At 44.8% G+C, this 249,062-nt stretch overlaps 2 protein-coding genes and 1 pseudogene across 2 annotated transcripts; all 3 read left to right on the top strand.

The window, feature by feature from the left end:
- The first annotated feature begins 16,087 nt into the window (after nucleotides 1-16,087).
- Nucleotides 16,088-217,226, top strand: LOC119464051 (obscurin-like). The gene is given in 97 exon segments (XM_037724875.2): nucleotides 16,088-16,329; nucleotides 41,461-41,522; nucleotides 46,651-47,276; nucleotides 97,100-97,218; nucleotides 98,302-98,442; nucleotides 100,899-101,069; nucleotides 102,398-102,467; nucleotides 102,567-102,659; nucleotides 102,763-102,855; nucleotides 104,327-104,491; nucleotides 105,855-105,992; nucleotides 107,131-107,296; nucleotides 107,426-107,641; nucleotides 109,440-109,505; nucleotides 110,738-110,974; nucleotides 111,343-111,508; nucleotides 111,662-111,837; nucleotides 118,435-118,531; nucleotides 118,869-119,047; nucleotides 121,312-121,441; nucleotides 121,538-121,713; nucleotides 122,718-122,823; nucleotides 122,931-123,106; nucleotides 123,329-123,434; nucleotides 126,207-126,385; nucleotides 126,468-126,576; nucleotides 129,293-129,471; nucleotides 129,593-129,698; nucleotides 130,753-130,931; nucleotides 131,463-131,568; nucleotides 132,267-132,439; nucleotides 139,887-139,992; nucleotides 140,336-140,508; nucleotides 141,574-141,679; nucleotides 141,807-141,979; nucleotides 142,328-142,448; nucleotides 142,624-142,796; nucleotides 142,912-143,020; nucleotides 144,199-144,374; nucleotides 144,801-144,909; nucleotides 145,604-145,776; nucleotides 145,954-146,065; nucleotides 147,158-147,327; nucleotides 147,452-147,587; nucleotides 147,794-147,963; nucleotides 148,057-148,183; nucleotides 148,489-148,658; nucleotides 151,176-151,308; nucleotides 151,468-151,637; nucleotides 155,484-155,619; nucleotides 155,969-156,138; nucleotides 156,295-156,433; nucleotides 157,398-157,567; nucleotides 158,078-158,216; nucleotides 160,411-160,580; nucleotides 160,657-160,792; nucleotides 162,079-162,248; nucleotides 163,297-163,429; nucleotides 164,509-164,684; nucleotides 164,904-165,021; nucleotides 165,599-165,774; nucleotides 165,898-166,003; nucleotides 167,316-167,494; nucleotides 168,136-168,329; nucleotides 168,403-168,555; nucleotides 169,090-169,328; nucleotides 169,932-170,048; nucleotides 172,552-172,727; nucleotides 176,852-176,923; nucleotides 178,822-179,259; nucleotides 181,154-181,360; nucleotides 182,640-182,770; nucleotides 183,229-183,385; nucleotides 184,713-184,994; nucleotides 186,015-186,120; nucleotides 187,104-187,290; nucleotides 187,292-187,305; nucleotides 190,785-190,923; nucleotides 191,474-191,646; nucleotides 191,749-191,775; nucleotides 196,028-196,180; nucleotides 196,421-196,466; nucleotides 196,616-196,696; nucleotides 196,945-197,156; nucleotides 197,429-197,573; nucleotides 199,585-199,816; nucleotides 200,597-200,748; nucleotides 201,805-201,937; nucleotides 202,561-202,692; nucleotides 207,675-207,836; nucleotides 209,211-209,385; nucleotides 209,973-210,255; nucleotides 212,597-212,783; nucleotides 213,880-213,955; nucleotides 214,047-214,196; nucleotides 216,081-216,272; nucleotides 216,887-217,226. Coding segments are annotated over 96 exon segments (14,781 nt in total). The 5' UTR covers nucleotides 16,088-16,329; nucleotides 41,461-41,473; the 3' UTR covers nucleotides 216,927-217,226.
- LOC119437919 (U2 spliceosomal RNA) lies at nucleotides 206,616-206,795 on the top strand (annotated as a pseudogene).
- A 21,534-nt stretch (nucleotides 217,227-238,760) lies between the features above and the next one.
- On the top strand, nucleotides 238,761-244,723 carry LOC125943329 (uncharacterized). Its single transcript, XM_049662489.1, has 3 exons — nucleotides 238,761-239,240; nucleotides 239,369-239,675; nucleotides 244,641-244,723. Exons 1-3 carry the CDS (start codon nucleotides 238,761-238,763, stop codon nucleotides 244,721-244,723), a joined length of 870 nt encoding a protein of 289 aa, XP_049518446.1.
- Nucleotides 244,724-249,062: the final 4,339 nt, after the last annotated feature.

Here is a 249,062-nt window from a genome sequence, read left to right as displayed (position 1 = left end):
CACAAACACACGCGCGTTTTTGCATTTCGCCTCCATCGAAATGCAAGAACGCCCGTGTGCTTGCGTTGTAGTGCACGTTAAAGAACTCCAGGTGGTCAAAATTAATCCGTAGCCCTCCACTACGGCGTGCCTCATAATCAGAACTGGTTTTGGCACGTTAAACCCCAGAAAGAAGAAAGAAGAAGAGTGAGTGACAACTTTATTTTAAATCCGGCGATTGGGAGGCCCGGGCCTGGGGCCGCCTAGATGGCCACTGGGAGCTGTTGCTCCCGCACGGCATCCATGGCTCGCTGGACGGTCCAAAGTTGGTCTAGGAGTTCTGAGCTGAGCAGCGTGGCCGACCACCGCGCCCGTAGATTTTCCGGGGAGACTGCCATTTTTTCTTGATATATTTTGCGTCCCCACAACATGTGTTGAAGGGTGGCTCTAGCAGACTTGCATAGCTTGCATATATCGCTGGCGTATATCTAGGGGTAGAAAGTCTTTAACTGCACGGGATTCACATAGGTTTCTGTTTGTAATCGCCTCCAAGCAACGGACTCAGTTCTGTTCAGTTTAGTGTGAGGCGGTGGTAATATTCGCCTCTGATTTTGATAGAATTTTGTAATATCGCTAAATCTTGTTAATCTGTCCTTTTCTCTCCAGATCTCCTCCTCCGCGTTCCCCTGACCAATTGAAGTCACTCCTTGCTCAGCTCGGTGAGTAAGACCTCGAGCTTCGCGGTGTGGTACCTCGTTGTGGTTGATTGCGTGAATGCCTGGAGTCGTATGCGCTGGGAACCAGAACAATTGCCTGCCGTTCTTCTCTGCGTTAGAGAATTTTGCTTTGTTGACTATGATGATGTGCCACGCCTCAGGAGAGATCCTACCCTTAGCATAGTTTCTAATGGCCGCCTGAGAATCGCTAATTATGTATTGAGCATTTGTGGAGACCAATGCTAGTGCAATGGCTACCTCCTCTGCTGTCTGGGAATGTAGAAGAACGCCAAGAATTAAAGAAAATAAATTGTGGGGTTTTATGGTCTAGCGTACCAAGAGAGAGAGACAAAAGGGAACGAAAGACAGGGAGGTTAGCCAGTCTAAGTACTTTGGTTACTCAATGGGCTATATGAGGCACGGCTATGTGAACGACCGACTCCGTATTAACTTTTTACCACCTGTGGTTCTATAACGCGCACCCAAAGTAAGGTATCGCGAGCGTTTTCGTATTGCGTCCAGATAAAAATCTAGCCTCCGCGGACGGTAATCGTACCCACGACCTCGTGCTCAGCAGCACGACGACTGACCCACCAGCGCAGGTCCACGTGAAAGGCATACATCAACCATTTCTGTTAGCTCAGCAGAGGCTGAACGCCCCATTTCAATTAACTTTTCTTGAGAAAACTTTGCCATCTCGTATGGGCGATGTGTGCGTTACCGTACTTGTTATGTATAACTGTGTTATGAAACGTGCGTTTTTGAATTATTACCTGGTGAAACTGCACGTGTTGAGTAGGTGCACCTTCTGTGCATGCTCTATCTGTATTTCTATTCATTTTTTGTGTTTTACCCTGACAGCGTGATACCAAAAGAAAGAAATAGCGAGAGTTGACCGATACGCCAACATCTAAACATGAAATAATAAATAATTGAAAAAAAGAAAGATACAAGTTGGCCAGTATCAGTTATTAAGCCTTCCATGCATAGAAGGGACGCGTTCAAGGGAATTCATACGAAAATGTAACTAGCTGCGCGCTGATATATGTATTTGTTAATTTTCTCGCAGAGAGTAGTAGAGATCGGTCGCTCAGGAGAGAGCCGGATCTTGTGAGCCGCTCTTTTTAAAGAGCGAGTGAGCCGTGGTTCAGTAAAAGTGAGCGGCGGTTCTTTTGGAGTAAGGGAGCCGGTTCTCTCTCGTTCAGTGAGCCGTGCCGAACCGTTCTGTCATAGCCGGGTCTTCTGCTGGGTGCGACGTCCGCACCATCTATTAGCGGTGCGAGAAAGCAAGTGCCCTCCCGCCCTTCCTCGCAAGATCCGCCTCCACCACCTCGCCTTCGCCTGTCTTTTGAGTAGAGTGTACTAGAATACTCTACTTTTGAGCCGCTCTTTTTGAAGAACGAGTGAGCCGAGTGAGCCGTGGTTCAGTAAGTGAGCGGCGGTTCTTTCAGAGAGAGGAAGCCGGTTCTCTCTCGTTCAGTGAGCCGTGCCGAACCGTTCCGTCAGAGCCGGGTCTTCTGCTGAGTTTCGAGGTTTCGTTTTCTGACCGACGAGTGGTGGCCGGCGTGGGCAGACTCGCGCTACTTCTACTCGCTCGCTGTGTGCGGTGTGCGGCAGTCCCTTTTGTTTTGTGTGCGTCCTATAGTGTGGCATCCGATGCCACCGAAGGGAGAAATAAAGAATTCTTAATTGGCAATTAAAGGATGGCACCGTTCGTTGCCTGCTGCTGTTCGAACGATGTCTCACGACTCTCGCCGATCGCGCATCGTGCGCTGGTGCAAAACACTTCGACGACGGGCTTCCATATCATTAAAGACAACAGGTGAACGTACAGTTTACGTCCTGGTCTTCATTTGTGCTAATTAGTGTAGTCATTAAAATGTCGCCCATGGCATCCACTTCGGTGCATTTTCTGAGCGTGTATCATTAGCACATCAATAACACGAGGCCAGTGATCTGTTGTGTTGTAATAGAACTTGAGCTGAATAGAATGTTTGCTCACGTGAAAAAAAAAAAAACAGGAAAAAACGGGGAAAAATGAACGAAAGGTACGCGCGGCAGTTGTGTGGATCTTTCGTATGATTTTTGTATTATACTTCAAGAAATGATTTCGACATTCTTTTGTATGGTGTCACAGCTCGACCATCTTATAGTGAGCGTGCGTATGTGAATAAGTGAATAAAGTTGAAAGATAATTTACGATAATTTTTGTTCTTATTTTGACCAAAGTTGATTTTAAAGTACCACACAAAAAGAAAAGCTCCTGTACTGAAGTTATATATATATATATATATATATATATATATATATATATATATATATATATATATATATATTTTTTTTTTCAGAAAAAAGTACGTCGCATTCTGCGTGTTACAGTATCCATAAGCATTTTATTCCCAATATCAGAAAACAAACTTTCATTACAACTAAAAATTCATGCTTTTAAATTATGTAAAAATATTTTCCTAACATAGTGAAAATACCAATAAGATGGTTATTCAATTATGCATATATCATTTTTTCAAAGCCAAATAACTATAAAATATGCATAATACAGGTTACAGATTTAAGTGAACCGGTGAGCCGTTCAAATGAACCGGTTCATTTCAGTGAACTCAGCCGTTCCGAGCTGCTCACTGAAGTGAGGCAAAATTTGCCCATCTCTAGAGAGTAGAGTTTTACATTATCTGCCTGTGGAACGCCTATGCACAGCAATTGTTTAAGAACAGCGTATAATTTTTATGCGGGGTGGTTTCAATTCTGATGTAAATTATCAATAACTACAAGAAAGCAGAGTTATTATTTGCTCGTAAACTTGTCATGCGTCAGATTCTCGAGGTCGGACAAACGGGACCGCCTGCGGAATTTCGTGAGCGACGCCGCGGCAGAAACAAAGCAGGCATATATATTCAGTTCCTACAATGAAAGCACTTTCTATTACAAGGAGACATATATCAGATGATGAACAGACAGATAACGTGGTCGTTGTCAGGCGAGGAGTCAAATGAGACAAGAGCGTTTTGTTTTCTCTGCAGTGAAAAGTTCGTGCACTGCATTTTTTCGCTCAAGACATTCTTTTGCTTTGATTCTTTCACCTCGCCCGTTCTTGGCGACCTGCACGTCGACCGTGTCTCGTTGCTTTCCTGCCGTCAGCGACGCACAAGGGCGGGCACGGCGAATGTTGCACTGTATAGCCGGCGCCTCTGTGTGCGATGTGCAAGCGCTGTGCCAGACGCAGCCTGCTCTTCTTGGCATGTGCACCGGAGGTTCGCATTCAAACGCTGTCCCAAAATAAAGCGACAGCGGTCGGCGGCGCTACAGAAAGCTCCTTACGCGTCACGCGAACTTGACGTGAACATTGTGCCACAGGCTGCAAGGACTGCAATTAAAGGAAGCGGAAGACCGCTGAAGGGAGGGGAAGAAGGGGGCGCGATAACGGGTCTGGCTGTCTAGCGAGTAGCTTTGTGTTTTCCGCCCAAGCGGCCGGCGCCTATTGCTATCAGCGACGCGCTCAACATCCAACGGGCTGAGCACTGCAGCTGAGTTGTCGCTTTGGCGCTTGTTCACGACATGGAAGACGACGCGGCGCTTACACGGTAAACCGCGAAAAGAAAGAAAGAAAGACAAATTTTGCTCTGTTTAATAAGCCACCAATCGTATATACATCACCTGTGCATGCAGGTACTAGGAGCTTGAAACCTCTATAGGGTGCGCCAATAATTCTTCAATCAGAGACTTCCAACAGACTTAAAAAGGTAATTGTAAGTTACATATTGAGTAGAAGCAATGAAAGTTACTTCAAAGTGTCCGTTACTTTAGTACGAATGCTTCTTGTAAATGCATCATCAAACCAGTTTGCATTCACCATTTATTTGCTTTTTTCCATTGAACGCTGGCATAACGCTTGCGTGCTGATGTCTCGGGGCTCCAGAAAAAAACTAGATGTGATTTAAGTATATGTGGAATCATCCACTACCAAGTCCTTCAATGTTCACTGTATATCTTTGAGGATAAATAAGTTAATAACAACACTGTGAAGACCGAACTCTTGGCCCTAGAATCCACCGAAGCACTGCTTTGGCAGAAAAGAAAAAAGAGCATGTCGCACAGCGCGACATGCAGTTTCTTATGGTCGATGGTTCTCGTTGATCATGCGTTTCATGCTACCTGAACGCCCTCATTGCATGGTTACCCATTTCTTTCAAGTATAATTTGCGGACAAACGGAATTTAGAAAACAGTAAGACAAAGCGAAATTCACAAAACCTACCGACTAACAATGTTTGGCGCAAGTACATTACAAAAAAAATCGCACTTAGACAAATCGTGCTTCGGTGGATCACCAAAGATTCAGATGTTCGCCGCTGTGAAAATGACTGCTATGATTGTCAAGTGCTACACAAATAATAATTCTGCATATGTGAACTTCCGTCCTTGCGCCAACGTAACCTTAAGTCGATTCACAAAACCGAAACGGCTATCGCAGCTGCCTAAGCAAGACGAAAATTGATTTATATCCGCTTTTCACAGTGTAGGGAAGCAAACGAGACGCTCTGGTTAAACTCCCTGCCTTTATGATCTTCTGTTTCTATCTCTCTTTCTTCATCGGGGGTGGCTATATTACGAACAAGATAACACTGGTAAAGCCTCCGCCGGTATGCGATGGTCGGACATTCCTATTCACTGGAATTCATTTATAATAATTAGGATGGCCGGCCTTTCGATGGGCCTATTCTCACATCGCTGATGATTTGCCAGGAGACCACGAATGATATGCGAAGATGACGGGTATGTTCTTTTTGCCGATGCACTCTGATAGCCCTTTTTATAGAGTGGTGCGCAGTTGTACGCACAATCGACCCCGGCGCGCTCTGTTGTGGAAGACAACTTCACAGTTCTGCTGTGGTGGCAATTTTCTTACAATTCCCAGAAATTCAGCGCACACTTATTTTGAGAACACTGAAGGAAGAGAAGGTACTGCTGATGCGTCTTCCTTCCGTGTGGTCAAAATAAGTGTCCGCTGAAATTCCCAACTAGCTCAGGTGAGAACCATCGCTTTCTTCAATTTCAGCTGAGGCTTAATGTCCAGCAAGTTGTGTTAATCTAAACTTTTAATAGCCGCAGTGTTCTTTTACTTACCTCGAGGACGCTGTGTGGGGTTGTAGATGCTAGAAGGCAGCACCTATCGGGCCGGTTTTTGTCACTTCATTCTAATGAAGTACAAAGGTCCAAGTGATCACAGTACATGTTCTGGAAGGTTACACCTCGAAGGGGTCTAGGCTACAATACAGAGAGCGTGACATGCAGAAGACCAATCGTTCGTGGGTCCACCCTGTTACCGAATGGGCTGTTCGGCGTAAGTATAAGGACAAACAAACCGAGGACACCTAAGAACTGCTTATGAGTTGTGAATGCGAAAGCATTAATGTCCAATTGAACGCTGCATAGCGATCCTTCGGGTTTTGCGCTGTGAGTAATGTAGCATAGCGGCACATGCTGCCCGAGCCAGCAAGCATAAGCAGACGGCGGAATCAGCAGACTGCGGCACCAACGCCGCATGCCACCGTTGTCCTGCTCGACAAGAAACCGAGGAAACAGCAGCGGCCACCAAGGGCGGCAGGCGCACGCAGCAGATAAGCCCAGTGGGGGTGAGAGAGAGAGAGAGAGATACGGACAGCGCGCTGGCTTTCGAGGGCGAAGGTGACGTGGCGTCTCGGCGATGCCCTCTCCCCTCACGCAACCCTGGCGCGCTATCGTTGCAGCAGGTGTTTTTGGCGCTGAGCCGTGCTCCCTCAAGGGTTGCAGAAGATAGCGCCAACCTTTCCTTTCCCAAATGAACCACTTAGTAGCAGGTGTTTCCTTTCGCCCGCACTGCTCCGTCGAGGCACGCTCATGACGTGGCGGCGCAGCCAATGGGACTTTAGGTGCCGTTTCGCGGCTACAGACAACAGACGCCGACCTTTTCACTCAATGCACCATTTGACGCTTTCGCATCAAAAGATTATCGGTCTACATTCGAGTAAATACGGTAAGAAAACATTCTCTGGCCTACATCCATTTCATTCAAATGTGCCTGAGGACAGTATTTCCGTCGTTATTTGGATACACCTTTGTGAATATGGACTCGGTTCTGTAAAGTAACAATTTCCACCTTTGCACCCAGTATCAAGTTGCTGCCAATGGAAATGCGGTGACCGTCCGCTCACCGGGAATCGAACCCAGGTCCCGGGGTGCGAGACGAGCACGCTTCTCCGACGCCATGGCGACTCCACGGTTCTGGTTGACTAAAGGTGTGCCTAGTGCGTGCGTCATTGCACACGTCACGTCGCAGCCATGAGTGTATAAAATAAAAAGCATTAATACCTAATTGAACGTCGCTGAGCGGTCCTTCGAGTTATGAACTCCTCGCGGGCAAGCGAGCGCGTTGAGACGCTTGGCGCGTTTTCATTTGGCCTTACCGAGGTGCACTTGGAACACAGGCGAGAGCTTGTGCGGACAAAGAACGCGCGGAAAGAAATTTCACCAAAGCGAATAATGTAATGCTTTCGCATTCCCGCACGTAAGCAGCCATAAATGTCTCCGCGTAACTTTTTTCTTTCCTGCCTTTGTTTCTTCGTTCCTTTCTTTTTCCTTTTTTTTTGGGGGGGGGGGGCATTCCTTAGTCATTGGAATTTATTTTTAATGATTAGGATGGCCGGCCTTTCGGTGGGCCTATTCTCACAGGGTCTCATCATTTCATAAACAACAACAAACAAAATAACAGCGGCGAGGCAGTGGGCGAGCCAATGGGTAAGAGCAATAAGAATGAAAAATGAAAACTCGTCATTAAGCACAGCCCCCAATTCTTTGTACACAACCGAAAAAGATACATGAATTACAATGTCTTTTTATCTAACACACGAGGCGCTGCAGTCGCCCGAAACATTCTTCAGAAATCCGCACTTCTTTCCTCTCTCTCGTTATAAATGAATGGGCTTTCTCGCGCGACGCATTTAGCTGCATCTGTAGGTGCTAATTTTAGACAGCAGTGAGTGATTTGTCCTAAGGACAATTAGACAAAGAAAGAAAGCTTGGCAACTGCAGCCTTGACAATGTTGCCGCAACACCACTGCGCGCTCTTTCTTTCATTCCTCGTTGGTTAGTGGCCTTTCGGAAAGCCTGAATCGCGTCAAGGGCGACTCCTAGTTATAAACTACAACGCAGACTACATAAATTAACTGTGGTGCCCACTCACTTGTCACTGGTGGAAACGTGCATCCGCTCGCTTTGCCCGTTTTGCTCATGGGAACGTTTTACGAGGCTCCCAGGGATATATACGGTTCACAGGCATATATACGGTGCGCAGGCCTCCGTCATACTTATCCCGAACACGCCTTAAAAGCGCCTTTTTGCTTCTCTTACATATGATGCTGGAGAATTCTGGCTAAGTGCTACCGAACAGTTCAACCGCAACTGTTGTCTGTCTCACCGCACGACATCGACAGCGACAGAACTTGCCGCCCTTCGTGTTGCAGTGCGCCTCATTGATGGCGAACAACCACGTAAATGGTCCGTTTTCTTTGACTCGAAGGCGGCACTGCAGAGTTGATTGCACTGCATGGGAGGCCACGTGAACAACCGATATATGATATTGCAGAAGCGATACACCATTTAGCCGAGCAGGGGCAACGTGCCATTTTTCACTGGTTACGGGGTCATTGTGGCATAAGCCCAGTATTTATCAATCCCACTTTCAAGAACGGATGTTGCAAGAAAACTTCGCATATTTACACGCCAATGCATACTATCTGATTGAAACGGGCTCAACTTCAAAAGTACACGACTACATTCGCTGGACCCTTAATTAAGTCTTCAGATACAATCAGAACTGCCCCGAAGAGACGCGAACTTCTTACGCAGACAATGGTTGGGCGTGGAGTTTCACCAATGCTTGCTCCTTCAGCATAGAAATGGCCGACACTACAGCCATTCCTTTAACATTGCAGTCAAAAAGAAACGATCAGCCATATTCTGTGCCAGTGTCCACAGTATTGCGCACAGAGACGCTCACTTACTGCCGTGTTTAGCAATTTCGACAAATGACCTCTGCCGGAAAAGACAATCCTCCAACGTAGACATGACTACATATCTCATAAGAACGCTGTTGAAGAATTGCTGTACTTTTTGCGATCTACAGAACTCTGTGAACGCCTTTAGTACGTTTTTTTTCTGTCGTTCTCTCTCATCCTTGTCCCTTCCTTCTAACTCCCTCTTTCTCCAACCCACGTGCAGGGTAGCAAACCGGAGATTTGCTTCTGGTTAGCCTCCCTGCCTATCCTCTCTCTTTCTCTCTGGATCCTTGGTTGGGGGGCCTTGAACGTGCTAGCCTTGAATGAGCGGACACTCCAGGCGCATTTTTGCCGTCGGCGTCGACGTGAGGTTCCATATAAAGTCCAAGCGGGATAAGGTCGTTCCGTGCGCCGTTTGCTGTGGGTGTGAAGTAAAACGTGCGAGGTTGAGCCGAGAAAGATGGTGGCTTGATACGCGTCGTTGCCGCGCGACTGGTCGCTCGAGGCACTTTGGTGTATTCGCGGGCTTATTTCACGTTCGGAAAAACACTTTTATGTAGCACGTATGGAGCAACAGAAAGCTGTAACGGGAGTTTTTCATGTTGCCCTACAATTTTGTAATTGACACTTGTATCTAATTATAATATTTGAGAAGTTGATTATTTAATTAGGACTAATTATGTAATTACGCGGAATGCAAAAAATAATCTGAGTATCTCCAAGCGACGGCAAACACCATTACCTTGGTTCTGTCCAGCTACGTGACTTTTGCGTATTTTTAAATCTTGGTGCGTGATAGTTGGGACATCCTTTATACAGCAGGTTTTCATACAGAGATGTTAAGCGCAATGCGACAGAAAATAAGAACACTTGTTGTAAGCGTCAGTCAAAATTTACTTGAACAGTTGAACTATTAACTTATTGAGGTCAACAAGACCTGTTGCGAAAACTCACGATGCTTACCGACTCGGAATGACCGGGTTGACTATTCATTGTTGTGCCATGAGGTAGAACGATATTGACAAATACTGAATTATATACAGCTGACTATAGTCTCTTTCTCATTTGCACTTTACTTGAACTCCGTGTTCAAGTAAATGAAACATCAAGGAATAAAACATCAAATAAATAAAAAAGCTTTTATTTATTAGCGAAGCTTTGTGTCAGTGTTAAAACAACCCTGAAATTTATTTCCTAACCCTTATCTTTTTATAGCAAGAAATTTTTAACTTCATGCATTATATACGAATCGCACCAACCTGACCAATTTTTTCCCACTTTTTTGTTTGTCCGTGCGTGTGTGTGTGTAATGCGTGCGTACCCGTGTCTGCATCGTATTGCGGGCCACTGTTTCCCATGGCCCCACATGCATACACTCCTCCTATATACTTAATTGCTTTTTCCGTCTATATCTGTCAAGAATGTGATGGTTTTTACCGTCAAGATCCGGATGTCAAGAAAATGATGTTACGCTAAGGTGAGTTTCTTGAATGAACGGCTTTTCCATGCTTCAGCCTTTGCCTTCAGTGCGAGGCAGAAAAAAGCGCTGTCCGGTTATATTGATCGGCATTCACAGAGTAAGAGCTTACTTCTAGCTTAACTTAGGCCTGCAGACATCGCCCTGAAGACGGCATCATCAAATCCTCTGCATGCGATTCCCGAGCGTAATAATGCGGCGCATTTAACTACGCGCTCAAATATATTATCGGGACGTGCACCAAGCCATGCTTCTTAGTTTACTCGGCGCAACCCCAGTGCCGCAGAACCGACAAAGTGGGGCGTTTTCTTCCCCAAATTGTCGGTATTGCGCAGCAGACGCTTTCTTGAGGTCTTCGTGATGAACTGTTACGCGACTAAAAAAACAGACGCAAGGGGAACGACAAGGGCGGGAGCGCAGGCATTCCACTGGACGCATTCCAAGCCGCCGGAGGGCTGTCTGCTGCCAGAAAAAGCGCACAAAAAGAACACCCGTCGTCGACCGTAGTAAAATGTCGCCTTCGCGGTTGTGTAACGGCGCGTCACACCGCGTCTGGTGATTTCTGAGCGCCGTAATGCAGGCGAGAAAACAAACTTCTCTCTTCGAACCCAATTTATTGATCTAACAGTTGTCAGCTATGGATGAAGCAGCCGACAGACGCACGGCGCAAAACAACGAGCAAAGTCGTAGAAAGAAATATTTCCGAAACCTCAAATGCCCTTTAGGGTTTGGAATGAGGGATAAAGGCACATACACGCGAAATACATGTGCGATACATATGTACTATGGAAAAAAAAAATCACACTCAGGATCGGCCGAAGAACTTAGGATTAACAGAAACAAGAGGTCAGCGAAATTGAATAATGATTATCAAAGTGAGACGACAACATCGAAGTATACGCGTTGCAATATTAGACAGAGCAAAAAAAAATATGAATGAAAGAAAGAAAAAAGAATACGTAAAAGTGTACACAAGCGGCGAGCAAAAGTGCAGGTGCAGTGAAGGAAGAAGACATTTTCTTGCAACATATCTTGCAGCTGTTAAATAAACATTGAAAAGAAAAGTGATAAGGCTGCAGTTTTGAAATGTTCCGTGTTAGATTTTATGCAAGGACACCTCGGAAAAATCGTTCGTCTGTAGCTGTTCGAAAAAGGAGGACGGACGACGTCGCACACATGCAGGGTACACAGTCTTGTGGTGACTGATACGCTCAGTTGTCTGGTGTTTTGAATGGATGACGCTCTCGTTTAGGATATGATCGATAATATATATATATATATATATATATATATATATATGATGTATGTAGGATATTCAGGTATAGCTTTGTTCTAAGATTGGAAATAGCCGTAGTGAATTCACTTTCTGTAAGAACCAAAATATCTTAGCGTACTGAAGCCCGTCAACTGCTAGCAACATGTAAACTAAACAAGGCTACACGGTTAGATGCACAGCGAAGTTCAATGTACATTTAAAACCTTAGCAAAAACTACGACATGCCACCCATCTACTATAATACAGTTGAGGAGAGGATGCGAGAGCGAAGGTATAGTTCGAATCAAAACGAGTGATATTGCATTTTTTGTGCCTGCTTCTCTGTGTACTTAGCTCAATTCAAGTGCGATTTGTATTTCATGTAAAACTTTAGCTTTCCCTTAAATACTGCGCGCGAATTATGACATGTGTACAGTGATTATGCACGATTAGACTAAACAAATAAAAAATAATAATTTCTGATTGCACGCCTCTTTCGCCATTAGCCCTCCGCTATTGGTTAAAAGTTTTCGGGCGACGCCTGCGTCACCTTTCTGTCATGAGACGGCACAAAACCATGAAAACTCACCACGTCAAAGTGACGTGTACTCATTAAGGGTGCATTAAGGGTGCATTAACTCTGCACGCAGTATTACCCCTACATTTCATGCGCATTAAAAATGCACTGTTCGTGCATCGTAATAAGCCCTTAGCAAGCTCAGGAGGAGGAGGAGTGTTTCTAGCTGCAGGTGGACCGAGCCTTGTCAATTCTGCCAACAATTTCTACGGTGGAGTGACACTAATCAAGTGCGGTAGAGCTTGAAGCCCTTCAGAACAAATACAGGGAAGACTATGAACGACGAGAACGTATTACAACTGGGACGCTGTACGCTGCGCTCCATCCATCTCACTTCGTCCTGCTAGCCCGCCGATACATCTCACCATTCACACTCTAGTTCCGTATCGCGGAGGAGTTTGAGGAAGAGACGGAACACCTTCTTCATAAATATCCATTGTCCTCGCTGGTACAAAATGTCACTGGCGCTTGTGTGCGCGGAGCCATACTACGCTCGAGTCCATCTATTAACACTTTGCGTTCTGTATAAAATTCGGGACTGTCTTACAAGTCATGGCCCATGGCACTCAAAGACACACGACGATGACGCGCTATGTCCTGTCTTGCACCGCAACGCTGAAACTTGCAATAACTTGTGGGGATGCAACCATGACATTTTATTTCATTCAGTGTTTGTCAGTGTTTTTTGCGCTTCTAGTTTTGTTGGCCCTGCGAAGAGGAGCAGCCGGTGCCACTAAAGGAGTAAACCTCTTCTTTAAGTTCATATCAAATAAAAGAATTGGAGTACAAGACATTCTATTCTGTGTAGTTGTAAGTCACACAAGGTTGGGGCGGGGAAGACCACAACGAAAGAAAGTGGCCCAAGGCAACCTGTTTCAAATCGCTCTCCTTGTGTCCTAAGAAGCCTTCTTCGTTGACCTGAATACCAGCAGTTTGCGCGCATAACTGCCAGCCACCTCATTGTCTGCTACGTCGACGTGTAAGGGTAACCACAAGAAAACGATGGTAAAACCCATGACGCGTAATTTTTTAACAGCACATAACGTACACTGCATGCACTTGTCTAAAGGTAAACCGCACTGTAATAACTGCAAGGCCACCTTGCTGTCTGAAAATAGAAAGGTTGCGACTTGTATTTTCAGCAAGGCTGCTTGAATGAATTGACCGCGTAGTGTCCTCCATGGCCCTTTCACATGCCATGGAGGACACGACGCGGTAAATTCTGGCACAATAACTTTTCTTGGACGAGTTAGTGCTTGCTAAACAACATGATATTGTAGCGCAAAAATACCGGAAAGGAAAGATTAACAGCGACAGATAGAGCTTTTCTTTCTTTCCCCTCTGTCTGTCGTCATTAATGTTTCATTTCCGGTATTTTTGCGCTACAGTATCAAGTTGTCCAGCAATTCTGGCAGACCATGACACCATTAGAACCCGAATGACATAAGCCGCTGCATGATAAAATAAAGTTCCATTCCCTCTGTCAATAGAACCGTCGATGCAGTCATGTACATTCATTCAATGTGTTCCAGAACCAAAGAACTTGCCTCTGCCGCAGGCATAAGGCGCGTGGGGAGAAAGTTAGGAATATTTAACCTACATTTCACACTCTTGTGCGACCATGGTTACTCGAGGTGTACTACTTTTCTACGAAATTGCACGCCAAGTACGCGAAGTGTTTTGATGGCCACAAGAGTAGTGTGCCTGCGAAGTCTATGGAGAAATGCTCTGCCTAAATCAGTCTCACTGAGGCGGCACAGCATAGTCTTCCAGTGGATTCCTGCTCACTGTGGCATCGTCGGCAACGACATTGCTGACAGGGCTGCCCGGTCTGCCCACCAAGACACCCAGACGCGTCCCATACCTTTGGCGAGGACGGACACTGCCAGGGAACTTCGTCTGCTTGCACGCAAAAAGTCACAAGCTTTCTGGAGTTCAAGTGCCTTCAATTGCCGATTGTATAAGTTGGACCCCTTGCTACGGCTACAACTGCCATCTAGCCTTTCCCGCGGCGAAACAACCTTGCTGTGCCGCTTGTGGCTGGGAGTGGCGTTCACGAACGCTTACTTATATCATATGGGAATGGTCGAGAGCCCGATGTCCGACTCCTGTAGGTGCGCGGAAACCATCGAGCACCTATTGTGTACCTGTCCTGGCTACGACGTACAACGCCTCTCTCTCAGGACAACTTTAAACCAACTGGACTCAAGACCGTTCTCTGAGTCAAAGATACCCGGACCGTGGCTACACCCGCCACTGGCACAAAAAGCGATTCGTGCATTAGTACAGTATTTGAAATGCACCGGTTTAAGAGACCGCTTATAGTGTCCCTGTACATCGTCCCACGTGTACTCAGTACTCACTCTCTCCCTCTTCTCCTATTTCTATTCCCCCTTTCCCTTACCCTTAGTGTAGGCTAGCAAACCGGACGCTCGTCTGGTTGACCTCCCTGCCTTTCCTCTCCTTGCTCTCTCTCTCTCTCTTGTCGGTCCTGGGGCTTCCTTTCAAATCAGACCTGACATAAATAATGACTTCTTTTGATTCTTTCATTTTTTGCGCTCCCTGTGTCTGTCAATATAACAAAGCCACTGGTGCTGGTCGTGCCACACTACTGAAGATAATGAACTCTCGCACTACTGGCACCAATCACTTTCAGATTCAACTGCCAGGAGAGACGGGCCCAGCGTTACGTCAGGACTGAGGCGGTAGGTCACGGTTGTACCTTCATGCCACGGGGCCCCGGTCAAAGCGGAGCAGTACGAGTTCATTCGTCTTGCACCTGCGCGATCGAAGACCAACGTCGCGATGCGTACAAGGGTACAGGCAGCCGTCCCGTTGGGATTTGCAAAACCTCGGCAACCACACAATCTTCAAGATCAATGTAAGATTTTATTCTTAGGCGATGAAGAATTTTCATGCTTGGTAGATGGTAGCAGCTCGGACAAGAAAGCTAAAGTACGAGAAAATCTTGACTTAACACATTTGTGCACGTATCTTAACTTTCTGTGCGACCTCTGCTGTGAATTACGCATGTCGTGTATAATATAATTTGTGTATCTCTTCCCAAAACGACGCTCGATCGGAATAAAAAAAAAGAGGAAAGAACGAAATAAATCAGCTGTGCAATTGCCCCAGTAGAGCTATGCACAAGCATGAGTGACGGCTCCGATAAGTAGGAACTACCGAAAGTTGATCATCCCCCCCCCCCCCCCCAACCTCTTGCCATGGCAAAGTATGTATGAGCGCAGAGATGCTGAGGACTAGAACTTTCGTAAGGTTCACCGGACAAACATTCATACACACACACACACACACACACACGCGCGCACACACACACACACACACACACACACACACACACACACACACACACACACACACACACACACACACACACACACACACACACACACACACACACGCACACGCACACGCACACGCACGCACGCACGCACGCACACGCGAGCGCACGCATCCACGCGCTCACGAACAGCGACGTCAGCGTCATACTCCTTAGGCCTAATGAACGAGGCTATCGTGCTACAGCGGCTGGGAAATCCTCTGGAAGCTTCGTATTCGACGGTTGGCGCTTGGAGACATCCCTCCCAAGGCAGACGATGGATGTGTATCGAAGAAGCCCGGAAGCTCGGCGGGAGAAACCTGCGCGGCGAGCGGCGTCGTTGGAGCAGCAGGTGCGGAGGGGTGGTGAGAAAGAGGCCCCACCGGGGTGTACACAGTGCGTGGGCGAGGGAGGTTACCACCGCAGGTGCCTGACCAGCCGCCGCCGGTGGCGGCAAATGGCCGCCGCGCCATAGTGGCCGGCCGTGAGCGGGCCCGAGCTGCCGACCAACCAGTCGAAATCTGTTGGCTTCCCAAAATACGCGCAGAATGAAACGCAAGACCCGGCCTGTGAGGCACCACCTAAAATAGACCGCTCCAGGCCTAGACGTAAGGCTGATGTCAGGCCGTCGGAAAATAGCCGCTAGTCGGCAGAGCCGAGGGTCGTCTCTGTTTTGCCCTCCTCCGCTCTGACCCTTCTCGAGGATCCCGGGACCGCCCCGGCTGCTCCAAATCTGGCTCGAAGCGGCGAGGAAGCAGGCACAGCCGCAGTCGCAGTGCCCCGTCTCTGCTAAGCCTAAGTCGTGTGGCCGTCCCCGTGGCCAAAGCGCAGGACAACACCGGCGCTGCTGCGTGCGAACAGGCCGGCTTCGTCGGCGTGCTGTGGGCTTTGTCGAATGTGCTGGATTGCCTCGGATCACTCGCACGGAGCGCAAGGTGAGGGCCGTGCTCTGCGCGCGCAAGCAGGTGCCCGCTCGCCGCTGACCCGAGGTACGCTGTCAGCCGCACTGACAGGAGTGTCTGGGGCTGCTCGAGCTGCGCTCAAAATTTTTGCCTGCCATGCCTATGTCGCGTGCACAGGAGTAACCGCGATGCAAGACTCTCTTTTCGTGTGCTTTCTGCAGATGCAATACAGGTTTCTCTTTTTGCGCGTCCAAGAGATTCAGTGTTTACACTGTTGTGTTGTGGATGATGCTGCCCATGTGTGAGCAAACTATTCGGAAATACTTAACAGTTTCTTCGGTGCTAAGCATTCGCTCGAGTAGCAAAGGAGATAAATTGAGCAGTAGGTTTCGTTAAAGCAAGATACGGCTCTCCTTTGAGTTAGCATCGGTTGTCTTCATTATACGATCAAAATGTCATTTGCATGTAAACACGCCGCAGCTAATAAGTACAGGCAATATGCCTCAATATAAATAAGTGGTATACCTATATATGATACTGGTATCTTCGCCATCTAAACCAACGTTAGAAAAATGTGACATCTGTATTCATGGCATTACCTAGGTGTGTGGAAGCATTTTCAACAGTGTAATTGCTTAATGGTCGTAAATAGATATAGTCTGCAAGCATCTCTAGTCGGTTTTGTTGTTGTTATTGTTGCCTGTGTTTATTTACTCAGACATCTGTGAAATAGCCGAGCTTGATCGATTTCGCTACAAATAAGTAGTTCAAATCACAGTCAGGGTTAATCCTTGCTAAAGGTCATCGCTCGGCTTTTTATTCTTGCTAGGTTCTGCATTTTTTCTTGGCAGTGCCCATGTGGCAACACTCGCTTGTCAAGGAAGGAACAATGCTGTTCCTTTGACGCATTTGATCATTTCAGTAAAGCAGTATCTTGAAGAACTGCCGCCATATCTGCTATAATTTTGTGGAAGCCAGTTCGTGTCCGTTACTAATTTCGCGGTGAATTCTCAAATTTTAGGCGTTGTATTTCTTTAGCAGTTATCCTGACCTGCTTTATGTCCTCAAAGGGGAGCTTATCTTGAAGCGCTATAAAGGCAGGCGCAGTGTTTTTTGTATACAGTTTGCATAAGTGCATGTGCAAGCTATGGACTTAGACCATAGTGAATGCCTTGCAACTGCCATAAGACGTTCATTCTGAGCCTGTGCTGGTGTCCACACACGCTGTTTGACCTTGGAATACGTAAGTGATTTTTTTGTGATAAAAATATTTGATTTGATTTTTAATTTAACACGTTGCGGAATAAGACACTATACACAATGAGTAAAACCATGACCAGATAAGAAGTCAATGAATTCCAAAGGTGATTTTTGTTATCCATTTCAAGCCTGAAGTACATCGCCAGTGGAATGAATATTTGCCACCCAAATGCTATATACTAGCAGTTATTTGCTGCATGGAGTTCAGGTTAAAGGCAAAATTACATAGTGTTCGCGTCTTCACTGCGTGATTTTGTTCTTTTTACATCTAAGCAATCCTTATACCTGATATGCGACTTTTCTGTACACTTAAGGCTCTGATCTCAAATACTTTCAAAATTTTCAGAGAAATTATTCACAAATTTCATTTCTTTATTATTACCTTTTGGCTTACAGAATATTGCAGCCGTACTGTCACATGCTTCGCACGAAATGGAGATATATATCTGGCGGTTCAATATGTTTGATCTTCTTGCAAAGGCGGTTTCCTAGCGCAACCAAAATAAAGCACCCTAAATATTTACTTGGCAATATGCCCAGTAAAACACACCATAGCTTTAGTGGTAATCATCTTTATTTGCATGTGAAGTTACTTTGCCGTCTGAAAGTTGTCAACAAAGCTGTATTTACTGATCGTAATGACCCATCAATTCAGTGCTCCAATCGATCTAAGTGATAGCAAAACGCAAGCTGCCCCGCTTCCTGTTAGACTGACGGTTAAAGTTTACACTACGAAAGCGAGACGGGAAGCGCCAATATTCACTACCAGCAGCGAAAGCCGTGTAAACAGTAACTTAAAGAATTGCAGAAATCATTGAGGTTAAAGAAGAAACACGGTGTTTCACTTCCATGCGTTCTACATTAATTCTCTCTACATGCCAGCTGCGTCATAGTGCAACAGATCGTAAGCTGTATCTTGTGTCCTGACATGCCAGACAGATTTCTTAGCTTCGGGCATATGTTTTCCTAAACATCTGGAGCAGCAAAGTTCGGTCGTTCACTGCATTAACTATGCGTTTTCATAGATGTAAAGCTCGCGCACAATGACAAAAAAAAATTCATTTTCCCTTCCTCGATATTCACATATCTCCGATTCCACAGCGACCGCGTCGTATTCTTATTTTTGACAGCGAGAGCAAAACGCTTCGCAGCGGTGACATGGCTCATTCTCTGGTGACCTCACAGGGAACGAGACTCCATTGTCCTCTAGCATTCGTTATTTTCCGTCTCTGCACAGGTTGTCTTGTGGAGCGGTAGGTGTGTCACAGCGGGAAGGAAAAGTAAACGCAACGCAGTTCTGAGATTCTGAACCTGCTGACGTACGATTTCGCGAAATTCAAGAAGCGTTTGTGCCAGTTCGCGAGCGCATCGGCGCTTCTACGGTTGCGCATTCCTTGCAGAGCGCATGCCAGCGCGGCTAGGTCACAACGCCACGCTTCACGTCCAGCGCCACGTGTCTTGTTGACGCCACTCCTCTTTTCTGTAGAGAAAATTATGAATGCGATAAATATTCCTTTCGATGGCTTCTACAGCTCAGGTGGTGAATTCACAAAGATTTTTCTTCGTACGTGTTGCTTGACGTTGGCCAGCCGCCTTTGCGAATGGTACGTCTAACATTAGGACTGGCTGGCATCTGATACTGCTTATGTGCATCTGCACGAGCAGTTGTAGCGTAAGAACGTGATTCTAAATACAGGCCCAGAAGCCGGCAGTTTGTACTTTTTTAGGATGTAGAATCGTAATGATTACTTTTTGTTAATTATTTTAGTCTGAATGTACTCAAAGAACACAGGCATGAAAACAAACAACGAACGTTTTCTAATGTGCGTGCTATACCAACGGTACGCAAATGGTTCACGTATCTTTTTTGTTTAACAACCAGAAACCTCGCATATCTACTAAATCGAGGCGTACATGCTGAATGACCTCATGGGCTCGCGTTGCATCTCCGTTGCTGCCGCGCGCGCAACCATGCATGGTAGCGAGTGCTTCTCTTGCGCTGCCAAAGCGTTCTGCGTTCCAGGCAGTTTATAAAGTGCGGCCGGTATATTTCTGCTCCATGGTGCTCGGCTTCGCCGACGCACTTACCAATGCGTGTTTTATGTTAGTGAAACCGAAGATGGCTTGCTCTCTTTATCCTTGGCTTGCTGCGTTGCTAGAAAAGTGGCGTGAAGCGTCAACGAGGCTGCGGCCGCGAGCGTAGCAACACGGCACGGCACACTCTCGAGGGTTAAAAAGAGATCTGGAGCGCTCGCCCGTATTTTTGGCACCGCCTGGTGGCAGCTCGGGCTGAATGCGCGGCTCGTGTCACGATATGAAAGACCCAGTAATAGCCCGTTCAGGCCAAGCGTTTTCGGGGGGAGGGGACGTGCATGAAGATGTGGCCTTCGCCATCTGGAGCGTGACCAGCTCGTGCGAAAAAAACAAACAAAAAAACTGGAGGTAGATAGGGACGCCAAGGTTGGGCACTGTGCGAGTACCACGCCGCAGCCAATGAGCGAGACCGTTGTAAGCCTGCTTGCTGTGCGAGTTGGAATAACAGTGCTTGAGTTGCAACGCCGCTTTTCGGTAAGCGGTGCACCAGTTTTTGGCCCGTATTCACAAAACATCTCTTACGTAATCTCCGTCCGCGATAAGCTTCCAAGATGCGGATCATCTTGTTATCAAACCGATCGCTATCATGAGCATAGCGAGCGCCCAAATGCTGGCCAATCGGGAAACGCTGTTACGTAAGAGAAGTTTTGTAAACACGGCGCTCATTAGTATTCACCGTGATGCAGCCTCAGTCTGCCTTCTACTGCGTGGGTAAGAAAAAGGCCGAGATGGTGCCAATGTCTAATAACGAAGCTTTCATTCGGAATTCAATGTGCTCTGAGCGTTTTAAATATTAAGTTTTTTGCCATGAGAGTGGGGGAACCTTTACGTAATACAAATACATTACCAATACATTAACGGATTCAGTGAAATTCGCTTAAAGGTTTTTCTGGTTGGCTTTACTTCCGCGACATTCGGCACAACTTAGTTTGAACGCAACAGGGAACGCAAAAGGCAACATATTTCATGTTCACTGAGAACAAGACGCAACGTAAAGCACTAATGAATGCAGGAGCGTTCGCGACCAGGCATTGCCCCTACGACACAAGCAGGTACTCTTGCATCTTAACGCTGATAAAAAATAAAAAACAATGTCTTTATTTTTTCATTGGTGTGAAACCGTGACAGCTGTGCTGAAGGAGTAATGCTGTTGATTTTTCCCCCTTTCACTACACAGTCATAATTAAGCGGCGATACCGCAAGACCTACATAAGGAAATCTCTGTACCAGAAACATCTGTCAACAAGTTGCGGACACACATGATTTTTTTTCTTCATAGTTTTAAGCTTTGATAATTCCTCGAGTGGCTCAGAGGTGTGAACTTAAGAACTGAACAACCTGAACACTACGGAAGATGGATCATGCAAAACACGCTCTATAAGTCGCTTTTGTTTTATCTGCACGAAAGTGGCCTTCATACTTACATTTAATTTCATCTTGAAGTTATGCCACGTAGCAGCTTAAGGGTTTAAAAAAATATCCGCCTATTTCATGCAGGTTTGCCGTGTGGTGACAAACTGGCATTCGGCCAAATTCGTTCAGTTGCAGCCCCGTATGCAAAATATAGTCGCATTTTGTCACTTTATTACGCTGCCTCAAGTGAATGTCGTCTCTGTGGTCGCCTTTACGTACTTCACCACCGAAGAATGAAATTGATATGCTATGACAGGCATGTAATGGTAACCCAAATTTCATTTTTTAACCCTGAATTGCACTCCCACTCGACTATACGCACCTTCGATAAGATAACCTCCAAACTTTTACATGTTCCTTTCTTTCTCATGTACTCAGGGTTTCTAGTACAACAGTTTTTATCAGCTGTGAGTTGGTATAAACGACTGATCCGGCCGTATCGTAAAGGTTCCCAGTTTATAACGGTATCCTCTTCCTTTGCACTAAAAGAAATCAGCCGATATTGTTCCGACACCAATGGAACACGGAAGCACTTTTAAGACGCCTTCTTATTATATTTTTATACACTATTTAGCGGTGACCCATTGGTCAATCCGTATGTGCCTCATTTTGTCATGTGAGCTCTCTGAACTTATCGTAAAAAAAAAAAAACTACCTTTACATTAATGAGAAAAGTCGAGAGAAAACATCGGCGATGAGTGCTAAACACCGATACATATGTATAAACAGACATATAACGTCACGAACGTCTCGACGCGTGCTATATAAATTATTCAAACGCGCTCAGAATATGTGGTCACGTAATTTCGGAACGTTGTTGTACACGTGAGATGGCGCTACCATGGTGCTTCCGTATAGAAAAGGTGGTTTATTTATTTATTTATTTATTTATTTATTTATTTATTTATTTATTTATTTATTTATTTATTTATTTATTTATTTATTTATTTATTTATTTATTTATTTATTTATTTATTTATTTATTTATTTCGATACGATTCTTCAAAGCGGTAAGACAGGAGTGCAGCCCTTCCTACCACGATATGATTTGCTGCATAAGCAAGTTCAGCACTAGTTCCCAGTTCTTCGGCGCTTGCTACTTTTGGAGTACAGGCTTCGTGCAAGCTCTTGCTAGCAGATGAACTGGTACCGCGCTATTGATTACTGGTGCGCAGACGTCATTGCCTGTAGCTTCGGTTAAACACGCTAGTTGGCACACGGAGGCGAGTTACAATTTAAATTCCTATAAACGTTCCCTTTGGTAACGGCTTGTTACCAAAGGAATCCCTTTTGTTCGAGCGATATCCCCTTGCGTTGCGTTTTCTGGCGAAAAAAGTTGTCTGGACCACGACCGCACCGCTGCCACCCCTTAGCATACTATACCGTAATATATAAAGCGTTGACGAAACGAAAGCACCCCGTGGCATTTCTTCGCGGGCTTTTGTCGAAAAGGCTTAATTACTCGTCTGCAGCAAAAAATAGAGCCTGTATTTAGCCGCACCTCTCGTTATCTGCAAAGACCAAGAGGCGCGCAGTTACCGCGCGGCACCACGCACGGCAACTGTTCCCGTTTTCGAGAAAAAGCTCTTACGCCAAAATTGTTCGTAAGAGCAAACCCGAGTCAGTCCTGACGTCTGACATATTATTAGCGAAACCGGTGGGCCTGACGAACTCGGGACGTTCAGGCAAATAAAGAGAAACCACTACGGTGACATTTCTGTTAACCACACTGGAAGACAATTTTGCCCCTACTTTGTTCTCACACAAATTTTGCAACAAGATTGCATTTAAGGGTCCGCGTCGTTCAGTAAGAGCACTTGGTGAATTTCGTTTGCCTGCTTCTTTGAGGAACTACGAAAATACACAATCGAATGCGCACCGAGTCATTGGAGAAGCGAGCATCTGGAGATACGTGCAAGGATGTCGCTGCCTGTCGGCTACTTTTAATACGCTGCTAACCAGGCAAACAACGATGCCCACAGTGCCTTATGGAACAATGCAAACCAAGAACGTTCCAACTTGTTGCGAATTTTCACTCAAAACGAAGCACCTGTTAAGCGCCAAATTTCCCTTTATAGTTGTTGGGATAAAGACCCACGTCAATATATAGCAATTGAAAAAAAGAAGAAGAAAATAAGTGTAAGGGGCAGCTCTCCGTTGCGTTGCCTGTTACGTGATCCGTTCAGTTTTTTTTTTCTTTTTTTGAAGTCAGTAACCAGTTACGTAGGGCGACACACATTGACATTTTATTAAGCGCTTTAGAACGATAACACCGTGGCCAATCACTGCTAGTTCGATAGTTTTGCATGGCATTCGATACACGTGCACGTCGTTCACGTCCTGACGTAAACGACATGTCATGACGTTTACGTCAGGTGACGACACGTCCTTGCTGCTCCACTGCGGGGCCGGACCTTGATTCGGAGGCCACACTCTTGGCATGCGGCCATCGTCATTATATGACATCAGACAAGTGGAACACCTCTCGTATGAGCTCGAATGCATCGTAGAATATGCTTTTTCCGAGGTTTAATACTTTAGGCATCTAAAGTGTGAGCGGTCAAGATAGAAAACCCAAATATTTGTTGAAACTGGCTTACCAACGACACATTGTGCGCTGGCATGCAGGTGCCGAAAACACACCACGAGGCATTTATGACAAAACGTTCGATGTGATTGTTGGTGACAATACATAACTTTTTTGTTTCGAAATGCTTCGAAATATATTAAATAATTTAACTGATATCGATGAATAAGCGTTTAACTTATGTGAACTTTTCAGAAATTGAAGTTGCGAGTAATAGCCCTGTCCCTGCTTTCGTAAATCTGGGCCCGTATTCACAGAAAACTCTTACGCTAAAGTTGTTCGTAAGCGAAAATTCCAGCCAATCCTGATGCTAGACATACTATAGCGAAGGTTGCCGGCCAATGGCAACAGAGCACTTATGAATAAGAGGTTCTGTGAATTCGGCCGTTCTTCTTATGAGCTGTTCTAGCGTGAGAACCTTTCTGTGAATACTGACCTCGTTCGTCCTTTATGTCTACTCGAATGAAATGTCACAATAAAACAAAACAAAAAATCAATAAACACCAAGCGTTGCTCCATATAACTGTGACCACGCACGGGCGTCACATGATTTTATCTATAGGCTCCCAGATATTTCCACGCGTTCTCGTGTTCTTTCGCAAACTGCCGCAAAGGGTACACGATTATTGAATAAAAAAGTAACTCGTACACCCATGAAATAGGTTGCAGTGTTAGATTGTTCGGAGAAATATTTGTAGGGCACTTGTTTAACGAGCCATTCGACCGGGCCAGTCATTAGGAATCCATTGCCGTTCGCGCGAACGCGAAGCAACGACGAGAATGTGCCCAGTTTGGTTATACAAAACAAAACTGGGCTTTTCGCGCGCATACAGGTCTGTTTAACTCGAAATTTCAATTTGAAATCGCTGCCTCTATACCCCTTCCACTGACAACGACCGCCATTTGGGCTTAGACTGTGCGACGACGGGAAATGAGGGGCCACCTCTGTGCACATGTCGTGTGCTTTGAAACAGTTTGGGACCGCATCTGACGTTTTGCTTCGTACGCTTATGCGTCATTTATGCATTATTATTACGCACTCCACTATCCTACTCCTCTGTCTTGGTCTTGCATGATCGTTAGTGTATTAGAAAAAATGAATAATGGCGACATACATGGACATAATTGTCTTCGGTCGGATCGCACACTGACTATCAAGTTGGTTATTTTCATTCCACATGCTTTCAGAGCATCCATAGTAGGGGGCGTAGGAAAGGGAAGCGCAGTCGAAGACGACATAGGATTAGGTGGTTTGATGGAATTGGGAAATTTGGAGGCACAAGATGGAATCAGCTGGCGTAAGACAGGTGTACTTGGAGATCGCGGGGAGAGGCCTTTGTCCTGCAGTGGACATAAACAGGCTGACGACGACGATGATTTTGGCCTAAATATCTCCATATAAAGCATTTGATGTATAGTTTGCCATTAGCTCTTCATTGTAAAGGCCACGCAAACTGGCATGTCTTCTTGCATTACTGCGCTATTGCTAACTATTTGAGCAATAGATCTAGCTTTGCAAGCATTATAGACTCCCCACCGCAGCTTGTCGAAAACTTTAGTTGTACACTGGAAGTCATTCATCACCGTCCAGCAAGCATTATCCCGCAAGTATTGTTAAGAAAGGCTTAGTAATAGCGGGTATAGGAGCAAATGAGTGTGAGGGGATGGTGCGAGGAGGCCAGTTACCTTACCCGCAGCAGGGCTTCTCCCATTACCTACGACAAGCGCTAGCAATGCTTTCTTCTCCTATATATGTCATAGGCGAGGGCCCTCATAACATTTACGTCACCACTCCACCTTCTTTCTTCTCTCCCTTCTTTTCATTCTGCGTGACGCATTTCCGGCGGCATTTTGCGTGCTCTGCAAACGGGAATCCGCGAGTTGTTTGGGTTGCAGCTGGCTATATTTGCGCTCAAGGCGGAACGTGCACGTTCCGCCGGCAGCGCAAATATGCTACGCAGAGGCCACAGCAGTGACGTCGTCACTGCTTGCGGTAAGAGCGGCTCCTCCAAGAAGGGCGCGCGGTTATTCGTTTGTACTTACAGCAGTTTTCGCGGATTGCATCGCCGCATAAAACATTGCAGACACAATGATCATCGCGTGATATATGCACCGCAGTTGTTCGTTTGCAATGTCAACTTTAATGAATTGAGTTATGATAGCTACCATGTCACAAGCAAACTTCCTAAGAAATCAGTTCTAGGCCCTTTTCTTATTGTTTGGAAATTACGTTTCGTCGGCAATTGAACATTATTCATTCCGACAATACACTGCTGACTTAAATGTTCAAGAATGTCTGCAGTGTTTGCGACTGCATTGAGCTTCAAAAGGCATTTGCGTCACTGTTAGGTTGGTGCACTGATAACATTGTTTCCAAAACTGTGGTAGTGCGCAACATGCGCACAGCACAATATGTGTCGCATTTATTCGCTCTTCGAGGGAGGAGGAAATACGAGAAAGGCAGAAGGCAGGGAGGTTAACCAGGATAACGTCCGGTTGGCTACCCTACACCGGGGGAATGGGAAGAGGGAACACAAAGATGACAGGGAGAGAGAGGAGGGAAGGAAAGAAGAGAAATGAGCGGTTAGTTCGCTGACGCGTGTGTTAGTGCACTAATAGTTAGTGACTAATAGTCATTCGCTCTTCGAGATGCTCCATTGCTCATAGGGCCCACAAACTTTCCACTGGGCCACGACACCAAATTTTCGAACTTCAATTTTTCATTACATATTAAGCCATACACATTCCACAGCAAGCAGGCAAAATTTGGGCGTATTCGGTGCTAATACAAAATTCGTATTTGAATTTTTTATATCGCACTGAAGCCATACAGCAGTCTGGCAACACTGAGTGCTGACAAACTGAAACGGACCCCAGAAACGGCTCCCTCGAAGTAAAAGAAGCCGATCTCAAAGGCCACGTTTTTATTCACTGCAAGCACCGGAAGCTTGGAAAGAAGTCATGATCGCCACGCGTCGTTTCGTTTTTCAAGTGTGCGTCTCGACGGTCTGCTGCTGCTGCTTTTTACTGTGTGAGTGAAGAAAGTGCGGGTACAATTCAACGGCAAAGCTCCTGTATCGCCGTTGGGTGCAAGAGCGTGCATAGCATGCGGAGCAAAACGCCCGGTGTTCCCTAGAACTGCTTCGGGGCCGACGACACCCCGATGACCCGGATTTTCTGACGTCACTTAGTCCTTGCCAAATTGGCGGTCAGTGTCAATGGGAGGGCTTAGAACCAGCGCTTTCAAATTAAACTAATGAGTGAAAATGTGCGCTGAAAGCCCAGTTATTATTTATTTTTTTATTTTGTGTGTATGCGTGTATAATCATATAGGCCCTTCTACTCTCAGTTACAATGATAAACTGAGAGTAATCAGATGACCATGTCATGGGCCGTTTAAGAAAACAAGATCTTTGCACTTTTGGCGTTGTGTTGAATATCATAAGATGCTCACTGCCCTGCAACATTTTCGACGCTTTCTTTCTAAGACGCAGATTTTTTTCTGAATCAGTGTTTCTATTGCGCTATTAAAGCACACCTTTATAGTTCGGAATAAAACATCAATATTGAAACCTCACCTCAGTGATCGTGTCAAAAATCAAATCATTTCAATTTTTACATCGCTTTTGCCAATATGGTGACCATATTCATATTTCAGTCCTTTTAAATGTAAATGTGTCTTAAGCAAATACGCATTAAAACAAATATTTGGTTCCTCTTAAAGCTACTATACACTTCCCAAAGCTCCTTAATCCCATACAATTTACACACCGCAATGATCTGTCAGGCACCCTCCTGCACATGCGCGCGACCTTGTCCGAGATGTCACTGTCTCAGGGCTCAACTTCTAAAAAACATACGCCAGGTTGAGACAATCTTATCTGAATATGTATTCACACAGGCGCAACGCGCGAATTACGCGGCACTGCGAGATGGCGCTGCGTGTTCAGTGGGAAGCGCGAGAGATCAACGCGGCTTAAAATTATGGGGTATTGCGCGCCAAAACCAATATCTGATTATCAGGCGCGCCGCACTGGGGGCTCGGGATTCAATTACGACAACCTCGGGTTCCTTAACGTGCACGAATGCAGGTACACGTGTATTTTAATGACGATAGTCTTTCTTGGGCTACCTAAACGCGGAAAAGCTTCGTCTGTCTCTCTGTCACTCGATTCAACCGCCCGGCCAAAACCAAACATGAAGAGAGGAGGTGCAGAGAGAGAAAGAAAGACAGAGAGCAAGAGTAATAAATAAATAAATAAATAAATAAAAACTCTCTTGGCAAGGCGGAATTCGAGCCCGGGTACCCACGGCCCGAAGGCGAGCGTCACAAGTTATAGCCACTAAGGCTATACACCCGCGCTTGCAGAACATGCATTTATGGGAACCATATGATTGCGTTGTACCAACGATTCTAACAGAACTAACAGAGAGAAAGAGAAAATGAGAGCGAGAGAGAGATACATTTCAAGAAAGAGAGAGAGAAAGAAAGAGAAACACAGATAGAGAGAAAGAGAGAGACAGAAAGAAATGAAAAATGAAACGCTGCAAATGAAAAACATCAACGCGTTAGAAATGGTGTCGAAGAGACGCTACACATTAAAAACAAGTCGACGGAAGCCGCGGCTTTGTAGCCGACTTTAATCCAACAGTAATAAACGGTCCCAACGGAAGGCGCTAAAGCAGGGCGAACGCGGGAAATTTGAATTGAATTCAGCAAAATGTCCATTGCATCCATCATGGGAGGAGTGAGAGGAGAGGGGAAGAGCGTAAGGGGTGGGAGGGGAGAAGAGCGGGTGTCACGTATTAGGGGCGGCAGAAGACTGTCGTCTATTGACGTCAATGGCAGCGAAGCAAGCAGATATGCGGCCATTTTTGCTTTTATTTCACCCTCACTGAAACGTAATCGCCGCCACCGAGATTTCATCCCGTGACCTCGTGCGTAGCAGCGCAACGCCAACGCCACTAAGCAACCTCGGTGGCTGATGGACACGGCTGCAAACGCGCCTCATACAGGACACATTTCGGTGGCAGCAATATGGCGTCTTGCCTCAATGCTGCAATGCTATAATCACAATAACGCCGACATTCATCACGAGATTGGTTCTCTCGGAAATTTGTTTAAGTACGGAGATTGCTGAGAAGACTAGGTACAATTTTATGCAGTGACTCGCCTTCTTTGTTAACGTTCCGTCCGTTTTTTTGTTTTTTTTTGTTTTTTTTTTGCTTTCACTGATGTGTGGGATTGATTGTGCATGCTAAAGCGTCCTTATTAATATTGTTATTTTTAATGCGATTAGCATTCTCGGGAACTCCACTTAGTTTTCGGTATGTTTGTCCGTATCTAACCTTTTACACATGTCCAATGGCCCAAGTTGCCTGCTAGCTCGGTCCACTACGTATGTGCTGGCTGCTGTCTTGCCCAGCAGACAGACAACATGGGTCGCTGGGTACATGCCCCAATAGTCAACTTGCTGCTGGCTACTGTCTGGCCTAGTAGACAAGTTGGGCCACTGAATATGGACCACTGGGTACGTGCCCGAACAGACAACTTTGTCACTGCGTATGCGATATTGGTATTATTAGCCAATCCCCAAGAATGAATGTTCCCAAGTGACACAAGAGGCATGTAGCCTTAAATGTATTTAATCGTGGCGCCCCATCCCCAACAGACACCTCCGCATCGAGTGCGGCCGCTTGATGGATAGTCATTGCAATGAAGTTGCAGCCAGGATACTAGGGATAGTGGGGGTTGCTACGAAGGCTCAACTGGGATGCAGTGATCACAACAAGGTATACTGTGTCGTGGCATCATTCGGCATGGGGCACAATAATAATAATAATAATAATAATAATAATAATAATAATAATAATAATAATAATAATAATAATAATAATAATAATAATAATAATAATAATAATAATAATTTATTTCTGCCTCAAGAAATACAGACAGAGGAGCTGCAGAAAAAGCTGTCCTGGACAGCTTGACTTGGCCGCAGCCCCGAAATACAAAGCAGCCGCGACAGGCAATCTAATCGCAGACATGACGGCTTCATGTTAAAAAAAATATTTCAAAAGTAACAATATAGCAAAAACATAAGACGAAACAAAATGTTATCTGCACTTATATGTGCACAAACCAAATTACTTCGTCCGAAGCGTGATTACACATATTTAAGACAATCGTCAAATAACATGCATGAAATAACAGCACGAATGACAAATAATAATAGACACAATATAAATAGAACAAAGAATACATCCTATGTTAAGCTTAACTGTATTTAAAGATTACTCAATGGTGCATTCTTTTACATATGAATTGCATATGGAACGTATATCTCGTTGGGTACAGGTAAACAAGTTGATGTTAGCCGATTCGTACGCGTTGAGAAGGGAAGGAAGGATGTGTTGCAGGCGCTCTTTCCCCGTATTGATGCGCGATGTTGGCACCAACCAGTTTTCGGGGTGTCTGAAAGGGTAACATCAGAACAATCATCATAAAAACATACAATCACCAATTACACACCCATCATAAGAAATATGGCTAATCCCACTAACGTCGCCAATCATCTGCAATGTATGGATGCACCGCCAATTTTGCCTTTTTACCTTATTTATTTTTAAAGCAAACTTATTTTTTTCTGCATAGAAGTGAAATTGAGCAGCCGGGGGCGTACTTCATCCTACTCCTCTAGTTAGACCCCATTTTAACCCTGGCTGCCTGTCTCTCCAAGTACTGGTTCTTAAGCAAGGCCAAAATAGCTACACAATCACGCGATGGATATAGTGCTGTCAGCGGTGGTTTGCGAAGTGTAACGCGCCGGCAGAAGATAGACAGAGCAGTCGATGACGTCAGCTGTTCGAGTGATCGGTCGTGACGCGCACTGCGCGCTCTTTGTTTTTATTTATTCATATATAAGCTGCCGGCCGCATCTGCAGGCCAAGGCAGCTGGTATCCGTCGGGGGAGAACAAAGCAGGATGTCAGTACAATAGAAAACACAATAATTTACTCGCCATCACGGCCGTACGAAAGTGGATGTCCAGTGAAGCTGTTGAGAACCACCACTACAAGTGCTGAGGGGGCTATGCAATGCTTTATGGCTTTAGAGTAATGGTAGTAATGGGAGTAATGGTAATTTTGACAGCACGACAGCGCCCATAGCGGCGCTGCAACATTGAAATCAGTTGTAGGCTGGTTATTTTATATACGAAAGGCTAGGAATAGCACTGCCCACGTCGCAAGCTGCCGTCGCCGCGGCAGGTTGCGCAACAATAATCTTCACCGGGAAACGTATGCGGGGAGCGCTATGTGCTTCGCATTGTTATCAGGAGTGCCTTATCATCAATTATGTGGTTCGGATGCTTGTTTTGAGCTTGTTCTTTATTGAAACGTATGCTGTTCTGTATGCTGTACGCGTGATTCCAAAGAATGTAGGCACTGTTCGCTTCACTTTGATGAGTGCTTGTAGCCTATACCTTACGGGAGTATGAGCCATTGTATTTTTGCTTGTTTACGGGAGTATTTCAAAAAATTAAATTATGGGGTTTTACGTGCCAAAACCACGATGTGATTATGAGGCACGCCGTAGTGGGGGACTCCGGAAATTTGGACCACCTGGGGTTCTTGCCATTGACGAGTTACTGCTTGTAGCCTCTGCCTTACCCGCCGTGGTTGCTTAATGGCTATAGTGTTGGGCTGCTAAGCACGAGGTCACGGGATTGAATCCCGGAACGAATCGAAACCATCGAAACTCCATAATGTTTGAACCTCTGCCTTACTGGGGTATGAGCCATTGCTCTGCCCTGCAGCGCCACCGGAATCGGCCCACCATTGTTTTCTCTCAACGTTACGCCCCGAAGAAATCGCGGGATCCTATCAATAGACCGCTCTGCTGTAAAATGGCCTCTATAAAAAACACTACTCGCCCCCCCCCCCCCATCATTTGTGAAACCATTAAATTATTCTTAAACCAATATTCACAAGGAAGTAAATGTAGGGACAAAATGACAATAGAATAAATCTGGGCATGACTTCATTAGACAGAGAACAGGATAATTAAAAGTAACAATGCTACACGTAAATGCCGATAACAAACTTCACGTGTACATAGCAAAGCAGGCACACGGACAAGATATTAAACGGAAAATATGACGTCCACCTAATGGTAGCAATTGCTACAAAGGAAACCAGTACGGTTTCCTCGAAAGAAAGGCCTCGCAGTGGAAGAAAAATTCGTCTTTGTCCGGGACTCAAACATGGGACCACCGCCTTTCCAGGACAGCCGCTCTACCATCTAAGCTAACCAGGCGGCTAGCAGATGGCAGGGCGGCAATGTGGTCAAGGACAAGATATGATCAGCACTCAAGATGCACTCGCGAACGTCGAAAATGTACACAAGTCCAAAATGTAAGGCAAACAATTTTTCTTACCCAACTTCAGATAAAAAGTGTTTCAATTCTATAGCTGAGAACGTGTCTGAAGTGGTTTCTGATACGACTTCAGCTGGTAGCTTCTTCCTATTTGACAGTACGAGGACAAAAACACTGCCTTGTTGCAACAGTATTTACTAAGCCACGACCGCTGGATAAAAACTGTCATCTTTTGAGAGCGCAGTTCTTAGGCGCCCGTTCCTGCGGCGAGCGTCGGCGTTGTCCCTCGTAACCTAGCAAACGAGCACAACGAAGGACGAAAGCGAACGCGGAGCGCAGCGGGAGATCAAAGACGTTGATAGCGAAGAGAGCACGACGAGGAATGCGGAGGAGGAGGGTGTAGCGGAACCATGAGGCAGAAAGCGGAGCAGGAGGGTATGGCTAAAGCGTGAGAAGAAAAGCGTAGTGCCGCGCAGGACAGGCTTTGCGGCGGCGATGGCTACGAGATGGCGCCAGAGTAGTGCGCGTCGTCTGTATGGAAACAAAGCGCTGCATGAGAGGAGGTCTGTCTGTGGCGGCTGCTGTGAATCGCACCCACGCGACATCCACGCGTTGCCTCTCGCGATCTCCCAATTAGCGAGGCAGTCGCGCCACACTTCGCTCCGTTTGCAAGGTGCCGCACGAGGCAGCTTGTCAGCGCCAGCCAATATATCGCGAAATGAAAACACGTGCACAGAGCTGCGCGTAAATTTGTCATTAGGAAGTATCGTAATCGTCGGTCAATGTTTTTTTCTAGTTCGTTTATTGGCATCGGTACTGACGTAATCAGTCGCATTGCGACCAACACCACCATTTACAGGGCTAAAGATCAGCTCCGGTCTGTTAATATTATTATTATAATTAATAATTATGTTATTATTATTATTATTATTATTATTATATTATATATTATTAGTATGTTAATATTTCTTCAAGTGGCTAGCCGTGGAAGCGATGATAATCTAGAAAGTTCAGAAATGACGACCGTGGGTTATACCGATTGAATATAAAACAGAGCGCCTTCTTCTGAACGTTTTCCAATGCGTTAAAACTATTTCCAGTCGTAGGATCTCACCACGTCGGCATACTCAAGCGCAGGCCGAATCAAATTTTTGTAAGCTGTAAGTTTAGTCGCTGGACTGGGGCGCTGTGCCGCAAGTTTTTCCGCAGGAACGTATAGTATATAGCGTTTGACACTATATAACCTTAATGTGCGGCTTCCACCTCAGGCTTGTTGAAATTATTACACCGAGGTACTTGTACTTTTACAGCGAAGCTGTATATGGCTAGGTTCTAACCAAAAGTGCGTCCGTTGACAGGGTGTGTAGAAAAAAGTCGCGTCGACAAAATTGACTCCACAGTAGCCTGTTTCGCCGTACACTTTGAAGATTAACATACCGAAACTAGTTCAGTCCTGACAATTCGTTCCAAATGGATACGCCTTGCGAACTCAGCGGCTATAATTCGTAGATTGAAAGATGTGCCGTAAAAGAATTTATTCAAAAGTTAATTAGTCTAATTATATTAATTATTAAATTCGGCGTTTTGATTTACCGTGGAAGTAATGGCCGCCTCATCAAGTAGTTTAGATCAAGGATTATATTTGTGCTATCTGCCACAGGCAATTTTTTTTAAAGTTGGTGCAGCTAAAATGAAACACCCTGTATATGCAATTAAAGCATCAAGACAGACACCCTAATCAAGCATCAAAATTAAGACACCTTAATCCTCCTTCATCCGCCTTAATCGACCTTAATCCACCGTAATCAACCCTAATCCTCCTTAATACACCTTAACAGAGTGGAAGGGCACTACACTTTTTTTCACAGGCACGTCATATGCATACATTACCATATGTACATTGCCACGTCACTGCCATACATATCTACGAGGTCTGTTAGAAAAGTATCCGACCTTATTTTTTTGTGAGCACCTGATGGATATGGAACAAGCGCGCTTGCATCAGCCGACCTTGAACCTTCGTGGGCATGCGTGAATTTTATCCCGCCTGCCGATAACGTCAGTCGCTGGGACGCAGCGTTTGAGTGAGGTAGGGCGCAGTGCTCTCGTCGTTTTTTTTTTTTTTTTTATTGCAACGAAAATGACGGAGCGACTGGCGCAGCACTAGTGCATCAACTTTTGCCAGAAACTGGGCGACAGCCAAGTGGAAACCATTCGGAAGATTCAGACGGCTTTCGGTGACGATGCTATGAGCAGCACACAGATTAAAGAGTGGTACAACCGGTTTAAAGATGGCCGCACATCGGTGGAGAGCGAGCCACGCTCCGGTCGGCCATCAACATGCCGAAATGACCAGGTCATTGCCGAAGTGAAGGCTGTGGTGATGCAGGACCGTCGTATGACTATCCGAAAAATTGCGGAAGCGGTGGGCATCAGCACTTTTTCTGCACATTCTATTATGACCGAAAATTTGGCAATGAAGAGAGTTGCGGCGAAATTCGTGACGAAGCTGCTCACGGTGGAGCAAAAGCAACTTCGTGTTGAAGTCTCACAGGACATGCTGGATTCCACAAACAGTGACCCCGACTTCACGAACACCATAATAACTGGTGACGAGTCTTGGGTGTACGGGTACGACCCGGAAACCAAGTCCCAGTCGTCACAGTGGAAGCATTCCACTTCACCAAGTTCAATGAAGGCCCGCCAAGTGCGCAGCAACGTCAAAGTGATGCTGACTGCTTTCTTTGACTCCCGTGGTGTGGTACACCACGAGTACGTACCACAGGGTCAAAGAATCACCAAAGAGTACTACAGGGATGTCCTCCGTCGCCGACGTGATGCTGTGCGGCGCAAGAGATCGGAGTTATGGTCAACAGGACATTGGCGCATCCATCACGACAATCCTCCTGCACATTCCTCGCACTTGATTCAGACTTTTTTGGTGAAAAACCAGACTCCTGTAGTTCAACAGGCTCCTTACTCTCCTGACATGGCCCCCTGCGACTTCTGGCTGTTTCCCGAAATCAAGAGGCCATTGAAAGGAGCGCGATTTCAGACAAGTCAGGACATTATGGCTGCAACGACAGCTGAGTTAAACTTTATTCCGAAAGAAGCCTTCTCGTAATGCTTCCAACAATAGCAGCACCGCTGGGAGAAGTTTGTGGAGTCCTAAGGAGGCTACTTTGAGGGTGATTAGGTTTCCAACGCTTCAGTTATGCCAGTTTTTTTTTTTTTTTTCTTCAGCCAAAGGTCGGATACTTTTCTAACAGACCTCGTACACATTTGGCAGGATTTAAGACCATTTGGCATTTGGCGCTCCATTATAAAACAACAGAGAGGCAATCAATAAGTGGATTTTGGTAGTCAGAAGCAGAAAAGAAAAAAAAAATAGAAATGGGATGGGGAAATTTCAAGGTCGTTGATCAACAATAAGAATAACAAAGGCCCAAATACGGGCACTTGCGGGACGCCGGAGGAGTAGAAAAGGCAGAAGGCAGGGATGTTATTCAGAAGAGCGTCTGGTCGGCTCTTCTTGGTTGGAGGGGAGGGGAACAGGGGAATAGAAAGATCAGAGAGCGAGGAAGGAACGCAGCGGTGAATTCCGTGCGAATGGCTGGTCCGTGCGAGCGCCACTAAGTCAAAGGCATTCGCACGGACCAGTCGCTTCAAAGAAACACAAAAGTGCCTTGACATTTGCCTTTTCAAATGCTCAGTCATCGGCGCCTACGTAATGGATACGATCATTCAATTAAGGTATGCGACGAACCATGCTTCGATTTTATCATTGTTGCAGACGTATTTTAATTTGTGCAAGACCTTTTGGTGCGACACACGGGCCAAACACTTTCACGAAGTTGAAGAAATTCAGTTCGGCTTGGCCGTATTCTTGTGTGTAGGAGCTGGCTAACTGTTGAAAGCTCACGTAGAAAACCACGTTGTTTTTTTTTACGAAAAAAAATATTATTTCCTAGAAAGTTCGTAATATGTTTACACAAGAAATGCTCCAGAATCTTACTACTGGAGTCTAACAGTGACACTAAATGCGAAAACACTTGTGTACTTAGATTTAGGTGCACGTTAAAGAACCCCAGGTGGTCCAAATTTCCGGAGTCCCCCACTACGGCGTGCCTCATAATCAGATCGTGGTTTTGGCACGTAAAACCCCCTAATTAAAATTAATTTATTATTTACTCACTATTTATTAAACTCACTGACCTGTAAGTTTGTACGTCTAAGGGACTACCGATTTTGCGGACTCACTCTAAAAAAAACTTACTTACACCCTTTTAGATGGAATCTTGTCCCGAAACAATGATCGTCATCTGGGCCGGTATATTGTAGCGATGCCTTTAAAGTAATAATGCCTTTTCGCGCTTATCGCGCTTTGTCAGTGATCAGAGCGACGGTCCGCTCACGATATCAACGTTGATAACGCGAGCGGACCGTCGCTCTGACCACTGACAAAGCGCGATAAGCGCGAAAAGGCATTATTACCGGAAAGGCATCGCTACAACATACCGGCCCTGTATTGCTTGCACTTCCTTTCTTAAAAACGTTGCGTTCGCTACTTTCCTGTCAGAAATGCTATGTGATGCCGATTTGCGCGAATGTCGTTCGTGACCTGGAAGTACCAGGCGTGCTGCGTTAAAGGCAGGAAAGACACACAAGATAGGTTGGGGACAAGATAAACTCCGAAAGGTACATTTTTTTTTTATAATCTGGGCGTCAATCTCTCGCAGTTTTCCAGTCATCTGAGACGCTGCCAGTGGCAAGTGAAAATAATGTGTAAAAGCTCTTAGTCCCATTCCGCATATCGGCGCAAAAAGGTACTGTGTATTTCGGCAGACTCACATGACGTCTTATCATTAAGTCACTACAAGAAACTCAAAGATGCGTTCTGTAGTCACAATTATATCAGGCTAAGCGTCAAGAATAGCAAGCCTCTTGTTGTCGCTCGTATATACAGATAAAAAAAATATACTCTTGCGATATGCCAAGCTTATCTTCAATGATGATGCGTCGTTGAACTTGACCTTATATACGGCCTCTCTTTTACTCCCTCCCTCCCTAGACAGGTGATACCGAGAAGTTACAGTTTTCTTTTTCTTTCTTTTTTTTTTTGTGTCCTGGAGAAAACACGAAGTTTTGTAAACCAGATGCCTAAGCGCGTAGGGTAAATGCACTTAGAAGTCTCGCGAATTATAAGCGACGTTTTTCTTTCTTTTTTTTTTCCTAGTGGTCGACATAGCTCCGTGTGTCTTAGAATATGTCGGACTACTCCAGAAAGAAAAACTACAAATGTATTAATAAGAAGACTGCATACTTTATTCGGACATGCAATCGGAGAAAGATGTAACATTGTCAGCCCAACAATCGGTTTAGCACCGATTGCAGTTTTTGCTCTCGAGTGGTGGTACGTACCGGATGAATAAGCATAGTCAATCTGCACGCAAACCACCGGAGCGAAGGCTACTACGTTCGAACATGGCCGCGGGAGAAACACCCTCGCTGCAATCGCAATGCTTCGATTGGTTGCAGTTTGTCGCAGCGACATCGACCAGTTCGCCGAGCGGGATGTCCCACAGTAATAGGCGTCTCTTGTAGCACAGAACCGTTTGTCGCGTTCACTTTGTCATTAAGCATTGTTTCATGGAGGTTACCTTCCAGCGTCGCAGAACGCATCAAGCAAATAGTTATTCTGTCGTTCGCGCAGATCTGGGTTGTGTGAAATTTTATTCCAACATTGATGTGCTGCTCGCGGAGGGGGGGGGGGGGGGGGGGGGTTGCATGGGTGATGCATTATAACGACGTAATCGTGTAGAACTTGACGAAGCGTTTTGTGCGCATGTCTCTTTCACTTGTCGGGTCGGTAAACCAGCCAGGTACGTGCACTCAAACGAATATTATCAGATCCTGGAAACACCCGACGTATTTTAAGCCCATGGTTCTTCGGAGTCACTTTCAGAGACAGAGATCCTTGGGCCATGACCCCACGTAAGGAAGGTTTACAAACTGACGCGGGCAGTGCTACGGTCTATGAAATCAACTCGCCTAGGGGACCGATTGTAGGCGTGATGGACAACAGCACGTGTTCGCATTGCTGTTAACTTCCTCCCTCCATCTTCTTTCATTCTTTTAACCCCCTAACCCCCTTCCCCCTTGCGTAGCGTAGCAAACGCGACGCGCGTCTGGTTGACCGCTCTGAATTGATTCTTTTCCTGCCCCTCCTGATTAAGCACATGGTGAAAAGAAACGTGCCGTAGCTGGTATTTTTAGTTGCGAACATATGGGCCCCTATTGACAAAATTTACAATAGGACTGTTCGCCAGTGGCAAACAGCTCTTACGAATTAAATGAGTTGTGAGTGATTGAGCGATTTATTTGGATGCTGGCAACTATTGTGTCGCCGGCTTCTCCACAAAGAATAAATGGTTGAACAATCAAAGAATTATGACATAATGGGATATGAAACAAAAACGTTCCGTCATAAAGTACACTTCGTAAACAAGCGTATAAACATTGGATATAAAAAAGACATCGCAATAAAAGACCACCTTCTACTCTTTCTGCACTTTCTGCACAATATCCCTTTCAGTAAGGAAGGTTATTAAAGTTTTCAGAGCTGATTGCTGTATTGATACGTTATCCCATGGCCCAAGCAACATTTCTATGCTGAAAGGACGATCATCAAAGGCCATTATTGCTGTCTTCAAAGCTTATATTTGCTGTTATAACTTAGGACAGCTTATCAGAACGTGTTCTACGTTCTCCAATGAATGGCCGCACGTGCAGCAAGGCATAACTGAACGACGTATACGATACGAAAAGCTACCTGTATACTATATTTCGAACCTGATACGACGAGTAAGAGAGTCTATGTCACGGCCAGTACCAGCGGAAATCAGAAACTGCAGATGCGGCTCAACTAAATACAAAAGACTTTTCACGTAATTGGCTTCAAATCGATGAATTTATGTTATAGATTTGCAAAATTGTTTTGTTCTAATGTTAGCATCAGCCCTCGTGAATTGAGTTAGTGTGACAGGAGTGCAATGATCTGCACATCTAGCCCTCTTGTCGGCTTCAGTGTGTCCTGCGATACCGACATGCTCAGGTAGTGAATTCTGCCTTACTTCTATAATAAATTGTCTTATGTAATTAACATTAATGATCAGTGCTAATGGCGTCAGTAGGACACTGCACGATGTTAAGCAGATTTTTTAATATTTTCCATACCATGCGTCCAAATTCAAAATGATTTTTGTTCAAGGGAATTGCTTCTCATTGGGCGAATGCATTCGTTAAATTGATGTTTCCTATCACACATATAAATTGCAACATAAAGTACAAGCTTTCACTACTGTAATTCTACGAGTGAACAGCCATTACGGCCTTCCATTACAGCCCTTACGATCGTCTAATACAGGCATTGTGGCCTTCCGACCGCCTAGTCCTCATCGTCCTGTTATCTTTGTCCTCATCAGCTTTTCAGCCGGGATCACTATAACACTTCGTCGCAGACCGCTTTCGTTGTGACGATTTTGGCTGTATGTTATAAACATTATTTTTCGTTCGATTCCAGTCAGTTCTCATTATCCTTCCCCCAATCCCAGAGACTGTTGGGGCACGGTTACTTCAGAGCCAATGGTGAAGTGCAAACCGAATGCAAAATGAAAATTTGTTAGAAAACATGCCCCTAGGAGCTTGGTTCAATAATGGGCCGACTGTTGCGCGAGTTCCGTGCAAGCATTGCACCCACTTATGGTTTCCGCTGCAGAAGTATGTTTTGTCAGTTCGAGGGACAAAATGACAGAGTGTTACGGAAATTCACGCAAATTGATGCATATTACTGTGATTCGACCGACGTTGTTGAAACACAACATTATGAAATATAACTTATACCTCTACGCACATCCACGAGCTGAATAATGTTTTCATTATAGAAGGACCAATTCTTCGCAAGGACTTTTTTTTTTTTCATCACACGTCGGAGCAGAGGAGCTGCCGGCGCCGTCATGAGGCGGCGACAACTTGCATACACTGTTCGTAAGGGTAAATGACAGGAAACCGTGATGCTGGACATATTACTAGCGAAGGTTGCCGGCCGATGACAAACAGCACTTACGAACAAAAGCTTTGTGAATTCACCCCCTGGTGTTCATGGTGGTCGCATAGTGAAGCTCAAAAAAGGGCACGTCGAGCATGATCACTTGTTGCGAGTCATTGCTATGCGGCACCAACAATAGAGAGCTATGTCACACGATATATAACCAATCGGTAGCTTTTCGGGCTAGAGAGTTTTCGGATCCGTGGAGACGATCGCAGCAGTCGTGGATGCCTCATTTTGACAAAACATGACATTCAAAACATCTATTTTGGTCGGAAAAGCAAATTTTCTACAAAGTTATGTCTAGGATTGCGCTAAGATTTAAATGTCAAGAGGAGCACTCGCGCGGTGACTGTATTGGACACCACAAGCACCAACACATGCGGCGCCACCTCGGTATCTTACACATCACGTGTTAGCATCATTTCCATCACCGTGTCTGCTCTTGTCCGACAGGAAATTTAGATAGTGAAAATACTGTGACCAACTTTTAGACGGATGGATGGAAACGACCAGTCATGTTGCCGGAACACTAAAATAACGAGAAGAGATGCGAATTCAGGAAGTGCCGATGGTTGGATACTTTGTCAAAAAATGTTGACCTAGTATCCAAAAGTGACCAAGCACAAAAATTTTCTCGTGTGGAAAATTGTCCGCCTCAGTTATATTTCTTAGGAGCTCTAATGTGGAGTACACGGCAATACTAATGTGTTCTACACGGTCAAGGTTGATCTGACAGAGAAACTTATCAAAGCGCATTAGCTCCGTCAACTTAATGAATTCCTTTGCGCAGTTTATGTTCCACAACGCATTTTCGCTACGCATATTATGTTGGCAAGCCTATGACGCTTACTTCTGCTCGGATGATTAGCATTGCAATCATTTGAGCGTAAAATTTCCAGTCACCAGTCGGTCGGATCAGGAGGAGATCCCTAACTGGCTCGCGCGATCGCCTTCTACCTCCCTGCGGTTGTGTATATATGACTTAACTGAAGCCTACTGAATTTACAAGATTATTTATTGTCTTAATAATACTGACACTATCGATTAATATAGTTTTTCACCATCATATCATTCAACGACGTTTTTGATGATTTACTGCTTTCTAACAAAGGACATGAGTATATTGTAGCTTTAAAACTGTCCTACACATATTTTTGTATTTCCCTGCTCATTCGCTTACCAATATTGTATGATACGTCATGTCCATATTTGTGCCGGCTCATAGTTCTCGTGTCTTCATGTGTGCATTTCATGACATTCAACTTCCAGACAACGTAAGAATTTTGCCGAATAACTAATTGTGCTTTATTTCCATACTTCCAGATAAGCACTGAAAATGTCGTACTCAAGGTCATCGTACTCAAGATCATCTAAATACAGCGAAGGTAAGTGGCTAAGTTCGGAGCAATATTTTGTAGATATTGGAAATTATTTACTGCATAATATAACACATAAAAGGTTTGTTATATACAATCGTCATTTGTCAGGTGTGGTCTAAAGGGACCCTACTACTTCGTGCCATGTGCACTTACTAACTGTGAAAGCAGGCAAGCCATTAACACCAGCCTTATTGCCACATTCGTACTATGCGCGTAATTCTTCGCGCAGCATGCAATTCGCGCAGTATGCAATTATTGTAGGAAAAGCGCATTTATTCGCTGGCGAAGGCTCATTAAATGGCGCTCTACAGTTTCAAAAACGCGTCTCATGATACGAATGGTGTGTAACTTTGCTTTGAGTAAGTTGTCGGGGGAAGAATTTCTGCGATTAATGAAACATTGTTCAGTTGAAAACAAAGTGTTGCCTGGCGGTGTCTGTAAAGAAAAAAAAAAGAAAAAAGGAATCAAATGTATTGCCTTGGCACAAACAAGATGCAAACAACGAAAAGGCAACTCGCAGCAGATCCTTATTTTACCAATGGATTGATTCTAATATTATTCTGAGCCCTCTGGCAGTGCCGGCTACTGCTTTTCCCCACCACTTCCACGAATATGATCTATTGTCCACCATCACAAGTTATCCTTCTCTATATACTTGTTATAGCAGGAGGTTTCAATTTGGGGTCGTTGGTGCGGCATTTGAAATTACAAGTTCTGCAGTGCGAAGACCCCACACACCGCAAAGGGATACATAATAGAGAACGCTGACTTGCAACCACAGCGCCTATGTATATTATACTCTGCAATATAATCTCAAGGTATGTAAGTCAACGCCGCGTTTGTGACCTCTTGCTGTGCCCTGTGTTCTTGGCGCTGTAGAATTTCTTTGCTTTCTTCAGCTTTAAAGCTTGCTAAAAGTACCAGTTGCGGACTTGCTTTACTTGCTAATAACCTGTCTTGTTTAAGTTGATTGTACTTGTTTAGGTTCGTTTTTTTTAGTTTAGTTTTGTTTTGTTCACGCTAAAGGGCCGGCAAACAACAAAGTAAGCGCTGTCGATTATCTCAGACATGGGCCTTGGAAGATGTTTACACTAGATAGATTTAGCTAGGGGATCAAGTGGAGATGCCAGAAGCACGCGCCTGCTGCTACTCCGTTCCACTTTTATATGGGCTAAGGCTATATGTGTGATGAAAATTACTTGCCAAGCATAGGAAAAATAACTAGCTTTGTCAGCGCAAGCAAAAGGTTGTTCCCCGTTTAAGTTCTGATCAGTGCGTGGAAATACTTAAGCCGGTTTCAGTTTTTCTGTAGAGTAATTGGTTGGTTTTTATACAAGTTAAGGAAAGGATAAATGGGGAAAATTTCCTCCGGTATTCGATGGCATTAAACGAATTCGAGTTTCTACATAATATCTCGATTAAAAAAGGCCGCGCGGTCTTATGATCCTATGGGTTTTCGTGAGAACATACATGTTTCTATACAGGCTCGCGTATTATCATAAGCGACTATGTATATGAGCCATGTGTTGTTTTTTATATTTGAATAGCGGCAGTGATCTCCACGGACAAATATAACTGACAGACTGCTGCGACTGATAGATTGTCGCATACAGCGCTCCCGAAGGGAGAACTTTCCGATTATGACCCAAGATTATCTTTATATGACAAGCGCGTGTTGCGGCTTCTATCAGGAACATCTTGCGAATTGGCGCTCATTTGGGCGCCAGGGAGAATGTAAAAAAATTATTTGTTCCCGAAGAAAGGAGTTGTCGATAGATTCGTTTTTGTATACAGAAAGTAGCAACTACTCTGCCTCCAGGAAGCTTCAACGTCATAGTATTTTTTCTAGGGACACTGACCTGGGGCGCTATAACCTAAAATGATTCCAAACTGTTTTGATTCCAGACTCCTGACGTCAAATTTACGTAACCACCGACGCAGGCATCGGGCGGTGACTCGCAGCGTTGTCTGAACAACCCAATCAAACAGTCTCCTCGTTTATAGGAGGTCACCGTTGTTCGCTTTCAAAACCAACAACATTGTCACCACTCAGCGGTTTTTCTTATCCAATTGACTGACAAGAGGCGAGGAGCACGCTCTACTGAAGAGGCTTTCGATGGGGCCGAGCCAGCACAGTGAAAATAGATAACCGCATGAAGAGGGTGGTGCCGGCTTCTCCAATTGGTCCGCTTCGTCTTACTTAGCTTACGGTGGCTGGTCGAAAATCGCGGCGGCGTGCTATGGAAGGATAAGAATGTCGCTAAAATGGATCCTCAGCAAGGAAGAGTTGGCAGAGCGATGTCGTATGCATGCCGAAAGGGCTCGATAACGTTTTACTGCCGCGCAAGAAAGGTTTATCATACGCAAATAAATACATGCTCACCGGCAGGTGCGAGTAGCGAGCGCCTGAGCGATCGGCGGGCAGCCATCTTCTGTTCCTTTCGGAACGGGCAGTCTGTGGCTATTCGGAAAGAATTTCAGTTTTGCTCGGCATATTAATGCTTTTTTTTTTCCGCGTACACGTCACTTTGACGTAGGGAGTTTTCGCGGTTTTTGTGACGTCGCGTGAGAGACAGGCGAAGTTGGGAGTGGCCCGAAAATGTTTTGACCAATCGTGGAGGCTGATTGCAGAAATTGGAATCAAGACAGTTTGGAATCATTTTACCTTATAGCGCCGCTGAACCAAACACTCGAGTTGCCTGTTACCATGTGTGTTTGTGCTTGTTACTTTTGTATGTTGCGCGCGTGTCTACCATGTACGTGTGTGTCATTTCATGTATCATCTTTGTCAATTGGAGCAGCATGCTGGGCGTCTGTCTCGGCAAACATGTACAGCTCCAATTAATGAACATCTGTCATATAGTGTGACCCAAAAAAGGGTTCACTGTTTAAGAGATGCGCTCATAATTCCTGTTTCCTGATTCTTCATTTCTCTTAGTTTGCCTTCTAATCACTGTTACGTTTCCTGCGCCATTAATAACGAGTGAAGGCAGCAGAACAGTAAAATGATGAGTTTCTGTCACATACACTTCAGTATAATCTTGACAGGCCTTTCTAAGTTTTCTAATGAAAGTACTTGCTCAAACTCTGCTATCAGATAGCATAGGGTTATTTGCAGAATGTCGAACCGAAACATTTTTCTTTTCGGTGTTCGTTTCGGTTCCCTGAAAGCTGTTCTGTTCCGGATCTACTCCGGAGCGAAAAAATAACGGTTCAATCCGGTTCGAACCGTTACTTGAGTTCATTTGCATGACCGAAGATTAATTACAGAAAAAAACAGCAGAAATTTATTTTTTACAAAAACTCGATGCTGCTGCTAACTTACACTGAAAGATTACGCCTGTTGTGTGTTCTCCAGGAAACACGTAGTTGCAAAAAAATATTCAGATCAAACACCAGTGCTGGAATATATGTAAAGCGACGCTTTATTGAGGGGAGAGAGAGAGGGGGGGAGAGTATATTGAGGAAAAGCAGAGACTCATCTAGCATGTTACTCCGCTCAAGTGCAAAGAGAAGAGGAGAAAAATAGGGGACTGAGGGGTAATAATGAGGACATGCAGTAGGATGAGATTTATTACACGTTCGTGTTTGAAGGGCCCGTTCACAGCCTAGGTCTTCTTTAAGTAAATATTCTAAGAGAGCCATGATGGCTCGCTTCATTTATATGTCTGGTCAATGGCCCAGTAACACATTTTCACTGAACGGCCTGTTGTTAATTGGCGCTAACGTAAATATCAATGCGTGCCGTTCAAAGTCATACTGGGAACAAGCAACAACTATATGTGTGTCACGGTGTACAGATGGAGAGTAGATAGAAGGCAAGGAAGACGAAGATTAAAGGCAGTAGGCGGGCGACCATGTTGTTCTACGTCCGCAACCTCCTGCTCGCGTCACATGTGCTCTACCGTCTCAGGAACCTTGCAAGCATCACAGTCTGGCGAGTCCGCGTGTCGGATGCGATGTAAATGTTATCGCGTTAAGACAAAAGCTATTCTGCCCCCTAACGCATTACGCTGAAAACCGCACAAAGTGTGCTGCTACTTTTAAAAGCACGGGAAGATGGTGTGTATCTGCAAGGTAGCGTAGTCGAGCCATAAGCGCAAGCAATGCATGGTTGAAAAGCTACAGAAAAGGTGGCTAACCTGAACCGAAATCCGTTATTATTACTTTTTTTTTTTTTGGGGGGGGGGGGGGGGGTCGCTTCGGAGTGAAAGAAATAGTAACGCTCCGGTTCAGTTCCGATACGAACAAAAATAACGTTTTTCTTTTTTTTTAGTTTTTGTCTTTTGGCTCAGTTCCGGTTTGATACTCTGGTTATTTGCACGTATCTGCCAGTGCTCTCGACCCTCTTTCTTGTCATTACTGAGGTAAGGTCTTCACACCAACGCTGCATACCAGGCTGTCATTGAGAGGGCGACCAAACAAAATAATCATGCCTCATGCACATAAAAGTAGTCACTGATGTTCGCATTCGTTGATACCCTTTGTTACCCTAGCTAAACAGACATTTTACTAGCGTTTAAACTTCTAGCTACTCCACATACAACAAACCTCATTTTTGGGATCTACGTCAGTACACGTTAATTTGTATACTGGTGCGGTCACTGTGAAGTGGTTATCCTACGAATACACTGAGACTAAAGTGCTGATCTTGCCCCTTGTTGCCGCTGCTATTTGTTTTTGTGCCTGTATTTTATTCTCTTCCCATCAGTTTAAAGTTGTGTTTGTAGCTGCTGATGGGATTGCCGCGATTTTCAGTGTTGTTTTAATATGCCTTTAATACGACTTTAATAGGTACACGCGTCATAACGCTAAGTTACTGTGCACCGTTTACATTACAGCTTACATGTTAAATTTGCATGTTGCTCTAATGGAGAACTTATCCATTAGCATAAATCACAATTAATTTATTCTTTTGTAGGTCTTTACTATGAATTACTACACATGGTTGATTATACGAATATTTTAAACCGAACACAATATTGACAATCTTGTTAGAGCCGCCATGCGTGGTTAGCAGTGCATATAAAATAAAGGTTCGAGTTCGCACCTGTTGTGCATGAGAAAAGCCCCATTCTTCTGTCCGCCGTGCGATTTGAAACCACTCAATCAGTGCCGGTTGCGGCGTGCGCAGGGCTGTCGGACGAGAGATCCAGCCGGACCTCCGCCCGCAGCTCGTCGCTGATGGACTCGGACATCAGCAGCAGCTTGTCGTCGACGCGGCGCATGATGCGCACCACGTCGTACGGTGACGATGCCGGCAGCAGCTACTCGTCCTCCACGGTGCGTCGGAGCTCGCGCCTCTCGGCGCTGGACGACGACGACATCGGGGCGAGCACGAGGCTGCAGAGCAGCAGCGTGCGCACTTCGAGGCTGAGCTCCCGAAACGACGACGACTTTGGATCCTCCGCGATCACTCGAAGGGCCCTGGCCATATCGAGCGGCGACTCTTTCGAGAGCAGCCGCAAATCTTCGCTCACGTCGAGCCTCCTCGGCGAGTCCGTCGACAGCTCGGCGTCTCGGGCGCTGCGGCGCCTCAGCAAGGACGATGACAAGGAGAGCTTCACCAGCAAGCGCTCCAAGCTCGCGTCCAAGTCGTCCTTCGACGTCGACGAATCGAGCGCGTCCGTGCGCTATAGCAGCACCAAAATCACCAGCACCATGGAGTCGAGCGACCTCGGGGCCGCCAGCTACACGGCCAGCAAGGCTAGCTACAGCTACAGGGATTCGGCAGGCTCGGCCACAGAACCGGAAGCTGGGGTAAGTAGTGTTTGCTCTCGCGACTAGCTTCCACCAGCTACATTCGGTTGTATCATAACTTGCCTGGTGAGGCAGACAAGAGGGCCAGGGCTAGAACAATAGAACTGAACTGCGCAGCTGAAATTAGCGATTCGCTTTGCTCATTTCCTGTGCCTTCCGTGCTTGCGCCTTCTTACAACGCGAGCTCTGTGCAAGCTACAACTCAAATCATTCGAAAAGGAAACGAGGAAGGATATAAAGAAAACAAGAAGAAGAGAAAGGCCAACAACAACCGATCACACCACATTATGAGTACGACCATTACAGACGAGAGTCTAGTCCCGTTGTTGAAAGGAAATCACATCACAACTCCAGCACAACTTTGTGAGCTTCATATCTAGTTGAAACACGACCTTTCAGAAGCAAGAAAACAATAAACAGAGCTCGATCAATATTAAGTTGCTGCAACTGGCTCAGCAGCGCACAGCGTCAACTGCGGGCCGTTGCTATAAAATTGTATATAGCTACAATTCACTTAAAATAACAATACCTATAATCGTGCAAGTGAGATTTCTCGTATATGAATGCCACTCAACCGCTTAACAGCAAGCTAGCCACAAGAAAGCCTATTTTAGAGTCCTACGACATCAGAAGAAGGAAATAGAAAATACGAAGAAGACGCATTCGCCTAAACTGCCACACTCATATGCCTAGCTCATCATTGTAACGCCCGCTCACAGAGCACTGAGAGCCCTGTATAAACCCTGTTAGCACAAGTTCAGTAGCCAGCTATTTATCACAAACAAATGAAAACAGAAACAGCATGCAAAATGAAAAGCACAGGTAAACGTAGCTGATCACTTCTTTAGGGAGACCCTATACGCAGTCCTCTTTTTCCGAGTCACACACACCCGTACTAAAGAAAAAAAGAAAGAAAGAAATCTGTTCCTTAATTGCTATCCTACTATACACTCTTCCGTCAAAGCCACTTATACAGATTCTGTTGCTTCCCAGAGGTCACTGAACAGGAAGTCTCGAAGTCACACAGACTAGGCCACCATGTGGTTTGCCTTTAAAATGAGTTGTGCTTACCCGAAGTCGTTATCCCGGGCTGCGGTTAAGATGTAAACTGCATGATCTTTCTTGCAATTATGACACACTGGCGACTCCTAGCACCCCACCCTACTGCCACAGCCATCCCCCCCCCCCCCCCCCCGAAAAAAAAAAAACGAGATAATACTTGGAGTGTCTGAACGATTAACACTGGGGTGGCTAAAATTGCTCCAGGTCAAGCAAGACATTGGTTCAGAGCCACACAAACATAAAGAGGCCGCTGTGATACCTCGCGAGGCCACATTGTGCCTGGAATACACAATCGCATGAAGCAAGTGTTCTTGATTACTTTTTATGAGGTAAGTTCAAACATAAGGTAATTGAAATCTAGGCCCCATGCATCAAGTTTGGACGCTGGAGCAGTCCGCAAAATCTTGTTGCGGCCAATCGTGTTTGCGAACATCTTATTAGTGAAGGCAATCGGCCAATGACCGACGGTACTACAGACGATGACCTTCGTGAATTGTACCTCTGATCTCTATGTGGCCACATATGTGGCCTCATAAAAAGGGCCGAATTCCTTGCATTTAAAGCTGCGGTTATTGATTCTTTGACGTCACCAATGCCGAATATGCCTATCCTGCTCCGGCACTTGGAACAGCTGCTGTCTTTCAGATTGGACGTCATTATCGCACTTCCTAGATGCGGCAGAGTTCTTGAGGGGGGGGGCTTTACCTCAGCCGCCGATTCTGGTATCGCACTTCGTATACACTGAAACTCCTCATTTCACTCATTTTGTTGATGCCCCATTCCTCCCGCTTGCCCTTTCTACCTGCAGTTTTGTATTTCTTTCACTCTTTAATTTTTTTCTTTTACCTACCGTATTTAGCCCAACGCTATCGGTGAACTCCTCTCCTTCATCTAACCCCCTCCACCCTTTTCTCCATCAAAGAACAAAAAGAAAAGAAAGAAAAAAAAAGAAAAAAATGGTTACCGCTTCTTGCTGTAAACCAGCGTTTTTCGTCACTAAAGGGGCTGTGAAGTAACTGCCGTCGATGTTGAGGCCTTACGTCGGCCCATTGGGGAAGCATACGAAAAACAGAAAGCGCACCAGCCGGGACAAGAAGAAGAGTGAACGGGATTATGGTCGTTCGTCCTTTCCTGACCTCTTTCCCCAAGCTAATAAAGAAGGGGAAGCGCCCCAGTAAGTATAAGTATTGTACTTGTAGTACTGTTTACCCTATTTCTATGACGTGTGGCCATGTGTACACGGAGCAAACTGGGCGATATCTGAACGGCTCAGGGAACATCAAAATGCGTTAGGAGGCGCAGTGTGTTGTTCTCACCTGAGGATGCACAGTCGACAACCCGGGTGAAAAGAAGAGTTTTCGCGCACTTTAGCTTTGATCTCTCACGTAGATCAGCTGGAGAGATATCAGTAATCGCATAGACAAAGCAGAGTCAAAGACTGACGGCTGGTGTGATCCAGCCGTCAGTAGCACTACAGGAGAATGAGATATCGTTTGAACTGGTAGACTACGAAATTAGAGGGTAGGATTGTATGCTTCACTGGCTTTTGTAATTTGTTAGATGATTGTGACTGTCGCATAATAAGGCATTGCAGGACGCAAGTGCACTGTAATGAATATTTAAATGTCTTCATTCATATCGAAATACATTTTCAAAATCAACGTTCAATTAGCAAACGGCGCCTGGATTGTGTTCATCGCTTTCAATTTTTTCCTTTTTTTTTCTCTCTCGCTGTTCTTATTTGCACAATGTATGATGACCAACTTACCCAGTATTTTCTTGCCTGTTCCCCTTGTCCCAGCTGCTGCGTTTTCTGTTTGAATATATTGCTGCAGCTTTGTCAACGAGACTTTACTACTCCTCAATGCAAGTGCATCGAATCGTGCAGTGGGTCTACGGGGCATTTCAAGCGCTTCCCATGCCGGTGGCGCTCGGCCTGCCAGGCGCGAACATGCAGCGCTGTTTTCATCTTCTTTTTACCCATTGGTGCTTCTGTGTGATCAGGAAAGCCACAGAAGGCGTGTTCAAACAGCATAAGTGACGTAAAGGTTTCACGAATTCAAAACACAGCAAATGGTGTAGAGGCGTATTGTTCCCTGCGCGTGGTCCACTGTTAAAGAGAACACATTGATGTAGAGTACGTGTGAATATTTTCCCCTGTAAGTGTACAATCTTCCGGCTTTGCAGCAGCTGGCTTATGGATGGTGGCGCTGGCACCTTGCTACATCCATGTGCATTGCGTTGAAAAAGCTTCATCTGGCACCACCGAAGTGAGAGCCGCTCATTGAGGTGTTCTCCTTAACGGTTTACCGCACTGTACTTCAGTTCCTCTTGAAGAGAGGCGAGGAATGTTTTGTCGTCCCGTTGTCTTCAAGCTTCAGTCGACTATAGATATTTTGCGAATGATGACTACCGGTAAAGGACTTATGGCAGCCGAACGAATTATAATAAAAAAAGAAATGTTTACGTGTGAATAACATACTGAACTATTACGTGCCAGTGATAATAAGGCGCATTGTGAAACTTTTAACTAAACAGCAAAACACGTACACAGAAAGACCACCAACCACCTTGCGCACACACACGCACACACGTACGCACGTACGCACGCATGCACGCACACGCACGCACGCACACGCACGCACACCACCACACGCACACGCACACACACACACACACACACGCACACGCACACACACACACACGCACACGCACACGCACACACATGCACACGCACGCACACACACACACACACACACACACACACACACACACACACACACACACACACACACACACACACACACACACACACACACGCGCGCGCGCGGGCGCGCGCGCGCGCGCGCGCACGCACGCACACAAAGAAACACCAGCACGTATACACATACGCTTATTTCTGCGGTGTTGTCCCAACTGTTGAAGGGATGATAGCGGTGTATATTTCTACAGTTAGCGCACCTTGGGGTACCTTTGCCTTAGGTACCTTTTTTTGTTTTCGGCGACCAGAGCGGTACGGTATTGTTCTTACAAAATCGACCACTAACCTTCAAAGGAAGTAGCTCGACTCTGGCCTGTAGGTAAGTATGTCAGCTAATGAAAAAAACGGGCCGCACGTTGAGTAGTGTTATACAGCAATTGTCCCCTAGCGGCGTACCTAGCACTTATGCGCTCACAGATCGACCACTCATGTGACCCTTTTGCTCGTAAAGACGCCGTTAGCTTAACAGTAATATTCAATGCGCTCCCATTCTTTCTTGGCAAAACCAAACGCCCGGTAAAGACTAGGCGCTGCAGGTAACGCACGGCACTTTTTTTTTTTTTTTTTTGCCGGCGATCGCCCTCCTGAAGTCTTAAATTCAGCAATGTTAGAGCAATGCTTGACACATATAGGCTTTATTTTCTATTTCACTTAGCACTGCAAGAGATTGAAAACGTTTCATTGTAGGTCTCCTCTAATTCGGAAACTGAAAAGGATATGTCCGTTGAGACATATGTACGCTTATAATTTGTTGAGCTGTCACTATGAGAAAAGGACTATGAGAAAAGGTGCAAACGATTATGAGAAAAGGGGGCAGTTGGATCGCAAAGCTTGAAATACTACTCAAAGTGTTTTATACGGTGAGGGATGAACACTAGACAGTAGATGAAAAGAAAAAAAGGAAAAGACACACACACACACACATATAAACACACGCGTTAACAGTCAAACCATACATAATTTAGAGAGTCGCATCGAGGCCTGTATCCCTCAAAAATACCAAAAGTGCCCTTACAGAGCTCAACGCAGAGTCAGCAGACCGCCATAGTCTAAGGACGTCCATCAGCAGAAGGCACCTGTCATAAGTTGTGTTTAAAGTGTCCTTTAAGACAGTCCTTGAGTTGCAAAACATCTGCAGATGCAATTCACTGGTCCAAGTCCTCGTCAACACTGCAAGTGGAATGAGCACAAGTGAGCTTTAAGTGGTGGTTTATGTAAGCAACATTCAGACGAACGCGATGCATGCGTATACATATACTATCGTGCTTGCCGTGTTAACGCCATGGCACACGGACGCTTCAACCGCGGTCAAACGATTATGCATTGTCGCTTCGCATTACATGATACGCTACGCTGAGAGTGCAACGCAACCGGTGACACAAAAGCCGCGGCATCTTAAGTATGGTATTAGGATAAATTTAAATGTACTACCATAAGCAGTTCTGGCAACACGATCATCGACATTGTCTGTTATGCCACAGTGAGCGGGCAAACATTGTGGCACAGCACTGTGGCTCAAGTTAAAGGCCATTGTATGTAAGCATTTAATATCTGTGATTAGTTGTCGGTTAATGTCTGGAATTAGTCGCGGTGACCTCGAGTATTGCAGTCACCAGCGGATTACTAAAATCCTCCTATGGCAAATCGGTTGTCGCAAAATAAAAGGCTGACCGCCGTGTAGCCAGCTCTGTAGCTGTGGTTGATGTACCGCGACTAAATACTTTTACACTGCAATGACTACAATAAAGGGCACGTGTCGGTATAACGTAAGGATTCCTTTCATAAGAACCGATTTTTTTTTTTTTTTATCAACGAGCGCTCACGACCAACCTATCCCGGCGATGACAAAGGTGAAGCGCAGCTTCGAGCACTGACAAAGGCGTTAGGTATTAAAAAATTAAATTATGGGGTTTTACGTGCCAGAACCACGATATGATTATGAGGCACGCCGTAGTGGGGGACTCCGGAATAATTTGGACCACCTGGGTTTCTTTAACGTGCACCTAAATATAAGTACACGGGTGTTTTCGCATTTCGCCCCCGTCGAAATTCGGTCGCCGTGGCCGGGATTCGGTCCCGCGACCTCATGCTTAGCAGCCCAACACCATAGCCACTAAGCAACCACGGCGGATGCGATAAGTATTGGAACAAAATCATTAAATTGTCCCGGCTTTGCAATGCGACTCGATCATGACGAGCACTAGGTCATGACGAACATTAGCATCGTCCAATAAAATGTCTTAAATCTCGTTTCGTTTTATTCCTAGCCATCTTATGATTGTGAGTAGCATAAGTGGCACTGTCTTGAGCATGACTGTCTGCACTCTTCCTTTTTCCGAATATCACACTGCCCTTGAATAGTCACTTTTCTCCCTGAAAGTCGAAGCTAGGAAAATAAACTCAATACGCTATTTCCGTTTTTTAACTATATCGCAGAATCATATTTGTGGAGAAGCATGTCTGTGATGTAGCAACTGTATATGGCACCAAAGCACTGCCGTCAGCAGAAACTTCATCCCTACAGATGGAAGGGATTGTCATTTGCTTTGTCGGAAGCGCACCTGATCACCTGAAAGCATTACTAGCGTAATTTCGGCTGGTTAAGTCGTCGCGTGCATATAGTTCTAAGGGCGCAAGAGAAGGACTGTCGCGAGCAAGCTGCCGTGGAGCATCGAAAAGATTAGGAAAGAGATCACGAAGGCGCTTGAGCAATACAGCCTAATACAGGATGCCTTCGTCCCTACGTGTTCGATTCGTGAAGAGAAACCTTTAATACACAACATACTGAATGTGCCTCGTATTGAATAGACGTCTCAATTTTCTATAAAATATTTTTCGGGAGTAAGGTTCGACCTAACAACCTAGCAAACGTGCGCTCAAGCTGCGAACAGTGAACCAGTACTGGTGGCTATTTCGTCCTGCAGTACTGCACTTCGCGACAACGCGAACAATGACCGCCGCCTAGAACAAGTCACATATCTTCTCTCATGCATTTGTTAAAAAAAATTTAAAACAAAATAAAGTTCATCAAAACGTTTATTACGGAAAATGTTGAGATCTTGCCGTTATAGATGAAGAAAATTACCGTCGTTCTTCGTCAAACGTAAACAATAAATATGCACAAAGGGTGACATCCGCCGCGACTACAGATCAGGCATTTTCGGCAAATTAAGCTGCGGTCTTAATGACAACCGTTAGAGAACGGTCCACTGTAGAGAAAGAAATGGTAACGTCAGACTTGAAGTGAAAATAAGGATGAAAATGCGAAGAAAGCCGGTCGCTCATGGCGTTCTTCGCTTCGCTTGATAACTAAGCTGAGTTTTTGTGCGTCATCGAATTGGACCACGAGACAGTCACGATCTGAAGATGCAAACCTTCAGCTGGTCCTCTCGGCGCCTTCAAGTTGACCGAGGACGGAATACGTGAAAAAGTCTAGATTTACTTCAACCGGGAGCTTACTTTAATTATTTATGCGCTTTCTTTCTCAGTGCTGGTATTTTTTGCGAACTATCAATATCATGGTCAGTATCGTACTTTCAATTTAATTCATTACTTTATTCAGCAAAATCACTTAGTTTTCGCGTTTTTTTTTAATGCGTCGTGGGATAGAACGCGTGTTTTTACTTAGTTTTTAGTGTGCACCGACATACACATAAAAAAGGTAGCGATAAGCGGGTAGCTTAAGTGAAACGAAAGCGTTAACTGCGGAACGAATGTTCCGTGCACACGCAACGCCGTCTCGAAAGCTAGCAAAATCGTAAGAATACGCATCCTATACGTGCCAATTTTGAAGCGCGGAGACAGTTTACTAGAACTATATCACTCATGACAGCTCAGATTATATACGCGTAGAACATGCTGACTAGTCTTTCTTGAAAGATATCTCTATGGCAAGCGATATTGACTGCTTTTCTTCAAGAAAATATGTAGAGTGTTGAATGAAGAAGTTTGTTGATTAATTTTTTCCCTAATACTGATACTGTATCCGGTCATTTCTTACTATCAAGCAAGCGTCGGCCATTAGATCCGTCAGCGCCGTGCGACGAAGCGTGACAGCGAAATGGGCAGAGGCACCGCGTAGGCGAAGCACGCACTAAGGAGGGACGTATTCTGCTTGAGGCTATGTTATAAAAACCGTAGTTTATTTCCTAATATTACAGAAAAAAGTTAGATATGTAACAAACTATGATATGTGATACTTTTGTGGCATTAAAAGATAAAAGAAGGCTGGTTTTCTAAAGAAAAAAATCAGTTGGTCAAATGAACCATTCTGAAAGAACTAACAAGGACAGTGGTCGGTTATATTTTCTTTCTTTTACTTCACTGAATCCACTAGGAAATGGCACATCGCACATGCACACAAAGTGACTCTTCCCGCATGTGGTCATGGAGGAAAGAAACAAAATAGGAGAGGCCCTGACGTCACGTTTTTGACGCCGGAAGTGCAGCCGTCCTGGGGTGACATCTCCCTTTGTGTCTCTATTCAGCTCGTCGGAGCAGATAGGCGCCAGCTTTTAGCTTGCGTTGTGACGAGCCGCCGGAAGTGTGTGCTGTTGATGCTCCTCTAAACAAAACCTATGACACTTCTGTAACATTTTTAGTGAAGCAGACGCGCCCCTGTGTTTTTCCGTGGCACGTTGAAGAAGACGACGAAGATCCGCACCGTGATTACGCGTTGCTGACCGACACACTCACAGACCCAAAACACAACTTTAAAGCTCGCACACCACACTCCAAATGCAGCTTGTCTAGCAAACTCAACGTGCTTCGACAAAGACCCGTTCTCAAAAATCTTACCGTATAAGACTCGGGTAAGGGCCGCACTTTTTTTTCCCCCACAATTTTTACGAGGTGCGGCCCTTACACGGGACCAAACCTTTTGGTCAAAATGGTGCCAGCGCAGCCTTGAATTGTGCACATCTTGGATCCCCGTAGGTGCCATTCCATCAGAGGTCAACGCGCAGCTCTCACCAACTATAGTAGCGGCACGTGGAAGTACGCAGCGTGAGAAAATTCACCGATACGCACGCGCAGCTTCGGGGAACCGAACGCGATTGATTCTCCGTTGGAAATTATTTTTCCTAAATATCAGGCTGCCAAGTTGGGGATGTGGCCCTTCCACAAGTGTGGCCCTTACATGAGTCTATATGGCCTTTCACTTTTCGGAAGCCGATAGCAGCAGCATGAGATTCACGAGCGCGGTTGCTATGGCAACGAGGATGTTTGGCACACCAGTCCCAGTGCTCCTTTGCAAAAAAAAAAAAAAAAAAAAAAAAAAACACCACGTAACTTCCGCCACACTCTCTTCAACTCATCCGGGAAGACCGGGGCCTCTTCTACGCTTTCCTTCCTCCATGGTGCAGGTCATTCCCACTCCTGCATTCCTTTGCTCAGAAACCGGCCGAAATAAGGTGAGAAGTCCATTGTACATACGAGCGGATGTTTGCCGGTATTGTACGACGCTTGTTCGATTTTATTGAAATTCTTTCTGGGCTTCGAGCATGCACAGAAGCGTAAAAATTTTATAGATTTGTTCAGTATACAGAGAAGGTAGATATACTAAGCTTTGCATGAATGCTTTGCATAAAGGTGTGCATGGAAATTACTTAGCTATCGCTAGGCGTTTGCTGGCATTACTTAGCAGTTTTGCCAACAATAAATGCGACGTGGGTGTCGTCTGCAATGTGGATGTCGATTTCACTGCAACAAAACAGTGGCGCCACCTGTCATAGCTACGATAAAGACTATGTTTTCGCCGTATACCCATGACAGACGGCGCCAGCATGTTGCAGTGAATAAAGAATTGTTAGTGGCATATCGGCCTAGATGACGCCCACTTCGTATTTATTGTGGTCAAAACTGGTAAGTTATGCACGCAAACGAGGTATTGACCTAAACTCAATGCAAAATGGTACCTCTGAGTGAAATTTCAGCGGAGATCAGCAAGCTGTTTAGCTGGAACGGTCATGCATACCTGGCGCTTCTGTTTATGCATTAGTCGGTACGTAAGATTGATACTTGTATCTTACATCCTTCGATTTAGGCTGTGTTTTGATACTATCCGCGAACGGCTAAATGGACAGCTAAGCGCGGACAGCGGCCCACTTAAGTCTTGTACCAGTTCTCACGAAGCGGGCAAAATAGACAACTTCGCGAAGACAGCATAAAGGCCAGAAACGATACAGTTCACTTGGCTGTCCAAACAAGATGACGGCTGACCAGAAGACTTGAAAACTCGAAGGAAATATCGTCTGTGTACAAGAAAACGTAGTCATGCTTTCTTGTGCTCTTAATCTAAGCTACATTGTGTTTTTCATTGATTCACGCACAAAAAAAAACCCTAAATTATAGCGATAAAAAATATGTGCTTTTCCTAGCTTCTTTCTTTGTCGACGCGAGGTGGCATCAAGTCGTAGAGAGGTCTTCCACATGCGTTCCATTAATTGGGCTCGAAGCTGTCTTCTTAGCCGTCAATGTAGACTGTATCCAATGCTGGCCAAAGTTGGAACACGTCCTTAGAGAGGGAGATGGGAGCAAAGGAAAGACGCTGAGGTGAACCAAATGAGAGACAGACGCGCACTCGGGAATCGCCTGGTAGACGACAGGGACGCATTCGAGGTACACTGGGCCCAGGCGCACAGTCCCGGTTGTTTCATCAACCAGCTCTGTCATACGACGCACACCGACGAACCCGTCGGCACTTGCAGGCTACACATATACAGAACGGCAGTTAAGCATCAATGTTTTTGTACCTCAATATCTGTTCATACTGGCCCTGTTAAAAAAAAAACGCCTTAAGGCTAATGGGCGCCCTCCCCGCCTGTGCCCAATCTGTGGAGATGATGAGACATTGATCACTTTTTTTTTTTACTCTGTCACCGTTTATCTTCAAAGACAAGTATCTTAGAAGCACGGTTTAGACTTTCTTTCTCCCGGAGATTCCTCTCTTGTACACGGTCAAAGAGAAGCTTGCTCAGCCATGGAGGTTTTCCTTAATGTTTTTTTTTTTAATTTCAAAGCGATTTTCTTGATAAACTCTTCGTTCGATCTTTCAATCATTTCCTCCCAAACATTTCTGTTGTTTTTAGTAATTACTAAACTTATTTTCTAATGCCATGCGACTCTTCGCCAATACCCCATATAGGGTATGCGCCATCCATCAGTAAAGGAAAACCAATTCAAACCTTGCTAAGCTCATTGTCGCTGTCGAAGAAGAAAGAAAACACTAATCGAAAACCGCAGAATTACCCCTTGCATAGACTTTCTGCGTGGCTATTGTATGCCCCGTTATGTCGCGAAATAGGAGTCAGAGTATCCAAGACTTAGGTGAAATTGTGTATTTTATTTCTATATTATTATGTAAGATTTTTTTAAATCACAGCGTGAGCACTCGTGTTTAGTTAAGCAGTTGTATGGGACGCGAACAGTACCGGATCTATAGCTTAAGTAGGAGAAAAGACGATAAAGTCAGCGCTCACTGTGCATCCGTTTCAATCTCTGTTCCCGTTTTCTTCATTTATTTGTTATGTTATGAGCGAGCAAACACCAATGCAAAGTCTATTACGGAAGAAGCATAACCTTTTTACGAATACTTCATTTCACAAAAGCGTTATTTTGACAGCCAACACCATGTCTTAAAGCAAGACACGTTCAAAACAAGCCAAAGTGTTTCCGCGAATTCAGCAAGCGCTTATTTTGACAACACGAAAGGAAGGCGACTCATTGATGAATGAAGATGACACATTCGGAAAATTGTCGTCTTCCTTCAATCTTGTCAAAAGATGTTTCTGCTGAATTTCCGGAAAGTAGGAGTCAACCCGTTCAGCTGAGAACCATCGCAACGCCAAATCGTCCATATACAGCGGCATTCCTATATGGTGCAGGTGTGAGCTTTACGAAGCCCGCATAGCCAGATTTTCTTGCATAGTTATACTATGTAAGCAACTATAACGCAACCAAGGAGGTCTAAAAAAGGTTTTGCTGAAGTGAAAATGATGTTCCCAAGGTGAAGCCAGACCAGCGCGATTTTATAAACATTATCCCATAGTAGAGGAAAAGAGTTAAACTCATGTGAACTCCCCATGAGTTTAACATGGCTTATATTGCTGTACATGTACTAGTCGACGTGTACCTTTGTGCTACTGGTTTTAGGATGAGGTCTGAACGTCATGGCGTTTATTTTGTTGGAGACAACGGCATCAATAATCAGGCGAATATAATATTTTCGTCGCGAACAAGCAGCTTCTATTTTCTCATTAGCATAGCGTTTACATTAACAGACCGAAAACACTTCATCTGTAAGCGGACGTCACCTGGAAAGGCTCTAATTCTGAGGTGCCGTAGGGGCAAGCGTTGGCTTCACCTCTGCAGCTGCACGAGCTTCCACTCGAGCAAATGTTTGTAGAACTCCTTCATCGCCACCTACGCCAGTTTCTAGGCCGGTGCTTCCCCCTGCTAGTCACTCAACGAAGCCGCCGCTCTGACGCAACGATGACGTGGTTGCTTGGGTAGAGGCAAGAAATTTGAACGGCACTTTCACTTTTGGCACCACCCCCCGCCAGCTAAGTTTAGAATCAGATGCACAAGAAAGAAATAAGAAAATGAAGCCCACGCCAGTTTTCGAGAACAGCATAACAAATAACATCACCTGCCTCGGCTTGCTTCTCAGTTTTCTCCAAAGGTGTCGCTTCAATTCAACGTTAAAGAGATGGGAATGGCGGGAACGGCAACCATATCTGAAAATAATTTAATTTGATTCTATTGACACGTTATATTACATTGCATTCTTTTGTGTCAAGCACAGCCGGTTTCTCCCTACAGCGGTTGTTTGTGACAAGTTTATTATTATTATTATTATTATTATTATTATTATTATTATTATTATTATTATTATTATTATTATTATTATTATTATTATTATTATTATACACATCTATATGATTTGTCTTTATTTCACCATGTAAACGAACATTCATACTTCGGCGCTCATCCCTTCAATTAAAATGAATTCAGACACACCACTGGCAGCTATGGCACACACAGTCGTCCTCTCTTTCAGTTTTTTTTTTAATCCTCTTTCGCCTTCTCATGAATTTCTTAATATAAAATTGCAGCCAGCCTGAAAGAAACAGTCAGACCAGTTACAAATAACTGTGACGATAACATTTGTCTTAGAAACCCCACGTAAATAAACCCACCAGCAATTCGTAAATAAAGTGCCCAACGAAAAAAATTGATGTTCACAAACATGGACAACCTAACGCTAAGGAGGTATGTTGCAAGATTCCCTCAAGGCAGTCACAGGTTTCTTTGATTGCTTAAAAAAATAGGAGGGGGGGGGGGGGGAGGGAAGAAAACGCGAAAGCCGGTTAGGAACAGAAATTTCGCGCTTGTAGTGTGATCCTTGTTAGCTCTCTGCAAAATAAGACGCGTTCTTCCTGTTTTGGCGCGAAAGGAAGGCAGCCATGCAAATGAGTCTCTGGGAAACAAAGGACTTGGCCTCCCGATAGACCGGGAGATATGACATTTTGCGGTGCACAAACCCTGTCAAGGGCCCTCGCAGCGAATGTGTTATGGACTGAAGCATTATTCTGTATTCTGCCCGCGTCACTGCTGTACGGTAATGGCAACGAAACCTTGAAGAAAGGCTGTTGAAGAACGACCATTGTCCTCGCGTTTACTAACGACCGACACCGTAAGCTCGTTTTCAGAAGTTCTCAGGTCACTGAGCTGACCATGGCCAATGCTGTAAGGCTTACATGGCAAGCCCCGGCGCTCTAAACATAGGAAGCCTGAGGAAACTTTGAAGAAAAGAAATGTTCAGGGTAACAGGGCTTAACAAAGTCTGTCACCGTATCACTGCATACCTTCCTTTCTGGTGCAACAGGAGGCTGTTATGAATTTAGTGTTCGGTGTTGTCAGATTTTTACTTTTGGTAAATTTGTTTTTATGGCAGCAAATCCGTTCTATAAGAGTTACTAGTTTGAAAACATTTCTACTTGTACTGGGCAGTAAGAGTGGGATGGGAAAGCTGAATACCTCGACGCCTCAATTACTGGGTCAAAGAAAACAAAAAAGGATGCTTTTTTTCTTCGTTTTACGCTTAGCGCAATGCCTGCCTTTTATAACAATTTGCTTCTGCTCTTATGAAATAGGTTACCTCTCGTAGACACAAATTTACGAAAAGCAGAAATCGAGAACACGAACAGCATTCGCAACAGTCGTCTGTGTCACCAGGGACGAGGATATGCAGTTATGCAGTGACAGACTTTGTTAAGCCGCATATGGTACGCCAGTGACTTGTGACTAAGACAATACTACCAGTAGACTTATCACAAAACGCTATGTCGTTTCCTGGCTAGAGGTCAGTAGCCAGGAAACAATTTAAGGTAACTACAGGATTTTTCTCTCCAAGATTTAACATTTGACAAAGCTGAAAATAAAGATATGCTATTCAAATTTTAGTCAGCTAATTCACATGCCGGTATAGGTACAATATATTTGTATAGAAAAATAAATTCTCAGTGCTCAGGTTATCTTAGTATTGACAAAGTGTGTGACGTGCTCGTTCGTTTAACCTAGGTACTCAACGTCATGACGTGACAGTGCAATGCGTATTTGCTCTTTGTTCTGACTGTGGCATTATTTATTATATAAAAAAATTATTAGCAAGTTCAGAACTTTTCAGTTGAGGCTGGAGAAGAAAGTGATCAGTCTGCCTGCTGTAAGATCCCCTAAAATAGGTCTAAAATATAAAATGATTTCATACTGAAGCCTGACTGGAAACAGCGAGAACATTACCCTTGTGGTCGTAATCATTAACGATCGATACGTAACCTCGTTTTCAGAAGTTCTCACGTCACTGCACTGACCATGGGGATTCGGTTTTGTATAACGCTTTCATGCACACATTATCACCCCCCCCCCCCCCCCCTCGGTGTTGCGCACAATAAATTCCAAGTTAGCGTTGTCTGCGGCAACACCCCTCAAAAAGTCGATTTTGCAGCAACAAAACAGTGGCGTCACCTGGCACCGTTATGGTACGAGGCGCTTCCACCATGGTGGTGACAGATGGCGCTACCATTACGTTGTACCGAAACTTTATTTACTGGCGTCGCCGCAGAGGACGCACACTTCGGGCTTATTATGAACGAAACGGGGAGCAAGCAATGCAACGTGGTATCAAAGTGAACCCGCCGCCAAATGCTGTGAAATGCTGTGAAATGCTGTGAAATTACAGCTAGAACGAGCCAGTTCTACGGGTAGGCATTTCATATACTGCGCCTGGAAGGTCAGCGGGGCTCCACACACTTAGCTTATCTGTACCTCTATTCACAAAGATGTTCACAATTTGGAGCGGTCTGCAAAAAAAAAACAAAAAACAAAAAAAAAAACAAACAAACAAAAAAAACAGGTGCTGACTGTTTTCTGACAGCGAACATGTTAACAAAGATGACCGGCCGATAACACAGTTCCTATAGGAACAAAACCTTTCTCAATTAGACACCTTGTTCTTAAACGCCATTTGCTTTTCACTAATATAGAAACGCCTGTTCGCGCATTCAGATAGTGCCTACGCTTCGTTCGGTATTTCTTTAATCAGTCAGAGAACGCTCACAGTTTAACCAATGTATCCAGGATGAGCTTGTCCCTTCTGCATTATGGGGTGGGCGCGAAGTTTAGGGGGATGTTTATGCGCACTGATGAAACAATAAAATTTCCCTTCATATAGGTATGTCATGGGAAGAAACGAAAGCTACAGCGACAAGAAGACAGTGACGTATAACACGGGTGGCGCGAGGAAACTGGGTGGGCCTATGTGGGGGCAGAACACGATTGACGGAGGTATAAACGCCTACCAGCGGATAAAGAAGTGGGTGACTGAAAACAGGAAGTGGAAGAAACAAGGAGGCAACAGGGACCCACTGCAGAGATGTCACGTTGCTGCGATAGGAAGTAAGAAGTTCATAACTTCGAAGCTCAGAATGATTGTTATGAACGCGGAGAGCCATTTCAGATTTTAATAGCATTCCATCTCGGGTGACAACTCTCTAATCGCATTTGCATAAATGACTTTGCAACTTCTTAGAGGCGAGAGTGTTCTATCTGTACTATGAACTGATTCCGTTCTTGCGGTGACTCTTTAAGTGCGAATATTAGACTCTCGTTAATTTATGACCGGCATATGGCCTGCTTGTTGCAAGCAGTGATCTCTATGCAGAGTCATTTCTTCAATCTTAAGTTCAGCGTACAGTATGATTGGAAAAAACAATTTTAAAGCATATGTATTGCTGCATGGTATTGCATGTCTATTGCCGCAAACAGCCTTAAGCCCGCCTGACTGTACGCTTTAGCAGTTTCGTTTTACACTCCAGCAAGGAACTTTTTTTGCCTTTTCTTAATTTTTTTCAGTTTTTTTTTTCTGCGCATCTGCCACCTCATGTCTTTTTCGGCTGTCGAGTTTATTTCATTGCTTTCTGACAACCATCGTTCTCTAGTTCATTTAAATGCCCGTCGCCTGCGAAGGAATATTGATAGCATTAGTGATTTCATGCACTCAACGAAGCATTCTTTTTCATTCATATGTGTATCTGAAACCTGGCTTTCTGATGGCGATGCTAATCTGTACGGTTTTCTGTTATACAAATCTGAGTACTGTCAACGTGCATCTTATAGATGCTCATGGAGGCTCAGCCATTTTCATTTCTCCGGAAATCAATTACACTCGTAGACTAGATCTCTCCATTGACATTCCATATTGCGAATCGGTTTGGGCAGAAATCGAACAGCCTTACTTCACATATAATCGAAAGAAACAAATTCTTGCTAGCATCTATCACTGTCATTCGTCATCACTTGCCGAATTCTTATCAGCTCTTGAGACCGTCCTGAACAGTTCATCTCTAGAAAACAAAAGCATTTTGTTAGTAGGTGATATTAACATAAACTTTCTAGATTCTAATATGAGTAGTATCGCTGCATATACTTATTGCCTTTCAGGGTACGGATTTACCTGCCTCATTCACTCCCACACTAGATGTGGCATACGTGGTGCTCACACACTTCTGGATCATGCTTCTTCTAACTTCAACCCTCAGGCGTCTGGCGTAGTTAATGTAGATATTACCAATCCCAAATATCCCATATTTGTCACGTTTTATAGTCCTGTAGCTAGCATTAACACATTTAATATAACACACTTTGATCAAGAAAATTTTATTATTGCTATTTCTCATTGTGACTGGTCCAAAATGAAATCTCTAACTGATCTACAACAGACGGTGGATGTCTTCAGCACTTTATTTTTGGAAGCAGTTTCTTCTAGCACTTCTACCGTTGCATGCAACAAGAAATACAAAAAGCCTATGTACTATTGGATGTCATCTGCTCTTTTAACCAGTCTCAGAAAAACGGATGATCTCTACAAAGAAGTGAAGAGGCAACCATTTATTAAAGCCTTAGCACTTCGCTACAAATGTCGTCACAACCTTCTTAAATCTTTACTAAAACACGCCAAGAAAGGCTATTATTACAATGAATTCATAAAAAGTAAGAATAACCCTAAAAGACAGTTGAAACTGTTCCAATGCATTTTTAAATATGCCTGCTCTGAGTTCGTCTATACTGAAAATAAGTTACAATAACGTCACTTATCATCACTCTGTTGATATTGCAAATACGTTTTCTGAGTATTTCTGTTCGCCATCCTGTATTCCCAAAGACGTTTTTTTATTTGGTTTGCCACGTTTACCTCACACCTTTTTTTTTTTCTCTTTCCTTCTTCTGACGAAAAAGTGTTGTTTATTTGTAATCTTAAAAATACTTCTCCCGGTCCGGATAACATTTGTGCAGGTCATTTAAAGATGATTGATCATTTCTGATCCCTTAAGCCACATAATCAAGCTTATTTTGGCTGACGGTTGTTTTCCTGACTCATTAAAGCGTGCTAAAGTCATACCAATCTTTAAGAAAGGTGATAAAGAAGCAAATATAAATTAGAGGCATATATCTCTTATCTCTTCATTAAGTAAAGTCATTGAACATTTGTTTGTTAAGCGCCTTAATACTTACATAACGAAATTTAATATTATAAATCATTGCCAGTTCGGTTTCCGTCAAGGAAGCTCCAGTGACCATGCCCCCTTTACTTTCTTTGACTGACTTCATCAAACATTTAGTTGATAGTGGTAACTTCTCAGGTTCCGTATTTTGGGATTTAAGTAAAGCCTTTGACACGCTCACTCTATTCTATTCAGCAAGCTTGATTCTTGTGGTATCACCGGTCCCGCCTTAAACTTCTTGAAGAATTACCCGCTTAACCGACAATATGTGGTCTTCACGCGTGTCTCTTACTCAGACACTAAGATTACTATAAAAGATGTTCCTCAGGGGTCCACTCTTGGTACCCTGGTCTTCACCATATATATATATATATATATATATATATATATATATATATATATATATGACCTCCATGACGTTTTAAGTTCAGGACATTGCGTGTTACATGCTGACGACACTACGGTATCTTGTGAAGACAAAATGGTTCCCTCTTTAACATCAAATCTAAACTCTGTACTAAACTAGGTTGTTAAGTGGAGCAAAAATAATGATCTAACTATAAACCTTTCTAAAACTAAATTCATACTTTTCAGATCGTTTCAGAAGCCGATATTTGCTCCGGTAGTTCTGGCGCTAGGTCCTAATCTTATCTCTGCTTGTGTTTCATTTCTAGGAGTGCGTGTTGGCGTAACCCTTGGTTTTATTTTGCATATGATCGACGTCATTAAAAAAACTGCTTTTGGTATTCGTGCATTAATTAAAGCTAGGCCATATTTTCGACTAATGCATTGTTATCTCTCTATTTTTCCTTCATCCACAATCATTTAAACCACGGTATTTAAACCTCGGGCTACACAAATCAATCCTATATTTCACCGGCACAACACATCCAGAACCAGGCAGTCCGTATCATTACCTTTAGTCGCCGCCTTTTTAATGCTCTTGCATTACTTAATAAATACAACATTTTATCTCTTAGGAAGGTATTTCAATTTATTTGTACCTGCTTGTTCTTTAAGATAACAAATCGTCAACTACCTTTCGAACTTATTAACAGCGACTTATCAGAAAACACTAACTGTACACGTTTCGCGTCGGAAGGAAGTTTATTATTACCACTAGTTCGGCACTAATTACGGAATAAAAACTTTGTAATTTACAGCCATCTCATTCTGGAACTTTTTGCCACCCAACCTAAAGTCGTTCTCTAACTTTTTTCCTTCAAGAAAGCTCTGAAATTTTTCCTTCTGTCATTTTAATCTTTGTATTATGTCCAGCCCTTATTAACTTGTATAACTATATAATTTTTTTTGTTTGATGTTTTCATCACTGCGTTTTTACCAGCTATGATTATGTTGTATTTTGTTGGAGCTACTGCTTCATAAGTGGTCTTTAATTGTTTTCTTGTTACTTACGCATGCATTTTTAATCATTGTATTTTTCATCATGGTTTCCCTTACAGTCTTCGGACTATGGGATCCTATTCTGTAAAATCATTTTTGCATGGTCTTTACCGTTGCTAATACGCTAAATACAAAATTTTGAAAAAAAATCTGAAATTCTGGAACTTTGAACGCCGTAGCTGGTGAAGGCATTTTGGACGAGCTTATTTTATGTTTCAGTCCGTCATGCCACAATTGCATGGAATGGTGCTCTTGAATTTTACTCCTGTTTTTGTTTAGATAATTATGCAGGTTTAGTTCTTGATCTCTCCCTTGAACTGAACATTGTTTTTCTCCCTTTTCGCCGCTCACCCTTTCCAACGTTTGGTTTGGTGAAATGGTATAGAAGACAAGGTGTCCGATGTCTTCCTAAAACGGCGTCAAAATCTGTATTGCTATTTTTTTTTTCAAACACTCTCAATCCCAATTTCTCTTGCGGACGCTGCTCACACCAAAGAGTGCTTTCTCGGGCATCTGTGCGCGTCTGCCAACTTCTTTATATCTATCCTTCTATCATGATTGTTCCCCTGTCCTCTGTGCTGGCTAATAGCCAGTCAGATAGCGTCTTGCTTACTGTCTGGAGCTTTTCTCTGTTTAACCTTCACTCAATTTGAGGACACGTCTTGGGCATATTTGTTACCTTTGTTCTTTGTACGAGTCATGACAATAACATCTTTCGGAAGTTCTACCCCATTAACCTTTGTTCTCCTCAAAATACTCGCAACCAGTGCAAAGGTGGAGACACGATCTTCCAAATCTTTTCTATGTGCATCGTTTGCACCTTTGGCACCGGTTGCCGCCTAAAATAGCGAAGTGCATCACAAATGACCCTGGGAGTCCTCTCCTTTGTACAGGGGTATGACTTTTACGGAGCAGCGCAGGATACTTAAAGCCGTTATAATGTGTTAAATAAAATATGACATTACGTCAAGGTCTTCTTTCAGTTGTGTCATTATTAAAGCAATATCACCAGCAGGTGGCCTTCGCAGCTTACGCATCGGTCCTAGGCAGGCAGCTGTGCCGCAAACAAATGGTTCATGCCTTCAAAAACCGCATACATGCAGCACTGTCAGAAACGGGCCCAAGAACGCTTCCCACACGATCTCACAATTCTCATTCCCCCACACAGAGGTAGCTAAAACCAACCAAAAACTTTGTTTATCCGTACACGTTACTGTAGTACAATATAATTTGTCATTAAAACTAAGAAAAGAAGAAGGAAGGAATAAAGAAAAAGGAGAGGCAAAACACGAAAAGAAAGGAGAGTTACCAACACGAGTAAAATAGTCGCAACATAAGGACATATTTCAGGCTACTTAAACCACGGCGAAACTGGAACTTTATTTCAAAAAGCACTTCAGCCTGCTCCTAACGTGTTTTTTTATTGCTAGTGGTTGCTCTCACACATATTATTAAAACCACTAACCCTCCACCTCCGTAATGTCACTGCCTCACGTGTACGCTGCATTTAAGCTGGTGACAGTATATGCAGGGTCGAGCGACTTCAAGAAGACAAGTCACGATCAGTAGTTGTAAAATATTTGGTGCCTAGAAGCAATCCTTCCACTTTTGCTCACTTCTGGCTTAGCCCTTATTCTGGCAGCTGCGATGGATCGTTAGATACAGCAGCGGCTAGATTCACGAAGAAAAATGTGTTGGAAGTCACGCTTTCCTTTCAGTTTTTGCTACTGTTTGCAACACACGGTTCCAGCGCTAATGGCGGAAGCAGTCAAAAAGGGGCACGGCTACTCTGCTATCGCTCGAAATGTGTTTTGATCGAATAACAGTGGCGTCACACAACGGACCAATTCGATGATTCAAATGTCCGCGCTCCGGGCGTCACGTGGTTCAGCGGCACGGAAACGCGCAGCGAGCAGCTAGTGGCGCCCTTCTTCACGTCGTGATTCCGTGCCAGTGGACTACGCCTCGCTCCTCCTGCGAAGCGAATCAGATATTTTGCCCATTGCGTGAGTCTACCTTAGCTATAAGAAAGCCAAGTTCACACGACGGCACACACATCTACTCACCGCACCGCTCGACACGCTTCTCCGAGGTCGTGAAATCGTTCTCATGCGCTTGTGGACTGGCTCCTTAGGCACGGCTCGGCTGTTACGAATCAATCTCACTCGGCCGTAGGTGCTGACTGGCTAGAAATCTGAGCGGTTACTTGCCGTTGCGCTCGGTGGCCTAAGCAGGCCTTCTGGAGGGGCGCAGCCGCTCTGGCATCGCGCGTGCGTGGCTTGCATCTCCGCGTATCTGAGATTTGCGGGCCCCGGTGGTGGGTCTGGCACCACTGCGGAATGTCCGGTGCAAGCTTGCCAACTGCACCACGCCGTCCTGAGCGGCCGTGCCAGAAGGGAGTTCGTCCAAAAACGTGTCACTTGCCCTCAGTTATGAATTCTGCGTGGATAACAGCTGCGCCGCTTCAACGCGTGCGTTCAAGTGGGGCCTCAAGGTTGAGGACTTGAGTGCTAAGCAAACTCACGTACTTACAACGACGAAAGCTTGTATCATTTCCAGCTAAGCTTAACAACGCAAACACGAAGACACACATGGTAAGACATGCAGGAGACGAGCGCTGACATTGAAACTGAGATTTAGTACGTGGGAAAAGCAAATTTATACCGCGGTCAAAAAGCGGAGAGATTGCTTAGTTATGCAATGCATGCGCGCGCCTCAGCATAAGCAGTGGTATCAGAGCAATTAAAAAAAATTTAAAAACAAACTTAAAAAACTAAAAAATGGATTTGTTTAGTGCTTCAATTCACGATTGAGTATACGTACCAGGTGTTTTCTTTTTCTTTTCTTTTCATTTTTATTTTCTTTTTTCTTTCTTTTTTTTTAGCTGCACCGAATTTTTAAGAGTCGCCTGTGGCAGATAGCACAATCCTAGCCCTTGAGCTAAATTACTCGATGAGGCGGGCATTACTTATACGAGAAATCAACATGCTTAATTGAATACTTAACATAATTGCACTAAATAACTTTCTAATTAATCACTTTATAGCACATATGTAATTTACACAATAGTAGCTGGTGAGTTCGCTAGGCGTATCCGCTGGGAACGAATTCTCACAACTACACCAGTTTCGAGATATTAATTTTCAAAGTGCCCAACGAAATACATTGGCGTTCCAGTTACGTTCGTGCTTCAATGCATAAAACAGCGCTTACTTAAAAAAGTAAGTGGAACAACAGTGCATTTATACCGCAAGCTTGACGGCGCATACCTCTAAACCGGTGCCATCTTCAGAATTAGCTTCAAGTCGATATGCCTCGCAAGCTCAGTAGCTACAGTTCGTAGATTGCAATATGTACTGTAAATTAATTACTTAGAAACTTAATTAGTAAAATTTCGTTAAGTAGTCTCTTCCGCATTTGATTACTCGTGTAACTAATGTCCCCCTCATCGAGTAATTTAGTTTAGGCGTTAGAATTGAGCTTTCTGCTACAGGCGATTTTTAAAATTTTGGCGCAGCTAGAAAAGAAAAGAAAAAACACCCTAAATAGTTAGACGGGTGGTAAACGCTCATCATTTTTTTTCTTTTTTTTTCAAAAACTCTCACTATCTGCAATAATAACCTAGCTGTCCGGTAAATTTTCTTTCGCGTTTCTTTTTCTTTTCGAGAGTGGCATAAATTTACTTTTCGTCTGTATTAAATCTCAGCTTGAAATCAACGCTCTCTCAGCGCTCAGTCCACATCCCATTTTGTATTTCGTTGTTTTCACGTTGCTAAGTGGGAAGACGACGCAACCGCACTGCATGTGTATTTAAAATCGAGATGCTTCTTCCTTTGTATGATGACGCTTACCAGTCACAATCCTGATCTGTGTTCTCGCTTTGTGTCCAGCCAAAATAGTGCACGCATGTGATGACAAGAGCACTGAAGCGGTTTCGGAAGTCCGCCAACCTTACTGAAAAACTCTGATTGAGGGGTGAACCTTCGAGTGTGTGTGCGCAGTGTCCAAGCTTACCGTTTCCTCACTTTGTTGTTTGATGTTTCTGTTCGCTTGTGCGGGAGACAACCGGGCTCAGTCGTGACTCAGCTCCAGCAACTCCCCCTCCCCCTTTTAGGCTAACCACTGGAATCAAAAAGAAGGATGAAAATTTGAAGCAGCAACTGGGTTATTTATTTATTTATTTATTTATTTATTTATTTATTTATTTATTTATTTATTTATTTATTTATTTATTTATTTATTTATTTATTTATTTACGATTTGAAATTGGCAATGTTGGCAATGATGCCAACAAGATGCCGCCGGTCTTACTAGTGAATTAGCTCAACGAGTCCCCTTGAAGGATACTTCGAGGTCGGAAATGACGACACTTACAACCTTGTCCACGCTATGGTTCCGTCGTCGTGACAGGAAGCATGAACAGGAGGGCAGTGTTTGTTGTCCACCATTTCTTAGCCAGTAACAGCCATTAGTTTGAGAGACTTGGAATCTTGGCGCCGATCGTAAAGCCGCGTGCATGCAAAGTGCGCATGTCTGTTGACTGTTGTTAGCTGGGCGCGAAGAAGTAGTCATTAATCTGATTTCGTGAATCACAAAGCTAGTTGGAACCACAATTCGCCCTCTTTGTATCATCTTCTGTTCTCATTTTCTTTTTTGTAACAGAGCGAAATTACCGCCACAAAGAACAAACATCACAGTTTCATTGACGTCAATGGCTCCGTCATGTTTTCTTGCCAGCATCGCACTAATTCAAGATGCTATGTTTAGCCCAAGCCCTGTATTCACAAAAGTAGTCCGTAAGCTAGAACAGAGAGTAGCACAGGCGCCGGCCAGTCGTGGTGGCAAAACTATTATTAGGGAAGGTGACTCGCCATTGACGAACAGTTCTTTATAACGAAAAACCTCGTGAATTTGGCCCCAGGTCTACGTGCAGTGTGCGGCGCAAAAGTTGGTTTTATTACGTGCGTTGTGGTGGTGGATACTTGCATGGCACGATATATATATATATATATTGTATTTATTTAAAGTGCATAAGACAAATTGAGAATTAAAGCGATCACAGTGAAACGGCGTGAGTAGCTGACGCGGATGTGCACGAACACAGCGTAGGCTAAAATCGATTAAGTTCATCGGGAATTACGACAGCGATAACTCGTATTGCCGTGACGTACGTGCAGGTCACGCACGAGCTGATCATTTCACAGCGACGCGTTGCATATCGCACTGCATCTAAAAGTCATTGGTAGCACATTAATTCGGCTTTTACAAATATGTAAAGCAGTCAAGAAGTAAGAGAAAGAATGCAGTATCGTCGTTTGCAGTACATGGTCAAAAGCAGTCGATAAAGTGACCTCACTAGTTCGCACGAAACTGCGAATCAGCTACAATTACCAGAGTATTTAGGCGCACTAAGAATGACTCCGTTTCGCACAGTGTCGATTGCAGAAATCATCCGCAGCCACGCGAACTCCGAACAAGCGCGGTTTTTGCGCCTTCCCAAGTTTCTCTTCATGCCCATCCTATTTTGCTTCCCGCAAACTCAGCTCAATCTCTTGCACTTGTGTGCTGGTTTGTCATTGTCTCGAGCGCCGTGTACTACATAGTGCACACCGCAACTATGGCTTCTTGAGGCAATACTGCTCATAGCACTCACGCTCCGTCAATCTTCTGGTGGCGCAGTCTTCTTGTGTTATTGCTAGACAGCGACATCGGTACAGATAAACTGTTTCCCTCATCGGGGCAGGGCATCTTAATTTCTTCGACACTCATCTCGAATCTTGTGGTAGTGGTTATACAAAACTTCGATTTTTACGAGCGCATTATTCAGTCCTTTGGCGAGAGAGAGAGACAAAACTTTATTGACTGTCTTTGCTGGGGTCAACGGAGGCGGGGGCCGGGAGACTAGCCCCACCGGAGTCCCCCTTCCTCAGGCAGCGGCCAGATCTTGAGTCTTGGCGGCAGCGTCGGTCAGCCGGAGTGCCCAGAGTTGGTCCTCCGGGCATGCCCTGAGCAGCACAGCCTCTCACTGCATGGGCGTGGTGATTTTAGATGTAGGGTTGGTGCTGTGTTTAATGGTGGGTGTCGCTGCGGGATATGCCCGATAATGTGGTCGAGGTCGGCGCGAAGTAACTGTGATTTGTCCTTTGTTTGCTGTAGTTTCACGCCTGAACTGCAGCACAGGCAATACGAGAGACGCCGCAGCCGAGGAGTCCGGAATAATTCTGACCAGCCGAGTATCTTTAACGCGACCAAAAATCGGTACATGGGCGTTTTCGGGAGCGCCTCTTTCCAGAAGTGGAGATCCCAGCTTCGATACCGGCTGAGGTGTATTCTTTCTTCAATACTTTCGAAACATTTCGTTTTATCGTTAGCAAGACAGCATTGATGAGCATTATTATCAGTCAGCTACTACAACAATGGTTTACGAGTTCATTAACGTACTCTATGAGTGCGGCTGAACAATGGCTACATAGCAGTGTTCAGAGAGAGAGAGAAAGGGACAGAGAGGGATGAGCCAACTATAAGACACGAGGGTTAACCAGAGAACAAGCAAATCTGGTTTGCTACACTACATGGGCCAGGGTGCCGCGAAAAGACACACGATAGAAATGTACGCGGGGCTTGCTTTCTTGAGACAAAATGCGCACAGGGGAGCAGGCGCTACAACCGCAATTGCCGGAATGGATAAGCGTGCGCCAGCGGCTGCCTTCACATAGTGTAAACGTTGACGCCTAGCATAACGCAATGTCCGAACTTAACAAACTCTTTCTTAGCGATCGCATAACCCAGTGCAGATAAAATTTGCGGGTGAGAATAAGTCGCGCTTTATAGGATGAGCTCTTACTGCACCTTCTTGATAGCACCAGGCCTGTGCACTTCTATCCATGACCTCATGCTACCTTGCCCGACAGCCATAGAATTTAGTGGGGATGCTCCTGAGTAAGCCGCGGTGATTTTGACGTCACCACTTTCGTCACGCCAGGCTTCACAGTTCAAATTTCGGTCCGAGTAGCATGACGTCATAAAGCAGAGTGCACATGCCTGCTATAGGAGGCGTTGGCTGTTCACCGGCACTTCCTCTTCGCCCTCATTCAACCAACGATGTCCGAATGCCAGTGGAGAGACGGCCCGGCGGGTGCTGTATCGCTGCCTGCTATCTCTGCGCTCCCGTCAAGCTAATGGTGCTGGGTGACAAGGCCAAGGTCCTCGTTTACCCCGAACAGCATCATGCAACAGGGCGCACGGAGGGCGGGTGCTCCGTACGAAACGAATCCCTTGTTCTCGAGTGCCTGTTTGTTAAGGCGTCTCACTCGGTGGCTTCTCTCGTCTGTTCTTTTTTGTTTTCTCTCTTTCTTTTAATGCGTGATGGAACTGTCCCAACTTTTGCAATTGATGTGCTCTTGCGTTTGCATCAGCAGTCTGATTTCGCCATCACTTGCTCAAGCATATATGCTCGACAATATACGTTGTGAGCTTGAAACTCCGCTTAATATAAGCGAAGTACAGAGTGTCGCAGTTTTACAATTACTCGCGAACGTAGCCTTTCAAATTTGTCGAGTACAGAAGCAATCATCACTGGTGCATAATCCACCTGATGCACCCACTTTGGCACACAACTGCTCGTTGTATGTTAGTGCAATGGTGTGGGTAGCTATCAAATTATATTTTCATAGTGAAACGTTACACTGCAAATCTCTTACGTTTGTAGAGAATCAGGCAAGGTATACGAAGTTCTTTACAAATGCACGTACGCTGCCTTCCTGCGAAAAAGGACCAACACGAGAAAACCTCAGGAATGATATTACCTTTGAAAAAAGCCATGAAGCGATGACACAGTCCTGCCAATTATATTGTGGTTGATGGTGTGAGAAGGCACGCCATTGGTCCGACGTTACAAGGCGTAATCACGAGGTAGCGTATGCGTCGTTAAATTATTGTGATGTCTTAATTCTGCGTTAACGCTTATCAAAAAGAGAGAAAGATCAAGCAATTCGACGAATTCGAGACGAAGCAGCACCACGTCACCGTGTAGTGCAGCAGGGACAGACTGACTATCCAGTGGCGGCGTCTAGTTGACGGGTATATGATATGGTGAATGGATGCTTCAGTTCAAGGAGAATATTCTAAAAACTACAAAACAACCTAAATTGTTTATACTTCAATCAGTGCAAGTAATCTCTTATTTTATATAGATTAATGCATAAGGAATCCCATACAAGAAACCCTATAAGCTCATTCGCAACTTTTTTCTTTCACTAAAAGGTTAAACAGAGTGCGCTTGCAATTTAGAACGCTTGCTTACTTTTTTGTTTGTATTACCTTTCAAGCGTTTGTGACAGAGGTATCTGTCACTGTTGGGAAACAGAACCACTTGTGTGCTTTCTCCTTTACTTTTCTTGTCCTTCTTTCTCTTTCTATGAAAAAAAGTACGTTTTTTGTTAGCGATACACGTCAGTCTGGCTGGGTCAACTGATAAGTAAAGTAACGCACTTCAGTATAATCAGAAGATTTGTGAGCATTTGCCGTTCGAGCCGCGGGAATCATCGTGCCTTCCTGATTCTCTCCCAGGAGTCTTTAGTTGTTCGGGCAGGACCACCCATGACTCTAGCCACTAAATGCAAAATTTCGAGCTCGTGATCGCTTCTACTAGGTGCTCCTTCGTCAAACTGCCCCTATAAGGTCAACCACGCGCCTTCTCCAGTAAATCTTTTTGGGAACTGCTGTGCGCGTGTAAAACAAGCGAAAATCATGAGCAACAAATTTACGACACTTTTGTGACGTAAGCGCCAGCTGGCATCTGCCGGCATGTGTGCAAAACGAATTTTATTGACGCCTATTAACCAAAGATACGTTCGGTTTCAGCGTGATTCGAGCGTCGCGCTCATCATAGACACACCCTAAAATCTTACCTGGTGCGGGGATCACGGGATCAATCACAAATTTATCTTAAGGCTTTTACGTAGATTTTGCGTAACATGTGCACTCGTTTTCACTCGATATCGTTTCTTATTCGCCTGATCTCCGAGATCACGCGTGCTGGCGCGCAGAGGCCGACGCCCACGAGAAAAATGCGTTGGAAATATGGTACTAGTTGTTAGGGCTTCACACAATGTTGTACTTCCGCTAGCTTGCGTAACTTCTGAAGCGTAATACACCGACATTGTAATATCGTCGTAACTGCACATAATGGCTGTTATTCTCTTTTGGAACATGGAATGTCGGGGCGAATATGGAGGTACGAGAGCACTGCAACAAAACCTAGGCACAATATGAAAACATATCAGTGGTACAATTAATAATTAGGCGCACGAGCCCCCAATCGTACTTGCAATCCTCGCTATAGGACCCTCGAAAAGCTACCGCAACAACATCTAGGGCTCATGAAAGATTGAGAAGTACTGATTTTAGTTTTAGAGCGAAGCTCTTAGGCGCCCGTTCCTGCGTTGAGCGTCGGCGTCCCTCGTCCTACCTCGACGTAACAGAGCGAACGAGCACAGCGAAAGATTAAAGAGCGAACGCGGAGATTAAAGACGGCAAGAGCGCAGGAGAAAAGCGGAGGAGGAGGGCGCTGGGGAAGCATGAGGAAGGAAGCGGAGGAGGAGAGTATGGCGAAAGGGCGAGAAGGAAAGCGGAGTGCTGCGAAACATGCCGCGCAAGACGTGTTCTGCGGCGACGGTCGCTACTAGAATGCGCCAGAGTAGCGCGCGTCGTCTGTTCACCGATGACACCATCGATAAGGCATGCGGCGAGCCCGTCAAAACAAAGCGCTGCATGAGCGGATGTCTGTCTGCGGCCGCTGCTGTGAATCGCGCCCACGCGTCACCCGCGCGCTGCCTCTCGCGCTCTCCCGATTCGCGAGGCAGTCGCGCCACACTTCGCTCCGTTTGGAATGTGCTGCATGAGGCGGATTGTCCGCGCCATCCAATATATTGCGAAATGAAAACACGTCTAGAGCTGCGCTCAATTTTCGCATTAGGGAGTATCGAAATCGTCGATTTTTTTTTTTTCATTACCTGCTCCAACCAGGTAATTTCTTGTTATTTGGTAACGTCCTCGTGTCGTTTCCATACACGCCCTGTCCAACTGTCGGTTTTTCTTCCTCCAAGTCCATACACGGCGCCGAATTCATAAAGCCTTTCGTAAGTGGTGTTTGCCACTGCCCGACCGCATACGATAATGTGTCCGACAGCACGACTGGCTGGCGTCAGCTCTAACGAACTTTTTTGGCGTAAGAGCTTTCTTTTGAATACGGGCAATGTTCTTCTTTAGCTTAAGTTTGTTTATCCTGATGTTACTTATACGAATTGATCTATTGTCAGACGAATGCTAAAAAAAATTATTCCGCATTGCTCGACACTCACACTGTGCACCAAATGAGGCTAAACCAGAGCAGCCACCGTATTCTAAAGGCAAGCAGGGTCGTTCTATCTTTCTACATTTGGCATTGCACATACACGTACGCCACCGTACACTTCAATTTTGTGTCATTAACGTACCATAACGCTGAAGCTGCATGCTCACTTTGGCTAATAAAGGCACCAGAGCTTCGTAGCCGTCAGTGAATTTATTTTTCTGTGCCCGTAACCGACCCAAATATAAATTTATTTCCGCTTAATGTAACATGGTGACACTATAAGTATTCTGGGACACGGACAATACTGGCAATTAGGGGCCACATTCGCAAAGCCTTTTGTTCGTATTTGCTTTTTGCAATTGGCCAGCCTATTTCGCTGATAATATGTCCAGTATCGAGATTGGTTGCAATTTTCTCTTCCGAACAATTCCAGCGTATCAGTTTTTTTCTGTGAATACACGGCCCTGTTCTCACCATTTCTTTAAAATCGTGAATATTGTGGTCCTCATACCTGCTAACGAACGCAACGCTGTTGTTGTGCATGTAACGTTGTTAAACTGCTGAATCACTAGCGGTAAATGTTAGCGATGCTTAGTAAAGTATTACGTACATACACTTGGTGCCAGTATGAAAGCGAAAGCTTAATGTATCTTCTAACAGCGATTCTTGCAAACGTGGAAGTTAGGGGCTGAATTCCCAAAGCTTTTCATTCGTAAATGCACTTTGCATTGGTCGGCCTTCTCGGCTAACCTTAAGTCCAGCATTAGATTTCGGTGGAATTTGCTCTTGCGAACAATTATATGATGTGAGCTATCAATAAATACCACACTCATTTCTATTTTCTGTAGGGTTAGTGTTGAGAAATGTCACTGAGGTTTTTTTTTTTTTTTTCCAGCGTGGGTCCAATGATTATCGGCTTTAAATACCAATCTAGTATTCCCTTTCATACTGGCGCACCACGTAACCTTAGTGCGTATAGCTGGATTCACACGTCGGGACGGATCGCTGATTCATTCTGCAGACGACCGCGACGTGGCTGAGCTGACTGAGCTGCAACGAATACCGCCGCTAGCGCGTCGTCTGAGGCGTTTATTATTGCGGCGTGATTCGGCAGCAGTCAGCTAAGTCATGCTCATCCGTTGACTGAATCGACGATCCGTCCTGTCGTGTAAATCCCGCTTATATCTACGCATCTGGGCCAATATCCACGAAAAAAAAAAAAGTTCTTACACTAGTATTGTTCGTAAGTGTGAATGCCAGCCAATCGTTATGCCCACAGATTATCTGTATAGATACAAGCGACGTTTATTTCTGAAAGCGTGGTATAGCGCGCTCTGCTTTGCGCTCTTACGCAATAAATACAGCGGGCAGTGCTTGTGCCTTGAGTATGGAAGAGTAGGTGTGTCGAAGAGTCACATTGCGTGCGTGACCTGCGGTCCTCGTCTTGACAGCGGCAGACGCGCGCGAACAGGTGCGCGCCCAAAGCCGCCCCGCTGGCGCAACACTCTGGACGACATCCGTCAGGGAAATGACGCCATGGCGAGTGCGGCTAAGCAGAGGGCACATTTTGTTGGCCGCTCTCTCTCTCTCTCTATCTCTCAATTCCCGGCACGAATGCAGCACGTGACGGTAGAGCGCGACAGAGGCTGCCAGGTGTTCGCAGCCCTTCCATCAGATCTCCAGCAGGGGCAAACAGATCATCAGTCTTCGTGGCCCAACCACCGGCCAGTGGTAGTTGCTGGTCTTTGCCAGAGCGAAAGTGGTTACCACGTTTCGTTATGGCGTCTGGCGCCCGGTTCCGCTCCTCTGTCTCGGCACGACGATGTCTTCTGCTCACCTCGCGGAGACAAAAACGCGAGGGAAGATGAAAGCCGAACGCAGAAAGGCGTATACTCTCCCCTCAGCATTGTTAGCCCCCCCTCCCCTTCGCCGCTTGATCTCTGGTGTCACCGCAAGCTTTCCGCGGGAAACTAAAAGAAGGGAGCCTGACGGACTTGTTTTCGACAAAAATAAGATTCTTTGAGGCCGCAATTAGCAGTCTTCACAAAAGGCGACGGGGCCACAATTAGCGTCTCTGTTTGCGGTTTAAATATAGACGCTGGTAAAAGACTGTGAAGAGTGGAGGAGTAGGAGCGCTCTTGTCATAAAATTATTTTTATAGCGGTCATGGATGCCATTGTACAGTGGCCCCTGCTGCGCCTCTTTTGCATCCTAGGAAACCATTTATCCTTCACTCAAACTAAGGAGACGCGAATGGCGTCATTGCGAAAAAAAAATTTTATAGCAATTTTTTTTTTTCCGGCTCCTGGCATGCAAGTGCGCACATGCACATTTTTAAGCCGCTCACTTGTAAACAAGCATTTCGAGGCCACTAGGACATAAATGGGGGCTGGATGAAGTATCACTTCAGTGATCTATATTAGCTCATTATTTATTTATTATTTTAGTTTTCGTTTGGTTTCGTAGAGGTGTAGACAGTGGTGAAATTATTGGCGCCGGTATTGAGAGGGCACCCCGCGCCCGTCGTGCGCCGTCACCACAGCTTCAGCGAAGAGTGCCACCTGTGGCGGCGACTTCGTCCATGGCATGTGAATCAGACGATAGTTCGAAAGAGAAATACCTATCACGTGATCAGTACATTCTGACATGGTTTAAAAATTTTGCAGTTAAGTGAACTCCTTAACTTTAAACACTGAAAGGCTGCCGCTCGCACGATGAGGAGCGCAAATGAGATACTGAATGTAGTGTCATTGAAACATTCAGATTGCAGACAAACGTAACTTGTTGAGGTTACCGTAAGTGCACCGTTCCCTCGTTCCAGACACCTGTGCTGGGGACTACATTTCACGGAAATCGTGCTTTCGTAGCTAACCGTGCATCCCACAACACAATAAATGTGTTTATTGTTGGTAATCGGTACGTCAAGACATACCGATCATACGAGATTGCAGCGAGAAAGCGGCGAGGCGGCCTAATGTTGCTGCCCGCAGAAGCACTGGGAAAGGGGGCGGCAAGATCCAGTTACACACATACTTCCTGTAGTTCATAGTGAACTGAGCTCTCAATTTTCCACCGACGCTACATACAATGCCTCTTCCTTAAGCGCGCAATCTATTGCGTGAATAAAATTTAATTCTTGGGTTTTACACGCCAAAACCCCGATCTGATTACGAGGCATGCCGTAGTAGGAGACTACTGTATAATGTTGACTACCTCAGGTTTTTCAACGTGCGTACACTGAACCCAGCAGAAGACACTGATCGTTCGCCCAGCTCTACTCTTCCAGGGCGTCACCTGCTTCATATGCCACAGACGAAATTCGCACTATTCGTTGGCGCTGTTGGCTGTGCTCTCCGACGCCCTGCTGAAGTAGCCCAGTACCTCAACTGCAACGGCGAAACCATTTTTAGTCGATGCAACTGTAAGTAAGCGATGTATGCCAGTGCAAGAGTCCCCTGAACCTCTTCATTCAATCCATATTTCTAAATCTGCCATAAGTTCCTGGACATATCTCAGTTTTCTTCTCATTTTATATAGCGCTTGCAATGAATCATATCATTGCTAATCCCGTATGCATCTGTTATAGTCGCAACGACCCACAAATGAAAGTACCTTTGCCACGTCAAGATACAGCTGTGCGAAATTTCAAGGGCTTAAGAAGGGCGCTCTACAAATATCCCCCCCCCCCACTCGTCCCCCCCCCCCCTTCCGCCAAAAGAAGAATACAAAACCAAACTCTAGGGGCCTGTGTCCTTACAATAGAGAGGTTTGAACACAGCAAGTGCAAACGGCTTAGCGTACTTGAAAAGTAATGTCAGAGAGGTCACGCATGCGCGGAACGCCAACTCGGCTTAGAATAATCTTTGGGTCTGTGATTTACGCAACCTTCCTGTATGATATTTTTGTTCAGCTCGTTATCAATAAATACGTGGACCCTGTTCTCATAATTATCATCACAAGGGCCGGAACCTGCGGGAAATAGCTGAAGCACATGTTTCCTTTGAGTTTAATGTACACAGGTTTCGATAACCGCGACGCTACGTCGATGCTAGTCTCTACGGCAGAGACGAACAAAACAACAAAAAATATTACAAAAAATATTACGTACAATCAAAAGACGATGGTGGAGTTCTCGGATCCGACGCTCAAGTGAAAAAATGGATATGATCAACAGCCGTGCGAGTCGATAAAAGCCGAGCACGAAGTCTCACAAAATCTACGCATAGACAGTGTTACGGAATCATTACGTTACGGTGACCTTGCCCAATCAGGGATCGGATGCCCAAATATATGTTTGCAAGCAAGAACGCTTCTCAATTGGCCCAAGCATAACCGTCGGCCAAGTCTACGATAGATAAGTGTCCCACAGCGGAGACGCCGAGGTGCCATTCACACACAAATCGTTTATTGCGAGCAGCTTCGACGCCTTTAGGGAGACAAAGCACAGTAAAACTGTCAACGACGGCTTCCAACTTTGCTATACGGTGTTTTCGATAGCCAAGACTAAGACCGTGCTCATCAGAGGTCGGATTTACTTTTGTTAGTAAAAAAACGTTTCCCATTGGCCGGCCTCGTTGGCCAGTAACATGTTCGCTGTCACAATTAGCCGGTACCCACTTTACGAGCCACTCTATAGTTTAAAAACTGCTCTGCAAATAGGGGGCGAATTGGTTAAGCTTTCTATCAAAGGGTGCAGGAGCATTGCCTAGCATCAAAAACATCCATTAAAGCAATCCATAGCCACAAACATCCATAAACACCGAAATAAATTTCTTTTTTGACCTGCTCTTATGAATATGTCAAGTTATCTTAGAAATCGAATATTTTGTTGTTGTTTTTTTCAGTATGTTTTAGTTTCAGCCAAAAATCTATACAAATCTTATGTTACATCCAATAATGTCTACTGTCCACATGAAAAGAAATGCCCAGCTTTCTCTGTAAATTATTTTTTTTTCTTGCCATCATTGCACTTTCTCTAATTTTTAGCTGCTTGATCACGAAAGAACTGTGCCTGCACGTGCGTTTAAGATGTTCGGCCCCTTTTCAGCATCTGGCAGGGCCTATACTTTCAGCAACGTAAAGGCTTGGGCTAGTCGATACATATTCGACAGGGAAACAGCGCGAACAGACGAAGGACAAGAAGAGGAACACACACCAGTTGACTGACGACTGAATTCTTTATTAAGAAAGGAACATAAATGTATACCTAAAGAAACCAAAGGTACATCACTGCGCATGGCCAAGAAGAGTGAGACACCGATTAGATTTCACCAGAATTATTGCGGTTAAGATATGTTAGTTCTGCCTCAGTCAAGGCCAAATACGGAGTGCTGACGCAAGACGCACCATTCTTTGCGATAGCAGCAGCTTCAAATATTTCCCAATAAAGAGTTCAGTCGTCAGTCAGTGCTGGTGTGTGTTCTCCTTCTTGTCCTTCGTCTGTTCGCGCTGTTTCCCTGTCGACTATACTTTCAGGTTTGACGAGCACAGTTAGATGCGTTTATTTTGGTCAATCACTCACCGGTGGAAGCTCCTCCTTATATAAAGGTAGACTAGATGAGTAAGGTGGGCGGAACTGGTGGCAAAAAAACTCGAAGGTTCCGCTATAAGGTGCTGCTTCTGAAACTTGACTATAGCTTAGACGTAGAAAGACACCGCCGGTACTTGAACCATGCTCAGAGCACAAGCTGTGCAATTTCCTACGACGACTTGGAGAGGTAACCATAAAATGCGTGCATACCGAACATTTATTCACTGCTAACATGACTACAGTGCTTAGCTGATGCCGTCTGTCCATGCATATTTGTCTGACAGGAAAAACATTCTTATAACTTCGCCCGGATTTTCAAGAAAGAAGCTTCAGGATTGCTACTCTAAACAGCCTAGTTCATGAAAGGAAACTTCGCATCGACCACACTTTAATGTGAAGCTACAAAGTATATTCTTCGGCCTTGCAGTGATTATTGATGCGAAAGCATCAAATGGCCCATTGGGCGAAAAAGCCGGCGTCCATAGCAGAGAAAAAACACCTAAATTCTCATTGGCTGCGACACCACATCACGTGCGCGCCTCCAGGTGTGGCGTGAGGGGAGAGAGCATCGCCGCGACGCCACGTCACCAGCGCGTCTTGGCGGAGCAGATACGGCGACGCGACGCCGCGGGGCGAGACGGCTTGTCGGCGAGGCAGACGCGTGAGGAGCGCGCGTGCGGGTTCCGCCGTCTAGCTCTCAGAAGCCTGGGCGCGGTCCGTATCTCTCTATCTCACCCCCCCCCCCCCCTGGGCTTATCTGCTGCGCGCCTGTCGGCCGCTACTGCTCCCTCGATATCTCTTCGCGCAGGACGTCGGTGGCATGCGGCGTCCTTAATTTTTCAGCAATATCATCCAAATGATTCCTGTCGACAGCCAGCATGCTAACGTAAAAACTGTACAAAAAGTAACACGAACCAATTTATTCGCAATACTTGATAACATACCCCGCAGCAATACTCGATAACATTACTCGCAGCGCAAAACTCGAAGGACCCTCTCAGCCGCGTTCAATTGGACATTGATGCTTTCGCATTCACAACTCATAAGGGGCGCTTAGGTGTCCTCGGATTTTTTCATAACTGTATCACCTAAATAAAACGCATTTCCCTTCACTGCATATTTAGTCTGACCCCTGAGTGGTTGCAAACAGTGTGGCCAGGTAAAATCATTGTTATACCTCTTTTATCAATGATTTTACTCCGCCAGATGGTGTTTTGTTAAACTGGAATCCGCCTATATCCTTGGTGACTTTCTGGAATTTTGAGAGTAAGTGTCGATTTATTTGGTCGGATCATGGGGTAGTAAAGAAATATTGTTACGCGGAGGCCAGACACAACAGGAAAACGTATTTACAATATATATCTACAACACGATCAAGCGCTGACCCATATGGTCGAGAACGCGCGCCAGATCAAAAGCGTCTTTTCCATCGACGTTCCTCTTGAGGAATAGTACCGTGACATGACCCCCGCTGCTGAAGCACCGTCACGGTGCTTGCTATGGTGTGGGCGAGCGGTAAAGTTTAAGGCGGGATACGTGAACAACGTCTGTAGGCGGCAAAAGGGGGGGAGATGAAGACTCTAGCGGGCCAATCTAGTAAGTGACGTCTCTTACACGTCTTAAGACGTGTCTGTAGTATCGGGAAAGCAGTTTTTCAGAGTCCAACACGCCGAGTCGGAGTTCATATAAGCACAAGGGCACCCGGGATATAGATAACGTCGCGATGATGGGAGTCGTAGCGGTGCCTCTGGGGCTATTGCGATATAATAAGGTGATGGCGAGCAATCTGGCGTGCCTCATCAGCTCTGGAAATGGCATCATGGCCGTACTCAGTGGGCAAATGGACGGCAGCGGCGGTGATAGTGTCAAAAGGCAACGTCGGGTTGCGGCCAAACAGAAGATAAAAGGTGGGAAACCCAGCGTATCATGACGGGAGGAATTGTAGACAAATGTAACGAAGGGCAACCCAACGTCCCATTCTTGATGGTCAGAAGAGACATACATAGAAAGCATGTCAGCGTTCGGTTCAATCCTCAGTGAAGCCGTTTGTTTGCGGGTGGTAAGCCGTGGTAAATTTGTGTTTTGACGCGCAGGAGCGAAGCAGCTCATCGATAACTCTGGAGAGAAAGTAGCGGCCATGGTCGGTGAGGAGTTGACAAGGGGCTCCACGATGTAACATGACATCGTGTAGCAGGGAATCAGCGACGTCCGTAGCACAACTGGTAGGGACAGCGCGTGTAATTGCGTATCGGGTGGTGTGGCCCGTATCAACGGCAATCCATTTGTTTACAGAAGTAGAGGCAGGGAAAGGACCAAAGAGGTCAAGACCAACTCAGAAGAAGGGGTCAGATGGGACGTCAAGGGTCGGAAGGAGGCCAGCAGGAGGCATAGGGTGGTTTCTTTCGGCGTTGGCACAGTTCACATGCAGCAACGTAGCGACGAATGGAGTGGTAAAGACAGGGCCAAAAGAAGCGACGGTGAACGCGGTCGTAGGTCCGCCAAACTCCAAGGTGACCAGCGGTCGGGGCGTCATGGAGCTGGCCGAGAACGCACAAGCGTAGATGCGTAGCAACGACAAGCAGCAGTATCGCGTCCGTCTGGATGGACGTTGTGGCGATATAATGTGCCATCTTTAAGCACGAAGAGGCGATGGGACGGATTGGGTGATGCAGACTCCAGCTTCTGAATCAGCTCACGTAAGATGGGATCACGGCGCTGTTCATCACGAATGTGGCTTAATGCGCAGAGCGAGAGTACACACGCAAGCGCGTCATCGGAGGCTTCAGGCGGATCCACGGGATTGCGGGACAATATTTATATTGATGCAGCGATGGGTTCTCGTGACAGAAACACTAAATTGATGCGCAGTTACGTGGCGTATGTATTTCGGCAGTCGAGACACACGCGGCCCAAGATAGTTACAACAGGGAGGCGGAGATTGTTTTTAAAGCAGCTCCTCACCTGCCTTCCCGCTGGTAGTGGTGCGCTGTTCTATCCGAGGGTGCTACCGAACGCGAAGAAACAGTGCGCAGGCCCCCAACAGCTCACCTCGCACCATGGGCTGCGCCAAGCACTACTCGGTGGCTGGACGAGGAGACTTTTGTTGTTCAGTAGCCCGACGCCAAGAGCTATTTTGTCCGGGCTTTCCTACTAGCGTTCCAGAAAAGCACACTGCCCCAGCTCCTCGCCAGAGCTCGGTGCTGCCGACATGTGACTTCGCCAATGTCCCGGCAACAAAAAGCGAGTCGATGACACCACCGACGGCCTCGTTGCACATCAACAGGTCAGTTCGGTGACCGCATTTCCTTTTTTTTTTCTCGAAGCATTGAATGAAGGGGTTTTATGAATAGGAAAACAGGAACGAAGAAAACACCATGAGTTTGGGGTGCGGCAACCATTGCTTCGTTAAAGAAAGCTCGGAAATCAGATTAACGTTTACATGTTTGGTTGGTAGACCGAAATCGAAACAACTTGTCATATAGCGTTCATTAAGAATTGTACGCTGCAATTCTGGATTCGATAGGTCCTCATAAACATAGTGGCCTTAAATAAATTGCAGTGTCGCCCATAATATGCGAAGCTGTGACGCAGTAGCTGGCCGTCTTGAACTGTTTCGTGCGTCATCGGTTGCAGTTAACATTCGCAGATGCGCGAGAAGAATACCTTTTCCATGGAAGAAGGAAACTTTATTCATTCCCGATTTTATAGTCAGAGTCGCCCTCGTTTGTGGAGGTGGCACCCCTCGGTGGCGAAGTGTAGACACGACTTTTTCTTCCTCTTCGTTCCTATATTTCGTTCCTATATTTCCTATATTTCCTGTATTTCGCTTCTTGCCTCTGGATTTGTTTATATTATTTCACGTAGGCACTGGTTTATGGATAAGCTGCACAGCGTGGCGCCAGCCGATCATTTTAGCGAGCATTCCCGAGGCCAGACATCGTATTCTCCAGGAGCAGCATTCTCTGCTTCTGCATCGGCGGAGTGGCTGAGACGGTACAATCTTCAACTGCAAATCTGTGTATTACTTCGATTCCCCGAGGGGAATCTGAGTGCTCTGCGTGAGCCTTTAAGCTGACGTTCTTCCAGAGCACATTTTAAAGTGCGCGACATATATACGGTTGATTATGCCATTGCAGCGTTCGAAAAGTCCGCATTGTCACGTTCCTTAAAACAGGCGAACGATCTGTTGTAAGTGGAAGAGGCGCACTAAGTACAGCATTTGTGCAAAGTGTGAAGCTCACTCGGCGCGTGACGAAATCTGACGCCGAGTCTTTGGAGTTGGTCTCTTACCGTATGATCCGTGTCTAGAGCCTCTGAAGCGTGAGAACTTGAATCCTTCAAGCTCCCCAGGGGTCTAGAGAGCTTAGAACGGCACTATATATGAGGGACGATGCATGGCTCGAAGTCAGATACAAGCTGACACGTCTGACAAATGCTGTACAATTCCGTGAGCGTTCGCGCTGCCGGTCTGGCTTCCCCTATAGGAAGGATCCTTGGTCCAGGCTGTCCCTGGGAAACCATTTTTCGCTTTTCAAATGGAACAAAGGCGCTCTGATCGCAGATATCAATTCTCACCATATATGCTGCAATTGAACAGTAGGTCAACTGATATTTTATACAATAATTAACGAATTATATATGCGTAGTTGAAGACGTAGCTGCCATATGCTATTTTCTTGAGCAGCGCACACTTAAAGGAGCAAAATTTAAAGTAAATAGACTGAAGGATATTTTCACCTTTCTATCTTTTCTTGCAGCCCCAATTTGTTTTCTTGCATCCTAAATTTCGTTTTCTTAGGCGTCGACTTAAACTAAGTGTATTCAACCATATTACGCCAAATTTTCTGCCTGTTGCCAAAAGCTATTAAAAAAAGAAAGAGAAGAAAAAAGTAAGTCCTGTATAGAAGACCGCTATCAATGAAGAAACTCTTGTATGCGTGGCCAACAGCCAGATCGTAAAGACAGGCTGTACGCGCACAAATACAATTTCTTGAAGAAAAAAATGTAATCTCGTTTATTTGTAAATTCAGACTGCAGATGCAGATAGTGCTGGACTTTTTTTTTCTTTTCAGCATTTGGTTCAACGTGCACATCGTCGTTTGCTTCAATTAGAATAACTACACATATCATACTTATTGTGCTCACTTACTGTGCACATACTTATTGTGCTCACAGCGATTCTTTGTGCTCAGTAATGTGCTAGATCTGCACATTTTGTTTATAATTATAGAGCGGCACGTGATAGCACTCCTGCTTTTCAAACAAGACTACTACTATTCTTTTTCTCATTATTTTACCCACACTGGCTAGGTTGTGTTGTAGTGCGACAACTACGTGGTAACGCACTTTGTGAACACGAAGGTTCATGAACTCATCACGTGAACTCCTCCTGAACTGCTTTTTTATGCCGCTCTCTCTTTATTGCCCCTCGAAGGTTGTCACCTTTTCTTTTTAATCACACGTCTATCAAGAGAGTAGCCGGAGCCTTAAACAGGCGTCAGCAACTCGTCACCTGCATTTAATTAAATAGAGAGAAAGAGAGAGTGATAGAAACCGTTCAGAGAAGGCATCGTCGTAAAAACAGTGTACAGTATCCGCTTGTGCAGTACCAATTAGGCGCTGCTCCCGTTACATGGGAGCGCCCTGTGCACTGTCAAGGGCAGGTCGGCGCGGTGATAATTGTACTGCGTGAAGTTCTGGGGTGAAAAACGCTCCCCTTGCAGTATGCTAAATAAAGTGGCGCCTGCCCTGTGCCAAGCTCACGCATCGAGGTGTGAAGCGGCGCCTCAGACCGAGTGCCGCTGGGACAAGAGCCAGGAATAATGCGCTGCGTGTATACGGGGTGGTTACCGTGCTTGCTTGGCAATTCGGCATGCCGTATGTCATGGCACCTTTCGTTGGACCGTGGCCGAATGGCAGCGACGGCCTTTCATCATATGGAACCTGGATTTCTTTCCAATTTGTCGCACCTCTTTGAAAGGCGATGTCAACGAATGTCTAGTTAAAATGACCCCTTTTCACATTCGGTGAGTAATATCTTTGCAAAAAGCAACGCGACGCCCCACAGAAAGATGTTATCAAGTGCTACGGATGTAGGATGTACTTAAGTTCAACAAGTGAGGGTACAATAAAGGACTCGCTCACTCGCGTTCTGGCAAATTTTCGGAGGTGTTCACGTTGTGAATTCTAGAAGTGCAATAGCCAGGTAAAGTGTTTCATTTCTCGTTGCCAAACTGTCGCAACGGGGAATTCCATGCCAGACGTGTTCAGTGAAGTAAATCACACAGCAGTAACCAACTACAAATCCTCAACGTCACCCTGCAAGAATTTTGTAAAGGATAAAATGCCTCCATTAAAAATGCGAGACTTGTGAACAAATTCGGGGCCTTCGTCAGATGCCCGTTTAAAAGTGACGTTTAAACGTCGATTCCATACTAAACAGAGTCCCTGTGTTTCAATATTTAGGTTGAAGCCACGTGAACACATTCGGGGCCTTCGTCAGATGCCCGTTTAAAAGTGACGTTTAAACGTCGATACCATACTAAACAGAGTCCCTGTGTTTCAGTATTAAGGTTGAAGCCACGGCTTTTATCTTTACCTTTTATCTTCCCTCATACAGGTCATCAGAAACAGGTGCCTAACAGGAAGATATATTTCATTAACTCTACCAAGCCTTTCTTTTAATGAGGCATAGGTACTGCTCTTTTTTTTTTTTTCCGCCTGCGCTACCCGACGCATTCATTCCGTTTGACGTGTTCGTCGAATTATCACCAACCGAGTTTCTGTTGGCGACACTGTCAGGACAGCTGCGTTTTTTTGACCGAGTAAGCAACCGCTCTGAGGGGCCAACATGTTTTACTGCGCTCGCACCTATAACACATGCTTATCGCACGTGACCATAGTGCTATACATTATACTGGTCTTGCGAAGCGAGCCCCCAGTGCGGTAAATAAATACCAAAGTGGCGCTGCGCGTGTCTAATTAGCTTGAGAGTGAATTAGAGCGCGTGAAAAACGGAGCTGATCGTCGACAACGTGCCATGTAAGCAGCGCTAGACGGCCCGTTCTATTTGAAGAATGGCGGATGAGTTGAACTAACGGCATCTGAGGAATGCTTCTTCCGAGTTTTCAAGGCTGATGCAGCGGCGATAGATGGTTGCGGAGGGGAGGCGCCCCGTCGGAGCCCAGCCTCGTTTGGAGGCCGGTTAAATTTGGCCGAATAAGAATTGCTATCTCGCGCTGTTTGTCCCGCGGGGTGAGTAAGCTGGCAAGATCCAATTTGTCGTTGTTCTTTTTTGCACCAGAACCAGAGATGCGGTGGAGCTAAATTTAATCCCCGTAGCGCGGGCCAATAGGCTGCGCCTAAATAAGATCGTAAAAATCTAGGGAGGAGCACCCTAGGGACTTGAGGCCAGGATTCCCTGTTTGTCGCGACGCGCGTCTGAATTCTTGAGCTTTGGAGTGCGTCCATCTGCGCCAGAGCTCCTTCCCGGCTCCGATTGGTCGAGACGGAGCGCACGCCTAGCGAGGGCCCGGCACCTCCCATGATTTGCTTGTGCTTTCACGCCGCGTTATACACTATATGAGGCAGCCTCGTGCTTTGTCTCGTCGAACGCAGCATTCACGAGCCAGGTCTAGCCCGAGGTAGCCGTGTTCGCTCCCGTGTCGCCGCCGGCCCTCTTCACCTCACCCCGGTCTCCTCGAACGCCCACCGCCATGAATGTGGAACTGGACGAAGAGGCCAAGAAGAAGCTGCAGCAGCGGCGCAGCAGCAACGTGCGCAAAGTGTCCGGCGTGGACCTGTCGGTGCATCATTACGTACCCTTCATCCCCAAGCGCAAGTCTTCGATGAGCAGCGGCTGCAGGATCACGGCTAATAGTGAAGTGTTCGCCGACTACAAGCACATCTTCCCCTACATCATGGAAGACGGCAAGATGACACTGCTGACCGAGTATGACTTCCACAACAAGATGTCCCGTAAGTACAAGGCCCTGTTTGGCGACACGTACATCTACCCCATTTTGGGCGCGAACTTGACGGTGCAAGAGGATATGCTTTGCGAGCTCACCAGGGAGGACAAGACGATTTTGGAGCTTCTCGTCCTCCCTGAGGTTGAAATCATGATACCTGGCGGCATCTCCACTGTCCGCACCAACAATAAAAGGGTCGGTCTTTTCATCATTGGAAAGAGTGGAGACATCTTTCCAGCGAGTCTCAAAGTAATCAAGAACCGAGAGATAGAGCAGCTTGAAGAAAGGTTCGCACATTGTGGGATGATGAAAAATTTTGCTGTCCCTGAAATCGGTGAGTCGACAACCAGTGACCACGTTGTGGAGCAATTAGTTCAAGGCATGGACAAACCGCACGTGAGACGCATACGCGACGTGGTCGGCATTGTCGAAAGCCAGGAAGAGTTTCTTGCAAAAATGGAAGCTTACGGCATCTTCCACACTTACGTCGAGCAGCTCGACTTGGCCACGTACTACGAAAATGTCCGAAACCGCAAGACCCGCTTCGTCGACGCCGGCGACTGGAGAGAGTACAAGGACGACGAGCCGTTCGACTGGAGCGACTGGGACGCCTTGAGCAAGCGTCGAGGCACTGAGACCAGTGAAGACTGCGGCATTGCTCACGATGATGGGCCCGGTTCTCCGAACGCAGTGGTCATCTGCGACATGCCAAAGTGCAATAGCGTCTCCGGCCGCAAGGGTCCCCAGAAGGACGACGAGATGCCTCCGCTTGTGAGCGCCAAAGATGACGACGACGTGTTCATGAGCCACAATGGAGCAGGCGGCGATTAGACGAGAGCATGAAGCGAACGCTTTTGTGTACAGCTTGCCGCGGATGTCAGTGACGTGCCCGTGAAATTCACACACTTCGCTTCGTAGAACTAAGCAGTTACGTTCGTGCCAGAGAACCGCCAATGAGGCATTCAGCTCGGGACGTTTTAATATGTCGCTCGATGATTCTCTCTTCGCTTTTAATGCCGACTCGCTGTTTTGTATCTCTGCTATCATTGTACAAACTTTCCGCATTCTTTGTGTGTCATACGTGATGTCCTTGTCAATTTTCGAATAAATCGTTTCAACTATTTAGACGTGTTAACATTTTTGCCCGGCAATTAGGGATGCTCTGTTTGAGTCAATACAATAACTAAATTATTTAAAGCGCCAAACAGACGACACAAGAAGAGACACGGACGACGTCTTGTGTCGCCAAAGCGCCAAACAGACGACTTGTGTCGTCTGTTTGGCGCTTTAAATAATTTAGTAACATGCACCAACTAGCCCAACAAAAAGTTCTGCTTGAATACAATAACTCATGTTCGCTGAAGTTGTGCAGACACCGCCTCGGAGATTATCCTGAGATGCTTATATTTACAAACGCAAAATAGAAGAATGAAATTGAACTTTTTTCTCCAGCCTCTCGTTTTAACAAGAGACAACTAGCTCAAGAAATATAGTTTACCGTCGTATTTATGTAAATATATATTATATAAAGTGTTTAAAGTTAGATTTAAAACGAGCTACATTGTAACCAGCCATTGACGTCAGATTTGGTAGAGATATATTAAAAAGGAACGAGTACTTTTGTGCCAGCCCCAAAACAATGGAGCATCTTCAGTAGCAGTCCTGCGGAACAGACAAAAATACGCTCTGTGAAGCCTTCATTAAGCTGTTTACTCTCCGCGCGCAGCGCAATGCGCCCAAAAGGGTTGCATCATTTAAAACAACGACGACAGACCGGGCAGGCTCCGAGATGGGCGTTCTCCTACAGAGCGTCGGCGCCCAAACAATTATTTGAAGCTGACACCTGGACGGTACCAGGCCACCTTGCTAACTCGCTACAGCCAATGTTTTCCTCTCGCAATAAAGCGAGGAACACAAACCGTCGTGCGAAGAACCTGGATTTATGCCAGAAAACCGGCTTGCCTCCGTTCTCCTGACTCGCACTGGCGCCAGTCCCCAGGAGCGGCGAGTGTCGCGAGGAAGCGCGCGCCTTTTCTAGGCGCGTGCCTTTGTCCGCGACGGTCTGCATTCCGCCCTTGCGCGCGGGCTGAGTCCGCATCGCACTCCGTGTGCGGTTGCACGGATGCCACCCGCAGAGGCCCGTACGAACGGCACGCTCCGGGCAAATGGGACTTACTTCCTGAGTGAGCCTTCCTTTAAGCCGTAACGCAGTAGACACCGTGCAATCTCCAGCCTGAAGCACTCGCCCACGGTTCCTGGCTCGTTGATGAGCCCTCAAGATGCTCTGGCGTATAAAACCTTCGAGGCGATGACGACCCGAGTCGTGAATCACACTCCTCAAAATGGTAGCCTGCCAAATTGAGCGCATTTTGCCGAAGGCGAAGCCTCCGACATTCGGCTCTGGCTCCTGCTTACGCACTCTAGTTGTGGACGCTCACTATATGCGTTCATCCTGATATATGCGTTTAGCTGCATGTTAAACGTTCCCTACGTTTCCTTACTTCGTTTATATCTTTTGCTTAATTTCTTTTATGATGCTGTAGTGAGAAAAACACCCAAGTCTCCACAGCTGTGATTCATATCTGTAAAATGGCAACCTGTCAAATTGAGGCCATTTCATCCTGCTAATTAAGGCACCGCAGCCGCGGCCTTGTAGTTAAGTGTCCGCCTCGCCAGCGGAAGGTCGTGGGTCTGAAACCCGCTGGTCCTGCTACTCACCAGTAAAACTTGGTACAGATGTCCCGCAGTCGATAACTAAGCTTTCTTGAGGATGAAGCCGTGGGGAGAAGGGGACCCCGCCAAGCAGACTACGATAAACTACTGTGGGCAGACTAGTATGGGCACAATCAATCTCGTATGGGTGCATAAGTATCCAAGAAATGGACGCAGCTCGTCGTCGTAGTTACTTCACAGGACACCTATTTGCTCAGGAATTACGGAAATAAAAATAGATGGCCAGATTGTTAAAGATCTAGAGCTTGCCGAAAAATTTAACCACTTTCTCATAAACGTTGTAAAGCCAACGCAAAAATTACAGCCAACGCTAACTCGTGCAGAGACGACAGAAACAAACAGCATCTTTTTAGAACCAACCGACGATCAAGAAATAGCCTTAACGTTCTCTGCGCTAAAGAACACCAGCGCGCGTGACATAGACGGCTTTCAGATATCTCCGATCAAGCATGTAATCCATATTATAGCTCCTGTGCTCACTCACATTTATAACCTGTGTTTATCGACAGGCTGTTTTCCAAAACAAATGCAAACGTCTGTTGTCACTGTGCTATATAAAAAAGGAGACAGAAATGACCTTACGAACTACCGACCCATTTCTATATTACCGATATTTTCAAAAGGCTTTGAAAAAATTATTTTTAAGAGAGTCATAAACTTTTGCACCAAATTTCACATAATAACAAAATCACAGTATGGTTTCATGAAAGGCAGGTCGACTGAGACTGCTTTACTAGCCCAAAAAGAAATAATTCTAAAATCTTTTGAAGATAAGAAACTCTGCATTGGAATCTTTGTAGATTTTTCCAAGGCCTTTGATCGTCTCTGTCATTACACTTTAATTAAAAAACTAGAAATGTATGGTATTCGCGGCATCCCACTTTCACTCTTGAAATCATACCTCAAGTGCCGATCGCAATGTGTAAAAATTAACAATTACTTCTCTTCTCTTCAGCCAATAACCACTGGGGTACCACAGGGTAGCATTTTAGGGCCGCTGCTTTTTAACCTGTACATCAACGATATTGTAAAAATTAGTGATAAACCTAAATATATAATCTATGCCGATGACACTAGCATTTTCTTCACTGGTAATAATATGGGTGCATTGACTACAATTATCAACACTACATTAGAGAGCCTAAATGCATGGAGTGAGCAAAATTCATTAGTCATTAACGCATCCAAAACAAAAGCTGTAATTTTTCACTCGCGGATGCAGATTACTTCTCCAGGTGATGCCTTACGCTTAGGTAGTGCGACGATTGAAATTGTAGAGACGGTTAAAACTTTAGGAGTGTTTTTTAATTGTAGAATGTCATGGGAACCACAAATTAGTAAGTTAATAACTAATATCTCCAAATGTGTAGGTATACTTGCACGACTGCGTTCCTTGCTTCCAGTTTCCGTTAAGATAACACTTTATAACAGCTTGTTTTTATCGCATGTCAGTTATTGTTTTCTGGTATGGGGAAGCACAACAGCAACGAACATTAATAGACTATACAAACTACAGAAAAAAGCGATTAGGCACATTGCTAATGTTGACTATTATGCGCACACGGGTGAATTATTTAAACGGTTTAACATTATTCCAATTCATCAGCTTTACGAGTATTACCTAGCAATAAGATATAAAAAAATCCCTACTCAATAGCAATCGCGCTTTTTTGGATATTTTTCAACTAGAACCATACATTATCCCATACCCTACTCGTCACCAACAACACTGGATCATTCCATTCTGCAGAACACACCTCGGCCGACAAATGCTTCGCTTCACTGTTCCTGTTTTATTAAACAAATTAATTCAAAAAATAATAAAAATTGAAGAACGTGGCGCACGTGCTATTAGGGAAGCACTTTTATCATGAAATCAACGCAATATTATTTATCACTAATAAAACTTTCAGCGTATATTGTAATTTGCCTTCATGTATTGTACTGTGTAATTTAAGCGTAAAGGAATCTATGTATCTATATTTTCAGTTTGTGGTGAATCTATGTGTATTACAAGTTGTAAAATATTAACCCTTTCTTGCTATGAATGAATTTTTGTTCGTCTGTCCTCAAGGCTTTCCATGTATCAGGGAGGCTCGGGTTCCCCTCAAGTGACTAATGTCACTTTTATCCCGAGCCTGCAGCCCTCATCCTTGAGATGAAAATAAACTGATTTGATTTGATTTGAAGAAAATGGACCGCCGCGTCGTCGTATGTGAAATGTTTGCGCACCATACGGCACCATTGGGAGGTTGGGGTTACAGCTCGCACCGGCGGCGAGGTTGTATTTTCGTCCCTTTTCCTTTATTAAGAATACTTTGTTCATGTGATATATGAATTCTTATCGAGAACTATACAGTTCAATAAATATACGGTTACTTTTTCTGTGATTTCCTTGGTTTCAATGTCTGTTGGCTTATATATGGTAATTACGTGTAGATTGTTATTGAAAGCATCAAAACATTAAATTTCTTGTCTCGATAAGCTTGCACAAGAGCATGTTTCACATGATCTGTACACAGAGCAGTAACAACATTTATTCGTTAGTTCACACGAGCTGACAAATTAAAAGCACATGCGCCCGTGATAACCAATTATATTATTAGAAAATCCGCAAAGTGAAGGTGGGTAGATAAAATGTTCTATTTAAGTTAAAGAAACTCCAGTCGACTTTGCAAACCGCAAGAACACGAAGAGGCTTGTTGCGCGGCTGCATCGACCGACGTCCTTTTCAAGACAAGCGTCAACACGCCAAATTAGGCATGGCGATGTCATTCCTCCCGTTCTGTCGTCGTAGTTGCGAAGCGGCAAGCTGAAGGACAGATCAGGCTTGTAAATGCCGAACATCAATAACCGATCTCAACAACAACGAAGAATCGTTGATGTGGCTCTGCGGTAAAAATAAAACAAAGCGGAAGCCCATTCCTCGAATCGGGTGCCGTTCGTGTGTAGTGCAGCATGAGAGCGGTGGCTTTACCTTTCAACGGTCGTCCGCCATGGTCTTAGCTGGTGCAGGAGTGGGCACTTGACTGAATCCCAAAGCCAGAATGTGGGTTCAGCACCCGGGTTTACTTTAGACGCTCTACTTGTAAGCTGGATTCACACGATGGACCGAATTCTCCGGACGAGCTTGGTGTGGCGCAGTGCCACTTCATGGCGCAGCACAGAAGAGAGAGGGAATACATTTTATCATAATACATCCTCTAGTCCGGAGCTCTTGCTTTGAGATTGGCATTACCTACCAGGTCTCTCCCAGCACGTTACGGAAATGCTGAGCAAGGGCCTGGTTGAGATGAGAGATGCGAGTTCGGGGAGTGACAAATTGCTTCCATAGAGGTGGGATATAGTGCAGGGTGAATTGTAAGCGTGCCACGGACGAGCTGCTAGTGGCGCGATTCGTTGCAGCTCAGCCATGTCACGCTCGTAAGCGGACTGAATCGCCAGTCCGGCCCGTAGTGTGAATCCAGCTTAAAATTCGGGGGCCGCTTATACTAAATGTGTGCGCTAGACAGCTTCGGTACATGGCATACGACTATAGGCCTGCGCATGCACGCGCAATAGTAGAACAGGTCTAATGTGGACATTCACGGAGCGTTCATTGCTTGTGCACATGCGCCTGTATTTTATTGCGTACGCGATCGTAGGGCTTTCTTGACACAACGGCTGCGCTGCATTGCCGCGCGTAGGACATGTCTGCCATAGACGCTTCCTGGCAAGCCTTGTCATTCGTGATGGTAAGCACCACGGCTCATCATGTTTGTGAAAGCATGAAAATTGTGTAGAATTCGCGCTTGCATTCGTTCAGGGACATAATATATCTTCTACGCAGGAATGTCGTATCCTGACTATTCAATAGAGCTGGCCAAACAGTTCTGTACATGTGTTTTTCATTAATCTAAGACGCACGAAAAATCAATCGCGTGATGTTTTTTTTTTTTTTTCGCTGCAGGTAATCGGTGGAATCTACGAGGCCATCCTCGACTACAAGCCCCTGTCAAGTGACGATGAAGGGCTTCCGCTAAAAGAAGGACAAGAAGTGGAAGTAATAGACACTTCAAAACCTCGAAAGTAAGTCGAAAGTTCTCGCAGAAAAGCTTACAACGTGATGTCTTCTTTTTTTATTCGCACACTTGTTTCTTCGCAACACAAAGCAAGCCAGGATCATGCCACCTAATACGGTCCTGTAGGTAGCGTGCGCGCGTTTTCGACTAAAACAGAAAAAGAAAACCGAAATAACTGCGCATATTAATCCGAAAATCAGCGACTTTCAGAATCTTAGCTACAAGAAATAAACAAAGTAAGCAAGACTGCCACAGACCATTTCTTTTTAAGAACTGGTAGCACTATTAAGCAAACTTTAGAAGAGAGAGTTAATTTTTTTATCAAGATTAATGCGGTAAGCGCGGGGCAAGAGATAATCTAAAATCAATGCGATAATAAGGACTCCGTGAATCAATGCAACCAGCGATACGTAGTTTATTTCGACAAAATATTAATGACTTTTCTTATTTCCACAAATATTACTAAGAGCTGCCGCAAGATGCCTGCCGAGCGATGTGCGGCATGCTGCATATCTGGTATACGAAATATCAGTGTCGCGTGGAAAACTCTGCATCGACCAACTAAAGTGATGCGTCTTTAAGCACGCACGTGATAATGAACTTTAACTATTAAATAACGTGAGTGTGCGCTTGCAACTACATCGGCGTGCCTTCTGGCGTGGGCTTTTGCAGCAAGAGACAAAAGACACGTTGGAGTAACGTGAAGAACATGGCTAGAATTCTTGCAACTAGGGTGTGGCGCAGTACTGCTAGAATTCTCAACGATATGAAGCTCCGAACTTAGCATAATGGGCAAGTGAAAATTACGTAAGCTATAATAAAAAAAATTTAGACAAAGTATGCAAAAAAATCAATAATACCTGCGCACTTGCCATTAAGCAGGCTTCAGCAAACGAACGCGCAAGTTGCTACCGGAACTTAATGCAGCATCCTGCAGACAAACTACATGATTCCATGCAGTTGTGGCTTTATTCTGTGCGATGTTTGCTGTTGAGGTGATTGCGATGTGATGATTTTGGAACCGCTGTTCACTCGTCTTCTTTTTTTAATGGTGCCCGAGTATAAACTCACAGGTGACTTCGTTATGCAGGTGGCGCGTCCGGACCAGATCAAGTCGAACAGGGATCTCTCAGGAAGGCTGGGTCCCCTGCTGTTACCTGGAGAAGAAAGAAGGCGCTGTGGTTGAAGAACATGTCGCTCCTAAGGATCGGGAGTCGTATGCGAAAAGAGAGTAAGAACTCTCGCTGCCCAACCATGTTTATACTTTCTTTTCGGAACTATGTTTCACAGACTGGACAAAAGTGATCCGGCATGAAGCCACATTCACATTATCCGAGCGTTTACATGTCACTTCTTGTTTTGCATTTCCTTCTTTTTCAACCTACGTTTATGTAACACGGCGCTCTGGTGCTTCTACTTTTGTAACACCAGAAGTTCACCAAAGTGCACACCACACGCCATTTATATAAGCACGCAATTCCCAGTGATCACTGAGCTTCTGCGAAAGATTTACGTTCAACTACACGGGCAGCGTGAAAGACGACGACAGCGAAAGAATTGACACAGGACGAGCGCTGGCCGTAACCACGAACCAGCACCAACTCGCCATTTCTTTTTTCTTTCTTATAAGCCCATCATCGCGTTTAACGGGCACCTCGGGTCTTACGAGCAGCTCTGCGTGAGTACTTTTTTTGTAAATACGAGCACAGGATTCTCTGAAATAATAGCACAAAAATTTGTGAGGACTTTTGTTGCTAATCCGCCAATTTTAAGCTTGCTTTCCATCCCTTGTTCTTTTTTTCTTTCTCGGGTGGGGGAGGGGGGGGGGGAAGAGGGCGATATTGACATCAGTTAGTGTGGAGAGAAATATGATAGATGATTACGTATTGCACAGAGGGGAAGAATACATATAAATCTTAAAAAGAATAGTCAAGTTGACTTCCAGACGAAGATCGGCACGGCCATCTTTTTTTTAACTCTAAATGTAGAAAAACAGGAAGGTAGGTCTCTTTAATGCGGCTCCGCCAAAATCTCAAATACGCTACTCCAACAAGATTAATTAGGAACAAAAGCGAACAATAAAATAATATCCACACGCACCAGACACACAAAAATAAGTCACATATGCATATAAGATAACTACAACAACGAGGCATATCACGTATATAAGAAATAAGCAAAGGATGTGACTGCAAGTAGCATTCCCACAACACACAACATACATTATCTAAACAATTTACGCTGTGTATTATTATTGTTATTAATCATGTAATAAAGAGACGCGGGCTAGCGGTTGTCTTCTAAAGGGACACACGTCATCCCGCTTTAAGCGGCGAGGAGGAGGAGGAGGAACAAACGTTTATTTAAACCAGCAGTTTAGTTGGCTGGGCCTAGGCCTCCCACGTGGGGACATCGAGGTCTTGCCTCTTCGCCGCCTCGCAGGCTTGCTGGGTAGCCCAGAGTTGGTCGTCGAGATGGGAGCTGCGCAGGGCGGCGTGCCATCTCGACGAGAGGGTCACGGTATTATTTGTCGGATATTGGTTTTTACATTCCCATAGCATGTGGAGAAGCGATGCTGCCTCAGTCTTACAGATCTTGCAAATGTTACTTGGGTAGGTGTCCGGGTAGATCCTGTGGTAACGTGTTAGTGAGGGGTACGTGTTTGTCTGTAACAGGCGAAGGGTGGTTGCCTGTTCTCTGTTTAGCCTGTGATGAGGGATCCATCTCTGATTATGAGGCACGCCGTAGTGGAGGACTCCGGAAATTTGGACCACGTGGGGTTCTTTAACGTGCACCTAAATCTAAGTACACGGGTGTTTTCGCATTTCGCCCCCATCGAAATGCGGCGGCCGTGGCCGGGATTCGATCCCGCGACCTCGTGCTCAGCAGCGCGGAGACCAAAAAAGAGTAATGAGAAGGAAGGAGATAAAAAAGGGAAAAATAAAAGTAAGGCACACAAAAGCATATCACATCACACACAGAGTATGAGCACTGTAGACAAGATTTGAGAAGAATTCTAGTTGAGCTTTGCGAGGGCCTCGTATCGATCGAATTAAAGCACGACCTCTCCAAAAATAAGAAATCATTGAGAATAGTTCGAAAAACGTCAAGTTGCTGGAACTTGCTCAGCAACACAGAGCGACACCTGTTTAAAGATGGGCGTTCTAAGTGCTCAAGTGCTTCACCGTAGTGTTTACAAGCCGGCCACGATGGGCTCACCGCACGTGCTTGCCGCTGAAGGCGATGTGCTACATTAACACACCCGATGCGTAGCTTGAGCAATAGGGACCTTCTGCTGCGGGTATGGTCAGAGGATGCGATTCCTTGGCGGGTAGGATACGATTCCTTGGCGACACGTACATCAGGGTGTGAGCGCTGTGGGTGGCGGCATAGAAGTAGTCGGGTGTCATCGACGTGCGCTAGACTATAATGCAAACGGCACACATGCTGACTATGCATATACCGTGCATATGCAGGGGACAGGCTTAGCGTAGTTGCCAATATAAAAGAGTGTGGAATCGAAATGGCGTACACGACACATTTACTTTAACGTACGTTGCTGACTGTCGCGCATGCATGTTTTTGCAAGGCATCAAATTCGGAATAATCGATATTTATCTGGAACCATTTCTAATTGATGTTCGTTTCGGTTTAGACGGTGATTTCAATGTTCTCTCACATCTTCAGGGCGGTTGTGAAGGAACTCGTTGAAACCGAAGAGGACTTCTCAAGGGACATGCAGCGTGTTGTAAATAATTATTTGAAAGAAATGGAAAACCCAGCCATGCCAAAAGAGCTGAGAGACCAGAAGGACGTCCTGTTCAGCAACTTTAAAGACATATGTGACTTTCATAACACGTGAGTAACCTGCTCTGTTAACAGTGTTGTATGTGCCATTGGACTTTTGGCCCAGTTGAGCCATCTAGAGCTGAAAAACGCACACCTATGCAATCACAAATAAGAGACACTAACTTTTATTTCTAAAATGGGCACTAAATAAATCAACAATTCAGGTTATGCTTTTAGACATTGATAGGTATCGCCGCATCTGTTCAGCGGAGAAAAAATGGGTTAATAATAAAAATAAGTTTACGTCAAACTTCCGGTTTTGAATTTCGCGCCAATATCGCCACTCCGGTGATCCCATTGTGACAGTGACGGATATCATAGTGCTTTTATACATTTGAGCACTTCACTGTGGGAGAAAAAGTTATAAAAATACTGCAGATCAAAGAATGCTAACTAGTGCTTATTATTATTAGTCTGCAATCAACTATCTGCTGCCAGATATTGCGGCAATTCATGACGTCATGGGAACTGATGCGGCAAATTCAAAAAGTCTTCATCGTGCGTATGTATAGCTGTCCACATCGTATGTAAAGCACCGGGCCGTTCGCGCTCATTCAAAGAGTGAGAGCGGCCATCCAATTTCCACGGCCCCTTTCCTGGGGAAAGCAGGTGAAATTCCGGCGCAACTGCCTTTACATCACTTCAAGAAACGGCGGGCTTCCAGCGTAAGAGTATTCTGTGGTATACCAGTTGCCTAATCCACGAATATTCTTTGCTATTGCAGAGGTGCACGCTGCGAATTAAACTGAACTTTATATTTTCATTAAAGGTCCCTTCGAGGCGCTGGCGAAATAAACATCTAGTTATTGCTATTATTCGTTTTTGTTCCTATTGAATTGTTCCTATTAAAAGTGTTTGTTTAATTTTATGGATGCAACTTTATTGAGTTTGAGAGCATATGATTCAGTAGATATACGGCGTTAGACAATGTGTGTCGTTTAACTTCTTTGACTACTCCTTACTGGATCTGAATTGAAAACCGTACAAATCTCCTAAAGGCAGCACCTGACGTGCTACCAGTGACGACGGCTGGTACAATGACCCGCTTGTACAATAAAGCTCATCTTTCTCTCACCCTCCTAAAATTGAAGTAAAGGTATCACTATGCGCTTTTATGCGACACTAAATTAAGGGAAGGCAATAATCTAGTACCTAATGGGCAGCAGTACATTTTGACATCCCTTTCAGAACGAAACATAAAAAAAATAAGCTTAGCCTGCTTTAAATGATACCAGAAGATACGTTATTTTCCTCTTGCTTTGATTGATCTGCAACGAGGTAGTCGGTTGTTATAGCTTAAAATCTGATTTGTTGTCCTTTTTTTTCTATCTTTTCAGGGAACTGATTAAAGGCGTACAGTTCAACGCCAGCGAACCTGCCAAACTCGGCGTTACATTTTTGAGGCTGGTAAAAATCATATAATTCTTATTAATGAGCGACGAATTCCAGCTTAAGTTTCGAGCAATCCCTCGGTATATACGCGCTGTCTATGTTTTTTTCCTTCAGGAGCGCGACTTCGATAAGCACGTCAAATATTGCGAAGATTTCCCGCGTGCGCAAGAAGTGCTGGCATCTGGACCTCTTAAAGAGTACTTTGACGTAAGTGTGCTGTAGCCGAAGCGGCAAGCCGTATCGATCTGGAAGTATTTGCATACGTTTAGAATAACGCCTGTCTATTTTCTGTATTCGATTTCTGTTCCAGGATTTCAGTGCCAGGATAAACGATGATAAGACTCTATCCGATCATTTAAAGCTCCCTATCCAGCGCATCAACGACTACCAACTGCTGCTCAAAGTAAGTTCTGCAAAAAAAGTTGGCAATGCTAGCCTTACTTTCTTGATTTCAAATAGGTTTTCCTCTCGCCCAGGGTGGTTGCCTTTTGCGTTCGCTTTATACGTGTCCGAATGCGACTCATTCAGTAAAGCTATAACCATAAATTGTGTACGGAAGACACTTTGTAAACTTCTATGGGCACTGTACTGTGAGATCAGGCGCGCGCATTGTGATAGCTGACGAAGCTTTAGCGTTTCGCGCGTCTCCTTAAATATAATGTGGTGCCCGTGCTGACCCCTGCTCCGTGGTTCACACTACAACAAAGGCCGCAGGCACTTCTCCGACATTTTGTTTTTTGTACTTAAGCTTTATTTTATGCGCATGTTCAATCATCAGAAGTAAGCAAGCCAACTAGTCTGTTAACAAGTTCCATGTATTTACGTGCACAAGTTGACTCGTGGCTTGGATGGACCTCCTTTGATTGAGGGGAGTAGGTCAGGGCACAAACTCTGCAGAAAGCGTCTGCGATGTGGTACCGGCGATGTGGTACCGGCGATGTGGTACCGGCGAATTTCCAGCGCACCCTCAAGGAAGAAATATGTACAGCCTTCCGCATTTCTAACTATATCGCGCGAGCGTCGACCAGACGCAATATCAGCGCCTTACGACGACGATATTCTGCGAGACTGGCTTCGTTCACGCAGGCGCACAAAGCACTCTCCAGTGCGAGTGTCATCACAGATAATAACGTCACGAAACTTTGGTTTGGCAAGGAATCTGTCATCCTGAAAGATACAGCGTAGCATGCGATGCTTGCACTGAAAAGTGCTGTGTGTGCCTGCCCGTACCACTGCTGGTCTCGCAGATTACCACCGTTGCAAAGCGGTGACTGAGAGTGCGATCGAAGCTCGCGCGATGTAGTTAAAAATGCGGGAGGTTGTACCTGAAGATACAGTAAAATAACAAACAAAGCACCTATATTATTGTTCCTTCTGAAAAATGAGGTCTGCACAGCCCAGATTCAGATGTTATGCTTAGAGTTTCCTCAGCAGACGACGAAAGTAAAAAAAAAAACATAGAACGTGTAATAATGAAATGATACGGTCACCTACATTAACACGTGCCTTAACGTCGATAATAACTTATTTTGCATTTTTCTGGTACATGCCCGGCAAACAAATACCAGGACGTGTAGGACGAGTGAAACTTAACGCGCCCCAATGGAAAGCATTGCGTAAAGGAGACTGGAAAAAAGAGGCAGCGATAAACACTCTAATACTTATTACCTTGCAATTCTTGCCGTTCCTGTGGAAGTCCTTAGGCTTCAGACCTCAAAGCCTATGGACTGATGATACCTGGCAATAACGTATTTTTTCTTCTTTTTTACTTCTAAGCCTGGTGGCATAGCGAAGCAACAACAGCGTGCACGTTTGTAAAATATCCTCCCACATGTTTGCAACCACACCATTTAATTACTTCTGCATTCCACCAGGAACTCATCAAGTACACAGCGCGCCTGCACGAAGACTACTCAGATCTTCAGAGGGCACTAGATTTTATGCAGGCGATTCCTCAGCGGGCTTCGGACCTTCAATACATAAACGCTATAGAAGGTTATCATGGAAACATCCACAACTGGGGCAGAGTCATCAAGCACGTAAGTAGCTTTACTTAAAGAAGCGATTACCACTTTACCTTATGTCAGCAGTTCTGAAGAGCAGGTGTGAGAGATTGTTACTTAAATGAGTTACGTCATATTGTGGAAAGGTCACTATGCTGTCACTCTAGCCCCCATAAATGCCGTTAGTGCATAATATGACGGACACGTAACAGGAACTGCCATTGACGCTTGCTTTTCCATCTTATAAACGAATCATCTGCGTCTAAAGCTTCATTATAGTCAGCATAGCAGGCAGCACTTCAAAATTATCTTTGTGATGGTATTTCCAAACGCCAATAGGCTCTAGTGGATCTTGTGTGAGAAGCACTCGTTCACTATCAGCAGCCACCTGCGGCATACGTATGCAGCTGTCGCCGTTCTTGCGGAAAAAGTGATTACCTCTCAGTCTTTTAATTCAAATGTGAAGCATATTGAGTGATTTAACGCAAAATAATTGTGAGTTGTTTTGCAGTAGCATCACGCTCCGCACGCTACTTGATGCATCTGTCACATCTACGCTTTCTTATGCCATACTTTTGCTCCAACTTTATTCATGTTCTGCATGCTAAACTCTGCTGCAGCTCAACGAAATTATTCATGCATCTAACAGTATAATTTCAATATTTGCTATAAGAATGCGCGCTCCTGCTAATGCTTTCCTTACATAGTGTCTTTTGCGAAGTTCTTGTGGCAAAACCGGCTTCTAACTCAACCTAAACAGTCGTATATATATTACCGAAAATTATTCCTTCTCAGGTGTTTTCAGCATCGTAAAACTGCTTTTTTTTCTTTTTTTCTTTTTGGCATTTGCACGGTGTGTTAATTCTAATCACTCTTGTCTTTAATCTACAAATAAACAGTATCACTACATGCCTATTCTTGAACCTGATTAGGTACTAGCCAGAACCTTCAGAAAGCAATTTCAGAGGTAAGTATTGCTTGTGAGCTTTCAATGTGAGCCTAAATACTTCTCAGCTTCAATGCATTGTCTGTGCACTAAGCCGGTACTCCCAGCGTTTGTATGTTTACGTCCGACTTACACATATTCTGGCCATTGAAGAGTATGTTCCACAAAAAACACACACCAAAAGATAAACAAGATGAATAAATATTTATAACACGCCATAAATTTCCATTTTATGCTCTCTAGCCAGTGAACATTTCTGCAAAACAGTCATTGTGCGAAGGTCTGTATTATAGAAAGCAAAGTCCCGTCAGAACAAAAGAAATGTAGAAAACAGCGACATGTCTATCTGTTCACACCTGTAGAGGTAGTACCGATGGAAACGCAGAGTATGCAGACTACTAGGGCATTTCGCAAATTTCTAGCGCCAACCATGTTTATTGTGTTTCGGTACAGGACTGGTTTGATGTTACCGACGCAAAAAACCGTGAACAGCTACGTTATCTCTTCCTCTTCAAAGGAAGGTTGTGCATAACTGAGGTGAAGAAAATTAGAGCCAACCGAAATATCTACCTCGTCAAGAATGTGATCAAGGTGAGGACGCGCTGTGAGAGACACTGGCGTTCCGTCCGTCCACTGTAAGAACCCTCCCTAGATCATATGTGCGAAAATGAACTACCACCTGCATTCTCCCAACGTCTCCTAAATTACAGAAGGCTTGCGGGCTTTGGAGCGTCGATGTCACGTGGGAAGGCTGGGTATGCATAAATTTCAGCGGGGGATCGTGGGTAGAGCTTAGCGTCTTTTCTCCAAAGCACGTTTTCAACGGGACCCCGGTCTTCCTTGATGACGTCACAGTAGCAGCACGCAGGCCATCTGTTAGCTGCAGGAGATGCTGATTTACCCTCCTCAGTGTCGTATTACCTCCAGTTCAACGAGCTAAGCACCGTCGTTTGACCTCTGCATGTGAAAAGAGATTTGGCATGCTAACTAAAGTTTGGCCTGTAGCGCTCGCCATTTCGCTCCACCTGACACTTTCACTCCGTGAAAACTTCTACTCCGGGATTATTTTGAACGGGAAGCAGCCATGAAAGTTTGTCCGTCGATACGTTCTACATTGTCTGGCTTTATCTTGACCACGCTAGTGCACACTGCTCAATTTCGGCAGTGCAGGCCTTTTCGCATGCTCAGCAATGCAGTGATGTTTTGTTTTGGTTCATATTAACTGCACGCTTTGTATTCAGCCCATGCTGCATGCCACAAAAACTGTGTATTTTGGCCAGATTGTAGAAGTTTCTCGTTTATTGTGCAAGAGTCAGTGATTCTATCAAATAGTAAGGCTAATTTTAATGGTGCGCCTATTGATAGGCACATATGCACTCAAACGTCGAGTAATCAGCTCCATAAAAGAAAACATTTAGTCAATATAGCCATATCATTGCTACGTAATCATCTACTACAAGATAATAATGTTTTGTTTTGAAAAACCTCACTGGTTGATTTTTGCTGATGATTACGACTCAAAGAGAGGAATAACGCATGCATAGTTGCCGCAGTGTTTTGGGGATTCAGTGAGTATGTTAGATGTCGCTTTTCCATTGAACCAGTGGTCATTTGTTTGATAAAAAGCTTCTTTCTATAGCACAATGCACATTTCTATGTCCCTTCAGGGTAGCGTGCTAATCACTGACGTGTCCGGCAAAATGCTGATATGAATTTCCCTTCCTTATAGACTTCGGAGTCAGAAATAGTCGATGATGGCGAAGATGACACAACGCTCAAGGTCTTGCAAAAGGACTCCTCTGGTCAGGATGTACCAATCACTCTCCGAGCGAAAGACATCGAACAGAAAAAGGAATGGGCTCGGGAGTTGCAGGCTTCCAGGGTTGCAAGCGAAGGTAGGGTTTTTGTCTCCTACGTCAGTGGTCTCGTCTCACGTGGTTGTAAAATTCCCGTAGCGAAAAATTGTGTTTGTGACCGAAGGGCGGAGAGTAGCTTGGCTACAACCTAGGGTGTTTCGAACGCAGTTATTGAAGAAATGCAAGTGGACGACACGTCCGAACGCCTGCAGGAAAAGAGCAGCTACAGCCGCACTACTTCGCTGTCCGAGTCCACGGCGGTACCCGTGAGCCCCGAACCTGCGTCGTCTTCTATGCCACGGGCTGAGCTCTTCGAAGCCAGCAAAGAAGCCACGAGTGCTGCCACTCAAAGCATCCGATCCGGCTCGGTCACCTCGATTGACGGTGCGTACATGAATGCTTCTCCTACTCAGGAGCTTGCTAGCGTAATGCATTTAAATAAAGCGTGCCCGACCAATATTACTACGCTTTCAGCGCGAAATTCACGTGCACATTCTATATTTATTTGCTATGCCCTCGTTCTACCCTTTCGCTAAGCAACATCGAAGTAATAAAGTAACCGATTCGTAAGTTTTGGGGGGTAAGCATCGGCCTTATTTTAAAGCGTATGCAGAGTTGCGTTATTCTAGCTCACATGCCGTACATTGTACATCGTTCGTATTATGTACTTAACGTACCCCCACGAACAATAGGAAATGAAACACCCAAACTGCTTTCAAGAGGCCGTAATTGCTAAGCAAACATATGCTGCAGAAAAGTGTTGGATGAGACTAAATGTTCGACAAGAAAGCTACTTGTCACATATTATTAACACGTTGTTTTCGAATCCACACATCGCGATTGACCGTTGCTTGAAATGAAAATCATTGTTGCCTGTCGTATTGCTCACGACTAAAGTACGTTGCGGATGTGCCAGAAAAAGGATGTGAGCATGTGTTCAAACGTGATATTTTGCACCTTCAGCATGCCATTGCTACTTTTCAAGCAATTAGTGCATGACGTATACAGTGTCATGTTCTATGTGCAATAGTCTTCTCCCAGCAAAGTATTGTGGCGTTTTCACCACATTGATGAAGGCAATAAGTAGGAATAAATTGTTTAGCAAAAATGTGTGTGTCCATATAGAAACCTCCTGTCACATATATAGTAAGCATTATTGTTCATTACAGCGAAAGTGCCTGCAATTTAGCTCTTCTCTTTTTCTTTGAAGAATGGTTTCATCAACCATTATAAATTTTCGGGTTATTCTTCTTGCACTGCTAGCCCGACAGCACATGCTAGTTTTATTTCGTACATTGACATATCGCATCCTTGTAAGATATTTACTGTACCTGCTTTTGACGGGCACTTTGCCACTGTGGTTCGGCTGGTTCCGATAGGTACCTTTTAATCACACACTATTTCACATTGGCAGGGTCACAAAAGTAAGTATATGCAGCCGCGGCGCTATTTAAGGCTAGGCGTGGAATGAGAGATTCAACGCAGCAAAAAGTTGTCATGTGTATCGTCACGTCAATGATGTCTTTATAAGTTATTATATTTATTCTGTTTTCTCACTGGCGTAATAGTGTAATAATGGCCTAAGTTCGACTACATATTAGTTATCTTTATTTGGCATCTGCACTCGCTACTTGTTACTCAGTATTCTTTGTTTTCGTAGCGTAACGTTCATACAGGTCATGTCGATATGCCGACCCCTTGATAGATGTTTGAGAGAAGTACATGCAATGGCAAGTTGAATAAATGCTGCTGACTCTCGTTTCCGACCTTTGGAATATGCCGTGCATTTAAACGTCCAAAAATGCTTGGAATTGCACATTTTACTTCATTTTTCCTCAGCAGCTAAGCTCCAGTCAATCTACATGGTGGCAGAAACTTTTATCCTTTACTATCTTACTACTAAGATATATCACATTGCAGAACAAACATTCTCCTTTCTCCTAAATATTCTCCTAAATATGACCATTCACCGTCATATTTAGCTGTTTGCAACACGTATTGAACTGTTGAACTGCTGTTCTTGAAATAAGAGTCAACAGCCATTGCCGAAGGTATCTATTTGAGTAGCTGCCTTCGCCAAGTGTTAGCTTAATGCATTGAAATGTACTTCTGGTGTTCTGGTGCTTTTCAGAAATTCAATCTCTGAATTCTTTTGCTGAAGACGAATCTGTTTATTTAACAGCATCCAAGAAGGATGCCACAGGGAAGCCGCAGTTCCGCAAGGCTCTTCGCGGCCTCACCTGCTCACGTTAGTTTCATTTTTTCTTGTTCTTTTCTGTGGCCATTTGTGGGACGTACGTTCGCGAATTTCTCTCTGTGTTTCACTTCTATTGGGTGCCAATAATAATACTGGGAGGTGGACGTTTGTAAGTCTGCGTGTATTAACGAATATTAACCTGCTTCCGTAGCCTGAGTCATCTCCGCTGGCACTGCTAAGCATCTGTACCAGCAAAGTTTTCATTCATTTATGCATGCTTTGAAGCCGCTCTACCCCTAAATTTGTCCACTATTTCTTAACTGCCTCAATTGTTACTACTACCTCATCCTCGACAGGTTTGCTTCCAAACAAAAGCGTATCTCGCTTTTTAAATGCTGTAACTTTTCATTAGAGCACCAGAATGATGACGGAGCTAACAAATTACTGCAAAAAACAAGCGTATAATTTTTTTTCACCTTATATAAGTACAGTTTATAAAATTATGCTTTGTCCTGTAATGCGTTTTCAGCGGTACATGATAAGACAACATCGGAAAACTTTAGTAGTGACTTAAAGGGGTGCTGCAAACTTCACTCCAACGCAACTCTTTCCTTGCTCTCCACTTCCCTATCCCCATCAACTCGCTATTTCTCTGCTTTCGTAATTCGAAACATGCTCAGTGAGGCCCGCTGAAGCACAGGCGGCGCAAGACATGCTCGGCGAACCAAGCGCAAGAATGCTGAACATTTTTTTTTTTACTTCCATTCCCAACTTTTGATCAATCGGCCTGTGAAAATGCTCTGCCAAATATTTCAGCAGTGCCTCTCATGATTAGTGTTGCGATAGCGCCATCTTGACGCAATGAACGCGACGAAAGGTCACAAAGGACTCGAACGTTGGAAATAGCAAACTTGAGTGCAAGAGCCCCTTTCTTAAGCATAAAATGACTTGAAAGCAGCACCATTCCTTGCTTTCCATCTGTCTCCCAAACGCACTGCAAAACATCTGCAGAATGCTGCGTTCGCTCTTATTATGTACTTTGCAAATGTTCCACTCCGTGAGGCTTTAATTACAAGCCTAGTAGACATCTTATTTTGACACTACCAAATATTTACGTAGCATGGTTGACAAAGCGAACAACTTCAAACATGATCTCACATTTAACACTCCTCTTCCTCATTTGCTTTATGCAGTTGACCATTACGAACTTCATATGTTCATTAATGTATTCTACAATCAATATTGGCGACTAACTGGACTTCCATTGCGCTTCTTTTTCACAGAAAATGACAACACCTTTTTGGAGTGTGAGGTGTCTTCTCCAGAAAAAGCTAAGGTACATTGGCTGAAAGACAACGTTCCTCTGAAAAAATCAGCCCGTGTTCAAACGAGCGAAGAAGATGGGAAGTACAAGCTTCATATCAACGATGCCTCCAGTGAAGACTCTGGAATGTACACCATTATTGCGTCCAACTCCGAAGGAACGACTTCGTGCAGCGCACCGCTCTATGTGAAACCAGGTGACGTGCCTGTTTTCTCAAGCATTTGGCGGTTCTTTTCTTTTTCTCATTTTTTAATACTAGGATAAGCCTTTATACAGATCTGTGATATACCCAAAAGAGAGAATTGCGCTTGAATACGCTTACAGTGATCAACTGATGAGCTTACAAGCTTTCTGAGCTTTAAGCTGGTAAGCTTATGAACTAACTTAATGCATCGTGCGTTGGTATGTCACCTAAAACTGGTTATGAAAGATATGTAAAAAGGACGCCAAGGCTACATTTGGCTCCCACATGTTGATTGCGCTGGCATTTGATGCGTTTGGTTCATAACTTTGGTGAGCTAGAAAGTGCGATTAGTCACATTACTGCTCCCTTTGCACTTTCAGCGCTTAGCGTTTCCAAACCTGACTCGAGGCCTACGAGCCCGGGAGGGACCGTACTCCCCCATGCGCCAGTGTTTAAGGTGAAGATGAAGGACACAGAGCTATTGGAAGGCACATCAGTTCGCTTTGAGCTCGTCGTACGAGGCTGCCCAGAACCGGAAGTAACATTGTAAGCTACCAACCCAATTTCACTGTAAAAACAACTTTGTTTAGTCGTGTTTAGTGCTAAAACATAGGGACCTCGATAAGAATTATTAAGTACGATAAGATTTTCTGTTACGCAAAAGTGTCATTTAAGTACCTGTGTGCTGTTACTTGTCAGCTACAAGGATGGAAAGAAACTGCAAGAAGACGACCGCGTGAAGGTGCTATTTGAAAGCAAGGAAGTTTTAGAGCTCGTCATCGACCATATTTCTTTTGAAGATATGGGAAAATACACGTGCGTGGCTGTGAACTCTGAAGGCAAAGATGAGTCATCAGGAAGGATCACGGTTACAAGTGAGTAGAATCCTGTACTTGCACGCCCCCAGCCAACGCGCTGCAAAAACGTTAATGAATTCGCAATAGGATTGTAGTATTTTTGGGTCGTTCAGCCTTGGCATGCCCCCACTTTATAAACGTCGCACCATTGCCTTTCTCGACGGAGCAAAGTTACATTGGTTGGATTTGGGTAATTCCATGCCAAAATTACCAGAGGTGGCACTCGACGGTCGGTGATTTCCATGAAAAAATTATGGCTATTAAGAGTATTTAAAATTTTAAAAGTGGCATTATGCCTAAGGGCAAGCTTTCGAAATAAAAAGTGGCATATCCACAGTATTTCACCCGAAAAAAAAGTTAATTCACGTCGTGAGCACCATTTTAATTTCGCACTGGAAGGCAGAACATGGTGCCAGAGAAAATTTTCCAAAAAATTGGTTTTACTTCGGGTGAACATAAAACCGTTACAGTGTATTCTAGAGGGAAGGGGCTTTGAAATTACTTTATTTTAAAGGGTGTTTGAATTGTGTTTTGTGCGTTTGTAGTGGGAGGAAAAAGTCCAAAATGAGGAATATTGGACATTTTTTTATAAAATTGGCTATTTATTTCTTATACCTTATAATACACTGGTACAACACATGGGTAATGCCTTGATGTAAAAATAGTTTTATCATAACACAGTCTGATAAATGTAATTACATGCTACTGTAGGACACTTAGCTATAAAAACATGACACGACTAAGTGTGTGGGTCTGTTCTCGTTATATTACTGCCGAAGAAAAGGAAACTTCAAGGCAAATCGAAATGTCAGGTTTTTAACCTTCAATTAACATAAGCACGGTACTGACATTACATTGAAATTGTCTTACAGGGTGCAGCTGTTCGGTGCACGAGCTGTTCGAATATGTAGCGAACAAATTCATGAATATTATCTGCAATAGAATATATTAACTCAACTTTGCATAGTTACTACATCAAAAAGAAGAGGGTTGAGTTGTATGCTAGCCAGGCTGTACCAAAGAAACAATATATGCATTTATATTCACAGTAGCATAAGTGAAGAAGGCGACCTATATTCGGGTGGACTTACGGTTGTGTAAATACGGTGCTTTCCTGTGTCGCATTTCAGATTCATTTTGACCAGTCAGAAAATGCGAAATATTAAGTGTATCAGTTCAGCAGCAGAATGTCGCTGGTTAAAGTGCGTTCTCTGACTTTCTTCTCGTGTTTGGTTCGAAAAGTGTTTTAGTAAACATTACAGGGCCTCACTGCTTAGAAAACTAGTATCACCGGAGGATTCTGATTATGTACCTCGTGTATTCTTTGTTGTCTATTTTATACAGCAGGTCATGTTTGGTATAAGCAGGAGTTCATCAGAAAGTTTAATATGCAAATAACTGTGTAAAATACCATAATGTTAGATGCATATGCACATTATTGAATGCTGTATTGCAAGACACGCAAGGCAGCAAGCTATAAACCAGAATGAAAGAATGATATTTAAAGCTCGTTAAGTCCGTTGCACAGTAATAACGAACGTAAAAATGTTACGTACAACAACATGCAATAAACTGTTAGCCAAAAGAAAATTATTGTTAAGTACTGTGAAACTGCTGAATAGAATGATGTATGTTATCTGCAATAACGCCATAATGCAAGGAGTTCCAAACGCATATTGGAGTTAACATATGATAGTGGTGTCTTGTAGGTCTTGTTGGTGACGGCTGCAGATAGGTGGTAGGATTGTATTTTAAGTTTACAGTTGAAAAAGTTATACTGAGATTTTGTTCTGGGGCTAGCTTTCGGCGGGATTCTAAATAGATGTTATTTAATCCTATTATATCCCTAGGAGAATCTTGACGAGAATAACGATTATGTATAAATGTAACGGCAAGTCTTTGAATTGTTTCAGGTTCTTCAATGTCGGTTTTGCCGGCTTGTCGTGCTGCCTCGTGGAACTTATTAGTTCGATAATAAAAGCAATACTCAGCAAATTATTTCTGTGCTTTCACGACAAGCCAGGTTTCGAGATAATTTAATACAAATACTAGCTGAGCGTTTCTCAGGCATTAGGCTAGAACGCAGCTAAGCATGTACAGAGTGCTCACACGGGACCATATCAGTGCAACCAAGCACCCACTCCGATCCCGAATGGGCCAAAATAAAAAGCACAGCGGCGCCTCCTGACACTTCCGGCATTTACCAGCAAGCTGAATGCCCTCCACTGATAACGTTTCGGCGCACGTGGTGCAAAAACGAGTAATCAACGCGGCACCACTGTGAATGGAGTAAACTGTGAGTGGAGCAGACCCTAACAGTGTCCGTTTAAACGCTGTGATCGGCAATCATATTTACGAAAGCCTACTGTCGATCAGCGCCGAACGCAGTTTTTGGTTGTGATAAATAAAGGCCTAAAGTGGCGTTTAGAGCGCTTGTCTTTTGCAGTGCATGAAACAAACAAAACACATTCGCATCAACAAACAGACATGACAGTTGTGCGTCGTTGGTATTAACGTGTTGATGCGCGTCTACTTAAGCATACGTAATGTTCTCGCCAAAACGAAAGAAACTAGGGCGAAAACACACTAAAAGAATGTTTAACTTGATGAGAAGCCGTTAGATGACATCACAGTCACAACACCGTTGCGATCAGCTCAGTATCTGATAGGAACATAAATAAGCTCGATACCAATGTAAAATCGGGATACAAAAATGCTCTCAATTTAGCTGTTTCTGTCTTCGTGAAACTTCTTGGTCGCATTCGATACTGTGACGTTAAAATTCATTAAATTTCTCTCCAATACGTTGGACATTTAAGCCAATTTGATGAAAATTTACGGAGACCAACTTTTTGCGGCACCTTATGATGTCTGTGTCGTAAAAAAATGGTTTAACTGTGCGCGAACGGTGCACAGGAGTAAACTTACGAACAAGGTTAGCTCTACCAAGCTGCGTTTTGCGCTGTAATACGCAAAGCTTGGCCGCCACCGACACCGCCAATTACATGATTCACATTCTTGGCCGACTCATGTGTATGTGTATGCCATTCGTGTGTATGACCCATGCTCCGATAAATGTAACCGCGATGGTCACCTCGTAATAACCATATAGTAATGGTGGTCTTGGTGGTCGCATCTCAGCTGTACCGTCAGCTGTGTTCCAATTGGCTACTTCGTACAGAGATTTCTAACATCTATTTCAATGTCACGTGTTTATTTGCTACGTCCCCGCCGGGATGGTTTAGTGGCGTTCTGTTGCTCAGCGCGAGGTTGCTGGCTAGATTCCTGATCTTGGCGGTCGCATTCTGACGGCGGCAAACGCAATAACGTTAGTGTACCGTGCTTATGATGCACGCGAAAAGACCTCAGAGATGTCGCCATTATTCCCTCCCTCCCACTTCTTCCCCTCCCTCCATTCCGGCGTCTTCCATAGCTTACGGGTTGCTTTGTAAAGTTAGAACTGATAACTTCATTTACCTGTAAAAATTGCGAGGTAGGCGCTGCCTTCCCACGAAAGCAAAGCGACTCTCTCCGACTATTTATATGGGAATGCATAATAGTTCTTTTGCCACGCTCACAAAGAAAAAGAAATTGGCATACCTAGTCAAGCTTTCTTAATAGTGACGTTTATACTTGGACATCAAGCGAACACTCATGGAAATGATTGCTATAGTCAGTTCTTACTTCATTTACATTTTAAGAAAAATGAGCATATCGCTAGGGATGCATGGTATCGCGTTCGTTCAACCGCACAGATGACAGCGATATCGTGACATTCGATGCCTCACTAAAGTATCCGTGTCTCACCAAAGTGAGACACGGATACTTTGCCACTAAGCACGTCTAGCTTAAAACAGATGTTCTTTCTGTGGATGTATGAAGTATCGAAACGTTTTTCGTTTGTTTTTTAGTGAGGGGGGGGGGGGGGTGAGGGACAGAGGAGCGAAGTCCTACTCTTCCTAGAGAAAACGTTTCCATAAGTTACACCCCCAAGCTGTTGTACTTTAACTTTTGAGCTGTTACACTTCCGAAGTGAAAATTCCCAGCTAATCTCGGCAGTTACAAGGTAATTAACATTATAGAGTGCTCAATTAATTAGCAGATAGGTATGCACCCGCTTGATAAGACAAACATAGGGAGCGCTGCACAAGTTTGACATACGCAGAATAATGTCAAACTTGTGAAATGAAATAAATGAAATGAAAAGAATAAATGAAATGAAATGAAATGAAACTAATACTCATTTCTTGCAGCCTGGCTCCCAGTTCCCTATGGTGTTCCCTATATGGAACATCATATTTTTCCCTATACCATCATATTTTTAATACCAAGTGACCTGTAAGCGCATTCTAAGGCTCAAAGGGGCCCTGAACCACTTTTAATCGAAGTGGAGAAAGAGATTTGAAGTGAAAATAGGCTATTTCAGAATCACTTTGCCGCAAAAAGTACTTCAATGCGTTCAGCAGAAGCGGAGTTATTGGCAATCAAACACGCCCTCCATTGTGCTCCCCGTCCTTCTCCAAAGCCTTGCACTGCGAAGGCTACTGCGAAGACGTCACCGTGACGTCCGAGACGTCACCGTGGCGCGTAGTTCAAATTTCCGATTCAGTGCCTACGCCGGGCTAAACGTAAGCCAAACGCGGCTGTCCTCAGAGAGCCGCAGTGCGCTTAGCCATTGGACTCGTGGCGGCACCTCGCGGCGGCCGCGGTGTAGCCGACCGCAGCAACCAATAGCAGACGCGTATTGGAGTGCGCTTTATGACGAAATAAAGCGCACAGAAAATAGCGAGGATCATGGTGTTGTTGAAACGAGAGCGTTTGAGAAAAAGGTGACTTCGCGCTCCGCTTGCGAGCTCCACGGACCGCGTACGACAGCATAACTTGGCTGAGATGTTCACAACAGCGTATTTCCCCAAGCCCGAGGGGTGGTTCAGGGCCCCTTTAAAGTGAACATGTTAATCATGGATATTCGGAAAAAATGAATTGACTGAAAGAGAAAGTAGAAGAAAAGACAATATAGTAACTGGAGGAGAACAAACCAACCTCTTCAGACGACGCTCGTGGCTTCATCAACCGAACTAAGGCGGTTTTTCCTGTTTATGGGGCATGAATATCAATTTGCGTATTTCCTTATTTTCACGGTACGTACTATATCACAATTTTTATGATGCGGATGTGGGCAGCGGTGCTTGTACCTTATTCATTTTAGTATGAATTAATAATGGAAGTAATGGAAGCGACAGTAACAGCCATAGTTCATTTGATGAAGCGCCACTGTTGTCACATGGTGACGTGATGTCCAGTCAACACCCTTATGTTGACGGATTTTATTTTGCTTCACTTCTATTCAATCTATCTTCTCTGCTCTAATTAAGCCATAAATGTTTTTAATATAGCATAAATGCAAAGCTTTTATGTTTTTTTCTGTAATAACCATTGTCAACGCTTTCGCGCACGTGTACCTATTGCTCCTGTTTTGGCAAGCGAACCTAATCAAATGCTGGCATGGCGTTGCTTATTATTATACACACTCATATTTCTTTCTCTTTCTCTAAACAGCAACGCTAATCGGCCGGAACGGTCGCAAGTGAGGCCAAAGCTTGCATGCATTAATTGATGAAAACAGAGGAAGCCACGAAAACCAGGTTCAATGTTATTATGTGTCCTTTTATCAAATATTATCTGAATATATCATTTGACTGAATGTTACATCGAATCCACTTACGGTGCATTTATTTCACCCGAATTAATAAAGAATAAAAGTTACAAAAACGGAAGCAGCCTGTTCAGTGGCCTTTTCTGTTGCTTCATTGCTATCGAACGCCATATATGGGACACTAATCGTTCATAAAGTATTGTATGCAACTGGCTTACAGGAAAGCAATGGGTTTATTAACCACATTTTTTTTTATTCTATGAACCGCTTGAAAGCAACATTCTCGCTTACTAAATCATTTATTTGCGTATTTTACCCGCATGTTTGTACTAGAAAAATGGAGCGCAAGCGAAATCAATAACGACGAAGAAGAAGACAACATGGGCAGGTGCTGTCCATGTCTGTGCACCTGTCCTTGTCGTCTTAACCGGCATCGTCTTTTTTTCCTAGTGCAACATCTTTCTACTATAAACATGCACCAACTAGCCCAACATCGTGTTCTATCAAGTTATAGACATGCTTAACTACATGAATTCACGCTTCATTTTCGCCCCATTAAGTGCTCCGAAAACGCCTAAGAGTAGATGAAGTAGGCAAAAGGGCCTTGCGGCAGCATTTCTTGCAAAGTTCATTGACCTAGACATTGCGGCATTAGTGTGAACGCCGGGCTTTTTGAAAACGTGCGCTAATCTGAAACCTTCTCACAAATGCGAAAAAAAGTAGATTTTAGATAAAGCTTAGCAGTAGTAATGTCTGCAATTTACTTACTAATGCGGTGTGAACTGCTTAAAATGCTAGAAAAATACAGCTTCTGCGACGTTATTAATTAAGTTAGAGTGTCTGTTGCCACACCGTGCAACACCATAGGACTAGTGTGACTGTTCTTGATTTCCTATGAATGCGAATTTCCCAGCAAACTGCATTGTTCAAAACGTTGTGCATAATTTTGACCTCCACAGAGGACAAGATATTATTCCAAGGGCTAACTGCAGATGATAGCACTGCAGAAGGATCAGGTCCCTTAACACCTCCACCGAAGTCACCCCTGTTTAGATGGTAAGGTGGATTCTTTGAACATAAAATTTTCAAAATCAACAGTGTGTTTAGTTGTATAATATGTGTGATAACGTCCACAAAGCTCATTAAACAATGCTAAGGTAAACAAGGAAGTTCTAGTAAAATTTGATTCATATTACCGTGATGCAGTTATTAGAGTCGGCAAAAATGTTCCAAAGAAATGTACATGCACCCTTAACAAAACAGTACAGTCATTCCATTACAGCTTGTATTTCGTAATGCGAATATGCGATATAATATCGTCCAGGAGATTGTTCACAGTACATTGCTAATGACTCGGCTGCATTATCAGATTCGGTTTTAATTATCATTCTAGGTTCAAGGATGGTCAAGAATTTGAAGCCAGTGAACGATTTCAAGTCACATTTGATGATATCGAGGACACGCTATCCTTGGTCTTTCAACATGTCACGCCAGATGATGCTGGTCTCTACACGTGCGTTGCCAGCACATGCAGTGGGAAAATTTCCTGTAGTGCCGAACTAACTGTTCAAGGTTTGGCAGTTTTCATTCCCGAACTTGTAACCTTTAGGGCTTCCCAGTAGTCGTGTTGCTTTTCTTTGTGATTAAAAATTATGTTCTCTTTCCTTCCTGAGGCACTCGTAACGTTTACAATGCGTACCTTATTCGGCGTAGTTATTACATTTGAGCAAGCGATTGCAACACAGAGTAGATCACTTCAGTAAGCGAAGTGCAACAAAATACACCACATTCCCAGCCTGATCATGTTCGTTCTGTAGCCTTGCCGTATCTGTACGTCTGAACACTTGCGGTGAACAGCCAACTGGCCCGTCCTTGTAAATACTGTAGGCGTAAATAATCTGATCATTAAATGTGTACTACGTTTGTATTGTCATCTCACCGTAATTTGTTTGTTCTTGCATTTTTGCACGTTTATCGTGCCTGTGCATGATTGTTGAATGCGTATGAATTAACAAGACAACCTACAAAGGGTGCTTATTTTAAGCGTAGTGATTCGCCTCTAAACAATATTTTGCAGTGCTTCTAGGTAGTTAATGTGGACATAACAGTAATAGAGCCATGGGTTTCTTATGCAATGCACTATTGTAAAACATGAAAGATGAATTCCTCGTTTCTTATTGCAACAAGTTACTCATTTATGAATAACGTTTTTCTTCGGAATCGCTCGTTTCTGTAAAGAATCTTTAAAATAAACACCCTATTTACGACAATCAAGTCCGGCAGTTGGCATGAAAATATAACTGCAGCAAATATATCTCTCACAACACAAAAGATTGCACCACTGCTTTGTATGTTCACATGCTGTGCATCTTCTATCCATGTGTACTTCGTTAGTTTTGCAGCTGCATGATAATCGTGTAAATTATGCTTGAAATGAAATCTCGTTCGTTGTGTCGTATCTAGGAAGAAGCAGGTGTTCTATCGGGGCCATTTAGTTTTCTCAACAAGCAGGATTTAGCCATATACCACATGTATTCAGTTTACGTCTTTTTCTACATATTCAAAGAAACCCAGAATTCTCTTTTATCGTTTTGTATTTTCATTCCAAGAAATATTGTAGGATATTTCCTCGTTGAATAAACTTTAGCCAACAAATCCCACTAGCACTCTTTTCTGCGCCAAAATTGAAATTCCTTCTGGGATTTTCACTGAGAAACCAACTAAAGCTACTCACCCCGCAGTTCGTATTTTCGAAAGCTCAATTGATGGTCTCTCCCATACCTTCCAAAGGCAGTTCTTTCCATGTCTTTTTTTTTTCTGCGTTAGGTTCGAACAGCGCTTCTACAAAATGCTGTACTTGCTTCTCAACAAAATATAAATGCTATGGGAGTAAAAGTTAGCAAACGCAGCATGAGAGAGAGATAGGGGGGGGGGGGGGGAAGGGCTGCTCTTGCTAATTTTAATAAGAGAATAATAAATACTACAGTGTACACACGATATACCTAACTCTACTGTGGTGTTAGTTACGTGCCCCGATAGAGCGCCTGCTGTACCTGGAAGGCCAGATGATAGCCAACTTTCGAACGTAATCTCTGCTCCCACATCGTTTATTTTGTGGGAATGCGATCGAGTTCGAAGGCGTGGCTTGCGACTGGCTTTCCACTAGGGTTGTGATGCCTATATGTCGAGCAATGTTGGTTGGTACCTGTAGTAACCACGGTAGTATAGATACACAATACACTTCCCCGCCATTGACGTAGTCCTTGGCAAACTGAATTAACTGAAACACGAAACTCTCACCCTAACACAGTCTGACAAATAGCTGTTCCTTCAGAAATTAAAAGCAAAACAATGCAATCTACAGGCTTTTCCTATAAGAGTTAAGCCCTAAAAGTAATTTCTGCTTTAGTTAAAAAGCTGTGATCACTCAGTTCAATACGCAAGCTCATTTTTTACGTGACATTATGTGTAAATCATAGCTTCTGGGAAAGATGTCACAATTAAAAAGAATAACAACGCCGACAGCACTTTCATGCCCAGTATTTGTCAGCTAGCGCTAAACCGTAATATCTTAACTTAATTTCAAAGAAAGCTTGATGTTAACAGTTCGTGCTGATTTCAATTCTAATTCGATTATTCCTTGTCCACACCCTAAACGCTCAATTTGAGACATAAAGACATAATCTTCACTGGCTGCATCATTTACTCGTAAAGGAGGCCTCTGTCACCCCCTAGGAACAAGCGCTTTCATTTGAATTCTGAAGCACACTCAGGCCTGCCCTTGATTCTGCTATTTGCCCTGCGCGCCTAATTCTGCTCTTACTTTCTACATACAGGTGCTGTAATTAAAAAGGCTCCAGAAGCTCCAACAATAGCTGCTAGTCTATCAGATGTCGAAGTTAATGAGGGTGCCTCTGCAATGCTCGAACTCAAAGTGAAAGGATATCCGAGGCCGAAAGTAACGTGGTAAGATGTCTTGCATTCGGGGGCACGGAATCCAAAAAGAAACATTCTTGTGTTTATTAATCACAGTTATTCATACCAAGCGCATATTACTCGCAGGAAGCACGAAGGAAAAGTGATTGAAGCAGGCGGGCGGTACCGATTTTTGTTCGAAGATGAAGAGTCGATGACTTTGGTCATAAAGAACACTAAGAAATCTGACGCTGGTATATACAGCGTTGTGGCTGAGAACGAATCCGGGACTGCCAACACTGAATGCAGACTGACTGTCAATTGTGAGTAGGCAGCAGCTGTCTGCGGATTCGGATTCAATAAATATTTTTTTACTTCGTCAGCATACGTAATCGGTTAAAACGTAGCGATCGGAAATGAATGAAAGACATTAACGGGTAGACACAACAAATAAAACATTACCCGCCCATTAAACACATACAGCAACACTGACCTTGAAGGAGCATATGTGTTGATTTTTTTTTTGTAACTATAAAACTTCAAAGTCTGATTTTCTACTTCTTAGTGGTTATGTGACACGTTATTATGCACTATCTGGCGCTCTGGTACAGCTACTGAGAGCGTACGCTGTCACGTCTGGTCGAAGCCCTTCCGGCGTGCAGTCTGCACTTCACGAAATCGCGTATTTTGCTCCGTGTAATTGAAGTTTCCGTTCATACATTAATGAGTGAATCGTCCTTCGCGGACTTATTATCTCTGCTCATATGATAAAGGCTATATATATGCAGAAGTTGGTAGAGCACAGCATATTGCTCTACTGACCACACGTACGTCTAAATGCATGCCTGATAGCTGAGTTCCAAGAATTCCAAGAACAAAAAGGCAACTTGCTCTTTGTAGTGCTGGCAGCTTCTTATCGTTTGAACCGAAAGGCAATTTGTTGATTGCACCTCTACAATGGCGAGCGTTACTTCCTTTTATTCCTTCTTGTTATGTTTTATTTTATTTATTATCATTTGCTCTCCCGTTCATGATTGAAAAGGTAGGCTGACGTTAACACAAGGACACGCTTGTGCAAGCTTCTTGGTTCTGTCTACTCACCAGCCGGTGGGTATATGACAGTAAGTTAGAGAAAGCCAAGATAAACAGCTGTTGATAGTCAACGTAGCTCCAAGGATTATTTCCCTTCTTGCATGGTGAATCTCAGCAACTTAACTGGTGCTCTGTTAAAATGTCTTCGAGGCCCGAATTGCACTGAGTTCTTAAGTTTGGTGAAGATAAAGTTATTTCATTTTCGGTGTTCTCTGTTCTACGGGATTTTTTTCAGCGACTCCGACGTTTAAAAAGGAACTGAAAGACGTTTCTGTAATGACGGACGAGGTACTGAAACTTGACGTTGAAGTTCAAGGAGCTCCGGCGCCTGACGTGAAATGGTAAGAAAACACGGATAACAGTGAGTTCACTAGTGTCGCTTATGAATGGAGAGGAACCATGTCTCGATGTTGAATTGCTTCCTTAATACGTTCCCGCTTCACCGCAGGTACAAAGATGGGCAAGCAGTAGTAGAGGATGACCGTGTCAAGATTACGCAGCCAGCGGAGGACAAGCATGTGCTTATCATTGAGCACACCAAGGTGGAGGATTCTGGCAATTACTCTTGCGTCATTAGCAACACAATGGGAACGCAAACAGGATTCTCAGCGGTTTCTGTGAACGGTATGTCTTGTTCACTCTACAAGTAGAAAGCCATTTTCCGTAAGCTCGACGCAAAAATAACGTGCCAACTAAAGCGCTACCTTTCATAATAATACGACGTGTGGCCGTGACCATTTCTTCGACTTTTCTATACATCTGTAATTCTTCAGGTCACAATATTTTACCACAATTTCTGTTGCATGAATTTGGTAACACAGCCTCTTTTGTTCTCGTCTTTTTCAGCACCACCAAAATTTCTGCAGAAACTGAAAGACTACGAGGCATCTGAAACTGAGAATGTGACGTTCCGTGTGAAGATCTCCGGAAATCCTAAGCCAAACGTGTGCTGGTGAATATTCACTTATATAGCATCATCCTATTATGCTGCTTTTATTGCAATGAGTTTAGTCACGGGAATGTAAACCATGCGTTGGAGCCTGTAAAGGCACCGGCCACTATTTCTCATGTAAAAAAATACTGAGAGGCAGCTCCACAAGAAAGATATAGTTCACATTCGGAGCAATGCGCACGATATTCCCGTGACATGAACATGTGAGTAACATTTAACCCCCTACAGTAATTCAGTAGTACAGGAGCAAAAAAAATGTCAATTCACACCACAAAATAAAGAAAAAAAGTTTGTTTTAGGTTTCTATAAATATAGAAGCCTGAAGACATTGTCGACAGCATAATACTGGCTCTTATATCAGAGGCCTTCTTCCAGGTTGACTGAGCTCATTTTGTATGCTAAGGGCCATCTCACTGTCCTGTCATTTTATGGGAACAAAAAGACGTTGAACGTTCTGACAATCACAGCACATATTTGTGGCGTTCGAATGAAACACACGTATCCGCAATGATAAGATCTCTATGCATGAGAACATCGTTGACCTAACGTAATACCCCAATCGCTGATTGGACATTTACCTCAGCACTAATTAACATCATTTTAAACACAACCATAAGGTGTATTGTGTGTCAATGTAAAGAGCGCTTTCCGTACTCAGGTAGCTCGCATGCTAGAATGGCTACTAAAAACAGGCGCCAGCCAACACCGACGGCTATGTATTAGCAGAGGCTGATATTACATTCATGATATTACAGTCAATAGAAAACTGTTTTATGGAAAAGAAGTAGGGGTGTCTGAACCGTAATATTTAAAACCGAATCGAATAGTGCCAGAAGCGAATCGAATCGAACATTGCATACTTTCGTATAGCATTCGAATAATCAGCAGCCATTTTCGTAATTGATGTACTGTTTCTGTCGTGAAATTGAACGCTATGAAGCATTGTTTACAAAAAAATTATGGCAGAAACCATCCTCGATGATTATCATGATTATCTAAGTCATTGCGACGCATTTCTCCTTTGGATATGGTGCAAAGCCCGAAACAAGGTCACGTCCTCCCGCCCGAAACGCTCACTCGAGGACCACCACATGCGCGGGGCGCGACACTCTGACGACGTACGATTGGAACCAGAGGCGGTCGCAGACGCTACACGCCACACCAAATTCGTGTTCGACAAAGTGCTTTTGAAAGTACGCTTCTGCGTCCCGCAAGTGGCCGTCCTCTTTTCGGCACCGCTTGGTTTTGGCGGCCTGCGTGTTCAGCGGCCGTCCCCTTGGCGTACCACTGTTCTTCGGCCGCACGTCGCTTTGCTTCGCGCTCCACGGACGCGCCTATCTCGTAGGCCCGTCGCTTCGCCTCCTGCCTCGCCGCTTCGTTACGCATCACATACCTTTGTAGTCGCTGCAGAGCCTTTGCAATATTAGATGCGAAGCAGCTTATGGCGGGGGCTTTGTCCGTCCCTCCTGCGGCGTCCCACACCCCCACAGCTCATGCGCGTCCCCTCCCCCTCTCTCTCCTCTCCTACGCTCCCCCCCTTTCTCCTCTAGGAATGCTCTACTGTACGGAGCGGCGCCCGCGTGCCACACCCCCACAGCGCATGCGCGTCCCCTCCTCCTCTCTCTCCTCTCCTACGCTACCCCCCTTTCTCTCCTCTAGGAATCCGGAGCGGCGCGCACGACAGGTGGTGCGACAGCTGCATACTCCGCTGGGGGTGCCACGGTAGTTCCGCGGTATGAAAATAACGGAGCAGCGCGCCTCATTCTCCTGTGCAGCGTCGCGATGAGCGCTCGGGTCGCTGCCGCGAAACCATCTCCCGCTCAAGCTAACCATCTCCCTGCTGCTTCGCATCCACACATGGTTCCCTTTTGCGGGAGATGGAGTAATTTTTTCTCTCCTCTTCCGCTTGATAATTTCGAGGGCCCATTGTTGTATCTTCAAGTAGAGGCCCACGCACAACATAGCGCAGCTAGTGCAACCAAGCCACGTCCATTTGTGGCGCGCACACCCATACCTGTCAGTGAATTAATGAGGCTCCAAGCCAGTAGTGGCATGGGAACGGGCGCGTGAGGCAAGAGGACCCGAGTCAAATAGCGGCCAGCGAGCGGGCGCAGGGGGGTGCGCGCGCAACGGCGACAAACTCTGTGACCTTTGACGGTCTCGCACTTGACCTTGGCTCCGACTAGGCAAAGAAATGCTTCGCATTTAAAATTACAAATGGAGCATTAGTAACAATTAACCTGTTTGATCGAATACATAGGACTATGCGGAGTGTGTGAATGATATATCTGTAAAGCCGGTCAAGTCGGGCTTCCTGAGCGGGGTAGCCGGTTCCACTGCGTAACTTCTCAAGTTTTATGCCTATTCTATGCCACCAGAGATAGAAATTTAGGTACTTTTGTTCCAATTTTATGTTTGATAGCGCACAGTTGACGTTTTATAATATTCAAAAAAATATTCGTATTTACCAATAGTGACTATTCGATTCGAAATCCGATTCGAAAAGGACATCGTTGGATTCGTTATTCGAAAGTTTAGAATATTCGCATACCTCTAGCAAAAAGCTTTGAGAATTCAGCCTAATTGGGACAAAATTCACCTGCTTTGTCAATAAGTAACCATGTTTGCACAAATAGAGCTAATGGCGCTTTGCTCAAGCAACTGCATTCATGTTCAGTGATCATTTCTTTGTGCATTTTCTACACCACAACCTTTCCACTCATTGTCTCTGGGCGCTCTTAATGCTTTAAATATATGCTTTTCTCTCCCCAGGAAAAAAGACGGTAAGCCCTTAAAACCAGATGGACACAGGTACCAGGTGCTGGAGGAAACGGAAAACGTCCACTGCCTGATCATCGATGACGTGCACAAAGAGGATGCAGCGCAGTACACTGTCGAAATCGCGAATGAGTACGGAGTTGTAAGTGACAGTGCAGCTCTGACAATCACATGTGAGGAACCCAACAATGCACTTCTCTAGCTCTTAAGACCATTTCCTATGTTTAAATACCTACCACGCCCGTCTACTTTCAGGCAAGCCGAAATTCAAGAAACCACTTTCTGACGTCGAATGCTGCGAAGGAGAGACAAACATAAAAATTACTGTGGAAGTAGAAGGTGCGCCCACGCCAAAGGTGAAATGGTAAGAGATTTGGCAACTTCCGTGTGTAACAGCTTATTCACTGGTTTATTATTATGCCGTATCTATGCGAGCGGAAAGCTGCGCTTGTCATATCCCCGGTTGTCTAGAAAATTGATCTCTAACAAACGGGTTAGATTCTCTTTCAATGATGCGCAACCGTGAGCAAAAGCGTGAGAGCTCAGTCCGGTTCATACTGCACTAGTGCTTTTTACTGATTGATTGATTGATTGATTGATTGATCTATGGGTTTTCGCGTCCTAAAGCATGAGCTATGAGAGACTTTGCAGTGAATCCCTTCTGGTCGATTTTAAACAGCTAGCGTTTTCAAACGTACACCGAAATCTCAATCAAATCCAGGAATTGGGGACATCAACAACCAGCACCCTTGCCTTCGGCGAGATGGAAGCACGTGCAGTTTTTAAGTGAAAGTTTCATTTTTAGCGAACTAATCAGAAAGGTCATCGTTCAAAAAATGTCCGAAGCAAATAGAATTTAGATGCCGAACCCCAAATCCCGCATGATCGGTACTGTTTCCCGCGGTCGAAAACCTGTCCCAAAAGCAGGGAGTATGAAGTTTGAAGTATGGAAGTCTATAAAGCCCCCAGATGTCGACGCATTCTTGCGCGGACAAAAGCGACTTGCGATGAAACTACAGTGTTGACTGAATTATTCCAGGGGTTTCACAAAGTTCGAAGACTCTTCTTTTCAGCTCATTGCGATAGCGTGTCTAGAAAAAGGCCACAACGTTGTTCCAAAAGTATCTTCGTAACGTAGTCATAACTTGAAGCGCTAAGTTATTCAAACGCAAGGTTGTCGCCATTGTGTATTTTTCGGCCGCGGCCTAGCCGTTCAGACGCAAAGCCCATACGCAGACTAAATGTTCCGACAGGGTAACGGTAACTCTATTGGTTTGATTCCGGCGCGCGTTGTTTTGATTTTTCACCGAGACCAAGCTAAGTGCAGTGTTTGACCCCACATTGTGCTCTAAATCACTGACCGTGTCACCGTGGCAATTTCGAATATTACAGCCAAGGTGTATATGGCTAGGTTCTGGCGGATCGCGTCCGCGGACAAAACGGCGCGTAGAACAACAAAGTGGGCCAATCCTGACGATAGTGCGGAAATGGTCCAATCTCAATGGCACATACCCCTGACATGTTGGCCGATCCTGGTGATAGTGCAGAAAGGGTCCAAGCTCAGTGTCACATACCCCTGTGGGTTCGGGGACCTGTAAAGCGCCCTTGAACTGCCCCTGTCACACGTGGGGCCCAAAGAGACAAAAACAGTGCGCCGGAGCGATGAACACTGTTGCCCAAACGCTATTCTATGATGATGCGTGCCGAAACTTCAGTGATAAAACGTAATAGTCAACCAATCAATAGCTGTGTCTCATTCTCTCTTGACATAGCCATTTCCATAGCGACGTCAACAGTTGCCCCTTGGACTCGGTATGGGTAAGACCCGTGTCTCTCGCTCTAAAGAGGAAGAGCGCGCCTTCAAGGAGCGCCGGCGCGCTCAACAGCGCGAATGGATGCGAAAGCGACGACAAGTCGAACGCGCAGCGGCCCAACGTGCTGCGACCGATGGTTCAAGGTGGTGTGAATCTAGTCGCCTGAATTCGCTTTCACTCGCACAACAGCGTACGGCGCGCGGCGATGCAACGAATTTATGTGTTTTGTCTTTTCAATCATTGAATCTAATCACCAAATTAAAAAATTAAATATAATTAAACAAAACCAACAGCTTCGCTGGTCTTCCATCTTCACATAGTGAAATGGCTCTGAATTTTTGATGCTAAAGCTCACGGTTTGCCACATTTTGTTAAAGCGGACAAGCTCCACTCTATTTCCTCGATTCCTCAGTATGCAATGGGCCTATGTCTACACTAACCTGACTGACGCCGCAGCAGCCGGGATCAAAACACAGTTTTTGTGCTCAGTGGCAGAACACCGCCACATTGTGCAGGGTTTAAAGTCGTTGCTATTACCCCAAGAATACACCATTTCATAACCGCTCTAGTATAGGCGATACTGTAATTCGGGATTTGAAGGGGGCAAGAAGGGTATGGTAAATTTATAAATGGTGTACCTCGTCGAGCTGTACTTCCAGAAGAAGCAGCAACTACGTCCTGCGATCCGTCTGAAATAGCTTTGTACTACGACAGAAACTCTGATTACGGGCCGTACCGACATAACAACGTCGCAGATTATCTTGCATTAAAAACGCAACTTTCTTCTCCAGCAACAACAAAGATGAAGCAATAAATTTTGGGTCTAGAACGAATATGTTACGCTCCACAAGCATCGGTGGCTTCTTGGAAGGATGCAATGAGCCACGTGTTTCCGGCGGCTGAATACGAATTTTGTCAGTGCAGGCCGTTTGTAGCGCCCACAATTGACAAGATCACAGCAAAAGGTTCATATTTTACTGCGTCGCGTAGTCGCTCTGGGCAATTCTTGCTAGCGGCTGACACCGGATGTGCACAAACACCTAACGAACTTCATCGTGACTTGTATTATTGCCATGGACTGTTTCTTACATTACTGCCATGGACTGTTTCTCCAGCGCCAGTACTAGCCGTAGTCACTAAGTATATACGACCATTGCTTCACAATATTCGCTATTAGACGTTGATTGTCACCATGGTCACACGCAAATCTGTGCTCCTTCTGTAACAATGTCGGTAATTACTAAAATATGTCATTTATTCTTCTAGGTCTCTCAATGACTCTATTATAGTCGAAGACGACTCCTTCAAGTTTCAATCTGTCGAGGAAAGTGGCAAGTACACCCTGGTGATCAAGGAAGCCAAAGCTGACATGACTGGCGAAATGGTTTGCGAGGCCGAAAATGTAAAGGGCAAGGTCAAGTGCTCTGGAAATTTCACTGTTAAATGTGAGCCAACATTAACATGCTGACCCAAATTCCTGTCTCTAATTGTTTCTCACACATGATCCGTCTGACTTGCGCAAGCCACGCGAATATTAGACATAACGATTGACTTCTTTCTTTGCAGCGAAACCAAAGATTGTGAAAGGATTAGATGATATCGACGTCGAGGTTGGACAATCGGCTACATTTAGCGTCAAGGTAGTAAACGCGAAGGACTCCAAGGTAAAATGGTAAGCATAGCCCATTCGAGACGCAATCGCCGATTGTGCATTACGTTTCTTCACGAGTACTGTATTGTGGGACATTGTGTAAAAACTGTCATCCTGGATCGAGTAGTGAGTAGCACAAAGTGACGTTCTAGCTGGAATGTGTTTATTTAAAGTCAAAAGCAATATAATCTATTCTATTTTGAGTCGTCATCACAGCTCATATTACTGAAACCGGCTCTGCAGTGACCAGATATGAGCTTTTGGGCGTGTTTGTGCAGTGGTTAATAACAAACACCATTTTTATACATTGAAAATGTGTATACGCAACGTCCATTCTACATATTTGTTTTGTTAACACGTTGTTATAAATGACGCTCCGCCTATAGTATTCGGTCTGGGATGTTTTTCTCTAAATAAAAGTAACGCGTATGCTAGCGCAAATTCATTGGGAATTTGCGTATTGTGAATAGATAGAGCACTGCAAGGGTTGTCTGACAAGCAAATAGGTAAAAAAAGTTAAGGTAAGGACGTAAAAACTTTCATGATGAGACCTGTAGCAGCCAGAAATGTTTGCTTAACAATGACTTGGTGCATACGGTCCGAAGGAAAGCCTAAGAAAACCGACTATTCACAATTTCGTTGCCTTAAGCAGTTCTAATTCATGGCTTTATTGTTTGATTAACAATGCCATCTATACAAACACTAGTTCATACGTAAGAAAGCGGAACAATTGGTGTTTGTTGCGTGTTGCGTGCACCCAACCAGCACCGCGAAGTGCACACGCTCAGAAGTGCACAAGCACACGCTCAGACAGCCTTCGAGAAAGGCGCTTTTTCCCAAATTTCAGTGGTGCTCTGCGCGTTATCTTTTCTGTAACGAGCAACGACAGGTAACGACTGAGGCAAAATTCACGTGCGCCAAACGCTGTTCTCAACAGCGGGCGATCGCATACATAGGTAGCGCAGAGATACATTTCGGCCGGCCCTTGCGTACCCTGCCGACCTTTGAAGCAGAGTACGTATTTCTAGCTTGCTTCTTCTCGCCGTACTGATGTGCATAATAATTTATTAACTAGGTTGAAGGACGACTGCGAAGTCACCATCGATAACAAGAACGTGTATGCAAAAGAAGAAGCGGACGCCACGTTCACATTGGTCATTAAATCTGTCACGACCGAAGATGCCGGAAAATACACATTCAAGATCAAAAATGAACTCGGTGAAGATTCGAGCACAGGACGCCTCAGTACACAAAGTATGTATAGCGCTTCTACCAACGGCGTTCGGTGTGCAATTTCAACCAAAGTTGCTAGCGTCGCTCATTAAACACGTCTCAATCTCCCGTTTACTCTAACATCTCAATCAACACGACTGTTCTACACGCTTGTGAGTCACTTCATGTCATTGGTAGCGTAAAAGGAATGGGAACCAACAAAACGCGTTGACGCCATTCCCCTTCACTTTACATTTTTATACCGCGTTTCTCGTTCCCCCTTTAAAGCAAGGTCCAAAGTGTTGTATCAGTGCACGTAAAAAGGAAACCGAATCGCTATTTTTTGCCAACATGGAGATTTCGTACTGTAAGTGCCGTCATCCAATATAACGCTTCCCCTTCCTTTATAGTTAAGGCTTCCCGTTTTCTAGCCTTTAATGTACCTTCTTTCTTAGCCCACATTTCATTAGGCACTTAGGTTATAAGTGCCCAAATAATAATAATGGTGTTTGTATAATGGGTTATGTATATTTTAAAATCCCAGCTGACGCTTCTGCGTATCTGTCATTGCAGAGAAGCCAGAATTCAAGAAGAAACTACAAGATCAAGAAATTTCAGAAGAAGAGGTGGCAGAGTTCACAGTGAAAGTCGTTGGCCAACCCAAGCCGAACGTAAAATGGTCAGTCTTTCTTTAGAAAGCCTTCTACATTGATTGGAAAACATGCGGAAGCAAAGTACTCCTTCTGATGCGCAATAATAGACGGCGTGCTATGTGATAATGTCTATAACGGTAATGAAGCTACCGGTAAAAGAAGAAAATCTTTGCTAAAATTGTGACACATGCTATTTTTTAACGTTGACTGCACGTGGTTCGAACCTTCCTTCCGTCATATTGTGAATACATAAACTTGCAAATTGTTCTCTACTACTTGTAGTAATGGTGCTTATTCTGGTAATTCTTAATGCACTATTTTAGTCTCATTGGGGTTTTTATTGTTTTTGTACTGATCATTTATTTCCTACTTCTGTCTGTACCCAATTGTTTGTTAAATCAGCAAGTTTTGCTAATCCTAGCGAAGCTTTTTCAGCTGACGAAGTCTTTTCCGTACCACCACCGAGTATTTCATTCTTTCCGCTTTGGATAAGTTTGCTAATAGTTTCTGCATTGGTGACAACTACGCGAAGACTAAATAATGACTACTGGCCGCGTCGCGTTAATTTTGTGCAAACTAAACGAACAAGGTGTGCATAAAACATAACGCAGAAAGAGTTAGCTAGCGAACCAAGCATTGACTCCTTTGGTCTTCTTACTTAAAGTCCGTGAACAGCGGCGAAAGTTGCACCGAGTGTTAATTCAAGGTTTTCACACTTCTGTAGGCTGCATGGAAAACGTGAGATCAAGGAAAATGACGTCTACGAGATCACATCTGACGGAGACACGTACACGCTCAAGGTGAAGAAGCCGAACAAGGAGCTCGCCGGAGAGTACACATGTGAAGCCGAGAACACATGCGGCAAAGAATCCTGCTCTGCGAGCCTCACTATTCACAGTAAGCGAACAACAGGTTCATGTTAGGCTTTGAATGCACTTAACTGCATAAACCAATAGTGTGGCCAAGTTCAAGCTACGCATTTGCATGCTCTCAGGAAGTAGAAAGTAAAGCTTCCACACTTGCATCGCGACGTATGTCAACTTCTGTAATTTTACGACCCCAAGTTTCTGTGGCTTACCTTCGTAAGTTGGGATCAATAGTGGCTACTGCAGCACGCAAAACGCCACCAATACTTGATCAGTCATACGCAGTTATTTTCCTTGCTTATGTAACACAATAGATGCACGAGGAGAGCTTCGCCAGGTTTTCGTGAAGAAAAACAAATAGAAAATTGTGCTATTGCGCATCAGTTTCGCGGAAATCTGCGAAGCAGACGAAGTTTCATAGACCGGAACAGTAATCATCACTGGCGCACCGACGGGGGGGTGAGTGAGTGTTGTAACCCCCCTGATGCCAAATAAACCTCCCCCCCGCGCATCCAGCCCCACCAGTCCAACGTGTACCTTCAGTACTCTGTTCAGATTCTCATTACAATTCAGGAGGTGGCTTGAGGTCGAATTTTCCTGATTAACAAAAACACTCTATCACTGTCTTGTATTTATTCATTCACTCCTAAATTTGAGTAGAACGCTGAAGAAATGAACGTCATCATTCTTTGTGTCATTATATTATTATAATAATATACACTGAAAGATAAGCATGGTAATATCATCAGCAATTTCGATGACATAGTAAAAGCAGCAGAAGAATTCTATACTGACCTGTACAGTAGCCAAAACAGCCAAGCTTCTTCCATTCGAAATAGTGATGAACCGGATACAGAAGCTCCTTCTATAACTAGCGATGAAGTTAGAAGGGCCTTGAAAGATATGACCAGGGAAAAAGCGCCTGGAGAAGATGGAATAACAGTAGATTTAATCAAAGATGGAGGGGATATCATGCTTGAAAAGCTTGCGGCCCTTTATACGCAATGCCTCACAACTTCAAGTGTACCAGAGAGCTGGAAGAACGCCAACATTATACTTATCCATAAGAAGGGAGACGTTAAAGAATTGAAGAATTACAGACCCATTAGCTTGCTTTCAGTATTGTATAAAATATTCACCAAGATAATTTCCAATAGAATCAGGACAACACTTGACTTCAGTCAACCAAGAGAACAAGCTGGCTTCAGGAAGGGGTGGTGGTGGTGGTGGTGGTGGTGGTGGTGGTGGTGGATTGTAGCAACAGGCGGGTTTAGCCTGGCGATCAAGGCCGGCAATTGCTCCGCCTGAGCGTCTCTTACAATATCGCTGAATGGTTTCACCATATGTCCATCAAACCAGTCTCTTTCAAGAATTCCATAAGGAGACGTGAAGTTTCTGTGCGGGCTATAACTGATCCCTCGGGAAATACAAGGTGTTGCAGGCACGCATGCGGAAGGTCCTCTTTTTGTAGATTCTCCAGGAGAGCGTCCCTTTCAACTTGGAATTGCTGGCATGACCACAGAAAGTGTTCAATATATCCTGTCTCATCACATGCCGTACAGTTCGGAGAACTGATTCGTCCCGTCTTAAATAACCAGGCCGGTGTACAAGCAGATCCTGTCCTGATTCGATATAAAAGTGATGCTTCCTCTCGATGAAATCTCTTGGTTACGCAGGGCATATGTGGTGGAACCCAAAGCGACCCAAAGTGATTTCGAATGTCCGATTTTTTCACTTGATTACTCTTTGGAGCCTTGATTTTGGGAGGATGGTAGAGCGCTGCGTAGGCAAGCGCATCAGCTTTTTCGTTGCCAGTAATACCAATGTGGGAGGGAATCCACTGAAACTTTACCGTGAAGCCTTTGTTCTTGAGTTCTTTCACAAGGGCTAGTGATTTGCGTGGGAACTTGGTGGATGGCAGACCGCGGTATAGTTGTTGTAACGCGGCCTTTGAGTCCGTAAGGACAACCACCTTCTGCGAAGGCAGAGACTTTAGTTTGCGCAGCGCAGAAGCTATTGCTACGCCTTCTACAACTGTCGACGAGGCCATACAGTCTAGACGGCCAGACCATGTATATCTCAGAGAGGGAATACAGAATGCAGCTGCACAGCGGTCTTCGTCTACTTTGACAGAGCCATCTGTGTATACTTGTAGGTGGTTCGGGTAAGTTGTGTGCAAATGTTGTAGGACTAATGACTTGGCTTCTGCAGATGGAATGCAGCTCTTTGACTGCAATCGTGGTATACTTAAGTCGCATGTGATGTCCTCGAATGTCCAGGGCGGTTCTATCTTTTCCCTCTGTCTCGAGCAGCGCAATCCTAAGACACGAAGTGTGTTCAGTGCTGCATAAAAATGTGACCGTGGCCTGTTACTTATACGTCTTAACAGGGCTTTCCCGGGCGTAGACTCACTCAATCGTAGTAACTGGATCATGAGACTCTGGGAAGCCTGAAGTCGCAGAGGGCGTGACTCAGCTTCGTAGAGCACTTTCTTGTTCGACGCTGGCTGAGGGACTCCAAGGCAAAGTCGAATACCTTTTCTGTGGATGGCTTCTAAGCGCTCGTATTGGCTATCTGAGGGTGACATCAGGGGTAGCTGGTACAGGATCCGACTGGTAACCAACGCAGTATGTAGCCGTAGCATCGATGTCGGGTGGTTGCCCCAGCGTATGCCAGCGACTCGCTTGAGCAAATGTAGCCTCTGTGACGATGACGCCACAACGTGGTCAACAGCGCGGCGCCAGATTAGCCTGTGGTCCAAGGTAACGCCAAGAAATCGGACGTTGGTGACTTGTCGAATGTGGTATCCGTCCATATTCAGCTTCAAGCGTGTAGATTTTCTTTTAACTCCAGAAAATAGTATGAATGATGATTTCTCTGCTGATAGTGCTAGTCCAAGCGTTGCCAAGTGGCCTTGAATGGCATTTACTGCTCCCTGGGCTATTCGTGCGAGGCGCCGATGCTGGTAGCCGGAGACCCATATGCAGATATCATCGACATATATAGATATCTTCACTGGTGTTCGATGGTTTAGTACTCTTGGGAGGCTAGCCATGGCGATGTTAAACAATAAGGGAGATAAAACACTTCCCTGTGGCACGCCGCGAAATATACCTATTTCATCGCTCAAAGTGCTACCAAGACGGACTCTGATACGGCGATCATTGAGAAACGTATGTATGAAGTGCAAGAGATGACCCGTGAAGCCTATAACTTGTAACTGGCTGATGATGGCTGTTGGAGACACGTAGTCGTAAGCCTTGGAAATATCCATAAAAACAGCAAGTGTCGACAGGCCATCCGCACTGTAATGTTCTATGTGGCTTAGCAGGTCTAGCACATTGTCTTGAGCACTTAGACGCTGGCGAAACCCAGTCATGCACGGCGGTAGTTTCCGACCCTGCTCGACAGACCAAGTGAGTCTTGTGCACACCATCTTCTCCATTAGCTTCGCTGCACAGGAGGTCAGCGATACCGGTCGGTATGAGTCCAGAGCTGCAGGATTCTTTCCAGGCTTCAGAACCGGTACCACCCATGCTACCTTCCATAAATGTGGAATATCCCCTCTAGCCCACACTTTGTTAAAAAATGCCAGCAAGTCACGTCGTTGCTCAATAGGTAGGTTCGTCAGCATCTGATTACTTATGCGGTCAGGTCCCACTGCACAGCGACGTCGGAGGCTGCTCATAGCTAGCTCCATCTCTCTCAGTGTAAAAGGAGCATCCATCGGAGACGACGATAGCGGCGGAGGCGGGTTGGTTGTGCCGGCTGACCTTCCAGAAGAGTATACTTGGGCAAAGGCATTCGCAAGACAATCGAGCGTCTTGCCTAACTTCAATGCTAGGGCTTCAAATGGCTTGTTTGGTCGAAAGTTTCCAGCAAGGTTATTAACGACCCACCATATCCTTGGAACTGGCGTGAAGACCGATAGGCTTGCACAAAATGCTGCCCATTGATCTCTTCTTAGTTTCTTCGTGTAACGTCGAATCACCGCGTTAATTCTGTTGTATACTGTCTTCATTGGTGGGTCGCCCTTCGTCCTCATCAGCCTCCGTTCCGCTCTTCTACGAGCAGCGCATAGATTTTTTAGCTTTAGATCCGGAGCAGGAAAGTGGTCGGGTAGCTTCAGCTCAGCGGTAGCTAATCTCTTGCTACGTAGCATGTCCGCGAACAGGTCTCCAGATGATTCACTTAGGCCGTCCCTGTATGTATCCCAATGCGTGACAGGACAGGATTTTCGGCCGTTGGTTCTATATCCAGCAATGTTGACGAAGACAGGAAAATGGTCACTACCCATTCTATCTTTACTCGTCGTTGACGATGCGAGGATGTCTGCTGAGTATAATGTCAAGTCAATGACACTGTAAGAGACCGGTGGTCGAAAAAACGTTGGTTGTTTGTCATTCGCCACGCAGAGTCCCTCAGTGTCTAAGGCACTCACAATTTGCTTCCCACGTGCATCAGTCACCTTGTCGCCCCAAAGAGTATGGTGTGCGTTAAAGTCCCCACATATAATCCTCGGAGCCGGGCAGCGGCTGCAGAGGTCTCTTATGATCTCTCCCATCGAGACCTTCTGGCGAGAGCTCACATACACGGATGCCACGCTGAGGCTTCGGTTTCCCAGCTGCACTTGTACAGCAGTGACCTCCAAAGCACTGCTGCAAAGGTCTTGAACTGGGAGAACGTAATGCGGTATTTCACGTCTCACATATTGCGTGGCGCTTCCATTCGGAAATGTCGGAATACTTTGGTTTCCATGTGCGACGTAACCAGCAATTGTTCTGGAACTTGGAAGACCAGCCTCGGACAGGGCCAATATTGGCACAGGCATGTTGCGTAAGAAAAGCGACAGTTCAGGTAAATGGCACGCAAGACCAGCACAGTTCCATTGCATAATAAGTGGCACCTTTGGGCGAGACGGTGAACATTGTGTCCTGACCACATCCATATTGTTTGGTGCTTTAAGAAGAGGCAGAGCTTAGAATCACTGACTCGAGAGCCAGGACTACTTCGAGCATGTCCTTCATCGAGCTCGCTGGCATCTTCTCTATGTGTGATCGCAGGGCCTTGAAGAGAGCACGTAGCACCTGTTGGCAGTCCTCCTGTGGCGTTTTTTCAACGCAACGCGATTGGGGTCGCTGCAGTGTAGACACATAGCTTCGCTGTTCCGGTTGTTCAGCAGTCTTCTCTTCTATGGGGTCTCTGTTCACTGATTTGACTGCTTTAGCCGGTCCGCTGCGCAATGGCACCACTGCGTTCTGGGTTCCTGAAGGAGGCTTCAGGCTTGGGAAATCAGTTTCACTCCATTTGATGTCATCTGACTCTCTGCGACTCTCCGTCTTTTTCTTCGTCTTATTCTTCTCATCCTTTGCTGTTGGCCCCAAGATAAACGTTTTCTTTCGCTTTATTGCCGCTGCCCGCGTAGGACACTTGCTATAACTAGCTGGATGACCACCACTACAGTTTGCACAAAGAACGTATTCTACGATGGACCATATCCATGCCATCAATCAGGTAATCGAGAAATCTGCGGAGTACAATCAACCTCTCTATATGGCTTTCATAGATTATGAAAAGGCATTCGATTCAGTAGAGATATCAGCAGTCATAGAGGCATTGCGTAATCAAGGAGTGGAGGAGGCATACGTGAATATCTTGGCAAATATCTACAAGGATTCCACAGCTACCTTGGTTCTCCACAAGAAAAGTAGAAAGATACCTATCAAGAAAGGGGTCAGGCAAGGAAACACAATCTCTCCAATGCTATTCACTGCATGCTTAGAAGAAGTATTCAAGCTCTTAGACTGGGAAGGATTAGGAGTGAGGATCGATGGCGAATATCTCAGCAACCTTCGGTTTGCAGATGACATTGTCCTATTGAGCAACAATGGAGAGGAATTACAACAAATGATTGAGGACCTTCATCGAGAAAGTGCAAGAATTGGGTTGAAGATGAATATGCAGAAGACAAAGATAATGTTCAATAGCCTGGCAAGGGAACAAGAATTCAGGATCGCCCGTCAGCCTCTAGAATCTGTAAAGGAATATGTTTATCTAGGTATTACTCACAGGGGACCCTGATCATGAAAAAGAAATTTACAGAAGAATAAAATTGGGTTGGAGTGCATACGGCAGGCATTGCCAAATCTTGACTGGGAGCTTACCACTGTCGTTGAAAAGAAAAGTGTACAATCATTGCATTCTACCGGTGCTAACATACGGGGCAGAAACTTGGAGGTTAACAAAGAAGCTCGAGAACAAGTTAAGGACCGCACAAAGAGCAATGGAACGAAAAATCTTAGGAGTAACGTTAAGAGACAGGAAGAGAGCGGTGTGGATCAGAGAACAAACGGGGGTAGACGATATTCTAGTTGACATTAAGCGGAAGAAATGGAGCTGGGCAGGCCATGTAATGCGTAGGATGGATAACCGGTGGACCATTAGGGTTACAGAATGGATACCAAGAGAAGGGAAGCGCAGTCGAGGACGGCAGAAAGTCAGGTGGGATGATGAGGTTAGGAAATTCGCAGGCGCAAGTTGGAATACGCTAGCGCAAGACAGGGGTAATTGGAGATCGCAGGGAGAGGCCTTCGTCCTGCAGTGGACATAAAATATAGGCTGATGATGATGATGATGATGATGATGATGATTATTATTATTATTATTATTATAATAATATAATGTTGGATTCCTCTGGCTGTTGGATTCATCTGGCTAAGGCAAGGAAATTGCATAATATGCGAAGTGCTTGCTTCCCCCCCTACCACCACAAAAAGTCACCCCCCCCCCCCCCCTGGCAGAAATCCTGGGTGCGCTACTGGTAATCATCCACCTGAAAAAAGCACTAAGCTACAAAGCAATCTCATACGGGTTTCTCAGAAATATTCGCAGTTGAAAAAAAACGCGTCCTGGTCCGGGTGTCGAACCCGAAACCAATGCCTTTCCGGGGCGGTCGCTCTACCACCTGGGCTAACCAGGAGGCTAGCCGATCGCGAAGCCAGGCCACATTAATCGACAACTCAAAGTGCGGGTATACTTAATATGGGCAAATGCTCTATGCGGAAATCCGCGAATACATAAAGCGTCCTCAACTTCCAACAAAAGAGTAGCGCAGTCAAAAGGCATAGTCAGAACTTCTTTTGGAGCATGTTTTATTAAAAATCAATTTTTTTTTATTTTTTCTTCTTTTTTTTGTATAGATCACGAACTTCTCTCACGCGAACCGTCCTTTTGTCACATAAACAGAGCTCTTAATATGTGCATTTTCCTTTGTACATCTTTTGTCTTACGTGTATTTTTGCTTAGAAAAGCCATCTTATTTGTGACAGGCAAAACTTATTGCTGTACCTGTGTGTTAGAAACTTAGGCCTACACAGCAAACTGTACCTTGCGCATTAGGTACACGAATAACCGACAATACTGTGGTCTATCTTCAGTCTACCACTATTAAATATTTATTAACTAATGCTTTTTTTCAGGCAAGCCAGAAATAATCGAAGGCTTAAAGGACATAGAAGGAGAGGTCGGTGACGCCGCCTTCTTCACAGTGAAGATTGCAGGATCTCCTACTCCAACAGTTGTCTGGTAGGCTTCTCATTTTCTATGAATGCTGTGTAAAACATCGCAAGCATACGCAACACCCAACGTTTTGTTCCTCTTCCGCTCACGGTTCGTTATGTCAAGAAACAGTGACATTCATGTCTTTGAAAAGGCGCCACAAAGAAAAAAAAAACACGGAATGACACTACAATCACAATCGCCGGCACAGTGCCGTATCTTTATAATAGAACAAACAAGCATGTCTAATGATGAAAACGAATAAATGGTCCACCTGAACATCCTCCTTGAAAGTTGGTTGTAGCTCTGTCCGTAACATCCGCGTTAGTTACCAGATTGTGGCCACATGCCTCATCATTTCTGTTTCTAGGAAAAAAGACGACGAAGAAATCACCGTGGAGGCCACAATTAAGGAGATTCCTCAAGGAAAATCTTACAAGGTGGAGTTCGACGAACTAACACTGCGGCTGGCCGGGAACTACGAATGTGTTGCTACGAACAAGTACGGCTCTGCGTCCTCACGTGGAAAGTTGACGGTTCAAAGTAAGACTGACATTAATTTTATGGCTCACGTAACTGGCAACCATTTAAGCTCAATAGCTCGTTAATCTCAATAGCTTATACCAATAATCGTAATAACACTAACATATAACAGTAGAGAGTACGTCCAAAGTAACGACGTACATCCTGTCACTTTGTGTTCCTGTCCTTGTCATTTAGCGCCATTTGTTCCCTTTGGTCAAGAGGGTAAAGCACAACACTGCTGTCAACTGTAGGAAACTGCAGCGCAAACCACCCACAAACATCAGAGCGCTTGTTCAGCTTTGCTCGCAATCTTGCTGCCAAGGGCGAACATATTGCACATGCTAGCATAAAGCTAGGATTTTCAATTGACACAGTCTGTGTTTCTGCCTTTTTTATAGTACAGGGATATTAATTTCATCCCATTTAGTAATATCGCTCATGATTGTTTATGAATGTATCGCACTAACGAAGATTACCGCGCGGTTGATTTCCCTTACAGGTAAATGTAACTACAATGCGCAGTCAAAACAAACAATGCAAATGTTTTTGTAGGTTGCAATCACAAAAACAAGTTGATGCCTTGAATGAGATCATAAAAGACCCCGTGACTCAGTTTTGACCGTGGAGGAACACAGTGACAAGCATTTATTTCCAGTATTGCTACATTTACCTAGCGAAAACGCAGCAACAAAAAAAATGAACTATTCCTCTCGAAGCTGTGCTGTCAGCAAGAGTCTCATAAAAAGTTTATTGATTACCTGTCAGTATTATTTGTTTGTTCGTCTCAAAGTCGTGAAAATGACTAGATACAACAGTTATTGCTTGCTACCTAAGTTGATGCTTTGTTGCTGCGAAGTTTTGAACGCTCAGTTCGCGTTTATGGTTAACATCTGCATTCACAGTGACAATTATGTCACTGCTCCTTGTGCTAATAAATCGGTTTTCTGCTGTAGAGAGAAACGAAGTTTCTTTATAACAATTTTCATCCCATATTTGCAGGATTCAAATGTCATTAACAGCTGGGTGGAAAACAAACGTTCATTATGTCAATTCACCTTGCCTGTTTTTCTTTCGATTCTTCAGGCAAGCCGAAGTTTGAGAAGAAGCCCGAAAATCAGTGCGTTTATTCAGGAGAAGAATGCGTGTTTGAAGCAAAAGTGTCCGGTTATCCTACACCAACCGTCACCTGGTAATCACGTTTTTAATCACTACAGTATTAAAACACTCAAAGTAGTTACTTTCCGTTTGTAATCGTCTTAAGCCTCTCTTTTCGTATGTACTAAAGCACTTTTCTGCGTATGTATAAATCATTACAGGTCTAGAGATGGTGAAACAATTGAAGAAAGTGAGAAATTCACAATCACATCTCACGACGGCACTCATCGCCTCATTGTTAAAAACGCTAAGAAAGATGACGAGTGTTTCTACACGTGTACTGCCAAGAACAACCTTGGACGTGTATCGCAACAAGCGGAACTCACCATCAAACGTATGTAATCTTTGCACGGTCAACTATACGTAAATATGCTTAGTAAAAACACCTAAGGCGTCGTACGAGTAAAATGTGGAACGTTGCAAAAGTGCAACTGAAGGGCATTGGCGTTGTTGCGCGTAAAAAAAAAACGGAAAACGATGGTTTGCTTTCTCTCGGTGCATTCTTTTTGGTCCCCAGAGATATGGTGAGAGAAACTCGTGTAGGTTCTTTTTCCCACCTCCGAGGAAATGTTGCAAGTTGTTGTAGTAGTTTCGAGTGAGACACGTACGATGCCGTTATCAGTCGGGACACTCACCCTTAATGTGGTCATTTCTCAAAGCACATTTTGTCTTTCGCACGTAGTTCCTGACGATGCAGAGGCTCCGACTTTCATTCGGCGAATGGCGGATACCGTAGCAGTCATCGGGGACAAGGTTCGCTTCGAGGTCAGAGTAGCTGGAAAGCCAACGCCTACGGTCACATGGCAAGTTACTCCCATTCTTTTTTTTTCTTCTTTTCTTTCATTCAACTGTGGAGAATTGTGGAGCATATGCACAACTTGTACGGAAAATAGAGGCAGCGAAAAGTTATCGAGTGCTCGAAAACAAGAGAACAATGTGAACATTCCACACCAGTTACACATAATTTTTTTGTTATAGGTACAAAGACGGAGAAGAATTGTTCGAAAGCAGACGAGTTGAAATCAAAGAGGATGGTGATACCCACACCATTACGTTGAAAGACCTAACAATGCGAGACGAAGCCAAGTATTCTTGTAAAGCGGTTAATGAAAAGGGCGAGGCAACTGACAAGGCCCAGCTCACTGTGAAAGGTAAGCCATAGTATCTTTATTCATTTGTTATTTTCACATTCTCTTTTATTTAGGCCGCTGCTTATTGACCTGTACCGCATTCAGGTCTAATATTTGTGCACATTGTAACTTCCAGAGCCTGTTGCTCCAACAATAAAGGGACTAAAAGACCAAGAAGCTAGCACGGGGTCCACCGTAAAGTTTCAGGCAACTATTACTGGAATTCCGGCACCAGACATTGTTTGGTAAGCTTTCCCACACTTCCTTCATAATACGCATAAACATAACCTAAACGCTGATGTAGCGCTTGATAGATGTGCCCATATTGATTGGTTACAATGCTTTAGAAAAGATGGATTTTGTATATTTACCACACCACAATGAAAATTATTAATAATGACTGCACTAGAGAGTATGCTGTCCCGAGTAAAATCACAAGGGCTTTCTAGAACGCATCTAGAACAAACAAGTTTATTTCAGCACCATTAATTCCCGGTTGAAATATTGTTTATTAGACTGTGGCCTATCACCTGCAGCTGCATTAAAATGCCTAACATAATACAAAAACAAGACATTCGTTGTGTCGAAAATCTGTGAAGGTATACTTCAGAACTCTTTAAGCACCACGAAATTTCGTCGGTTAAAGCTTTATATAGCCTGCGCTTATCAGAAGTAATACTTTTCGAACGTTGGCAATTAGAATTAATTATAGCAAAAAACTACTAGAATGACAATTTCAAACTCCTGAATAACAATTGTATAATTCTAGATTTAATAGACAAATACACATCGTTGGTTTCTTTTATAAAACGTGCAAAACTACAATATGTAGTAGAACAATATTATTTTTTAATGTTCCGCTGGTTACCTTAACTTATGTGTAACTACTTAGTGCGTGCATTTTATGTTTCGTTATGCATTAGGTATAAGGGTACTACTACAATGCATGGTGTTGAACTTGCATTATAAAATGTGTGCTATGTATAAATTCTCTTTATTTATTTTTTCTGCCACGTTTGTATTTATACCAAGCTATGTTGGCCAGAAGCCAAAACTGTTGTGCTGCATGCGTGGTGGCTCCGAGAGCCCAGTCAGGCGACCGATAGTGTCGACTTTATCCACGGAGCCACCTCATTCTTGTTCTGTGGCGTTTAAGTAAATAAACAAAGTGTACAAAAACGGTGGTGCTGGGAGGGAAGGGGGGAGTTGTAGATCGGGCACAGCACCAAATATTGCTCATAAAATATCAACTGTCAACTACGTTAATTCTTTACTTTTTAAGTGGTGATATTTAGTGCACATAATGGCGATCTTGACAGTTGACCTTTGCCGATAATGTTAAGTAAGCTATGACACAGCTGCTGTAAAATAGATTCTGCCACTAGCAAAGGTGCAAACTGTAACTGGTTCTTCACTGTTTTAGGAAGAAGGACGGCAAAGAGCTATCGCCATCACGCAAAATCACGATTTCTGCGGACGTGGAAAGCGAGTCTTACAGTCTTGTTATTCAAGATGTTGACGACGACTTTGGCCAGTACACTTGCAAAGCATCGAACAGTGCAGGAGAGACTGAAGCTGATGCGATGCTGACACTCAGAGGTGCGTCTGGGCTCATGTTTTTCCCTCATCCTCACCCACCTAGCTATTCATGGCTAGAAACATGAGCTTTGTGCATGAGTATTTTATGATATAATAAATCGGCGACTTTTCAACTCGACATCTGCTGGTGAGTTCTCCAGAAATTTATTAGAAAAGTTATTAGGAAAGCCTATGCGTTACGCACTATGCTATGTTTTGTCAGCCTTCGTAACTGAAATAGCAAGCGTGGCCGATAATTTACATGCGGCCGACAAATACATTGCTGTTCATTGCGCTTTCGCCTAAGCAATGCAGGCACCTGTGAGTGACCGTGGCGTAAATCTGAAACCTCACTGCTACATTAAGTTCAGTGCAATGTTTCTAACGTTATAGTAATATCAATTCTGTATTCTGGGTCCTGTTAATACTATTATTTACTTTACTCAGGCGAGCCACCAGTGTTTATCAAGGAGCTGGAAGACGTAGAGATTAATATCAACGAAGAGGCAGTATTCCACGCTAGGATTAAAGGAAACCCAACACCATCAGCAACCTGGTAAGTATCGCCGAAAAAACGCATCCAGCTTGGAATACGAAATCAGTGCTGTTGAATTTTGCTCGGTGCGACGGATAATACAGGAACGGCAAGGAGACAATGGAGCGAGTACAACACCGTTGTATTCCAGAAAGCGTGCTATGCCATTATAGAGACAAACGTGATGGCCTACGCCACGTTTGTCGCCCTTGTCATCGAAAACGAGCTCTGGCACAATATATTGCGATTATGAGCAATAAAGCAACGTAAACTGCTGTTGAAAAATTTTGTCTTTTGGAAGGGGACTTAAGACTTGCGTCTTCGTAAAATGCGAGTTTTTGAACAGAGGGCTGAATCTGCAGATTTATTATGATAATTTCCAAAAAATTACTAATGAATTTTTTGACGCGATTTCATCGACAACGGTGTCAAGGGCAACTTTGATTCTGCTCCCGCTGTTCGCGGAATCTTTAAGCACATATACGTAGCATGTGTGACACTACGAAGCAGACGTCACTCAAGATTGTGTTAGTCAATAAAACTTACTAATGTGACCATACATGATATTATGTAAGCAAATGTTTTACCTCTACTTAGTGAATTGTTAACGGCCTCTCCTGTACAGCCGTGCTCGTAACATTCGTGCGGAGCTGTAGTGTCTTTCCTCTTTACCATCTCTGCCGCCTGATTGAGTCATCTTACTTATCCTTCACAGGCTATTGAACGGAACTATAGTCAATGAGTCAGAGGAGACTACAATTACTCAGCAAGGTGATTCATACACCCTTAAGATAAAGAGTGTGACATCTCACGAGATCGGCGAAGTCGTGTGCAAAGCCAAGAATACGTCTGGACAAGCTTCATCAAAGGCTAACCTTACATTGACAGGTATTGGTTTTGACTTTATAGTTCATATATTCGTTTGTTATTCTGGACTGTCACGCATATAGACGACGAGCTTGTCCCTGTTTCTCTAACGGTGGTCGAGGCTTTGTCATCCACAGCAGCAGCAATAAGATGTTTCCTTCAGGCTGTTGCTAACAAAGTGTTCCTTTGCTTTTCTAGAAACTGCTCCTGCAGTAGCAAAGAGCCTGCCAACTAAGGTCCGAGTGGAAGATGGGGAACCACTAAAGCTGGAGGCAAAAGTGCCCGGACATCCCGAACCCGAAGTGCAGTGGTACGTGCGTTGAGCTGGCAGTGGAGCCAAGTGCATAGAATTTTCACTTAGGCGAGTTGGCTGTAGTACATGACTTGAAGGAGAACTCCGCCAAAAAGATGCAAACTAGACAAAGCGGCATTACCTGCGCTGGCTGCAACAAACCACGCAATCTGAAAAGAAATGTAAACAAGGCAGGCGTCATTCTTTTGTTCAACCCCCCAACCCAGCAGCAAAACTTCTGCAAGGTTAAGCATATTAAGCTTTTCTGATTTTCAAAGGTAATATGCACATTAACACGCCATCTATGCGCTTGCTTGACAAATTGATTTTATACACGGTTTAAGAGCTACGTACATTTCAACATGTATACATCCAGTACAAAAGAACAATGAAAACAAACGTTAGTAGGGAGCATTATCGCGTACATTGTTATTTACCTTCAATTCTCGTGTTAGTCATGTTCTTTCAAAATTCTGTGCATTGCTATTTTGCCAATGTAGCGCTCGTATCTTTCAACCACATGACCAAACCATCTTAAATTTCCTTCTAGAACCTTCACCACGATGTTTGAAACCTATAACCTTCAATGAATCTAATCATACAGGATTTTCTCTTTCATTATATCACCATGAGTCTGTTTCAGCACCTTAATTTCAGCCACGTGGACTTCTAAATTCTGTAATTTTTTATCAAAATATTTTCGTTTCTGTACAGAATTGTTCTTGCTATTGTCTCGAAGACTTGGTTTTTGAATTAATTGTGGCCTGCTATTGTGCGGAATCCCCCTCAAACGTCATCTCAGTGCATACAACCTTCCTACGGCTGCAGTATATCTCCAAGAACGTGCATCTCTAATTCACGATAACATTTTTCAACACTTAGGTCCTCCGATACATGAGTAATAATGAGCTACATTGTGGTATGACTTTGTCCGCGCAGATAATAATACTTCATTTTTAGTATGAACACTATAAACACAAACGGAGTGGACAATTTTATGGACAATTACGACCTGTGCTTATTGAACCAAATTTATTTTGTTTATGCTTTTTTTTCTCGTATGCCCTTGAACATTTTTGGAAAATGTACGCATTCTTGTTACCATGGCAGGTTGAAAGATGGCGAGCCGGTGGTTCCTTCTGATCACGTAAAGTTGACACAAGAGCCAGATGGCACAGTGGCACTAGAAGTCGACGAAGTCCGTCCTGATGACGCCGGTCATTATGCCGTTGTGGCAAATAACGACAAAGGGCAAGCAACCACTGAATCTGATGTGGAAAGTAAGTGGAATCTGCGTTAAGAGCTAGATACCTAAAGTATAACATTGCGTTTCTACTCATTGCGGTTGTAGCTTTCCAGTCTTTACACACACTGATTCCGCACTATGCGGGGTATTTTCTGCAGCCAAGCCGAAAGGCGACGACAGCTTGAAGTCTCCCGCTTTCGCCGAGGGTCTCAAAGATGCCACGCTGACTGAAGGTGCACCTGGTCATTTGGAGGCGAAGCTTGCCAAAGGCAGCGCCCCTTCGGATGTCCAGTGGTAAGGGTTTTCATTAAGTTCTCTTCTAGTCTGCTATGTGCGTTCAGTGGTCACGCAGGCTTAACTGAAGGAGCATTATGCGGAGGGTTGGAAGTAACACGTTTGGTGTTACTGTTGCACACTGCCAACATCTTTGGATCACATTTTTAATGATATTTCGACAGATTTTCTACCTTCAACTTCCGGCTTGTCCTTTCTCGTTACAGGTTGAAAGACGGTGAGCCGGTCAAGCCATCTGACCACATAAAGATGGTGGAGAAACCTGACGGGACTATTGCTTTGGATATTGACAAAGTTACACCAAGTGATGCTGGTCATTACAGTGTGCTGGCTGCAAACGACGAAGGCAAAGCTGCAAGCGACGCCGATGTCAAAAGTGAGTTCCTCTTGTGTTCAAGTATACGTATAATAACCTAAAGTTACCTTATTACACGGCATTATTGATCACGCGATGATTTTTCTGGTGCAGCCAAGCCATCAGACTTGGAACGAAAACCAGTTTTCGAAGAAGGCCTTAAGCCAACTACTCTCACGGAAGGAGAACCCGGACGTCTGGAAGCGAAGATGCCTGCTTCAGCCGCAGCCCCTGTAGAATGGTAATGGCTACATTTTGCTCGTTAAGTTTAGCACGTAGAAAAAAAATCGTCTGCAGGTTTTAGTAAAAACGACCAGGCTACATTAAAGCAGCTCAGATATGCTATCAACATGTAAAATTGCAAGCTCAAGAGAGCCAGAGCACACAAAAAATATTTAGAACATATAATACGTCTATTTTTGTTAGATTGAATTAATATACTTACATACAGGTCACGCGGCTGTTATGTATTCTAACTTGAGGCGAGTACATTTGTCAGAATGCTATTATCGAAGATTAAGTTTTCTGTCACATTTGTCGGAACAGGACTAAAGACGGTGAGCCAGTGAAGCCAACAGACCATGTGAAATTGGTTGAAGAGCCCGACGGAACTGTTGCCTTGGAACTGGATGAAGTCACTCCTGACGATGCTGGTCATTACGCGGTTAAAGCTACAAACGACAAAGGATCAACGTCATCTGAGGCGGACGTCAAAAGTGAGTTACAAAGAGCCGACTTCGATAGCACAGTGGCTAGTAAAGCAAAATGAATCTTACGATCACACTGAGCTCAATTTAGAATGTAATAAACAATAATCGTTTTGCCCGCCGCGGATCAGTGGCTATGGCATTTTACTGCTGAGTACGAGGTCTCGCGTTTGATTATCGGCCGCGGCGGCCGCATTCCTGTGGGGGCGGTATGCAGAAACGGTAAGTACACGCTAAAGAACCCCGGGCGGTAAAAATTATTCCGGTTAAAAAATAAATTAGTCTCTATCATAGCCCATGAGTTGCTTTAGGGCGTTAAGCTCCCTAACTGAAGATGGTGGTGTCGATGGTGGGGCCCCTGCGTTGGCTGCATGACGCCGTAAAACTTTGTTATTCAGTAAATTTGGTGATTACATACTGGCCTCTAGCGCTTGCTGCGAGCCAAAACAATGATCTTCTCGCAGTTGTGACACTAGAATGATTCAGCGTAGCATTACCACTATTTGTTGCAAGCGCGCTCACTAATCCGTTTTGCCCATGATCACGGGGCACCTGGCTGTAGTGATAACGGTAGCCATGAAGGGGTAACTGAGGAGACACAGTGAGCATTCACTGTCTCTCGCTGGCTACAGAAATTTCAGCATTTTGTGTCATTGTGCAAATTGTGCAATTACTTGCGGTTTGTCTTCCCTCATGGGGTACGCTCATTAGTCTACAATTTGCACCTACTGTATGACGTGCAGATGGGGGGACGAGTGTAACAATGCGGCAATCAATCATAACTTTATTACCTGTTTCTTCCCTCTCCTCCCACACATATACCGCTTATGAAATTTAGAAGTAAACTGTGATAAGAAAACGACAGCTAAGAAGGAATGGCAGGGAGATTAATCAAGATCGCGCCCGGTTGGATACACCCCACTTGATGAACAATAGAAGGGAAAAGAAATACCAAGAAAGAGCCAGTGTGCACAAACCTTGAATGTTCATTGGTATAATTCCAGGCAGTCGTACAGTCCCGTCGCCTTCAAGAAGCACTTTATTGCCCTTATGCGCGCAAGGCTACTTCGGCCAAGGTCACAGGATCATTTCTTCGGAGAGCGGTCTGTCGTCCTCCCTATCCACTATTGCACTTAAAAAGCAATATAAATGGTTAAAACTTTTCTGGAAAAGCCAAATGAATTCAAGTACGAGACACCACTACTCTTGCAGAGAAAGAAAATTCGCTATTTGTTCAAATGAGCGGTAACTCAAAGCATAAGGCGTTATACGATATTCCTGAGCACGAGATGACCCGTTTGGTTGGTAGCCCCCTAAGCAGCTACTATCTACATATCCCCAAAGTGCGAAAACGCCTTCGCACAGTCACTTAAGTGTATTGCAAAAAATCTAAGCTCATCTAAAGCAGTCTGGAGCAGCCCAGTGCGGAGCATTACAGTTTTGTTGTGCGACCAGTACCGTGAGCATTGAAAAATATATGAGTCTTATTGTACAAAAGCAACTCATGGTCTATGAGATACGCCGTGCAGGGGGATCTTGGTGAATTTTCAACCACCTGGGGTTGCTTAGCGTGCACAAAAAGCACACTGCATAAGTGTTTTTACATTACTCTGGCACTGAAATTCGGCCACCGCGGCTGAAAATTGAGCCCGCGACTTCGTCCTCAGCAGCAGAACACCACAGCTACAGTGCCACTACGGCGGGTGCCGCGAGCTTTGTGGTTTTATGAAAGGCAACAAGAAATCGCGTGGCAAATAGCCCTTTATAGCACGAAGACGTGCCGTGGCCGAAGTTGAAAGCAGAGGAAGAGAGTGGTGTGCAGCTCTTTCGTCGTCTGACACACTCTTCATGCCAACCTCTTATTTCATCATATTATTGCTAATTTTCTTTTTTAACGAAGTCGGTGCACTAATACTTAAATGCTTGGCTTAAGCAATGCTCAAGCCTATTAGATGGCAATCGATGGCTACCTTTTGATTATATGAAGCTCGAGACGTCGGGATACAGGATTTTAAAGTGAATTATCCGTTTTTCTCTTATGCTGAATTCCAATGTATTAATCGGTATAGGTGATGCTGAGACATGACAGCGGAGCTAAGTGCGCTTCATTTTCGACTACCAATTACGAAGATTTGGGCCAAAGGTTAGTAGGTGTCAGTAGCCGGCAGACCAGTATCGCTATCTAACCGCAGCGGCAGCGCGTCGTCATTGGTACGGAACAAAACTCTCTGCCATGCGGCCGCATTTTTCCTTTCTTAAAGTTCATGATACCATGTTGCGCTGAGCCACTCTCCCTAGAGGGTTGCAGAAAATAGCGCCTCTTCCTCTTCACAATCTCTATCTCTTTCTATCTATCTCTCTCGAAAAAAAAAAACCTGAAAGGCAGACATTGCGGATTTCAGCAATGTCTGCCTTTCAGCAGGAGTCATGGCAAGCGGGTAGGTACACTGACAACTCTGGGGATATGGTGACTGAGAAGTACAAGCTGTGACGCTTATGTGAACGTCGTTATTTCCCGTTCTATAGCACAACCGAAGAGCGCGGAGCCGAAGAAACCACACTTTGAAAAGGAACTGCAGCCTGCCACGTTGCCTGAAGGCAAACCGTCTCGACTCGAGGCCAAAGTAGCACCGGACGCTACACCCTTGAAGGTTGAGTGGTAAGCACATAACGAACTTTAAAGAAGTGCCGAAAAAAATCACGCAACGCATTGGTTACGACTTGCCTTAACAAAAAAAAATGACAACGTATTCGCGTCAATCACATTTTTATTGTAAACGTCTTACCACATTATCCTGCTCTCATCTACTATTTTCAGGCTTAAGGATGGAAAACCAGTCAAATTAGACGACCGCGTACGAGCAGAGCAGAAGCCGGATGGCACCTTGGCGCTCACTATCGACAATGTCAAGCCACAAGACGCGGGTCATTACGCTGTTGTCGCTTCAAACGACGCCGGGAAGACGCCATCGGAAGCGGACATTGAAAGTAATGAATCTCCTTGGTCTACCTGCTTGCTTGAAAGCCATCAGTATCATTTAATACTCATCCATCTACCACATAAATACAGAGCTTGCTTTTATGGTATAATACATAAACTATCAACATCTCGCTCTAGAAAACAATGTTGCGCCTTCTGCATAATGGCAAACAAAATACAGGATATGTACTGCGGCGTCTAACTTTTTAACAGAACTACTAGTCATGGCAACCAGGTCTTGGTGATCACGGGGCCATGTTGAGTTTCAACATCACAGCATTCACGCAAGCACGGCTGGCATCTCAACCGTTAATTTCGCAGTCGACCACAAGGAAATGCCTCAGATGCTGCTGCAGCTAGGCCTTTTTTTTTTTTTGCACAAATTTTTACTTATTTTTTTTACACGCGGCCTCATTCTACCAAATCCATAGCGACTAAGTGTAAAACATTTGGTTGGTGTGGACAGCGCAATTGGGACAAAATCTACGAGCAAATCAAGACGCATAAATCTTTCTCTTTTGTAATGCGCGTCAGCGGTAGCTTTTTCTTTTTTTAATTTGTCAAGGTGAGTACTTCTGATGCCAACGCGTTACGTTTAACCCACCAGAAGGAGAATAATCATGAAATGGGGCGCTTTTTCAAGTTGCAAGGTGCTTCCGAAGGACAAGGTGTTACCTAGCAAACCTGAGAATTGAAGTCAGACAGACAGACTTACCGGATGCACGGACTCACCATTTTTCGGGAATAGTCCTAGACTAATCTTTCTTGTAATGCCCATATATCCCATCTTGAGGAGCGCGTTAATCGAACTCCCAACGTATTGCGGTGCATGCAAGGACTAAATGGGGCAGCACATCAGACTCACTACTTAAACTCCATGTTGCTCTCGCTCGCCAAACAATCGTCTACTCATTGCCTGCAATGCATGGCTTATCTTAGCCTGACCAAATTCTATCTAACCAGATTGCTCGAAGCCCCAGAAAATGTCTTAGATTGCCTTGCTCAACATTGAGCAGCCTTGTCATAGCTGAAGCCAGGGAACCAGCTGTTCAAGCCTACGTGTTCAGGAAACTCTTCGATATTTTAAGTTAACAATACAACACGATTCACATCCATTGGAGACTGTTCTCCTTCAAAGATCTGGAGGAATATGCGACATTGCGTTCTCATCACCCGTGTATCACTTCCTAGCAAAGTCAGTCACCTCTCCCGGTCTTAAATTTTCTGCTTTGGCATTTCACTCTCAAAATTTCAAGAATTTATAAAATAATTAAGAACGGATCCACCAGAAGCTATATGGCTGACGCTCCCGCACATGAGTAAATAGCAAGACAGTTATTAGTTCGTGTTTTTACTGGTGGATCTACAGCAGAGAGTAGCTCCAGGTCTACCTTTTACGTACCAACGCATAACTAAAGTAAAAGTGTTTGACGCACAAGACGCCATCTACCTCGTAATAACTATTTAGAATTCTCCAGTCCACAAGATACACTGCTTATAACAAAGTAAAAATAGCTGGGTCATATATTCTGACTGAAAAGCAGCACTGGAGTCATTGGATCAATATTAATTGTATGTCGATTCCTGCTCGCTACCATATGCGGTCGCAGAGACACTGATCATCGCTTCATATTCCGTCCATAAAGTTCACTTTCAGTGGATTCCGAGTCATACTGGTTTAACTGAAAATGAGGTAGCCGACCACATGCCGGCTGATGCTCACTCCTTGAATGCAATGACCGAAAAGCATTCAATTTGACGCGAAAAGCGTTCCACGTAAGCTGCATGGGACGCTGTCTGAAGATATGTGGTTCAACGAGAATATAAAAACGTCATTGCTGTATCGAGTCGACCCTACTGTACGGTTTTCTGTGAACATAAAATTTGACCGTACATCAGACACCCTTCTGCGCCGTTTACCACTGGACGTTGCCTACACACCCCGATTTTTGCACCGAATAAAAACGAAGACAAGCTCCAACTGCACCTACTATGATACCCCAGAAGGGGCGTATCCAGGGAGGGGAGAACACCGCGCACGTGCCCCCCCCCCCCCCCAAAAAAAAAAAATGTGTCTACCAGCATGCCGCCTGCCTAGCCCCCTCTCCCCCCCTCCCCCTCCCATCCCCCAAAAACATTACTGGCTGCGTCACTGCCCCAGACACATTTATGGAGCAGTGGCTCATCGACTGTTGACAGTATTACCAACAGCGAGTCCATTTTGGAGATAACTTAAGCCACTTCGACAGACGGTAATATTTATTTTCTAAAGTACTTGCTTCATGCTCCTGCCCTGCTAAACAAAGATGTGACTTGACATCCTAACGGAATTTACTGGTAGACCGCAATCTGATTAATATGATTTTAATTGTAGATTTTTATTAACTCTATGTGAATTGACTGTTTCAAGTCTGGACTATTTGAAAAATGACATTCGTGTGTTATGCGCATAGTAGCGTTTTTATTGTACAGTGTACATGAACTACTCTTAACGCGGGTGCAGATAGGTCGCTATTAAATCAGTCAAAAAACTTTCTTCCATCCACAAGTCTGTTCTTTTGTGGAAGCCGAGGTCTCGAAAAAAAGTAAATCTATCCAACTGAGAAGCTTCGAGCCCCCGTTTACATGGCATACAGTGAGAGCGTGGAAATACAAAATGTTTTGTACACGTTGTATAATGATAAGTTCCTAACGCATTCATGACAATAAATTCATCATTCCTTTATACAACTTTAACAATTAAAATCTTCGGAAATCTGGAATTAAATTTATACATGTGTAGCTTTCACACAAAATAAATTCATCAATCCTTCGCAACAAAAAAATACCTTAATTGCACAGTTCCCTGGTGTTTCTAAATTGATTCCGTATTGATGAAGTTCGTTTAACAGCTTTGGAAGCGTGCGACGAAGCATTTGCTTTGTTAACATAAGGCGTGTAAAGGGTATTTTCCAGATATAATCACTGCGTGAATTATAAGACCTTGTGAGTGGTGTCAACTCTGAAAATGTACGTAGAAGTCCGTTTGAATCGCATTTATATTTTCTGGCTAGATTTAGAGGTTACAAGTTACGCACAGTTACGCACAGTTACGAGATTGTATTTTATAAATAGAGGTTTTGTGTGCGCAGTTTTTTTTTTTGTTCTTGGTTTAATTATTGTTTACAATTATTTTTGTAAACTTAATATGTATGTGTACTTGTGGCATGTGCCTGCCGTATTTCTCAACTGTTCATTGGAATAGCCGACTTTCTTCTTCTTTCTGGGGTTTTACGTGCCAAAACCAGTTCTGATTATGAGGCTACGCCGTAGTGGAAGGCTCCGGATTAATTTTGACCACCTGGGATTCTTTAACGTGATAGCCGACTTTAATGTAGCTTACCGTCTTTAATGTAGTTTACCTTCCCATTGGTGTGCACTTATTAAACAACAAGAGAAAATTAATTAATTGTGAACTTATGCAGTCTGTTTACGTCCTGCTATTTTCTTTATTCTACAATCACCTCATTGTCGTTTTTCTTTGTGTCCCTCCTCTCTGTTCCTCATGTCATTTTTATCATCTTCAGGGCCGCGGGACGCTTTTGTTGCCCGCCAAAAAGTGAGACAGTTACGATGCCCGGGGCCTTCTTCTTTCCTGCATACTTACCTAACAAAAAACTATGAACTACTAGTTGCAGCACTGATTAATTTTGAAATAAGTATTCCATGGTGCTTAAAGCAACGCCTGCACCCGCTAACTGTCGCTACACGTTTTCGATGTTCAATTTCTCGAGGTCGCTCTTGCACACATACAATGCAATCACGAGAGCATTCGGACAATTACAAAACCTACATTTTATTTATATTCTACTCAGCCGTGCCTAAGAAGGCAGCGAAGGACCAAAAGCCCGTCTTTGAAAAAGGTCTTGAGCCTACTGAGCTGATCGAAGGAAAGCCAGGAAAGCTGGAAGCAAAACTGGCTCCTGGAGACACGCCACTAGATATCCAATGGTAAGTTGTTTGAAAACAAATGTGCTCTGGGTATGTCGTTCGTTAACCACGCTCCTTTCGGGCAGGTGTAACCTCTCTCTCTTTCTCCCTCTATCTATCTATCCATCTATCTATCTATATATATATATATATATATATATATATATATTAGACAGCGAAACATGAGATCAGTCATAATTTGCTGACCAAACCGTAGTATGTTTCTTTCTTTTTTCGTAAAATGCAGAATTCATCACATTGTCTCCATGTTCCTGCGAACCTCTTTCTTTTTTCCATGCATCTGTAAAGCACGCTTCTAGTTCGGCTTGACGATATCGCTGTGTGTCCCTTGCAATTTCGCTACTGACAGGCTCAAGGATGGCAGGCCCATAAGGCCGAGTGACAGGGTGAGGCCTGAAGAGAGGCCCGACGGAACCATCCGTCTTCACATCGATGACGTGAAGCCTGAAGATGCTGGCCGATATTCCGTGGTTGCTAAGAACCCCGACGGGGAGACTGCTTCAGAAGCAGACGTAACAAGTAAGTGCAGCGATTCCTCTCGCGCAAGTGTGCTTACCGAATGAGACTGAAGTTTCTTTTCCCTTTGGTTTTCTTTAACGCGCTATTATTATGCCTACGTACTACCGCACTAATATGTATTTACCTGAAACGCTGTCGTCTCATTTCTTCGAGTAGCAAAGCCAGAAAAGCCCGGCGCCAAGCAGCAGAAGCCTGCCTTTGAAAAAGAGCTCGAACCCACAACTTTGACTGAGGGAAAACCTGCCAGGCTAGAGGCAAAGCTTGCTCCGGGCAGCAATCCTACAAGTGTTAAGTGGTAAGTAACGTTTTACCGATTTATTCACACTGGCGATGTTAAAAATGTTGACGATGCTTATGAGCGGCCCCTCTACAACATGCGAATAATGCAGCCATAATGGCAAGAATATCTGGACCCGTATATTTTCAAAAGCTCCTACAGTAGAAATGTTCGTAAGAGCAAATTTCAGCCAATCCTGATGCTGGACATATTCGCCAAGATGCCCAGCCAATGGAAAAAAGAACTTATGAACAAGAAGCTTTGAGAATACGACCCCAGGTGATTAAAACACACTTCATACGATAGCTAGTTATAGAGAATATTTCACAACCGTATTCGATGGGAAACAGCAAAGTATAGAAAAAGAAAACAGTGAGGCATGAGTGGCAATGATCAATTTAAAAAAATAAGAATAGGCATATATACTGTATAGTGAATTCTCTAGAAACGGGGCTAGGCCTATACACTAACAAGAAAAAACACTAATAAATTTAAGCGCAAGGTACTAAACGATAGTACTAAAATTAGCATTGGTTAGTATCGCAAGTGATTTTGCTACTACTACTTCAAAACATAGATGGCATTGTCACCTCCGGAAAGAATTAACTGAAATTGCCATGTGACTACCGTCGAGAAGAAGTAGGCGTTTTTTTTTTTATAATGAGCCACATAAAATACCTGCTTTACACGGCCAAGCTTCCAAAATAATTTTTACCCAAAAGTTTTTCAATCACTCACCTTCGCTACTGTGAAGGGTGTTACAGCGATGGTCATTGAGCACGCCGTTGGATGGCTGACTCTTCCTCACAACGCAGTCGAAGTTATGGAGCGTACAGCCATGCAGTCTTTGTTTAGCGAATTGCAGCACAATGTCCAAATTGCTGCGTGCGCTCTGCGGTTGGTGCTACCGAATGCAAACGCCTCATTTTTGAACTGCAGAAGTAGTCTATTTAAGAGCGCGCATTTTCGATCGCCGCTGCAGGTTCAAAGACGGCAGGCCCATCCGCCCAAGCAGCCGGGTGAAGCCAGAGGAGAAACCTGACGGCACGTTGGCCCTTGTGATAGATGATGTGCGACCGGAAGACGCCGGAAATTATTCTGTGGTCGCTGAAAACGACGCGGGAAAAGCGGAATCGGAGGCTGATGTCAAAAGTGAGTATGATTTTAGGTTTCCTTGTTTTTTCTTGTTTTCTTTTTTTTTTTCGCTGATGGCAGCGCCCTTAACTACAAGAAACTTTTGCATTGGTGCGCCGTGATTGCATCAAAATCATGGATACTCTCTCTTCTGTAATGTTGGGTGTGTCACCTTATAACTGACGGCAACCCAATACACGGTGTCTATATGAAAAGCGTTGGGAATCATTGAGATTCCCGTACACCTTCCTTGCCACTCATCTTTCGCAGGTAGTGAACTGAAATATACCAAAAGGTAAATCCGCGAGTCAATCCGCAAATCCGTGATACAAAAGCACAAGCATGTTGTACAAGTGTAATCTTTGACAAGTGACTAAACGCAAAATCTGATAAAGCACGATGGTTCAACAGGTTGAATTATTTCTGTAACACTTTACACTCTTCACGCTTAACAGTCATCGACGTTCCGTACACATTTTGTAATATGTATACGCGCATTTAAGACACAACGGTGTACCTTGTTTTTAGCTGCTGAGCCAGAAAAATACCGCAAGCAACGAAAACCAGCTTTCGAAAAAGAGCTTGCGCCGGTGACACTCACGGAAGGAAAGCCTGCTAGGCTTGAAGCCAAACTGGAGCCTGACAGCAATCCAACAAGCATAAAATGGTAAGTGTACAACTTTGGAGCATCCTATCATTGCAATCACACCCAGATGTGTGAACCAGCACGTGAATTACTTTCTGCATCAGATAGCCTTGATACAACCATGTAGATTACGTCAAAGAACGCATACGGCGCATGTTAACTTCATCGCTAACTTCCATCATCTATAGCAGACGCTGTTGCTGGTTCAGTTTACCCGATGGAGTGATTGCTAACGCACGAAGCTGATGTCATGTTCATTTATGGCGTGTTCGGTGTGCAATAAATTTCGCGACCAAAACGACTCCATGTATGTCACTTGTATTTCCCAGATGAAATAAAGCGCGAACCGGACATGTATTTGAAATATAGGGCAATTCAATTCACGCCTGATCATGCATACCTTGGGACTCTACGAAGCTTGCACTATTTATTTACGTGCGCAGCGTGAACAAACAACACAGACGAAGGAAAAAAGAAAGGAAAATAATTAAGTGCTTGTTCTCCTTCCCTCGCCTCGTCTCTTTTTTTCTGTATGCGTTACACACAGCCGCGGATCCGCGCCAACTATTCCGCTCGCAAAGCCTGAAATATTCCTTCCTGAACGTATTTGCGCCAAGGTTGAATTTTAGCATACTACGCTTAATTCTTTTTTATTTACGTATTTACGCCAGGTTGCCTGCCACTGCCGTCTGTAAATCGCTATGCCTCGTTTCGTTAAAGAGTACAGCCCCCGACACAGTTGCGCGAAACGCAAGAGCGGAGTGAAGCAGCGCGGCATTTTCGCCATCTAGTGGAAGCCACTGGGTGGAGTCGAATTTCTCCCCAGAAAGCGACGCCTAATTATAGAAGGCCATCGCTAACCGCCCTTCCCACTTTGCAGGGAAAACAGCCGCTCTTGTGAACGATAGGTCATGCGAGGCAGTAAGCCGCGCCTCCGCTTTGAATCTCGGCAATGCTGAGGCTCCCTTGGTGTAGGGTGAGATTGCTGATTAAAAGGAGCAGTGAAAGCAGCGCACGGAAGCGAATACCAGGTCATCTGGCAGCGCACGCTGAAAGCAGAATCGAGCCGAACCTGCGGCTTACTGTAGATGGCGTAAACGCGCTTCTAAGCTTACCGCTTCCGCGCTCGAGACAAGTGTTATGGGGGTTACATGTTTTCTGAAAGAAAGAAAGCCGTAGAACAGAAATTGGCGGACAGCAGAGGGCACTCAAGAGCACCTTCCCGACCAGCTGCGATATAATTGTGTCAATATATCCCACAGATTATAAGGAGTGAAAAATGGGCAGATTAACACTGCGACGAAGGCGAGGACGAAGACGAGTGACACAATGCAAACGCTAAACTATCATTCCCATGTAGTTATTCCAGAAAGGATTTCATATATGTATAAATTTCGCATTGCATATCCATCAGAAAGATAACAAAGCGAAGATAATGACAACAGAAGACAGTTAGATCAGTTATCTCACAGAAAAGGAAAGAACCTGCAGAAATTTAACGAGACCGTTGTTGCACGCAACTACAAACTAATCGCATCACCTGTCACCTAATTGCAGCGCATGTACAGTAATATGTATACATTAAACCCTTTTTTGGAATAAATTTCTAGTTGATAGTCAGCACTATAGTGTCGCTCACCTTTGTCCTTTTCTTCGCCACGCTGTGTTTTACCATGAACCCAGCGTATGATTTGCAAAACATCTCTCGCGACATGTAACACCACAGCTAGCCTATTTTGGCAAAGAAATAATAAACAATGGTTTTTGATGAAGTCGTTTTGAGAGATTTGTTAACTTCTTTCTTACGCACAAAAAATGTTAATTTTGAGTGGCCCTTACCGCATAGATATACTTATGCCAGAACGCAAGAAAAGATTAGGCATATTCCTCCTTCTGTTCTTTGTTTTTATTTCTACCATCACGACTTGACTACCGTGCGGCTCACACAACTACTTAAGCTCGGTAACACCGCACCTCAGCCCTCGCGCCAGTCCAGTTTGCGTCGATATTACCGTTCTCCTGACAGTAGCTATCCCTGTGCCTTTGTTGGTATAGCTAGACCATAGCTATCCTAGCTTCTTAAACAGTGTGAGCGCTTAGTTGTATTTTTCCTCATTCTGATGTGGAAAACATTGTCGCGGAGCTGTGACTATGCAAAGCAATACCATAAACATCCGCTTATATGCATGTTATTGCATCGTAATTTTTTTTTCAGGCTGAAAGACGGCCGTACGCTTCGACCGAGCGACCGGATCAAAATGGAGGAGAAACCTGATGGCACGCTGGCACTGCTGATAGATGATGTGCAGCCTGAAGACGCCGGAAATTACGCCGTTGTCGCAGCCAACGAGGCGGGTGAAGCAGAATCGGAGGCAGACATAAAAAGTGAGCGTCTACGCGCGTTCCAAGAGATCAGTATTGGTCCTCAACTTTGCGATTCCATTCTACCTCGCTCATGCAGCCCAGCCCGACAAGTATCGCAAGCAGCGAAAGCCTGCATTCGAAAAGGAGCTGCAGCCGACGACCCTGGCCGAAGGCAAACCAGCGAGGCTAGAGGCCAAGCTTGAACCGGACAGCAACCCTACAAGCGTAAAGTGGTGAGTTTTACTTTGATACAGCGATATCATGCAAGTATACAATGTCTGGTCATTTGGCGTTAATAAAACTTGTTGTTGGGCTAGATGGTACATGCTTCACACAACGAAAAAGATGCAACACGGCAAGGAAAAGACGCCCTTTCCTTCCGCCTTTTTTTTTTTCCTTGGTGAGTTGCGTCTTTTTCGTTGTATGAATCATTTGGCTTTGTCGGCTAAACACTTAAACACTCGATCGAAAGAGAATACGTCGTTATTATGCGCAAGGTACCATCAGAGTCACCGGGAAAGTGCTGCAAGTTGACTGAGTGTTATGATAAGAGTGAAATGGCGTGAGCTGGTGTTATTTCAGCACGAAGAAAGGCACAAAGCAGCCTATCTAAATATGCCGATGGGAGTTCACGGTTTCATGTACCACTTTAGGTGTGGGTGGCGCAATTCATGCCGGGCGCCACACGTCTCGACGGTAGCTCCCGTGCTGGCAGCCTCATTATCGCCATGACAACTAACACCGGTCAAGCAACTAAGGATATGGGGCCCAATTCACGAATAGTTTCGTTCGTACGAGCTATTTGCCATAGTCCGGCCACCTTCGCTAATATTATACCGCAGCTAACAATCGAGTGGCACTGCTTTTGCGAACAGTTCTAGCGTATTAACGTTTTTATGTGCGCATACGGGCCGTGTTTGAAAACTGTAAATACAGTAATTATAAAGAACAGGAGGCCGAACTGGCGAATCTCTTTGTCCGTAACTGCTCGTTTCATTGGCAGGTCGTCTTGGCTACTAATACGTGAACCATCGCGATTGGCTGGAATCTGCTCTTATGGACAGTTATAGCGTAAAAAAAATGTGGATTAAGGGGGGGGGGGGGGGGGGAGGGGGAGGGAGTGCATGAAGGGGCTATTAACTGGTCAACCACAACAGCGGTCACTTCCAGGAGCGCAACGTGCATGAATTCGAGAAATGCGAAGGCTATCGCAAATCCTAAGCTAACCCTCATTCATATTTAATTCTACATGTTCATTAATAAAATACCTTATTCCTCTGCGTATTCATTGGTTTCGTTTTTTGTTGGCTTCATTGTCTGTTGCGTTGAATCCAAAGTATTTTGAGGGTCCTAGAGCATATAGTCACAGCAACTCTGGCTCGTATATCAAAACACCCCTTATATTAAGTACGAAGTCATGGGTTCGACCCCCGCTCACACCGACTGCACCTCAATACTATTGTAACTGTTGTACTGCCCTTATTTTCTTCTTGGACATGACAACAAATCTTTTTTACAGGCTGAAAGATGGCCGGCCTATTCGCCCGAGCGACCGTATCAGAACCGAGGAGAAGCCTGATGGCACACTGGCCCTTGTTATAGACGAGGTCAAGCCAGAAGACGCAGGTCACTATACCGTGGTAGCTGCCAACGATGCTGGAGAAGCTGCTTCGGATTCCGACGTGAAAAGTACGCTGTCTTTATATCACGTATAGCCGTTATAACCTTCTTTCGGAAGAAGCGTGGCATACATTCTTCGTTGGCCCAAACAAAAGGAAGCGTTGACTATAATGAGTCAAAATGAACACTCCTCCGCAATTTCCAGCCATGATGACGCAGCTACCAAGAGAGAAGCAGATAGAATAAAGTGCAGGGAGGTTGTGCAGAATAATTGCCATACATTGCCGAAAGATGAAGGTGAGAAAATGTGCTGCGTAGGTCGCTGTATTAAGTTAATCTAAATCCCCCGGTCTAGACGCACAATTAATATTCGCTAGCTGAACACACCGCAACGATGGGGGTTACACCATAGTAAATGACTTCAAGCCCTGTCTTAGATAAAAATCAGGGACGTACATGAAAAAAGGGCCGCTGGCCAGCCAGTCTTATGCCCAGATGGAAAAGGCAGGTTGTGGATCATTAACATTGCATGGAGTAGCGGCAAGTCACCTTCCCTGCGCTGTATTTGTCAGTGAACAATATTTTTTAAGGCAGTCAATTACTAACTCAAAAGGGTAATAAAAGCTTGTCGCGCATATTCTTAGTTTCTTCTCGCGCTGCCATCTCTCCATTGCGATTTGTATAGATACTATTATCATAGATTTGTGCTGCTCTGTGTAGAAAAAAAGGCCACATTCGGGTATACTAAGGGAAAGCTTAGAGAATATAAAGATCTGAGTATACAAATTTCTTTCTGTGCTTTCTTATCTATCGTTACTATCCAAACGCAAGTTTTCTCGAAAAGCCACAGTGCATTTCCGTATAGAGATGCCGACGAGGCCCCGACAAATTTTTAAGCACCATCCCTCCTTCTCACTGTGCGTATGACCCTCGGCTCCTGTTCACTACCAGTTTTAATTAGAATGTTTCAGACGCTTTGATGTATATGAACGGGCATTCTTTTTTTTTTCTTTCTTTTTCAGCAGGTGGTGAGGGCTTCAGTTTTTTCGTGGCGTCGTTAACTACGTATCTTTTTTAAAGATACTCATTAAACGCTGGCGCTCTTACTTCTTTGCAGCCAAACCTGAAGCACGTGTTCCCGGCGAAAAGCCTGAATTTGTTATTGAGCTCAAGAACGCTGATCTTCTGGAAGGACAACCAATGCATCTTGTGGGTAAAGTCAAGAGCGACAGTCCTTTCACTACGGAATGGTGCGTATGTCTTGTTCCTCTAGTTGGTGATTGGTTTACTTCCGCGAACCAAGCAATTATTTATTTTAAAAAAAATCTTTGCACGGGCGAGATATTTTAAATCTACTTGCGATATTTAGCGTAGTAGAGAGCGGTGATAAGCGAATGGACATCACAAGATCTGCAATGGCTCGTAATGCACACTCCCAAGTCAAAGGCGCACAATGCTTAGCTATAAAAAGAAAGAAAAAAGAGAGAAGGGTACCTAATGACTGGTTGCCATAAATCTTCCCGATTGACTACCTCGCCGTGGGAAAGAAAGTAAATGGAATAAGTTGGGGAAAACGATGCAAAGGTTATGCCATCATTATTAGACCAACAGGCCCTCTGAAATAACGTCGCTACAGGGAGCCCGCTTGTATAATAGTATAATAAGTTTAACAAAATTGTGGAACTTTCTAAATGTCTCGGAGAAAGGTCGACACGCACCACATGGAATCTGCAACAGCAATTTTGCTATGGTTGTTTATTAGATGAGATCCAGGAAGATGTGCCGCCGAAGGAGGCCGGCTATCCTAAACGTCAAAAATAAACTCCAGCGACAAAGAAGTGTGAAGGAAAACCAAAGAAAAGAAGAATGCCCACAAGAAAAATGTAGGAGAAGTAAAACTCCCTACGTTGACCTCAGTTTTAGATGTCTTTACTATTATTTTTTTACTTATTAGATTGTTTTGATTGCTGTACTTTTAGTCTTCATCGTAGCGAGTTCGTTACAGTTCTTCGCGGTAATTTCTTAGCGCAGTGATCTCTTTTTCCACCTCAAGATGCTAACAGCACAGAGCCGGGGACAAAGAGATATACACAAAATTGAACAAACACATCTCTCTCGCTGTGTCCTGTTAAGTCAATTTCGCATGCCACGTACGCTGCATCGTCAAATTCAGAATATTCAAGACCTGCTTCATGACGCGATATGAGAAACTGTGTTAGACCACTTGAAAATTTATTAAAAGTATTACTATTTCTGCCAGATGGGCTTATGTCACTAGAAAAGCTCGAATACAATTGTGATAATTAAGCGCGTTGTATGTGCGTTCCAGGTTCAAAGATGGTCAAAAATTGGAGCCTTCTTCAAGGGTGGCGTTGACTCAAGAACCGGACGGAACAGTGCTTTTGTCCATCGAGCATGCAACACCAGCCGACGCAGGCAAATATGTCTGCGTCGCCAAAAACCCAGAAGGCAAGGCTGAAAGTGCGAGCGCCGTGAAGGTGACTGGTAAGAACTGCCGACATGCTTTTCCTGCATGCAATGTAGCTTATTTGTGTGCAGTTTGCTGTACAGGAAATCTTGGGGGTTTTCTTTCGTCTTTTTATTTTGAGAAATTAATTAAGTTAAAATTTTTATATTTATTCTTTTCTGTAAAACATTATAAGATGTCTTGTCGTTTGCGACATCAAATAAATTCCTGTTCTTCCGTGCTTGTCTTCGTTCTAGAGCTTCCGAAGTACGAGCCGGAAATCGTAGACGAGCTGAAGCCAGCAGTTTTCACCGAAGGTGAACCTGGAAAATTGGAAGCCAAGGTGTCCGGAGAACCCATGCCAGACGTCAAATGGTGACTGTTTACATTCCAGGATACAACTTCTAACTTCAGTCCTGTTTATATAAATAGACTGATGTAACAACCTTGGTCCAGGAAAACGGGCTTTTGTCCACTACAGACAGTAGAGCAGTGTATATGATTGCAGAGCTTGTTGCGCGAGATTATCTATGCATCTTCCGCTGCGTTCTCACAGCTAAAAAGGCCGCGGGAGGTATTGTCCCCTTGTTTACCATAGCAACTTAGCACACGGAACAGGCTTACAAGCAAACTCTTAATCGTTGTTTCTTCCAGAGGCACATTGCTAAACCCGAACTGTTAAAAGCATTTTTTTTCAGGGCAAACGAAAGTGACAACGCAGTGTCGCTGTATTTTCCTGACTGAATTATAGGTTCCACGCCTTTTCAGGTGGAGGCCACTGTCTACTAAGCTAGGTATTTTACTAAAGCGACCATGAAAGCGACTTTAAAAGAATATGAAAACTAGATGGTTAATACAGCCTCAGTGTTATGATTATACATGGCATTCCTCCAAGCTTTAGCAGTGGAAGCTAAAGCTTGTGTTTTACAATTGTGCCGTCCCTTACATACAGGATTAAGGACGGCAAGGACTTACCTGAAGATAACCGCATTCGTTCGACCACATCGCCCGGGGGAGACGTAGCCCTTACGATTGATCCTGTGAAGCCTGAAGATGCCGGAAAGTACGACCTTGTTGCAGCTAATGACCAAGGCGAATGCAGAACCTCCGCCCCGGTGACTGTGAACCGTAAGATTCGCCTCTGATTCCACAAAGACATCCATTTTAGTTTGCATTAATTTTGTCTTTTATATTTTTCCCCTTTCCTGGGCCTCATTGATCGGGCAAATTTGTCTTCATTTACGCTTCTAGACCCGCCAAAATTCGTGAAGCCACTGGAGCCCGTCGAAGTCGTGGAAGGCTACCCGGCCAGACTAGAAACTACCCTCGCTGGTCAGCCTACTCCTGACACAGAATGGTGAGTTCTTTACTTAAGAACAACGCTTTAATTCACTCCCTCCATTTCACCCCTTATTTAATTCAGTTGAATATATAATTAGTTCGTTACGCTTTTATGCAATACTATGGAATTCTATTTTGTTTAGTCACACATTTGAGGACCACACAAAATCGCGAACTACTGCACCAATAATTATATTTCATTATCTGCATATATTTTGACTTCTTTACACCCTTCAGTAATCATTTGAAGATACGAAGGTGGGCTTTGCCATCAAAAGGGCTCTTGTCTTGTAGATTAAGAGTTGTCATCCTTATACGACGTCACTCTTCGCGATGCCAGTATGCCAGACTCTTACCTTCTGTCGGCTTTCTTTTTTTTTTTTTGCGCATGGTTTTCTTAGTTAATGAGCTTATATCGCCACTCTTGAGCAAGCATATGTGTATGTACATGTAATACAGCACCAGTACCTCCAAAACAAAATGAGAAAGAAAACAATGCCCATTGTAGCTGGAGAATGCAAACGCTCGTATTTTTGGCCATTTTGATTATAACTTAAGTTCCTTGGACGCAGTTTCTAGTTTTCAGTATAATTTAGTAGGTCATGTGTTCTGTTTACTGTTGCTGGTTCGAATAATTCGTATTCTGACATATATTAGCTGGTAGCTAATACGCGTTTTTTTTTTCTTCCATTCTCGCGCTCAGTACCGCTTTTCTCCTATGTGCATATAAGAATCCGTGAGGAATAGGCCACAAGTTACTGAAGCTGAGGGAGGAAACTCAAAATACCATGAGGCTTGTTGTTGTTGTTGTTGTTGTTGTTGTTGTTGTTGTTGTTGTTGTTGTTGTTGTTGTTGTTGTTGTTGTTGTTGTTGTTGTTGTTGTTGTTGTTGTTGTTGTTGTTGTTGTTGTTGTTGTTGTTGTTGTTGTTGTTGTTGTTGTTGTTGTTGTTGTTGTTGTTGTTGTTGTTGTTGTTGTTGTTGTTGTTGTTTCCCAATGTGATGATGCCATGACGGCACCAAAGGCCGAGGTTCCAGTGCTGGTGCCCGCAATGGCATTACTTACGTGCTTGTGCCTTGTATTACAGTAAGTACAGTGGTTTTCTTTTTCGTTTTGTTACGTGTTATTTTCACCTTGTTTTCTCCTCTCTTTTTTTCCGGAGCAGTGTTAGGGACTCTTGGATATATCAGGTCCTAGAGAGGGTGACTTTCCATGTTTCTTTGATAAATAATAAATAAATAATAATTACTGACTTATTATCTGCTTCGGGTATTTCGTCACGTGCAGGCAAAAAAAAAAAATAACGTCCGCACACATTTCCCACTCGCAGGCAGAAGGACGGAAAGCCTTTGATTCCGGATGGGCAGAAAATAAAGGAAACTAAAACACCAGCCGGCGACGTAGCCCTCGATATCCCCAAAGCAACACCGGAGGATGCTGGCGTTTACACCTGCAAAGCTAAGAACCCCCTGGGAGAAAAAGAAACCAAAGCTCCGCTCACAGTTGCAGGTAAATTCACTTGCGAGTACAATGTTTTTATTTCTCATATAATCTTAATATCTAGATATTCGGCCTGACTCTTATATGATAAACATGTGATAAGGAATATACTGAAACAGGACCGATCTTGGCGCGAACTTCTGCAACAGCAGCAGCAGCAGAAGCTATAGCCGGGATTACTGTCCATCACCACCGAAAGTCAGAATTTTGTTTTCCTACTGTGCAGTGTGCCGCAAAAATTTGCGTATACTGCTAAAGCTCAAATCCAGTTGTAGCTTCCAGGGATATATATATATATATATATATATATATATATATATATATATATATATAATTTAAAGGAGTAGAATTCGCTTTTTTTATGCTGCACTGGGTTTCGAAGGTTCGCTCAGCGATGCTAAACGAACTTTATGCAGGGTGTTTTACGTAAATGAACATAATCGTAGTGCGCTTCTTTGGCGTGTTAATATCACCTGTGCAATGTTACATGCGTTCTTAATTATATTTCACAGACCTTATCAGAATCAAGTCAAATCATGGGGTTTAACGCTCCAGAGCAACACGCGGGTTATGAGGGACGTCGAATATTTAGTGGTTATGGTTCAGAGAAACTATATAAATATTTTGTACAATCTTCTATCTCTCAACAGCAAGCGACACTGGTGATAAAACTGAAGAAAAGCCAACCGTTTCCCCTCTCGACGATGTCGAGGTGATGGAAAGCGAACCCTTCACGTTGGAAGCTAAGATTACCGGAAATCCGACTCCTGAGGTAGAATGGTTCTTCGGTGGCAAACCCATTCCACGCATCGCAGATCTTGAGGCAACATTTGATGGTCGCAAGGTGCGCTGCTTTCTTTAAGACTTGCTATATTTAGCTGCTACAAGTGCTAACAGACATTACTTCATTCTTATAGGCAAGGCTTTCTTCGAAACACAGCCTCCCAAGCCATGCTGGTCGTTACGAGTGCCGAGCAACCAATAGCGCTGGAAAAGCTTCATCCAAGGCGACAGTTGGCGTCAACCCAATGAGCAAGCCGTACTTTACAAAGCGCCTGACTGACGAGGAGGTAATACTAAACATCGTAATATATTCGCCGTGATCCCCACGAGAAGGAAGTGAATTTCACTCATGGCCTTTCTAAGAAAAATGGTAGATACTGGGGCTTGTTAGTATAGCATATTCCACTGGGCGCCGCAAGAAACGCCGGACCAATAGGAAGAACGGACGACTCGCAGGAGTGTGTAATTCGCCACTGCCTGTTGTGCGCTCAACGGTGCGCTCAACGCTGTTCAGTGATTAAGATATCTTTAAAGGCTGTGACGTTAATGGATAATTGATATAATATATATATATATATATATATATATATATATATATATAATTGATATATTGATATATATAAATTGATTTAAAGCTTATAGGACGCTAGATGACTGTCAAAGATTCCTCGTGGGAAGATGATATTAGAATAGAAAACACTACACTGCTAGAATAAAGAATAAAAGAGCAGTGAACGTTAAAATTTAACGTGCTTACCAAGCAATTATTAGCGCTTAAGTGGCATTATTTCTTTTTGAATCATACCTTCCTCTTCTTCTAGGCATCTCCAAGCGAACCCTTGAAATTGGTGGCCAAGGTTAAGGGTTACCCCGAACCTGAAATTACTTGGCGCTACAATGGAAAAGTAATCGAACCCAGCATGAGGTACACCATGAGCAAGGAGGGCGAGACGTGCACACTGACGATACCTTGGCCGGAAAACAAGGACTGTGGCTTGTACGAATGCCTGGCGAAAAACCCCGTAGGGGAAGACAAGTGCAGTTCTCGTGTCACGATCCGGTAAGTGATTAGTGTTGATGCTCAAGTGAAGGAAAGTGATAAAACAGGCAACTGTAACAACCACTCAGTAATCTTTGCGCTCCAAAAGTCTGCCGTATTCAATACCCGTAATCTGTAAGAAATTCAACCCTATTTCTTAACGACTAGCGCGTTCAGTATTGAAAACATTTATTAACTATCTAACTAAACGGATACAAAGGTTCATTACTCTCATTCTCTATTTTTTTTTCGAGTTGGTAGCTTGCCAATATCGCGGCATTTATGTCGTGACCGCGCCATTTAAGACCGCTGTACGTATTACTGTACGTGTATATGAAACAGTTGCCAGCACAAACGCAGGAGGTTCGTACGTGCACTTATGCGTGCGTTCATTTCTGTATTTACGCTTATGAAAAGATTTTTAAAGGTCAACGAAAATCGACCTGGCTGAGTCACTGTACGTCTCGCAGACTTATCACACTAGACTCCAAAAGAAATCATTTCCATACAAATTGATAGACCCAATTATCAAAGATATAAATAGCCTGTGTGCCAGACGCTTGATGTTTTCTAATATTTTTCTCCTCCTCATGATACTTTTGTCGTGCGCCTGTCCTTTTGCAGAGAAAAAGGAGAGCCGCCATCTTTCGTGAAGAGGCTTGAAAACTTGAGAGTCCCCGAAGGTGACACAGCAACATTCACCGCACGCATTGCGGGCTCCCCCATGCCAGAAGTTAAATGGTCAGTGGATGTTTGCCTTCCGGTTCACTTCCCCACCGTTCGCATCTCATTTCTCTCTCAGTATATCTTATTATATCTTGGAGCATCAGTACATACATTTCATTGGTGACATTGAACCCGCTTCGCAGTCTTCTCTCAGAGATCGCAATCCGAAATAAACAAGGGTTCACTGCGAGCAACTAGGAGTGCCTTAAATATTCGCATTGCAATAACTGCAGAAAGTAGAAGGAACGGAAGACGAGGTCAAGTTGAAGCGCGTTTAACAGCCGTATCCTTTTTTATCTCGAATAATTAACAGCAATGTTAAGGTTTCAGGAAAGTGGAGAAAGAACTAAGCACGACTGCAGATAACGGTGATAGATAAACGTCATTGGTCTCAGCAAGCGAAGTGGGTGTTGCGGGGGAGACATCCTGCGGAGTAGTGTGCCGTGTACGTAGGAATTTGTGGTCTTCTGAAAGTTACCGCTTCTGTGTTGAATAAGGGGTGTAGCGGGGGATAGGTTCTTCTGTTGAGTCTGTAGTGCTGTAGAATATCTGCCTATTTCTTGAAAAAAAAAACAATAACCAGGCTCCAGTAACTATTTGGTCTTATCTGGTTCGAACAGCATCGTGAAATTCGCAATAAGTCTGAAGACTACACGAGCTCTCGGGCTGCTTCTCTTCGGGCTTCTTCCTTTTTGAGCTGGGTCAGTCGGTATGAAGGTCCTGACGACAGCTCGCCGTCGTCCGGTCCGACGACGCGCGTCCTCTTCTTTCGTGGCGGCATCGTGATTTGAGTGCAGGGTAATGACCATGTGGTATACTTGTTCGAACGGTCCCTGCATCAGCTAGCCTATTCGCGTGATTCTGAGTTGCTCCCGCTTCAAGTTACCCTTTTTGACAGTTGTGCGGCGCTTGACCATTTCTATCTTGTCGCGCACTTCATCTGAGACATTTTTGTTGGGCCAGTCGTCCAGTCAGTCTCTGTGCTGGAACCCTTATACGCTTAAAGCAATCACCGAACGATGCTCCGCGTCGTTTTGCGCATCGTTGTGCTCAGGCCGGGGGAATACGCCCGGCTACGAGCGACGCAGTCAACGGATACGTCCACCCTATTTGCTAAATCGTAACTGCTGTTCGCCAGTGAAAAGACAGTCTCCAAATGCCACCGATACGCCATATGGCGTACATTTGCAGCGGTGCCACTGTGCAGCAATACCACATGACGGGTCACTTCATGCTGGTCACGCCGGAAGATGCCTCAACATCAGACTACACAAATATAGCGCGTGTCACTGCACGCATGCGCAGGATAATCTTTCCCAGCACTGTAACTCGCGCCACTGCACCCCAGAGTTCACAGCGACATGCAAATTTCTACTGAACACGGACAAAAAAATAATCTGATTGAAGCATCTGAAGACTTTAGGGCGTCATGGTCAGTGTTCCAGCGCTACATCAGTAAATCTTTAGGTGAATATACGCGAATCTAACACGTGCGAGGTTATTGCAGAGCTGCATCGCAGCGAGTATATCCCGCACGCGTATCGATGGTTATTGGTTTAGGTTTGACATTCTTGCATTATCTAAACAACTTAATTGTTATGAAGGTGCAAATTATCAAATTTATCGGTACCTGGCGCTCTCTCTCTTAAACAACGGTAATATCCGCCCGAGTTTGTACGGTTTCGATTATTCTTCGTTGACTTCAATCGAAAGTCAATTGAAGTCGACTTCAATTTGAGTAACATTTACAGGAGTAAACCATAGGCGACTGGCGCCACCAGATGTCATGCTAAAGGAGGTATAACTTATTGGCCGGCGCTGAACTTAAGTGTACATTACCATTAAAAATTGTAATAATATCGACGTTACCTTGAGAACTAACAAGAATAAACAAATCAACGTTTATTTTACCATTGGGTACCATCATATAAGGCAAAATGCACTCCAAAATGTGAAAATGCTCACAATTATAAAATCCACTGTGTTTAGCGTGTAACAGTGGCGCATATATAGGGGTGGGAATGTACTAGCCGATTTTGACTTCTTCCACTTAGCTCTCTTCAATATTCCTGAAACCTTTATTTCTTGTGTCATTTCTTCGAATAACACAAGTTGTTAGAAGCATTTTAGTATGTCTTCGTGGTTCGTTTCTTGTACTGCTCTCACCGATTTCTACGCTAAAGGTTAATAATACTCTGAAGTGTTTAGGGATATTGTGCTCTCGCATGAGAGTATCTTGGCAGCGTTACTACAATGAATGAAGCCAGACAGACTTTTTTTTTTTACCTTAAGAACATCGTTGTAAAGATGTGATACCGAACTGTCTGATTAAATATATGTTTTAGATGTGATCTGTATTTTGCAAAGCTAGGCCGTAGCAGGAACACAGTGGAGAAAGTAAGTTCGATAGCGTGGCCAGGAAGCCAGAACCTCCGCACTCAAATTCAGGACTACGAGTCACACTGAGATCGTGACGGTTGTAACAACGACGCATCACCTTTTCTACCTGCCCATTCAGGTTCAAAGACGGCGAAGAGCTAGAACTGACCCGTCGCCACAAGATGGAGCTGGAACCGAACGGAACGCTGCGTCTGACTATCCGTGACTGCAAACCAGAGGACCTGGGCGAATACCGAGCCTCTATCTACAATCCGTACGGAAGTGACACCTGCATGGCTACCCTGAGGGTCGAGAGTAAGGAATACCTTCTGTGGCATTCGCAGCTGCTGCACATGGATCCGCTAGTGCCATGCATCGTTGTGGTGGGCATTGTCATGTCCATGCTTGTGATTATACTGTCTCAGCGGGAAAGTCCCGCGCCGTGTGAAGATGTCCCTTTCTTTGAGGACCTCAACCAGTTTGTCTTCACCTGTGCGAACAAGCAATGCGACCTCTGAAAAACTAAGAATGTGGATACCTGAGCCTCAAAGTTTGGTGAGCGCAGGCGCCCGTTATTTACTTTGAGCCTCTTCAGCCTGAACGGCCTTGCTCCTTCAGCGTTTCTGACATGACGTCATAGCTAAATAAGCGCATTCCCAGACGCACAATCAAGCATGGACTGTTACCTGTGTATATAGCTTGTATCTACTTATCCTAGTGTTTATTATAGCACAAAAAGTACGTTAAATAGCCTTGTTCCCGGACTTTCTGCCAGGACTTCAAGAAAAGCAATAACTATTTGGTTTCTACAGTTCGCTTCTATTTACAACCTTCAGATAGTATCTTCTCCAATTCTTTAAGAATGTGTTTCCCTAACAAAGCTGTAGGCTCTGTTCACGATATGTGTGTTACACAATGACTAGAAAACTAACATCGATACCTGTTCTTGCACAGTGAGTGTGACGTTTAAACCGGTTCTTTAACTCCTAAGCTTGCGTATCTATTGCATGTTCGGAGCCACACAAATTGCTTCATTAGCTTTTTTTGAGTAGAGCTTACAATGTAAATGATTAATCAGAAAAGTGGTGTGCATACTGAAGACGCAGCGCACATGCTAGCAAATTTATGCAAGAAATGTGAGAACTGCCGGACGTGCCAAACAATATGAAACGAAATGATACCGTGCGCACGCACGCAGTAGTACATGTAAAACTACATAGCCTCTTCTTCCATTATTGTAGACGTAAGCAGCGCTGTTGAAATATTGTTGGCTTTTCCCACGAAGCAATGTGCACTGTTTGCGCCAACGCTGCGAACGTGACATGGAGTCCGACCGTCTTAGACCATCAAGAAGAGCGCCATGTACAAACAGTGACTGTGCTCCGCGCACTAAGACGGCCAGCTGCATCTCGTGGCCTCTGCGGTTGAATATTTAATGAAAATATAAGAAAGCAGCGTGTGGAGACTTCATGCGAATTATGCGAAAGTTAATCAGACGTGTGTGTGGAGTTTTCAAAGTTCTCGTGAATTTAAGCAAAACACAGATTGTTCCATAGAAAGCTTGAATTTTTAGGCTACCGTTTGAAATAGCCCTCTATGTATTACATGACCAGAAAAAAGACACAGATGTGTGTGCTTTCTTTAAACACTGAACGAAGCCGTTGAGCGACAGATGTGAATTCAGAGAAACTCGAACGTTAGCGTAGCACATTTGAAAACATTCTAAACACACAATTTCAAGGTTCTGTCACCAGCTAGTTTCCTTGTCTCTTCAATGCAAATGAAATACTACTGTCTTATGTTACCAATACTTTGTGCGCTGACCTTAGCAGGGCGGGTTTCAAATTTTTATTGTTCTCGCACGGCGCTTGTTGTCAGTCTTCGCTTCAGTGGAAACATTTAGATGAACAGATCGTGATATAGAAGCAGAAGATCAGGTATTCCTTCTATCAATGAACTTAAAGAATGGCAGAATGGCACAAACATTCTTAAACTGTTGAATGTGTCATTATGATTTACCAATTGAGAACGTTCTTCACGAGTAAACTTGAAATTTTACAACAGATGCGATGATCGAACCATATATTGATATGCATTCTTCTCATTTTCGCTCAGCGTGGCTGAGTCAAAGGTCCACTCAAAATCACCAATTGCAGAAATGTTTCGCCATTAACCAAAGCAAACCAGAGCATTTCTCTCTCTATCTATCTCGCTATCTCTACTTTTGTTAATTATGCAAGAACTCCTTGAACAAATTGCACTGACTACAGGTTTCTTGTATGATGCGTATACGGTTATACTAAGACATGACAATTTTCAAACATTGATCGCAATTCCAAGCATCCCTCTCCGTATGCAATGCATAATGTTTCCGCAGCCTTTGTTTACTGCATATCACTTTGCCTGCGGTAATGTTCATTATTGCTTCGCAGCTGTTACTATAATAGCACTAACAGCTTGTGCTTGCTCAAATTTTACGAATCCGAAGCACAGTGGTTCGTGCAAAACGAAGCTTCAATATAGGAAAAATCGTTAAGTTTGAGTGGACCTTTTAAAGTAAGTTTGTCCTTTGCTGATGCCTTTCTTTGTGCAACGACGTTGTATTTCTGCAATTTCTTATCTTTCTATCCGTTGTATAAGTTATAGAAACACTAACTAATCGAGCTCACCGAGGCATGCCAACAGTGTCAGTTTGTAGTTAAATTTTAAGTGTGTACAGAACTCTGTATAAAACTATCGAATGTACATTTTATTGTTCTGTTCACCAATTAGTTGCCATTAAAGCTGGTCTGCTGTACCTATCATGGCTTGTGGATTTCTCTACTGAAAAAGCAGTGTTACCTTACACAAAAGTTACTTTCACTGCTAAAAGAACTGCATTCGAAAGGGTAACTGTTGCCTAAAGAGACAGTGTTGGCACGACGATATGCCATATTGTTGGGCTGTGTCGGGAGCTCGGAGTTCTGAAACTTTTGTGTAGGCAACACTAAAGCTTTTAAAGCAGTAGAAGTAGATGCTTTATATGTAACCACTGCACGCCGTTTAAGCCGCAGCGCAAAGGAATTCGAGTGACATGTTAGTCGAGCATCTACTAAAGCTTTACCATAAATTATAGTCCTTATAGAAGTAACGTCGGCAATTCTTTCTACTTCAAAAATTACTCCATATTTCCCTTCTATAAAGGACATTTTGTGTTATCAAAGCACCTCCCCCTTAAAACTAGAATCAAGTTTAGGAATGGCCTGCAGTGGACTATGCACAACCATTCTTTTTCCTCGCGAAGAAAAAACTATTATAAATGCCCTTGATCATCATTGAGCTCCAAAGCCAACGCGTTCAGATAGCGATTAACCATTCTTCCCAGAACTTACCTACACAGATGTACTTCCGAAGCTGTGGTTGTGCAGAACGTAACATTTAGCATATATTATTTCATTAAATAAAGCTTACTTTCAGAATATGTATTGAAAAAAGTTATAACTGTTCTGTACGATTCTTTTCCCGCCTGCCACAATCTTTTAAGATATATTCTAACCTGCGTTTCATGATCGCTTTAGAGCAGCTTATAATAACATGACAATTTTTATTTACGAGATCTGCCAATGAATGTTGCACGTGCCGAAATTTGAGTCACTCGAGTTATACGTTTCGGCTCAATGATCGTTGCCATCACGTCTTCCAACACAACACGCAAAAGTGAAACGGTAAGTATTATTTTGACGACAAACCTGTAGTGGCACCCTGCAACTGAACCTGTAGTCTTTAAGCTTCAGTTAGAATACACAATTTGTGCGCTTTCATCAGACGTCTTTGCATAGCAAAGCACCTCTATCGCAAGAATTGTGATAATCTCTGTAATAATCCTACCCATCATGTGTGAACATGACTGCTTAAACCTAATGTCTGTTGAACCGTTGTGCTGCATAATTAACGCAAAATGCCCCGTCTACTCATATAATTACGTAACAAGCTCAGGAAATATGGTATGCTCTTCCCTATATGCGCGAGTAATACCAGTGTTTCTCGAACAAAGTTTGTGAACAGACGTCGGTAGATGTTACTCATGACAACGAATCTTAACCCACAGCAATGCAACATGGTCAAACCTTAATTTTCCCTAATGTATTAACATTAAGAAGCTCACTAAAAGCGTCAGTTCTGCAAACTGACGAATAGTTGCAGCGGGGATTATTTTCTCTAAAGTGTTACAGAAAGCTGTCGCATGGTTTGTAATAAATTAACGCATGGTGTGCAGAGTGGTACCTTAAGCCTCTGTAGAGCAGTAAGTATGAAACTGTGCAGTGTTTACTTTGTACTCTGGTATCAATTGCACTTCACTTTCCAAGCTGTATAAGCTGGAATGTCCAGACGAGCACATATTTCTTCCTGTCCTGCGGAAATACTTGTCTTTACGAAGCTGTACTTTTTCTTTCGACCAGGTCCATACGATGACGGAAAGCGGCGACCATCGACTGACAAGTACCCAAGCCGCGACATTCCTGAAAAGTCTGGTGAGATTTCCCGCTAATTTCTAGAGAAGCTAGATGCCCATTTCTTGATGCGGCCACCTAGTCAGCAGCTTAAGCCACAAAGGAGTGAAGCCCGCCGGTAGGGAGGCCACGCTCGACAATAAGGCATGCATCCGTCTTTCCGCTCATCTTCTCTCGCGCAGTGCTCTAGTTGTTAATGAAATGTAGCAGAACGAGATACCATAGCGCAAGATAAGACCGCAGAGGCGACTTGCCGAACCTTTCAATCCGTGATCGATGCTATTTATCTCGAGCCAGCAGCTCCCAGCACATATCCCAACAAACTCCGGGAGCATAGAACTCCTTGCACCGCACCCGCACTAGTAGTGTGGAGAAGTTGTGCTGGCTGCCAGAGCGAAAATATTAAAAGAAAACAACAAAAATTATGGCAAACTTACGTCAAAAGCATCATACCCTCATCATGATGCCAGATTTTATGCGTTGATGCAGAATAAGTTAGATGCTATTATAAAACGAATCCCACCATGCTACTTTGTAGTCATATTCTACACTTCGCGGGCCCTAGTGGCGCTGAGATAAACACATAAACTGAAAAAAAAAGGAAAGAAAAGTCACCGTTGTTCCTTTGAACGTCCAGGTAATATCGGGCTGAGGGTTGCCGTAGACCTAGAATTCAATGCTTTTTTTCAGCCAGCTTTAATGTGAACAATCACGCAGCAACTAGCCGAGAAACAAGTTCTGTTATGATATTTTGGCGCTGAGATGAACAAAAATATATTGGACTTAACGACACGCGGAATGCATTGCACGCCACTCGGAGTTAAGATTTCACCGCATGTTCATATATTGGTACCAGACATAAAAATCCTTTCCGCCGAATCCTGTAAGACATCGTAACGTAGTTCATTTTTTGGACGTAGCCACGCATGCCGCACTGCCTATGGTGATGTCAGGTAGCACAAGAGAAGTTGTGCTCCTTTAGTCTTTTATGACATTTCGATTTTGTTGGCAGTGTCTCATGGTCACTCATTTTTAACGGTTTGCACACATGCATACATGAACTATCAGTCATATGCCTTATACCCGCATATCAGAATTATGACGGCACTGGAAAATTACGTTTGTGCCATTGTATGGCACAAACGTTATTGTCATTCTTTTCTCACTATTCAAGTCTATAGATGTAGCAAATAATTTTAAAAATATACGACAATGTCATCTCTTGTCGTACAGATACGAGTTAGAAAAAGCAATCATGTAACACACTAAACTTTTTGGATACCATTATTTACGTTGCAGTAAATAATGCTTGCTGTGTCTTTGCTGAAGTGGTACATCAGCACACGCACAGCTCTTTGCAATGTGTTCAGTGCAAAGCGAAGACAAAGTGTGAAACAGCGCAGCGTTCATATTTTCCCCTAATATTTGTGGGTGTTAGCTTCTCATTAAAGGCCATGTCAAAATCATCCGACGGCTGAGCAGTGTTTCTGTGTTAACAAAGTGATGAAAGATTCGCGCTGAAAGATCACATTTTGGTAACACGTAAAAGGTGTAATGTATCGACATACTTAAACAATAGTTTATTATAAGGTTAGTGTCCGTGGCAAATTAAGTGAGCATTAATGTTGCTATTTCCATTGATCTTTATGTATATGATTGCTTGAAAGAAGCAGCTGCCTCCATGGCCCCCTCGCACGCGTCCCGTGTCTTCTAGTAGTTTTTTGCCTGTGGTTAGCAGTGTTTGCTCCCAAGTGTGTGTTTATATATATATATATATATATATATATATATATATATATATATATATATATTCTACGCACGCATTGCACGCGGATAGTTGTTTCGTCGATGTGTGTGTCACCCCTGTAGCACCACCACGAAGAGCCCTGCACTGTGCATGTGTTCTCTGTATTTTCCAGACCTGCGGCGCGGTAGATCACCCTCCCCCCGCCAGTACCCTGAAGTGAACGGCTATAGGCCGTCATCTCCGCTAGACGACCGGCGGCGCGAGCCCTACAGCGGCCCCTATTCGCATGACCTGCCGCCCTTGTCGCCCCTCCCGCCCCGGGACTTTGACCGGCCCGATTATGACCCTAAGTCTCGACACCCGCCTCACCCAAAATACGACGACCTCGACAGGCCGTACGACCGCATGAAGCGGCCGGACCTTGAACCCGAGCCATACTACGCAGGCGTTCCAGACCCACTCACCGACAAGCCGTACATCCGGCGCATGACGGACCGCGACCTAACGCTTGGCTGGAAGCCGTCGCCGCCCAGCAGGTCCCGCATCCCTGTCACGTACTCGGTCGAGATGGCGCCGCTGCCGGACGGCAACTGGTCGCCCTACAAGTCAGGTGAGCTAAATTCCGGCGATTGTTTTCCGCGAAGCTTGTAACAGCTCATTTAATCGCACCAGTCTCGATAATTTCTATAGGCCGCAGATTTCAAGAACCAGCTCGTAGATTGCGAAGAATCTTGAAATTTCGCCACGTTCTGCGTCACCTCGAGAATATGCATAAACCAATAGTCATGCTTCTTTTATATAGCAGGTGTCACAGTTCTCAGCAAGTGGCCACAGTATACAGCTAGGTTTTTCAATTGAAGTTCGAAACTCGTACGGTTACAGAGACCTGGCTGCCAAAGCATTATATCACATCGTAAAAATAACGCACAACAGTTCCTGATCGTGAAACTATAGTAGCAGCATTTATTTTCAGCGCGTTTTAATCTATCGGCCATCAAATCAAAATAAACGATCGTCATCAGTAAAAGACCGAACAAAAAGGTTTGCACGCATTGGTTTAAATATGCAATCGAAAAAAAAACATATACCAAAGTCACTAATCGGAAGTATGGATATAAAATAACGCCACAGAAGTACATTTTCCGGCTCTCTTCCGAAATCTTTCTCATGCCAAGCCTGTTTTCACAGCCTTGAAAGTGTTATCCTCAACAAGACAAGTACTATGATGTCCTACATTGTAGTGAAGGTGACGTGTAAGTTGCTGGGCTAGTGGCATCGGGTGATTGGCAATTGGGCATTCCTGCAAACATGTGCTCTTTACTTATGATGTGAAAACTTTGTAACGATCCATTTCATTTTTTTGTACTTCTCACCCTTCGTCAGTGGTTCGGAAGCCGCCACGCCACTGTTATCTCTAGAATCGACCATTCGGCGCGATTAATGATAAAAAAGAATAAGGAAAAGATCAAAGGGATCGTTACATAATACGGTCCCATCAGGACAGGCAAAAGTGACCACATGTAAGGAGCACCTTCTGAGAACTTGGGGAACACTGTAATAAACATGCAGTCAGTCCTTAGGCCAAACCCTGGACATTTAAAAAACCTTGTAAATAGTAGTGACAAAATGTTACTGCCATTGTCACAGTTAGTGAAAATTGTACCGACTGTAGTACTGTACCGACTACAATTCAAAGCTTTTATTTTTTATGCTGCTTACCACTAATAAACACTACTACCAGAACAAATTTTGCCCGAGAAGTGTCTTTGGGTATTTATTTTGTTGTTTTAATCACGTAATTGAAGTCTTCAACTATACTGAATAAAACGTAATTTATTGTGTACAATAAATAGATTAATCGTTACCACGGTGTTAAACAAGTACGTCACTGTCAAACTTATGTTCTGCAAAGACGTTATTCCTCGATTCACGTGGAGCACATATAATTTTTGTAAAGCCTAGATGTATTTGGGGAAATCATGTTTTTCACCGACCAAGAATACCATAGGCTAACAAGCGCCTACATATTGCACGGCCCTTGAATAAGAAAGTGTACTTATAGCTCCTTAGTTTCCTGTATTCTGCTGACATTCCACACCATTTTTCGAATGACTTTTACTTGCGCAAGTAAAGTAGCAACGTGACTTTTCGACCGCTAAACACGATCTCAAGGTTCTGGGTGAGTTCTCACTTTATTTATTTATTTATTTATTTATTTATTTATTTATTTATTTATTTATTTATTTATTTATTTATTTATTTATTTATTTATTTATTTATTTATTTATTTATTTATTTATTTATTTATAAAGTTCTAATTGTTTCCGGCCGCTCCACAACACCAGTTTGCGTTGGATTGCGAAAAAGAAAGCATATAAAGACATCAGATGAAACAAAGCAATGTGATGTTTTTTCACCTTGCTGGAACCATGATGGTTTCAATATGATGAGGACCACATTTCTAGAAGCTCTGCGCCCATCCTCACACTGTGTTCTTTCGGCAGGCGTGAAGGACACGCAGCTGGATGTCCGGGGCCTCGAACCATTCAAGGACTACCGCTTCCGCGTGCGTGTGGGCAACAAACACGGCCACAGTGACCCTTCACCTTACGTGACTGCTCACCGTAGTCGTCTCGGAGGATCACCGCCTGTTCCTAAAGAATTCAAGCCAAAGGACTACGAAATTCCGCACCCCCCACTCGATAAGCCAGGTAACCTGTTTCACTGGTACGGGCTTTGCTTGCACTGTGAGCGGAGCATGGTGAATAGGGTTTCTTTTTCGTACCCTCAATGACGTTCCAAGAAACCTTGCTGCAGAGGGAAAATGCAGGATAAACCAACGCCACACCTCTACAGAATGGCTAAAGAAGGCAGCGAAAAGAAATCTTTTTTTTTTTGAAACCCCTGGAAAAGCGCTTTAATTTTTGAGGCTACGGATGGTTGCTTGAGGACGAAATATTACAGACAAAACTTCGAAGATATCGATTTCCATTGCCGCTGCAGCATGCAAACAGAGTAACAGTGGAGAACATTTTAATACAGTGCAAAGCCCTCAATTTTCAATTATGTAAGGTAAGCACAGAGATACAGGAAGCGTTGAAATTTAAAAGAAGGCATATGGAGAATAATACTCATCAGTTGTAGATAAGCAAGAGCAGGCCAGAGACCTGGTAGAATAGGGGCCATAGATTAGATGCGGTAGTGCAGGTGGAAAATATACTGTCAGCATCTAATGAAATGCAAACAACGGACAACGTGGCTCTCAGTACATGCAGCACAGCCTAGTGATAAGAAATGGGCATCAGTCAGGATTTTTGACCAGCTCCTACAAGCTCGCGCCACCGATGTGTGACGAGAAGCTTTTGCTTGATTCCACAGGAGCGGTAGCGTCGTGCCTATACGATATTATTTCATTTCTTGCGCTCGTTCCACGCTTGAGCGAGCGGCTATTATTGGTGCACAGCGTTGGCAGTTATGACACCAGTGCTTTATGCCTTCAGTGCCTTTTTGTCTTTTTGCCATTCCCATTTCAGTTATTATCACAGCATCGATAGCTAGCGAGTGATTCATATAGGTCTTAGGAAATCGGGAGCTATTAAGTGCGCCAGATGCCCGTACTTCCTTTAAACTTTCATTCACTGGTGCCGTCATATTAACAACAGCACAAAGGCCAAAACACCCAAATCGACGCACCGATGATCATAACTGAGGCGGAAACAAGGCGCTAGCAGTGCTAGTATCTGTACAGCACTAAAATAAATGTGCCAAATCACAGGGCGCTGATTTTGAAGCACGAAAGATGATAAATCCTCGTTCCCATGGTTTATCGCTGGTTTGCACTGCTTGCATATATGGAAAGTCATATATGGAAAGTGTCGCTTGCAGTCAGCGCTGATAGTACGCCCTAATGTTTTCTTCGCATTGCGTTAACTCACGCATCCCCCCCCCCCCCTTTACGAAGTTCCTGATAAAGATATCCTTCATCGGCAGGTGAAGCTCCTGTATTCGTCCGTCATGAAGAGGATGTCATGTATGGAATACGTGGTCATCCTGTCAGCATTGAATTCTGGGTCTACGGCAACCCTCAGCCCGATATTACCTGGACGTTCAAAGGAACAAAGGTGACTTTTCTTTCTTTTTTTCAGTTTATGTGTAAATTACAGCATTTACCGCAGTTATGATTTTATACTTATGCTGTATGACAGAATAAATTTTTGTAACTCTAAGTCATGTATTACAAATCAGAACATAAGGAACCACAACAATTTTCGTCGTGCTTAAAGGGCAATTGTAGTTGAAAGACGTAAGTCTGTTGCTTCCAAAATGTAAACAAACGAAGCTACGTATTGCACAAAGCCATAGCATCAACGAAAGTACAGCTTATTTACGTATAGCGGTACTTTCACAAGTTTAAGTATAGTTTTTATTTCTGTCTCATCAGAGCTACTATTGCAAAAACTACCAACGCTAATAAACAAAAAGTGCTCACTCGTAAAAGAAGTGAACATGACAATTGTTCAATCTAGCAAAAGCAATAGACGTTATTCAATGCATGCTAATTTGGCGTTCTTTGTTCCAGCTTGAAATGGGTGGACGATACAACAGCATGCAGGACCGCAACGGCCAAGTTACACTGTTTATTTCTCGCATGACTGAGGACAATGTCGGCCCTTACACCTGCACAGCGGTCAACGAACATGGACAGGCCACAAAGACAATATACCTTGAACTTGCAGGTAAAAAAAAAAAAACATCGCACGTACTGAGCGTAACCACATGCCTTTAGCTATTTCTATTTACAGCTTACCAAGTTAAGCCACTAGCAATTTGTAAATTGCAGCTTTTGCAGGTGATGCAGCCCGTGTGCGCGAACGTCGACACGGTTTACAGTGACACTTCATACGTGTAGCGGCCAACTTTAAAGCTGGCTGCTCCGCAATATCAGAACTTGTGAGAAGAAGCCCGCGCCAGTGATGTTCTTTGTTTTAGATTCGATAGCTAGCACATTCGAAGTATTTATGTATGCATGCAACGATACTCAGAGTAGCGCTCAGTCGATTACATTATCAGGCCCTCGGGCACCTGCATGCATTAAGGAGATCGAATCCCCTCGCGATAAGCTCATATGCCTCCCGCCGCGTGCTGAAAGTCGATACTGACCGCATCTTCCAATACTACGGAAGTGGTGCGACAAATGGAGCGCATCGAAAACACAGTAGGCGAAGCGAACGCATGTCATGCAGTGCGTTGGCAAGTCTTGAGGCTTTACGGAGTACAAAGTCGAGTTTCAGGCGTATCGAGATGGATCCCGTATCTGTCAAGATCAGGCAAATGTAGTCGAGAGCAAGTAGAAGGCTATAAAAGGCATTGCGAGGGATCGCTTCGACAAGGCGCACGATATTTCGAAGGGTAGCTAGGTACTGCACGCTCAGTTTATCGCACAATAAATATACGTATATAAATATATATACTGTTCCTCTCTTGTGGACAGGAACAGTGGCGCAAAGAAAAAGGAAAATAAATGCACATGAGGAAGGCAAGAGTCTCCTTCCCCTTGTTCAAGCTCTTTCATGTTGATCTTTTTTTTTTTTTGAGCCAGTTTTTATGTGAACAATCACGCAGCAACTAGCCGAGAAACAAGTTCTGTTATGATAATTTGCTATTTCCAAAAACAACATTTCAGGGCCCCCGTACAAACAGGGGACTACGTTTTGTAAGCTTCCTACCGCAGTTCTTTGCGAACCTTTAAAATGGTCAAGTAAAATGAACCCCAAAAAAAGTCCGGGTACAGCTGTAATGAGCTGAGCATGGCAACTGTATATTTAGTAATATTTATTAAAACGTCTGCTAAAAAATTTAATTTTGCTGACGCATACGTCGTTCCCGCGCAGTCAGTCACATAACTGATTATTTCGGTGTGTACCTCTTCACCGCGCAGCTCGATGCAGCCGATAGCGCTACTTAACCCAGGAAAACAATTTCTGTAGACGTAGGACTCCATTCCTCAAAAAAGAGGAGAAAAAATGTTTACGCGCCAACCGATTTCACTTTTTCTACTTACAGAGGAGCCAGTCTTCACAAAACGACTGGAACCGACAACGATAATGCTGCGACGAGGAGGCGAACTGCAGTGTCGCGTCATCGGCAAGCCGTACCCGAAGATAAAGTGGTTTAAAGACTGGCAGCCAATCTGCAACAGCTCTCGTGTCAGCATCATTTGGGAGGCACCTGACGTTTGCACCTTGGCACTGAACAGCTCCATAGCCCACGATGCTGGCCTCTACTCGTGTTCCGCCTCCAACATCGCTGGCACGGCTTCTTGCTCAGCTATGCTGAGTATAGAAGGTAACAAGCCTTCACCACCAGGAGAGCAAAATCTTGAGACCTGAAGCAACCGCTTCGCTATAACCACGCGCACCGTTACAAATCACTTTCAATCGCAGCATTTGGCTTGCGCTGAGCGGGTACTATCATGATACCGGTAGTCTATCCCTGCGGTATCTGTCAGTCGTAAAAACTCCACGCTGAAGGAGCGGAGCACAAAGATCCTGTGACGTGCGGTCGATACCTTTCTTTGGTGGGGCGAATTCAAGGTTCTGGCGTGTATGGCACAGGCCATGGTACATAAATGTTTCAATTGCCAGCCTTGATAGCCAGGCTAAACCCGCCTGTTGCTGCAAGCCACCACCACTGCAATTGCTGTTATAGTTAATAGTAATATTTCTAATCCCGTCGTGTTGCTTCTTCCTTGTACCATTTCAAGTGAGCGCTATAAGATCAGCCCCTAAACGTCAGTATAGCATACACAGATGTTCGACTAGCTGTTGGTTCACAAAAATTATAACAGCGCTTCTGACCTGCGCCGATGTGACGTAACTGAAGTGCCATCACTAAAAAATTATCAATTTTGGATGAGGATAATATTTTCCACGACCAACCAAATGTATCTTCATTCAGTGAATTTCACAAGCCTCTATGCCACCTGACCATTAACATCTTGACTCCGAGTTGGCACAGAAGGCTAACCATATCTCCGTCTTCTTCATTGTGCCTTATAAGTTAACCGCATAACGTTACCTATAGCGCAGAGTCAAAACCTTCACTAAATAGGCATCTTCCATGCCCGGGTGTTTTGGGCGCCTGGCGAGTTTGCATTAGTAAATGCAAGAAATTCTTGAAGCACCTTTGTTGTAGCCGCTAGTTTTCATCTATATCATCTATTTTATTTTTCGAAAGTGTTGCATTGTGTGGCCGATTTTGACATGTGTGGCTTAATGAATGAAAAGCATAGTCATATCTCATTACAAAAACTTCCGAAAAGAATTGAAAATAACCTGACGTATTGTGTTCTCGCTACTATTTTAGAGGACGAGTCCGAGTTTGACCTGAGAACGTACCGCCAACCAAAAATTATCAGGCCTAAATCGACTCACCTTGAAGACTACTACAATCTTGGTGATGAGCTTGGACGGTGAGTCATTACCTTTGATGTGGTTTGTTGTGCGATGTTGGAACAGTTGGTAGATATTTGCAGGGCAGAAGAAAAGCAAGCAGAAAGAGGAAAAACGCGCGAGAAACTGCACACGACCTGCGTTCAACCTACATCTCATCTTTACTGAAAACCACGCATCAACATACACGCCTCAAGTCTTCAGATATGCACGTGAAACCTAACGATCTACCACATGTGATCAATAACGCACATCGATAGTGTATAAATCGCTTTTTTTATTTTTAGCGGATTCAAATTGACTCATACATGTGCAACCATTCCGTCTAATATATAGTACGCTTCGAGTATTTCACGTCCTAATATCATTAGTTGCGGATTGCACGACCACTACTCGCAATGTGCTGACATGTTGGCAATTGTATTGTTTTTTATGAATAGATCATGTTCTCGCGCCCTATCCTTAACGCATCTTCCTGCGTTAAGTCTTACCACATTAAGCCACGTTAAGTCTGGCCACATTATATAGGAACATGACACTCACCTCAAACGACGCAAAGTGTCTGGTATGATTATTTTGGAAAGTCCCTCCTGAACATACAACCTTTACTTTGGCAGAGTGCAGAAAGAAAAAAAAAAGCAGTAAAGCAGAAACGCCATAGCTTTACGCTACCTCTTTGAGTTTGAGCGAGGCTTTCATCATATACGACGCAACTTCCATTTTACCCCTCTACAGTTTATATTCAACTATCTTTTTGCCTTCTCTGCCTCTGAATTCTTGAAGAAACGTTCCCGCCATAGTTGCCAAAATTGAAACAAAACGGCACGCCGCAAGCAGCTTGGGTCTGGGCGCCGAAAACTTCCTGTGCCACATAGGCGCATGATCTGTTTCGTTGAAATCTTTCTTTCTGGTTTGTTCTTTTTTTTTTTCTTTTTTGTTCTTCTTTTTACCTACACATTGCGCTTGAAGCATCGTAAGAATTCTTCTTTCCGTTTACTTACAGGGGCACACAAGGCGTCACGTACCACGCCGTAGAACGTTCGACAGGCAGAAGCTTTGGCGCGAAAACAATGCACGGAAGGGGTCAATTCAAAGACTGGATGAAAGCTGAGCTCGACATGATGAACCAACTATGCCACCCTCGACTGATTCGGCTCTGGGACGCCTTTGAAACAAAGAATTCCATGTCAGCTGATCACAGACTTGTATCCTTTACAGTGCTGCATTATGGGTAGAACAATATGACTCCAATACATTCGTCAAAACTTCAACTCTTTAAAAAAAACGGGATACGAGTCGCGCAACCTTATACTCCAGCGTTAAGGTTAAGTTGTTTCTTTTATCCATATGAGAGAACATCGACGGTTTAGCACATAAGTCAGCAGCTTTATTATGCCACCTGTGCTTAAAATTGTCAAGAAATGAGGTAACAGTACATGTGGTAACAATGGGCAGTACAGTAAATGTACTGCGCACTACAGTACAGTACAGTACAGTACAGTTCACTTCTCTTTCTTTTAAAGCTCGTATCCTATAAAAAAATCGCTGTTCATATCTGATTTAATCAAACTCATCAGGCGTTTAGTGTCTAGGCTATCGAAATTACCGTTAGCGTTAAGGCGAATGCTAACCCAATATACCTGTATACAGGGTGTCCGAGCCAACTTTAGGCTGGGGCACCTAAAATAAATCAACGTACTCTAGGAGGACGCGACCAAATGCGTGTTGTTGGCTGTTGTATGAACCAAGTCAGACTATTTTTTTATATTTTGCCTCATTGCATAAATATAGTAAACATTATGTAAGAAATTACGTAAGCATTACATTTACGGCAAAAAAAATTAAATGAGAATGTTGTACAGCACTCTAAGAAACATCCATTTCAGCAGTTTCTAACTGCATACTTGTTACGTAATCAATATTTTTTTTCTTCCTAAAGAAAGACCGCGAAATATTTTGAAAACACGCGACGTTACCGCTAGCACGCCTCGATTGAAGTGCTCTCAAACGTGCTGCGTATGAACAAACAGCGGATTTAGCCTAGGGTTCTGCCGCTTAAATAAGTGACAGGGCAGTGACAGGGCGGTCTGCTTATCGCTGTCATGAACACGGTGTAAGATATAGACTCTTTAGGTGAGGACACTCGCCAGACTCGATCGACCAGATAAAGTAGCAAAGGCGCGCGCCGATCGGCCCGGTGACGGCAGCGGATACCTATCAGCAGTACGACGCAACTTCAACACAGAAAGCTTTTTATTAGTTTAATCTCCCGTTGTTATAGCAACCGGCGGTTCGCGGGAAATCCGAAATGATTGAGTGACGCACGAAAGTAGGTCACCGGGGAGAGGGCATGCGCGCGTTCCTTGTCGGCGCACGCTCTCGCCTGCGTTCTAACTGAAGTTGCGTCGTTCCGCCGATAGGTATCCGCTGCCGTCACCGCCCCGATAAACGCGCGCCCTTGCTACTTTATCTGGTCGATCGCGTCTAGCAAGCAAGCCGAGAAGTGTCCCCACCTAAAGAGTATATATCTTACACCGTGGTCATGAACCACCGCGAGGGAAGCACATCACTGGCGTAAAACGCGGAGTCAACGCCTGCGTCACTACTGTATCGCGTTTTAGGCAGCAGCAACCAGCTAACTGCTCGGTTCATTCACTCGTGGCACGTTTTAGAGCACTGATTTCGCGGCGCGTAAGCCTGCATGTCACATGCTTTTTTTTTTCGTATTATCTGATTTTCCTAGGACACAGAAAAAGTTATTACCTAACAAGTAGGAAGTTAGGCACTGAACGATGTTTCCTAGAATGCTCTCCAACTTTCTCATTGAAAGCTTTGTTCTAGCGTTAATACTTCCGAATTTGGTTACTTAACGTTTACTAATTATGTGACGCAAAATATAAAAAATATTGTGACTTGCTCCAAATGATAGCCAACAACATGGTCGCGTCCTCTTAGACTACTTCAGCATATTTTTAAACCTTGGCTAAAGTTAGCTAGGACACCCTCCCTTTATACTCGTATCATAATCAAAAGGATTTCTAATGGCTCATGTCCAAATGAAAAGCCACAAGTTTGCATACTGATGAATCTAAAAGGTTTGAGTTCACCTCAGGCACCTTAATAATTCAACGCATTTCCAGGAACTTGAATCACTAGGTGTGTAAAAGGCCTATCACATAGCTTACCTGCAACATTTCTCTCCTCTTCTATAATTCTTTCATTTCATTCCCCTCCTGTAAAGCATGCACTGCCACTGAAACGCCAATGTTGCGGTAAAGCAGTTAGACAAACTATGTTACTTATATTTTTTACTCGTGCTCAAACAAAGATCAGACCCGTATTTTGTAATCCCAGTGATAACGGCGGTTAGGCGGTATCCGAGGTAACCAAATGCGAAAGGTATGAAAAATGAAATGATTATTTAGAAAATGCGACCCCAAATCAGCTTCTGCTGAACTGGCTGCCTCTGACGCCGCGCCTTTACTCCGCCTCAGTAGTTTCTAGGAGTGCAGCACGACTAACTCATCGTCCGTTCAGGAAAGAGCTCGAGTGCATTCGTTTACTGGCGACCACACTACTTCATACGCAATATCTCAATCGTGCAGTCGTGCGCACGATTCTTATGACATAGTTGCCTCGCGGCGGCGTTTTAAACATGAAATGCTTTTAACTCCCGTTGTCCGCGACCTTCAAGAGACCTTGAGCGAAAACCCAGAGCCGTTATCCGGGCACTCAAGACGAGAATGGGCGCGAGAATGAAACGAGAACCTGCGAGAACATCCGGGCATCGGTGCGAGATCAAAACGAGATAATCCGGGCAACCAGTCAAAAGAAAATGCGGTCGCTAGCCCCCAACCCTTTGTACAGGAGCGCATTACATACGCTAGTTACTGCCCAAACGAGGTACAAAAAAAAATTGCTTCCGATTTTTTCCTAATGTTGCTTCACAATATCACTCAAGTTGTAACTTCTTGTACGCTGAAGTTTACTTAGTCAGTTCCAATATCGACGTTCAAAAGGCAGATACGGTGCGCCATACACTTGGCTGTCATCTTTTGGCCCTCAGACAGGGTTTCCTGTGCTCTTTTCAACGCCAGCGGTCCGTGAGTACCGCGGGCGGGTTTTGCGCCGCCTCCTTCGAGAGATGGCGCCACGCTGCGTGACCAGACCGGCAGCGTCCGGTGCGGCACGGATGATTGTTTGGCCGAGACGAGACTTCCAATGAGGTTCAGTTCAAAACAGGTTCATTTCGGCTCAGTAAGCTTTCAGGCTTGCGTCGCGGCACCAATCTGCTTTGCCGGTAGCATTTGATGCTTACATTTACTCTCGATTAGCTATAACCTTCAAGATGCCTAGAACGATGCCATCATCGACTGTGTTTCCAATTCAGGTTGGTTTAATGTAGACCGACGACTGCCTCTTTTTCTTGTCACTCTTGCTGATAAAAAGTTGCTTTATCTGCTTTCGGGCCATGATTTCGTCCTCAAACCATTTTTTTTTCTGCATTTAAATTGCAAAAAAAACCGGAACACATTCAGATTACACTGACCAATGGTGAAATCGTAGCCGTACCTACAACATAATTTTATGTTTTCTGGTTTCAAGACATTCTTTCCTCCAATCCTGCGTACGCAACTAGCATGTGCATTGTTGCCGTCAATTGTTTCTTGACATCCCTTACTAGCTGTGGTGGGGGCCCACTTTTGGATAACATCATTAGCCAAGACCGGGTGTCGGAACACCAGATCGCAAATTACATCAAGCAGATCCTGGAAGGCCTCAACTACATGCACGCGCAAAACATTGCACACCTTGGCCTCACTGTAAGTACAGCACCGTTTCTATTACAGCGTACTTGCACAAAATATCGCAGCTTGTTAAGAGTGCCTGCGCTTGCTAAGCGTGCGAGTGTCCTTTAAACACACTTCGTGCTTGTTTTATACGTATAGGAATTAAGCCTTTGGTATTCAAGTACCAGCCTTCCGCTGAGGGCGTATAGCTAAAAATTCGATTGGTATATGTCTTCTTCTTTCTTGCACTCCGACCGCTGCGTGTTTATATCATGTTGTTTCGTTCTTTTCCCCTAAAGGTATAAAATATTGCATGATATTCACTGCAACTGATTACAGGATCAACAGTCAACTTCTCTGCAACCATACAACGCATAAAACAGGCTGAAACGCGGCACGGCTTATGAGGAACAGAGCCGTATAAAAAAATACCTTTAGCGCGCAAAACTTCTGCACTGACTCGTTGTCACCCCGTTAACGGCTATCTACGAACACATATCCGCTGTTTAGTGTGCTGGCGTTTTTTTAATGAATGTAACAACTGCTTATACTCCTTTATTTTACCTGCTTACTTTTTTTTCAGCTTGGCGATGCGCTTGTGGCTCGTGAGAACAGCGATGACATTAAGATTGGCGACTTCTCGCTCTCCACGAGGCTTCCAAGAGGAAAAGTAGTCATTCAGGAATACGGACACCCCGAATTTGTGGCACCGGAGATAGCCAACAAAAAGCCAGCAAGTCTTGCCTCAGACATGTGGTATGTTACCTTCTCGGAAACCACATATCAAACGTTTCCCTCTATCACTGTTACAATCAAGCTTAAAACAATGCTTTTTCTTCTCCTTCCCCCTCTTTTCAGGAGTGTCGGAGTCATCTCGTACATTCTGTAAGTAGCAACACGTCTGTTTGGTACCTCGCTGCCGAGCAGCGCTAGTCAGAAGCTATAAATACGGACGTCGACGTATAGCTATACACAGCGAGGGCCAATAACAAAGCGTTTCTCGTATTTAGCACTAACGTCGTATGACTAACGTGCACTGTATTCGCACAAACTACGTTCGATTATCGCCGCCAGAGATATCTACTTTGGGGGCAAAACATAGTACAGATCAGTGATCGTCGCCACAGGCGTCACTAATTCTGTGCGTTAACTTGATCGATATCACTCGCAGCACTTGATGTACCCGCCATACATTTCCTAAACAACAGATAAAAGCAATCAGCATTATCTTTATGTCCATATAAGAAAAACCACGTTCGCACTTGGTATATATACCGAAATTTCTCCAGATTGATGAGTTGTAATAACTTAAAAGCGTAGGATGGCCGCTTGTTCATATTTGATTGTAACAGTAAGAACTCCGGTGCGGGGAAACGCACCACGTACACCCCACACGTGCGAGAACACACAACGCTCCATGTCGTCTCACGTGGGTTGTGTTTACGTGCCTCTCTACATCATATATTTCGATCCGTTACAGCCAAATGCCAGCGTAAGCTTTCCTATCAGATATACACAATAATTCAGACTCAGTAATGTACCCCTTAACTACTCTGCTATTTGTTAACTGCATTTCAGAACCTAGCGGTATGCATTATAAATTTATAATATTTTTAATTTATAGTCGGGCATGGCCTGACTCTCCCAACGTGGGAGCGGCCCGCTGCGCGCTGAGTCGCGTACCTCAAGACTTTAATTAAACTTTTACATCCACCCATCCATCCCCCCCACGCAGTTACTACAAAGTGCGACACGGGAAAAAAAAGAGAGGGGCTTGTAAAGGACCGAATATTATCCCTTCCTATCAAGTACTCTTGTCCCAAAGTTCTGACTTTCATCAGCCCCTTCCTCCCCCAACGTACATCTCGCGCGGATAACATACAGTGTATTTTTTTTTTACTTCGAACACTTTGTTCAAATAAAGCCCACAGAAGTTACTCGAACCACGTCACCCAGGCGGACATCATTTGCAAGAAAAACAGACGCAATAAATTCACTAATTAAACCAATTACATTATTTACATCATTGTTACTTTTAGAAAGTTAAAAGAAATCGTCACAAAAGTCTAGCTCCGTGTTCCTACATTTCAAAGCGACCATGCAAAACGAAATAATTGGCCTCAAGTTATTTGTTGAGTTTACCTGATTACGCACGCAGCACTGCGAAGCGCAGCTCGCAGTGTAATCCTCTTTTGACTTAACGGGGCGGCGTAAAATGAAGCACTGGGCTCCACGGCGCGATAAAACGGTCCACACTGCCCTTGCTGCTGAAGTGACTGTGCATTGAATCGGGAGTTGCGCACAGCGCTGATCGGAATAAGATCGCGAAAAGGGGGAAGGGCAACGGCAGTTTCATTTAACACAGCTATGCTACATCACAGGAGGGCTTCACTGTGAGCCCCGCTTCTCAGGGCTGCGTGCGTAATCAGGTAAATTCAACAAATAATTTGAGGCCAATTATTTCGGTGAACACGGCCATGTTGAAATGTAGAAACACGGAACTAGACATTTATGGCGATTTCTTTCAACTTTCCAATATAAACATGTGCCGTAACGTTAATTAAGAAGTGAATTGCTTTCATTAGTTTAATTAGTCAAGTGCGTGCTATAGCTTTTAACGCGACAGCGGTAAGGGCCCCGTGTCGCAGAAAATCTGGCATCGGTGTCGGCGTCGGCGTAAGCATCGGCGTCTGGCGGAAATAATCATGCCGAACCACATCATCCCGAACCACCCCGACCGGACGGGCCCTTCGCCTGGCGCAAGGCGTTAGTGAACAAAAATTGAATTTCTCAAAGTAAAATCCGTCAGAAAAATTGTAAAGTACGACTTAAGCACAAGCTACTGACATGATAGCGTCGGATTGTAATTTGTATATACGAGAAAAAAGCCTGATAAGCAGCCAGGGATCTTTGAATGCTATCGCGTTCCACCCTTAAAGGCGAAGCTTAAGCGTCCTCCAATTCTGATGGTGTTTCGCTGTGCTTTGGCTCTAGGCAACATTGAGAGGAATTTTGAAAACCGAGCCTTTCTAAATTTTCGGTCAATGGGCCGTTTTTTAGATTACAAACGCCATTCCCAACCAACAACCTCGCAGAACGTGGATGAAGTGGCAAAGAAGCTATCGCGCAATAAAAATTGTGCGCTGACCAACCTCACGGAAATCATTTATTGTGTTTAGCCACTCTCGAATGAGACAGTAACTGGCAAAATCTTTCTTTTGATTGTTATTTTTGTGCTCCTTCCGGCACATAATTTATCTCATAGAACGATCTTGTGTTACGAACTAAAGTGAATGAGCTGAAGAGTTTACAAAAGTTGTCGACCTCTGCGCCCGGCGCTCCATATGAGCATTTCCTCAAACCAAAGTTGTGATGGTGTCCAAGTCTCTCTGCCCCTGCGACTAACGTTGGAGCCGGTTGCCTTCTGTCACGCGCCGGCGCGTGACTCGCCTAGCGGTTCGCTGAAAACGACTCGCACGTCATCATAATTGTTGCTTGAGAAAGCGCTCACTCGCGATCTCGCTTTTGATTAAATACCAAAGCTAAAGGATGCAGAAAACAGAAAAAAAAAATAAAACACGATCAATTTCTTTCTTTTGTCTTTTCTTCTTCTTCGTGGGGTTTTACGTGCCAAAACCAGTTCTGATTATGAGGCACGCTGTAGTGAAGGGCTCCGGATCAATTTTGACCACCTGGTGTTCTTTAACGTGCACTACAACGCAAGCACACGGGAGTTTTTGCTTTTGCCTCCATCGAAATGCGTCCGCCGCGGCCGGGATTCAATCCCGCGACCTCGTGCTCAGCAGCGCAACGCCTTAGCTGACTGAGCCACCGCGGCGGGTACTTAATAGATAGCGATAGTATAGCGTATAGCAGCAAACGCAAGTATTTAGCGTTAGCGTTAGCAGTGCGCCGTCTCGCGAGTGACGTCACGGCAATGACGCCGCTCGCTCGGCTGCCGGGCACGCTCGTTCGCTTCGTGCATGCTCGAGGTTTCGATCGCGCCAGCCGTACTTACTGAAGGATATTAACGCGACAACGTTAAGGGTCCCGTGTCGCAGAAAATCCGGTGTCGGCGTCGTAACCGGCATAGGCGAAAAATATTCTATACGGCATTAAAGTTGTTCTTATAGCACTAAAGTTGCTCATACCTTGTCTTACATTCTTCACAAAGTGATTCCTCGGAATTTTGAGAATGACAGACGACAAACAAATGTCATGAAACAAAACACCGACAGCGCATGCGTTTTATGTAAAATCTTCTCATACTTAACTATTCAAAGTGCGAAGCAATACCAGAAGATCGGACCACGCAAGATGCCGTGTCTCTACCAGAAAGCTCGCCTTCGTGCATAGCATTAGCCGCCAGCATTTCCCGGTAAATATTACTGTTACATAAGCTGCAGTTGCCGGGAAGCGTGACAAGCAGTCAGGGACCTTTGAATGCTATCGCATTCCACTCTTAAAGGCGAAGTTTAAGCGTCCTCCAAATTTTTCTTGCAAATAACGTCCTCCTAGGCACATAATTAATTTGTAGCGACGTGATTCGAGTGACGTTTGTGGGCTTTTGTGTGTGTGTGCTTGTGCTCCAAGTAAAAAAACTGTATATGTGGCTACTGCACTGGTCTGCTCTTTATTAATAACAAAACCGCTGCTCTCACAATATACAAATAAACGGCTAACCTTTAATAAGCCCTGCATTTATAAGACCCACGTTAGTTCTTTGTGTTTGAGTATCTCGCTATCAGTGCTGTCACTGAGCCCAGGGTTGAATTAGTTGAAGAAATTAACAATACCAACAATACGCAATCACGTTTGTGTCTATACGCGCCACATATGTTCAGGTATTTTTTTTTTCCTTATTGCTTAGGTCACGAAAAGTCTGAAGGCTTTTCGTTCACCATCCCCTCTGAAACATCAAGGCAGATATAATGAAATATCACAAAGGGCATTCCAAGAGAATGGAAAGTTGAGCTTGTTGGTGTTTCAGGATTGTACGCACAGCGCAAAAAACACGAGACGTCCGTCTCCTGTCCGTCACGTGCTCCTGCGCTGTTTCTATAGTCATAATCGCGAAGGGCGGTTCTTGAGAAAGCAATTTGTTATTCTGACACTCGGTTTTCCTTCCTCGTTTCAGGTTGAGCGGAATTTCGCCATTCCTTGGACAGAACGACCGAGAAACGCTGAAGAATGTCCAGAACGGAAAAATTAACTTCCTACACGACGGCTTCGCTAAAGTTTCCGATGAAGCCCGTGACTTCATCTCTAAGCTCTTAGTATTCGAAACAAGGTGTGTTTATTAAATAATTTCATGTTCTTAACTCATTAGAGGTATAATTTGTAAGATAACCTCGGAAAGCTATGCGACACCGCCAATGAGGTCATAAAGACACGACAACGGTGATCTGAGTTAGATACGTTTTATGCTTTTGTTTTACTTTTGAACGGCTAGTCATGCATATTACATGATCTGTTGTCGGTTACGCCAGCGTAAGCATTGTATCTCACGACAGTACCTGCGTCTTTGCAGTGAAAGAATGGACGTGAGGACAGCTCTTGAGCATCCGTGGCTTAAGGTGGGTGAACGCAAGCGTGAATTACCTCTATTTTCGGACCTTCTGAATTTCCTGAATCTAACAAGTGGCATCAATGGGATGGCTCAAGTTTTCGTGTTTTCGAGGAACCACATTAGCCTGACGATTGCTGTTTTTTTTTTTTTTTACAGATTACAGAGCGTCCAGACAGAGGTGAGAGCCTGTCCAACATCGACAGACTCAGAGAGTACCAGAGGCATTGGAGAAGCTGGGTGAGCCCGCCACTTTCTTGCTGCACAACTACTTTCACTAGACGCCATGCGCTTAACAAGCCTAAACCAGTTCATAGTGAAACTGCACCGGATTCTTATACATCTTCATATTTTTCGTAGCTGTCTATATTTCCTACCCTGTATTTTACTGCGTCGCGGGCGCGCTATATCTGTAACCTATCTGTATGCGCGGATCACTACCTCTTACCTCTGACACCGAGTTGAAGTTGTCACTTTGCCTTCCGCAGTACTCTAACGCGTCTTGCCGCAACACTTACCGGAGGAGGACAATGGAGTCATGCTTCACGCATCCTAGCAAGATGATATACCCGCCCGACGAAGTCTACACACCGCCAATGAGTCCCGACCGAGAGATTTCCCGTTCGAAGGTCAAGTCTGCACCCATCGAAGGCCCCGGAAAAGGCCCGAACGACCGCATGGACATGTCCTCCGAGAGCAGGTGCGTCTGGCTAGCCTTTTGCGCTTAGCGAATGAAATTCTGAAGCCAAATATGGCCCTTTATCGTTAAATTTCATTGTTTATCCTGGAACATATTGCGGCAGTTTATGTTTTGCGTAGTCTAGAGGCAAGTTAACATCTCTTCTTTCAGTGACTGCTTTGTTTAAACAAGAGTGATAAGATAAGTGTTTGAGAAACAAACAATGTTTGCGCCCGCAATGTTATCTTTATACATGTGTAATGCTTTCCTAATCCACTTCGTCAATCATGCAGCTACCAGAGCGGACCCGACACGTACTTGCTTCAACTCCGAGACGTCGACTTCCCCCTGCGAATTCGCCAATATCTGAGGGTTGGCGCATCCCGAAGCCCGAGCCTCGCTGCCAGTCTCCGCGAAAGGCACTGGGGAGGATTCGACGTAAGTGCTGCCATGCCTCGTCGCATTCAAATACAAGCTTTTTAAAGTTAAAGTTGGAGTCAAGTATTGAATTTTATTGACATTCTTATAATAATTTACAGATTCTTCTCTTGGTTGAACCCATAGACGTAGAGGCTTTTTGTTACAAGAATGTCTTATCGTTGGTTCGAGCTTGCTCTGCGATTTTCCTGAAGCTGGCCTCTTGCAGAACGCTACCGTATACATGTGTTTTTATCCACAAAGTACTCAAATGTGGTATCAACCAGGCTACCGCCAAGTTCTCGAAGAATCTCGTTCAAATCCCAGCTACGAAACGGTCTCTCCTTGATTGTCACGTAATTAACCCAAAGGAAAGCTTTATACATCGTCAGTTTCGTAAGAAACTGAACCTGCTTCTTTTATATCGATACACCGTGATCTACCAAGTGAGCTAAGCCCATCAGTACTAAGATGCGTTCTAAAAAGCCAGTGCGTCTGGGAGAGGGGGTAGCACAGGTCTACGGTTGAAGAAAACGTGAGGACTTTGAGGACAATATCAATGATTACTTCATGGATTATCGACTATTAGTAGTAAATATAGTATTCTGACCGCAGTCACCTTAGCCAAAGATATTTAGCAGCGGGAAGTCGGCGATATTATGAATACAAAACAGGTACCAGAGCCAATACAACGGAGTAATAGCAAAGCTGACGTCACGTATTGGAAGACGATGGTGTTGAAAAGTATATGCCTCTGACCGAGATAAGGAGGCCGAACAGCTAGCGTGCGATTTATTTGTGGCAGAATGCAGCGAGAGTTAGAAAGACAACGTTATTGTCGAAATAAAGGTAGTCAGACAAGTGAAGTTAGCTGACAAATTAATGAAGTGATAAAACTGCACTGCACGATTCGTTTAAGAAGCTACCGTAGTAACACAAATTCAGATAGCTTTTTGTTTTCAAAAATTGTATCCCCTCGAACCGGAACAGTGTGCTTAGAGTCGAAGTGTGTTCATAGTGCATTCTGCAGCTTCCTAACACGTTCTCACTTGAATTGAAACGGCGCGGAGGTCGCTCGACAGCAGAGCCAGAGGAAGGCTGCCCTAGCCGAACGTTCGGCTGTCTCCCAGAGCAATCAGAGGTCGGAAGTGGTAACACATCAGTATTGCTTCTGTTGTGAAAAAGAAAGATGGACACACTAAGTGCGCACGCTCAAAACTGCCAAAAAGGCCAAAACAGACGCCACGAAAGTTGCAGCAGTCACGTGACAAGAACTATATTTGTTCTCGGCAGTGCTCTCAGCTCGAAGGTGAGGGCTCTGCCGAAAGCTCTGAGCTGGAGCGAAGCGCTATGAATGAACGAGGCGAATGTGTTCGGAGCGCTCAGCTTCAAACGCCTGAACGTAAAGCGCGCAGCGACAACAGTCTTGAATGGCCTGTCGTACATGCCACTAGATTATGTAGTTCACTATTTCTAAAATACCGTCTCAATAGATTGGGAGAGGGGAAGAAGGGGGGTTCTTTGAAGTTGTATGTATGCGGTACATTAGTGTGCAGAACATTCCATTATGTGTAGCGTGCAAAAAGATGGCGCTTTATTGAATTCTCGTCTATCGTTGCTTAAACCTTAGCATTGTCTGCAAACTCCTCTTATTCATGTCGAGCTCGTGTTCCTTTCTTGTAATCAAATCGCCCCGATGGAAAATGCGACTAACTTAGCTATCTTTTCATGGGCAGCGATATATTTTTTTTTCTGAGACCTCCGGATAATTAGAAAAATACAGACACGCGGAATGCAACGGCGTAGTATTCGGTAGAAAAAAAAAACGCGCATTTGTCAGCTGCTCCATAATATTCCTAGCCTTACCTCCGTTATTGTCACCGCGCTCCCAAACCTGATAATATTCACTCACTAAGCGTCGCCTCATAATGTAACCCTGCCGCTACGAAAGCCCATTTGTGGTTCTTAATTCATTGCAACGCAATTTACATCACTTAATTGAGGGGTGCGCGATTTCTTCTGGCGAGTGCAGATCAACGAGCGCGGCACGAGGAACGTGTACCCACAAGTGGTCGTCCGAGAGCGCAGGAAGTTCGTGGACGTCATGGACGAGGAGATTGACGACGAGAAGAAGGGGCTCGGCACCAGGACGCTACCGCTGAGGCTGCAACGAGAAGTGGGCAGTCTCGGTTACGCGCACCACCAGCTGGAACACCTCAAGCACGAAGCCTGGAAGGACAAGACGTCTAGGGAGAAGAGCATAGGTAGGACCCTCGCCGGAGTAAAGCATTTGCCCTTTATGTATACACGTATGACTTCTTTCCAAAAGCTAAGCGTGTGAACAGAGCTGACTCTGTAGGTCTTGCAGCCGGTTTCGCTTTTTATCACAATTACTCGAAAGTAGAACGTGCTCTACTTTCGAGTGGTTGTTTACTGTACTTTCGAGTGGCTATGATACAAGACGATACCGGCTTTTTACTCTACAGAGTAAAGAGTTTTGGCTTCACTTGACGTAGCCTTGGAGCTCTACGAATGCCACAAAGCCCTGCCATACGACTCAGCTTCACTTTGGTGATGCGCGCCCGACGTAGAAACCTCTGAGAAAATAATACGTGATTTTTTTTTTCACGGCGTGTACCGCTAGTAAAGTGCAATTCAAGCGTGCTTTACGAGCGTTCCCAGTTCTTAGCTGCTTCACGAGGAACGTCACTAAGCAATACTATACCTGTGGTTGGATCACGCCGGAGACATTTTGACAAACGCTCTTGGTGGCGGCTAATGTCCAAAATAGATAAAGCAGAACGGCACTATAAAAACTTTAGCAACCTAAGTGTCAGCGCGTGTGTACAGACTATACTGGCGTCTGCACACGCATACGTGAACGCATAAATAACGCTGATATCAATGGCAGAACCATCAATTCGATTACTTCAATTTTTTTAACTCTGCGGATTTTCAAATAAGTTTCGCGAATGGCGATAGTTTCAGTTGGCATAGGTCCATTTTTCTTAATTTTTTTTTTTTCGTTCTGGTTGACATTCCAGGAATGGCACCATTCTTCAGAGAGAAAATAGAGGACTGTGTTATCCAGGAAAATGACGAAGTGGTATTCAAGTGCCTAGCTGTTGGAAACCCAACACCCCAGTATTCTTGGTTTAGGAACGATAGTATCCTGATAGAAAGCAGCAGAGTTCAGGTGAGCTTTCCCACTACGTTACGGTTTAACCCCATAATACAGCTCATGTCTCCTGTAACCTGATCCTTTCCCACTATTTCAATTTGAATCATCACATGCTACTTTTCAGTCTTAATGAATTCCACGCGCTCGGATCTGTTAAGCGAAGCGCAAACGCATGGTTTTAAGCCGCTGAAGTGCGTTGTATATTAGCAAGAATTTTTTCCCGCTTTCTTAAATGACACAATATTTAGAAGTTGTAGCCTTTAATCGGACGTGAGCTGCTCCTCTTAAGATAGAACAAATACGTACTGAAAATGAAATATCAAACCAGCACTGAACAAAAGAACGGTAACTAGAACGAAAAAGTCAGACTTGAAGTCAGTTGACGTAAATGCACTAAGGACAGCTGTCAGCAGGCGTCACTTAAAACACACTGTGACGCTTTAACATAGACTGCTTCATATATTGAGATAAACTGTGTATGTCCCATCATAACTTTTTCTTTAATTCCTATGTATGTATGTACTAATCTTGAGCGTTCAAAAACTGAATAGCATACCAAAAAATTCCTATAATTTCGATAAAAAATATAAGGCTTTTGCCGTTATTTTATAGAAACAATTGTTGCTAATGATACAGCTCATGGTACACAGCAGGAAACGAAGAAGGGTACAAACTCAGCGATGTTCGTTTTCGCTTGTAGGGCGCTCTAGCTTGTGAAGACGTCATCGGACAATCGCAGCCAACATTTCCCCTTTTTCTTGAAGACCAAGAGCTGCAGTTAATAAAGAAGTTAGGCTAATTTATTTCATGCTTCAGAACAATTAATTTGTAAGATCTAAAAACGTGGCAGGTGGTCTGCTTGTACCGTGAAGTCACATCTGTTTTTCGTGTTTCTTTCATGATTTCGTCTACATATACGTATTCCTGTCCCTAAATTACACTTGTAACTTAAACCTCTGGTCGCCTGGCCCATCTTATACGACACGGCGCAATGACATACGCTAATAAATGCGAGTACTTTGTCTCGATTGCCCATTTCACGTATATTTTTTATCCTGTGTTTTGCTTCAGATTACGCAAGATGCAGACGGCAGGTCTGAACTGCGGTTGAAACCTGGAAAAGCGTACGACGTCGGCTTGTTCAAATGTGCCGCAAGAAACAGTCACGGTGTCGCTTTGTGCTACGCTAGGCTAAAAATCGGCGGTAAGAATTATCCTTGTGAAGGCTTTTATTTTTTTTCATCTTGTTGAAGAATTATCCTTGTGAAGCTGTTGTTGTTGTTGTTGTTGTTGTTGTTGTTGTTGTTGTTGTTGTTGTTGTTGTTGTTGTTGTTGTTGTTGTTGTTGTTGTTGTTGTTGTTGTTGTTGTTGTTGTTGTTGTTGTTGTTGTTGTTGTTGTTGTTGTTGTTGTTGTTGTTGTTGTTGTTGTTGTTGTTGTTGTTGTGAAAGCTTGCCACGTCTATCACGTCATTTATTCAACGAACAATCAATTCTTAAGAAGCAAAGTAAAGATAACTTCAGTAATCCAACGGAACAATTATCCTAAGAATTTCGTTTTTGCCGAAAAACCACCGATCTGGAAAAAAAAAAAAGTGTCCGGTCGGGTCACTAAAATTTATCTTTATAGCAGCGAAGTGTCACCTAAAACATCCAGCGTGTTCCCTGACGTCGGTGCAGCCGTTGAAGTTTGATACATGGAAGATTAATTCTTAATGTGCGTGCACGAGAGAGATAAACATTTTAACTAATGATGTGCATAATCCGTTTCACGTTTTCTTTCGCTTCATTTCCAGTTCTATATTGTGCATGAATGCATTTAATTTGCAGAGCGACCTGCCCGGCCTGAACCACCCATCTGTAAACAATTCTCATCCCAACAAGCATACGTTCAATGGTATAGCCCGAAGTATGACGGCAACTCGCGCATTTTCTCTTTCTGTCTGGAATACAGGCAAGCCGGTAAGTTTGAGTAGCCGACCAAACCAAAGCGGTTTTCATTTGTTTAACATACTGGTACTATCCACACAACGTCATATTTCATAGAGTAAACTTTCTGTTATCGGAATTCAGACCTGGTAACAATATGGCGTCTGGGTTGACAGGATATTCGATAGGATCGTATAATTCACTGCTCGTTGCTCGTACTAACCAAAGCCTAGCAACGATTCAGAATGATGTGTAATTCTAACTGCACTGTGGCTCATTATCTATGGTATTCTCCTCTTGAGGTCGCGGGTTCGAGTTCCAGATGCATCGGTCGCATTCGGACGGGATGCAAAGAAAAAAAAGAATGAAAGAGCCTGTGTACCAGGCTTTAGACGTGCATTAAAGAACCCAGGGGGCGTCGGATTCAGATTGCGGCGGTGGGACGTAAAACACAGTGCGTACTGCGTACAAAGATGCTGTGCACTCAAATTTATATTTTGTTTTTCTCTCTGGTTATCATACAGAACATTCATTACCAAGAAAGTGCCTCAGCATCAGACCTAACAGAGTGCGTGCGTTCACTTATAAAGCCCGAACCACAGGGCGTAAATTTCCGATGAATCTTCCGCGTTCGCCGTGTTTACGGCGACATCAAGAAGAACGTGACGCCAAAGTCTCCCATGCCAGATACCGGAAGTAGCTCATGGAGGAAGACGCTAGTAAACAAGTACGGACATGTGCTCTAAGTGCTAGGGACGATTTTATGCAGTTACTCGCGTTGATATTTCGTCTTTTGATTTTCCTTTTGAATGTGTTAATGTTTGCGCATGCTAAAGTGGCCTTATTATTATCATTAACCTTATTTATTTTTATTTTTGCCATATTAAACAAACTTGTTTTTTACGTATGAGTTAAATGGAGTGCCCGGAGACCTACTGCTTCCAATCCCTCTAGTTAGACCTCATTTAACCCTGCATGTCCTATACCTAAGGCCACTTAGGCATAGGACACTAAGGGAAGGACACTAGGACACTAAGGTATAGAACACTAGGTATAGGACATCACTAAGGGAAGTGATACATCTAAAGAGGCGATTAAGGCGGAAACGTGGGGACTGTTCGAGGTATCCAACCCCCGATAATAACTCAATTAAACGCATGAGCCAAGACCTGAAATGCCTTATAAAAGAATGTAAAGATAAGTTTTATAATGCGACACTTACGAAGTTCCCTAAAGAGGCGCCCCAGAAGTTCTGGCGTTATGTCAACCCATCCACAAAACCGTTATCTTCAGAATCCAGCAGTACTGCTGCAATGCAAGCTGATAATTTTAATGATTACATTACATCCGTTTTTACTAAAGATAATGGTCATACACCTCACGTAGCCAACACACCTGCTGGACCACCTATTGCAGACATTGAAATCAATGAACAAGGTGTTTTAAATCTCTTGCTGAATATCGATATTAAGAAGAGCCCTGGTCCTGACGGCATTCCAAACGAGGTTTTGCGTAGATATGCAGAATGGAACTCTAAATACCTAACTAAAATTTTTGAGTCCTCTGTTGATAGTGGCTGCTTCCCGGTAGCATGGAAATGCGCAAAAATCATACCTATACACAAAGGTGGCAGTACTGCGGAAGTGGCAAATTATAGACCAATTTCAATTACAAGCGCGTGTTCTAAGCTCCTCGAGCACATCATTTATAAACAACTAGTTTCCTACTTGGACAAGTACAACTTATTTTTTTTCCTGGACAGCATGGTTTCCGAAAAAAAGCTTTCAACAACCACCCAACTCATTTAAATTGTACATGACCTCTCTGAAACGTTAAACTCCCGTGGTCAAACAGATATAATCTTCCTCGACTTTGCGAAAGCATTTGACAAAGTATCCCATCCGAAGTTAATCACAAAAATTAATTCCGTATTATTGCGATAGCAATTATATGGACACTCAAAAGCAGATTTCTGCCGTCGGCGTCGCCGTCGCCGTCGCCGTCGCCGTCGCCGTGAGGTTCCGTATGACGTCATTTGGAGATGAAATCGTCGCCGCGCGCCGAACGCTGTATGTGCGAGTGAAAGGGCGCGAGGGGCGCGTCTTTCACGGGGAGTGAACGCACGGCGGAGAACAAACGCGCGTTCTGCGCCGTGCTCGCTTAAGGGCTGCAGAAGTAGGCGTCTCTTTTCTCCTTTACAATCACCATATATGTAGAGCAAACGCGCCTTCTTTGGACGCGCGAGAGGCCGTGGGGGAGGGGGAGGGAAGGGAGGCGACGTTTAGCTGCGGCACCAAGTGCCTATTTATATCAGAGGCTCCAGCAACAGTCACCAACGCCGCACGCATTTTGAGCTAACGCGGGCAAAACGCCGATGGCGTCGACAACAGTTCTGCGTGTTGTTGCTACCAAAGCCGCTCACCTTACTTCGTATGACATTGCTGTGTTGCTATCGCATTCATTGCTTCGCCCTTAGGGCGAAACTGTGACATTTTTTCAAAACCCCGCCATCACTCAGTGGTTTTCACCTTACCTCTCTTCTAGAGAACAATTAATACGTTGAATTCGCGGGGTGCACATCACGCCCTTCCCGTGTTGTGTCAGGTGTTCCCCAGGAAAGTGTGTTAGGTCCCGTCTTATTTCTGATCTTTATAAATGGTTTGCCCAGTAATATTAGTGTTCCTGTCAGACCTTTTGCTGATGATTGTGTGATGTATAATAAAATTCGAAATAGTAATGATCAGGCCAATTTACAGTCTAGTCTGCAAAAAATTAAAAAAAATGGTGTGACGACTGGCACATGGAACTGAACGCAGCTAAATCGGTTGTTATGTCTATAACGAGAAAGAAGGAAATTTTGCATTTTCCTTACAATATAAGTAGTATAACTATTACCAGAGTCGATAAACATAAGTATCTAGGAATAACTGTTCACTTCTGACCTCAGATGAATCAACACATTCATGCTGTATGTAGTAAGGCTAGCAAAGCGCTCTGGAGCCTAAGGCGGAATATAAGTGCGTCGACACCCGAGGTAAAAATCTTAGCCTATAAATCCTTAATACGTCCTATCATGGAGTATGCTAAAACTGTATGGGATCCCTACATTAAATCCAACCAACAAAAACTCGATAAAATCCAGAAGTTAGCATCAAGGTTCATATTTAACAAGTATCGCTACTGCCAATCCCCCACTGAACTTTGTAAGCTTGCCTACTTACCTCCGCTAGATTTGCGTACCAGGTATGAGCGACTGAAACATATTTACCTTATCATTAATGGTCACTTGCTTGTCGACAAACACAAGTACTTCAAAATCTCAACAAATGAAATATCCAGACATCGTCATAGCCAGTACATCACACCCCCTCAAGTCAGAAATGACTGCTTTAAGTACAGCTTTATCGCGAGAGGTATTGCAGAATGGAATGCGATCCCCGACTCTGTCATGTCAGCCTCACGCACTGAAGAAATTTTACAATGTGTACACGATATTCTTTTTGCCGCTAACTAATATGTATATCATAACTTTGCCAAAGTTGTATCTGTTCATTTCTTGTTTCTTATTTTGGGGGGAATTTGCACAGTGCATAGAACTTAAACTGATTCACATTCCTGTTGAGACGTCTGCAGTTGTTCATTTACTTGCTTTTTTGTTGTCATTCTGTAGTATTGTATGTGTTCGTATCTTCCACTCCTGTAATGGCCCTGCATGGGCTGACAGTAATAATAAATAAATAAAAATAATAAAATAAATAATAAGGCCCCATAACTCGTGCCGGGCATCGATTAAAAACCTGATTATACGGAACCTGAATATCGATATTATCGATCCCTGGTTAATGAATTCGGTTAATGAATCAAATAATTGATTAGGGCATTTACGTGCGTGAGCTAAAAATTAGAATTGCTCATTGTTGTACAGAACCTTTAAAATGCGCATGAAGGTCGACTTGCTACATTAGGTGCACTTTCTTATATGTAATGTTTCTCTCACAACGCCGAATTTATGTGGTTCTATTTGGACCGAAGATATTAAACTTATTTTTGGAAGTTGGCGAAGTGCTTGAAGCCTGTTTCACCTCCGCCGCTGGTCGACCCGGTATTTCGCTATCTCCGGGATCGGCCCATGCATTCATGTCCATGCGCCGTGATACGGACGTAAGCCGGCCAGGGTACTACTCCCTCTGGGAACGCATGTGGGGGATGCATAAGAGGTAAACAGCTTCGCTGCAAAAAAGAAAAGGCGATTCAACAGCGGTTGACGTCGAAGGCAAGAAAGACAAGGTCTTGGTCGCATTAGTGCCCCATGTGGTTTGTTGTTTAGACTGCCCGACCATCGGGATCGGCGCACATATTCATATTGCACTAGGTGCAGGATCGGCCTATATTTTTTTGTTGAGTAAAGCCACACTTCGGGTTCCGGTTATAGGCGCCCGCAGTTTGGACAAGCGCATTTGTATTTAATTTCGGCCTTCTCGCGCTAATTATGCATTATTACTCTTCGGTAGATAGCTCTATGCTAACTTGGTGGCATCTTTCTTGTTCCAAGCTTCATTTTGACGCCTTTTTCGTTGTCTTACATGCACAAGAAAACCTCAAATCGCCTTATATTTACGGAAGTGGACTGAAAGTGCCGTCCAGGTACCCAGATCCCACGAACCCCAAATCAATCAGAAGTCGCCAAAGGCCTTTTCTTCAAAAAACAAGCCACGCTCTTTGAATAGACACTAGCGTTTAGTAAAACGTCAGCGACACCGCGCTTGACTGACACCTAATTTGTATTCCCCTAATGGCAAATGTACCTTTAGCCGATGCTAATACGACTCAAACTTGAGAAAACCAGCGAAAAAATTGAGACGCAAGCTTGAGTACGAACCAACAGGCCCAGCAAGTAGCACTTCTATGATACGACTCACTGCCACTCATTTTTTTTTTTTCTCCTCTTAAAAGCATTTTCCGCAATTTAAGCCGTTCTTTGTTTTTGTTTTGTCTTTTTCTTTTCTACTTTTCAGGGGGAGAATGGACGAAGGTTTCCGATGTGATAACGCAAGAGTTTTGGGTAATTCCCGACCTAAAGCCATCCACATCATACACGTTCCGTGTGAGCGCTAAGAACAAATATGGTTGGAGCGAGGCCAGCCTTCCGTCGGAGCTTTGTACAACTGAAGCTGAAGGTAAGCTTAGTTCTCACAATCGTATTCATTCGCTTCACAACGGTGAATCGAAAAGGAACGACCGAGGTCTCCTGTGTCTGAAACAGTCTTGATTATTTCATCATGTGAAGGCATAAGTCATTTTAAGAACAAGACGTTCATTGGTTCTATTTTCGACTGTTTTATCAGAATCTCGTCAGCGAGAAACTGCGAGGCACAGTTCTTTCACGATCACATGATAGCCTCAACTTCGTGTATTATATTTGCTTCTTTGTCAGCTGAATCTGAACCGGCGGTCTCCTTTCTTGCACAAGGTTTAGAGGCCCAACAGCATTGTAAAAAAATTGCTCAATAAACCAATATTATGCTGCACAGCAAAAAGTAACGCAGAATACCTTGCAAGAAATTCATTTAGTTGCAGTTAGCAAATTACTTAAAGAACTGTGTCTAGAACATATGAATGTTGAAAATACTTGCCCGCTTGAATTCGTCAACTAGGCGATGTTTCAATCTGGAAACGCTGTCGGCCAATCATATAGTTATTATCTTACAACAATACCAAATTTACTTAGAATTGTAAGACATATTGTATTGAATAAATTTTCAATAAATCGAGCACTTGAAATGTTGCTTTTGTAATGACAAAACCGATTAAAATGAGGAAATATGTCGAGATAAATGTACACGCTTAAGCAACAGTGCACCTCCGAAGTAAAGCATATGACTTGCAAAATTTAGGTTTATTTAATTTATTCTTTTAATTCCACAATTTACAAGTAATACTGTCTGGATCGTAAGACAATTGTCCATTATAATGGATCGATAAAAATATAATAATAGTACGAAAAGGCGATTCAGCCATACGACAACTGGAAGAAAAGAAAATCACTGCTTAGAAGCGTGCATGTATCGTACTTTTTCATTAATAGAAAAAAAGTAAAAAACGAGAATTACGGATCGAAGAGAAAATCTCTGAAAAACAGCATAAACGAATTTCAGGGCAAGAGCATGCTTAATGAAATACTCTTTTCGAGCAAAAACATATGCGTTTAAAAATAGAACTCAGGAGGAGCTATACGGGATGTGCAGACTTATTGTTGGTGTTGTTTTTTACACCAAGCTCCTTAGCTCAGTTTGAGAAGATATCCTGGGAAATCGAAAGCCCAAAGAAGAAGTACAGGTACCGGTTCTAGTGAAGCAAGGTGTAAGAAAGTGTAAGCAAAGGAAAAGAGGTGCACGCATCTCACTTTTTTCACTTTTTTCACTTTTTTCGGGAAACAAGATGTCAGATTATATAACGGTCATTGACTTTTACCATGGTTTAACTTTAAAAGCTGGGTGCAAACGCGTCGTCAATGCTCTGTGTGAGGTTTTCCACTCTCTCACCTCTTGCAGGAGCCGCACAAAAGATCCAGCTCTCTCGAGAGCACAAGCATCAGGAAGAAATCTTCGAAGGAGAACATGAGCAAGAGGCCAGAGTTCCCCTCGACTACGGCCAAGAAACATCCCCAGTACAGCTCGAATCAGGCGGTCTCAGCGAATTGTACACATTCAGCTCGGAGCTCGCTGTGTAAGTATTTCGACACCATGCGTACGCTGCATAGGGCCCTTTTCGTCTCAGTTGCGAATGCACGAAGATAAAGTGCATACGCGCACAAGTGTCAGACTTTAATGAGCTAGCAGAAAGGTTGTGGGGTCAACGACCAAGCGCGTACACATTCGTTTGCCGACGATGGGACCGAAGGCAACCAAAGGCCATCTTCAGGTGGCATAATTTTGTACCATTCATTCTTGCTTCACTTGAGCTTAAGGCAAGCGCATGCGAACGCTTGTATGCGCAGGTCCTCGAGTACGTATTCTTGACAACCAGAAGAAATGTAAGGAAGAGCGGTGTGACCTCTAAGCACTCACATTCGTTTACGGGATACACGTCCGTCCGTCCGTCCGTCCGTCCGTCCGTCCGTCCGTCCGTCCGTCCGTCCGTCCGTCCGTCCGTCCGTCCGTCCATCCGTCCGTCCGTCCGTCCGTCCGTGCGTGCGTGCGTCGTGCGTGCGCGCGCGTGTGTGTGTGTGCGCGTGTGCGTGTACGCGTGTGTGCGTGTGTGCATGTCCTTTCAGCAACCAAGTGTTCTGATGAAACACGTCTGTTCGCTTGTAGCGGAAGGTTCGGTGCTGTCGTCAGCGGCACGTCGAAGAAGCTGGGCGGCAGTCTCGCTCTGAAAGTCGTCCTGACCAACACGGAGCCCGAAACGTCAGCGCATCGAGAGTACGAGGTCCTGAAAAGTCTTCGACACGAACGGGTCATCTGCCTCAAGACGGCCAGCGTCCACGACGAGGTGGTCGTTCTCGGCTTGGAAAAGTTGTGTGGCATGGACGTGCTCACCTTCCTCTCCATGCGCCACACGTACAACGAGGACATGGTGTCACACATCATCAAGCAGGTACGTACGCATTTTGTGCAGCCAAAAATGGGAACCACCGATGAGACGGTCATTAGACTATACTTTTATTGGTAGCGCTGCACAGTACAACGTACTCGTCGCTGCGGCTGGTGCAATGAACGCGACTTTAGGACGTGTGCGCCAAGGCGAAAGTGGCAAGGCGTACTAGTTTAGCGAGAGCAGGTCCCGCTTTTAGAGGCGCGCTCCCGGAATCCAAATGGCTTCGTTTTGTCTCATTTTGTAACCCGAACTGGCACAAGAAAGGCAGGCCAACAGCGACACTGTTTCGGAACGTAGGTCATCCAGAATGCTACACAGAAAAAGGCGAGGTTGTCCTAAGTCATTCGCAGGTTGTGCCAAACACACTTCCCTGGGCTAGTTGCATTGGGCATTCAGAGCGGGACACTATATCACTACGCTGGTTACAAAAAGTATAGCTGTGTGAGCACGTTGAAGCACACCCAACCGAGAATCTCCTTTGTTCCCAGTGAGTACAGTGAGGAAACGAGATTAAATGCCAAAATGAAACGACGAAGAAATGAACTTACTGCACAATAAATCCACTTGTATGGGCGTCTTGCGCTGGAGTTTGAGGTATAGTAGCGGCGCCTGGTGGCGGCGAGAGAAGTTATATCTGGGTAGTACCAGCTTGGGTAGTACTAGAGCCCTGGCTGTGGCGAAGCACGTTTATAGCCCGAGTTTTACGTCGATTCGCACATTTTTCGGCCCTGTTGCGAGTGCGAAAAGGCTCGTAACTTCTCAGAGACCACGCCGACCACGCTGCGAGCTGGCCGCAGCCTAGTTGAACGAAAACGAACTCTCCGTGTGCCGTGGGACGTAATGCTGGAAGCAGAAGGAATCGGCGACGCCGATCCGGAGAGACCTAGCTCAGCCGCGAAAAAGCGTCACCGTCGTTACTGCTGCGTCGTGAGCTGCCACGAGCAAGAAGGCCTGAATCCCAACATCAGATTCTACCGTTTTCTTTCAAGGCCTCACGAAGCGGAGCGTCGGGCGCGCTGGATAACTTCACTACCCCACTATGAGCAGCACAGATTTGAGAGTTAAATGTGCTCATCCTTGACCTCAAGGCAGCACGTTGAGGCATTGCAGCAAGGCAGTATTGATTACAGCACATCGATGTTCGAGCACTGTCATTAAAGCTACATCAAGCGAGCAGCGCACGAGCTCGCGCTGCAGTGCGATTCGCACGTAGTACGTTACTGCGAGCTCATATGCATTGCATCAGTTGTTTATCAGTTGCTAAAGGGACAGATGGCCGTTACTACAGCGCAGGCATGACTACTTGTTTAGCGGCATGCAGTCAACAAATATTGCAGGAGGCCCGGTGTTTCGGGGCATGCTGAAGGAGCGCTGCCGTCGCGGCGCGTGCGATCGTGCGCTCGAGCAGTTCCGTACACATGATGTCTGCTTCTCGCTGCTGTGAATTCATTTATAGCAAGCATTTCCTCGCGTTTGTGCGCCTGAATCTAGCAGCGTGCAAACCTTACCTGAAGTTCAACTTCGTACGTGACTCGCTTCACTTGCGATTGACACCACGCTAAAACTTCGCCGCTTATTTATTGAACGGCGTACACGTATCCGGCGTTGCATAATTTCTTGCCTTTACGCAGCGTGCCACCCCTGAAAAAATCTTCGTCGCCCGATATTCGCTGCAAGCTGTGGTACAACACAACCGAAAGTGGCGAGTCCATATATTGTAAACGTGCTTTCCGAAGCAGACGACCGAGCTTGGTACTACCCAGTTTCGGATTGAGGGCGCTTTTTAGCACCATTTTGCAGCGCCCCCTGGGCAACGCAGAAGCCCCATACAGCAACGTCTGCATACCTTCCTAACTGTAGCACCTAGCATACCCCCCCCCCCCCCCCCCCAGAATATCAGCCCGCGTCCTGACTTTTTATTTTATCCATGTTTTTTCGCCTCAGAAATCTAGACAAGCTCGACTTACGCTACACAGCTTGCGTTATACGAGTTACGCTATACGTAGCACATTTCCTTTGTGTCCTCACACTCTGTGGAGCTGCGTTTCAGCCGCCGTATTCTCGGTCGATCACTTTCTGGGGCACTTTCACTTTTATGAGATGTAATAATCCCGTACGACACCTTAATGAACTGATCAGTACCCTCTCCGCTCCATGTCTTAGTCAATGAACAGCGCGCTAAAACTGATAATACCGATGAGCTACATCGACCGAGGAAATGTTCCCAGTGTGTCTCCTTCAATATATGTTTATGACCACTGGGTGATTTCAAGGTATTTAAATGCAGTACAAGATGTTCCCGCCAATTAACAAAATAGTGATGCCCTCCTTCTCTTCGTAGGTTCTGGACGGCTTGGAATACCTCCACTTCCGCAGCATCTGCTACATCGAACTGCAGCCTGACAACGTGGTGCTGACTGATGCTCACAGTTGCAATATAAAACTTGTAGACTTCGGTTCGGCGAACTTTGTGCCAAGAACCGGAAAAATCCTTCCCTTGGACACAAGCGCCTGCTTAGAGTACCTCGGTCAGTATTATTACAGTCGAACTTTAGAAAATCAAGGCAAGAAATGCGCTTGGTCGAAAAGCATGAAGTGAAAAGCAGGAAGGACAAAATACTCCTTTAACGGAAAAGACTGAATCCCACACAAAACTTTGAGAACTCCATTTGAGACACCCGTCATGGCGCGTGGTTTGCCTGTCAGTGAATATAGCTTAATGTTTTCAGCCACAGTTCGGTGAAATCAGCGACAAACTGCCTTTTATGGTCAGCATTACACGATAAGGGGAGAACTAAGGGAGGAGATAAGGGCGGAGAGCAAGAGACGTGAAGAGATGGAGCCGGGGTCGTTACAGGCCTAGTTTACAGAAAATATTCACCTAGCCTGTTTGAACTGAAAGACTGCCATATATGTAGTAAAACATGATTAGTTTAAGCAGTCTGGGTGACTATTTGTCGCACCCCCTTACCCCCCGTTTCAAAGGGGATGCCATTAGACATTATCATCATCGGCTAGGGAGCCTTCGTGCAGTGAAGGCTCCATAGCATGGGCAGACTTCGCACCGAGCGGGCCTGACCCGAAGTCGTATTGTTCTTGTCGACGCCGCAAGAAGCCGGCTGATACCCACGCGGTAAATGCGTTAGAAATTTTGCTCCTTGTGGTTTGGGCTTAAGGTGTCATGTGACTGTCACACTGGCGAAACTGTCATCTACTTTGGCCTCCTCTTGTGCTGCCAACGCTCAAACAGCGCCGGAGGTCGGCATGCCATTGAAGTGTATTTGTTGCTAGTGTGGAAGGGCGCTTATGCGTAACATAGGCCTTATAATTACGGACCATGATCCCTCTCTGACGTCTAAAGCTCTTCTTCGAGATCAGAAAAAAGTAGCCCGTGGTGTTTCGAATGGCATAAGTTCTAAAGTGCATGGTAAATGTGGGCATGCGACTAGAAATGTATATGCGCTTATTTTTTTATAAAGTTACTGACTTTTTTATAGGCGTACTAGGCTTACTAAGACGTTAAAATAAACTAGGCTATCATTTTAACATATAGTACAACAACTGACATTCAGCACTCAGAGACTCAATTGTTCCTCCTCCTCTTGTTTTCGTTCTTTTTTTAAGCCCCGGAGGTGCTAAAAGGAAACGAGGTCTGCCACGCCACGGATGTTTGGGGAGTCGGCATCCTGGCGTACATATTGTGAGTACACGAACCCAGACGCTTAGGCCTGTATCAGCATCTCAGTTTGCCCACAGCTTTCGCAAACGGCGCCTCTTGAAATTTCGTGCAGGCTTAGTGGCTACTCTCCATTCCTTGGAATAAATGAAGATGAAACGAAGACCAACATTCTGTATGTGCGGTACCACTTCGACAAGCTGTACAAAGAAGCATCGACAGAGGCCACGAGGTTCCTAATGCAGATCTTCAAGAGGACACCTGAGTAAGCCATCTTTATTGTTTCGTTTAGGCTTCCTGTAAAATCACATCCAAACTTGGAAAACGGCCATTAACATTATTTTCTCCTTACACCGGTGCCAGAAAGCTGATAGCTGGAATTGCTCAAACATAATGTTAATTTATTGCTAACAAGATCTCAACCTCACTTACATTTTAACGGTAAAAGTGGTCGTGGGAAGTGTCGCCACCACTGCGCCAGTGGTTGCCGACCATCGGAATGCATCGGAACATAACACGAGTATGTAGCGCCAGGATAACTAAGCAGATTGGCTGTTTTCGGCTTAATATATGGTTATCCTTAACGGATTTTTCCAATGGTTGATTTAACGAATGGTTTAAAAGCTATGAACTGCATAAAATAAAATGTTGGACATTCCCATTAAGGTCATATAAAATTCAGAGTGCTTACGTTGAAGACTTACCACTTTGAAATATCGTAGTAAGTGTCAAATGGCCATCTATTCGTTCATATTTATTTGTGCCTCTTTTAACACGAAAGTGTTTTATGCCGGGGTCCACCAAGACTTCAAACTTTGGGTACCAGCGCAAACAGACGACCACAAGAAGGGAGACACGGACACACAGGCGCTGAGTGCGCTTGTGCCCGTGTCTCCCTTCTTGTGGTCGTCTGTTTGCGCTGGTACCCAAAGTTTCAAGATGTACCAACTCGCCCAAAAAGAAGTATTGATGAACACCAAGACTTCACTGACGTATTTCCGTCACGGAAATACGTCATAGAACATAATACAAAGAAAGAAACCAGAAGAAAAAGTTCCACAAACATGCAAAATTTGGAAATCGAACCCACGACCTCTCGGTCCGCGACGATAGATCGCCGAGCGTTTAACCCATTGCGCCACAAACGCATTTGCAGAGGGCTACACAGACGCGCCTTATATATCTAACACTCCTCCGTGTACGCGCGCTCTTGCTCGGGGCGGTGCCGCCGCCTACGAGCAGAAAAGAGAAGTACTGCATTATGACACTAACGCGCACCGACAGTGAACGCTTCGGTGGTCTCAGCACTACGACGCCTCGATGCCAGCATTCGAAGGGACGCTGGCATCAAGAAGCACTACCAACGCCACCTAGGTGGCGTTCACCGTACTCAGCACAGCGGAGCGTGGCCTCCGCAATTAGCTCTGAAAATGTTTCTGAAGTTGATCGCGGAGGCTGCAATTACGACGCGCTGTACGCGCTGATTTGACTCGGTGACAATTCAGTTACGTGCTTTGTCTTGCGCGTTGTATTAGTGTGTCAGTTACGTGCTTCGTCTTTCGCGTTGTGCTAGCGTGTGCAGCGTAGTGCAGCTTCCATATGCACGACGGTTGCTCATGGTCATCGACGTTGGTAGTCGTGATGGAGGAGACGTGCCACCAGGCGTCAGCGTGGGTGCATCAACGCCTAAGGGCGCTTTAGCCACAAAACACCAATAGACATTATATATCAATGTGCAATAAACATTACACTACTTCTGTGAAGACACGTTTCACTTTCGTGTTCTATACCGATTCCTATATAAGAGGGATCAACCACCTTTTTTACGAGCTTCCCCTATCGGTCATTTGGTGTGTTGCGCTAGAACAATGCATACCTCTCATATTTAGCCACTTCGAAGTTACCCGTTGACGAAAGAATGACGTTGAGGCTGTGTGATGACAGTGGCATGCTGCCTACATACGCTCTAAAATCCTGAGGCCAAATTCCTCTAACATTTAGTTCCTAAGTGCTTCAGCCGTTGGCCGGCTCCCATGGCTAATAATCTGTCCAGCAACAGGATTGGCTGGCATTTGCTCTTACGAGCAATTCTAGCGTAAGAGCTTTTTGTGAATGCGAGCCCTGATACCTATCTCTTTTTTTTTCTCAGAAAACGACCTGCCATTTCGGAATGCCTTGAGAACAAGTGGATACTTCCAAGTGAATTCATGCTACGAAAGCGCGAGAATTCAGTCTTCTTGTCGCACAAGCTGCAAGAGTTCGCTGCCGATTTCCACATGAAGAAGAAGAACGCCAACAATGCCGAAAGGCTTTCGAAGCTGATCGGTCTGCAGCTTTCAAGGTATAAAGTATGCCGCTTGAATGTGCAGTGAAAATGCCTCTTAGGCACCAACTCCCCAAGCATAGCTCTCCCACAATAACTACTTTCGGAAAAACACATACGCGAGACGCAGATGCAGTATTTGCAGTGGTCCCGCGGGCGAGTGTTGGCGTACACAAGTTTTGTAACGATATCAAAGATCCGTGAAGAAAAGCTGACATTCAGGTACGGTAAGCAACCTTTAGCTTACTGCTTAGAGGGTGGGTTGGCTCATAAGGAAGGTTGGCTCTGTGAACAGACCTAAGCCATCGACTCATCAATGTCTGCAGTGAGCTCGAAACACTTTCATTTAGCCGTGTGGATCCGCTCGCTGCGTATACCGGCAGCTCACTTGTCTAAGGAGCGAGAATGTATTTTATTACTTTCTTGATCATTTTGATTGGTCGAGCATATCCGTCGCTTTATGTAGTCTAGCTCAAAAGGTGTGAGTTAAAAGAGAAGATTGTTGGCGTTAAAGAAATACAGGCAGTAGATAAAGAGAGGCACGGTGTGATTGCTTATGTATACTGTGCCTAAATATTTACCAAGTCATGAGGTCTTCGCAACCGCCATTTACACTACTGTTCTCTTTCCAGATGCTTTTTATCCAGCGCGGAATCAAGTGGAGATGCTTGAATGAACATGAAGCGGATTCGAACGCAAGAGTGGAGAGACCTGTTTGTTTAAATTATTCAAATGGCTGTTACATGTTGGTTTTATCATTACACATACACATGTGGTCCGGCTAAGCACATGCGGCCGACCATGTGGACGACGTCGTTTGTCGGATGTCTCATGCTGACACTGCGCTCGGTTGCAAATATTTGTTCAAGAGCAGCTAGAAAAGTGGCGATAAATGAAACCGGCCATCCTTCTCATACTCGTCAGTTTTGTTGAGTTTTTGGACTGTTGAGAATAAAGATATTTATATGTGTACAGAGTTGGGCGCTACACTAAGGACACGAAAGAGACAAATAATTTGTTTGGATAAAGGCAGAGAGCTCGGCCGCCAGCTTGTGCGCCCTAACCTGCTATTCTATGCTGAAGCAGGGGCAAAGGGGAAGGACATAAGGATGAAGTATGCTGATAAGAACAGTGATGCGAGTACGTTGATGGTCAACACAGCAGCATTCTTGAAGCCTTGAATCGAGTCATGTATCGTACAAAAATTGTACCATGGCCCGTACTGTTAATGAGCACATCTGGGGTGGGGCCAAGGACCCAAAATAAAGTCATCGGAGAATGCTCCGGTGCTTATGTTTGCCAGATAAGAGGCTGTAATCCGTCCTTCCTACAAAGTATGCTGTGCAAACACAAAATTATAAAATGTTCTAGCGTATTTGATGCATGGCAGCGGTCGCAATCTGGTCTACCCTCATGGCCGATGAGATGTGCATAGCACCGGTTTAATATCTCACCAAGTAATGCACTGTGCAACAAACCTGTGTCGCAGCGTTGTTTCCGTGGAATACTAAACATTTCGGTGTTCGGCGTCGAACTTTTGCAGACAGCTGTGGCGACGGTATGGTTGGGCCCAGTGATCAAATGTTAATTTCCGTATTAGATATGCAGAAAGGAGTTTGAATCCCGTCAGGAATAAGCAATGCGCACTACTTTGTCATCATGTAAGGCATCCCTTACTTTGATGTCCGCAAATTCATTACCTTTCAGACCGCAGTGTGCAGCTAAACAATAAAATGTACTTTCGTGGCGCCTTTGTAGGGTACTTATGATTGTTTAAGCGCATTGACCAAAGAGGACAAGCAAGCGGACACGTACAAGCCTACTTGGTAAGTATGTCTTCTAGCAACAAGGCCGAGCGTCAACGCTCGTCAAGTTCCTTTGTAGCGCGATGTCTGTAAGTTCTGCATTGTCGATGGCCAAGGTGCAATTAGGACCTCGTCTGAGTGTGTATGCGATAATTTGTAACGCAGCCTCACAATTGCAAAGCTCCGTTCACACAAGACTGTTCGTCGCCAATGAAACTGCCACCAGGATACCAACTAGGTCAGCAGCAGTTGACGTAGATCTATGGTGCAACTTGAAGCGCCATGTAGTAATAGTTAAGGGATGCCAGAAGTTGTCGCGGCAGATGATATGACTTAGTATAGATGCGCACAATGCTGCCGTTCATTGTAGATATGTGACAAAAAGGTGAGCTGCCTCAGGTCGGGATATAAAAAAAAACGACTGTGACGTAATGCAACTGTCGAGAAACTGCGCTTAGTGTAGTCGTTAGGAAGCGAAAAGGAATGGTGAGCATGTCGGATAAGCATTCGTATGTAGACGCGAAGAGGTTCACATGAAACTAGTTTCAGTGAGACATGCACGTGATCAACCTATCGTGCCGGTTGTGCTGCACGGCAGACGCAGTTGCTGTGCTTGAAGGCTTTCTGGTGCAGGCAAAAAGGAACGGCGCATGCTTGTGAGCACCAGATTACCATAACGTATGTAACCCGCAAATGGCACTCGGTGGAGCTCGATCAGACAGGATTCAGAAATGGATTCAGAAAGGCTCCGTCTAGTGCTTGCAGCGACGCGAAGAACCTGTATAAATCTATTCACCATGGTCTTCAACGCGACAGGTGTTGGCAAAGGTAATCTGCGGTCGACGACGCTAAGGTCTCTTTGATGATGTGTTAAAGATACCATTGAGGCTCCATTGACAGTGATTGGATATCGCGTCATGGATATTCGCGTGAACATAAGGAAGGCACATTTTTCTGCACAATGACGCGATCTCTAGTGGTAAAAATATTTCGACGTTATGGCTGCTGCTCGTTTTCGACGTGAGCGCATTTGGGGCGGAGTGACTCGGAACGCCCCATCTTTCGCATATGCGCTTATCCTCAGTGTGTCTGGGAGCTCTGGTGCAACGCCAACCAGCGCAGTGTTGAGCAGTATAGGAATCAGCACGCTTCCTTGTAGGACTTTGCAAATAATTTGGTGTTCACTGGTGTCGCCATTAGTAGTCCCCAATGTTGTGCGGTCATTTCATTATTTCACAATCAATGAATACAGGCGGCCAACGACGCCCAAATTATCGAGTGCATCTAGGATCGCATTGCGTTGGACGTCATCGTGGGCACCTTTCATATCAGTTTGCGAAAATTTCGCCCTCCAATAGACGGCGTTCCTTACTGGAACATTCCATATGCACTCCAATAATTCCAAAGGTTTTCCGTAGAATTCTTAGGAAAATTATACATAACGTATATGGAATTCATCCAGGCTCCCATAATAACTATACGGAAATTATATGGAATCAATGGAGTGCCATACAGAAGGTTCAACAAGGGTTTTTTTTTTTTTTTCAAATCGACAGTAGAGACTAAGTCTACAATACCAACAACAGACTGTCCGTCTTCTCTGGAATCCATTCATAAATTCTGAAAGCTGCCACTTTTTTCAAGAAGCCATTCCATTCTTGCCAATACCGTTCACTCCATTACCTTGCCGACTCAGCTGGTTAAGGTAAGCGGCCTGTAGGAAGAAAGCTCATATGGCCGTTAGCCTGATTTCAGCAGCGCTAAGACACGGCTACACTTCCAATTATCGAGCCCAGTACCCTAAATCGACATGGCGTTGTGTAAAGACTGAAATCGTCATGCTTCTAGGCCGCAATGATAGAACGCAGCGTTCATGGTACCATCGGGTCCTGAGGCCGACGAATGATGAGAAGCAGAGATTTTAGCATCCAGTTCGTGCATGGTCGAGAGTGGTGGCGTAACGCTACAGGAAGATGGAAGTACGAAGTTAGAAACGTCCACAGCGAGTTTACAGTAGCTGCTGGCGACATTCACTTCGTTCCGACTTTAATGCATAACCAGAGTGTGAAAGGAATGCTTTTGCTGCGAAGGTTACTGAGGGCTACGAATAATTTGCAAGATTCTAGAGTACTTTTGTCATGGCTCAAGAGATCCACAAAACAACCTCCAATTTTGTCTGTCGAGTTTGTCGAGATGTCGGCGAACACGTCGTTGACTGCGGCAACTGGATGAAAGGTCGGCATGGGCTGGTATAATGTAAAAATTTGTTTTACTCGATTCTGTTTCTTGTCATTCACCGTTCACGAATGGCCGGTTGTGGTGGTAAATGAGGCGAACCACCGCTCCGACCACTAAAGAAGCGCAAAAGGTATAGCAGTGGAATAGAATCGCTATACATTATCCCGGCCCTGGTCATGCGCCTGCATACTGCGCGGCGACAGAGATTGAAGACTTCCGTACTGCCCATCAATATATTACCTCCGTGTGAGCGTGGTGACATGCCTGGTCCTGTTGCCCAAAGCTGAAGCAACAATGCACTCTATTTCGGAACGAGGACTGTCGTTCCTACAGCCGACGTCAACAGACGCTCGGAATAACTGCCAATCTGTGCGACGAACACATGGCTAAATACTTCAAGTGCATTTAAGTTGGGAGATGGTCACTTCCATGTGTCTCCGAGCCATGCACCAACAAGCTGCAGAAAGGAGGCAACTGGAAATAAATGCGCGATTTAGGCAACTGCTATATGATACACAGCACAGAAGCGTTGGAGACCCGTTATGATGACTATTCAGCCTTTTCTGCGAGTGAAGCCTGCGAAGTCTCTGCCACAGCCGGGCTGTGGTGCCCCAAAGGTGGTGGTAGGCATTGAATCCTCCCACGACGATGTGGGGACCGGGGCAAGCTTAGAGAACTGACATGAAACACGAGCAATCTATCATCGCATTTGGATGGATGTAGTCGCCGATCGCAGAGGACGTGCGCCGTTTAAGCCATTGTCATTATCAGCCTAATTTTCGTTTTCTGTTGAAGTTTTAAAGCCCGGCAAATGTAATCATTAATAAAGTGGGGCGCAATGTGATACATGATGTATATGTAAAATTCCGGCGTATATTTATCGTCAGATTGCCAGTGCTTTGGTCCTTACGAGACCACAACTGTAGAAATATTGTACAAATATTTACAGTTGTGACTGCGAAAGTAATTGCGGCTCAAAGAAAGCGCATAAGACTGACTTAGCTGTACTTTTTACTAACATACCTAGTCTAATGCCTAAAAGAGGCGACTTACGTAGTCTAACTAATTACTGTAACGCTTACAAAAACGTGGTTATTATCCTCTTATACCTCCTAAAACGTGGTTACACCTCTTACAAAAACGTGGTTATCCACCCAGGTGTCCAACACGGAATTTCTATACTGCAATAAAACATACCTATAATCTATCACAGTGACCACACTTATACCACTGGTGGTAGTGTACTACTTCATCATCATCATCAGCCTATATTTATGTCCACTGCAGCACGAAGGCCTCTCCCTGCGTTTTCTACTTACAGTGTACTACTTACAATTAATGAAAACCTTAGTTCTTCTTGTGCGCCTATTACTAGTGATTTGGAACCAGAGTGGTGTTCTTTGAATACGGACTTTAAAAAGATGATTATCGGTGTTTGTTACCGCTTGCCATCGAGCACTACGGAATTCAGTGAAAGACTTCATGACTGTTTAAACCAAATTACTGTACTGTATCCTGGTGCTGAAATTCTTAGTATGGTGAACTGAATTTTCCCAATATTGTCTGTTCAAGTATGTACCCATTTTCAAATCCCTTATCAACTGAGTCTAATAATTTGATCACGCTCTGCGCTAATTTAAGTCTACCACAGATAATTTCATTGCCCACACGTGTCACTCAAAGCTCGTCGTCTCTTTTCGATCTTGTTCTGACGTCAGTGAATGACACCGTTCCTACAGCCATCCACTTACCCTGCCTTAGCGACAATGGCATCTTGATTTTCAATTTATCTATAAAACAATCAAAATATATTTAACGGTTCAAACCTATTAGAAATTACGGAAGAGCTGACTTGGACACTATTAATCAAGAACTTACTTCATTTGTTGATTTATTTCTATCCGGTATATTCCAGCGATCAGTAGAAATAAATTGTAATATGTTTAACATAAAGTTTCTAACCTAATTCAGAAATATTTACAGTACCTATTCGATGAATCTTCTCAAATAACAATGCACCTTGGTACAACAGGGGCGTGATAATGTAAAGCTATTCCTAACTGTTTCTATTCCATGGGCGCTATAACGTAAAGCTATTCCAAACTTTTCTATTCCAGTTCTGCAATGAGCCCTCAACGATTGGTCAAAAAAATTTCGGGCCACGCCCCCCCCCCCCCCCTTCACCTGTCTGTCACGCGTCGTCACGAAAACCGCGAAAACGCCCCATCTGATATGATGTGTACACACTGATTATGCATGATTAGAGGAGGAGGAGGAGGAACAAACGTTTATTTCAACCAGCAGTTTAGTTGGCTGGGCCTAGGCCTCCCACGTGGGGACATCGAGGTCTTGCCTCTTCGCCGCCTCGCAGGCTTGCTGGGTAGCCCAGAGTTGGTCGTCGAGTTGGGAGCTGCGCAGGGCGGCGTGCCATCTCGACGAGAGGGTCACGGTATTATTTGTCGGGGAAGCGATGTGGCCTCAGTCTTACAGATCTTGCAAATGTTACTAGGGTAGGTGTCCGGGTAGATCCTGTGGTAACGTGTTAGTGAGGGGTATGTGTTTGTAACAGGCGAAGGGTGGTTGCCTGTGCTCTGTTTAGCTTGTGAAGAGGGATGGGGAAGGTTCTTCTTTCGAGATAGAATGATTTCGTGAGGTCGTTGTAGCTGATGAGGCGATCGCGTTCCGCGGGTGCACCTGCGCTGTCTCCGGCACGGTTGACAAGGCCTCGTGCTACGGAGTGAGCGACCTCGTTGAGGTTGGTGAGGTGTGGATGAACGTCGCCGGTGTGCGCTGGGAACCAGACGAGAGTGATTTGGTTTTCAGGTGAGTGAGGGGCTTGGTTTAGGATGCGTAGCGCTTGTTTTGAAATACGACCTTTGATGTAATTGCTGATTGCCGTGCGGGAAACGCTCACGATGGTATGGCAGTCCGGATCGAGGGTGGCCAGGGCGATGGCACTTCCCTGGCCGTCTCGGCGTCTTGGGTTACGATGCTGGCGGCATGTTTGAGCGAGCCGCTTACTGTGGTAGCCGCGGCGAAGCGGTGCCCGTCTTGATATTCAGCTGATTAGACCGAACGAAACAAAATAAAAATTATTTCTTATTTCACGCCCTTTTCGCCATTAGCCATCTGCTATTGGTCAAACATTTTCAGGCTGCGCCCGCTTCGCTTGTCTGTCCAACAACGTCACAAAACCGCGACAACTCACCGAGTCAAAGTGACGTGCACGCGTTAAAAACGCATAAGTATGCCGAACAAAACTGGGGCGGAATTCCCTAAGCGAACTTACGAACAAATTTTGGCGTAAGAAAATTCTTACGAAAAAAAGCGTATTCACGAAGCTAAAACTGTTCGTAAGATCAGTAAGCTTGCGATGCCCGCCGCTGCAATGACAAGCGTTGTAGTCGAAAAAATGCACCTATGTACGGGTAGCACAGGTGCGAACTTCAGTACTTCCGTCAATAGTAAGCGTAAGTCGATTCACAAAACCTAAACAGCCGTCGCAGATGACGACTTAAGAACAAATTCTACGATAGGAACATCATTATGTCTATCTCCGCCGCTCGAGCTGACGCAGGTAAGCGTTGGAACGCGCTGTGCGGCTGATTGGCCAGAGGCCGCAACTGATAGCCGAGGATGGCGCGTGCTTATATCTTTATTGCGCACTCTGATTTGTCGTCTTAAAGTGCATTGAGCTGTTTCAGTGCATAATTGTATTGAGCATGCGCTGCGGTGGAAGCAAGTAACATTGCTGTGCGGCGAACTTCTGCCTAATGTCTGATAGGCTGTGTTTCTGTATGCGCGCAGTAGCCTGAATTTTCATACTCGTCATGATACTCTATTGGGTGTCAGCAAACATAAGTGCAGTGTCCGTCCCTGACAACCGTCAAGTTTGTCATTGATGTGTTTGGAGCCCAATTCAATTGCATTTTTTTTCTAGTTTGAGCTTTTCCTTGCTCATAGGGCTGCGGATGATTATTTTTTCCAACGCTTTGAGGCCATAATTCTCCATGCGAGATGAAACAATAAAAAAACGCCTAAACGTTTCTAATTACCGAAACTTGTTGCTCTTGCACAATTCACTGTCGTCTTCTGTGCTGTGCCTATTATATAGCTCATAGTTTTAATTCAGCCCAAAGTTGAAGCGACGTAGTGTCTGTGCCCACGGTGTTGCTCATTATGTGGCCTACGGTGTGAAACAACTTATGCCTACGACTGATGACAATTCTGTCTATGATATGACGCGGGGCGTCAATACGATGAAATAAAAAAAAGAAATGGCTTATAAAATGACGTACCACCATTGTGATGATGTGAAATAAAATTGATCTCACGAACGAAGCGAATAATTGTCGAGTGCGTCCAAACACACACACGCACACACATACGCATGCACGTACAGTCGCGAGCAAAAGTTTGAAGACCACGGCATCAGCAAAAAATTTAAATATCTTCAACCACAGCTCCGCGGCATGGAATTTCGTTAATGCATTGTATTGGTCAAACACGCGCACGTAGGCGTGCGCTCTTGATTTCAGCCGGAATGCCAAGGCTGTGAAGGAAAAAAAGCAATATCGTGGCACCTTTAATCTCCAAACTTTTGCTCGTGACTACGTACGCACGCAGGCGCACACGTACGCACGCACGCACCCACGCACGCACGCACGCGCGGACGCACACACACGCACACGCACGCACGCACACACACACACACACACACACACACACACACACACACACACACACACACACACACATAATCACGTTTATTTTTATAACCATAAAGAGGCGTATAAACGGAGACACTTCGTTTTTGGTAAAAACGAGCGCAGCATAAGGCTCATAAAGACACCACTACGTTTTTGTTTTACATACACAAAGCCAGTACAGGCAACAGCCAGCGGTAAAAGCAGACGGCAAAAAAAAATGCCACAGCAGACGACAGCCATCGTCTTCCTATGATTGGCCGGAGATGCTTATTCTAAACCCTAGACCACGCCCTAGACTAACATCAGTCCTGGGTGAAATGACGTCACTCACATCTTTCAGTCGCTTCGTGCGATGTTCTTTCTATAGTTTCCTCTTCTCACTTACTCTTACCTAAGAAACCCTTCATAGGCGTTTGTGAATCCAGCGCGAGAATTTTCGTCCAGCCGGCAACAGTCTTACGATGCTCCGCGCCTGCTGCGCAAAAGTCGGGTCAACAAGACGGCGCGATAAAGCCGGGCACAGTGGCCCGGTATCGTGAAGTGAACAATGTGTAGCGTGCCCGACGCTAAGCGCGGTCATTAAAATGCGTCGTATCAGCAAGATCAGCATTGACGTCGCTTGAATTATGCTGCCTTGTGCGCTCTCCCGGCGGCGCACAGTTCGATCACTTAATTCAGTGCGTTTGGACAAAGCTACGACATTTCTATGTAATTACCGCTGTAAGTGCATATCGTAAGGATAGTACTGAAGGACTGAACGGACTCCACATAAAGGCCGAGGTGCTTACGGCATACGGCCGACAACTCAATAATTATTTCATTTATGTGTAACTTCCATATTTGCCTTTACACAGCACACGTTTCCACAACTTCTCAGGCTTCTACTCGGCCTCAGTGATAGTTGTGGCTTCACGTGTTTTAATTAGCCACAATAAAAGTGGAAAAACACTTATAGAGAAAATTGTCAGGCAAGGAGACCCAATCTCTCCAGTTACATTAATTGAATGTTTAGAAGCATTCAAGCTATTAGACTGGGGAGGATCGAGGGCGATGGTCAACGGCGAATGTCACAACAACCTACTGCTTGCCGATGACATTGTCCTGTTCAGCAACGCTGAGAACACATTGCAACAATTGATTGAGGACCTTAACCGAAAAAGTGTGAGAGTAAGTTAACAAAGGTAATGTTGAATAACCTGCCAAGCGAACAAGAATACATGATCGGCAGTCAGGCTAGAGAGTATGTAAAGGAGTAAGATTATATTGGTCAATTACTCATAGTGAACCCTGATCATGAGACGGAAATTTACATTAGAATGGAAATGGGTCGGAGTGCATACGGCCGGCATTACCAAATCGTGACCGGCAGCTCACCGCTGTCGTTGAAAAGAAAAGAGTACAATCATTCCATTCTTCCAGTACTATCATATGGGGTAGAAACATTGAGGTTAACAATGAAGTGTGAGAATAAGTTAAGGAGCGCTCAGACAAGCGATTAAACGAAAAATGTTATGCCTATATAACGCTAAGAGAGAGGAAGATAGCACTGTGGATCAGAGAACAAACGGGGGTTAGTTGAAATTAAGAGGAAACATCGGAGCTGGGCAGGCTTAATTTATAGTGCAGATAATCGGTGGTCTATTAGAAGTACAGAGTGGGTGCTAAAGAAAAGGAAGCGCAGTCGGGGACGGCGAGACATTAGGTGGGGTAATAAAATCAGGAAATTCGCAGGCATAACTTGAAATAAGCTAGCACAGGTCAGTGGCAATTCGAGATCGCTGGGAGAGGCCTTCGCCCTGCAGTGGACATAAAGGTACGCTGATGACGTTTTAGGACTTACAAAATTCGTGCGGAATTTTAACGGACTGTTGCTCTTGAGCCGCATTTCGCTTCGTACTGCGAGGCCGCGTTCGCATGTTTACAGAAGGGCGTCGGGAGCCGCTTGGATTCCACCCAAGCGGCACATACCATACCACCTTGGCATCGTACCATATGTGCAGTGACTGCTCTGAACAAAGTGCGCCAGTGTTGCAAGATCGACGAGTTGAACCTATTTGATCCGAAACCAGCTAAATGTGGAACCGCTATGTGCTTCGAGTACGGTGCTGTGCAGTATTCTGACGCGCACTTGAAAATTTATGGCAACGTTGGCACTGAGCATCGTGGTGATGTTGACTGATTAGCCTTGACTTCTATGAGGGGCCACTTGGGCTGTGGCAGACAGTGTAATTAAGGGTTCCAGGCCCTGACATCGCGAACCTATGATTTATTACTGGTCTCCAAAATTTATTTGTACGCCCGTTTGTGCATTTCGCCTCTGTCGGAATGCGGTCGCCTGAACCGGCAAGAACAAACTCTTGACCTGGAGCGCGGCATCATCCTGCTTTGTCAGCTGAGGAGAAGCTAAGAAGAAGCGATGAACGCTGATACGATCGCTGATACGCTGATAGGCAGGGAAGCTTGCAGGTGCGGATGTTACGTAGTGAAGTTTTCTGTCATAATTTGGGAGTATTGATAGTCACGGCTTCTTTCTACATTTCTTTTTTAGGGCTACTTTAATAGCTCTCCATGCCCTCGAGAGTGATTCTATGCGAAGGGAGCACGCGTTTCGTCGTCGGTTGGCGCTTGGCAACGTCGTCGACCAGTTCCTTAGACGGTATGGGCTGGCGAGGTAGCTGATAATGAGCCTATGCGCGGCATTAGAACCGCACCTGTAACAGTGTGCAGCGCGATCACATACCATACCGATGAACGTACGGGTGATGTACCCTTTGCCTTGAGGCCATACAAACCATATATTACGGAACTTTCGGTTTTAATTCCTTAATTAATATCGAAATAAAGACATTTAGTAGGTTTGTAATAGGATGGTGGTGGTGGTGATGTATACACGCGGAGTAAGCCTGGCAGACCTGGCCGCCAATTGCTCCGACTGAGCGTCTCTTTCTGCGCCAAATATGTCGCCATGTGTCCAGCAGTCCTGTTTCTCACAGAAATGTGGGCATAGTGCGTAACACTTTCACCGCAATTCTTTTGACGGCGGTGCGGTGAACGGGCGACCGCGGTTGAGCTTGTCGGCGCTGTAGCAGACGCCCGGAAAAGGAAGCTGTCGAATAGGGGTGTGCAGTGATTTGTCGGAAGAGCATAGCCTCAACTGCAGACGCGTGATGTGCAATCGCGATATCGGGCAACCGCGCTTCTTTCATTCCTTGTCGTTTAATCCGAGCTATGCTTCCTCATCGGTCTCATACGATGTCGTAAGTTAACTGCGCTGCCACTTCGGTGGCACGCTTATCTTAGCGTAAGAACTTTTTCGCTACGAAAGTGCGTAAGAACGGCGCAGCTTAGTGAATTCCGCCCCTGAAATTTATTCTGAATAGCCGGAGACTGCCCCGTTCCGAAAGGAATAGAAGATGGCTGACCGCTGATCGCCTTGGCACTGGCGACTCTGAGCTGCTAGGGAGCATGGATTTATTTGAGTCTAATAAAAAATTTTGCGTGGCAGTATAACGCTATCGAGCCCTTTCGACCCGTATACGACATCGCTTTGCCAAGACTTCTTTGCTGACGATCCGTTCTGGCGGCAATTTTAAACATCCGTTGCACGCCGCCGTCATTTTGGACCAGCGACCGCAAGTAAGGGGAAGCGGACCAATCACAGAAGCCGGCACAACACTCTTTATCCGGTTATCTACTTTCGCTATGCTCGCGCAGCCCCATCGAAACCCTCTCCACTTGGGCGTGCTCCTCACTTCTTGCCAGCCAATTCCGTAAGAAAAGCTGCTCAAAGTAGACAATGCTATTTGCTTTGAAAGCAAAAAGAGTAACCTCCTATAAACGAGGAGCGTGCTTGATTGGGCTTTTGGGCGAGGAGCGTCTTTGATTGGGCCGATGCTTTCGTCGGCGTTTACGTAAGTTTGACGTCAGGAGATTGGAATAAAATAGATTGGAATAGTTTTACGTTATAGGGCCCCCATTTATGAAATCTTCCCTCCGCGATTGGTCAAACATTTTTCGGGCCACGCGCATTTCGCTTGTTCGTCACGCGACGTGACAAAAACCGCGAAAACTCCCCATCTGGTGTGACGTGTACACACTGCTTATGCATGATTAGACCGAACAAAATAACAATTCTTTCCGATCTATACACTTTTTCGCCATTAGCCATCCGCTATCGGAAAAACGTTTTGTGGCGATGCCCACTTCACCTGCCTATCACGCGACGTCACAAAACCGCCAAAATTCCCCACGTCGAAATGAAGTATTGAAGATGCATTATTATGCCGAAGAAAACTGAATTTTTTTCCGGATAGGCGGAGGCTGCCCCGTTCCAGAATCAATAAAGGTGGCTGCCCGCCTATCGCTCTGACACTGGCTACGTGGACCTGCCGGGCAGAATGCATTTGTGTGCATATATTTAAAAAAATAGAAAAGATGGAATAACAGTCGATTTAATCAAAGATGGAGAATATATCATACTTGAAAAGCTCGCGGTCCTTTATACACAATGCCTCACGACTTCAAGTGTACCAGAAAGCTGAAAGAACGCCAACATTATACTCATCCATAAGAAGGGAGACGTATAAAGAATTGAAGAATTATAGATCCATTAGCTTGCTTTCAGTAATGTATAAAATATTCACCAAGATAATTTCTAATAGAATCAGGGCAACACTTCAGTCAACCAAGAGAACTGGCTGACTTCAGGAAGGGATATTCTACGATGGATCATATCCATGTCATCAATCAGGTAATCGAGAAATCTGCGGAGCACAATCAACCTCTCTATATGGATTTCATAGATTATGAAAAGGCATATAGGATATACAAAAGTATGGATAATAAGGAACACCCCAAAAAAGAGTCACTTGGCCAGATTCAATATTGCATGTACCAAAACAGCTTACAGACTCTTGTGAGAATCACAAGTATCTTGTGCGCAACATTTTGAACGATATTTCGGATATATCATTGTTATCTCTTGACAAATCATTTAGTAAAAATGACAAGCGAAATTTCAACAATTGTTTTCTATAGGGCGTACCGCATACATCAACTTTCCACTTTTCAGGTTTACGTGTGTTGTATAAAGTCCCGCCAAGCTACCTAATGTATGAATAGTTAAGCGGAAACCCCCTAGGTGGAGAGAAGTAAAAAAATGGAAAATTAGACTTGTCTTTGCTTCGAGTTGTTGATACATTGAATTTCGCCGTGTCATCTGCTAGCCATTTGGTTAGCTCAGATGGTAGAGCGGCTCACTTTAGGGAAAAGGTCTTAATATCTCTTTTCACTGGTTACCAGGCCATTGCGGTATCATTAGAAATGATGACGCAGATAAGGCAGCTCGCACATCAAACCAAGAAGACCGCCGCGTCCCCATTCTTCTCTCAAGGACCGACGCTGCGAGACAGCTTCGCATTTTAGGACGCACACTCTCGTTAGCTGAGTGGAATACTGCACATAGAAGGCGCACCAGACTGCACAAACTAAACCCTTCGCTGGAACTCGGACCCCCAGCCGGACTGCACCGACGTGAGGCGTCTCTTCTGTGTCGGTTGTGGTTGGGAGTTGCCTTTACGAAAGCTTATTCAACACTAATTGGAATGGCTGACAGTCCTGCATGTGATGTCTGCGGATGCGAGGAGAACATTGACCACTTATTGTGCCGCTGTCCTCAATTTGAAGCAGAAAGACAATCTATGACTAACGCATTCAGGAAACTAGATGATCGTCCTCTGAGTGAACATATTATACTAGAACACCGTCCCCACCGATCATCGGCTCAGAAGGCAGTGAAGGCACTTTTGTGCTTTCTGAGAGCGTCTGGTTTCTACGAGCGCCTTTGACTCTGCAGTACGGTCCGTGCACGTCTACATACCCCCACTCTCTCTCTCTTCCCCTTCTCCCTTCCCCCAGCGTAGGGTAGCCAACCGGACTCTTGACTGGTTAACATCCCTGCCTTCCTTATATATATATATATATATATATATATATATATATATAGAGAGAGAGAGAGAGAGAGAGAGAGAGCGGCTGCCACGGAAAGGCGGTGGTCGCGGGTTCGAGTCCCGGACCAGGACGAATTTTTCAACTGCGAGGCTTTCCTTTCGAGGAACCCATATGGTTTTTTCTTCGCAGCAATTGCTACGATTAATGGGTGGATGTCTCAGTTTCCATTTAGTTACTTCTCTCCACCTAGCGGGTTTCCGCTGAACTATTACGTCAAACACTTGTCTTTCCGGCTGCCCCGGAAAAGCGGTGGTCCCGGGTTCGAGTCCCGGACCAGGACGAACTTTTCTTCAACTGCGAGGCTTTTCTTTCGAGGAACCCGTATGGGTTTCCTTTGTATAGTAGAATACAACTTAAAAAAATAGCACTTGGCAACAAAGGCACGCGGACCGCGCGGGGTTGTGTTACTCCGCCAGCCAATCATAGAAGCATAAAAAATCGTCGTCATCCGACATTTTCAACATGGCGTCGTACTTGATACGACTGTACTTGTCGTACTTGTACGTTCCACTGTAATGGTTAAGTGAAAACAAATAAAATTACGCGTTTATAATTTTATTTTTGTGGTTACCGCTTTATTTGGGTAACAGGGAAAGCTTGAAGTACGAACTATTTGCAGCCTCGCGGAGGAACAGTGGCTGGCGGTTATGAGGGCGTGGGCGGGGCTTCACTGCAGACTTAAGTTGTATCTGACTATAGCAATTGCTACGATTGGGTGGATGTCTCATTTTCCATTTAACTATCTAATATATTGTTACGCTTAGATAGGTTAGATTTGTAATGTCGAGCAAGCCTGTAGGTAAAGAATGATTTCACACTGATAATGTTGAATTTCTGAAATAATTCCGCACTGTGTGAGCTAGCAGATACTTTTAAAGCTATGCGAACGACTCATTTTTGTAGCCGATGAAGTCTGTTTATGTTTTCGAGGGTTGTCGTGGACCAGACTAGGGCGCCATAACTCATAATCGAGCAATATAAAGAATTATATAATAAGATATTTACCGACACTGGAAAAGATGAACAGCGACGGCGCATAAAGTCCGTCGTACGAGAAACTTCCCCGACAAGGTAATTAACGTGATGGGCAAACAACTGAAAAAACAACTGTCCGCAGGTGGGTTCGTTCCCCACCTGCGGACAGTTGTTTTTTCATCCACTTTAATTTCTGTTAATTTATCATTTTCTTTAATATATATATATATATATATATATATATATATATATATTACCTTTAAAAACAGTACACTTGAAACTTCGTGTGACCTCGGCAGATTGTTCACTGAAGTGACGAGCTTATATGAGTATTTGCAAGACCTCAGAGTAGGAGTCGATTCAGTTTTACAGCCTGAGTCCCCTCGACTGGTGTCTCTTGGTTGAGCCATGCGACAAGCGAATTCAGTTAAACACGTTAGGGACATACATGTGTTTTGTGTGTATTAAGTCGCACAAGTACGCATCTATGAAAAAATCAATATAACGCCTTGTAAAAGATTTAATACAAAAGATACAATCAAGAAATCTCTTCCTGACGAAAGGTCAGTTATTGAGAAGATAAGACATAACATATGTAAAAATTAAACGATATATAACAATTTCTGAACACAACTTATGACTAGAATTATTAGCAAAAGTATAATGTTATTCCATAACGCAATAGTTTCATTACTTGTAAAGCATGCCTTATGCCACTGGTTTCGTTTATTTTCCGGAGGCAGAACAAAGGATTATAGAATAAAAATTATCAGGTGCCCAAATAAATAAACATAGTAACAAATAAATCAATAAGACAGCGATATCTCAAAAGCGTGAAAGGACTTGATAGCAAATATAGGAACAACGTGGATTGTGTTATTGAGAGGCAAATGCAGCATACGACGAATAAAAATCAATAAGGAAAATGCACAGCATGGACTGAGGAGTTTTACCAATAGCGCCACCACGCGTCTTTTCTTACCCAAATGCGCTCACTCTGCTTGCAGTGTTATGGACCCCATTTTCGTTCCTTTGTATAACTTTTTGCGTTGTTTTCTAAGCCAGGTGGTTTGCTTTGACTTGTAAGTTGGTGCCTTTCTCTCTCCTATTATTATCAGTTCGTTGTCTGATGCGATGATTTCACCATCATTGAAAAAGTGTTCGTTCGGGCACTTGATCTGGAAATGAAGTCGTCGGCAATCTTATTCAAATTGATTTTGCGGGAGAGTTCTTTGTGGGCGTACAAAATTTCCAGATGGTTCAAACGGGCTTGTCCAGTCGTCGACCGCAAGTACATTTTCAGTCGCCGAAGGCAAGAAAAGACCTCTCGGATGTGGTCGACGAGACCGGTATGGCCAACGCAATTTTTTTAGCTTGGCCATTTCCGGCAAAAGGTTTCGCAGGTGTTCGCCCTTGCCCCCGTAAACATGTGCACGACGTCCCCAAATGTGTGGAATGATGCCGACCTTTCCTGGCTTGAAATGTCAGTCAGCATATCTCTGTGCAAAATCAGGCGTCCTGGTTCAAGGTCGTCACCGTAGAACTATGTTATATATGTTTCGTCTTCCTTCCCTATGGCAAGCTGCTCAATGTGGGACATACGCTGCCACATATCAGGTGGATACATGTAGTTTAACGAAGACAGCACTGTCTCAAGTACTTTATGGAACCTCTGGCGGTACATGTCACTCGCTGATGGAAACACGTGAGCTGAGGAACCTTCTTGATAGCGGCGTGGAGTCTTCTTTTGCCTAGCCGCTAGAACACACGGGTCCTCAACTTCTACTTTTCCTGCCTCTGCCATACATATGCAGGTCACGCGCTTCATTTTGGAGTTATAGTGCGCCGAGTTCAAGCTTGGGCCATCCGAGATGGCTGGTCCCTTCGCGTGCGCTGTCTCCCTGCGCGCCTAATGTTATGTTTCCGATAGTGCTTATACGGTGGAAAATACGCTTCCTTTTCAGCGTCAGACGGGTTCTGGCGAAGTACCGATAAACGAGGTGCCCACTATTGGTTTTGTCGTTGGTGCTCACGCTGTGTTTGTAGCGAGTGCACATTGCAACGTCCGCAGCCGCGGTAGAAGCGAGCTCGACGCCTGTTTTCTATTTCTCCTTTTATTGCGGCAATTGTATCGGCACTCGATCCAGGCAAATTTTCGCTGTCGTCATCGCCGTGATATTCCGTATAAAGTCCAAAAGTCATATTAGTGAGCGACCCATACACTACGGGTGCGAGAAAAAGCCCGTAACGCTGAGCCGTAACAATTCATGACATTATCTTCCCACGCGCTCAATATTCGGGTTAGTTGGAGGTCACGTGATCAAATGCGCGCATGGCGAGGAGAGCACGTGTCTTCTCATCTAGCCCTGCCACAGCTGCAAATTACTGTGTGCGGTTGACGCTTACGCGGCCCGCGTGCCGTATCCAATTGTTGGTAATCATTGGGGGGTGCAATGATCAAGGGCGAGCAGGGATGGCTGCTAACTTCATGCGCACTGTCTTCCTTCTTAGGCTGTTTTTGCGCGCCCCAAGTGCAAGGTCGCATAGCCTAGGTTAGGAGACAGGGGTAATTGGAGATCGCTGACAGAAGCCGTCCTGTAGTGGACATAAAATGTGCAGATGATGATGATGAATCTAATTTTCGGAGTCGCGTGAATCGCATGGCTGTACGAACCACTCCCCCCGCGCTGCCAGCGTTCTTCATAATGCCAGCACTGCGATAGCGACTGCTCGTGGTCATCCAGCGGGATATTTACAGGTTTACATGGTCCGTGCATTGCACGATGTTTGTTATTTCAATTAGTGAGTAAATGTTACTACAATTCGTATAGGCGATATAACCAACGTAGAGACTCCTGTGAGGGCCGCACTTTTTTGCCGCAATTTTGACGAGCCTTACAAGGGACCGGGCCATTTTATCTAATTTTCCCAACTACGAGTATGAAATCCGCCGTAAGCCTCCACGATCGTTTTGACCCTTTTCGCGGCGCTCCTGTGGGCGCTGCCATGTTTGATCACGTGATGACGGCTCCATTGCTTGCCTCAGCCGCCTCCGTTGCCTCCGCGTTTACAATGCAAGCGCGTGACGCCGGCGCGGCGCAGCAAACCTCTGTTTCGACGCGTATCGTAGACGGTGACTGCGTGCACGACACGAAGCTTTGGCCACAGCTTTATAGGACATGTGTATACGGTGCTTGTACTAAAAGCGGTGCTAGAAATGTATTCCAAGCTGTCCAAATTTTCCGCTTATGTATTAAATCGGGATCAGTGTGCTCTGTGTTCTTTATTTGGCAAACATTTTGAACCAGCGGCTTGTCATATTTCTGACTCAGTAAGGTTCCTCGGTGCGGCCACTATCTGATTGTTTATTTTCAGCGTAATCACTCGCGGGTATGCTCTGCTGCGATAAATTTGTTCTTGCTGCGCACAAAGCTTGGAATTTAAATGTTCTGTACTTTGTGGTAGCTCGTAGCAAAGACGTATTATCGCTAGTCCATCGCTTACTCTGTGGACCGTCACGAAACATTCAGCTTCTAACATTCGTGTCTTGTCGGTGTAGTCGCCGTCACTCATGCTCCGGCACATTGATTCAAGTGTGCGCCTATTCACTCACACGTTGGCGATAGGGTGGGCGTAAGTTTTCTTGCGAGTAAGGGTGGATGTATGTAGATAACGTTCGGGAAACTTAATATGCCAGTAAGTGGCACTACTTCATTTTGTAACGAGCGGTACTCACTCCCAAGTGCCGACGTTCCGGAGTTGAAGTCCTTTCTTTGGAGGTTAGCTATACAGCGCAGGCGGATTAATTATATTTTTTTATCCTTGAGGAAAGCCGTGCATCGCGAAGGGCGGCAACACAGGCAGTCCTTATCCAGCAGCTGCGACACAGGTTGATTCCATTCATTAATATGTGAATCACTATTTTTGCAGCGAACTACCGCACACGTCTTCCCTTTATCGTAACACATTTTGCAGTATGTATTGGACACAGTGCATTAGCGCACACCCAGTTGCATTTTCGACAGCTGATCGCACAGTACCAGGGTAGACGCAGTAATGGTTTCGTATTCGTGCGCATTCGCTGAGGCAACGTATGGCGCGCCGCCGAAAGCGCCATCTCGTTCCTCTAGAGCAAACTGCTCCGCGAAAAGGGTCAATGGTCGTGTACAACTTTGGAAGGCAGCGGCATTTGCCACTCAAAGGCAGATGCACACGAGCATCCACCAATGGGCGTGCACTCTAGACTGACGTCATGAGACGGACGGCTGGTGACCCCGCCGACGGAGGACATGGCAGCCCGCGCTTCAAGCTGGGCCGAGTCGCGTCAGCGGGACTATTTCTTTAGTCGCGGTGGAAATAGGCTGCTGCGCTTCAGTGGTCAGGGCGGGGCGTCTTTTTTTTTTTTTTTTTTTTGTATAGTTGCGACGCGTGAAAGTACGCTGCGCGGGAAAATTCGCAGTGGAGCGCGATCGGAATCGCGCCGAACGCGATTGCTTCTCGGTTGGATTAAAAAAAAATATTTGCTTTCAAGTTGGAGGTGCGGCTCTTACACGGATTTATACGGGAAGAATCTTTTTCGTGTAATTGTCTTATGCTTCGCTATTATTAATACTGCTTCGCCTTTCCGGCAAAACTGCAGCCTCTTTCATTTATTTATTTATTTATTTATTTATTTATTTATTTATTTGTTTGTTTATTTATTTATTTATTTATTTATTTATTTATACAACAAAGGTCCCAACAGGACATTACATGAGGGGTGGACACGGAGAAGGCGGAAATGATGATGATGACATTACAAAAATGAGTCACAACACTCGATGGTAGATCTAAAGCGCGCTGTATCGCGGATGAGTGCAGTTTGTCTAGGAAGGCCATTCCAGTCTCGGGCAGTTCGTACGAAGAATGACTGCAGGAACGTAGTGGTGCGGACTCGTGGCGGGATTACCGAGTTCGGATGGCCTGTTCGACGAACACGATGAGCCAGCTGGATCAGCTCGCTGTCACGAGGTATATGGAATAAAAAAAAAAAAACTGTGATAGAGGCATAGGCGAGAGATGCGACGACGAGAGACAAGAGGCAACAAGTCTAGTTTTGATTTTAGCGATGAAACGCTAGTGTGATGTGAGTAATCTGAAAGAATAAATCTAGCAGCACGGTTCTGAACAGATTCGAGAGCTTTAGTCAGATTAGTTTGGTAAGGGTCAAAGATAGCACATGCATATTCAAGTTTTGGTCGCATGAACGTTTTATAGGCAACCGATTTTACTGGTGGCGGTGACATGAAGAAATTACGGCTAAGATAACCAAGAGTTTTGTTAGCTGAGTTGATTATGTGGGTTACATGATTTGTCCAGGACAAATTTTTGGAGAGGTGAATGCCTAAGTACTTGAAGGAGTCAGTGGTAGATATAGTACTGTTATTAATCTTGTAGGCAGGGGCGGATGTAGTTAGGTCGGCGCTGGAATGAAATGTGTACAGTCTTACTAGTGTTCAGGGACATGAGCCAAGTAGCACACCAGTCTTGAATATGAAAGAGATCCTTTTGAAGGGAAGTTACGTCAGCGAGGTTATTGATAGGACGGTACAATGCACAATCATCAGCAAGAAGACGTATTACAGAAGTTACAGTAAATGGCAGGTCATTAATGTAGATTAAAAATAGGAGGATGTAGGAATAGTAGAAGCTCTGCTGCGCATGACTGCTATTGATTCTGATTTCGAGTGAATCCGGCTTGACCTCACTTCGGTTACTAAGTTAATTATATATGTTTATGGCCTCTGCATGCACGTTGCGATGTTTCCATCCCCAATAAATGTTGTAAATTATTATAAGTTTTTTTTTTCATGAGTCGCTAGCATTACCTACTGGAAAGAGAAGCAATGCTGAGACACATATCATTCACGTGCATTTCACACACCGCTGATAAAAGACTCTGCCTAAGGGGTCACTGAAGACTGCAGGTCTTTTTCAGTGGCAAAAAAGTGCGCAAAGCTATTTGTAGTGAGTTGAACATAAAGCAACATATTTATTTTCTAGACATAGGCTATCCATTTCATTAGAAATAATTGTTAGTTGGCTGCCTCTTTCTCTTTCAAAATATCATAAATTTTGTCCTGTGTACACATTGAAATATAACGTGATGATGATGAATAAACTTTTACTGGGCCCACAATATATTGGTGGTGTCCACGGGCACCAGACGGGGTGGTTCCCTAGATACGGGACCCATATGTTCCCAGCAGCTCCTGGCCCCTGTCCGTCAGTGCGAGCTGAATCGGTAGGGTGGGGCTGGATAACAAGGTAACGTGTCTCTGCATGGTGTTCACACTGGAAATTAAAATAACATGTTGAAGTGAAAAAAATATGGATTTGGGAGCCGCCGTTGGTGCTTCTAATGCGCTTGTTTTCCTATTGCCAGGATTTTCAGAAATAAAGCGAAATTATGAATAAAAGCAGTGCACGTCCACGTCAACAATGATGCAGTTAGCTTTTAGCGACAGTAACGTTTTAAGGGAAAATGTAGAGGCAACTCTAAAAGAAACCATAAACGGTTTGGGTAAGAGGACTCTGGTAATGACATTTTAGGAGCGGGAGGGGGGGGGGGGGGGGCTTCGGCATCGCAGGGGGGGGGGGGGGCAGAGCGCCGGAGAACCCCCCCCCCCCCGTAGTCGGCGCCTATTCCTTTGTCCAAACGCACTGAATTAAGTGATCGAATTGGGCGCCGCCGGGAGAGCGCACAAGGCAGCATAATTCGAGCGACGTAAATGGCTGATCTTGAGATCTGGCTGGTTGCAGTGGTGACACCAATCTTGAAATCCCGGAAGCCTGCCACAGCCCTATCATCATATAGGCCGGTGTCCCTCACTTCCGCCGCCTGCAAGGCGATGGAAAGGGTGGCACTGGCACGCCTAGAGTGGATTGCGTCCCAACTCCAGTACTTCCCGGAGCAGCAGACAGGCTTCAGGCGCCAACGATGCACGGCAGACTCTATCTCCGATGTGGTGGCCACCCTGGAGGATGCCAAAGCCACGGGGGACGTGGCAATGTTGATGCTTCTGGACGTCAAGAGTGCCTTTGACGGACTTCCACACGCGGTCATCGAGGCCTGCCTAGACCGCCTCGGCCTGAGCGGCTGCCTCAGAAGCTTCATTTCCGCATTCCTGACTGGCAGAACCTTCCGGGTGCGCGTTGGACAGGAACTCAGCGAGCCCAGGGATATCTCGACTGGCGTCCCACAGGGATCGGTGCTCAGCCCTTTCCTGTTCAACATGGCTCTCGTGGGCCTACCCGCATATCTCCCGGCGGACCCACGGTTCCCTGTTCACTGCTCCATTTATGCCGACGACGTGGCACTCTGGACCCGGGGGCCGAGGAAGTCCATGCCATGCATTCGGTGCTCGCTACAACGGGACTAGATGCGGTGACCGCATTCCTTGGTAGCATAGGCCTCACCATCTGCACAGCCAAGACCGAGGCCATGCTGATTCATCCACTGGCCTCAGCTAGACGCTACACCAAGCAGCTGAAGATTGCTGGCCGTGCCCTACCTTGGCAGCAAATGTTCACTTACCTGGGACTCGCCATTGACCACCGGCTCGCGTGGATTCCTGCAGACAAAGCAGCCACTACCAAGGTGCTCCGCGTGCAGGGAGCTGTCAGCAAGCTGCAGCAACATGGCCGTGGCTGCAACACTAAGTGGGCGCTGCGGCGGAACCAGGCCGCAGCAACGTCCGTGCTCTTGTATGCCCTTCCATTGGTCAACCTCACACCGGCCAGGAGAGAGCAGCTGGAGGGTCTGCACAGAGGTGCTATTAGGAGCATCCTGGGGCTCCCAAAGTATTCACCGGTCGCTGCAACGCTGGCAGAGGCTGGTGAATGGCCCCTCTCGCTGAGGATGCTTGAACGCGCCCTGGGGCACATTGACCGCCTTCATCGTGCTCTGGATGGCGGAGACCTGCTGGCTAGACTCAGACTGCGGGCAGCCAGCCATCCTCACGGATGGGAGGTCTGCGCCTGCTGTACGAGCAGGTGATCACGGACCCCCCTGTGACAATCGCGCTGCCTCCACCACACCATCGACCAACGAACGTCCACATCTCGCTTAATAAAGCGCATAAACGACAGACACCAGCTGCAGCACTGCAACAGGCTGCAGCCTGCAAACTCCACGAGGATCTGGAAGGAAGTCTGCTGGTTTACACAAATGGATCAGTCCTGGCGAACGGATCGGCCGCTGCAGCCTGCACCATCCCGGCAAGGCGGTCAGCGGACAATGTCGGATCCCCTTCGCCGCGAGCTCCACCGCGGCAGAACTAGCGGGGCTCCACCTAGCCGCCGATGTCCTGGCTGAGGGCCCTCCTGGGCAAACGGTGGCAGTGCTCTGCGACTCGAAGCCAGCGCTCCAGAGCCTAATCAACCACCGCCGATCAGGGCTTACGGGGGCCCTGCTCAGCTCGAAGTTCTCGGCATTGGCTGCCGCGGGGGTCACCATCTCATTTCATTGGCTGCCTTCCCATGTGGGAATAGCCGGTAATGAGGCAGCGGATACCCTCGCCAAAACCGCCCACCATCCTGAAGTGCCGCTCACACGAGCAGTCGCTTCCTCGGATTTTTCAAGGCAGCGCCTGAAAAAAACTGGTCACGACCGTCCACCCGGATGCCGGAGTGGCAAATGGCAACGGTCCCAGGCCACTTCCAGAGTGTGGCCTTACCAGAAGGGAACGCGCAACGTTGCTTCGACTGCGCACGGGCTGTGTCTGGACGGCGGCGCGGCTGCACGCCAAGAGACGCTCCACCTCACCGGTCTGTGAACGTTTCGGCGACCCCGAGACCCTCGAGCACCTTCTCTGTGCTTGCCCAGCGCTGGCACAGGACCGCTCAAGGGTCATCACTGCCTACAGACAACAAGGGTCTACCTGCTGCGACAACCAGCGACCTCCTGTTCCCGTCGCCTCCCCACCTCCGAGCTCTCCACAGCCTTTTGGAGTTTGTGGAACTGAACGGAATCTCCGCCCATCGCTAAGCGCTCGTCCCTAGCAGGCTATCGCCTCCATCACCAGCCTCCTCCATGATCGGATGAGACTCTTGCTGCTTCTTCTTCTCTTCCCTTCCTTTCAACATCTTTATCTCCTTTTTCCCCTTCCCCTGACGCTGCGCCGTGCTCCTTATTGGGCAGCAGAAATAAGCATTACTTTCTTCTTCAATAAAATCACTACTACTACTACTCTGTGCGCGTCTATATTTTTTCTTTTCCTGTATGAATGATTTTCTGTGGTCGGCGCGAGCGCTGCTAGAAACGCAGCAGGCGTCGTGTTGCGCGACCGCAATACAACGCGGCAGGCGTCGCCGTAAAGACGAATTTCGCGTTCGGCGTCCACCGTGCAGTACTAAGCCGCTTTTGGGTTCGTATTTGATTGTCTGGCCCCATACCGGAAACAGCAGCTGCCGTTGATGGTCGGATGCTATCTACGCGGATTCGCCGTTTCAGGAGGTGAGGAAGAACATGGCGGCCGATGGAGGTAGATGTCGCTATATACTTAAAAAAGAGCAGAAAATCCAGGGACTTTACTTCGACCAAGGCGCAGTGTTCCCTGTGCCCTAGAGCGCAGGAAAGCAAGCCTGCTTCGATAGTACAATTAGGAGAACATGGAAACCAGCTGCGTTGACGGAGTGTGCTGCAAAGCGGAAGCGGTAAAACACAGAATAAAGTCACAACGACAAGGAACAAAATAAAATTGCTGAAATAAAGAAAATTACGCAGAATCTCCCCAGGGAGTTATCCGAATGATGCTTAAGCATTTCGTAGTAGCGACGTGGTGTTGAGTGCTGACACTCAACACTGCTGATAATCCTATCACTGCTCAGCGGCTGCGGTCGTCTTGGCGCAATTACGGTAAATGCGACAGCGCTGCAGCGACAGGAACTGCTGCGGAAGGCGACGCAACGTGAACTGATGAGGCAAGCAAACTATTGGAGTTCGGCGCCAGGTGCGCTGATGACGTTCCGATCCCAAGCCACGGCTGCTCCACAGTTCTGGTACAGTGCCTAGAACAAGTATATTCTAGGCACTGTAGTTCTGGCTTACTAAAGGTGTGCCTAGTACGTGCGCGATTGCACACGTCACGTAGTCACAGAGACGCGCTTGTGAGCCTGCTCGCGCATTCGTCGTCGTCGTCTTCTTCCACAGATGGCCAACTTGAAAGCGATCATCTTACGCGAAGAACGGATGGACGCACCCTTTCTTCGGAAAGTTTTCTCGTGGCGTAGCCATAGAAATGCTTGCGCATTTAAAGCAACATTGCCGAAATATTTTGGCGTCGGTACCAGCCGGTGTCAGGCGGCTTCGGCCGGCGTAGTGGTCAATGCGACGCTGGGGCGACGCTCGCTCGACTCCGAAGCCTGCTCATGCCAGATCACAGCGCTTACGCCCGAAGTGGCTTTCAAAACATGAAAGCCGGCAAAACTCGATCCCAGCGCAGACGCCGAAAATTCTTCACAAACTTGTTCCTTGTCGTTGGGCCTTAAGGAGTACAATACGTGTGTTAGATAGTTTGCACATACGTCATAGCGGAAGCCATCTTTAGGTTCCAGCAGGTCGAGAAGTGGCGTAATCAAGAAACCTGACAGCAGGACAGGCGCGTCTTGCGTCGAATGTCAAAGCGATAACAGTGATAAACTTGGAAAAAACAGTCGCCGTCAAAAAGTATAAACAGTGTGCGCGTGATAATACGGTGCACTGACGTCATCGTAGCCGCCATCTTTAGGTACAAGAACGGTGGGAACTGCCTCCGTGACGTCACATGAAAACACCATCCCCCTCGGCGACAGCTCGCTGGAGTTATGACCTGCTGATTCAGACGAGTTTTACAATTAAGCAGCGACGCGTACCACCAGATTTTGTTATAATGGGCGAAAGATTGTCAGTAAAAATCTTCATGTACATTTAAAGGATATCTTTGCTACCCTAAAGGTAGATTTCAGTTCAATGCATGGATATTTTTAAGGGGAATTCCGACTACATTGTCATGTTTATTTGTTCGTCTTAACCCGCTTTGATGTAACAAAGTTTGACCTTACTTCCATACGAGAAATCAGTTGTAGGGGTCGTTATTCTAGCTGGAGTCATCGTTGTAGTCGTTGTTGATGGTGTTTTATTTATTTTTAATTCAGAGGATTTGACGAAAGGCAAAGTGATTAAAAATAAAAGCACGAGCCCAATTCCCCTCTCGAGAAAATAGGGATAAGCGAAGCTTGTGGCAAGATGACGCTGTCGCAGGCGTTCCGCTTCGTTTGCTATAAACTCAGGGTCGGCGGCTTTTTGCTGACGTTTGGCGTAAACATCGCGCTCCCGCAACTCGGGGTCTGCGGCTCTTCGCTGACGTATCGCCCGGGCTTCGGATGCCATCACGCTAGAATGGGCATGACGACAACGACCCCTTTCCGGAGCGAGTTCACAGCAACGTTGCTCAAACGCAGCCTGCTCCTCGGCGGAACACAAGACGCGGTGCCTTCCCATCCGCGCGCCGAAACTGATAGGAGTCGAGCGAAGCCCGGCGGAGCGCGTGCCAACTACCTTTCCTTCCCTTTCCATCCCCGCAACACACCAAACAACCCAGATTGGTCGCGCGCGTCACGTGATCCGGCGCCGGCGCAAATTTCTTTGCACCTGCTCTACTCTGGGAGCAACCGTGTTTTAGCGTGACACCAGCAGCACCGCCGACACTTGTGCGGCAATACAAGTTTCACTTGAAAAAGGTAAACAGCTTCCAACTATGCATTGTGCAAGAACTGTAGCACTGCCTCTGCAAACTTATTTTCCATCACCGAACGGTGGTACTTTTCGAGTAGGTCTGGTGGTAGTTGTTGGCGTTGTCATTGTTGCTGTAGTTGTTTCAGTTGTTGTTTCGTCATTGTTGCCATTGTTGTTGTAGGTATTGTTTTGTTGTAAGTGTTTTTCTTGTCGCCGCGTCGTCATTGTGGTTGTTGTCGGTTGCAGCTGTTGTTGTCATTGTTGTAGTTGCTATCGTTGTAGTACTTGTTGCCGTTGTAGCTGTTGTAGTTGTAGCTGTATTTGTTGTTGTTGTCATCGTCGTCGTCCTCATTGTCGCGCACCCATGCCTGCTGTGGATGCCCGTAATAAGCTCTTATTATGGCCATGGACGAAGACCACAAGATAGGAAGTGCAAGCTTAGAGAAGCCCCGTATACGAGCCAACCCAAACATTACGAATGGTTAATTATGGGCAATAGGTTTACCAGGCCATTTAGGCAACTCCTTCACGAAGGAGGCCTGCACGCATTTGGTTAACCATGATATGAAATGCTGTAGCACAAATTGTGTGGTCAAAGGAAAGAAAGTGAGAGACAGACTCTGCAACTTGTGCCATTTCACACCCTCCTCCTTTGAAGACGCGAGTCGCAGCATGATTAAGCGGTTACTTTCATTTCTTGCATTCTAAAGCAAATATAAACTATATGACAGTTAGTTCACATAAAATATCGTTCAATCACTGTTCCATTTATTTGAAGCTCACAAGCACATCATGCCATGCTTTCTCTATCACGAGTAAGATACGTGGGTTATCAAATAAAAAAATTGCAATAACTCCCCCAGCTTGGTTACCCGTACCTGTTCTGTGCTTTCAGAGGTGTTGCCTTCAAGTATGTCGCCTACCATCGTGGTCAAGATGATGCCGTGCACAGTGCAGGTGATCCATGGCGCAGCTTGACTACGCAGCCTCCTCGTAAGGAATACCACACCCATAAATACCTGTGAAGAAAAAAAACGTGTTTTTTTATGAAGAATAGTAAATTGGGCAAAATTGTACTGGTTTATGTCTTGTGGGTAGCGCTATAACTGACACGAAATAGATTTGTATTTCATATTATTATTTATTTATTTATTTATTTATTTATTTATTTATTTATTTATTTATTTATGGTAAAGCTTTCAGCAGCTTAATTTTCTGCACAATGATGCTTACTTGAAGTATATTAGACGTCAGAAGACGTTACACTTTACATTGGTTGCCTTTCTAGCATAAATATATTATTCCAAGATGATAACATAGTGGTCTCAATAGTGATGTGGTGTTACCTACAAAAGCGGACCCATTCTATAAACGAGTGCGTCTATATTCTATATCACGCTGTGCAGACCGAATGTGCAAGGCAGAAAATTTAACAAGATAACTTACAGTCTCTGCGCAGAAAGTGCACGTGACGAACAAGTCGAAACACAGCATGGGGCTCCACGTTGCCCACAAGCTGCCGATGTGGATGAGGTGGCATACTAGCATAACGAGCACAGCGCAAGCACCAACGCACGTCACCTGCAATACAACAGTATACAGTGTTTTGCAATTTGCAGGCGCAAGTTAGAATCAGCTAGCGCAAGACAGTGGTAACTGGAGATCGCAGGGAGAGGCCTTCGGCCTGCAGTGGACATAAATATAGGCTGATGATGGTGATGATGATGATGATAGTGTTTTGCCATTGCGTTATACGTGATACGTAACCGTTATACGGGATACTTTACACCCACTGCGCATGAGCTCCTTATGCCACTGACTACAGCAGCCGGTTTACGCGACTGCGTTAAAGCACGATAACGCAAAGACCAGTCCAGACTCCCAACCTAGACCAGACCAGAGGAAGTTAAGTATTCGTGCCGAATTCGGTAGCGCTCTTCGTCGCTGCCCCCTACCACTGGCTAATACCTTTTGACAGTAATGCATTTTGCTTGTATTGAAGATAAAAAGGCTGCCAAATTTGAGCACATTGCATTTTCTCTCATCTTTTTTCTTTTTTTTTTGAGTACGACAAAATGATACGCGAACTTGTCGGCCAACCAAACACAGAATCGCATGTCGGCTGCCAAGGATATCCGACACATGTCGCTAGTGTAGGCGCGGAATACGTGTTTTTAGATTTGAAATACTGAATAATCTAATCAAGTTGCAAAAATCTTAACAGCGAATAAACATCACATGCTCAATTTGTGTCTAAGAGTAGTTACACACTCGAAGTGCTAAAACACCGTCTAAGGATCATTCTAGCGAAAGAAAATTTTCAAATCGGAATATTGCTGCAAGAAATTTGATGCCCTGTTACCATACCGCTACGAGGAGAGTACGACTGCCAGCACTAGGGTGCCTCGATGTTCTACTCGACAGCGGCACGACTGCCAGCACTAGGGTGCCTCGATGTTCTACTCGACAGCGGCGGGCGAGGAGGACATTGAGATACCCTAGATAACACTATCTCCATCTGCCTCGAGTAGCATTGTTGGTAGCATCTGCGAGCGACGTTGCTTTCCTGCCTTCTCCAATAACGGAGTCGAGGGACCGCGTCGGGCTCGAGTCCCGCCTCTCTTTTTTTTTTTTTTAATCAGCGAAGCTGTTCTAACTCGAGCCTTTGCCGTTTGTCCGTACGGCGGTGTCAGGTAAATCACGTGACCAAGAGAGGATGAGAGCAGCGCCGGAGGAAGGCAGGTAACGTGACCAACAGAGGAGGAGACGCGCGCTGGGAGAGGAGGCAACCGATGAGAGGGCGCGCGCTGGGGGGAAGAGGCGACCGATGAGAAGCCGAGCTGGGTGGGCGCGAGGAGGAGAGGCGATTGGTATAAAGAAGGTGTTTCTGTGCGGCGCGCCCTTTCGGATAATGAACGCGCATTGCAGCTGGGCTGCGACGCGACTATGGGAAGCCCAAGAGTAGTGTGCGTACTCCCGAGGCAGAAGTTGCCTGAGCATGTAGCACTCTTAGTTATGCTTATCCTATACAAGAAGTTTTTAGTATAGGCAGTGCCTAGCCGAAGCCTATGCACTGTTGTTCCAACCGATCGGTTAATTTTAAACGGAATATTGAATTCTATTCCAGCATCAATATTATATAATTGGGAGTTCTGTGCATCATTCATGAACCAAGTTTCTTTGGACAATTTATCGCATAGTTTACCGCATGTGGAGAGGCTGAAGAAGACATAGAACACCTTCTTCTACACTGTAAAAAACATGATGCTCCCCGTAAGAAGCTTTCAAAAAAACTGCATGGCTTGAATAGACGACCACTATCCATAGGAAAAATTTTGGGTCCATGGCCGACAGAAAAACTGCAAAACATCGCTTCGCGCGCCTTAGTACAATTTTTGGAGGACTCAAAAATATCACAAAATTACTAAGTCAGATATCAGTTATTGCTGGCATTGTTATAATTAACAGGTACTCTTGATTACATTTTTATTGTATCTTCGTGTTCATGTAGCATTTGTGTCTGCGTAAAAGAATGTTGTATTTAGAGCGCCGCACTTAAGAGGGACATAATTTGCAAGTGCCCAAAGTCTTCTGTGTGAACATCTTGGTTTTGTGAACATTTATGCTTTGTGAACTCATGTGTTGCGTGTGAGCACTTCGGTTTTATATTTATGTTATGTGAACTCTTCGGTTGCGCGAACATTTATTTATATTGCAGTTAAGACTTAGTACATGAATGTTGGTACATGTGGTTATTAGTCCAGTTTTGTAATTTTTGACAACTTTCTGAGGACAACTATCATGTACGAGAAGAGGAGTAGCCGGCGCTACATATAGGCACCAACCTCTCCTTAAATACATTTTTAAAAAACGGGGGGCTGCCTACCGTGAGCGTAAGTGAGAGTTTCTCGTGAACGGGCTCGTCGCTTGCTATCATTAGCGAGTTTTAGAATAGGGGCTCCAAACGTTTTGGGGCCCCAAAGAAATAGCGTCGACACCACTGCGCATGCGCGAGACGCTAACTGCGTTTGGGTTTTGCGTTGGGCACGCTATTTCGCCGATTTAGCGGGAGCCCCAAAAGCAGCCCCAAAAGTTTTGCGTCAACAAACATGGCGGCACCCATCGAAGCGGCGGCTCTCCGAGTACCAAACTCGGCTTGATTCGTGGTAACGCGTGAAGTTAATAAGCTAGGAGAAGTGACTGCGGTTATCGCTTTCTCTCAACTAACGTGTGTAATGAAGATTGATTCATTAGACGCCGCTGATTCTGAATTCGATTGTCGATTTCATGGCTCGTAGGCCTAACGTGGATTAGCTTGGCTGGTGAAGGCACGTCAAGTTGGTTACTCAAAATTAGGCGCAATAAATCGCTTGCTGCTAATAGAATAACACCTTAATTGCAATTAAACGCAAAACCACGAAAGTCAAAATTACTCTTCCTATCATAAAATGGTATAGTTTATTTTAATATCTATAATAGCTTTTCTTTGACACCGTAGTGGCGCTGCAAGCGCAAGACGGTATTCGCAAACGCAAAGCCCTATTCTAAAACTCATCGCTCTTGCATGCCCCAACGCTAACACCCGCAAAGCTCTTTGGGGCCCCAAACTTTTGGGGCCCCTATTCTAAAACTCTCTATTACTGGCACGCAAAAACGTTGTGGCGCAACTTGCACGCGAAAAAAGCACACCAAAAAACAGAAAGAAATCTCAATTCAGCACCGCGAGCGGCCGCACGCGCGAGCGCGGCTGTATCTTGAGAGCCATATCTGCGGCGGCGGCAGAGTCTGCCTTCCATGTGTTTTCGCGGCTAAGATTGCGTTTATGCGAGCGACGGCGCGAAGCTCAATTCGCGCACTGCTGCAGCTGCGCTGACTCACACCATCGTGTGAGATTCGTTCATATTTGCTTTTGCGCGCGTGACACTATGCTTGTCATTTTAGTTAGTGTGCTTATGTTTATAAGTTTATAGGGCCGATAAAACTACCATCTTTACTTTGTATAGCTGTCCACTAAAATTCTACCGCAATCGATGCCGCTTTTCGGGCGAAACTGCGACTTTTTTTACGTACAGTGAAACTTCACTTGAACGAAATTCAAGGCACCCCAGGAAAACGTTCGTTAAAGCGAAAGTTCGCTGAACTGAAATAGCTATGGTGCAACTTGTTATCAGGAGCTAAAGAAAACATGAGTTCTTGAAATGAAATTTGAAACCTTTATTTGCAATGCTGCTTATTGGAATGTTAATTTCTGCTTATTTAGCATGTTTTAAAGAATTCAGTAATCTTTTGCTGCACTTGTGCACTTAGGAATGCACTG

The sequence above is a fragment of the Dermacentor silvarum genome, chromosome 1, assembly GCF_013339745.2.
Source record: "Dermacentor silvarum isolate Dsil-2018 chromosome 1, BIME_Dsil_1.4, whole genome shotgun sequence".
NCBI lineage: Eukaryota > Metazoa > Arthropoda > Arachnida > Ixodida > Ixodidae > Dermacentor > Dermacentor silvarum.
The sequence above is the reverse complement of the archived record's forward strand: the minus strand, read 5'-3'. Positions and strand labels throughout refer to the sequence as shown.

Coding starts and splice junctions, on each gene's coding strand:
- LOC125943329 (XM_049662489.1), top strand. CDS start 238,761: ATGGCTGATCTTGAGATCTGGCTGGTTGCAGTGGTGACACCAATCTTG. Junction 239,241..239,368: donor CTGGCGTCCCACAGGGATCG/GTGCTCAGCCCT, acceptor CCGGGGGCCGAG/GAAGTCCATGCCATGCATTC. Junction 239,676..244,640: donor CAAGCTGCAGCAACATGGCC/GTGGCTGCAACA, acceptor CTGTGCTTTCAG/AGGTGTTGCCTTCAAGTATG.